General features: G+C 38.6%; 2 protein-coding genes across 16 annotated transcripts; one reads left to right on the top strand and one right to left on the bottom strand.

Moving 5' to 3' along the window:
• Positions 1–33,737: 33,737 nt before the first annotated feature.
• Positions 33,738–229,771, top strand: EPB41L2 (erythrocyte membrane protein band 4.1 like 2). 15 transcript variants are annotated; one of them, XM_032484910.1, is made up of 24 exons: positions 33,759–33,886; positions 85,296–85,406; positions 123,565–124,049; positions 125,076–125,288; positions 150,048–150,152; positions 162,958–163,000; positions 166,712–166,787; positions 170,115–170,333; positions 171,736–171,823; positions 175,785–175,937; positions 176,485–176,582; positions 182,580–182,752; positions 187,232–187,404; positions 191,990–192,052; positions 193,993–194,139; positions 195,455–195,556; positions 198,997–199,167; positions 201,184–201,237; positions 201,442–202,008; positions 203,705–203,827; positions 205,632–205,730; positions 207,545–207,625; positions 213,001–213,106; positions 228,530–229,771. In XM_032484910.1, the coding sequence occupies exons 3-23, from the start codon at positions 123,579–123,581 to the stop codon at positions 213,103–213,105; spliced, it is 3,324 nt and encodes a 1,107-aa protein (XP_032340801.1). In that variant the 5' UTR covers positions 33,759–33,886; positions 85,296–85,406; positions 123,565–123,578; the 3' UTR covers position 213,106; positions 228,530–229,771. The 15 variants fall into 15 exon arrangements, with proteins under 15 accessions (XP_032340799.1, XP_032340803.1, XP_032340804.1 ...); XM_032484909.1 differs by having other exon boundaries at positions 85,296–85,412; XM_032484908.1 differs by lacking the exon at positions 85,296–85,406 and having other exon boundaries at positions 33,738–33,886.
• A 3,563-nt stretch (positions 229,772–233,334) lies between these two features.
• Positions 233,335–239,494, bottom strand: SMLR1 (small leucine rich protein 1). Its single transcript, XM_032484907.1, is given in 2 exon segments — positions 233,335–235,585; positions 239,197–239,494. Coding segments are annotated over 2 exon segments (369 nt in total). The 5' UTR covers positions 239,480–239,494; the 3' UTR covers positions 233,335–235,499.
• Between the last annotated feature and the right edge of the window lie 22,306 nt (positions 239,495–261,800).

Genomic DNA, 261,800 nt, shown 5'->3' with positions numbered 1-261,800 from the left:
CTCTCAGTCCTCGGGGTGACAATCTCTTGCAAATGAATAGACCAATTCATTCCCATAAATTACACTGCTTCGTGGATAGTGCACAGTGAGTGATGCCACAGAAGATTATTTGGACCTCTGAGAGTTACAGAATTCATTGAGATAGCATGTTCCTTTTCCTAAAAACAAAATAAAGCCCAAAATGGAGTCGCTTATGCCAAGCCCCATGTCACCAAACAGAGACTTAGCTTTATTATAGTTTCTACTCTCCTAGAAATGGAATCTTAAACCAGTCAATTAGGAATCAGTTGATCAGCACCAGTTAGTTAATCTGCTTGATAGGCCCCTGTCATCCCCTAAAGGAAAGTAACCTTGCAATAACCAACCCGATTTTTTGTCTAGTCTTAACTTCCGTTCCCACTCTCTTCTACCTATAAAAGTCTCATTTTGTACAACTCAGAGCTCCTTTCTGTCTGCTAGATTGGATGTTGCCATAATCGAATTGAAAAACATTTGTTGCTCTTTTCATCCTGATCCCAGGAGGTCCTCCCCATCAGCTACAGCTGCAAATGGTCATCAAGGAGAATGAAGTCATGCAGTTCTATATGACACAGTCAAATACCAGTAGACAATCTACTGAGAACTTTGGTAACCCAAGGCAATGACATTTCATTTTGTTGGAGAGGAATGTGTGTTTAACAATAAAACATGTATGCTTTTCAATTAATGTTTGAATATAATATTTATTTAAGAAATCACTGTTTATACATTAAAAAATAATAAAGGGGCAAAGAGAGGCCATGTTTACTACATTAAAAAAAAGAGAAAGAGAGAAATCACTGCACCTATTTCATAGTAAATTTATTTCAGTAGCCACAGTTAAAGGGTTTGATAATACTAAGTCTCAGGATGAATATTTTAAATTGTCTTAAATATTTCTGACTTCAAATTTCAAATTTCTAATTTATGCAACTTGCTATACATGGTTTTTAAATTCAGAATAATTCACTTAAAATTATCTATAATACATCAACCAGAAGTCTATCCCTTTAGATACAGATATACCTGCACACACACCATGACAGTGTTTTTTAATAAAAATAGAAGCATGTTGCATACAACTTTGTAGTCTGCTTTTTCCCTTGTAACATATCATGACTAATTTCTCATGCCATTAAATATTATAATATTATTATAGCTGCATATTAAATCTTCATGTAAATGTATCACAATGTGTTTGGTCAATCTCCTGTTGGTTGTCACTGTTCAGTCTCTGAAATACATCTCAGTCTTTCATTATTAAAAAATAACTCTATGATAAGTACTTTTGTCTATAAATCTTTGCATTTTTCTTATTTCCTTAAATTAAAATCCCAGAAAGAGGACTGATAAGCAAAATTATGAATCATTGTAAGTCTTTTGAAATATATTGTCAAATTACCACCAATTTAGATGCTTATAAGCAGTTTTTGAAATTCTATCATTGTAAGTTCTTCCCTCATTTGAAAGGTATAAATTCTTCAGTCTAACGCTCTCCCAACTGAGCTATTTCGGCAACCCATTGGAAGATATAAATTCTTATTATTTTAACTTGAATTTCTTTCATTATTAATGAATCTAGTTGTTGCTGCATGTGTATAAAGCCATTTACATGTTTCTTTATAAAAAAAAACTCTTGCTTATTTTTATTCTAGGTTGTTTATCTTTTTCTACCACTTCACAAAACCTCTCTATTTATCAATGATTTTAAAACCGTTGTCATATATATTGCAAACATTTTTTTTTAATTTTTTGGGGGGTGAAAACATTTTCTGAAATCATGTCATGTAGGAAATTATCTTGATACAATGTGGCCTTCAGGTCCACTATCAGGCAAGCTATCACAGAGGTCACGGAACAAAAACATTCTCAGACCATAAATGTTTGTGTTAGGGAGTTTATCCAATCAATGTAAAACACACAGTGAGAAACAAGGAGAAAGAAAAGGGGTACATTAATATACTTAGGATTGGATGCAGTTGGGGTGAATGGGCCACACTACCTGAATCCTGGAGTATGCAGTACTCATGCATCTCTCTCTGCTGCTCCATCAGCTTCCTCTGCTTATGATGTGGTTATGAGAACCAGAATTGACGTTCAAGCAATCTGTAGAATGTTCCCTAAGCCACTGACACACCTACTCTATTGGAAAGATACAGAAACAAGTATTCCTGGCCACAGGTGCCTCGTTTACATCTAATGCCTCATGATTATTAGATTCCTCTCAGACCTTCCATTCCTTTTAACACTCATCTACATTTAACATAGACATGCTTCACTTACTAACCACTGATCTGTACATAATACATCTTAGTCCATTCATTTCATCTTTTCTTCTATAACAAAAGAAAAAATTATAACAGTTTTCTTTTCTTCTGTAACAGATCTGAATATTTCTCAAACAATACCACAAGTACATATTATAAATCTCTAACACAATTCTTTGACTGGTTAATCTGCTGCCGTTTTACCAAACCTTCATAACTCACCTTGGAATTCAACTTGGCATCAGAAAACCTCCGGAAAGTCTGACCTTAACTTCTGAGTTTCATTTAATTCTCCTGGTAGTGAATGGCTCTGATTCTGACTGTTTCCAAGGTAACAATAAAAGGAAAAGGTTGTTTACCTGTCTAGATTTTCCCCTCAGTTCTAAGATTTGTACTTTTCCCACCCACTTAGCTCCTTATTAAAACTCCCTCAATGTATCTTTTTATTCCCTCTTGTTTTTCTTAATTTCTTTTAAAAAAAAAAAAAGCAAAAGAAAATGTGGGGAACGGCAGAAGTGGAATCCCTTTGGCTATGTATTTATTTGAAGGTCTCAGCCCCACTTGGTCTGTCCTCAGGTCCCAGAAGTGTCCTCACTCATCTTCCTTTTCCCTCCCTGGAATTTTTGTGGCCAGCCTTGCCATGTATATCTCCACAGTAAGCATCCACAAAAAGCATTGCCTTTCTTTCCTGCTGTAGGTCCCAGAGCAATCCCAAATGAAGAGGGTGACAAGTGAGGGAATGGAAAAAGGGGTCAGTTGAGTAAGCAAGATGGCAGAAGTGTGTGCTGGGTGCTGGGACCCTGCCCTTAATCTCTCGGACATCTTCAGTAAAAAAGTCAATAATTACGTTCACTGATTTTAAGTGTGAGTGAGCTTGTTGAGGAAACCAAAGAGAAGGCTGAGGAACACAGAGCACGCAAGGATGCCTGTGCTCAGAGACTGGGAGGGTCCTATGGATATAAGGGCCTAAGAATTTGCAGAAGTCTGAGGAAGGGGGTTGGACTTTCACATGCCATCAGAATTTGAGCTAGTTTCACTGGATCTTGAGGGGCAAGAGTGATATTTGGCTGGGTTCCATTTAAATGCCCATGGAAGGAGAGAGATACCTGAGTAACACTGGGAGTATGAAGGCAGAAAAAGATGAAGGCACTGATCTTAAGTAGGTGAGATAGGTGGGAAGCAAGTTAGGATAGATGGATCTTGCTAAGTATTTGAATGGGGTTGTGGTTGAGGGAGAAACGTTCTAAAGATGTCAGTTTTCCTAGTGATAACAGGTGAAGTCATTTGTTGGAAGGAGAAGACAGCACTGAAGGAAGAATCTTGGCCATTTGGAAGTTTTACAGACATATAAGTGGTCATTGGATGAGTTTGGCTGGGGAAGGTGTATGGAGTTAGGGGACTCTGGATGGAACACTTTGGCCATCTTCGTGATAACAATCTAAATTTAAAAAAATACATTTTATCAGCTGCCTGGATTATCGCATACGTACTACATTTCCTTCTGGGTAAGAATAAGAAAGAATCACTTTGAGGACATATTCATCAAGAACATGATTCTTTTTCTTCAGCCAAATGAAAAGGGAACATTTACATATTACAGCCAGTATGCTAGTTTGTATCATTACTCAGAGATAATGATGTTCTTAAATTGTTGGTTTTGAGATCATGTCTATTTTTATATCCTAAAGTAGTTAGTGCTCCTGACCACAATTCGGGCACATGCCAAATTAGGAGATTAGACTTAACAGCTCTAATTATGCTTTCTGGATTTGATTAGTGCTGGGGATTAGTTTCTCATTTGATCATTTATCTTAAAAGATTTCATAGCTTAAAACTGTATGTTTTCTTGGCTATTTTTTATATCATGTCCATCATGTAAACTATCATTATACTTTCCAACAGAGCATTCTGCATTAATGATTTGTCGTTGTTACTTTGGTAAGAGCTCCTGAATACTAAAAGGCAAGTGTTAAGAGCTATGTCAAATTCCACTCTCTGGGGTCATCAAGGCTGTATATTCTTATTTGTTGGTTTCATTGTTCTCTTCATGTGCTGGAAAGTATTAGCGCAGCTTATGTTTAAATTTATTATTTTTCACTCTACATGTGTGCTATAATTATTTTTCAGGGAGGTATTAGCATGTATTAATAGGATATTAATATCTGGCTTAGCAGATTTATCTTTCTAAATTTAGTCAACTCATTGCTCACTTGGCATGAGTATTTCTCGTCTTTCAGTTGTGTAATTGATATTTAAAACAACGTTACAAAAGACTTCACTGGCAAAACTAATCTTATTTGCGTGCCAATCAGAGTATAATTGACAATTATATTATGAGATTTTCTTTGAATAATGTAAGAGTTAGATGACATAAGAAATGGGAAAAAATAGGAGTTTAAAAGTCTCAGAAGGAAACAGAATCAGAGTTGGAGGAAACCTGAGTCTATTCTCCCTTGTACAGTAAAGGATTTTCTTACTGATAGTCACCTATTTGAATTCATTCACTGCCTAACAGCTCTGTGCCTAAATATTATGTGGTTTCAATTCAGAGAGTATCTATTATTGTCAACTGACCTATATCTGTATAATGAAAGAAAGCCAAAATAATTATAATCAACAAAACTGCAAAAATCCTTTTACCACAAGACATCAACTACCCAAGGTCTTCTGACTCTTTCAATAAATTTAGCACTTTATAATACCATGGTACATTTTAAAGACATAATCTGTACATGTAAATAAACAATATATAATAGTTTATGACACTTCTATTTAATGTTTTTTCCAACAGGTATTTCAAATGGATATTTTTAAATACAGAATAATTTGCACTATATCATAATGTTTTCTTGTATTATACCATCACTTGTTTTACCAGTCCTAAGAGCTTGGTCATTTTGACAAGGTTGGCTTTCCAGTAGAATGCACTTACAAATATCCTGGGATATTTTTTTTCCTTTCTTTTGCATTATTTTCTAGATACATACATCAAAAGTAGACTTAACCAAGTTAAGAGAAACTTATTTGATTTTTATGACTTTTGCTTAGTAGTATATCAGATTGCTCTACAGGTTAAAAAAAATGTAAAAGGCATCTGCTCCCCCAAAGCCCTCACTATATTGGGTTTTTTATTTACCTGGTACCTCCTGATTATTTACAGTGGCATCTCTTAAACCATCAGTAATGCTAAAACTTTTCTAAAGGTCAAATATTTATCAGCTGCCTAATATTTTGCCAAAAATTCACTGAATCTTACAAATAGACATTATTGTCCATAGGCAGCACAGTGGAGTGGTTAAGAGCATGGACTCTGAAAGCCAGATTGCCATCTGTGGTAAGCTTCTTTTTTTCTAACTGTAGCATAGTTGGTTTATAATGTGTTAATTTCCGGTGTACAATATAGTGATTCAGTTGTACATATATATATTCCTTTTCATATTCTTTTTCATTATAGGCTATTACAAGGTATTGAGTATAGTTTCCTGTGCTGTACAGTAGAATCTTGTTGTTTATCTGTTTTACACATTGTGATGAGCTTTTAAAGCAGGCCTCCCCTAAATCAGGATTGCCTATCAAATTAAGTATGATTTCAAAGCCCACAACATTCAAAGCCCAAAACAATTCATCTTTATGCATTCTTTTTTTTTTTTTGGAGGGGTTGTTATTATTTTCTAACAATTATTCAATATATCAAGCAAACCTATAATTAGCTATTTCCTAAGCATCCTTGAAGACTTTCAATAACTGTAATCTACTGTATAATGTAAACTTCACCTAAAATATCTTCTTCATTACCTGTAGGAAAAATTTCAGTCCTTCCTTAAATGTCCATCTCATATTTCCCCTTCATCTGATCTTCTCAACCAAATGAGAATATTCTCTACCCTGAAAGTCCCCTGTGCTTTCTTTTCTTCTGGGGCAGTTAAAATATTCTACCTTCCATGATAGGTGATCCTCTTAGTGGATAGTTAGCACCTTTAGGAAGCCTAGCTCTTTGCTTTACTTAGAACAGACTGGTTTTTTTTTTTTTCTGAGATAAATGACAAGTTGATCGATCTACACCAAAGCCTTATCTCATCTATGCTATAAAAGGTGAACTGGAAAATCTAGGAAATTTCCAGGTAATTTAAAACAATATTTTTGAGTTGAGGATATAGCACTTTCCTAACCAAAACCTTCGAGTGGCTACACTTTTCTTCAAGTCTTTGCCTTGTTTCTACTATGAAGATTTGACTTCCATAGTTTCCAAGGTTGAATCTCAAAGTAATTGACCCTAAGGCCTTGAACTAACATTGACAGAAGCAAGAAATTTACCAGCAACTTCATTGCACTGTATGGAAGGAGTTTCAAACCCCTCAGTCCTGGTCTCGGTGTTCTCTCCACAGTGACTGGGCTCCTCCTCCAGTTGTTTGCTGAGCCCCTTCAACTTACTTGCCTTGCTTTGGATTGACTGAGACCCCCCTAAAACTTCCCATTCTATTCTTCCCCTCTTTTAATATGGAAGTGATATTCTCTATGTTGATTTTTAAAGGGGTTATCCTAAATAGTTAATGGAAATACTAATAAAAATCTGAAGGTAATATTTTTACCTACTTCCCAATACACAAGGACCTTAGAAGGTTTTCATTTTCATCACTCTCCTCAGTTACATGCTATTATTATTGCCTAATAATCTCTCTTCTCTCTGACAATAAAAAAAAAAATCATCTCTTTATCTTTGAAGCACTTTAGATTTACTTTTCTGGATCTAGGCATGAATTTATTTTCCTTACCTGCTGGGAAACCTGGAGCTTCCTGAATCTGAGAATTGGTATCTCTCAACAATTCAGGAAAACATGCAACCATTGTTTCTTGTATTACTGCCTATTTCTCCTAACGTCTTTCTTTCCTTCTTCTAGAACCCTGACTTTGTCCTCAATTTGCTTTTACCTCTCTATATTATTCTCCATCTCTTAGTGTCTCTGAGCTTCATTTTGGGTAAGTGCTTTAGATGTTTTCTCCAGTTCACTAATCCTTCCTACAGCTTTGTCTAATATGTTATTTACCCAGCCACTGAGTTTTGAATTTCAAGTATTATATTTTTCATTCATTCATAGACCTTTCTTTGGTTCTTTTTCAGATCTGCTTGTATTTTTTTCTAGTCTTTACTCATGTTTTCAAGTCTCTTCTTTTAATTCTTTAAACATATTAACCATGTTATTTTATATTCTATATCTGACAATTCTAATTTCTGAAGTCTTCGTGGATTTAATTATACTTACTGGCTTTTTTCCTGATTTGTACATATATTTCTTTCTTTTTCCTTATGTATCTTGTGATTTTTGACTTTGAGCTTGTGTTGGATCTTTGAAGAAATTATTTGAAGCCTGGTTTGAAGTTACATTCCTCCAAAAAGGATATGGGTTTGTTTCTATGTCACCAGGGGGCACTATTAACCTGGAACAATTTGAGTTTGCTGCTTGATGTTTTATACCATGTAGGTAGTGGGGTTGCCAAATAAAATACAGGACATCAGTTAAATTTAAATTTCAGATAAGCAACAAGTAATCAGTATTGCAATATTTGGAACATATAGTAAAAAATTGTTCATTGTTTATCTGAAATTCCAGTTTAACTGGGCATCCTCTATTTTTATTTGCTAAATCTGGAAACCATACACATAGGTACCTTTAATTTGGCTTTAAACCCATGTAAGGATTTGTTTAAGGTTATGAAGTCTCAGGGAATTTTTCTTCCATTCACCCAGGGCAAAGGTTGAGATGGGTAAATTTGCAATGTCTTCTTTCAGGTGGATTTATTTCTAGCTCATTCATATTATGTTAGCATTGCTCATTAGAATCTCAGATCTATGCAGTCATCTCCTATAAATCCTTGGTTTTATCTGTTATCCTCTGCACACCATGTAATTTTCAAAATGTGAACTCAAGTTCCCTTAGGTTGACCCTTAGGGTGAAAACCAACTTTACAAATCATTTACTTTTTAGGACTATTTTCTTTTCCTTTTTCTTTCTTTGTTGTTGTTCCTATAGATTCCTTATTGTCCTGCTAGCTCCATGAAACATTAAAAGATATTTCTATGTAGTTTATCCAGTACTTCTAGTTGTTTTTGGCAGCAGGGGATCAAGGAGATGGTGATGTGAGAGGGAGTCACTCAGAGTATCTCAAATGATATCCTATCAGAACCAGATGTCCTTCAGTCCTTTGTTCTTGCTAACGCTGAAATCTGGCATGTTTGGTGTCTCCTCCAAATTTCAATATTCCTTGCCAGCTGGTGGGTGTAATCAGAGTAGTCAGTATCATTTGACTTTACTTTCATACTCTGCAAAGACATGATCTGTCGGGTGACAGAACGTGGAAGCTGGCTCTGAGCTCTATCTAATGACTTGGGGTCTCCACCACATCTGTTTCCTACTAGTCAGTGCTCTTTCTCTGAAGTTAGAACCTACTTCCCGGTGCCCTAATCTCTTGAGGAATTGTATAAAACATAAGTTGATCTAATGTTGCTACCACCACCACCCCAACTCGTCTTCTGAGTTAGCCCAAAGAAATCCTATTCTTATTGGTGTGTCTTAACTGCAATTTCTGGAACCACAACTGAGACTTCTCATGGGATTATCCTTAGATCATTTTTCTCGTTGCCTTTAGGAAGACCAGTTTTCCGAGCACCTTCATGGGTGAGTGACCAGCAGCATATTTCTCCCATCAGTCTCAACATTAGAGTTTTAGCTTGTCCTTCTTCTAGGACCACCTAACACTGTACATTCTTAGTACCAATGGTGTACTGGAGCTACCTTGTACCAAATTGCAATAGCCAAATGTTGAACTTCAGGCATTTTGACAGCTAGTGATTAAGCCTAATTATTATCAAAAATTAAATTATAGATACTTATAATTAAATAAATTAAATTTAAAATGATGGTAAGTATAAAACCCTTAGGAAAAGATGTAAGGATCAATCTTTGTGCCTTGGCTTAAGCAATGATTTCTTAAATATGACACCAAAAGCAAAAAAGAAAAAGAAAAAAGTAGGTAAATAAGACTACAACAAAATTTAAAGGTTTTGTGCTTCAAAAAACACTATTAAGAAAGTAAAAACACAACCTGTACAATGGGACAGAAATTCTGCAAATCATGTATCTGGTTAGGGACTTGTATCCAGAATATATATTTTTAAAACTCTTATAACTCAATAATTTTAAAAAGACAAAAAACCCATTTAAAAGATAAATGATTTGAATAGACATTTGGCCAATAATCACATGAAAAACTCCTCAGCATCATTAATCATTTAGGAAATGCAAATCAAGATCATAATGAAATATCCACTAGGACGGCTATAATCAAAATACAAACAGTAACAAATATTGTGGAGAAATTAGGAATGTCCAGAATAAGTATATTCATAAAATCAGGAATAGATTTGTGATTGCTGATAGCTGGGTGGTGTGGGGAGGCAGAAGGGGTGATGACTGCTAATGGTTACAGGGTTTCTTTTTGGAACATTGAAAATGTTCTAAAATTGGATTGTGGTGATGGTTGCACAACTCTATAAATATACTCATAATCATTCAATTGTATCTTTAAATGGATGAATTGTGTGGTAGGTGAATTATGTCTCAATTAGCTGCTAATAAAAAAAAGCAAGGTAATAAATATTCAAAACACACCATTTGCTAATTGTTTTATATTTCCTGTGCTCTTGAGGTTATTTACTAAGAGATGGTGTCCAAGTGGCCCCAAAACATTGGACCAAATTGTACATGATGTTAAACTAGCAAGGACTGTTTCTCTCAACTAAGATCTTGTTTATTTCTTTATAGCAGACAGCCAGATGGCAGTGAGTGATAATACTGTGTACTAATCCCTTAAGAAGACTCACTTCTTGAAGATTTAGATGCAAACAATAATCATCTGCACCATTATAAGAAATATAATGATGCCAGGAAAAGCTTCATGACAAATGAAATGGCTAGAATATGGTATACATACAAAAGATCTAATGAGTCACCCTGCAGCATCTGATCAACATGTATTTGTTGAGAATTACAGAAGATAACAAAAATGAATTAGTTCCTGTTTCTGTATGCAGTCAAGGCTCATGTCAAGAAAATTGAAAGCAATTTAAATATTTAAAGCTAACGGCATTTAATATAAAGAAGTAGGTATTACAAACTTTTGAAAGGGTTAAGGGGTAAAAGTCAGAGGAGCTGCCACCAGCTTTCAGATTCACTAAAACTGAATCAAAATTTCTTGCTTTCATGTAGAAATCAGAAAGGTACAAGAGACTGAACTCAATAATCATGGTTACCCTGCAGCCTTGAGATGAAAGGCTGGACAGAAAATATGGAGGTTGCTTCAAAATAGTCATATCGTAACCTCACATGTCCACCACCACTGCCAGAGAAAGAAAAATGGCTTCTCTCTCTCTTCTGACTTCCAATTCATGCATATGTCCATCTCCCTGGCGGAATCTAAACAATGTATGGCAAGGAACTATATGAAAAATGTAGTTATTCATCCAGCCCCTGCAATGAAGGGGAGAGTATCAAAGAGAATGGAAATGGTGCTAAGTACCAACAAATAAGATATGACTCATTACGTTAAGGATAGTCAAGTAATTTTCTGAGATTAACTATACTATGAGTTAGACATTGTTTCTTAGTAGGAGAGGATGCAGAAATTCAGTCTTCCCTTGGGTAACTTGACATGGCTTGAACCACTGGACTCCTAGGCAGTTTACCAAGTTAGCAGGCCCTGGGTTGTTAAGAGTCTATCTCCCACCCGCTGGCACATATCTTAAGAAACATAAAGAGTACTTGTGAATTCTTCTCACTTGTTCCAATCATCATTACGTCACTAATGAATATAGTGGGCCAGTGTGAAGTCTTGTGGGATGGCAAGGCTATTAAGTTTCCTGTGGATGATGATAGAGAGCTGGAGGTTTGATATAGCCCCGGGACAGGACTCTTGTGTACTGCTGGGTAAAAGCGAGCTGTTTCTGATCTTTACTTATTAGTATAGAACAGAAGTCAGAGAGAACTAGAGCTTGTAGGCTGACCATTTTTCATTTTGTAAACACAGTTTAATGGAATCTCACCCAATTTCCATTCATTTATGTAGCATCTAAAGCTGTTTTCACATTACAGCAGCAAACTGAGAAGTTAGGACAGAGACCTTATGACCAGTCAAAATATTGCCTTCAAATTAAAGAGAAATAGCAATAAAACAAAGTTTTAAGTTTACTTCTAAAAGTAAATACTAAAATTATTTATGAGTTAACACAAAATACTTTCTCTGAGATTTGAAATAATCAATAACTATTTAAGTGGACTTTCCTTCTTAGTCTTCACATTTTAGTATAAAGTGGCCAGAGGTGTGCTGCTTTCAACCTCTGATAAAAAAAAAAAAAATTAAATTAAATTAAATTGAAAAGACTGTTTACAAAAATCTATGTGTGTTCTTTATACAATCGTACAAGGTTATTTGTAAGTTTTTTTTTTTGAGTGAAGGTAGATTTATTCAGAGAGATACATTGAAAGGCAAGAGAAAGGCCACGAGGTATGGGGGTTGGGTGCTCAGATTAAAAGTAGGTACACATTCCATAGACAGAATGCGGGCCGTCTCTGAAGAGCGAAGGGCGGCCTGTAATATTTGATTGACAATCCATGATTACTTCCAATGAAGGACATTTTAAAAAAATGTTTTTTGTTTCCTGTTCTTAAAAAGCTCCAGTGCAAATTTCAGCACAAGTCAAGACCCTCATCTAGAATTCACTGGGTTGGGGAGGGTATAGCTCAAGTGGTAGAGCACATGATTAGCATACACAGAGTCCTGGATTCAATCCTCAATACCGCCTCTAAAAATAAATAAACCTAATTACCTCCCCCTACCAAAAAAAAACCCCTAGAATTCACTGCAGGTCACTCTTGAAATGACCTGAATGAAGGGGCTGGCCTACAGTGTAGACCCAGAGGTCTGTGTTTATCAAGTAGAGTTAACACTCTCACTCTAAAGACAGTGGCAAATGTTGACTCTGTGACCTTTTAATGTGTACTATCAGTTGCAGAAGTTTTTCTTATATTTTTGAATTCTCTTTTCTCCATAATAATTGCAATTATATAATGCTTCATAGGGTTAATAACTATTTTCAATATCCATATCATCCCAGAAAGTTTTTTCTTCTCACATTTAATAAAGAAACTGAGGCTCAGTGAATCAGTGAATCACTCAGCTTCACAGAGGAAAGGACTAAAGGAAACAAATATTCACCGAGCATTTACAATATTGTAGGCACCCTCTTAAGCCAGAACACATCTTGATTTTTAGACTCTAAGTCCCGTATTCTTCCTATGACAGTTTATTAATTCACATTATTATGAGTACTGGCGATGGTAGGCAGTGGTGGTGGTAACTTTTAAACACATAAAAATATACCAAGCACTGCCCACAAACTGAAAATAAAATAATGAGAGAAAGAGATACAACTATAAAACTTTATGGCAAATGCTGTTTTAAAAACCACTGAGTATTCTTCAATATAAACAAACAAACAAATAAAAATTTAAAAAATAAAAATAATTGAATAAATGGCATTAAAAATGTTTATATTATCAAATTAAGAACAAAGCTGAAGGAAAGAAAGTACTTTTTATGAGTTTATCTGTGACATTCTGAAATACCTAACCACGGGAAGTTGTAAAATGTCTCTGGATTATTTGATGAAGATGATGATGATGATGCAAACTTATCTTTTGAGAATGAGTCAAATACAGTCCTGCTTAAAGTCAGCAGCTGTATGAAATGTTTCCCTCCTAGTCCTGTTACTCTACTGTCTCTAATAGCAGGATGTTTTCCCCCGACTTTAACATTTTATAAATCTGTTGAGAAAGAGTTGTAATATCAGATCTGGTAGTACTTCTCGAAGTATCTGTCATTGAGTTCTGTGCAAATATGCAGCAGGTGTAAGATGCCTTTCTTCAGCTTCTTGCTGTGGCTACTTGCTATTCGATTCACCAGCGTTATTCACTTACTAATTTATCTCATTTATTATACACACCCTACATGCTAGATTTGTGAAGAATATAAAATAATTCATTAAATCTTCTCCTATGGGATAGATTTTGAGTGGTCTAGGCAAAACCAGTGCTAGCGGTACATAACCTTCATTAGAAAGGTTACATAATATACAAAGGAAACTAAACAAGCATCCTTTTGCCATCTAGGACAGGGGTCAGCAGACTTTTTGTAAACAGCCAGACTGTAAATATTTTAGGCTTTGCAGGGCCATAAGGCCTTTGCTGCAACTACTTAACTCACCATCATAGTGCAAAAATGGTCGTAGATAATTTGTCAATGAGTGAATGTGGCTGTGTTACAATAAAGTTTTATTTATTGACACTGAAATTTGAATTTTACATCATTTTCATGTCACAAAATATTATGATTTTGATTTGTTAACAATCACTTAAAATGTAAAAACCATTCATAGCCTGCACACCATGCAAAAAGAGGCCATGGACCATGACTTGTCAGTCCCTGATCAATGAGATTACCATCTATGAAAAAAAACACAGTTGTAAATGAACATGTAAGATGCAAGCAATGTAATATTAAAATAAATACAAAACTGAATGCCAAATATTTAAAATATTTTCATATCAAGAGTTGGAAAGATGATACAGTGTTATGTGGGGTCCACAGCTAGTAAAGGAGACCTAGCTCTCCTTAGACGGGTAATTTCAGCAATTGGTGGAGAAGGAATCTGAATGACTGTGTATGACAGATGGAAAATAAAGATGTGGTACCTTCAGACTTGTCATGGTTCTTAGCCTTATGTTGTCTGGAAGGTGTATCATTTCCCATACAACTTTCTATTCCTGGCTTCTTTTTTTTTATTTTTTTAAGTAACTGACCTGTGTATTAATCAGGTTTTCTGGAGAAACAGAACCAATTAGGAAAAAAAAAATATATATATATACACACACACATATGACTTTTTAATAGGGAGTTGGCTCACCTAATTATGGAGGCTGAGAAGTCCCATGACCTGCAGTAAGCAAGCTGGAGACTTAGGAGAGCCAGTGGTATAGCTCCAGTCTGAGTCTGAAGGCCTGATAAGCAGGAGAAGCAGTGATGTAAGTTCCAGTCCAAGTCTGAAGACCTAAGATCCAGGAGAACCAATGGTGGAAGTCCCAGTTCTAGAGCAGAAGACCAGTGCTCCAGCTTAAACAGTCAGGCAAGAAAAGCACATTTTCTCCTTTCCTTCACCTTTTTCTTCTGTTCAGACCCTTAATGGGATTGTATGATAGCCATCTACATTAGTGAGGTGTGATATTGTGATTTATAATAAATATAGTTTCCAGTGGGGATGATCTCTCCCGTAATAACAAGCCTCTTGCAGAGGATCTCATTCATCCCTCTCCAGAAGTGGAGAGGACAAAACACAAGAAGCAGCACCTGGTACAGAGCCCCAATTCCTACATCAGAGATATAAAATGACCAGGATGCTATAAAATCACCATCATCTATAGCCAGGCATAAATTGTAGTTTTGTTTGTTGGCTGCTCCACTTTCCTCTGCCAGGCTACAGGAGGAAAAGCAGGGTTTATGGAAGGATGCTCCTATAGACGGAAGCAGCACTAAAAGCACCCTGAGTGGGAAACCATCCCAATGAACGCATTTTAGATTTAAATATGTGTGTGTGTGTGTGTGTGTGTGTGTGTGTGTGTGTATACGTACATGCATATATATATGGGGAGGAGAGACAGTTTGTCCCCATTTCTGGCATGGAGCTCCCCAAAACATTGAAATTTCCTGAGCGATAGGTAAGAGAAAGAGAAAGAAAAAAGGAATCTTTTGTTATAATATTTTGTCTCTAGTCCTCAGTTCTTGAAGTTGCTTCAGAATCATAAAGGTGAAATGGATGTCTTGTTATTCACAACAAGCCCCTTTCAATCACCATTGAGTTTGTTAATGATGTGACTTTTAGAAACCCACTAAAGATGGTGGGGAAGGTAGGGCTGGTTGCCAGGGTAGTTTCAGTACCAACCCCTGACCTCCTGGGGGAGGAGGGGGGCGGAAGACTGAATTCAAACACCAATGGCCAATGAGTTAATCAACTCTGCCTGTGTAATGAGGCCTCCATTAAAACCCCGAAGGAGAGGGTTCAGAGGACTTCCTGGTTGGTGAACACCCAGTTGGAGATGCCGGGAGAGGCGTGTGCCTGAAGAGGGCGTGGACGCTCAGCTCCAGGTCTCTTGCTTACTTTGCCTTATGTGTCTCTTCATCAGGCTGTTGCTTCCTAGACTTTACTGTTCTTTGTAACAAATTGGTAATCAAGTAAGTAAAATGCTTAAGAAAGTAAATAAATGGTGTACCTCCTCCCCCTTCAAAGCAGAGCCTGAGAAAAACAGAAAAGGAGAAGAAGCCAGTAGAGATGCTGTCTTCCCCGGACCTTCCAAGGAGCCTCAGAATTGTCCATTAAGGGAAGGAAAGGGGGGAGCATTGGACCTACTGGCTCTTGTCCCATACTATCCAAGGGCTGTCCCGTGAAGCGTAATCCTTTCACATTTCCGGTCTGTAGGTCCCTGCAGACATTTCACCCTATGCTATCAGGGGAGCCTGGAGATAACAATGGGAGTTAAAGCCTCCAAGGCAAAGTACTAACTGCAGGTCATAACTGCATGAAGATGTTTGCTACACCAATGGAGTTAAAAAAAACAGATGGGGGCAAAAACACATGAAGCTGAAACAAGAGATGTTTAGTGCAGGGAATTTCTGGAGACTCTATTCAGGCCTTTGTGTTTCAGTGCCCACTCCAAAGTCCAATCACAGTCTTTAATTGAAGGCCCTTACTCTGTTCCAAATCTTGGATGGCTAGGGTTTGATTTTAGTGAGAGCTGATGGGTCTTCTCACAATACACCACTTATCTACTTTCTATCATATTATCCACAAATGATGCATAGTTTTGGTAATACAGGTGTGATGGTTAGGTTTATGTGTCAACTCCCCTGAGCCATGGGGTGCCAAGACATATAGTTAATCATTATTTTGGGATGTGTCTGTGAGGGTGTTTCTGGACAAGAAAAGCATTTGAATTGGTAACATTTTTAAATTGTCATGTGCAGCCTTAGAGCTGCAGACAACTGCACTACATGGGCCAATGCAAAATTGCCCAATACCCTCTGTGAGTTTTGTCTCTTGATAGAGACTTTAAAAAATGACTTAGCAAATAATTTAAATTAAAGGTTTAATGTGGGGCTATATTTGCCAAGAAGCCAAGCAGCAATTAATTTAAAAATTTTTTGAATTACTCAAGAGAAAATAAACATCATCATATTTAAAAACAAACCACTGCACACCAATGTGCATAGCAGCACTTTTCACAATAGCAAAAATGTGGAAACAACCCAAATATCCACCAACAGATGAATGGATAAACAAATTGTGGTATATACACACAATGGAGTATTATTCAGCCTTAAAAAAGAATGATATTCTGATACATGCTATGACATGAATGAACCTTGGAAACATTATGCTAAGTGAAATAAGCCAGACACAAAAGGACAAATATTGTATGGTTCTACTTTATGAGATTCCTAGAATAGGCAAATTCATAGAGACAGAAGATAGAAGTTACCAGGAACTGGTGATTGTGGGGAATGGTTAGTTGGTATTTACTGAGTGCAGTGTTCTGTTAGGGATGACAGAAAAGTTCTGGAAATGAATTGTGGTGATGGTTACACAACATTGTGAATATTCTTAATGCCACTGAACTGTACACTTAAAAATGGTTTAAATGGTAAATTTTATATTATGGATATTGTACTGCAATAAAACAAAACAAAATAACGGTTCCTCCTTATAAATGTAAAACTCCTGAATGAAAACTGAAGCTGCTCTGTAGTTGTAAGGGCTACCACACCACTGGTAGTAAAAAGATGAATTGGCAGCATTGAAAGAGAAATCCCATATAATACAGGTTTTTAGAATGTATCAACAGCCTGAAGTCACTAGAAAATGATGTCTTTGCAGGACATTTTTCAGTTTTTTAAATATCAGTATGTATGCCTTTTAAAAGAAAAAGAATGCTTTCTCTGTTTAGAATTTACTTTTCTGAAAATTTTGAAATCGAAATTAATGTCTGAAAATGAAAGTAATGACAGTCTTATCAACTTAAGCTGGTATCAAAACTACACGTTTAGAGACAACAGTAGGAAGTGTGTAGTTTTTAGCCTTAAGGATTATCAGCTGATGATTAGCATAATGTTGCAACATGCGCGATAGGATGAAGATTATCAGGATTTTGGAATTTCTAACTCATGTTATATTGTCTGCCATAAAGAGCAGTATAAAAAAGGATTTGTTCAGACCAAAGAAAATCACATAATTAGTTCTTTTGGTGGCAGTTACAAGCGCATGTAGTAAGATAATTCTAGAGCAAGTGACCTTCCCTTAGATTAACTATCACCACCTTCCTTTTCCCTCTGTATCAACTTATGCAAAATTTTACTCTTTTCAAATATGGATAATGCTTCTTTTTCTTTGCTTGCCATTAACCTGATTAATCTCTTTCTCACACCTCCATCTCTCTTTTACATCTCTGCCTCTCTCCCACATGAAATCTTTTTCCATGGTAACATATTCCCAGAGCGTAATGAGAAAAAAAAGTAACTCATGATTTCAACGTTTTCTTTGCGACAACTCCTCCGTTACAGGTTGTTACGAAGCTGTGGGGTGTATGTAAACAGTCGGGACATTGGAAAGTGCTTTTCCAACCTGTTTACCAAACCCCTCCTGCAGTTGAGGTTTTTTGCTATGTTAAAAGTTTAGAGTTGAATGAATGAGGAAGGAGAAGAAACAGAAATAGTCTAAAATATTCAGGTTTACAAAGACTTTTACAGAACATCTTGGAGTTCCGCTGCCCTCCTGTGATGAATTCCCTTTCCACATATCTCTCCCACATCAGAGTAGCTTGCCTCAGAGTTAAGAAGCTTCTGTGAGTGACATTCTCTGTTCTGAAAGGAATTTCCTGATCCCCAAATGCTTGGTTGGTCCAAATCAGGGGCCTCCTCTTCCCCAGTTTATGACCCTTGCCTATCTTGTGGCTCCACTGTTTGTGCGTATAAAGTGGAGGATTGGCACCCTGTGTTTCCTCCCCTCTTCCTACTTGACTGAGTACTTTTAGAAGCTTCCCTTTCCTTCCCTTCTCCCTTTGGAACTTGGAGAATCTTCACCCCAACAGCTGGGGCTACATTTTGAGGAGGTATTTTCCTACTGGTCAGAGTTGAAGTCAGAATGAGTTTTCATGGCAGTGGGGAGGGTATAGCTCAAGTGGTAGAGCGCATGCTTAGTATACACAAGATCCTGGGTTCAATCCCCAGTGCTTCCTCTAAACATAAACAAATAAACCTAATTACTTCCCTCACCCCTCGCCCCAAAAAAGAATGAGTTTTCACTTGGAAGCAATGCCATCTAAGGAGCTATATCCTATAAATGTAAGTATAGGTACTTGGTAGAGCCACATTGCAGCCAAGTGGCCAATCATGTATTTACATGTTTATTCACCAAGCGGCTGCTATACGCCAGGCACTGTTTTACAGGCTAGATATAAACCAGATAAGAATCATTGCTCTTGGGGAACTCACCTTCTAGTAGGAACAAGTTAAAAATAAAGATAAACAAGTAAAACACATAGGGTGTTAGATGGTGATGAGAACCAAGAAAAAAATAATAAAGCAGAGAAGGGAGAGAGAGAGATTGCATACTGTGAGATAAAGCTGTGAGAGAAGGCCTCTCTGAGTAGGTAGCATCTGAGTTAAGATCCAAAGGAGGAGAAAGAGTAGTCTTGCATATAACTGAGGGAAGAACATTCCAGGCAGAGAGTTCAACATGTGCAAGGTATCTACCGTTAGTAGATTGTGAGGTGTGTTCTAGGAGGAACAAGAAGACCAGTGAGGCTGGGGTGGAATGAGAAAATGGGAGGGCATCAGGGGATGAGGTCAGAGAAGTTGGCCAAGCCCTGTATGTCCTTGGAGAACATGGCAAGGACTTGGGTTTTTCGCTAAGCAACATATGAACAACATGGGAGGAAGAGGGTTGGAGCAGATACTTGAAATGATCTGACTTTTATTTGAAAAGTTTGATCCTGGATACTACGTTGAGAAAAGTCTGGAGGGGGCAAGAGCAGAAACATGGAAACCAGTTAGGAGGTTAGTGCAATAATCCAACTGAAAAATAATGATAGTTTAGATCAAGACAAGAGCAGTGGAGGTGCTGAAAGGTAATCTATCTGGAAATATTGTGAAGTCAGAGTCAGTAAGCCAATGCCTGCAGATCCAGTAAGGGGTGAGCAAAAATGTCGAGTTGAGATGATTCGGGCTGAGTGAAGTGCTCTAAGAGATATTGACATCTTGATGTGTTCATCTCCAATTGAAATAGATACTATCAATAATGCCCATATTTACAAGTGAGGAAATGAAGTTTGGAGAGGTTAGGTAATTTACTTAAAGTCACACAATTTGTAAGGGACAGAGCCAAGGCTTAAACCCAGATCTATCTGATCAGATTCCATAATTTTAATTATCACAACTTAGTAACACACTTTTTAGAGAAACAAGAGACCAATATTTTAATTGTTTAACTTAGTTTAATCAAACGGTCTAGTCTAAAAAAAATTTTTTTTGAGTAGCAGGTGTCATTATAAAGGTATATTCAAGAGAAAGAAAGCTATACACATTGAGTTACAGAATCTATTCCTTCTGTGTTCCCTATCATCATTGAGAAAACAAATGTATAATAAAGTATGGCTAGCTGATAAACATAGCTTACAAGAGCAGGAACTCTCCCTACAGAAAATGAACCTGGCAGGATACTGACTATAGGTAGGAAAGTGTCTTCCTTTTAGCGTCATTTGTCCAGCCTGATTGATGGTCTTTAAGGAGCTGTCCCCAACCTAGGGAGGCTCTGCTGTATTCTGAGGGTTTAAATCATGAGTTACCAGGTTTCATCCATCCCACACCCTGTTCTTTGATATATTTTCAACCTCTTTTCAATGCAGTCTCCATTTATAGCCCAGTCTAAGCTGATCCAGTTTGCCTCATATTTTGGTATGTCCTAGCCTCAGGCCTTGCTCTGATTCTCAGCTATTATTTTCATCTCTTTTCTATAAAACAGTTTTTCAGGCAATGCTGCTCTTGATTTATTTATATGCCTTGAGTCTTCCCCTTTCAGATTTTTTTTTTAATTGAAGTATAGTGAGTTTGCAATGTTGTGTCAATTTCTGGTGTACAGCACAATGCTTCAGTCATACATGGGTATACATATTTGTCAGATTTTAATTTTCAGTAGCCCTCTTCCCAGATCTGTCCTGACTCTCTGCATCCATTTACAAGACAGTGGCTTAAAACTCATGCATTTTACTATTAACAGTGTACAAAATTGTTTGTCCCTCAGGCAGGTGTATAAAAGTAGGTGGCAGCATTTTTAATGTGCATATATATATTATTGTTGTTGTTGTTGTTGAAGTACAATTGCTGTACAATGTTATATGTTATAGGTGTACAATATGGTGAGTCACCATCTTTAAAGGTTATGCTCCATTTATAGTTATTGTAAAATATTGGCTATGTTCCCCATGCCATACAATGTATCCTTAGAGCTCATTTTATACATAATAGTTTGTACTTCTTAATCCCCTGCCCCTGTATTGCTCTTCCGTCCTTCTCTCTCCCCACTGCTAACCACTAGTTTGTTCTCTATATATGTGTGAGTCTGCTTCTTTTTTTGTTATATTCACTAGTTTGCTGTATTAGATTCCACATATAAGTGATATCATGCAGTATCTGTCTTTCTCTGTCTGACTCATTTCACTTAGTGGGCAGCTTTTCTGAGCTAAAAGAACATGAGCTTTAGAGTCAGGCAGATCTGACAAGTATGAGGATAAAAATGAGCAAATAGCATAAATGTATTGTATTATATGGCACAGAGTGAGGATCAATAGATTCGAGTTTTCTCTCCTTTTATCCATGACTCACTGCCAAATGAAATCCATGCTCACAGCTCTTCTAATACTCCTGTTCCTGAAATAAACACAGAATCCTTTTGAGGAGTTCTAAACTATTGGTAACAAAAATATCAAGTATATGGAAGTTTTTACAAACTTTTATGCACCATCCCCTGAGACCCTGAAGTGAAAGCCAATGTAGCATACCAACAACAAGGGAGAAGAGAGAAGAAGACAAGATGGAAGAGACAGGAAAAAAGGCAGAAAATATTTATTGAGCATCTACTCAATGGGAGGTGCTGTGCTAGGCTCTTCCAAGTATTATGTCACTTAATTATCTTGTGTTTTAAATATCTCTGTTCTAGGGGGAGGGTATAGCTCAGCAGTAGAGCATGGTTTTAGCATGCACAAGGTCTGGGTTCAATCCCCAATACCTCCATTAAATAAATAAATAAGTAAATAAATCAATCTAATCACCCCCCCAAAATTAAAATTTAAATTAAAAAAAAATTTTTTTTAAAGAGGGGAGGGTATAGCTCAAGCGGTAGAGCGCATGCTTAGCATGCATGAAGTCATGGGTTCAATCCCTAGTACCTCCTCTAAAAATAAATAAATAAGTAAAACTAATTATCCTCCCACAAAAAAAAGTTTAAAAAAAAGTAAAAAAAAAAAAAAAGAATAAATGAAAATAAAATTATTTCAAAATATCTCTGTTCTATACAGAAGAAAACATCATGGCTCTGAGTTGATGAATCTTGCCTAAGCTCATGCAACTAACAACATGCAATGGAGCTGGAATTTAAAGCTAGCTTTGCCTGACTTCTAAGTCCATAATATTTCATTATGTTTAATACAAATCAAAATGTATATAAATAGTATCTTAACATTATTCTTAAAATCAGCATTTATATACCTGTCATAAGGTAAGCACTAAGTCATTGCTCTCCCAAAGAGTAATTTTATATTTCAATCACAGTATTTTTATTTTTATTTTTTTAAATTTTTTAATCACAGTATTTTTAAATGTCTAGGACTAATATGAGAAATTTAAGTCAAGTGATAGTGGTAATTTAGTTTTGTTTTTCACAGACTTACTTTATAAGGAATTTACAGTAATAATACCTTCCTAAATGCAACTGTGGCATAACTTCCTCAGTTCTTTAATAGCTTCCAGATGTTTAGATCATTTTGTTCAGAAACTTTGTAAACTATCAAAGTTCTTTTCTGATTAAAAAAGACATATAATAAAGTAAGTCTTCTCTGCCCTATTAGACCTCATGATGTTGAAAACCTTTTTGAAGTCATAACTTCAAAGTAGTTTACATGGTTATATTCTCATAATAAATACAGGATTAGAGACTTTTCTGTAAGATTATAAAGGAAATGAAATAGAAACAATGACAAAATGACTTCCCATGTTCATATCTCTTTCTTTAAATGTTTACCAATTGACCAGCAAGCTTGATACACTGAAAAGTCTTAGTGACATCAAAGGATACTTTCTCTAGTACAAAGGGTCAAGTGTAGTGCCTCGTCAACTCACAGACCACTGGTAACAGCGCTGAACAATTTACTTGCGGTAATATCAAAGTGAATAACAATTTGTACAGTGGGGAGTAAAAAAGTCTAAATTTGTAGGTTGAAGACAGGAATACTAAAGAGATAGTATAAGGTGAAGAACCAATTGGGAAAAGGGTGGAGAAATATTAATGAGATGCTCAGCTCCTCTAGTTCCACCCCAAATCCCAAGGAGTCCAAAGATTGGAGAAAGGGATCTGATTTTAAAAACAAAAACAATGAACAACAAGGTCCTACTGTATAGCACAATATCAATATCTTGCAGTAACCTACAATGAAAAAGAATATGAAGATGAATATATGTACGTATATGTGTCACTGAACTATTATTCTGTACACCAGAAATTTACACAACAGTGTAAACTGACTATCCTTCAATTAAACAAATAAATATTAAATAAATAAATGAATAAATAAAAATGAAAACAAAAATGGGTTGTGGCTAAAAGTAAGAGAGAAATCTTTTTTTATTTGATTTTTTAAAATTAAGATTTTATTACAGCTCCCTTAAAAGAGCACTAGTTCAACTTTCCCATTCTCTTTCCAGCATCTCTATAATTGGATAAAATTGCCCTTCTACCCTCACAAGCATGGTATGAGCACAGCTGGAGGATAAAAGACATGGAAGGAATGATGAAAGCTACCTCCGAATTAAAAATTTTATTTCTTTGTTTTAAAGACAGACAATATCTTAGGCTGTGGAAAATAACATCAAAAAGGAAAACTTGAAATTTAAGTAAGTGAGAATACAGCAGAGACGTCGTGTGTAGACATTGTGACTTCATGTATGTGGTGAACTTGAACTATTTCCAAACTTCTGGTTGGAGCTCTGTCCCATAGCTTGCTTTTGCTTGGTTGATCATCACTGACCTTTCCATCTGAACTAATGTGAGTACAAAACACACATTTCTTTTGCAAAAGGATTTACAGGATAGCACCAAGCTTCTTATAGTAAACTGGCTTTTAGAGCATAGGTTAAAAAACTTAAAAGAAGGCATATATTGTAAATACTATTGTAGTAGAAAAGTCCACCTGCTTAGAATTAACCCTATTATGTCCAAAACAAATGATTAAGTATTTATTTAGAAGTGGTTTTCTGTTACTTATATTACATTGTTTTCTGGGTCTTCTTTCACATCCTTTCCTCTGGGAATTCTCTTTACTAACATTGTTCTGTGATCCAGCAAAGGGATCATGCTGCCAAACTGGAAAAAAACAAAACTGTTTACTTTTCGTAGCCTATTATTTTCTGTCTCGATTTGTCTTCTATCATTTTTTGTTTGGGGGTTTTGTTTTTGTTTTTGTTTTGATAGATGTATAAGAAAGAAAATACAGTAGGGCAAGCCTTCCTTTGCCTAGATAAGTTCTCCTACAAGTTATATATCCCATATTCTGTAATGAAAAAAAGTACTTCTTGTTTTAGAACTTTTTGTGATGAGGGATGTATTTCTTCAGATCTGCACATGTACACAAACATTATTATTGCTATTGTCAATGTCTCGATTACTCACAAGAACAATCATATCTGATTCATATTCTTATGTTGTTCAAAAATAATGAACACATACCTAAGGAATCATATAGATAGAAATACATTTCTACCATGGATTTACTTTAAAGTCAGTAGTTGGGGGTGGAGGGTATAGCTCAGTGGTAGAACGCATGCTTGTCATATGTGAGGTCCTGGGTTCAATCCCAGTGCCTTCGTTAATGGGGGAAAATAAAAAAATTAAAAATAAATAAATAAATAAGAAATAAAGTCAGTAGTTGGTCTTTCTGAATACAAAGGAAAACTGCTCTAGGCCGACTCTCCCTCTTCGGGGGCAGCCCGCATTCTGTCTATGGAATGTGTACTTACTTTTATTCTGAGCACCAAACCCCCAAACCTCGTGGCCTTTCTCTTGCCTTTCAATGTATCTCTCTAAATAAATCTACCTTTACTCAAAAAAAAAAAAAAAAAAGCAAAACTGCTCTTAAGCTATACTGAATATATTTATTCAAATAAGAAACCTAAAGGTATCTATAATTTTGAGGAACAAAAGCATATTTCTTTTGACAATCATGCTCCTTTAAAATATTTTTTCCAAAATAAAAATAAAAGCTGGTAATTACTTACTTGGCAGTAAGTAACACGTTGGTGTTAAGGAGACAAATCAATCGTATTAAACCAAATGTTAAGGATAGTATCTATGCTATTTTGAAACTAGTACTAATATTTTTAAGACAATTTGAAATATATTCACAGTGAGGAGTTTTTCATTCTTTCTGCTATTGAGGCCTAAGATAAACGCAGAGAAACCCCACCACTTAGAGATCATATAGATGCATATTTTTTCCTCAGCATTTTTAAAAATTAAACTTTTAAAATTGAAGAATGACATTCATACAGAAAAGTGTACAAATCATAAGTTTATCACTCAATGAATTTTTGCAAAGTTAGCACACCTGTGCAACCACTACCCTGAGAAGGAAATAGATCATTCCCGGCACCCAGAACCCCTCCGTCATTAGTCCACCAGTAAAATTAGGTCATTTTTGATTGCCCTCACCATAGACTTATTGCCTGTTTTTGTACTTTACACAAATAGAATTGCACTGTATATATTCTTTTTTGTCTGGCTTTTTTCTTTTTCTTTCTCTCTTTTTTTTTTGTCTTTTAATCGATACATTTATTTTTCTTCTTTTAATAGACTTTATTTGTTTAGAGCAGTTTATAGCAGAACTGAGCAGAAAATTCAGAGTTTCCACATAGCCCTCCCCACCCACACATATACACTCCTCTACTCTCAACATCCCTCAGATTATTCTCACATCCATTGAACTTTTGTTCTCTGAAGAACTCCCATGTGTCCGGAATTCTGTCCTTGTGTTCCTACTCCAGTCAGTGGGATACCCGGTTTAACTTGGCAAGACAATTTTGATTATCATCACTGAGCTCAAATGAATAGTCAGAACTTACTTATCTTAGAGTCTCATTTCCATCCACTTATGGAGGTTTCTGCTTAGTCACATTCGTTTAGTTCACCTCAATTTTTCTTAGGTGGCAGACATTTTAGAATATTAAATATTTGAAATGAGCAACACATTTAGGGTGAATATTATTCTTTCACAAAGGGTACTTGAGGCTGTCAGATGACGAGTGCATTGATTTTTATATGTAATAATTTCACTAAGCCACTACTTATTTAGGTGTCATTGAGCAATGGGTTAGACAGTTATAAGCCAAGTACTACTCTTTTTTGGCAGGGGGATGGGGCTGCTCGCCAGTCCACTTGGCTCAGGGTACATCACAATGAAAATATTTGCTCAATGTACTGAGTTTAAATGTAAATGAATTGAATTATTATGCTTTGAGGTTTTTGCTTAACTAAGACTTTCTGGGAAAGTTATATTTAAAATAATAAATGGATAAAACATTTAATAATCCAACAATCTTATGAAAATCTGCAGTGAATCCTAACTCAAGCTCTTCTTTAAAGCCTTTATGGCTTTGCTCATGTGGTTTCTCTGAAAAGCTACCCATCCACCCATGTCCAATTCCATGATACCCTTAATCAGAATTTATCATTCTTTTCTTTATATTACTAGTATCTTCAATTAGGACTCAAACTGTTTTGCCTGTTTTTGAGATTTACCTCAAGATTTTTCTTATTGTACTGTTCTTGTTGAGTTTGGGTATTACAAAATGATTCAGAGCATGTTACTTCTTTTCCTGTTTTCTGGAAGAATTAGTTTAGCATTGCTATAATTTAAGGATGGGCTAATTGCTATTAAAAAAAACAACTCAAAATCTTATTTGGTACAACACGATAAAGGTTTATTCCTCATTTATTTCTTGTTCATATTCCAGTATGAGTTATGGACAAGGATGCTTCATACAGTCATTCAGGGACCCAGGGTCCTTACATTCTAGAGAATCTATCATCCCTCTGGCCCCAGGGGTTCTCCTCTTCCTCCACTACATCTAGCAAATAAAGGAAGAGAGAGAAGCCGTGTGAAGGATCATGCAGGAGATTTTTTAATAGAGACCATGCTTGGAGACAGTTTATATCAACTCTACCCACATTCCATTGGCTAGAACCCACTCACATGGCCACCCTTAACTGCAAAGGAGGCTAGCAGAATGAGGATAGTTTTGTGCCCCAGAGGCAAAGAAAATATGGCTTGGTAACTACATAGCCTGTCTCTCCCATGACTTATTTGTCTGTCAGCAAATACCTGTTTTACCTTTCTTTCCACACAAAGAATGTACACCTTCCCTCCACAAGGGAAACAACTCAAAGTCTCAACCTGTCATGGAATCCAGCACAGTGTACAGAGTCTCTGGGTATTTCACAGTCTTCTCCATCAGTGTCAGATATGGCTCCTCATGATCTAGCAAGCAATTAACTAAAAAGTCAAGTTACCCTTGCACCTAGTACTGTAGCAGCAGAGCAAAGACAATTTGTAATCTCTTATTCCTTGAATATTTGGTAGCTCTTGTCTATAAACAGCTTTATCATAGTGCTTTCTTTTGAGGAGCTTTATTTTTTATTTTATTATTATTTTTTCTTTTGGGAGGTTTTAAAACTTCTGACTCCGTTTCAGTAATGGTTATGGAAATTTAAACTTTTCTCTTTCATCTTGAATTGGGTTTAGCAATTCACAATTTTTCTAGGAATTTTTCCATTTCCCCTGAACTTAAAATTTTATCTTTATGTTAATAGTATTTTTCTGTTATCTTTTAAATTTCTGCTTCATCTGCTTTCCTTTTATTATTCCTATAATTATTCACTTGTATCATCTCACTTTTTTCTAGATTGGTCTTGCCAGAGGTGATTAATTTAATAAATATTTTCATAGAACCAAATTTTAACTGCAGTGATCTTCTCTTCTGAATGTTTTTTAGATCAGTAATTCCCAATTTTATATATTTACTACTTTCTTAGGGAATATTCTTTTACAAAAATTAAATCTGTAAGCTGGATGCTTATCTTATTAATTTTCAGGCTTCCTCCTCTTCAGGACATATATTTAAGGTTATGAATTTTTTCTAAGCATCATTTTAGCTAAATCCCACAATTGTTTTAACCATGTCATAATTGTTTTAAGCATTTCATTACTTTTCTTACGTTTTCTCCTTTCCTTATGAGTTACTAGGAAGTCCCTTCCTCCCAACATATGGAGTTTTAAAAGCTAATTACAATTCTTTTGTTACCTAATTGCTATGAATTATGATAATATGGTATATGACATCAGTTGTGTTAAACTTGGGACTTGAGTTTGAATTTAAAATTTGAAAGTTGAGATTTATTTTATGTCCCATATGTAATTTTCATAACTGGTCCTTTTATGCTTGAGAAGAATACATATTCTGCAGTTATTGAAATTTCTGCAAATTTCTACTTGTGTTCATTATACCAAGATTGTTAACTGTATTTTAAAAATCATATATTCGTACTGAGTTCTGTCTTCTTGGTCTGTCTAATATTGATAGAGGTGTTATAACCTTCCTTTACAATAGTGGTTCATTAACTTTCACCAGGAATTCCATTTACATTTGTTTTATATATTTTGAAGCCATGTTATAAGATGCCTGCATACAAGTTTAACATTTTTATACCTTCCTGGTAAATTAATTTTTTTCAATAATATTGATCCATCTTATTTCTAGCATTGCTTTCGCCTTAAAATCTGTTTTATCTACTACTGATACAGCAACATTAGCTTTCTTTTAATTAGCATTTGCCTGGCTAACCTATTTCAATTCTAGTGTAGTCTTTCTTTGTCCTTAGATTTTAAGTGTATTTTATGTAAACAGCATAGAGCTGGATTTTTGAATCTGTAGTCAGTTTCAAATTGAATTTAATAGTTATAAAATGGAACTCAGTGATGTTTGATTATTAATATCAAAAATTTGTTTTATTCTCATAGTTTGTATAAACTCTGAAGTGGCAGAGACTAACTGTGGTCTGTGTCAGGTAATGAGGGCAATTTGAGGGCAGAGATAGGAACCAGAATTCCTGACTCCCTTTACTGGGAACTGATGGGTTTGAAACTGCATTGTCCAGGAGGATGTTCTCTAGAGGGTGGGGTCATAGGACGCAATAGCATACACATAACCTTAAAAATCCCTGTCCTGCTAAGTGCTTTCCAATAAGCAGAACACATTGGTGTACCATGGGGAAACCACACCTAACCAAACTGAAGGACAGTATATTGTTAATACCAATCTTCCACTGCACCTCTGTTTTGAATAAACTAAGGACCATCTTTTAAAAGGGTCCATTTTCCAAGCAGAGGAATTCAGTTGATTAGATACTGCAACATTCCAGTTACAATCGCACTGACTTTACTATTTCCAGTGGCTATTTTATAAACTAGCCAATCAGGTCGGGGTTACGTGAAGATCCCAAGCAAAGACCTTATAATCCAGGGGATTGCTCGTCTACTTTTCCTCCTGGTGCTTTTATTCAAATCTCTTCTGATGCTACTATTGTTGGGTTTTTACCACTACTTACTGAGGCCACTTACGAATTCTGCTCCACAGGCAGGGCTGCTCACAGCGTGCCCAGAGAACTTGGCTCTCACTGTCTCGCCACATCAGAAGTTCTCCATGGTCTTGCGGGGAAGTTCTCCCTGTCCAGCAAAGTCCAGTGATGCTGCTTCAAGGTCATTTTGCCTTCCTGACCCCCACATCTAATTTGGTGGGCGCTGGAAGCAGAGTGTCTTCCTTCCACCTAACCAAGCCCTCCCTCCAGTCCCTATCTGAGAAAGAGCTTAGTAACTGCAGGTCGGCTGACCACAGCCCTGTGGGGGGAGGTCACACAGCGATCCATTTTCATTAGAGTTTGGTGTTCTGTCCCAGTCATTTCCCATGGGAGGACATCTGCCTCTTCCCTACAAAATGGGGATCCATGTCCATATACGTCTTTCCACAATCTCCACTTTTCTTTAGACTCTAGGTTTTTGTCTGTGAATGAACCTGGAGCTTTCTTTTCAACCTCTCTCAGCTCTTTTGTACTGAAAATCAGGCACACATGGAAGGCCCTGTGACGCCTCTTTATTTATTACTAAGGGTCAGAGTAAAATATAAACTTTTATAAACTGGCTCTGGGTTATTGCTTGAATTTTATTAGTATAAAGTAGAACTCAGTGATGTTTATATATTGATATTGAAAAACATCGTTTTATCCTCGAAGTTCATAGATACTCTAAAGCGGCAGAGACTAAGTAGAGTCTGTGTCAGGTGGTGAGGATAATTTGAGGACAGAGATAGGAACCAGAATTCCTGACTCCCATTATCAGATTTATCGTCTACCAGACTGTGAACTCCACGGATGATGTATTACTCATTTTTGAATGTCCAGACCATGGCATGAGTCCTGGGACAGGATGACACCCAGATGGTTAAACTGAAATGCTGCATCTTTGTTTTACCCTTTCCAAATGTAAGTTTGGGGAGGGATTTTTATTGGGCCTGTTCTGTTTCTGCTTTCAGTTCTAGGGACCAATTGACCACATGAACCCATGGAGCGCAGTTGTGAGATTCTGCTCCAGCTTAAGGAAATCTGCATGTCCAGGCCTCTTTTTCTACTGTTGAGCCCGACCAAGCAGAGGTGTGTGTGGGGCACAACTCTAACTACAATTGAGGGAACAGGCTTGAGATGCTTATATGTGTTACTGGCAATAGTTGGGAGTGGCCTTTCAAAAGGAGATTATCATCATTCAGTGTGACTGAGATGGAAAAGGGGACTTGTGATGCTTTTGAGGAAAAACCTGTGGAAATTTTTACTACAGATGGAAAGGAGAAGGGTTGCTTGAGGACTGATTCTAATACTAGACTAGAAAAACATAGCTTCTGTGGTGAATTGTTTACCAAGATGGCTGCCAACAATTCTTCCTACCACTGTACACACACTCCACTCCCCCTTTCTAGAGATGAAGTCTGTGATCCCTCTCTTTGAATTGGGGCTTGCCCTCTGATTTGCTTTGACCAACAGAATGCGGCACACGTGTTGCTGTAAGGACTTCTGGGACTAGGCCTGAAGGGCCTTGCAGCTTCTACCTTCTCAGAAGCTAGAGGCCACGTAAGGAAGTGTGAATTATCCATCTAAGAGGCCACATGGAGAGACAGAGGTCTTGGAAGAAGAGAGTCCATGAAGAGGAGAAATTAGGCTCCCCAGGTGATAGACAGCACCAATTGCTAGGCATGGTCGTAAGGCCATCTTGGATATTTCATTCACTGTTGAGCCTCCCAGCTGATACCATATGGAGCAGAGATGAACCATCCTATTGTGCCTTGCTTGAATGCCTGCCCCAGAGAATCATGAGCAATAAAATAGTTGTCATTAAGTTTTGGAGTTCTACAGATAACTGAAACAGCTCCAGCGATTGGCCAGCTGACAAAGGCATCTGAGTGGTGTCTTTGTCGCTTATGGCAGTGGAACTGGGAAAGCACACATTCACAGGGAAGCTTGAGATTGCCTCCATCAGACAGCACACGAGTGCATTGTCAGGTCCTCCTGCCTGTGGACCATGTAAAGGAAGGGCAGGTTCTCAATCCAGAGCCACTCAGATACAGCCATCTGGTTGGGCTTGGCACCCAGAAGGCACAAAGATAAAAGAATGAATCACAGTATAGTGAGATGAAGGTTTCTTAGGAGCATGCCTGTGTGAGTGAGTTGGTAAGTAAGGGCATTAAATAGGTCCTGGGTGAATTTATAGTCCAAACTGCCAGATTGGCTTTGCTTGTAGATGGAAGATTGAGGTTGTGATGCTAAACTTGGATGTGGCGAATCTCAGGTCTAGTACCTAGATTCCTATCCTGTTCTCAGTGTCAATCTTGCCTGTTAATCCACTGTTTAGTGGGAAGACCCAGATTTGCTCTTATCAGTTTGTTTTCCTGGGGATTAATCACAGCCTGGCAGACCTGCTCCATGCGGCCAGTGTTCTAGCCTGCCTGCATCTCTGGGTATCACCTGTTCAGGACTTTGTCCTGCTGTCTGTCCAGCTCCCTTTTCTTGCCCTGTTAAGACTTCCCTGCTTGCCTGGACTACCACCTGTTGTTTGCTGACATCGTATGGTACCCTGTTCCATCTGTTTGCTTCACTTCCTTATAGCTCCTGGTTTGATTTTCCTACCTTCAGTTCCTGCTAGGACTTCGCTGAATAGCTCCATTATATTGAAATGTTGGGGTCATATAAGGCTGTGTCAAAAATAGAGTCTAATACTTCCACACAATAGCCTGTAGATATTTGAGAACAACTTTCATCACCTTTAATCATCTTTAGGTTAAATCTTGCTGGCTTCCACATTATCAAGGTCACCCATCTACGGATATAATTTATTTTGTCAGTATTCCTCTTAAAATGTGGTGCAGAGAAGTGATTCGCAGACCTCAACAGAGGATATAAGTAATGATATAATTTCTTATCATAAAGGCATTGTGTTTTATAAATTATGCCTATATTTATGTTATTATATTGATTTAGCATTTTAAAGGGATTTTATCAGAGGTAGATCAAGGTTCTATGGGCCCTAAGTCATATATATCTTTAGAGATTCTTTAAAAAAATAGGAAAATCAAATTACAAAATTAGTTTCAAGGCCTGTGAAAGTGAGGGATCTTCATTTCATTTTAAATCTGCCTGAAAGTTCTTAATAGTGTCATCTCATAATATTCCCAGGGCTTCTTTACCAGAACTGCTTTCTAATCAGACTTCCTCTCTGTGGTGGTGAGTGCACATTATTAAGTTTAACTTAGGTAATTAGCATATGGGGGCATTAAGTAAGTTACCTCATGTGAGGGACTGGCACATAAAGCATGCAATAAATGTTAGCTTTTATTATTTTTATTACTCACTGGCTGGACCTTAGCAAATAACGTATCTTTCCGATTCTTAACTTTTCTCTTTTATGTAATGAAAGATAATACTTGCCCTGCCTTTCTAATAAAGTTCTTACGAGGATCAAATGACAAAATATGTTAATGTGCTTTGTTAACTGAAAATATCATATGCACAGAAGGTATTGCTACTGAGGTTTCATGTGACATTGCTAATTTTAGAGAAGGTTCTTTTTAGGAAAGAAAAGAAGACTTGACTTTGGCGAGGTGGAGTCACTCAAGACCTCAGCAGGGATGGGAAGAGGCAAAGTATAAGAGGTGCCTGTGTGGCAGATGCTGGAGGTAATGACCCGGAAGACTCATTTGACATGCCAAGGATCAGAGAAGAAATAAATAGAAAAGAACGGGGACATCCGTTGTCTTTCCCCAACTGGCCATAACTTGTGTTTCCAGCCGTTTCATTAGCCACATCCTGCGCTGCAATCCAGGCTCCCAGGCCCCAGCCTGGAGATCCTACCCACACTTTGGGTTGAGCATAAAAGCCCCTCCTCATGGGGTTTCCCCAATTCCACCCATCCCTCCCACAGGAAGAATAAACCATTCTCTTTACTGCCCTCTCTGTGAAAGCACTTCTTCCACTCTGGACTGAGGACAACCTCGTTTTCCTTATTTCTGTGTCACCAGGGCTTAGCCTGGGGTCCGCCATCGAATAGGTGCGCAACAAAGTTTTAGTCAATGGATTCACTTTGAAGACAAAACTTTTGAAAGTTGACAGAAGGGCATTTATAATCTGGATGCGCGAGTAAGAAGGCCTTGCACACAGACATCGGCAGTCATCATCCAGGGCAGCCCAAAAGGCGAGACACGTCCTTCCAGCCCGGGTACTCGGGCACCACGCGTCGCGAATCCCGCGGGTAGGGTCTCTCCGGCCGACGAGGGGCGTGGCCTGGGCGCAGGGGGCGTGTCGCGGCCCGTGGGGGTTTCCGCACCCGGGGGCGCGTCCGGCGGGGGCGCGGGAGGGGCTTCCGCCGCGAGGGGGCGGGGCTGGCGCGCCGAGTCCTCTGACGGCCCCAGCCAGGGAATTTCAATTTGAAACCTTGCGGAGGGAGGAGCGGGCGCGGCGGGCCGGCGGCTGGGGCTGAAGCGGGACGGGTCCCCGCGGCGAGCGAGCTCCTGAGTGTCGCGTCCGGGTAAGGAGGCGTGCGGAGCCGCGGAATGGCGGGCCCGGGGCGGGGGAGCCCGGGCCGAGTGTCTAGTCCCTGCGGAGCTGTAGGGCCGGCTCGGATTTTTCCTCTGGCTGCAGCTGGGAAGCTGAGCCCGGGCAGGAAGCGGTGGCGGGACGGTCCCACCGGGAGGGGGAGGGCGGCCAGCTTCGGGATTTTCTGCAGCTCCCTCTATCCTCGCCTCCTCATTCCCGCCCCGGGGACCGGGTCCTGTTGCTCCAGGCCAGATCCCCGCCTCCCTGCTCCACTGTGGTCCCTCACTTCCCCCTTCTCGGGAGCCGGGGCCGCGTCTCGTCGGAGCCGGGAGAGGCGGGGGCATGGTGAGGACTGCGCCGGCCCCGCCGGGGTGCGGTGGGTTCAGGGTCAGGCGTCCTGGGCCCCGCGGAGCGGCCTCAGGAGGGATCCGGCTCCATCCCGGGCGCGGGCCGCGGCGCGCGAGCCTGTCCCGGTACTGAGCGGCCGCTCGCCTTCGACGCCTGGCGATGTGCGCCGGGGCTCCCGGTACGTGGCGGCGGCGGCGGCGGCGGCGTCGCCGCCCTTCAGGAGGATGATTTTGGAAGCGGACGCCGTGCGTCCCTGGGCCGGCCGAGCGCGTGGGCGCTGCGGGGATCAGGGCGAGGGCGGCGCTTCAACCCCACGCGCGGCGCGCGTGTCCCACACGACGCCGGCTACCTGGCCAGTGCGGAGAGCGACGCACCTTCTGCTGTCTTTTCCTTGCTGTTCCAGTACCCAGGCTATCTCACCACCGATGACTTATTATTTTCCTCTAAATTTGACGGCAGTGGGTGGGCAGCGTTTTTAATTAAACTGCAGGGGAAGGACCTGGAGGAGAACCGAACGGGGCTGAAATCAGAGTCTAAATCCCCATCCAGAGACGCTGCCCCCCAGCAGCCGGCATGTCTGCAGGGGGATGTCGGTCATTATGCTTCCCAAGATCGCTCACCTCCCCTGAAGTCAGGGGGTTTGGATGAGATTTGAAGTCGATTATTTTGGGGAAGGGTCTCTGTGGAGCCCTCCCTACTGACCTAGGACACCTTAAATTGAATGCCCCGTCACCACAACCGCTGCCCGTTTTCAAGAGCCCCTTCTGGGGTGCGAAGGAAGGTAGAACCTAGAACAGCTGTGAATATATTTTCTCTTGTCTGAGTCACGTCTTTTCCTCGGTTTTTTTGAACTTCTCGCATCGGAAATGGCATGTGTATGCTGGGAGTCTTATTCTTCTTGTTACTGTTATTTAAGCTTTTTTTTCTTTTTTAATGAATCTTAACAGTTTTCCCTTTATTCTTCCATTTTCTTCAGTTCCCCCTTTGTTTTTCCCCTTGGTTTTTCCTTCTCTTACCGGAATCCATTATTTTTATATTCTCTATTTGTAATACTGTATTGAGAATTAGAATTTTAGCTTGTGTCCTATCACGTTTCCCCTGGGGTTTTGCATTTTAGGGAAACTGAGTCAATTTCTTGGCCGTAGGAGCTGGGATTTAGAATTCTCAGACTTTGAACAGGTTTTACTGGGAAACGAATAGCACTTAATCCTATTCAGTTTCCGTTTGCAGGGCTCTTTGCTGTGGGAAATCACTGAATCGCTGTTGCAGCCACTGATGGGACTGCATTGCAATGCAATCTTGGATTCCGATAAGGGCCAACTGAGTACATCCATCAGGCTGACAGAACTTTTAAAGAGCTAGGCTGTGTCACCTGTCAAAGCTCCGGGGATCATCAGTCCTAAAATTCAGTTTGAGAACCACCATCAAACCTCAGATATCTACTTTTTGGAGGTTATTGAAGAACTGTACAAGTGGTCATGGCTTGGAACAATGGCATAGATTTAGGGCTAATTTAATCCTATCCTGTCTTCCTCACTTCTTGGGCAGAATTCCCACTGAAGTCAGTAGTGGTCTTGTGTGCAGAAGGACTGCTGAGAACAAGAGGCTGCTCATTTGGAGTAACGGGAGGGGACAGTTTATTTCCTCTTAAAATACCCCTTTTTAAGAAAGTCCTAGTCATAATAGTGCTTTAATCTTTCATCTCTAGTAGAAGTCGTTAGAGCAAAGACCTTCCAGAGAAAATTCGTGGATGAGTTGAACCTCCAACGACACATTCTTGGTATCTAAACTGAATAGGGATTGCCTGAAATGATAAAAAGTTCTAAGGAAATCATTCAACAAAGTTAGATTTTGAGTAAAATTATTACTGACTTTGGTAAGAAAATTCATCTGTAATGGAATATTCTTAACTGGGTGTGTATATGAAACTAAGTATATTGACAGCTGGATATATGTTTTAAAATCTGAAATTTAATTCCAAGTAGAAAGAAGCAGATTTGCAGGTTTAGGGGACAAATCTGAAGAGAGGCCCATCCCAAAATAACTATGGAAGTATAAAACAGAATTCAGATAGCTCTTGCTGTATTTGGAGAGGTAGCTTTATAGTTTGTGTAAATGCAGACCTTAGTAACTGGGCCCATCATGAGACTTGCGAGCACTCTGAGGTTTCTAAGTTAGTTTTGTGCTGATCTGAGTTGGTAAGCTTGTTAGGTCCTTTGCATCTTAACTAACGTTCTTGTGGCTTACCCTTTCCAAATTACCAGTTCTAAGGAATTAAGTTTAGAAAACCTATCCAGTCCTCAGATCTTAAAAATAGACTTTTAAAAATCAGAACCGTGTCCACGTGGACTTCCTAACCACTTGCTTTCAACTAAAAATACTTGCAAAGATGACAAAGCAGTCCTCAACCAGAATATTTATTGGTAAAATTACTCTATAATTAGTAATATTGTATAGTTATATTTAACGTCAGATTTTGCTCTGAATCACCACTCTCATGGAACTCCGGCTGGAGAACTACAAAGGTTCTATCTTTGCCATTTTATTTAGGAATGTGGGGTTTATATTTTATATAGCAGAATGCTAAATATTTTTGAGGATCTGATTTTGTTTCCATTTCCACAGGGAGATATGGGCCTCTTTCTTTGTCTTTTGAACTGAAGTAGTCTTTTTAAGAGCTATGTGTGGACTTTTGGGAAAAGTATGACTTGCTAGTATTTTTATAAGGCAATAAAGTCTTTTATAGGGATCAATACTGCTGATAATCAAATTCTGCATTTCTAAAAATCTGTTTTGTTTGCTTGGAGAAAACAAAGGAAATATGCCTACCTCCCCCACCCCACTTTTATTTAGAAACATTTCCAGTGGCCTTGTTTGTTTTTTCAGATTCAGATTTACTGTACCTAACCACTGGGTGCCCTTACAGATTTAAAAGCCTCAAGTAAATGTTTATGCTGGCTTCAGTAGCCAGCAAATACTAGCCAAACCCTAATTTACTGCCCTTTTATAGAATCTTGGAATCTTAGGGCTGGACCTTCAGGAGTCAGCACATCCACTCTCAGCCCTTGCCGCCTCCCCGCAATACACACACGTTTCCAGCCTCTTTGGAAGGCCTGAGTTAGTACAGGATTTTTATATGATTCCCCCACAGACTGCAGACAGAGCATCTTTTGGGCATGCCATGTTTTGGACAAACCAGCAACCCGATATTTAAGATTTCTATCATTCCTCTGAGCAGTTCCCCAGACTAAAATCTAAAATGGAGTCAATGCCTGGTATCATTAACTATTGGGGAATGGCCTCTGAGTATAAATACTGTAGTTCTTGAGATGTTACAGGTAAGCTACAATGGAAAGAAAGAAATCCTTTCTAATATAATAACTAATGCTTTTTAAAAGTTTTTTTTAAATAAAGTGTGTGTATTTTGTATGATAGAGGGAATACATTTATCGAGGTATATTATGTGAAGCGCCTATAACATTGTACTTAATGAATTTGATGAATCAATTCGTTGAATCTTCATATAATATATTAGAGATGTTTTTAGTGAAGATTTTTTGAGAGCTTGGAGTTAATTCTGTGGAGCCCAGTACTGTGTCATGGAGAAATGTCATGTAGGTGATAATTCACATCAGGGATTTGCTTTCTTACTGTTGGATGTTGTTTTCCTTTGATTCAGTGGTTGGCTTGATCTGTGTGGGTTTCTTAGATGTGTGTTTTCCTTGTCTAGAAGTAGATTATCTATAGTTTATTTCCCTAAATACCTAGTATTTGGGATAGTATTTTTTTTAATGATTTTAGTGGTCTTCTCAATTTTCTTATTTTTTTAAAGTGATGTTTCTTTCCCCTTAGTATAGAGATAAACTTCAGATGGCTTATGAGTACATTTATACTGCTTCTGTTTCTTTTTTTCCCCCAAAGATTGAAATTGGGCTAATTTCATATTCTCAGTTACTTTTAAAATAGAAGTATGTTTTCATTTCACGGTTATGTCTCTGCATTTTGGTATTTTTTTCAATTAGCATATTGGAGCTATGAAGGTCTAAGTGTATATAGATTGACTCCCAAATAATCTTTATAGTAATATGGAATCAATTTGAGAAATAGGAATTATCTTTTTATTTGCCCTGAGGAGTATCTTAAATAATGTTTTGCTTTAGGTAGCCAGGCTGACATTTTATGTCTGTAACTAAACTGAGTGTCACTGGGATGGTTTTAGCTCTTTCTGGGTTAACAACCAGAGGGCATGGGAAGGGTTCCAAAGTGATCTGTAGGACCTTGTTGTCTGGGTGAGGTAGGGAAGTTCATTGTATTTAAACTAAATCTTTCCTGCTGTTACCAAAAGCCAGTTTCCTCTTGCTTTGCTCTTTTTTATGGCCTGTTCTTCATGAAAGAATTTTCAAACACTTAAAGACTTATGTTACCCTCTAATTGCCTTTTTCCAAGAAAATTGTGATTTTAAAAACTTTTCACATAAGTCTGATTACCAGCTCTCTAATCATTTTTTCCAAGCCCTGAATTCAGGTTTCCAGACCTCCTGATGAGATTCAGAGCTGGACCTACCACCATGGTAACAATAGTGCTAAGTTTAACCATATTTTTGTGTTTCCTATATTCTGTTAATATACGTACACATCCTAGTATCCTGAAGATACTTAAGTAATATGTAATTTACAGTTTGCCGTAATTCTTTTTTTTGAAATTGTTTTATTTTGTTTTTTTTTGGTGGGGGAGGTAATTAGGTTTGTTTATTTATTTTAATGGAGGTACTGGGGCTGGAACCCAGGACCTCCTGCATGCTAAGCATGCGCTCTACCACTGAGCTGTACCCTCCCCCCTCATAATTCTTTGGTCTTTTCCTTTTTGTCTAAATAGTCCACTTATTTTTCACTGTGGATTCATCCACCTGGGGCACCAGAAGGTAGCATGGAGCTCATTTAGATTCTTGACCTGAGGTGGGAAGTGGGTTAGTAGGAAAGCTGTTGCCCAGGGTGGGCCTCAGGGGTTCATGAACTGCCTGAGACTGCTAAGTAAAGTCATGTGTGTGGTGTGTGTGTGTATTTGTGTGTGTGAGAGATTTTGGGGAGCAGATTTTTGAAAGGGTTTTGGGAAACAAAAATTTGAAAATTTGTGATGTAGTTCTGTTCTTATTTTTAAGATTAGGGATTTGAAGTCTTAAGAGAAGTTCTTTTTTCTTTTTCCCTTTTTTTCATGTTACCCTTTTGCACTTTCATGCCCCCACTGTTGTGCTTATTTCCATTCAACTGAATTCTTCTAGTTGTCCTATTTTATCCAGTTATCAAGGTTAAACTGAATTCTGATATAGTGGCCTCTTATCTTCTTACCTTGAACTTAATGAATGTGTTTTATTTCCTCACAGATTTCTTTGATGAAAATATTAGTTAGAAGGGGTCCGTAACAAGTCCACACTCTGTGGTGCTGGTTAGACTGCCAGTTACACCAGTGGGACCTTGGATAAATAATTTCTCATAGCCTCAGTTTCCTTATCTTCAGTGTGGGGGTTAACACTCATAACCTACCTCAGAGAGTTATGTGAGAATTAAATGAGCTAGTGCTTATAAAATGCTTCACATAGTGCCTGGCATCTGTGAAAATTGTTAGGTTAAGAAAAGACCTAGTGGATTGCTTGCAAATGTGTGGTAAGCAAATTTTTTTGCAGTGGTCAGGAATAATGATCTGTGTGTAAGTACAGTCTTTGATATGAAACTGTAATTTTCTTTGGTGATCACAAGTTAAAACCACTTTTTAACAGTTTCAGTATGGTATCTCTAGAGTTTTTGAATTTTAGGAAACTTTGCTTTAACAGACTATCCACTGCTTACGGCAGTGTTCAGAAAAGCATATAGATGGCAAAACTATTTGGGTCTAATTTCAGTAACACGGAGATTATAGTCTTTTTTTTTTTTTTTTTTTTTTTGTCATGTTGCCAGAGATAACCAATTCTGAGTGTAAAATTTGTATGCATATGCTATATTACAATTTCCTCTCTTGATAACTTCCGTAAGCCTGCTGCAAGAAGCCTGTTAGTGGAATTTTTATTGACAATATTTAAACCTCTGCATGTGGCATTAAAATGTGACCTTTATAAATCTAGTACATCTTTTTGTACATGAAATAGATCTGCAGACATATTTTCTCCTAACATAGTATTTTAACTTTAAATTAGTTGACAACATTAAGAAATTGGGAGGTTTCACCTAAATATTTTTATGTTAAGTTTCTCTGGCAAAATTGGAGGACCTTGGTAGCCCTGGGCCCCGGGTCCTCTCCATTGCAGCACTGGGTAGTTCCTGCCCCATCTCATACAAGTCATCCTCCTCCTACTCTGCTGAAGTCCCTCCCAATTTTTTTTGGCCTGCTCTCGGACCGTTTTATACATTTGTATTAGATGTGTGGCTCCTTTTGACTATTGAGTTTGCATCTCTTTTACTAAATATCAATTTGAAAGATGCACAAAGGAATAGATCTGTATGACCTTGAAGAATGTGTTCTCGGCAGTGGGGCTTTTCGACCTCCAGAGCCAGCAGTCATTTCCCACCTCTCCCTTCATGAAGGCTGACATTTGGGTCACTGTCAGTCATGGTTTCTGGAGCTGGACCTGGTAGGCCCTCAGTCACATGGGAACAAATCCTCTTTCTAGTTTCCTCCCAAACTTTGTGACTCATTCTCATGAGTATATTGCCTGGTCCTCTGAAATCTAGTGTTAACCATTCCCTCAGCTCATAGCACTACCTTGTGTGGCATTTGGCTTTTTTAGAAGACTTTTTGTTTGCTTTTATAATTTCATATTTTAGTATTTATCTCTAGAAGATAACTTTTTAAAACATAACAAATACCGTCATCACTCTAACAGGGCCTTAATGTCATCAGATATTCAGTTGTTCACATTCAGATCTCCAGTTATCTTTATCAATTTTTGGAAAAGTTTGAGTCAAGATCCAGTTAAGATTCACATGCTATCTATGATCGGTTGGTGTATCTTTAAAGATGTTAAGTTCTTGTTTCCTCTTCATCTCTTATTTTTCCTTCCAGGAGTTTCTATGTTGAAGAAACTTGATTGTTTTGTGTGGTTCTTTCTCAGTTTGGATTTTGCTGATTTCAACCCTCCAATGTAGTTAATCCGTTCCTCTGTCCTCTGTGTTTTCTTTAAATTGGTAGTTGAATCTAGAAACTTGATCTAATTACATGTCATAAATTAATAATTAATTAATTATTCCTTCATGATGTGGACCTCTTTTTGACACTTCTTGCTTGCTTTCCATCCAGCCTTCATCCTGGTTTCAGGTGCTTTCCCATCAGCTGCTTTGTCTATTTCTTTTTTTTCTTTTTTTAATTTATTTTTTTAAAACATTTTTTAAATTGAATTATAGTCATTTTACAATGTTATGTCAAATTCCAGTGGAGAGCACAATTTTTCAGCTACACATGAACACACATACATTGATTGTCACATTCTCTTTCTCTGTGAGCCACCACAAGATCCTGTATGTATTTCGCTGTGCTACACAGTACAATCTTGTTTATCTATTTGCTTTGTCTATTTCTTAACCTGTCCTGCACAAGTGCATTTTATGCTAGTGGGTCTGCTGTGTTCTAGGTTCCATTGTATGTAATCTGGTAAGGCCAGGAGCATTGATAATAAACATGTGAAAAAGGAAGAAAAATAAGTTTTGGAGCACAGATGATAAACCAGCTACTGTAGTTGATGCTTTATACATGTTAATATCCGCAATCCTTCTTACAGCAATGCGTGAAGTAGCTGGTATGTGTCTTATTTTACAGATGAAAAATTGAGGCTTAAAAACAGAATAATTTGCTCAAGGGCACCCAGCTTGTGTGCTGCTAAAACTTGTTTCTTCTGCCGGAGAGGGTCAGTTATTGCTTTTAATTGTTTGATGCTGCTACTCTGTAGAACTTGAAGATTTTAGGAATTTGTTGGCGACTACCGTATCCGACTGCACAAAAGATAAGCTTGCTTTCCTAACTGGTGTTCTGCCTCCTAGTTTGTTTTGTAGAAGTACAATTATAAAGTAGACTGAACTTTTAACTGTGTGATTCTTGAATCCTGCTGGAATGGGGAGTGCCCTGCATCTTGTTTTTCACGGCAGTGTGGTGTTTCCAAGCTGATGCTTCAATGTTAAGAAAAATGTACCAGGGTATGAAATACATGAAAATAAAATGTGTGCCTCCCTCCCCATCAGTCTTTGTCTTTCAAGCCGTTCTACACTTTTTGCTGCTTTATTTACAGTGCAAATGGCTTTCTCTAGGGTGCTTGAATATAATTTAGAAAGTCAGGTACTAGTGTAGGGATTGTAAGGAAAAGCAGCAGACCCCTGCCTTTCATGTCCCTTCATGATAGATTTCTGCTCCCTAGAGGCAACCACTTTCATTTCTTTTGGCTTTATTACCTGTATATTTTGTCTAAGTAACATGCTTTTTTTTTTTTTTTTTGATTTCTTCATTCTAGACAATAATTGCTATTGACTTTCTACGTTGGTTGGGATTCACTTCCTTTACTCTTTCCCTATACACAGATGCACCCTCTCCTCTTGCTTCTAAAACACATATAAGCAACAGCCGAGCCAGTAAAATGCTTTGATTGCGTGTACTTTTTTACAACTTTTTGTTTTATCCTGAAGTTGTCTGTTTTTTCCCTTCTTTGCATAGTTTTCTGCCTACTCTTAGTTTAGCTCTAAACGATGTTGAAAACTATATTGAAAACCACTTTCTTTTTTTCTTAAAGACATCCTTCCTGGACTGGTTTATTTCTAGAATTGCTGTGCTACTGTATCCTGGGAATTTCCCTTTTCCTCTCTCCTGGGGCTCCTGGGTTCCTGGGCTCTGTGTATCTTTATTATTTCTTATTTTACATGAGCACATCTTTCAGTCATTTCTCAAGAAAGCGCGAATAGAAGGTGAATTTCTCAAGACCTTGCGTATCTGGAAACAGGTTTTTTCCACTCTTAAAATGCCTTTTTGTACTCTCCATTTAATTGCATTTATAGTTTGGCTGGGTATAGAATTCTAAATTAGTGATTACTTTCCCTCCAAACTTTGAAGGCTTTGTTCCCTTGTATTTGAGCATCCCAGTGCTGCTATCGAGAAGACTGGCTCAATTCTAATTTCTGCTTCTCTATATGTGACTGGTTTGTTTTGTTTAGAAGCTTTCAGGATTTTATCTTTGAACTTGGTCTTTTGAAATTGCATGATGGTGTGCCTTGGTGTGGGAGTTTCCTCTCTCATTGTGCTGAGCACTCAGCGGGCCCTTTCAGCTTGGAAGCTCTTGCCTTTCAGAAATATTCTCTATGATAATGACTCACTCTATGTTCTCTGTTCTTTCTGGAACTCCTAGTATTTGGATGTTGAATTTCCTTCAGTGACTCTTCAGTTTTGTTACTTTTTCTCTCTGATGTCATCATTTTGTCCTTTTGTTCCCTCTTTTCGGGAAATTTCTTCAATGTTTCCTTCTAATCTCTCTACTGGATTTTTCTGCTCTCCTGTTTTCAGAGCTGCCCCTTGGCCAGTGAATTTTCTTTTTGATAGTGTAATGTTTTCTTATTTCATGTGTGTGGTTTCTCCAGTCCTGCCCTTCTTGATGTCCCCCGGTGCTTGCTTTCCCTCCGTCTGGAATGCTCTTCCCTCAGATACTGCATGGCTTACCCCCGTAACTCCTTCAGAGCTTTGCTTCCCATGATCGTTTATTTGAAAAGACAGCCATACTCCTACCCCCAACCCCAGTGTGTAAATACTTTCCTGTCTTTTCTTTCTTCTACAGTATGTATTATTATCATCTGATACACTTATATTTTGCTTTTTGGTTATTGACTGTCCCCTCCCTGGAATGTAAGCTGCATGAAGGCGAATCTTTTTGTCTATTTTGTTTGCTGTAGTATTTCCGGTACTAGAGCAGTGCCGGGAGTGGAGTAGGCACTCTAAATATTTGTTGCCTGATGGGACCTGGACGTCCCTGTTCTCTGTATAACACCTAACCTCTGTCTTCTGAGCACAGAGCCTTCCCTTTCAAGTTCTCTAGAGTGAACCTCCTGTCTTCTGGTTGCCAAGGTTTGGTGTGTGTGTGTGTGTGCGCATGCACGCAAGCGCGCGTGCATGTGTGTGTATGTGGTTTAAATGTTCCTTGTCCTTATTTCCAGCAGGTCCCCTGTTTTCAACTCTCTCATCTCAGCCCTTGGAGGTTTCTGGAACTTCTAATTCCTAAGGCTTTCAGGGCTTCTCCACTAATCACATTGTTTCTTGTAGGGCCTCACCAAAATAGGAATTCAGGTTTAGGCTTCCTCTGCTCTGCTAAGTCAGTTACTTTGTACATCTGTTTTCCATCTTCTAAAATTCTGTTGATATATCTCATCTGCTGGCCTGTCCCCTCTTTTTTTGTTTTTTTTTTTCTCTTCTTTTTTTTTTTTTTTTGTGGATTTGTACCTTTTTTCTTTCTTTAGTTTTCTGTCATTTTAGTGTGGTTTTGGGAGGGAGCAAAAATTAACTCATGTTCAGCGCACTGGATTTAGGGTTTAAATTGATAAAAATAAATTTCCAAGATGATTATTGTGGTACTCACATTTGGTATGAACTGCAGCCATAATAAAATTGTCCTTTTTTACATGCCAGATGCTGAGTTGAACTTTAGTTACAAATAGAGAGAGACAGAAAAGTCAAGACAGTTGAGTCAGCATTTAAGATAGGTGGGAGTGGCTGACCGATACATCATTGAACAAGAAGGTGCTTCCTAGGAAGAACTCAGCAAATGTACATTTTTTTCTTGTGATATTTTGAGGATTAGTTCAGTACACACACTTACAAATCTTACAATATGTATTTGAACTAGGTTTAAAAATATACGATAAAAACACATGTAGTGAATGTGTATCAGAAAAGGCAACCTTATTTCAGGGTTTAGTGAATATCTTTGTCTGTCTTTAGACTGACAAAAGGTTGGCATACATAAATTAGAATATTCTTTGTTGATTTGGTTATTAGAGGAAACTTTGATCTCATGTAGTTTCTGTTAAGTATTTTAAGGGTGAAAAACTTCATTACTAGCTCATAAATAGTGAACTTTACACCAATGGGAAGATACAGACATTAGGGATTTTTGTGTGTGGGTTTTGGAGAAAGTGAAACAAAAATGGGGATTCTTAATAAGGAAGTGGCTGTGAGGTCTCAGATGCTCCAGGAAGAGCCAAAGGCTCCTGAGTGCACGTGGTTAGTGTTGGTTAAGTTGCCCAGTGGGTTGTTGAGACTTCTAAATTCAGATATTCTATTCATTAATGTAGAAGGTGTTATCAGCAAATAGATCAGTACAGTATTTCCCCAAAGTGTGGTGGTATGTGAAAACGATTTGAGGTGGTACACAGATGAATCTTTTTCTTTTAATAGTTAAATAGGTGTGTCAATGTGCATCAGAAAAATTTACAAATGCTTCAAAACTATGATTTCATTACTGTTACTTAGCCTAAAGCTCAACTAGGTATTTTTAAGTGACTTGATTTAGGGGTAAGTATTAAATAAATAATAATACAGTGGCTGTTTGGATTTAGCAAAAAAAAAAAAATTATAAAGTAAGTCTGAATACTGAAGTTTGAGAAACATTGAGTTGGTTTAAAATATGGTTTCTCCTAATAGATAACAACATAAAACTGTATATGCTGACAGTGGCACGGACTTCTAAGTTTTCTTTTTAAAATAGCAGTATTACTTTTATTTGGAAAGTTTATGTTTTGGTATTCTTTTCAAAATAAATCCTCAGAACATTTTCTCATTTGATTCTTGAAGCAGTTTCATAGCAGAGGTCTGACAGGTAAGCAGAGTGAGTCAGGAAGGGGTTAAACTTACTCCAAGTCATTTAGCAATTTAGTGATGGTGCTTCAGGAACAGCCAAGGTCTCCCTGTGTCCAGAGTTGTTCCCTCTACTGTGTGCTCTTTTGATGTTAATAGAGTTGCCAATTGAAATTTTCTTGGAGAACTTAGGAAGCCTGCCAAGTTTTGTAGTTGGAGGGCTGTCCTGTAGCTTTTATATATTTGTATCCTTAGCCCTGCAGGTAGACAGAGCTAGGTCTTCCAAAAATAAGTTCAGTAAATGTGTCAGCATTTTGAAATACTGTTGAAAAAACAAGGAAGCAGAAGTCCTATGGGATTATTGGAAACCGGTGCCAAGTGCTTTCACGAGATTTGAAAAGCGAATGTGGCATGGTGGTCATACATGACGCAAGACAATAGTGCATCTTCAGCCTTCAATTGGGAGCCCAGTTTTATATGATAATCTTTTACTTCTCCCCAGTACTCTCTGTTCAATTGCTTTTAGACTCTGGGAGAAAAAAGCTGCTAAGTGAACAGCTTTCTTGAAAAGTTTTCTTTAATCCACTGTTAATAGGGAGAAAAGGGCAACCTTCTTTTTTCTTAATAAAATGAATACAAATTGTGTATAGGATAGATTGGAGTGCCAGCTAATGTATTGGGTCTGTCCACTGACAAAGGAATCAAGAGTTTATCCATGGAATTGTAACCAGAACTGTTTTTGGATCTTGGCCATTGAAATCAACCTCAGTAAAGCTTGTGCCTTAATGCCAAGATAGTCTGTTTTAAATTGACGTGCAGAAGGGAACGTGAATGCATTCTTCCTTCCGCCATCTCTCTCCACCTCCAGACAGAAATAAAGGTATAGCGAAGGTATCCTTCACTTGTGCAGCTCTGCAGTGAGGGCTGGAGATGTGGGCAGCATGTGTAGTGCAGATGTGGCTCCGACTTTTCTCCTAATTGAGGCCAGTTTACTTTCATCCTCGATGCTGCCAGCTTGAGTGGGAAGACTGTAGGGTGGAATCTAGAGCATTCTATAGATCTGTGCTCTGTGTGTTACTTGCTCTGTGCAGCACATATGTAGCAGTGAAGGATAATGTGGCTCCTTTTTTGTTGTTCTTAGATTTTTTAAAACCATATTTTTACTGTATCCGATTATCTATTGAAGTTTTTTTTTTTTGGAGAAAGAATGTACCATTGTCAGTTACAGAAAAGTATTTTTCTTTTTAAACTTTCTATTATGGAAAAAATTAAAAACATGCAGAAATAGAATTATAGGATAATGAACACCATGTGTCCTCACCCAGCTTTGACAGTTACCAGCACATGGCCAGTTTTGTTTCTTCTACTTGCTTCCATTCCCTGATTACCCCCCAACCCCACCATTACTTGGAAGCAAATTCTAGATATGGTATAATTTCATTCATAAGTAGGTAAGATCCTCCCTTCCTTTGTCACGTACTTTCTGGTCTCCAAAATAAAGTTCATATTCATTACTGATTTTGTAGAATTACAGAAATTCATTCACTTATTACATACTCAGTTGCCATGTTTTTGGAGTAACTATCTGAATATTATTTTGACTGGTGAAAGCAGTTTCATCTAAGTTTTAATCAAAAAGCAATTTCATCTAAATGTAGCATTTTGGGCAGACAGGAAATGCTTTAGCCAGTATTCAAAAACCTGCCTTCTAAACCAAATCTGAACTGACTTTCAAATTCTGGTACATCCTCAAGGTATTGTTGATGTTCCATGGATTGTTTTTCCATGGCTCCTGCCTATTGTTGATGCTAGATTTTAATGTTTTTAGATTTTTCTTTTTTCTTTCCCTCTCTCAATCTGCCTCTTTCTCTCTCTCCTTCATTTTTTTACTTAGCATAGTGTAGTGGCAATGTGTTGGAACTAGACCAAGTGAAACTTTTTTTTAGCTGACTGAAATTTAACAGGACTATGCAATTATTACAAAATCACAGCACCCGGCCATGTGTGTGGTTCTGTCTGGCAGTACAGAGGGGGAAGTATATGCCTTAAACACTGGTCGTACTAGTTTAGAAATCAAGAGAACATTGGCATTAGAGCTGAAGCTGACAATCACTTAATAGTTGGAGTGCTTTTTCCTAATTAACAGGCTTGCTTGTTTATGTTTTGATTTGTATTTTTAATTAAAACTTAGTTTAATGTATTTTTTGTGAAGACATTACATATTGAATTAGAAGATACTGATAACAGTAGGTAGCAGTGCTTGAATACTTAGTGTGTGTCAGACACTATTTTATAGGCACTTTTACATACATTTATTCATTTAATCCTCGCAGTAACCCCGTGTGGTAGGTGCTGTTGCTCTAAGTTTGCCTGATAAGAAAACAGAGGCATCGCATGATTAAGTGAGTTGCTCAAGGTCGCACAGCTGATTGATGGCAGAGCAGGGATTTGAACCCAGGCCTCTGGCTCCATCCAGAGCCTACATTCATAAGTACTGTCCTGTGTTATCCCTAAGAATATGTAAATTCCTTTTCCTACCCTGTCTGTACTTGCATTCCCCTCCCCAGAGGAACTGTTTTGAACTGGAGCCAGGACTGCACTATTGTATGAGGGTGTAATTTGATCACTGGGTGGGTAGTTTTCATTCAGAAACTTGAAGGAAGCTAATGAGGTTCTACTCCGTTTCCTTAATTGGTTTTAGTTATGAAGGAGGAAGTAGGGGAAAGAGGGAGAAGGTAGAAAGTGAGGTTGTAACCGCTGATGTGTCTTCCTTCACCCCCACTGGGTTTAAAAATGGAACGTTCCACCCATCTGGAATGTTGACAGGTCACAAAGGAGCTGTTGGAGCCAGTACTTCAAAGTATCACTGAATGATCAACATTTTTGTCTTCAGTTGAGTACCTTGAAGTGCCAGGTGTTTGGGACGTTGGCCATCATTGGTCTGTCCTGAGAAGTATAGACTTTTGTGGGAGTTTGTCCTGGGTCTACAGTGACTGGAGTTTCAACAAACCAGGTATCTGCTACAACTCCTCCTCCTCTTTTTTCTGAAAGAAGAGGGTAGAAGGAAAATTGTTCTAGCCCCAAGTTCCTGTCCCAGTTTACCAGTTACTGAGTGTGACATTGGGCGAGTGATGTTATGTTGCTTCTTGTGTCTCTTTTCTCTCATTTTTAAAAATAGTTTTTTTTTGTCAAATTGAAGTGTAGTCAGTTATAATGTGTCAATGTTTTCTCTTAAGTGGTTCAGTTGCCTAAGTCCTGATCTGTTTAAGATGTTGTCTGTGGCTCACTCATTGGTCTCTGTGGAGAAAGTCATTTCAGTTGCCTTTCCTTATAGGAAAAGCAGACATAGGAATTTGGCAAAACATTTGATAACGTTTTCATGGTGTCTTTATGGCAACATTAGGAAAAATCTGTTAAGTGAAGGGAAGTCTGTGATGGTGTTTGTTACTGAAATTTTAACCTTCATCATCTTCGATCCAAAATATTTTTGCCAGTAATTTTTATGATGACAGACAAGGACTGCTAATCAGATTTACAGATTTCATGGAAGTTTGTAGGGAAACCTACTAAGCCTTATACATATCGCCTTGTTAGCTACAAAGTGGGTTGAAATAAATAAGATGAAAGTTGTTAGAAATAAAAGTTAAGTCTCAGGTCCTTGAAAGAGTTCTAAAACAGTATAGCCTTGGCCTTCTTTTCAGTGTGAAGTTTTATTAAAAAGTAGATGTCTTTTTATTCCTTTTATTGACTTCTGGTCTCACCACTCTGGTTGTACTTTTCCAGGTAATAGATGGCCCTGTTGTCAAGTCTGTTGAACACATTTTCCTCTATATTGTTTCTGACATTATTGTATTTGAAATTCTCCCTTGACATGTTAGAGCTCTTTTTCTGTATTCCTTCTGTTATTTGCAGACTTCTTTCCCTCTAACTGTCCCTTCAGTTATTTTTCTCTTTTCCAGGATTCTGTCCTCAGCCTTTGATTCTTAGCCCTGACTAGTCTCATGTCATCCAAGACTTCACTTACCATCAAAATTTGTTAACTCAGGTCTCTCTCCAGGCTGAGTCTTTCTCTTCAGCTCTGGATCTATATATAACTTAGAGGAATCCACCAACATCTCAAAAATTATAAATGAACATGTGAAGTATTTTGTGCAGACTGTAGGCTCTAATTGATTATTCTGCTTTGACCTGGAATATTTCGTTCGTTTTTAGGTACCACATTTTAAGAGGTGTGTTGTACACACTAGGTACATATTTGTTCAGTAAAAATGAGTGGAATCTTAGACAAACTGAAACCGTGTCCATGGAAGGGTGCCTGGGATGTTGAGGTTAGGAGAAACCATAGCACATGAGGAACTAGCTGTTGAAATAACTGGAGGGTAAGACTTGCTGGGGTGGGCAACCTGTTGAGAGCTATCTTTTGAGCACTGGCTTTCTGACTTTCTTAGGATAAAACCCACTGTAACAAATTGATTTTTATATCTTGACCCTTTATTCAATATGAAAGTCTTTGTGAATATGTGAATAACAAACAAGTTTCATAAATTAGTTCTTAGCTTTACTGTGTGCAGGATGCCCAGATTTTCTTTTCTACTTAATAATAATAATTAAAAAATGCCAGTCAACAAATAACTAACGTGATTTCACAGCTCACCAATGGATTGTGTGATCTGCCTTGAAAAAACCCTTTTTCCATGGATAAAAATAAGAGATTCGGAGAAGGAATGTTTCCTACATGGTATGAGAAGAAATTTTTAACAGTTGGAGCAGGTGGAAAATGGAAGGGGCTGCCATGCGAGAGTGTGACTTCTGGGTTTCAAGGACCCAGGACAGAGGCTGATAGTCACCTCTTGGAAGGTGGGGGAAAGAGTCATTGGGCGGGGAAGGGACTTTGTGACCATCAACGTATCTTCCGAGACTAAGATTTTATGATTCTCATTTTGTGACTTGCTGAAATTTTAAGGCATTTAAAGTTATTTAAAGACAGAAAATATTCTGAATTTATTTGCCACTGTTCGTTATTCTACTTTATTGTCAGAAATGCCTCACTTGTTCTTTTTTTAGACATTAATTAAAAATTTTATTTTTACATTCAGATTTTTTTAATTTTATAAGCTAACTTTATTCCTTTTTTTTTTTTAACAAAATAGCTTCATTTGGAAAGTTTTAATTATATACAAAGTAAACTGACTAGTATAATGACCCTCCACCCATGCATTTCCATCACCCAGTTTTAACAGTTATCAACTTACCTATATTCTGTTCCCTTCACCCCCAAAATACTATTTTGAAGCAAATCTCAGGCATCTCATCATTCTATTTGCATAAATTTCAGTATGTATCTCTAAAAGATTTTTGGAAAAAAACTCAATACCATTGCTACATCTAGAAAATTAACAGCAAATTTTTAATATCATCAGATATTCACTCTGTTTAAATTTCCATTTGTTTTTGTTTTCTTTCATAGTTTTTTTTGCTAGAATTAGGATCCAAATTAGGACCCACATCTTGTGATTAGTGATTCTTTTTAATCTACAGGTTCTATCTTCACTTTTATATTTCCTTGTAATCCAGTTTTCTGAAGAAATTTGGTTGTTTGTCCTGTATCATTCCCACAATTTTGATTTTTCTGATTCCATCCCTGTGGTTTGGTTTAACCTGTTCCTCTGTCCTGTACATTGATAGTTACATACAGAGGCTTTTTATCAGCTTCAGGTTCAAACTGAAAAATTTGTTTTGCCATGAATATTTCATTATTTTTGTTCTTTCTTAAAACTACTCGTGGAGTATACCAAAGCTAATTGTAAAGATGATTGGATTTCTTTCTGAGTTCTTCATTTTCTGAAGTCATCCTAAGCCAAATTCCCCATAAAAACAGATGGAACCACTTAGAAGTTTGGGAAGATAATAATCCTCTGCAAACACCACATCCAAATACAAATCATAAGAGTTTCTTTTCCAGCTTCATTTCCAAAAAAGATAGGAGAAAGCAGATGCCGTAGTAATTTCTACAGACCACAAACCAGGTTTTCAGTTAAAGTGAGACATTTTACGGTAAAGTCAGTCTTAATTTTTCTAGCACAATATGGAAACATTGGTTTTACTAGTTGAATTTCCCACCCAGGAAGCAAGTATTGTTAGTGACTGCTTTCCCCCCTTCCCCTTTCTTCCTTGGCATTTGGAAGTAAAAGAATAAAAGTGGGAAGCTGGCAAGTCAGAAAGCAGTATATGCAGGGAATCCAATAACTGTGTCCTGCAGTGATCCTTTTGAAGGATATTTGTAATCTTCCTACTTTTTATTGTGGAAAATTTCAAAGGTACAAATAGAGAAGATAGTATAATGAACATCCATATCCCCACCATACAGTTTTTTTTCCCCTCTCGTGTCTAAAATTGGGTATGGGGTCACCCTGCTACTCACCAGAATCTTTCTTTCATTTGTTGTGATGCTTGTGGGATAGGCCTTACATCTTTTTCTGTTTTGTTAGTGTTGGTAAATCCTTTGCTAGGTTTTATATTTTTTTAATTTTATTTTGGTTCATGTTCATTATATTAGGTGGTAGGTGAAAAAGATTCTATTATTTGGTGAAGATGCTGTGATTAGGCTTCATTCTCTGCCTTCTTTTTTTTTTTTTTTAAACTTTTTATCCTGGAAGCATATATGAACATAGAATAGAAGAATGAATCTGCATGTGCCCATCTTCTAGGTAATGATCAGTATATAGTCAGTTTTGCCTCATTTATGTACCCGCAGATCCTAGTGTTCTCACCCTGTTTCATGCTGGATTGTTTTAAAGCAAATCCCAGACATTATATTACTTCATCCATGAATACTTTTTTATGTGTCTGGCAAGCATTTTTTTTAAAGACAAAACCACAGTTCCCATTGTCACATCTAAAAAATTTAGTATTTCCTTAATAGCAAATATTCAGTGACTGTTCGTATCTTCCCGTTTGTTTCATAAATATTTGTATAGTTGGTTTATTCAAGTTAGGACCCAGATAAGTTCCATATTACTTTTGGTTGATATGTCTCTTAAATATCTTAATATGTAGTTTCTTTCTCCTCTTTTTTAGTCTATTTGTTGAAGAAACTGTTGTTCCTTTAGAATTTCCCACCTTCTGGATTTTGTTGATTGCATTCCTGTGGTAGTGTTTAATGTTTCTGTCTTCTGAATTTCTCGTAAATTGGTAGGTAGATCTGAGGCTTAGTAAGATTCAAAGTTGATTTTTGGTGGTGGTGGTAGTGGTATGGAGAATCCTTCATAGTTGTTGGTGTTTCTTAAAATTCCATTGCTTCAAAAGACAATATATGGTTGGCCCTCTTTTGGGGATAAAGGTTTGATCAGTGGGCTCAGGTGCTGTCAGCCAGATTGATCCATCTGCTGTAAAATTTCTTATCAAGCTTTTGCCTGATGGTTTTTAGCAGTCGCTGATGATCATTGCCTAGATATGTTATTTTATTGCATTGACCTTTTTTTTTTTTGTTGATGGCTGCTTGGAGTTTATTTTATACTTTTAACCATTTTTTTTCTCTGAATAATTTACTTTTAAGTAAATTATGGAACTCATGATATTGTGCCTTAATTTCTTCACTATATATTTGTAAAAAAAAATGAACATTTTCCCATATAACCAGAACACTGCTATTATATATAACAATTCATTGCTGATAATTCTCTCATATTACCTGATATCGAGTCTATATGAAAATCTGTCTCTCCAGTCATTCCCATGACTTCTTTTATAGCTCGTTTATCAAACCAGGATCCTGTTGAGGAACACACTTACATGGTTATGTTACTTAACTCTTTTGTAACCTAAAATAGTCTTTCCTTTGTTTTCGTGGTCTTTTTATGACAATGACTGCTGGAGTGGTGCAAGATGGCTGCCTAAGGTCTTGTAGAATCTTTTTCTGAGTTTGTTTCTTTCCATATGGTCTTTTATGCTCTTTTTTTTCCGTGCAGTAGAATTTGCATCTAAAGCATGATTGGATTAGGAATAAATATTTTTGGTAAAGAGTACTTAATGGCCAAGTTGTATACTTTGTATTGCATCAAGTCAGGACTCACATAATAGAGTTGCTTCACTATTAGTGAAGCTAAGATTAATTAAGATGATGACTGAACTCTTCATTTAAAGTTATATTTTCCCCTTTGAGATGGGCAGATAATTGGTGGAGGGGGCAGTGAGACTTTAGCTTTATACAAATACAGTTCTTCATCAGTCTTTCACCTAGTGATGTTAATATCTAGGGTGATCCTCACTTGAATTAGTTGTTTCGTTGAGGGTGGCAAAATGGTGATAAAATGGGATTTTTAAAAAAAATGGTGGTAAAATACATATAGCAGAAATACACCATCTTAACTATTTTTAAGAGTGCTGTTCCGTAGTGTTAAGCACATTGACGTTGTTGCACAATTAATCTCCAGAACTTTTTTCATCTTGTGAAACTGGAACTCTGTACCTTAAAAGTTTTATCATTCCTTCAGCTTTATAAGCTTGCAATTTTATGTGTAAAATAACTATTTCTCATCAATGTGGACTATTTGATTACCATGAAATAGTTCTTAATTTGAAGTGCAAGATTAAAAAATTAAAAACTTAATTTTTCCTTTTACTCAGTTTCAGAATAAGCCATTAATGTAATAGTTATCTTCTTTTTTTGGATTGGTTTGTGGATTTTTATGTATTCAGTGCATTTCAGTCTAGTACAGTCATTGTTTTTGATATTCAAACTGTCCCAACTTTGTCCAGTGGGAGCCCCTTCGAGTTGGCTTTCGTCTTTTTAACATGACCCTATCAGGCTTTGAAAGCAAAGAATATGTTTGTTTAGAATATGTTTGTTTAAAGGCAATAAAATTTCCTTTGGACTGTAGGGTCAGATCTCTATCAGCTGTAGCACAAAAAGCATCTGTTTTATAGAAAAGTGCCATAGAGCAGAGTAAAACCTTGATACCAAGGCCCTAATTCATCAACCTAAGGAGAAACGGTGAGTTTAGATGATCTCTGAGGCCTCATTTTATATTTTGTGATCTTTTCCGATATACAGAATCATTTTACCACTTTGTTATTATTGGAATAAAATATTTCAAGAGTTTAAATGTTGTCAGATTTTGCCTTAAACAACATCTTTTATTACTTTTTCCTATTCTGACAGTTTCCTGGGCCATGGATTAAAGGACTGTAAATTTGGAAATGTGAGGGTTTCAGTGTGTTTCATGGTTATAAAGTCCATCCTCAGAGGAAACAAGAAGGGGTTTGCATCCTAACCTTTGCCTTTATTCCAATAAAATGTGGCTCAACATTCCACATAGAGAAGGTCAACCTTGTCATGCTCCGTCAATAAGCTGCTGCCTTGTTTCCTGCAGACAGCGTTATTTCCTCTGATTTGAGTAAACAGCTGAGGTTTCATCAAGAATTTAAATGTAGAACTGAATTTTTTTATTGACTTTTTATTTTTATTTATTTGTTTTTTATTTTAGGGGGAGAGGTAACTAGGTTTACTTGTTTATTTTTAGAGGAGGTACTGGGGATTGAACCCAGGACCTTGTGTATGCTAAGCATGCACTCTACCACTTGAGCTATACCCTCACCCACAGAACTGAATTTGTGAAGACCTATTTTGCAATAAAATAGCATCTTAATACTTATATCATGTTTTCAAACCTCTGGAAGTTACCATCTGACATTTTAAAAGACTTGTTGGTTTTGTAAATTGGCCTTTCTTTCCCCAGTGTAGAGTTTAATATGGATAATGGTCATCCCATAAGCAATAGTTCTTTCCCGTTCATTAGGTTTTCTTTTCCAGAATAAGTGTGGCTCAGTTTTATCCTTGTGCCCCAGTAGTCACTATGATGGCTTTTTTTGTTAAGAATTAGATATGAATTGAAAGTTTTTTTTATACTTCTTAAGTTACTAAATGTTAGTCAGAAATATAGATAATACAGTTGCATGCCATACTAATAAAAACAAAATGTTTTGCCTTGAAAAACCATTTCTTCTCCAAGAAGAGAAAGAAGTATTATGGAATTCTGTATTTATTCATCAGTGAGTTAAGTTTTTGAGTAAATAAAAGATTATACTGTATTTTAGTAAGAAGCATTTCTTTTCAGTGTCAGGCATGGTTGGTTTGTAAAATAACCTTATAAGATCATTTTTATATGTATGAGAAGATCTTTAATTTTTTTTAATGAAAGCCAACCCTTTAAAAATGTGTCAAGTTGCTTTAACTGCAGAAACTATGAATATCGTTGTATGTAGTAAATAAAGTTCGTTCTGTGAATTTTCCAGATGGGGACGGCAACTGTAAGAATTTGATTCATTTCTTTCCCATTCCTGTTATTAATGAATTGTGAATTAGTGCAGTTGAAATCTGTACTGGATGGTCCATATGAGACCATAGAGGCTTGGCATGAGAAATACCAGCCTATGTGTTTAGAGAGGTAGTTATTTTCTCCATCACTGTAACAGGATCTGAGATATCTTATAGGGGATATATATGATAAAATAGCTTGAGTAAAAACAAATTGAGGTCAGGTAAATTAGAAATTAAAAAAAAACTATTAAAATAAAGATCTGCCCTCCACACACCTCCTATTCCTGAACATATTTAAGTTGTAGCTATAGCCTAAAATATATTTTTATTGATATTCTGTTTTTGTGTATATATTTGTGTTTTGTTTTTACACAAGGGATATTTTTAATGAATAATAATGCTTGATAAAGCCGTTATTCTTCTCCGAAATGTCTGCTGGAAGTTACTGAAGATTTTTTTCCCATGAACATGATCCTTAAATGTTTTTGTTTTAAAGTATAAAGATGAGTAACATTTTTGAAAAAAAGAAATAATGATAATAGGTGAGCCTGATATTTTTTCAGTTCTTAAAAAATGATAGGCATTTATATGCTTAAGAGCCAATTCTTTTAAACTCTGGTCCCTGTGAAAATGAGTCATATCATCCAAGGTACAGCTCATATGTCAACTTTTTTGTAAAGTCTTTTCTAATTTCCATAAGTAGAGTTAATAATATCTCTGTTTTTTGTTCCCCAAGAAATTTAGTGGCATTTACCAGGTTGGATTTCACAATCCTCAAAAAAGATCAGTTTTTCTCACTATGTAAATTTTTCCAGTATTCCCAGTGACCAACATAGAGGAGAGCATTATATAGATGTTTGTGGGATGAATGAAGACCAGTAAATGAAAGAAAAGTTTTAATAGAGTTCAGGCTATTAAATATTTAATGAATGTATTGACTGATTTTGGTAACCTTTTTATTGTACAGAAATCTCTGAAGTGCTAATAGTCATGTTAATTGACTCTTAGTTGGAATTTGAAACAGATTCTTGTATGGAGAAGATAGAGATGATCTGCTGATAACTGTTTTTCTACCCAACACTGACTTACCCATCCCCTCCTCTTTCCTGCCCCTCAGTGTAAAAGATGGTCTCCTTTCATTCTGTGGATAAGTGAGATCCTACCAGTTGCGCCCTAGAATCCCCTCCCCAACACTTTTGGCTTACTCAGATGTCCTTCTCTGAATTAACTGCTAACTGTTCTGTCTTTTTTTCCTTCTAGATGATGTTTCTCAACTTTGGCTACACATTCAAATCATCTGGGGACCTTTAGGAAAAAAAAAAGCCTAGGCTCTAATCGAGATCAGTTGTATCAGAATCTTAGAATCATAGAATGGTAGAGGTGGAAGAAACAGAAGTTTTGTTTTGTTTTACTTGATTTTAATTAATTAATTCAGTACTGCTGTTTCAAGACTTGGGGAGGAACTCGGGGATTTGTCAGTCTTCTCCATATCTGCCATTTTTCATCTCTCCACCTCAGAATCATTGAATTCCATCTCTTTAGTCTCTTAATTGGTTTTCACCCCCTTAATCTCCATTTCCCAGTTTATTCTGCCCTCTTTGCTGTTATTTTATCATGTCCTTCTGTTCTTAAGATGCTGTTCTTTTCTTATGACACTTCCTTGCTCAGTAACCTCTACTAGCTCCCTTTTGCTAGAAGGGAAGTTGAAATTAGCAGTTTATCCTCCCCTCCCCTTGTTGGGTCCTCTGCTCTAGCCAGAGGATGCTTCCCTCTTTCCTATAGCCATATGTCTTTCTGAATTTCTTAAGAAAATTCCATAAACTGTGCCTAGACTTACTTCTTCCACTTTGCCTACCTGGTTCCTACACCAGATGGTAGAATGTTAGCTCCAGAGTATTTTAGCGGTCATTTAATTCAGACTTTTAATTTCTAGATGAAGAAACTGAGCCCTCAGGTGTTAACTAACCCCCCCGGCCAGGCCACAAAACAAATGAGCTAGCCTCAGACCCAGGTTCTAACTCAGGTCTCTTTGTCCATTTTTCACAAGGCCATTTTTTTTTTAAACATTTTTTTATTGAGTTATAGTCATTTTACAATGTTGTATGAAATTCCACTGTAGAGCACAATTTTTTAGTTATACATGAACATACATATATTAATTGTTACATTTTTTTTTGGTGTGAGCTACCATAGATCTTGTATATATTTCCCTGTGCTATACAGTATAATCTTGTTTATCTGTTTATTCTACATTTTGAAATCCCAGTCTGTCCCTTCCCACCCCCCCCCTTTGGCAACCACAAGTTTGTATTCTATGTCTATGAGTCTGTTTCTGTTTTGTATTTATTCATTTATTTATTTTTGGATTCCACATATGAGCGATCTCGTACAGTATTTTTCTTTCTCTTTCTGGCTTACTTCACTTAGAATGACATTCTCCAGGAGCATCCATGTTGCTGCAAATGACGTTATGTTGTCAGTTTTTATGGCTGAATAGTATTCCATTGTATAAATATACCACATCTTCTTTATCCAGTCATCTGTTGATGGACATTTAGGCTGTTTCCATGTCTTGGCTGTTGTAAATAGTGCTGCTATGAACACTGGGGTTCAGGTGTTGTTTTGAAGTAGGGTTCCTTCTGGATATATGCCCAGGAGCAGGATTCCTGGGTCTTATGGTAAGTCTGTTCCTAGTCTTTTGAGGAATCTCCGTACTGTTTTCCACAGTGGCTGCCCCAAACTGCATTCCCACAAGCAGTGTAGAAGGGTTACCTTTTCTCCACAGCCTCTCCAGCATTTGTCATTTGTGGATTTTTGAATGATGGCCATTCTGACTGGTGTGAGGTGATACCTCATTGTAGTTTTGATAAGATCATTTTCTTTTAAGATGCAGACCATTCTAGCATTTCTCTCAAACCTTCTCAGATCATCTCAGCTTGAGAGTCTGTTCTGGCCTCTAAGCTTGGGTGCTGTGTGTTGTCTCAGGCAGCATTTGTGCTTCTTTGTTCACGATGAACAATCACATTGCTGGCCTTTTGAGTCCTCACTTACCAGTGCTTACTAGTTGAAGAACTGCGAACACCAGTCAGCTAGTTAACTCAGTGCTTGTTTCATTTGTTTTTATCACACAGCCACACAACGGGGATTGTATTGTTATCACATTATAGAAATAAAGAAACTGAAATATAAAGAGGTAAAGTATGAAAAGGGCAAGGCTTTGGTTTGAACTCTTGTTGGTCTTATCCCAAAGCCAAGGTCATCTGTGCTGTTCGTAGTCTTTTACTGGTAAACATCTTTTATTGTCCACTGGATTGTAACTCTTGATAATAACAAATAGGTCACTAATGTCTTTGTATTTCCTATAACTTCTATCATCGAAGAACTCAGTTAACTTCAGTTGGAAGGATGGTGATTTGGTAATCACATTTTTTTGTGGGGGAGAAGTAATTAGGTTTATTGACTGATGTATTGATTGACGTATTGATTGATTGATTGATGGAGGTACTAGGGATTGACCCCTGGACCTTGTGCATTCTCAGCATGCACTCTACCACTGAGCTAGATCCTTACCCCCTTCCCTGACCTCATTTTGAAAGTCAAAGCATTGGTGTTCATTGGGAAGGAAGCAGGTGACTGAAGCTTTTCTCAAATTTAGGCACTCTATCTGGGAAGTGGATGTAGGTATGGAGTTGATTGAAGTTTCCATGGAATGATATGGGTAGAAGAGGTCTATAACCTTCCATGTTTAGTGGTTGTCATTAGATATGAGAGTTTGCCAAAGCATCTCAGTTGCACATTGTCTGGCTTTGTTCATTGTTGTGTTGAGTGTTGCCTTCTTTAAGTAGTCCTGAATTTGTCTCTCAGCCAGAGTCTTAGCAAATACCTTTGCATACATGATTGGTCTTTTTAACCAAGAGAGGTCTCGTGTTCCTTTCTCAAATAGGTTCTTGAACTTCGTCTTCTTGACTGAGAGCTTCTGAACCTGTGGGGTCCTTAAACTGTACGGGCATTTTGATTACGGGTGTGGGTTATGTGAATGATTGTCCTTTTGTAGTCAGGCAGTTAGATAGGAGAATCTTTTGTTCCTTACTCCTTTTAGCAGAGTGAAACTCGTAAGCTTTTAGACATATTGGTTTTCCATTTTTGGGGTTTAAGGTTAGTCTTCTTTGTTCTTTTGAAATAACTCCCCATAGAGTATTGTGACAGCTTAATTCTGCAGTGATCAGGAGTGTGAGAATGAGTCCCTTCCAGTTGAGGAAATAGATTTAAGGGTTATAGGGTGATCTTTGAAGTATAATTTTCAAGACATTTGAATAACCTTATTTAAAATGAATGCTTTGGGATGGGAGTATAGCTCAGTGGTAGAGCATGTGCTTGGTGTATACAATGTCTTGAGTTCAATCCCCAGGGCCTCTGTTAAGGGAAAAATAAATAAAATAAAATATAATAAAAATGAATACTTAATCTATATCTTGAAAGTAAGGAGAAGTAAAATGTCCAAGCTAAACTGAGTGTAGAAAGAGCACTAGTTTAGAAGACAAGAGACCTGAGTTCTAGTCCTTATTTTATCATTAACCAGTTGTATGGTCTTGGAAAAGTAACTCTGAGCTTCATTTAATTCGTTTCTCATTTTAATGAGCTGAAGTATATCACCCTCCCACCAATGTCTGTTGGTCTCGGATATCAAATTCACAGTTTGTTTCTGGTAGGTATGAAACTATAAGTAATACTCTAATTTGTTTGGGAAAACAAGCACTTTGCAATAGTATTAATCCTGACTTGTATTCAGAAGCAGGAATACTGACTTTATGGTTCACCAGATTCATTAGGGGATGTTTTAACTGTCATAAGTCCTTTTTATACTTATGTCTTCAAGTAGTGGTTGCTTCAGTTTTATTTGTATTGTGAGAAAATATATATAAAGTACATAAAAATATACATAAAATTTACCATTTTAACCACTTTTTAGTGTATAGTTCAATAACATTGAGTGTATTCACAGTGTTGTACAGCACCACCACTATCTGTTTCCAGAACTTTTTAATCATCTCAAATATAGGCTATATACCCATTAAATAGTAGCTCCTCCTTCTCCTTTTCCCAGCTCCAGGAAACTTTGATTTTACTTTGTCTCTGAATTTGCCTATTCTGGGTACTTGACATGTGTGGAGTCATACATTATTTGTCCTTTTGTGTCTGGCTTCTTTCAGCTAGCATAATGCCTTCCAAGTTCATCCATGTTGTACCATGTGACAGAATTTCCTTCCTTTTCAGGGCTGAATAATATTCCGTTATATAAATTCTGCCACATTTTGTTTCTCCATTTATCTATGCATGAACATTTGTATTGTTTCTGACGTTTGGCTGTTGTGAATAATACTGCTGTGAATGTTGGTGTACAGATGTTTGAGTCTCTGCTTTCATTTATGATGGGTATATACCTTAGAGTGGAATTGCTGAGTCATATGGTAATTCTTAACTTTTTGAGGAATTCTCACATTGTTTGCCTACAGCGGCTGTACCATTTTATACTCTCACCAACAATTCTTGAGGGGTCCAATTTCCCCACATCCTTGACTGCGCTTGTTATTTTCTATTTAAAAAAAATTTATAATAGCCATCCTAGTGGGTGTAAAGTGATACCTCATTGTATTTTTAACTTACATTTTCCTAATGACTTAATGATGTTAGGCATCTTTTCATGTGCTTATTGGCACATGAATATCTTCTTTGGAGAGATGTCTTCAATACCTTTGCCTGTTTTTGAATTGGGATTTTTGTCGTTGAGTTGTTAGCCGTTGATTTTTAAAAGTATTGTGAATACGGAAGGTATCATTATGAGATACGTATACTTAACTAACATTGATAACATAGTAGGTTGTTACCTTACTGTTACTAGTTTGGCAGGGCTGGTAAATAAGAAACCATCCTTTTTCATACAGTTTCTCACAAATACAAATTCTCTGTTACTAATTTTAAATACATTTTTAATTAATATCATTAATTCATAATTTAACATTAATTAAATACTAAATGATGTAGTAAACAGAACTTGGATTTTAAAGTTCAAGGCCTGGGTCCTGGTCTTGGGTAGGTTAACCTGGCAAGACGACCTGTAATATCTTTTTAGATTTTTTTGCTGGGGGTTGTGGTAACTAGAGTTATTTATGTATTTATTTAATGGAGGTACTGGGGATTGAACCCAGGACCTCATGTATGCGAGGCATGTGCTCTGCCACTGAGCAGTACTCTCCCCTGACCTGTAATATCCTGAGGTGAGGATCGTGCTGCCTCACTACTGGTTCTTGAGATCAAAGTATAGATCTGAATGCACTTTGTAAAGTGGATATTGCCATCAGTAATTTTTTACTTTGGCCCATTGAGATGTCGTAACCTGTGTAAGCCAGTTTTTGAATCGTGAGGGAAAAAATGAAGGTTTATAAGCATCTTCCTTCAAAGGATCCAAAATTGTTATTTCCTTCATTTCCCTTACATTCACGGGGACTGAAAGATGAATGCTAGTGTATTTTATGAGTAAAAGAAAACGAAGGAGAAATAAAGCCCTTGTACCACGCACAGTTTTCTAAACCACTTGTGCTAAACTCTGTTTAAGCAAGACTTCATGCTGTCCTCAGGCTGTTACCTTTTCTGTGGTTCTTAATAATGTACAGGAAACTATTTGACACACAAACTTGGTCCAGGGTTTATCTGGTAAGCATTTCTTTGAGTGGGTTTCTCTTCAGATGTGTTTTTAGGGGCATCTTCCTCAGAACTGAAACCATTTTGAGATTTGCTGTATTGTTTAAACAGATGCCTGTTTCCCTTTACACACTGTTCCCTTGGAGTAAATGGCTTTGTCGTATGTGGTTACACCCTTTTCTTCCTCAAGAAATCATTTTGTGGCATTTAAAAAGGGAGATGTATCTTCTACCAATGTGACTATTAAAATAGAAATTTTTTCTAATTCTCTTTGGTGTGTTTTATTAAATGCTGCCTTTAGAACTGGAGAAAAGCAATTGGAGAAAGTGTTGAGATAGAAGATGTATTATTAGAGCTTCATAGTCAGAATCCTGGAAAGCACATCCGTAATTTCCATGGTTCATTTTAATGCAATTAGTAACTCATGGGTTGGATTATTTATTTATTCTTTTGGTTATAAATGTTTATAATTCTACTGAATTTTTAGTGTGTTTATAAATTATTTTCTTTTTTCGTGGTGATTCATATAATGGAAGAGCTGAATGAAGAAATCAGAAAGTTTTGAACAGTACATTGACCAAGAGTTGGATTTAAGTCATAGCTATAAAATTTCCAGTTAATTAAATCAGATAATTCTAATGCTTAGAGTTTAGCGTATGTTCTTTCAACTTGCTTATTGGCACAAACCTACTGAATTTACTACCTGTATGTTGTATTATTTTGGAGCCATTTTGGGCACCTAGTCAGCCCTTTCTGTGACATTGTTTTGTTTTATGTTATGTTGTTTTATTTTATTTTTTGTTCATTGCTGATACTTAAGTAGCTTACTCTGTTATGCCTTTTTCATTTAATCTTTGTATGTTTTCTTATTTTTCCTTGTTTGCATACTTCTCTACCCATTAGATTAAATAGACATTTAGATAATCTGCTCTTTAAATACTTAAACCAATGATTCAGTCATTTTCCTTTTTTTTTTGGAGGTGCCTAGTAGGTGTTTGGCACGGTGCTACATTTTAATATTCTCTACCATTCTCTATAAACTTTTAAATCAGTTAAAGCCTTTGGTGCCTCTGGGCGGAGGATATCATTTAATTTATTAGCAGCTGTTGCTATATGTGTGTAATTATATTTGACTACAAGTGCATTTTTACAAGATGAGTCTAGTAGAGTCATTATATAAATGATTCCGATTAAGAAAGTTATTTAATACTGAGGTAAGTGCTTGAGAAGTTGCCTATTTGGAAATGCAGTGCATTTAAAAGATATTATTTGAAGATCTCAGATATGCAGGGGATCATCTAAATATGATCTCTCCACCATGCAAAGGAAGGCCTATGTAAAAGTGACTTGTCACTAACTTTCTGCTTTCTGAAGATATAAGAGACTGTTAGGCAAGTAAATCCTGGCTATTTACTCAACAGAAACACTTTCAGTAGAAGCCTCTTGATATATAGGTTCGGTAAATTATGGAGCACCTGCTCCAGTAATTGCTTTTAAATACTTTAAAAACAGGAGTAGGAGAAGTAGGGGTGAGAGCAGAGGATCCAGGCAGCAGGGAGGGTGGCTGAGCGCAGCCATTCTGGGAGAGGCCGCACTGCCCGGTAGTTAGGGAAGGGCTCAGGCCCTGCCATCAGTCAGCGCTTGGAATCTGCGTCTGCCTCTTGCTGCCTCTGCTTTGGAGCATGTCAGTTCTCTGATCCCCTGGTTTCTCATAGGGTTGCTGCAAGCAGACAGCACACTGGAATGCAGCAGCTAACAGTTGAGTTCTTAGCCCCTGACCTTTTGTTAACGTAGTTGAAGAACTGCAAACAGTGGTTCTGAATAGTTGTGTGTGTGTGTGTGTGTGTGTGAGAGAGTGAGAGACAGAGAGAGAGAGAGAGAGAGAGACTGACTGTGAATTTACTTGTGTTTGTGGATGATGGCAATCCACATGTTATCCTCATCGGGTTGGGGGTGCTGTGTGGGAAAAACAAAACAAAACAAATCCTCCCCTGTGGATTTCATTGTTGGATAAAGGGCCCAGAACAATCAAATCTTGGTTCAGACTTTTAGGCAGGGTGGCCACCAACAGCTGTGGCCTATTAAAGATCAAGTTTCACCAGCTTGGTAGCAGTTAAATGTCCCTGGAATGTTTATGCACTTGCTTTGTAATTTGACAGTCAATCTCAGAGTTTCCAAAGTAAGTGTATAAAATCTAAGTCATTCTTTGACATGTGAATCATATTCAGGATTCCATGGAGAGAAAGGCTCTATTAATTTCTAGTGTTAACTTTGCAATTTAAAAATAGAGCTGTGATAGCTCTAATCCTTTCTGCATGTTTGAAAATATTTGTATAGAATGAAATTATAGAATGTAAATTTAGTTTCTGAAAGGATGGTGATTAATGGACTGTTGATCCAGGTAATTCTTCAGGATTTGACTAGTAGAATTTACTGAAAATAATGCCTTTTCACAAATGCTCAAATGAGGAGTGGGGTGAGGTGGTATTTTCAGGTTTTTGCAAAGTAAACACTAGACTTTTAAGCTTTTTGAGTCCTAAACTAACAGAGAAGCCCATAGCATTCATTTGATGCTTTTCCAAGTATAGCCCGCCGAAGGAGGATATAAGTTCTAAGGAGGTAAAGTCTTGTATTTCCTGCCAGAATTTGGAAAGGAGCAATTCCAGGGAGGAAAGTACTCGTGTAAATATGAAGTGTTTAAGATTTTTTTTTCCCCTTTAGTATTCTCTCTCCAGTATTATCACTAATCAGTTTCTACTGACTGGAAGATTGAAAGGTTGAAACGTTTGCTCTTTGATAAAAGCAACTGATCACCAAAACTCCCAGGGAGAATTGCTCTACCTCAAGAGTACTCCCTTTTTACTTTGCAGCCCTCTCCAGCTGAGTCGAGCAGTCATCCGGTTGTCCCCTCAGTAATTTGGTTATTCACGAATGCAACAAGGCTTACCAGATGTGTAGAGAATTGGAGACAGGAGGAATAAGAGACAGACAAGTTAAGAGTATTGCAGAGTGAGAAACATTGCTTTAAGTAATTTTTATTTTTAACATTTGAATCATCTGATTATTCAAGCATGATTAGAGAACAATAATGAGGAGAAAAATATGTATGTAAATATATACTTATCTGTAGTAGGTAATGTACCCTGAAGAACTGTCCATGAAACTGGTATACTTTAGTATATGATCTAGACAATTTGGTATATGATTTAGAGACTGCATGGTCTTTTGTTTCTTTCTGATTATGGAGACATAGAAAGTTCAGTTGTCTGAGGGCCACTTTGATGAGGGACATGTACTTAGATAATGTAGTGCTTTAGTGTTTAAAGTACTGGATCAGCTTTAACGATTCCATTATACATTTATAGTTAATGTTCTCCTTTTTAAAATAATAACCAGTTAGAGTCAACTTCTTATATAGTCCGGTAAGTCCTGAGCGTCAGACAATGGGATATTTTTACTTCATTGCTTTTTTCCCTAGAGAGCAAAATTGTCACACTGAGGCATGACCCAATCCATTAGTGACAAATAGCACGTGACTAGCTAGTCTCAGAGGGGAGCAATGAGTTCTGTACACAGAACAGAAAACTGCTGTGTGCCCGTGTCACCAAGGACTTGTTCGGCTTATACTTTTCTAAGGAGCCTAATAATTGCTTTGTCTTCTTTTTTAAAACAGGTGTTAATTCTTAGAAGGTGTCAATCATTCTGATGTTGCTCTGGAGTGATTGGTAATATGAGTTGCTGATTTGTTACCATCTCTGTTCATAGTAGTAATGAAGGACAAATCTACTTCATGAATAAAAGCTTTTAAACTCAGATATCTAATTTATAAAAACATGTTGGAATGGTTGCTTTTCTGTTTACCCTTATCAGTTTTTTTGTATGATCTTTTGAAATTACCTTGGCAGACACCAAATAAATATACATGGTGGATGTTTGTATTTTGCTTAGGCAAAGTTATAAGTTCTGATGTAGAATGGAACTTGATTGTTGAAGCAGAAATAAGTTGTTAAGTGCTCCTAGTTGACTTGAGCGCTTTCGCTAACGGTCCTGCTTATTCGCCATCCATCACATGCCATTTTAGGACAGAAACGGGAACCTCTGGAGGAGGGGAGGCTTTGTAGTGTCTTAGCTTCTTGGACGGGATGTAAGACCCTTTTTAATGAGCACTCTTCCTACCTGCAGCTCTGCTTCCTCATTTCTGCCAAATCTCAACTATACACCCCATGTTTTACTGATCCCAGGTTACAGATTACTCATTCCCCCCATGAACATGCCACATTGTTCCATGACTTGGGCTTTTATATCTGTTGCTTACTCTGCCTGTTTCTCCTTTTCCTCACCTGTCAAACTTCTACTGACCTTCAAGCTGAGTTAGAACGGTGGTCATCCTAGTGAAGTTTTCTTGCACTGCCCTCACCCCTGCGACAGTTGGTTTCTCCTTCCTCTGTGATCCGCCTGTTGTAGACCTTTTGTATTGCTTTATAATTATGTGCCTTGAGAACAGGGCCATGTCTTACCTTCCTTGTTTTTTCTCATGTTAGCCCAATGCCTGAGTCATAGGGAGCACTCGGTAAATAGAGCCTGAATGAGTGAAATAATAATGGCTTATTATAAGCCACTTAAAAGCTGGCAGGTTTCTCTAATAAAAGGTTTATTTGTTTGATGTGTAAAGAAAGTTAAATACTCCTGTAGACACAGAGTTCTTTTTAGGAAAGGGAAGTTTGTATTTGTATCCACTGAAATCTTTGGCTCTGTAAAGATTAGATGGAACTAATTTAGGAAGGAAGATGAAGGACAATAGGAAAAGAGATACATAAGAAATTTACATTTTTCAGATGATTTTTAGGTCATTGTGATTGTGTAAACTTTTAGGGTAATGATGAAATAATCAGATCTTTCAAGTGTTTGATTTACTGCTCTGTAATTACATTTTAAAATAGCAGTATATCACTTATGAATATGAAAGGATTGCTTTTGCCATTCTTGTATTTTATGAAACTTTTTGTGGAACAGTTTTTATCTAACATAGTTTTCCAGGACATAGCATCTTCATTTCTTTCTATGTTGTTTGAGGTTAAGCACTTTTTAAGTCATTTATTCAACAAACGTATTGGTGCCAAGCAGTGTTGTAGGAATGAGAAAAGAATGATTTACAAAACAGACAAAAATTCCTCTTTTCATGGAAATCATGTTCTAGAGTTGAATCCCGTATGATGATGTCACAAGAATTTTACCCAGAGGCGTATCTGATTACTTAATGTATGTAGTATCCACAATGTCTTAGAGAATTCAATTCTTAAAAGATTTTTATTACATATGATGTTTTTTATAATTGGAAGGACATGCTCGCTAGGAACAATGGATTAAATGATTACACTAATCTTATAATAGCAGCTGACACAGATTGCTTACTATGTACCAGGTACTGGAATAGAACTAGAATGTTTTAATTCATTTAAAGCCCACACAGTTTATGGGATAGCTGTCAATAATTTTCATTTTGCAGATGAGGAAACTGAGAAACGGAGATTAAATCAGCTGATTGGTTGAGCCAGGATTTAAACTCAAGCATGTTAGTAATTTATTGTTTAAAAAGAAGCAATTAAGAGATTGTTCCCTTTGAAGAGATACTTTATGAAGATTTGACTATAAAGCTGATGGAGAATTATGTACAGGAGTTGGTATAAAGCATGTGGTATATAGTGTAGTAATTAGGATAGAATACCTGGGTTTGTCACTTAGCTGCTGTGTACTTTAGTTTCATCATCTATGAAATGGGAACAAGAGTGGTACCTACTTCATAGGGTTTGTGAGGATTAAATCAGTTAGTATACACAAAAACTCAGCAGAATGCCTGGTGCATGGGAAGTGATGGGGACGTATTAGCTGATGTTCATACTATTACCATTTTTAAAAAGGATTCCCTCTTTCCTGCTATGTATTTGGGTGTATAACTTCGTCCATGCTTTCCTGATTGGTTTTTCTGTTTTGTATCAATGTGGTTTTTTTCGCCAGGGTTTTGCTCAGGAGGGTATTGGAATGTGGTTCTTTGAGTCTGTGTAGGATTTTTAATGTTTTTCATTTATATGAAAATGATTTGCTATCTTTGTAACAGAGAGGTTGAACCACCAGTATATAACCAGCATATAACATCGGAAGTCCTCCAATCTTGAGATGATGCTTGTGCTGAAATGGTGTTTTCTTGAGCAAACTTTGCTAAACCACATGAAGTGGATGGGAAAGGAAGGGGTCAGAATGAGCTTAAGAATTGTTCTAAGAGTGTGGACAGCACAGTGAGAGCTGAAGGGTTGGGGACTCATGGGAAATCCCATCAGTAAACTGAACAATTGATTATGATCATCAGTGATGGGCTGGTTGACCCTGTCTATACAGTGAGCCTGAATGATCGACTGGCATCTCTCACCAGAAATATTAGAGACATTTAGGATGGAAAATCAATTTACTGGTCGTTTTGCTGTCATTTCATCCACACTGTGGCTAACTCCAGTGTTGGTAACATCCTGGAATGTGTATAAGCAATAGATAGGGAGAGGAAACCACTTTGGGTCAAGGAGAGTATGAAAGTTAGAATTACAGATTACTTAAAACATAGTAACAAGGAAAACACGATATAGCAAAACTTGGGAAAAGCCACAAAAGCTGTAACCTGACATTCATAGCTTTAACTTATTGTCATAGTAAATGAAAAAAAAAACTGAAATAAACTAAGCATTATATTTAAGACAATATAACGAGAATCAAGAACTGGGCCTTCCTGATAAATAAGGAAGAGGGAGTTAATGGCATGAACAAAAATTGGAAGAGGAAAAAAAATGGAATTGGTACCTAAGAGCTAATTTTGTGAGTGAGGGAGGGAGGGAGGGAGGGAAAGTTACCCAGTAAAAGATAAACATTTAGCTATTTTAGCTAGGGAAAACAAAATTAGAAAAAATTTTACAGCCTTAGATTAGTAGAAGATATTATAAAGACATACCTCTGGTAATAATTTTTAAAATAACCAACAAAATAGAAATATTCTTGGGAAAATATAAGTGTTTTCCTCCAGAAGAAACAGAAAATCTTAGAAATTTATAATCATAGAAAAGATTGAAAAATATAAATTGCTGGGCTTAATGATAGAAAGGTGTTTTCATATTACCATGGAACAGAAAACTCCCTTGCTGTTCCATAAAATAGCAATCTTTAAATTTCAAGTTCACCAGAACTCTAATAATACTGACCACAATAGTGGGAAACAAAAACAAAAACAAGAAGAAAAACTATAGGCTAACGTCACTCATAAAAATATATAAGGACCCAGTAAAACAGAAAGTCTATTATAACCACGTAGAATTCAGGAATGTAGAAATAATCTGCCATTTCATATTCCTTTAATAGATTTTATCATATTGCAAACTGAAAGGAAAACATAATTATTTTGCTAGATAAGGCTGACATTCTTGAAAAAGCTAACTAAATTTGGAATGCAGTATAATTTTTTCATATACTAAATAGTATTTTTCAAAATAATATCTAATATTATACTTAACAGTATAATAACAATATTCTTAAGTTCAAAATAAAAAATTACTACTTTTAGTCATTTATGTGGTTCTTGAAATTTGTCAGTATGTTATAAGAAGAGAAATGAGCATTAAGTATTGGAAAGAAAGAATTAACATTTTTCATGGTTTATATAATATTCTGTGTGCAAAACTCAATTGAGTCATGGGTTACCAATTTAAAAATGCTGTGTAAAGAAGATCTTATTTCTAGTTCCTAATAATGCAAAATATCTATGAACAAATCTAACAAGATATGTAAAACCTGTATGGATAAATTACGGAACATTGAAGGATGTAAAAGAATGGCTGCTGAATAAATGGAGAACTCTTCCATTGTCCATGGGTGAGAATGCCTACTATTGTAAACATACCAATTTTCCCCAAATATATCTGTAATTTCAGTGAAAATTCACTCAAAATCCAAGCAGGGTTTTTATGGAACAGTTGACCTTAAAATTCATGTGGAAATGAGCATATGTTCAAGACTACTCAAAATAATTTTGAAGAACAATTTGGGAAGAGTTGCCCCACCACACATATCAAACCTATTAAAACTGCTGTTGGCAAGGATAGATAATTAGACTAGTGAACCTAATATAAGCCAGTATGAGCCTGGAAACTTGATATAAACTAATAAAAGGAATTTTGTTATGTAATGAAGGTGGTCTAAATCAGTAGGGGAAGGTGAAATAAATAGGACTGGTATGTTCATTTATTTGCTTATATGGGGGGAGAAAAATTTTATTCTTTACTTTATACACTAAAATTCATGGTAGTTGCATTATGGATAGGCTTAAAGGTGGAAAGCCAATCTTTAAAAGTCTTAGAAGAAAATGTTAGCATTGTTGGGGGATAGGAAACAGAATACACAAATGATAAAGAAAAAGATTGAGAAGTTTGAGTCTATTAAAATAAACCGTCCATACAAGAGAATATACTACAGTGGGAAAACAAGGCTGCAAATATGTTTGTAATGCATGCTTGGAAGACATGGCTTGTTGCCTGCCTTGCCTATTGTCCTTTCTGTATTAACGTTATTAATTTTGTACCCATTTAAAAATGGCTGTCTTCTTTAATGTCCTTCAGAGGTCATTAGTTAGGAGCAATGAGATGTAAGTTAAGTATTTCTGAGAAAGCTTTGCTCCCTAAATATGGAGCCTGGTCCACCCTGCCCCGCCTGGCATGTGGATATAATGTCTGGAGCTGCAGCAGCTGCCTTGCAGTGAAGAAGTTGAAAGTACTGGTTAAAAGATGTCAGGGCAGGAGGATAAAAGGCAAGTTCCTTGGCGGTATTCTTGGCTAGATGTGTCAGCCATGAATCACCTACTTCCATACTTGTAATCATATGAGAAAAATGACTTTGGTCTATTCTAGCCATTGTAGCTGGGCTTTTGGATATGATTACTGGAAATAGCTTGTATACTACGAGGATTAAAATCTAGATTATATGAACAACTCCTATAAGTCAATAAGAAAAAGAAAGACAACCTAATAGAAAAATTGAAGATAACTGTAGACAGTTCACAGAATGGAAACCACATGGCCAGTAAGCATATGAATCTCACTAATAGTTAGGAAATGCAAGTTAGAGACTTTTCCATAATCATTATAAGTCAAAAAATATCAAGTATTGGGGAAGCTGTGTATCATTCATTGTTGGTGAGGCTATAAATTGGGGCAATCATCCTGGAGAACACTTCGGCAATGTCAGGTAAAACTGACCGTATCACGCTAGCCAGCATTCCATTAGGTAGGAACCCTAGAGATTCCCGTACCTTTGCACTGAGACATGGGAGAAGTGGTCACTAAGATGTTTATAATAGGAAAACAGTAGAAACAACCTACCCTTCAAATGGGAAAAAGAAAGTTTGTTTTATAATGGAGTACTACATAGGTATTAAAAAGAATGACTTACCTGTGTGAACAACATAAAAGTACATATTTGAGCATAGATAAATCTGAAAAACTTAGACTTGAACAAAAAATACAAAAGATTATGAGTGTGATGATAATATTTGTATAAAATATGAAAGCAGTATTGAATGCCAAATTATGTTACCATCGTAGGCACTGAGAGATACACAAACTTGGGCAAATATTTTCTACTCTTTCTGGAAGCCTAAAAATTGATTTTTTAAAATCCAGCCAATGTTAATTAATTGCCTCCTTTATTCCTTACAGGGTCTTATTTACTGAGGATATTATAACCAGAACTGCTCCTTGACCAATATATGATGTTAAGTTTTTAAAGCACTTTGCAAAATGTATTCATGTATTTTCACTTAATTATCCTAATTGCTTTCTGAGGCAATAGGCAGGATTTTAATTCTTACTCAAATTAAGTGGCATTAGTTGGACTTGATCTTTTGATTTCTAGTTTAGTTCTTTTAATCATAGTTTTATAGTTTTTTTCAACACAATCTTATGTCTAGATATACTTTATGTAGCAGAACAAGTGATATTTTAAATATAACTATAGTGGCTATCTAATTGGAGTGATCCAGTGTTGAATCTTTTTTTTTTTTTTTAAGTTAATGAGTTACTGATTTATTGCCTTGGGGCAAGGATGGGGAGGGGTGAATACAGTTTTTAAACCTTAAACCTTAGTATGCACAAGAATCATCCAGTGAATTTACAAAAAAACTCCCAATTCTCTGGCCCTCCCCTCCCCCCAGCAGCCTCAGAATTCTGTCTTTTCTCTTTCTCTTTGCATTACTAGATTGGCTTCTTAAGGGGTGTGAGCTTTTCTCATTGATTTTGGTATTCTCCACAGTGAATAAATAGCCTGATGGGGTGTGTCTGTGTTTCCTTATTATGTGCTTAATAAATGTTTGCAGGATGAATTCAGGAAGAACTTTTCAGAAGTGAATACCTAGACAAAGTTAGTATTATATTAATTGTGTATGGAGAAGACCAGAAAGAATTTTAATGCTCAAAATTTACGTATGTGTTGAAGCTGGTTTTCAGTTAACCTGTTAAGCATTATTTTCAAACATTCTTTTCCTTAGCAAGATCATTTAAAAATATTATAAAATTCCAGGGAAGGATTTTGCTGGAAAAGCTATAATAAAGTAAGACTAAATGGAGAAAAATCACATTATTTTGCACAAGTATATCAAGCCGGCTTGAAAGTTAAGTTTTCTCCTTAGAGAAGTTTTTCTCTAACACAAGCTACTGCGAATTGTTCAGCCCATTGGCAGCAACACAGAAAACTGCCCTTTTCACCCTTTCCAGCACACAAACATAGACGATTCATGGCTGGAATCTATCTTCAAGAAACTGCTGGCTTTATTGAAGCCAAATGTGTAGAGTTTTTCATTTAGACACATGAAGGGCCTTCAGTGCTCTTGCCATATAGAAAGTAAGCCACATAGAGATGCTTAAAAAAACAAAAAACACAACAACAAGCAAACAAAACACCCTCAACTTATTGTGTGTAAATACAGATGCAAACATAACCTATTTGGTAACAAATATATCTCTGTCTTCTGTACCCTTCATCCCTCTCAGTGTTAGCTGTGCTTTTTAATGTAGTAACTACACAATAAATCCTGGTGGAAACCTGGCAGAAATTAGTGACGATTCTCCCTTTTTCATCTCTTTTTGCTGTTTAAAAAAGTCCAATTAAATTTTAAGATGAGTTTTCCAGTGATGTGAGAAATTAAAAAATGTAATAGTAGTAAAGAGATTCTTTAATTGCCCGTTTAGCTCAAATGTAAAGTAAACTTTCCCAGGCTGAACTTTTCGAACTTGGGCCAGAAAAACCCATGTGTTTGAACAGTGAACTTAAGTGCTTTGACTTTTCCTGCCAGACCTCTGGATAACCTTGGGGCAGCTGTTCTTCTGTTGTTGTTTACTTACTCGAAAGTAAGTCTTATGAAGATGAGGATAGTTAACTCAAGGAAATCTTTTATTCTTTCTTTGGTGGTTGTCTTACAGGCTATTTCATGCTGGTGTCGACTACCTCAGACCCCCCAGAGTAAATAAAGCTCCAGCAAGGAGGTCATTGCTTCCTGCTCCTTCCATAGACACTTTCTCAGAAATATTAACAATTAGATGTACTTTGAAGATGCTGTTAAGCTGAGAAACAGTAATATGAAATCTCTTTGATATTCTGTTTTGTTGTGGGAGATGAAAGATGGTCAGGGTTATTAACGGTCAAGGCGAGCAATAAATGAAAGCATGTTTGCAATTAGCGCTTGCTGCACACGTGCAATTTATCTATTTAAATTGGAAAGATTATCTACAATAACATGGTGTACCTTTTATACCGCACTACAGGCAAGCCGGGTCTCTACCTACTAGACATGCAAGATTTTGCCTTTGATTTTTCAATTTGGAATCCTTGGTTTGCCTCCTAGTTTTCTTCCCAGTACAATCTACAGGATTTATTTTGCTAGAAAAATTCAGTGTACCTTTGAAAAGGAGTTCTGAACTTGAACCTGTTTTAAATTAGTGTTAATAGTGGACTCTTAAAAATATTCTTTTGATTATCTTTTATTAAATCAAAGTAAATGAATCGAGGTTCCTTTGCTTATCATTTTTGTGTGGTTTTTGGACAGTTTCTGATAACTGCACCCTTTTGGAGAAGTTGCCTTTACATCATGGTTGGAACTTGTTTGAGGTTGCGGGTCATTCTGGGGAGACAGAAAATGTCCTTGGAAAATACTGGTTTGATTTTCTTTTTCAATCTGTGAATTGTGAGCTTGGTTCACCAGATTGCCTTTTGGAATTTGACTTTCTCAAGGCAGGGTAGTGTCCAGCTTTATTTTGTGAGTAACTACAGATGCCTTTTTGCCATTTGGGTCTCTGTTTTTTAAACATAAATGATATATCTGTGAAATTTTAAGCCAAATGGGATTCAAAGGAATTTTCCTGGTTTTCAAAGATTCTTTAATTTTGCATTCAAAAAGCAATTTTGGCTGTATTTTTAGAAGTTAAATATGTTACAGCTGTTGAGTCATTTACCACCTCCTGCCCTCACCTCCACTTAAATAATTGAAGGAGAAAAATAGAGATTGATTTTGTATGCTTGAATAAAAATCTGAGACCAACTTCATCTTTGTGGCTTGCCAGGATACCTTTACGTGATCCTTAAGATTGTAGAAAAACCCCAGATTCACAGAGAAGGTACGAGATTTTTGTTTTAATCAAAAGGCAGATGTACCTACTTTAATCTCTTATTGGAAACATGATGAGTTGAGTTGCGAATAGTGGGAAGCAGAGGACAATTAAGCATCAGGAAATGGCTTCACATGTTGCCTATTGCATCCTGGACGATTTGGATAAAACAGAAACAGCTGTGATGCCAAATGCCCTGTAGATTTCAAATGCTGGTGTAAAGCGTGGTGTTGCAGACTTTACGAGCTGATTTAATAGAGAGCTTTGCCCACAGGTCTTTTGGTGACTTGCTTTCAGTTTTCTTCACAAAAATGCAAAATATGTGGGGCCCTTTCATACTGCTAAACGAAAAGTTGTGTTCATTTGGCTCTATAAAGCAAGTAGCCTTGAGAGATGGGCTTGCCTAGAAATTGACTACATTTTTGTGGGAGAACGGGTGAAAAGGGCGGTTTCTTGTGTTGCTGCCAAAAGGTCTGAACAGTTTGTAGTAGCTTGTGGCTAGAAAACAACTTCTGTGAGGCAAAAACAGCAACTGCAAACTGGCTCCGGGTCTGCGTGAGACAATGTTCTCCTTTCCTACTTGATTATTAAACTTCATAGAAAATTTATCTAGCGAGTTTTTAAACTCAGCTGCTTAAGATGGTGTCTTGGTGGATTTGGATAAAAACCTGGGGAAAGATATTTGGAGTTAGCCCAAGTGGTGCATAATATGGTACCTAACAAAAGGGCAGCGTTTATATTTTGACCGTGAGCTTAGAGAGTAGTCCATTTTTCTCCTGCCCTAAAAAATGCAGGTATATCTTGGCATCTAAGATATGTGTTTTCACAGAAATGAATTTTTTCAGTTAGCTTATTAGGAGTGTGTTGTCTTAGTTCACTGGGGATCCGTATTTCATTCTGTACTAGAAATACGTTTATAAAATATATACGTGAAACTACTGGTAATTGTTACTTGATGGTACTGACCATGTACTTTACACGTACATTACTTGATAGTAATGACCATGACGCCATGCTCATGTCCTTCCATTGGCTGTGTCGTTTCCTTCTCTGGAAAAGGGGAAAAGCTTAGAGGGCAAGTGTCAGGCAGCTAGAAAATGGTTGGAGCCAGCCAGGGTTTGGAAGCTAGTGTGTGCGTTCCTAATTATTTCAAAAAAGTTACTGTTTCAGATACGCATTTTGTGGAATTGAAATCTGTTAACGATTTGTTGTAGTGGAGTGGGCTTGGTTACGTGGAATAAAGGTGGACTTGGTTGGATTTGGTTTTAATGTTTTCACTAAGCTCATTTTCAGTTGCAGCTTTCACCACACTTGAGCATCTGTGTACTTATTGTTGCTTCAATGCTCCAGACTTTACTTTTTTGGCCTTAATTTTGACCTCTCTCTTCTGTTGGGGGTATCTATTAGCTTTTCATTAAAATACAGACAGTAGTTAATAAGACAGGACCTTTTTCTTAATATTTTGCCCTGTTCATCAACATTAGTGTCTTCTTTATTATATATTTAATAAATAGGCTGACGCTCATAATCTAGCACTGTGGTTCTCAACTGGGATGGTGGGGGGGTGGGGGGGGTGAGTTTTGTCCCCTAGGGGACATTTGGCAGTGTCTGGAGACATTTTTGATTGCCATGACTTGAGGGTGTGCTACTAGCGTCTACGTGTGGAGGCCAGGAATGCTGCTAAACATCCCACAATGCACAGGACAGCTCCTCAGACAACAAAGAATTATCTAGCCAAAATGTCAATAGTGCAGAGGTTGAAAAACCCTGACCTAGCTGATGTAGGGCACAGACCAAATCTTATTCATTAGAAACTGCTTCTGTTTTGGTGAGATTTTCTTCATAACAAAACAACTCTGGTAGCTAGGCAGAGGTAGAGGAAGAGCCTATCCATCTGTCTGCTCACCCAGCCCTAAACCAGATAACACAGGTTGCTCTTCCGCTGGATTCTATCTTTTAGCTGCTTCCTACGTTCCTCTCCTATCCTGACTTAGGTGAGATCAGACCTTAAGCTATCACCTGCTATTATCTTAGCCACAATTACTTGATTGCCTTTAAGAATGGTACGAGGAATACTTTGACTTGGGGTGGGAGAAAAGCAAAAGAATGAAAAGGATATCCACCAAGCTTTTGCCTGGGATAAACGTCCTCGTGTGCTTCTCACCATTTATATTGAGCCCAGAGATGCAGTTGTAAGTGATCTTCACAGGTTCACACATACCTACAGGGTCAAATTGATTAGCCTTATGAACTTGAAAACAAAGACAATGGATACATGGAATTTTCAGATAATCTGAAAAAGAAGAAATCTGGGTCTAATATCTATCAGAGAGCTACTATATTAGTAGAGAAATTGACTGACTTTTGCATGTTATCATGGGTCTCAACTTTGTAATTTTAATTCAGTTTACCAGGTTGAAAGGAGCAACCTGTACTGGTATCTTGATGCCTTTGCATATACTTGGGATGTGGTACCTCCTTTCTTTGCATCTTCATCCTTCAGAGATGATCCTAATTTTACCTTCATATTCTACTCTTACACATTTTTGCAGATTGCTTTATGGAGTATTTCTCAGAACGAATTGTAATGACTTCCTCCCTGTGTCCCCTAGGTTATGTGTGCTGGCACAGTGCTGGATACATAGTGGCTGTTCCCTACATGTGGAGCAGATGAATGGTGGAGGAGGTGGAAGCACCTTAGCAACCTTAAAGCTGAATACCAAAAATGGTTGGTAGGGCTTTTGAAACTCAGGGTACTGAGAAAGGAGCCTAAATAAGCGGAGGGCAGAAGTTGTTAGATTAGCACGACCTTGTTGGTGTGGTTTGTGCTGTGCACCTTTTTTTTTTTTTTTAACATTGGCGTCTGGGTGACTGAGGCTGGAAGGCTAGCCTGTGATCTTGGTCATGTCTGCATACCTGCAGGTCTCGGTGGTGGTCACGGCTACCTGAGGTTCCTCCAAGCTAAATTACCCTCTGGCTTTGAATTGCTCGTAACCTTTGCATGTTCTCAAATCTGCCTATTTGCTGGCATATGTGATTTCAATCTAGATTTCTTAACTGCTTTAGTCACTTTAGTCACATCGCGTCTGGCCCCCCTCCAGGAAGAACTGAGTTTCAAAGTGATAGAAATGACCCTTGAAACTGCAGTGATTTTGCTGTGGTGGCTCTTTACAAGACGTTGAATTCTGATCTTGACTTTGTGTTTCCTCTTTGGGCAGATATGCTTCCTTAGCTTTCACTCTTCCTGGCCCTTGGATTTCAAGAGACACAGCTTTATTTTACTCTGGGGATTATTATGTGTGTTAGTGTCACCATTTAGTGGCCTGGGTTAGAATAAATAGCAACTGAAAAATGCATGTGTTCTGTTTTTCTGTTGAATTACATGAAAGCATTTATTAGACATTTTGATTCAAAATGGAGATAATTATGGGAAAAAGCTGTTTATTTCAGCAAAAACCCCCTAGCTGGGCACCAGTGCTTACCACTGTGGACATGTCGTTGGACTTGGCCCTTGCAGATTGAACATGCCTAATTGCACAGGTGTCTGCATGATTGAACAAATTATATTTGGACAATAAACTGTTATGCCTGGCAGTGATTAGAGAGGCAGTGCAGAGTTGCACATGGACTCCTGTGGTAAGGGAATTAGAGACTATTACCAAACATTTTCATAAAATAGAAAACAAAGACTTTTTGAGAGTAAATATTTTTTCTTTTATTCTTTAATGGTTACGTTTACTTAAACTGAGTAATTTTGGAAGTTAGCCTTGTACTGGGCAGTTTTTTTTTTTTTAATGAATGGCTAGTAACTTTTGTTTATTTATAACACTGAGTTTGTTGAATAATATCAGGTTTTCCTTATTGGAGGACAGCTGTGGTTAGATTGTGGCTGAGACCATACGAAGATCCAGTATCCAGTGTCATATGTTTTTTATCTGTAATTTTTCTTGCTTTATGTACAAGTGTGAAATTTATGTCCAGAAGAATAGGGGTGTGGGTTGACTAGGGAACTGTCGGAGGATTTCTGGGGATCTCCAAGGGTCCTGTTAAAGTTTGTGGCCATGGGTTTAAGTTCAGAAAAGTTGTCATAGTCATGTATTTTTGTTCGACCGCATGGGTGCAAGTCTGAAGAAAGGCTGCAGTTTTGCCACTGTGCAGAGCCTCCCATTTGGGAGAGGAAAGAGAAGGGGGGGTGGGAGGAAAGAGGTGCCCTTTTTTATGGCCCAAGCAGCCTGCTGGCTGGCAGAAGTCTCATTGAGTAGAGTGGTTGGGGCTGGATTAAGCACAAAATGCCTAAGTTTAGACTTTAGGCCTGATCAGGGTGACCATTTGAAAACTTCGTTTCCATTAACACTGGGTGTGTTTTACTGTGCATTTGTGAACTGGGTTGGAATGTAAATATCTTATTCTGGGTCACAGTCAGAAAAATTTGAAAGCCAATGCTTGGGAACCGTGGGAATGGGTAACTGAGATGGTGAGGAGGGCAGAATCATTGGGATTTGCTTTTTGAGTAGGAACCAACACACATGCACACATACACGCACCTCTGTGTCTTACAGAGAGGAATTAGAGGTACAGATAATAAAAACGATTTCCATCTGGGATGCAGCTCCCTCTCCCCTAGTAGGGACTTTACGGGGTGGTGGAGGAAAGTATGGGCAGATACTGGTTCAGCTTCTGGCTGAACACTGGATCTGTGGAAGCTTCCCTGTCAGACTGAGGGAAATAGACTGGGAAAATGTCAGAGTGTGGGTCGTCACCAGGACCCTGTGATTCTGTAAAAAGCTGGGCAGTGAGGAGAGGGGGCTTTTGATGTGCTCTGGGAGAGCATTCTGCAACTTCGAGTTATGGGTTGACCACATAGCATGTAATCAGCAATAGGAAACGGAAAATTAATTTTTAGAGGGCTGTGAGGGTGACAAAGCTCTGTAAAAGATCAAGTAGACAGTCGTGGGAATTGTGAGACAACTTCTGGCTTCTTTCTGCTGTCTTGATTTTTTTAAAAATAAAAAATATTAGCATTCGCTTCCCAGTGTGATTTGGCTTTGCCCTTAGAACGTAAGTGAAAACAGACAAACACATCTGGCCTCTCCTTGTCCATCTGCCTATTGCTTTGAGTAGAACAATCTTGACAGTGAGTTGTAAGGCCTTGTGTGGCTTTCTAGGCTGAACTTTGGCGGGGGAAAGGTGCCTTTCCGTTTATACTGGACCACATTGGTGAGGTGTTGGCAGTGGGGAGCAGGAGGCCACAGTTCCGTGACTCTTAAAAAAGGGAGAGGAAGGTGCCTGGGGAGTTGTGGAGTGGGGAGGGGTTCAGAGATCTAGGTGGAGGCCCAGGTTCCTGGAGCTCCTCGGGTCCATTCCCCCAGGGTTCCTGCGTCAGCCCTGGTCAGGTGCCCCGTCCCTGGGTGGGCCCTTTGCTAGAGCAGTGGTGGGCAAGGGGTGCCTCACTGAGCTGCCTAGTATGAAAAAGGTGGCAGAAATGGTCATCTCCCACTTGTTCTCCCGGCAGCAAATGTGTTTCAGTTGAAATCTCTTTATATGTGTTTTCCTTAGAAGTGTTCACATTTTTCAAGTACTTTCAGGTGCATTATAGATTAATTGGCCCTTCTTAAGTAGGCCTGGGGAATTAGTACTGCCTTTGATGACTGTTTCTGTGGGGGAAGATAATAATAGCTAACATTTAGAGTTTACTTTATGCCAGAAACCATCATTCTCCAGTATTTTATCTTATCTGTATGGGTAGCTGGGCATTAGATTTTCTTAGGCTCGTCTTACAGAATAAGGATTGAGGCCCCCATCCCCCACTTCACTTCTGTCATCCTCATCTCATTCCCCCACTATGCTGGTTCCTTCCTCAGCCAAGCCCTCACTTCATCTGGGGTTGGGGTGTATGTATGGCTTTTTTTCAAGGCAGTGACTCACAATCTGACTCACAGTCTGGCCTATCATGAGTCCGGGACTGCCTGTAGACAGGCGAGCAGAATTGGCCCTTCTCAGGCCTGCCAGGTGTTAAATAACGGTTTAGAGCTGCTAAAGTTTGGCCTTCAAGGATGGTCCTGACGGTGTTTGATGCTGTGCTCTACAAAATGTTTAAAACTGAAAAGTGGTGAGTGCAGGATTCCTAAGCAGAGTGAAGTCAAATGTGACTGAGGTTTTCTGGGGCTGGGAGAGATTGCGTTTTTATGTTAACTAGCATTGGGTGGGCTAAGGGATTCTAGCCACAGCTGCATTCCAGAGGCAGTTCAGAGCCATGGTTGGTAATGACATCACCTCAACAGGTGCCAAATCATTTTTTTTTTTTTTTTTGGATATTGCCTGCCCCATACCTTTTTTAAAAAAAGGACGTTTAAGTACCACTGTGAGGTTTTGTTGCAGAAATAAGTATGAAATCCAATTCTGAGTGTGTGTGTAGAGGTAGGGAGATGGAAATACAGTGCTTTTGAAAACTATGCAGTCCCCCAAATTCCGGTTTTAGGTTACTTGCGTTCAATCACTCCGTAGGGCCTTTTATGGGGAAGGGTGGGGACGGAGGAGGGGATTCGGACTAGATGAGAAAAGTAGCTGTGGAAAAACAAAGTTGTGGGGTTTCCCCCCTCGACTGTCCCCCTGATTGAAGACTGGGCTGTGGTGTTTCTAAGAGAACTCTGATTTCCAGTGTATTTTATAGAAGCTGAAGATTCCAAGCTCAGATTGGAAATGTCAAGCCTGGATTCAAGGGATTGGATCTTTTTAATGATAAATTTATATGTTTGTCAAATAAAATACATATAAAAATAAGATACATATAAAATTCTCTGTATTGGAATACAGAGAAACATCAATAATAAAAAGCCAACCTCAATCTCACTTTCAAACATAATCACTTGATATTGTTTTGATCTGTGTACTCGACATTCATGGCTTATAGAAGAAATACTTCAGTAAATGAACATTTGCATACATTTCACAAAGCAGGGCTTATACCACATGTTTAATTTTGATGTCTGTTTTCATTCAGTCTTCTTTTGTGTACCATTTGCTATGCCAAGTAATTTTTTCATAATGTAGAATATTAGAACCACGAGGTACTTAAAAAGGTATCTTTTTTTTTTTTTTTTGGTAGATGAGGAAAGTTGGTAAAATGAAGTTAAATGATTTGCTCCAAATTACCATTACTTTCAGAGCTGAAATTAGAAGTGGTTTCACCTACTTCAGTATACTTTTGCCTATTTGCCCTCCTCCGTCCCCACCCTTCCCCATAAAAAGCCCTAGGGAGTGATTGAACGCAAGTAACCTAAAACCGGAATTTGGGGGACTGCATAGTTTTCAAAAGCACTGTATTTCCATCTCCCTACCTCTACACATTTTGCCTATTTACTTCATTTGCTGGGGAGAATTTGTGAAGTATTATTCTCTAGGATAAATTAGAAGTCATTGCCCCAGAGAATTTAATCCGTCTAGCTCTAACTTTGAGTATGAAAAAGAAATGAGACATTGAAACTACCCAAACACACCTGTGTAGTTAAGTTCACTTGCCCCAAGTGATTTGGAAAAGTTTAGAAACCATTATGATGTGGCTGGATTGCTGCTATTTTAGGGTTATTGGATGTGAGCCTGAAAGGAGTGAAGTTTAAAAATGTATGTTTTACACTTAGTATAAGCACATTTGAAGTTTTTCTTTTCTGCCATGTTCAAACCAATAAATTTCTTAAAACTTTTTAGTGGTTTTGCCAAACTGTTAATTATCATCATATGCCAGATTTCTTCTACTCTGGAATTACATTTGTTTTATTTTGCTGAATTCCTACAGGAATTCTTAGCTGTATAATTCCTTTGGCAATTGCTTACTCAGTCTTACGGCATTTCTTCTACTGTTGTCTTGAAATGTGAGCATTTTTTAAGTGTTAACTTTCCTTAGTAACATCTGTGTTACTGTTGGTTGCACGGGTCAGCGGTCCAGATGGTCAGCTCCTCAAGGACGAGGAGTTTGTCTTATCATTTCCCTTCCTTCCTTCCACCTCTCTGCCCTCTACTTCACTTTGTCTCCATAGTCTAGCAGAGCACCTTGTAGGTTCTCACTGTTATTACTACGACTTGTTAAAGAGGTTCTGAGCAAATTAAGGAACGTGGCCTCCTCTCTTCTCTCCGTGAGTTGATAGTCTTGCTGGTCCCGCTGATTTCAGTAATCTCTCTGCAGAAAAAGCAAGTCTAGCATGATTTGCACGTTGTTTTGGTCAATGGCAGTTCGATGTCCTTTTTGAGGCAGTTGTTTTGGATTCAGACAGTGTACTGGCGCACACAGCCTCAGACTCACCCTCACCTCTGTTTGACCTTAGTCAATCTAGAAGAAACTATATAAAACAGCTGAAGTGACTTTAGTGTGATGGGAGGGCTGTCTGAAAAATAGGTGATGGAGAATCCTCAGTTTTTGTTTTTCTTGGAAAAATTCTTCAACAAGAAGTCTTCAGCATATTAAATTCTGCATCTAGAAGACTTGGAAACTCAAATGTACAAAGTTGTCAGTATCTTGAAGGAAGAATTGAAGGTGAAATGAGGGGAATGAAGAAATTGTTGAGAATCTGAGGAGTAGGGAGTGGGGCAGAAAGGAAATAACTGCTGGGATATATTTGTTGGTGGGGGAAGAAGGGAAGGGAGAAAGAATGGAAAGAGATGGAGAAATAAGGATAAACAGCCAAATATTAGGGTGGGGACAAAAATCTGAATGTCCTTTGGCAAAGTTGATTATATTTTTGGTTCTTTTCCAAAAGTTTTTCAAATGATTGGGGTGGGTGGGGGAACTCCACTGGAGATCACAGATTAAGTGTTGTAGAAATATGACGGAAGTAGGAAGAGACAGAATTAAGAAAAAATTTTTTTTCTTTTTTTCTGGCAGTGCTCTCCATTTCTTATAATGCTGTACTTAATTTATTCCAAAAATTTGTTCAGTTATAATATAAAGATGTTGCTTTTGATCAACTACTTTTTTCCTGTCTCTCTCTGAGCTGCTTGCCTTAGAATAGGCATGGAGCCCTCCTCATCTGTCAACTTGTTCAGTGGGGAGAAGTGTCAAGACATAGAAGATAAGATGCCAAAGGAGACCAATCCCAGGAACTCGCTGCGCAGGACAGCAGCCACACCACGTTAGGGACCAAATACATTTGTGTGATGTATGCGCATGTGTGTGTATGTTCTTTTCCGGTAACAAAGAAGTGGATAGTTGCAACGTACTTGTGCAAAGTCTTGTGTTACTAGGGTGAGATCTTACTCCTCTTGAGAAGCCTTTTTTTATTCTTTGTATATAATTAATAATGGATCTATGTACTCTCCAGGCTGTTTGGCATTATTTTCCACCTGTTTGTTTCAGCAAAAAGTAAAAATAATTTTGGAATTAATTTTCTGATTGGAAAAGGAACATGAGCTCTTAAAGATATTTATGTTTTCCCTTGCGTTCTAGTAATCAGACGCATTATTTCCTGACCCGGAGCTGGGCCATCTCTGACATAAGCGTTAGGAACTGAATTGTGTCAGCACTGCTGCTTAAGGCGTTTATCTTAATCCAGGCGTCCTTGGAGTGTGCGGTGCCAAAAGCAAGGTGGTAGCAGTGATCATAGACATGGGCTGCAGGTGTGAGTTCTGAGGAGCCCGGTGATTACCCAGTGAATCCATTACCGGTAACTGTGAGTTGATTGTTTTCTTTGGATGCTGTTTTGACCACATGAGGGGTAGTGGTATTTAAGTTATTTACAATGTCATTCTCCTAGAACAGAATGATATCCATGAATTCTGTCTCACAGGGTGCTGTTATGCAGCAAAAGTAAGCAGAGGGTGAGGAACCAGCTGTAGAGCTGGTTGAGATATGGTCCAGATTTTGGTATTTGAGTTGGCCAGTTTTCCTGGAAGATAAGCTTATATTGTGTTTATATAGATATTTCCTAAAAGTTCTGTGTAACTGTGACACAATTGTTTGAGTGTTCCAAGAGAATAAAATAGTGAATTTCTTGTCTTATGGCCTCGGTTCTGACAGTTACAGCTGCTGCTTTCCTGCACAGGTGCCCCTTCACTTTTCTAGCCATCCTTGGCCCTGCTTTCTGCCATTTCTGTGCCACCTTGAGGGGTGCAAGGAAGAAGATCCTTCTTACTGTCGGCAGATAAATGCTTTGTGTGGAGAAGAGATTACAGCAAAGCCTGTAGTTTAAAAAGGGAAAAGGCAGCCACTAGTCTACACTTTCATAGTGTTTTTCACACCTGTAGGGAATTGGAGGCTCAGCAGCATGAGGTGCATCAGGAAAAGAAGAACCAAGAGGAAAGTGTGTTTGGAAAAATGAGCTCCACTTGAGAAAACGCTGAGGGGCAGATTCATTGAGAAACAGGAGCTCATCACCCGGTTGATGTAACAAGTTAATGCAAATGAGAAATACCTGGCCAGGAGGTTAGGTTTCTGCCTTTTCTCAGGATATTCTTTAAAAAGAGATCCCTCAGTCACTGAGCTTGGTTTAAAATGTCTTAGATTCTCTAGTGTCTGTGATATAAAGGAGTGGCTTTCTTATTTTTCTAGGCCCCTCCCAGATCTAAAATTATATGAGTCAGGAGGACTGTATATTCCAAAATATGTTACTGTAGGATTTATTTCAGAGCCATTTCTAGATTCTTCTTGCTTTTCTTAGAATTTATTACTTATTTTTTTTGAAGATAATGACTCTTTAGATGAGTCTTAACCCATGAGAACCAGTCACACAGGTGAAGATAGTAAGTCCCACCATCATCATGTGACTCTTAAAAGATGAGCTTTCTCATTACAAGTGTGCCAAAACAGTAACTGTTCCACTGGAGTGCTGTTTAATGTTAGATTTGCTTTATTGAATCATTAAGGTAATTATCTTGGATAGTAGAAAAATAAGATGACAATGCCTAGAATTCTTTAAAAAATTGGTATGCTGAGTCTCTTTTCTTAAAAGTCTTTTCTTATAACCTCATTTGTTTCTGCCTAATACATTAAGGATAACTTTGTGCAAAGTGGTGTGTGTTTTGCCCTGGAGGTTACAGAGTTGAGTAAGACAGACTTCACTCAGTATGGTGGGTGAGATGTAGACATAGGGGACAGTACTGTAGCAAAGTACTAGGAGGGAGGAGGTGGGGTGAAGGGAGTACTCTGGGCATCTGGAGGAGGGAAGGTTGGCAGGGCAGTCTTTGGCAAGGTCAAAGCGTGGTAGCTGGTTTTGCTCGATGCTGATGACGAGAATGCTTCTTAGTTTGCCCACTTTTGAGAAGAGGCTGGTGGAGTGAGCCTGGAGACTCGTGGCTTTTTCCCCCTGAGCAGTAGAAATCATAATGCTTAGCAATGAGCAGAAAGGCTAGTTAGACAAGAGGGTCTGCCAGGGGCTGGAGGACTCTGCATTTCAAGTAGAAGAATTTGGGTTTTCTGTCTACAGTTACTGAGATTCTCCAGACAGGTGAATGATGTAATCAGAACCGGGGTTTAAGAAGGTTAGGTGGCTAGAGATTCAAAATAGGGCTAACAAATTTATGACAAACTATTAATTGTGAGAAAAATTTACTTGCTGATAACTTGTTTACTAGTTTTACTTACTTTAATCATAGTCTCCTGTTTGTAATTATAACTGTGTTTTTTTTTTTTTTTTTTACCTCCACAATACAAAAGTCATCAAATTATTTTTTAGGGTACTATCCACTGAAGATAATCAAGTACATACGCTTCAGATAAAAGTGAGGAACAGTCAGTTTAAGGTCTTGATTATGATCTTTCTCCACCCAATATATTCAGATTGTTTACTTTATTTTGTAATTAATTCTGGCTTTTTAGCGTTCTCTCACTGTTGTTTTTTTTTTTTTTTCCTAAAGGCATTTCTTAAGCCCTTCTCTTAACAGTGCTTTGAAGATATTGCCTGATTGAGTGGGTATATCCTGATTGCCCCTCCACCTCCAATTGATTAAGCGTTTAGTTCCATTTTAGTATGCTATTTTAGGTAACTTCTTGTCCCATTTTTGACAATAATTTGTCTTTAATCCTTGTGAATATTATTTGATGTTGCTAGCCTTGAAATTCAAAATAAAAGTTATCTTGGAAAGAAAGTGAAAGTCTCATAGCCTGTAAGTGAGATAGTTGAAATTGAAACTCGAATCTGCCTGATACTGAGTCATTTTATATCTGTATGTCTCAGTTTCCTTATCTGTAAAGTGGAGGCACTGATATTACATTTCTAACAGAAGGGCCATGAGAAATTAAGTACTGTGATACATGTGCTGGCATAGCTTGTTGATAAGCCATCTTTTAAACAACATGAATTATAGACACAGTGTTTATGAATCTAAAACGCTTAGTTGATTCCACCGACAAGTCATTTTATCTTTTGAATTTTTAAATTATTTTTCTTTTCATGTTTAATATTTGAAATTACCCAATTTTTAAAACCTTAAGCACTCTTATGTGATCTGTAATGAGTGAAACTTGTTTTCTCAATAGTTTCTTTTAATTCTTCCCCACAGACTGTCATTCTACACGTTCAGCTCTGTTTTGTGTTAATTTTTACTGCGTTTCCCCCCTGAAATGCAATAGTCCTGTAGTGTCCTCATGGAAACATTGTTCTCTTTGTTTGGGCCAAAGAAGTGCCTTTGTCATTCCTTGGAGACATTCTGCAGATGCCATTTTGCAGTTCTGAAAAATATGTTGCTGTCCTCCTTGTGCTGTGTTAAATTGTGTGTGTGGATGGCGTGGTATTTTAATGAAGTTGTAGTGAGAACTTGACAGTGATACTGTCATATGATGATGAAACAAAGGATGGCTCTTTCTTTATTGAATGTAGATATATGTTCCCCATCTCTCCATGGGCGCTGTGTGGTCTGAAAGTAGATCCCTCCTGAACCCAGATGTTTGATGCTTTTTGACTAACTTCATAGGAAACTGTTTTTTTTTAAAAAAAAAACTTCTAACTTGTACTGCTTTTCAAAGATCTCTTAATTTGCATGTTCTTAATAGCATTTTAAGTGGCAAGCATACACTCTCATTTCCTAAGTGACTTTAATCCTTATATTAAGCAGTGGGGACAAAAATCTTTTGGGAAATTGCCCTGATAAAATCCAGGAAATTCCTTTCATTCTTTTAAATCCAGTTAAAATCTGACTTTAAAAAAAGGCCTCTGATGTAACAGTGTCTGAAGGCATGTGCTTCTCAGAGTCCAGTAATTTTTCGCAGATAGTGAAAATTTCAAAGAGGAATAGTATGAATGTACCTCTGTGTTTTAGGTAAATCTATACCACATGGTGTAGTACCAGTTTATTAGAACTTTGCTGGGACTTCATCATCTTGCTTTGTACTGCCTTTAAAACTGCTAAAGCAGGAGTATAGGAATAAAGGAGAAAACTTAATCTTTTTTGTTTTAATGGACTTTATTAAAATTTTTCTTAATTGCAGTAATATATATTCAGCAAAGAAAACTTGGTAATATAGAAAAATGTAAATAAAGCAGGGTGCTGCATTGCCCACGGAACAACCACTGTTACCATTTTGACTCAGCATTTCTAGTCTTTTCTCTTGAATTTACACATGAGGTAAAACAACAGCATTGTCCTTTTAGACCGGCTTATTGTCCCTTGGCAAAATATAGTGAATGTATGTCTGTAAATTCTTAAGATAGTAGTACTTAATTTTGGAATCCTTACTCCATAGGGAATTCATTCATTAGATGGACTCATTTGAAAGTTGTCAATTAAAAGAAAGTAAGATACATGTGTCAGAAAAGGATAGGCTAATCATTTTTGATGTTTTTTTTGGGATCATAAAAGCATAACAAGTCTATATTAGAACTGTTAAGAAGCCTTTGAAACAATAAAGATCTGATCATATAAGCAAGCCACGGCTCATCCCGGACAGCTGATTTCCAACAAGAGCTGATTCTGCGGTGGCCCGACTCCTGTCATCTGTGGCAGAGAGACACAGGATTACAGTGTTTGTATATGTCTAGCCATCAGCTGGGCTTGTTTTATACAGTGATACCAAGCTCTGTGTCATGCCATTCCATCTGTTTCTTTTAAAGATAAATATACAGTTGGTACATGACAGATCCTGTTACAATAACATGGCAGAAATAAACTTTCTTTATACAGATATTCCCTATATAATTAGGGGTTGATGTGGGAGGAAACCCTCCCCATGGGATGGGTGGATATTCAGACCAGCCCTTCTCCAGAAGAGTAAAAGCACCTCACACCCCGTTCTTATTACTCTGGGATCCAGTAGGAAGAATATGTACTCTCAATATAAAGATAATAAGACAGCAGACATGAATTTCCTTATCCTGTGACTGTGCTATTTTGTTGGTTCAGTCCACATTTGTTGAATTTAGTTGTTCTGGCATGGTTATCATGGACTTACAGAAGATAATGGGAGGAGATAAGAGATTAAGGAGGAGGATATGAGATACCCGAATGACGGCTGAACCCAAACCACTTGACTAGAACCAGGCAAAATCATTAGACTGGCTGACTATGATGGGAGGAAAAGATCAGGGAGAAGGTGCCAAAGGGGGACGTTAGGTGTGGACGCTAAGTTGATTGTTAGGAGTGCTACGTTTCACCCTTTTGGTCTGATATATATGTATGCACACACACATTTAATTATGATGTATAAATGTGTGTATACCCTTTTAGTTGAGTTGTCACAGATACAGCTGCAGGTACAGTCCTTCCCTTCCCTAGAGCAGACCATATAAAGTCCTGTTGATCTACTGCAATTTAGAGGTATTGTCTTGTCCCATAGAAGGTGGTTGGTGTACCTGTGATGTTCATTCCTCTGGTTTCGTTTCCATCCAGCTCAGATGTCAGTGATCAGCCCCACTGTTCAGGCTCCCCCAGGACAGTGCTCCTGCCCTGCCCTGCCCTGCCCTGTCGCATAGCTGTAAATCACACTCTGCAGGTCATCAGTTGTGTGGGTCATAGGCTGGCTGATTAGGTAAGTAAGAGCAGTGCTTGCTCTGAGCATAGCTTGTCCTTGAAGTGTGATTCCTGGTCAGATCTTACTGCCCCTCTTCTTTCTGTCCACTGGGAGGATTGCCTTCACCTGACATATATACACCTCGGGCTGTCTTGGACTCTTAGCTCATTTTAGTCCGACTTTGTCATTCTTGGCATCCTGCTTACTCTACCAGTGGGCATTGCTGGAATGGTAGAGACTCTTTGTTGAGTTGATTTGCCATCTACCAGCCTTACGTTTCATAGCTTTGCGATTTGTGAGACAGTGTGTGTACCATAAACTCCCAAATAACTTGATTGGGCTCCTCCTCACCCCACTGTGTCCAGTGGTTTAAAAATCAGTCACAGAGCTGTTGTGAAGTTTGGTCATAAACTGGTTTTTTTAACATTATACCTGGAAGCTTGGGTTGAATCTTTTTTTCTACCAAGTGTAGAAACAGTCTAGACAGAGGAGAGCCGGCATTAAAGAGGACAAAGAAGCATGGAGATTCATGGGGTGTTGGGGAGGCTGATACGCCTGGATTCAGGGTGTGAGAGGGCATGGGAGGAAGACGAGCTGCACATCCAGACTGGAGCCAGTCAGCACTGAACCAGGACCTTACACTAAGGAGTGTGGTCTCTGTACTCCCTGCATAGTCACTGGGAGCCTTTCAGAAATTGTTGTTATTATTATCATTTATTTTTTTAGGGAAGAGACATAATTACAAGTACCTCTGTTATAGGAACACAGACTTCCACACTAGTCTTATTTTCTAGGTTTTATGGAGAATGACCTGATTTCCCTGGGTAAATGGGCTGGTGATTTTTCCCCTCAGTTAGAGGAGTCTGCCCAAGGAAGCCGCCTTCTGTATTTCTTTTATTTATGGCTTCTAGGTGGTATTTTCAGCTCCAGTAGCACTTTTGTATTTCTCTCTGTGCAGTAAAATCTGGTGCTATGAATTTTCCTTTTTGGGTGGTATTTATTATAAAGGTGTCTAAGATCAAATATTTATTTAACTTAATTTTAATAGTAAATCTCATTAGCAATTATACAGGGTGCTTACTACAGAATAATAATCTGAAGCTTGGCAAGACTGATTTAAGGACGCATCGTTGGCTTTTGCTGCTCTTTATTATGAGACAAATTTGTGCCCAGTCTTACTGTGTGCCATCCTGGGCATTCAAAGATGAGTAAGAAGACTGAGCTGCTGATAAATTCATAGTAAACTAATACTAAGAATTCAGAAATGGTAATTTCAGCAGCAGAAATACATATGAGTATAGGACAACATAGTGAACCTGGATGAAGACAAAGAGATCAGGAGTGACACCTGACTTGATTTTTTTCTGTTACTGGGATTTGCTGAATGCGGCTTAATCCATCCATCTGTTTATTCATTCATCATATGTCCCTTTGGCTACCTTGTTATATGCCAAGTACTGTATTGGGCTGTGGGTGATATGGATGTAAGATTGCTGTCTTTGTCCCTAGGAATCTGATTCTTCACAGGGAGAGACAGCCAGTCAGTAGCAAAGAGAGACATTCTGGGGACTGGGAATTGCCTCATGAAACTGTGGCTAAGTAAAAATTTTAAAATGATTTTGCTCAATATTTAATAGAATCTTACCCCGTGTATCTGGTATGTGAGAGGGAGAATCCTTCTGTAAATTACCTTCTTAATAGTTGTTTAAGAACTATTTGTGGAATGAATGAATGTATCTTTTGTGTAAGAATAGGTTATTACAAATTGGTATTAATTCAGAAGATCATTTGCATTATTTGCTGCTGACTGTCCCTTCATGGACTGGATACTCCCCCCGCTCCCCCTACCAATTGAAATTTCCAGGAAGTATCACTGTCCTAGGCTTTCTGTCCAAGCACTTTTCTGAAGCCAATGGGTGGGTGTCTGTTTAGATCCAAGAGAAACAAATTATAACCATGGATGTGAACTTTTCACAGTCTTCTCAAAATAAAAGCTTGAAACAGGTTTTTTTTTTTTTTTTTGCTCTTCTCTTACAAATACTAAATACCCTTTTCTAAAGAGAGAAAGATAACAGGTTAAGCATATTGAATCTTCATATTGTTCCCACCTTCCCTAGGGATTGTAATTAGCACAGCCCCTCAAAATGTTTATTAAGAATTGTTGGCCATAATTTGAAATCCTAAAATTTGGTAGAAAGAAGTATATATGTGGTAAAGTTTCAAAAACATTGGACATTGGTGTTTTAAAGAATGTAGGCATTTTGTGAGTCAAGGAACAAAAATATTATAGCATTAGATTTATGAAGGCAAGCAAAATAAAATGTGGGTACCCAAGAATAAGAGCTTTCTATTATAGGAAATATGAATTAGATACATCAAAAATCTCTTAGCTTATATTTCTTAAATATGAATGTAATTGAGAAGTGAAGGCTTTGTGAACTGTCAAGCCCCTGTAAATGCATACTTGGTGCAGCACACAGATTTCTTAAGCTACCTGGCGCCTTAAGATCACTGTCATGCTTTGTGTGGGTGTGGAAGAGGACACAGCCATGGAGGTGAGCATTACTCACCAGTAGAAAGGGAAAGTGGAAAGAAGGGTAGGAAAGGAGTACCATGGCCTTAAAATGGACATATTTTAGGTTCACAGCGTCTGGTGTTTCCAAGTCATGGACTTTAAGCCAAGATTTTATAGTTTAGGAACTAAATTTACTTGTATAATTAGGTTGTAAGCACTTTCAGGACATTTACTTACATACCCCAACGTAGTATAAGGATCACAGTTTATAATGTTATGAGTTCTTTTTCTAGGCTTTTCCCCTCAGTTTTATAGTAAGCAAAGCACCTCATTTTTGCTGTCTAGGGCCAGCTCTTTTCTTTGCCGTCACAATTCATTCTATACAAATCCCAGTTTGCTTCTCCATACGATTTCTCTTGTTCCCAGTCTTTATATTTAAAGTAGATTTTTCTTGTACGCAGTTTAGAACTAGGTCTTTTACCCACTCTGACAATTTGTCTTTTAATTGATACATTTAGACGTTATATTTAATTTAATTTTTTGTGTTGGGTACCACTTTACTCTTTGTTTTCTATTTGTCCCATTTGTTCTTTCTTTTTCTTCTTTTCCTGTCTTCCTCTGGATTGAGTATTTTTCTGTGAGTCTATTTTTTTCTCCACTACTGGCTTATTCGTTTATTCCTCTTTGTTTTGTTACCTGATGTAAATTGAATTCAATAACTTGTCTCCAAACCCTATATTCCTCCTTTGTTAACTACTTCAATAAATGGCCTTGCTGCCCAGTTTATTGCTCTGTCTTTGCTTTCTTTCTGTCTCCCTTAACTCTCATGTGTGGCTAAATTCTACCAACATTCTACCAATTGAATATTTCTTGAATTTATCCATTCATTCCACTGACACCTTCTCTACTCAGGTACTGTAACCAGCACAAAGCTGAGCTCTCTCATGGTCTAATTTTAAGTATATACTTATATACCCCAACCAAAGAAACACAGATTGCAATATTGACAAAGAATTGACAAACCGTTTATGTTTTGACTTTGGTCTCAAACCATTTATGTTTTTACTCTGGTCTCTAGAAAAACAAAAAAGTGGTTCCATTATAACAGCAAAACTTAAAAATTCTCTTCATCATTTTATGAATTTTTCTGGTTCTTCCTCATTACAGGTTAAAGACAGCCCTCAGGCTCTCTCCCTTAAACCAGTCTCCTCTCAAACAGTAAACACCCCACTGTCAGTTTCAGCTTGAGTCTCACCTGTGGTCTTTATGGAGCTATTTTCTCTGGTAACTCAACCTTTTCCACAGTAAGTCAGTCAACATGCTTTCAAAATTGAAATTAAAATGGTGAGATTCTATTTGTGGGAGCAGAGACTGTGGCTACCCATTTGTTAATATTTAATTTTTTAAACATTAATACTACAGCTATCACTTCTAGATAAGTATGTCATGTTCTGTTTGGTTGGTTTTCCTGGTTGCCCCACCCCAACCCCCCAGTTTTTTTTTTTTTTTTGGTTGATTTTTTTTTTTAATCTGTTCTTCATATTGTAGTCAGAATAGTGAAGTTTTATAGTTTTGTGCTTAAAATCCTTTCATGGCACCACTTAGCCTTTTCAGAAAAGACCGAAACTTTTTAATGCAGTTTTTAACTTATAAGGTCCTTGCTGTTGTAAATTTTACCTTACTAATTGGGTTTGCCTGCTCAGCTGTCAGGTTTTCTCTCACATCTAGACTTTTGTACGTGTTGCCAGCAATATTCTACTCTCAGGTCTCAATTTAGACATAACTTCCTTCCTTGCCAGGTAGCCTTCCTTCTCTGGTTCTTCCTTTCACTACCCCCGCCCCGTGAGATATACCTACTCTTCTTCTGAATAATTTCCCCTCCCCTCCCTGCATTGACTCTTTATTTGTCTTTCTCCCTCATCAGGTTATTATCACAGCTGTGTTCACAACCGTTTGACAGTTTATGGGCTTTCAGTAATTATTTGCTGAATGAATGAGTGATTACTAAATAATCTGATATTGGGAGTCCTGTCTTTTCTTTCTTAGCACTTAATTTAGCCCTATTGAGCTGGTTTGTAGCCAGTGTTCCTTTGGTAGATCGACTGAGACTTCCTTCTGAATATTTTCTCATTAAACATGTGTAGGTGACTTGCTTGAGGAGGTAAATTACATCTATCATGTCTGGTTGTTGAATTTGATCTTTGTTATGCAGACTTTTATTTAGTTCTAACCGCTTTGAATGCCCTGGCAGTCAAATAGTACTTTTTTTTTTTTTTTTTGAGGAAATCCTGGTTTTTAAGATGCTCTATCTCTATTATTGTATTACCAAAACTTTCAGGAATAATCACACGTTTGGAACTAAGATAAAAGATTAATAATAGTAACACATGCTTAGAGTTAAGGCCATTCTCTCTTTTCTGGGGTAACTCCCAAGTCATCATCTCTTTCCTTGATTTTTTCGAATCCCCTCCAAGAACTTAGATGTCACATCGTCACTTCAAACTCAGTGTACCTCACAGTTCCAAAATCTTGAAACAACGTCTAGTGTTCAAGGCTGGAAACCTTGGTATCGTTTTTCAGTTGTGCCTCTTCTTTATCCATTATCTGTTTTAGACAGCAATGCCTATGGAGTTTTTCCTCTGAAATTTAATATCTGTCCTTTATTCATCATTACTACTACCTCTTCCACACAAATCTGTTTTCCCCTTAGCTTTAGTGAGGTATAATTGACAAAATTGTAATATATTTAAAGTGTACAGCATGATGATTTGATATATCTAGACGTTGTGAAATGATTCCTAAAAATCAAAGGAATGTATCCATCACCTCACAAAGTTACTATTTTTTTATGATAAAAAGACCTACTCTCTCAGCAAATTTCATGTATAAAACATACTATCATTAACTGTAGTCACCATAGTATACATTAGATTCTCAGAACTTACTCATAACTGAAAGTTTGTGCCATTTGACCAGCACCTTCCCATTTCCTCCAACCTCATGAACCTTTTTATATAGCCTTCCATTTGGACTGTCCCTGCTTCTACTGTCTCTCCTTTACAGTTCAGGGTCCCCAGATTTATCTTCATCAAGCAACATGTAGTGGTCATCCTGCTTGGCTGCATTCAGACATTCAGGGAATTGGAACCCATGTACACTGCTAGTGGGAATGTTAGATAGTGCAGCCATTTTGGAAAACAATCTGCTAGATCCTCAAAAATGTTAGCATAGAGCTTCAGATGCCTTAGCAGAGAGCTATCATTTAACCTTGCTATTCGACTCCTTGGTATATTCTCAAGAGAAGTGAAGACATATGTCCACCCAAAAACTTGTACATGAATGCTCACAGCAGCATTATTCATAATAGCCCAAAAGTAGAAAACAACATCAATTAATGAATGGATAAACATAATGTGATATAGCTATAAAATGTAATGTTACTTAGGCATAGAAAGGAATGAAGTACTGATAAATGCCACAACTTGATGGACCTTGACAATACTGTGCTAAAAGAAGCCAGATAAAAAAGGCTGTTTATGATATGACTCCATTTATGTGAAGTGCTTAGAATAGTGAAATCTGTAGAGACAGAAAATAGATTATAGAATGAATTTGCATATAGCTCCTACATCTTGTGACTTTGCTGAACTCTATTAGCTTTTTTTGGGGGGGAGGGAATTCTTTAGGATTTTTAATTTATATGATCCTATAGTAAATAGAGATAGTTTACTTCTCCCTTTCCTACTTGGATGCTTTTTATTTTTCTTGCCTAATTACCCTGGCTTGAACTGTAAGTACAACGTTGAATAGAGTGATTGAGAGGTGGTGAGAGGGGTCATCTCGTCTTGTTCCTGATCTTAAGGGGAAAGCTTTCAGTTTTTAACCATTAAGTTTGATGTTAGCTGTGGGATTTTGTAGATGCCTTTTGTCATGTTGAAGAAGTTCCCTTCCAAGTTTGTTGAGTGTTTTTATCATGAAAAGATGTTGGATTTTGTCAAATGCTTTTCCTCTATTGAGATAATCATATATTTTTTTCTTCCATTAATAGGATTTATTATATTGATTGAATTCCATATGTTGAATATATGTCCTTGTATTCCTAGAATAAAATCCATTTGGTCGTGGTGTAAGATCCTTCTGACATCTTGCTGAATTTGGTTTGCCAGTATTTTGTTGAGGACTTTTGCCTCTATATTCGTTAGAGATATTGGTTGTAGTTTTCTTTTTTTTCTGACATCTTTATTTGGCTTTGGTATCAGGCATCATAGAATGAGGTACAGTGTTTGGGGTTTCTTTTTGGGTTGATGAAATGTTCTAAAATTATTGTGAAGGTTACATAACCGACTATCCTAAAAAACATGATTGTATGCTTAAAGTGGGTAACCTCTGTGGTATTTCAATAAAACTATTACTCCTCCCCGCCAAAACAAACAAACAAACAAGCAATACCCAAAACAAAACTTTAGGCAAGGTAACCTATCTATTTTCAGCCCAGAGTCCTTATCCTGGCCTTCAAAGCCCTCAACAGTTTTTCCAGGATCATAATTCAGCATTACCTCTGACTCATATTTGTATGTGATTGATCTAGTGATAGTGGTCCACCCACTGCCCAACTCACTGCCTTTCTACTTCCCCAGGTCTCTAAAACATCGTGTGTGTCTTGCTGCTTCGCCCTGCCCAAGGACTGTTCCTGCCTTTCTTGATTGTCCCTGTCCCTCTTTCCCACTGGCAGTCTAGAGACTGCCGTAGAATTCTGTTCAAATTTCTTCTATTTACCATTCTAGCCTGCAGTGATCTTAGTTCCAAACCTCTGCATCAGATGATGTTATCTCACTTGAAAAAAATTTATGTGTGATCTGGAATGTGTGAGTTTCCTTAAGGGAAGAGTGGGACGGAATACTTGAAATCAGAACTATTTTGGGAAATCTGATATATGTATTTGTAGTGCCACAGGCATAGACTTCATGCATTTACAGTTAACTCACAAGTTTATCGGGATGGCTTTTCATTTGCATTTCTCTGGTCTTCCCAAATGGTTCTCAGTGCTTCGCAGAAAAGCATGATGTGATATACTTAGCCATTAACATTATGTGCCAGGTAAGTGTCTCTTGATATGTATGTATGTATTTGGAAGATAAAAGAGCCAAGATTTTCACTGTGCCTTAGTGTTTTCCATATGTATTTCTCAAAAAAAAATTTTTTTTGAGAAAATTTATTGTATCAGAGTAGAAACAGTTGAGTAAAGTCCTAAAGTATGGAAGTCCATGTGCCAGTAAGTGCGAGCCATAAGTACATGAGACTGTGTAAAACCTGCATTTTGCTGTTTGGTGAAGTATAGCTGGGAATTTGCATAAGCATCGTGTAATGTAAAGAATGTGTTTCAAATGAAATAGAATTGGATTCAGACCTCAGGCAGCTGCCTCCTACATAGTTGTTAGAAGTTGAAACCAGGATCTGAGTTCAGGTTTGTCTAACTCCAGGACTGATGATTAACCACTTAAGTATTTTGCATTATATGCTTTTTAAGGGAAGTTATTTCATTTATCTGAACCTCATTTTATTCACGTATAAACTGAACTTGCGGATACTTACTGTGCAGAGATATTTTGAGGCATAAATAAGGGTGTTCGTAAAGATTTCAGCAGAGCGCTTACTCACAAAATAGGCAGGCCTATGACTCCTAGTAAAATATTTTGTTTACATCAAAGCAACTCCAACAAAAGATTTTGAAAGAATATTTGAAACTTAGCAGAGAAATTTGCTTATCTCTTGGCTTTAGAATATTAAATTCTTTGCTTTACATTTTGGCACAGTTTTCAGTATTCTGTTTCTCTAGAACTTGGATAATTTCCCAAGTAAGTCATTTGTAAGTAATTTCTTTTACTCTTGTCTTTTTGTTGTTGTTGTTCAGAATGAGTTGTTGTCAGAGAAGTACCAAAATTATACCTTTTCTGTCATTAACTTACTTTTTGGAGAATTTTAGAATATCTGACACTTGTGTTTAAATGGAACTGTTATACATGTAAGCCTTAGGTTTTGAAGTTTTTGGAATGAAGTTTAGGAAGGCTGATTTTTTTGTTGCTGTTGGAAGCATAGTAAGAATGAACTAGAGAAGCGGTTATTGGTTTTCATCTTGGGTGCGGAAGTATTTGTAGAAGAGGACTTTGTTGACGTTGCTGTAGAAATGTAGAGAAAACTCCAGCTTGGAAGGCATCACAAATCCAGTATTGATTTGGCTACTTGAATTGTTTTTCTTATGTTGGAGTTATACCTAATTGATTTCAGAATGTCTTTGGCTTTTTTTATTCTTAGCTGTTACAAATACCCAGATACCGTAAGTTCAAATCGGTATTGAGAATACTGATGTGAATCATCTAAATTTTTTTGGTCACTGCTACTCCGTAGAGGTTTGGGGAAAATTTTTCTGTTACAGCAGATCCAAATTTCCTGTTTGTGATAGTGACGGATTATAATGTAAAAACTGCGTATAGCCACATTACAGGATAGTTTTGGTTCAGTTGGGGATTTTTCTTAATGAAAACCATATATAGATACTTTTTTCAAGTCTTATTTCTATTCTCTTTTACAAATTTATCAGGAAGTTATACTGGCCGTGCTGTCTATTTTTAGCGTTTTAGTAAAGTTACAGTTGGGATCAGGAGAAAGTGATTTCACTAAGCTGTTTGTAGGGGAAAATAGCGCTGCTTCTGGCTTTTACAGACTCTCCCGCTCAAAGGAAGGACTGCTGTTGAGTCAGTTACAACTTCAGTGGAAGATGTCTTGCAGCTGTGCCTTTTTGGTTTTGTTCCAGAGATAGTATTTGTGTGCACTGTCAGACTGTCTTAAAGGCCCACCCTGGAAAGGATTCAACCCTGTAAAAGGAGTTTTGTTTTATAACCTTTCACATATTCTTATGGGGTTCTGGTGGTGACCGTGGTCTTTATTGTCTTGTCTTTTAAACTGGCATTTTATTGAGACACAGGCTTCACAGTTTGAGAATAGGAATTACAGTTACAGTTTCTGTATCTTGTAAAGAACATTTAGCCAAATCCTTGGCACACGCTATAATTAAAACAAAACAAAATACCCCTCTCCAGACCTTGCGAATTCAGTGACATTTTTTAGCTTCTTTTCTGCCTCTGTACTGATAGGAAGATGGCACTCGTTTGATTATATTCTTGGTAATTTAATAGATAATGATTTACAAATCAGTTAACGTATTAGGAAATTATGTGGGGAATCCCAAAGTTTGAAAAGTTTAAAACACCAGGAACTTCTCATGTTGAAAATTGTTCAGTTTGACCTGTTTTGAGTCTTATGTTGATGTGAATGCTAAGAGAATTATCATTGAATATATTCTAGGATATTGATTATATTTTCTTCAAAATTTTCTCATCACCTCAGTTTTTTTCCCCCTCCTTTAAATGCTCCAAAGTTATCAAAAGCTATTTGGGATGGAGAACTGGGCTGCAGGTGCACCCCTGTCTTTCTAGCATCCTTAAACTCTGTCCTCCCCTAGCCAATGTCTTCTTCCAGTTACCTTCTCTTTGGTCTCTGGGTTAGAGGTGTCTCTCCTGCTGTACAAGAGTCAACTCATCTCTTGTGGTTTTGATCCTTTTTCTTCTCTCTCTTCTGAACTACGTGACATTCATTTTCCTATTTCTCCTCTGTGTCTTGAACCTCTCCTACTTTATCTTTCCCACCAAAAGCCTACAGCAAACAAAAGAACCCAAACATCTGTGTATAAATGTCTCTTGCAACCTGTACTTCTTGTAGTTATTAACATCCCTTTTCTCCAGCCTCTTGTTCTTTGCTGCTTCAGAGATTAGCTTACTCTTTTCTCTTACCTTCCTCTCTTCAACGTTTTTTCTTTAGCCAGTTGGCTTTTTCTGCCACTATCCACTGAACTTGCTCTTTGAGGTTATCAGCAGTCTTTTCACGACACTTGAGAAACCTTATTTGGTACCTGAAGCTATCTGCCCTTGGCCCTGTTGTCCACTCCTTCCAGCTCAGCTCTTCTCTCTTGGCAATACTTGCTTGGTTTGCTGTCTTTATCTTATGCTGGTCCTTCCCAGCCTCCTGTATAGGTTGCTTGCTCCCTGCCTGGGGATTTAATGTGAACATTGTCTTTACTCTGTCTTGCCTGGGTTTTGTCTCTTCCATGGCTCCAAATAACATTGATTGACCAAAGTAGTTCCAAATCTTAGCATGGAAACCCAAACTCTGTTGTTCAGGCACCTATCTCCAACCATCTGATTTACCACTTGGATGTCACTTTAGTCCAAATTTCCTTTTGGAAATCCTTCCCTAGGTTAGTGTCACCACTGCCTGACCTTGGACTGCCAGGACCCTGGGAAGTTTGTTCTCCCTGACTCCCACAATCCAATTTTTTATCGAGTCCTGTCCATTTTAACTACTAAATATTTGTTGACTTCCTCTCTTCATTTGCATCTTTGTTGCCTCTGTCTTAGTTTAGATGCTGTCTCTTGGATCACTGGAGCATCTTCTTAACAAGTTTCCTTTTACTGTGTCACTTGTTCTCACATGACCACCAAAGTCATCCTCCGGCAATGCAAAATTAATCTTGCTTTTCATTGCTTCCTGGATAGAGTTAAGACATCCGAGCTTAGCATGTGGATCACTCATTCTTTGGCTGTTGCCTCCTTTGTCCCATTTCCTCAACTCCCTACCCTGTTCCCGGCAGATGAGGTATGGACTTAACCATTCTCCACAGTGTGTTTATCTTTCATGATTCTGGGCCCTTCACTTACTGTTCCCACGGTGAGGAGTGTACTTTTACCCACTCACAGTCGGCCCAGTAAGCTCCCCCTTATCCTTCAAGGCCAGCTCAGATGTCACCTCGGGAAGCATTCTTCCCTCATCAAGTCAGTTACTGTTGAAATGTTTATGCCTATATTTTAGCTTTTATTCTCTTTGTAGTGTAGTTGTTTATTTAAATACTCTTGCACTCCTGGAGCTGAGTTTTACACAAGTGTGTATGAGCTGTCAGTCTGCAAAGAGCAGTTCCTTATTGGCTATTGAATAAACAGATCTTGGCAAAACCTAGAAGTACAGAATTAAAATCAAGATCTCGTGGGCACAGGTAATGGTGAGTACTCTAGCTTGGTGTTGGGTATTCTTTGTTTTGGATGGGTAGGGCTGTGGATTGAGAATATATTAGCACTTGTGCTTAGGGTTTTGTTTCATAATTCAAGTTTGGAGGGGTAGGTTTTAAAGGTGAAGCTATGGAAAGAAATGAGTGGAGCTATAGTTTCAAATTATGGACCTAATAAAAATGTGCTGGGTTGGAGGTACACTGGGTTCTCAAACAAGTGCCCAGCCATGGAGATGGCACATATCAGGCTGAAGGAAGACTCTGATGCAGGTGACATGGGGAGAGGACCCCCATATGGGGTGGTACCTCCCTCGGGTGTGATGTGTAACTCCACTGCTCGTTACATACACCTTAACATTTTCCCCTTGCCCTGTAGAAGAGTGCTCAGCTGTGTACAACATCCTTTTTGATAAGAGCCTTGGATTGACACGTTTGCTATTTGCTGTTCTGTGTGGTTCTAGAAGGGAGTTTTGGAAATAGTAGTGGCCATTTTAAAGGAAAAGAAAGAAAACGAAGTTATGAAGGGTAGATTAGGGTGGGGAAACAGTGTTCCTTTCACAAGTTGAAGAAAAAAGTGAGTAAATGGTAGAAGATTACTATATGTTAATGTTTGGTTTTTAAAAATAAATGTAATGATACATGCAGCCATTTTGAGATAGCCTAGATGAATTTTTCAATGCTTGAAATTCTGTGTTTGATAGTAATTTGCATTCATTTAGCATTTTGCACTTTAACAGGCAGCTGTCATGGTGATTCTCCTGTGATGCTCATAAGAATCCCGGTACATGGCAGTTTATCTGCTGGTACCTTCATTTTACAGACTTAACTAAGTGACAACATGGGGAGACATCTGGACTGTGTATGAATTTAATGTTATTTCAGATTGGGGAGAGTGGATCATTTCTTGGCAGTGACCTCTTAATTTTGGAAGCATAATTTTTGGGGGAGTGGGAAGGTGTCGAGTTTTTCTTGGGTCCAGAGGCAGAGCTGGGGAGCATCTGAGGTCTGCTGGATGCCTAGCATCAGGGCTCTTTGTTTCTTCTGGCCCTGGGCCAGCCATAAAAAGGGTCTCTATTCCGGTTGCCTCCTCAGCAGTGTCTCTCCCCTTCCTCTCACACCCAGGCAGGGCAGTCTGCCATGGGGAGAGGCAGTGGAGTTACTTGTCAGAATTTGACATGCAGCCTGGGGCCTGCTACTGACTCTCTGTGTCACCTGGACAAGTAACCTAACTTCTGGGTTTCAGGTTCCCCATCTGTGAAAGGCAAGGACTAGAGGTATATAAATGCTGAGATCCTTCATAGTCCTATATATCTTTGTTCTGTGAGAACATACATAGGTGTCATATGTAGATGTCGCACAGGTGCTAGCAAGATCTTGATTTCTGCTTTTCACCTGATGGGCTTTGCGATAAGGACTCTTAGTTTTTAAGGCAAGGAGAGGTTGTTACCATGTTACTAGTAGTACCATTTGTTCATCAAAAATGAGAGAGGAATGAGCCTAAACATTGTCAGCCTATAATGCCTTCCTTGTCCTCCCCAAGGGACTTGTCCACTTTGCTGTGTCCTTCCTGTACCTCTGTTACAGCCCTTATCACATGTGGTGTAATTATTTGTTTATGTATCTGTCTTCCCTGCTAGACGGTGAAGTCCCTGAGGACTGGTGTGGGGAAGAACTTTCCACTCCTAAGGGCTTAGACAGTGTCTGGGGCAAAGGAGGAACTTAGCAAATGTTGCTTAGATGTAAATGGAATGGAAATCCTACATTTTAAAGTAAATGTTGGATTACTGTACTGATTTGAATGTGTAATTCTAATAGTGATGATTTTGACTTTTGAAGTTAAAAAAAAAGGATTTGTTACTGCTTTGTCCTAAGGCTTTTTAGATGGCTTCAAAACATTAACTTTTTGTTTAGAGATTCCCAGCCATTACCCCTTTATTCTTTTTCTGCCCTCCTCTACCTGTTCCTAATCTCTCTCCAAATCCCCTGTAAAAATCTGGGGTCATACAGAGTTTTTCTTTCCCAGAGTCTCATAAATTTGTAGTACTTTCTAATGTTACGGTTTTAGAGGTGTGGTAGGAAAAAAAAACTTTGTGAATGACTCATGTGTAGTTGTGCAGATTATTCTGGGTTTAGAGCCTGAGAGAAGTTAAACTGTGATGGTGTGTGGTCATAAGATAACTTAGGCATAGAAGCCATGAAACTAGTGTAGCGGTTTTTTTGTTTTGTTTTTTGTTTGGTTTGGTTTTTTTTTTCTTCTTCTCATTTTGCTGACACGAGTTAGCAATGATCCTACAAAATGTGGGCTGTTAGAAAAATTTAATGGACCAATTGAAGTTCATCCAGATTGAGTCAGAAAACTCTTCTCCATGTTTGTTCAGGAAAGATAGTCTTGCCTGATAATTGGTATATAAGAAGGTTGAATTCTCTGTAAAATCAATGGAATCAAAAACAGGGTTTTTTTTTTTTTTTTGGAGTACTTTTTAGGTTATTTTAGAGTTATGCCAGAAAATTGTGTTTGCTTTTTTCCTAGTTTAACAGAGGATGATTGCTTCTCATTTGGAGGCTAGATGCAGAAAGGTGGGAAAACTGAAAGGAACTAGCTTCCTGATTGTCTTTCTGCAACACTGAGGACTTTATTTTCTGTGCAGAGTTTGTGTCCCGTACAATTTTGGAGCTACGAGTGACCCGTCAGATTATTCTATCCAACATCTTATTCAGTTCCATTCTTTTCCCCCAAGGCAGGAGGTAGGACAGTTTTAAAAAGTCAAGAAATTATGATAATGGGTTTAATTCTGTTGTATACATAAACTCACATACTCAAATATAGGAAAAATGTCCCCCACCCTAACCCCAACCAGCTCCCTTGAATATTTAAAAAATAGTATTCTGAGGATCAACTTTTAATTTCTAGTATTTATGGGGCAACAATGTCAAAACAGGGTTATTTAGGATCTTCCTAAGACAGGTGTAATAGATATAAATTCATATAAACAATTTTTAATAGTAAGACATTTGTGGATGTTTCAGCCTATGCATTTTGTGCACTTTAATGCACTTAAAATCTTACTGGAAATAATTTAAATGACACTGGACATAGTTTGTAACTTCTTTGCCAGTACCCACTGAGTAACTTTACATAAGTTATTTCACTTCTTTGGGTTTAGTTTGCTCATCTGGAAAACAGGTATTAAAACTGAGGTAATGCAGCGTTGGTGGAAAAGTGCACTGTCTTTGAAAGCAGCTGTGCTCACCACTATACCACTGATGGCACTGGTGTGGGCTTTGAAGACAGACCAAATTGGTATACATTCTGGCTCCACCACTGATTGAGTATATGAGTTTAGAAACTCATTTAAGTTCTCTGGCTTCTCTTTTTATCCACCATAGTAATGGTTTATTTATGATCCAAATCATAGAGCCACACAACTCACCTCTCTTAATTCTCTTACCCTCTGTTTGAACAGTGAGATTCTGATGTCTTATGAGCAGGATTAAAGCCAGCAGAGGAGCTTGAGCAGTAGCACTTGGTTCTATAAGTAAGAAAGTATGTGCCTTAGCTTGGGATTCTATGACAAAATACCATATACTGGGTTGCTTAAACAGTAAGTTTATTTTCTCTCGGTTCTGGAGGCTGGAAGTTCAAGATCAAAGTGCCAGCATGGTCAGTTTCTGGTGAAGACTCCCTTCTTGGCTTGTAGATGGCGGATTCGGAAGTCCTCACGTGGCGAAGTAAGAGAGAGAGCGAGAAAGGATGAGCAAACTGTCTGGTGTTCCTTCTTAGGGCACTGATTCCATCATGGCCCCACCCCTATGACCTCATCTAAATCTAATTATCTCCCAAAGATCCCATCTACAGATACTATCACATTTGGGGGGTTAGTGCTTCAGCATATGAATTTTGGGGGTTGCAGTTCAGTCTGTAGAAGAAAGGGGAGTTAAGAGGGCAGGAGGTGCAGGGGTAGTGAGAGATGCCTGTGATAGAGTGTAGAGATCTACTAACGTCAGCCTCACTGGATCCAGTGCCACATGTCAGTAATTCTGAGACTTCTGAATTCCATAGAGCAATATGTTTTAGAAAAAGGTATGGAGCCAGTATTTTCCCAAGTAAGTGTATTGAAGTAAATTTGCCACTGTATTTCAGTTTCTATTAAAAAATACATTTAACATTTAAAAAATATAGGAAGAACACCATCTGAATAAAAGATGATGCTTTGAATTGAATAAAATTGTCTCTACTAAAAAAACTCAACAAATCACCCTTTTGTGAACCAGTGCAAACCTTGTGGTGGGTGGATAGTGAAGTTTACTTCTATTATATAGAATTGAGTTTTTTTTTTTTTTTTTTAAGTTTTGTGTTCATTTTGACAGAGATTAATCTCTTCGGAGCTGCTACTGAAACGTATTTTCAATAAGTTCCTGTAGAGAGAACCTTACCTTTCTCTATCAGTTGGTACAGGTGATACCTTATTTATTTAAATATCTAAACTGTTTTCTTTGTAATTAAAAAAACTTATTTTTTCTTATTTTTTTTTTTTAAAGACTGCTGTAGGTGAGTGTGAGCATATAACACTGACCTAAGAGCTGCTTGATAGGAGAGCCGTGTGGTATGGAAGCAGGGTGAAGTTGTAAAAATGCATTCCTGGATCCAGAGTCTGCCTGTCTTGGTCCTGATTTGTTAATGTAAATATCTATACTGGAAGAAAAACCAACCAGAATTTAAATGTATAGGGTGGGGGTATTGTAGAATTAAGGACGCTTCGTTGTTTCTCAGATCTCTGGAAACGTATAGGGTGGGGGTATTGTAGAATTAAGGACGCTTCGTTGTTTCTCAGATCTCTCTGACCTGAATCTTAAACTCAGTGCATTTTCCTTTAGTGACTTTAAATTTACCTTGCTTCCATATGTATTTGTTTTCATATGACAGATGGATATAAAATTACCTTTTGCTATCCATCATTTCTCAATTTAGGATTGACAATATAATAATAAAACGGGGATTTATCAGCTTTATAACTATATAATGATACCTATAAATCTAGATTAAAATGAGCCTCCATTTGAAATACAATGGAATGAATAGCAGATTCTTTACACTTGAATGAAAATAGATATTTCATTTTTATATATTAAAAACTGGGTTATTTCATTGCATGGTGTTTTATATCAAAATGTATGTATCAATTTATAAAAAAAGATGATTAGGCTGTATGTTGTATACATATACTTTTGGTGTCTTGTTTGTAGGGTGGGTTAAAATGACAGAAGTAAAATCAAAATCAAAGGGGGCAAACTCAAAGCAATGCAAAATGATGCAAAAAATGACGAAAAGAATCCCTAGCAGTAGAATCATAAGAAATTATAATCATAGAATTAAAATTTGCTGTTAAAACCATTCTTTACCTAAAGTGTTCTTCATTTAGTGGGTCGCACAGGCAGCAGGCAGATGACTTTTTTCTTTGACCCATGTGGATTTTCTAGCTGAGGAATGAAGTAACTTGGAACAAGCTGGGCTTTTCGACTGAGCATGCCCTTCTCCGGCGGGGTCTGGCCTGGGTGGGGCCGGTCTTGCTCATTAAGCTGTTGGAAGCTGGATTTCCATTAGCTCTCCAGTCTTCTAATGACAGGGAACTGCAGACAACGGGCTCCATGTACTTTTTCAAAAGCTGCGTATGTATTTCAAGGGGGAGATTTTAAGGGCGTTTCTGTTGTAGCAGTTGGGTTTGGTGGTATATGCTTGCTTGTTTTTGCTTTTGAAGAAAGTTTGCCTCTGAGACTATTAGCATCTAGGGGACTGAACATTTGAAAAATGCTAGTGGACAGAGTAGAGTAGATGGAATCTGGGTTCGTACACTCTCTGGCAAGGGAATATGCTCAGCTATATTTGAACCAAGCCCTGTGAAAAGTACGTATATATTTTTAGACCATTTGTTTGCATTTTTCTAGGCTGAATTTTGTCAGCTTATTAACTTAATTGCCTTTTCAGGTTTGACCTATGAGAATAATGAAGCTAGTTGGTTGATTTTATATATTTGTCCTGCTGTTTCACTATACAGAAGTTAATTATTCCTAAAGCACATGAGGACTATGTAAAGTTAATAGTTTACAGTTTTTTTTTAACATTAAAGGATGATAGATCTCAATTTAATTAGCATGAAAATGAAGCATTTTATGAATTAACTCATTTGATTAAAAGAGGTTGTGTCTAGCAGAGATTTGAATTTATATTTTTTAGCATCTGCAGAGTAGTGACCATTAATAGCTCTCAAGAGTTGTATATTTTTTTGATGTTGTCAAACCCTAAGTAAATATTAGTTGAATAATAGGTATCAACATCTTCTACTGAATATTTAATCTGTTGTCACATTGAAGAAATGTGAAAATTTACCATGTTGCCCAGATTGGAACATTCAGACTTGAGAAAAATCATCTTTATGCTTTTTCTTGATATGATTTACCAGTCTAACAACCTTCCTTCAGAAAGAACCTTATTTTAATGCTACTTTCTTTTTTAAATTTATTTTTTCATTTTTATTTTTTGGAAGTGGAGGAGGTAATTTGGTTTATTTATTTATTTACTCATTTATTTTTAACAGAGGTACTGGGGATTGAACCCAGGATGTTGTGTATTCTGAGCATGCTCTCTACCACTGAGCTACACCCTCCCCCTTGATGCTACCTTCTAACAAAACGAAAAGCAGTACTATTGTGATGGCCAGGTGACCTAAGTTTCTTCTTTACTGTTGTCACTGCAGGGAATGTTCTTATACCAGTGAAGTATTACTGAATATTTTGGGGGAGGTGCATGTATACTTGTGAAGTTTTAAGTTTTCTATTTTTAGTTTCAACAAAGAATTGTCTCCTCAAATTATGGGCAACTCAGGCAAGAGAATAAATGACTGGAGGTGATACTGATGATCTGGACAGCCGTTCAGAGGACCCCCACCTCCCCCGTGCAACATCGCCTTTCTAGTGTTCCCGCCCACGTTGTATGATATATTGATGACACACAATTTAACATCATAGCTGGATCACAAGGTTGAAAAGGGAAAATTTAAACTTTGACGTTTTCTTGGCTTGAAATTTTTGTTGGGTTCCGAAGGTTTGAATGTCTAGCATATTCTCCAGCAGGCTCCTCTCCCAAATCATGTTTACAGATGTTGAATTTTAAGAATCTTACCTCCAAAGAAACAAATATATTTAGCTGAAGTAAAAACTTGTCCTAGGCAGCACCACCTAAAAAGTAGTCACTGGAAGCTTTTTCTAAGTAAAGTAGTTTTGAACTAAACTAATGCTCAGAGTAGAAATACTTGGGGGAAAAAAAAAGGTTCTAAGCTTTCCAAATGGCATGTCTGTAATTCCATTGTAGTTACAGCTTTTTCTGCCTGGGGAAAGTTGCTTTTATCACGCCAGGCGTGGAGGGTCCATATGCTAACAGTCTACGGCACCTTCTGCTGACCAACCAGAGGACTGGCGTCAACATTTGGATCTGCTTACCTAAGCTAGAAAAATCAGTCCGTTTATGTAGTCTCATATTTTAAGAATACACGCTATATGCATTGACATAACTCTTTGGCAGTTTTGTAAATATTTTAAAATGGCAGAAGAGCTAACGACCACAACTTAAAAAATGAATCATACTTTGAGACAAGGTCTAGATATTTATGCCTGTCTACTGCAGTGTTCCGAAGCTTATGGAGAAGAGGATTTGAAAGCCTGAGATCAGTGTAGGCTCCAGCTTGGTGGCCTTATCATAGTGTGGGGAGTTGATTGAGTTTGACAAGCTTTTGTCTTATGACCTATTAAAATGCAGCGTCTGCAGCCTGTGCATTTATCCTGTGCAGTTAACCTTGGTGGATTTGTTGTTAGCTTATTTGGGAAAAGCCTCCCGAACTGCTGTTATTTTTTAGCTAAAGAATTTTGAGTTTGATTCAAACAGAAATATTATTAGACTAGTTGTAGATTACCACTTGCTACCAAGTGAATTTTCTGATAGGGCTGGGGAAGGACCCTGTGCAGAAGGTAGCTATGGGATGAGCTCAGAAAAAATATACTCCCTGATACATGTAATGACCAGGAAAGATTTTTGGTGTTGTCTTTGCTGTTTTGAGCCAGGTTCGGAAGAAACTGCACATGAGTATATTTTTCTTCTCTGTGAAATGTTATATTTAATGATGGTGGTCCAAATAAATGTTCCTCCAATACTAGGGAACATCACAAAAGACATTTATCTAGAAGCCACTGGATGCATAACACTGCTCTGGGAACACGTAGTTACTCAGCTACGCAAAAGTTTCCCCCTCTTTATGTGAGTGTAGGAGCAGATGTAGGGCAGGGAAGAGGTGTGGACAGGAAACATGACATCCTCGTGCTGGTCAAGCCAACTTTATTCCTGCTTTTCTCTGTAAATGAGGAGGAAGCTGCTGACCAAGACTGGAGGTGTTTATGTGTGACTAACTTAGGAATTTAATAAGAATCTACCCATTCTGTTTTACTCTCCTTTTAAAATAGTGCCTCAACTTTCAGAGAAATCTCTTTCCAAGTTCCCTCTTCAAATCCTCCAGGGGAGAATAGGAATGATCTTTTTAGACTGCCTGCATGCTCACCAATATTATTGTCAGAAAAGACAATTTTTGGGGGGAGATGGAGCAGGGGAGATAATTAGGTTTATTTATTTATTTTTTTAAATGGAGGTACTGGGGATTGAAGCCAGGACCTCGTGCTTGCTAACTGAGAGCTCACTCTACCCCTGAGCTAAACCCTCCCTCCCAAACTTTTGTTTTAACTCCACACTGAGGGGGAAAAATAAAATGCTAGTAGCAAGGCTTTCTAAGGAACTACAGAGTTTTGTTTTTTTTTAATGGATACTTGATACACTTTTTAAAAGATGTGTGGTTGCTCTAAAAGCTTAGGTTTTGAGCTTTTTCCACTTAGGAGAGCAGTGTCTGTACAGAGTAATTGGTGGGTTTATAATGTGTGTTGAATTGAAGGCGAGCAGAAATTAGTTTCTCTGAGGATATAGGGACAATCTTAAATTTCATATGGCAGGAAATCAATTTTATTTTAGGCTATCTTAATGCCACTGCTGAGCTGGAATAGACTGTAAGTCTTCTGCACCCAGACTGTTCATTTGTGAAGCCAGAGCTATGTGACAAAGCAAGGTGGCACCATCACTTGTGGCGGTGTGGCATTTGGATTGTCTCCCAAGGAAGCAGACCAGCCATGCTGGGTTCACTTAATGCATAAGATATTTTAATGTGTAAATATTATCCTTCTCATAAAGTACTTAAATGCTTCAGGTTGTGCAAACTTCTGCTCACTGAAAACTGTCTCCCTGTCTGCACCTCTGTCCCTCATCTACCCCATGTCATCCACCATTCCCCATAATCACTGCTGTCACTTTTCTCTGTGCTTCCCTATTTTCCATATGAATATCCAGGTAAGTATGCATATATACATATTTATACCTCCCGCACACTTTGCTTTCAGCCCACGGGTTACAGCATATCATGCATGCTATCTGAATTTTGCTTTTAAAAAAATTTTTTTTATTGAAGTATAGTCAGTTTACAATGTTGTGTTAATTTCTGGTGTACGGCATAGTGATTCATTGTACGTATATATATTCCTTTTCATATTTGTTTTCATTATAGGCTATTACAGGGTATTGAATATAGTTCCCTGTGCTATGCAGAAGGGTTTTGCTGTTTATTTTATATATAGTAGTTAGTGAATCTTACTTTTTGTATTTAACAGTGTAACTTGGAGATACTTCTGTAACAGGGATGGTAACCCTCCTCTTTTTATTTCTTCATAGCTGCATAGTACTCTGTTGTATGATTGTAGCATAATGTCACCTGTTGATGGACATCAATCTTTTGCTGTTACAAGCAATGTTATAGTGACTCATCTCTACATCATTATTTTACATATGTTCATATGTCTCTGTAGGATACAGTCCCACAAGCAAATAACTGGTTAGGATGTGTGCACATTTGGAATTTTGATAGCTGTTGGCAAATTGACTTCCATTGGATCTGTACCCATTTACTCTTTTACTAGCAGTTGTATGAGAATGCCTCTGTTCCCATAGTCTTGCTCAGTGATTAAGCTTTTGGATTTTGCCATTCTAAAATTTTAGCTGTTATTTATTTTACTATGAGTGTGGAGAGCATCTCTTCTTGGGTTCATGTGTCCCTTGTTTTTCTTTTTCCATTAACTCTGTACTCACCCTTTAGCCGCTTTTTTCCCTGTCTGGGTGGGGGTTGGTCAGCCTAGCCAACGGAATTAATTTGTTTTGGAGTTTTGATGTCAAGAAACTTTATAATGAAGAACTATTTTGTTAGTCTTTTTCTTCAAATTAAGTTTTGCTTGAGGGCAAAATATGTAGCAAATATAGTTGAGATTTAAGTGCTCTTTATTTTTTAATTTTTTAAAATACATGTTTTTTGAAGTGTAGTCAGTTTACAATGTTGTGTCAGTTTCTGGTGTACAGCACAATACTTTAGTCACACATGAACGTACATACATTCATTTTCATATTCTTTTTAACCATAAGTTACTACAAGACACTGAATGTAGTTCCCTGTCCTATACACTATGCACTTGTTTTAAGTGCTCTTTAAAAAAGCATGATGCCTATTTGTATTTTATGAGTGCTAAACCGTCATTCCCCAGGTGTGACTTCCTGAAGAGATGATAATGGTAGCCTTGGAGAAAATGATGTCAGCTTTTCAAACTAGTAGTAATTTCAGAATCTAAATTACCAAGATTTCTGACTTAGTGACAAGTGGTTGGAATATATATGGATGCTACTATTGCTACCTCTGTCCCTCACTAGGCTGAGAGTAGGATTCTTGTCATCTAAATTGCTGATGTCTGGTACAGATGCCATGAAAGTACTCAAGAAACATTTGTTTTCAAAGAAGGGGCGAAAATACTGACACAACCCATGTCCTGAAAGTGGGTGAACTTTATCAGGGGCTCCATGAGAATGGCGCTTAGGGTTGTGAATCACCAAATGGTAGTAATAGTTTATTGATTTTTTGCTTTTCAACAAATAAGGAGCTGTCTGGGATTATGCCAGGTGCTGGTTATACAGCAGTGAAGTTGTTTGGGATTGGTGGCAGGATTGCCTGAAGTCTCTGGAGCTGGACAGCCTTGGGTTGAACCCTGGCCCTTCTGTTTATTGGTTGTGTGGCTCAGCTCATGTTATTTATCCTCTTGTACTTTGTTCATCTGCAACGTGGGAATGATTTTAGTTCCTACCTCAAAGGGTTGTGTGTATTAGAAGAATTCTACAAGCAGAGTCTCTAGAACAGTGTTCAATGAATAGCCGATATTATTATTTATTACTTCTTACTGTTAATACTATTACTATTATTACCTTTCATGAACAATTGGATTTAGTTCCTTCTTTCACATAATCCCTGCATGATGACAGTGCCCACCATTTATTATGAATTTATTATGTGCCAGACACTTTATGTATAGCATCTAATTTAATCCTTAGAGCCACTCAGTGGGTATGTATTAATATTCCTGTTTCTCTTATGAGGAAACGGAGACTTAGCAATGCTAAATAACTTGTCCATGGTTACGTGACTAGTGTGAGACAGAGCTGGAATTCTAATCTAACTAATGTTTAGTTCCCAGACTTGATCTCCAAACCATCATGTTATTTTAGCCAATGATTAGTTGGCTTCACGCATAAAGAATGTAGCTCGAGCTTTGGCCTTTACAAAAATTAGGGCCCCATCTGAGAGAAGGAATTTGAGCAAATGCAGTTCATTGATAATTCTGACCACACAACTCAGTGTGCATAATTGATTAATGAAGAACCAGCAGAGTTCTGGATGTCTCTTTGATGAGTGTGTGCTGTTGGAGCTCCCAATACAACGAGGCTTACATGCAGTTTGATTGAGAATAATGATGTGCGTTTTGGGGATCCTAAACGATTTATGTACAACTTCTGGTATATTGGACTCCAGGAAAGGATATTTCTTTCTGAGAATGACCCTAGTTGCTTGTGGAAAAGACTTTGCTTGGTGTAGCTCTCTTTCTTGACATGATCTTTCTTTTTAAATTGAAGTATAGTTGATTTACAATGTTGTGTTAATTTCTGGTGTACAGCATAGTCAGTCATGTATGTGTGTGTGTGTGTGTGTATATATATGTATATATATTTCTTTTCATATTCTTTTTCATTCTAGGCCATTACAAAGTATCAAATATAGTTCCCTGTGCTATACAGTAAGATCCTGTTGTTTATCAGTTTCATATATGGTAGTGTATATCTGTGAATCCCTAGCTTCCAATTTATCCCTCCCCAGCTGCTTTCCCTACTGATACCCGCAAGTTTGCTTTCTGTGCTTGACATGATTCTTAATGAGAGCAGCAGGAACTTGCTGTTAATGAGTAAGATTGTTAGCATTTATCTTAGATGTTACTGGACTTGGACATTGTGGAAAATGATGTCTTGGTTTTCATTTACACCCACCCCTCCAATATATGAAGAAGGGGAATCTTTCACTTTGAACTCTAAGATATTTATTTCATTTTTATTTGAAGTTGTTAGAATGAAGAATTAATGGTTTATTTCACTAATATTAACTCAGAGACTAGGTTTTAAAAAAACTGAGCATCTGGAAAAAATGGAGCTTTTTAACATCCGCGGCTCTTAGACACGAGGGCCGTACAACCCAGTGGGGAGTAGTGATTACCCGAGATAGTTCTCTGCGTGCTCCCAGTTTTTCAGAGCTTACTTTCTAATGCCTGCGTCAGAATACTCAGAGGCTGATAGTGGCTGCAAGTAACTGAACCCTCTGGCTTAATCGTTTACACCCCGAGGGGAGTGTGTTAGGTCACATGACAGGAAGCTCAAACGCAGGACCTGGCCAGGACGAGCAAGTGCAGTGGGCTGGTCCTCTTCTCTGTGAGTCTCTTGCCAGTGTCCTCTGCTGTGTCACTTTGTCCTCAGGCCTTCTCCCCTCATGGATTCTTCAAGATGGCAACAGCATTTCTAGGAGTCATGTATGTAGTGTTCAGAGGCAGAATAGGGCCCTTCTCTTCCTGTGGCTTAGAGGGAGGAATCTTTACCTAGAAGCCCCCCCTCCCCAGACTTTCTTCATGTCTTCTTGGCAAAGGCGGCGGGGAAGCTACCATGATTGCCCTTGACCGGGAGACCATCGCCTTGTGGCCTGACCTGGAGCCAGCCTCCACTGGGATTACATGGAAAAGAGAAAAGCTGAACAAAATTTGAGTTCTGTTAAAAAGTAGAAAGGGTGGAGGAAACACATGCTCTGAATGTAACCGGACCCTGCCTAGACTTGAATTAGCAAAGGGCTACAGTTCATATCTTTTGTGTATGTGGGTTTAATGTAAACCAGATGTTTGCTTATATTTTTATAGAAATAGTTCTGTCTCTTTTATAGGTCCTTTATCCCTTTAACAGAAACCAAACAAGTGAAATAATGTGTTACTAAGGTAACTAGGGTGGGCAGCATCGAATTATTTAGAAAATAACTCTTGTTTATCTTTGTCATGTAAATAAACTAATAGATAGTCCCTTTGGAATGTAGTGGTGCTTATTTGGATGTGGGATATAGTATTTTCTAGACCTTTTGACACTGAAGAAAAATAAACCTACAAGGGAGAGGAATTACTTGCAGTCGGCTCTCAGTCTGCCTGTTTTGTTATTCCTTCTCCCTCTCCAGATAGTTCTTTTTTCTCTTTCCTCCCCTCCCCCCCATTTTTAAAAAAAATTTTTAACATGTTGGCTGTATTTGAGAAGCATCACTCTTACTGCTTCCTAAATGGAGTTAGGTGGCTGCTGAATCATTCCTTTACTGGGTTTGCTGTTTTGTTTATGTTACATTTGGTGCTTTAAGGGAAGGTAGTGGGGTTATTTAAAGGGGGGGCCGGATACAAGCAGTCTGGGGAGATGAACATAAGCAAGTGATTGTGGGTATCAGAAAGTGGCTGCACACGTCCTCTGCCCAATCACAACAATGGATAAAAACAAGATTTGTCAGTTGTGAAAAATGACCAAATTGGAACTGCCCACGCGTTGCCAGTGCTTTTTTAAGTTTGTTATTTGTTGAACAGTTTTGTCTTTCTCAAAGTTCAAAGGAAAGCTCTCTCCACTATATTCAAGTTTAGAAATGCATATTTCCCCATTTTGTACATCTTGAGCCCCATAACTTGAGCTCTGCTGGTGGAAATCATTGCTTGTGATCTCAGCAGAGGATGGGAGCCACTCAGCCAGCAGGGCAGCTCACCCACCCGACTCCCTTTCCAGGGATTTTATTAACAGCAAAGGCTCTTAGAGTTGCGCTGGTTCTTTCAGGGTTTTAAGGAAACATCTGGACCCAATAATGAGCATGAACTTCTTGCTTGAAGTTCTTTGTATGAGTATATGGAGTTGTGTATCTTTCTGCTTTGCTTTGCTTACTTGCTGTTGTATTAAAAACCAGTGTTTTCAGCAGCATAATGTTACGTGGCACGTAGTTTAGCCTAGTGATAGTGACAGCACCTTGGAATTTATCTCCTTTTCTAAACATAAGAATAAAGAATGGTTTTGCATCACATCTCTCCTTGCCTAACCAATCCCGATCCTCAGTTGGTGATAGTTTCTGCTTGGCTGTGTGTTAAATGATGCATGCTTTTCCTCATGGAGCTGCTACAATAATGACCGCTTGTCAACCCAGAGGGAGCATGCCAACATAGTAACTGTGTCAAAACCACATGCCTGTCTCATGGGCTGACTGTTCACCGCAGTGTTCTTTTTGGTTGTTGATGAGTAGAAAGGTCTTTACTTAATATGTTATATAACTATATTAATGATGGATTTTAGGTAATTGTAATTAAAGCTTAGTGGAATCAGCATTGCTAGAGTTTGGGAAACTAGTCTTTCTAGTTTTGGCTTTGCCCCACCCCTCCCCCAGCTTTGTGATCTCAGGCAAGTCTAGTCTTTCTGAGCCTTACTTTCCTTGTTTTGTCTTTTTTTTTTTTAGGAGTGAAGTAATGAGGTTTATTTATTTATATATTTGTTTATTTATTTATAAAATGGAGGTACTGGGGATTGAACCCAGGACCTCATACATGCTAAGCACACACTCTACCACTGAGCTGTACCCTCCCCTCCTCAGTTTCCGTGTTGATAAGAGAAAATGAGGTATTAGATCAGATGATTTCACAGCACTCATTCAGTAAATATTTATCTGGTGTCCTATATGTGCCAGTCTAGATGCTGGAAACAGCAGTGAAAAAAAAAAAAAAAAAAGATCCCAAGATCCCAGCCCTCAGGGGGCTTTCATTTTAGTGGAAAGGCTTGCGTTCCCCTGCAGGAGTTTCCATTTTAGTGGGCAGTGGTATTTAAAGGCTTATCCACATTTGAAACTCTGTGAGTTACAGGCATGATAATTATGGTGAACGGATGCGCTATAATCATGTTTTCTTGATGGTGGTAATTTGTTTAAGACACCATTTTATCAACAAAGAAGCTAGTGTTTAGATTTGAGCTTTGTTGATCTCTTGAAACTATTTTAAGGATGTACTTATTTACGTAAATTGTATCCACCCTTATTGTTGAATATTTACAATCTAATTAGCCATTTCCATTGTATTTTGTCTTATAATTTCCCTTTGGATGGGCAACACTGCTCAACTCCGAACTTCGTAAAACTTAGTCTTGCGAATACAGTAGTGATTATGGAGGACTGCTTTATGGGGCTAAGTGATACGGTTTCTCTGTGCTGTTTGTCTTTGTAGTAGCACCTTGTGTTTAGTTTCGGTCCATCAGCTCAGTTGTGATTACATGGCCAAGTAATAACCTTCAAGTATGATCTTCTATGTGATGGGACCTAGTCTGTAAATTTCTTATTTCGGGGAGGGGCAGGACTAATTATAGTAAATCACAGAATAGATTCATATTGTTCTGTAGTCATTTTGTCAGACTGGCATAAATCTGTTTTGAGGACTAAGCCGAGGGCTGTGGTAGATTCAGTCTTTCCTATGCAATGGAGTTGTGACTGCCGTACGAAATACAGGTGCACCCAGCGGCATTGTCTTCCATTTAGTGGCCTTGGATACGTTACTTAACTTCTACTCTTCCATTTATTACCACAAAATGGGGATATTACCTACTCTGTAGAATGTTTTGAGGAGCAGAAAATATTTGCGTTATGTCTGACACAGTAAACAGTGAGTGATAATCTTATGATTAAAATACAAATATTAATGCTTTTAACCTAATGGTGGAAACTTTAGTTTTATATTTCATTGCTTTTATAATATTTTGACCAGGAATCAGCTTTAGTTGGTTGGTCTCCAGATTGTTTCTCACAGCCAAAGTAACCAGAGAGCTGCCAGTTAATCCTGCTTAGCTTGGGCAAGCATGAGGCATTTTTGTTTTAATTTTTACCAGGACATTAATTCAACTTTCAAAATGTAATTAGAGAGTATATGCTAAAAGTCACCTTTGGTAATTTCATGATTAATGTAAATATTTTCCACTTGAGTGATACATGGAAAATAGTACCTTTTAGAGACAGAAAAAAAGATTTTCTGTGCAATATGGAGCCAATGCAAGTACTCACATAATGGTCTTACTGGAAGACATTATTTTGAATTTTAAATGTGTAAGAATGAGATGTAAGATTGGACACACATATATTATAGTTACCGAACTATTGGCATTGCCCTCAAGGACATTACTGTCCCCTGATCTCCCTGTCTCACTATGTACTTCTTGCCCTTTGTGCCTTTCCCCTCTGCCTGGCTCTTAAATGGTGGTGAGAAAGGTTCTCTTCAGGACCCTCTAAGCTCAAACTACACTTTTCTCTATGTGGTGTCTGTATCACCTGTGCTTTTAGCTGTCACCCATGTAGTGACAGCTCCCAAATCGGTATCCCTAGTGCCTGTCTAGCCTCCACTCAAGACCTGCGTGTCAGGTGGCCAACTGGACACCTCCTTAAACTTCTCAGCCACAATGAATTAAAAATCTAGTTTAATTGTGTCAGCCAGACCTTCTTTCCTTCGTGTTTCCTGTTTCCCTGGATGGTTCTACCATCACCCTAGTCTCTCATGACCTGGGACTTTTCCTCTACTCTTCTCTCTTTGATTTGCTATTTTCATAGACACCACGTCATATCCAGTCTCCCCTTTTACCGTTTCTTATCCTGTACCGCACTGCTTCCACTATAGTATAGACCAGTCACCTTTTCATGCCTGGCTTGTTGCAACAGCTTCCTGATGTCCTTCTATTTCATTCTTTCTCTTGTCCAGTACTTTACAGCAAGGGTGGGTTCACTGAACTGTGAGTCTGATTACATTACTCCTCTTCTTAAAGTGCTTGTATGACTTATCATTGCCTTTGAATCAACCTCCAGACCTTTCCTACCAAGACACACAAAATCTTTTGTATTATGCCTTCTGTCTATGTCTCCTACTTAATCATCACCAGTTCACCCTCCTCCTTCCCTCCGATCCCCATTCACAAGCCCCCACTTCACTTGTACAGTGTATTTTTGTTCAGTACTTGTAGTTTCCTATGGGAGGAATGTTCTTATGTTTCTACACACTTGCCTATGCCTAGCACGTGCTTCCCATATTGACTTTCTTGCCTGAATAATGGATACTTACTGTTTTAAACGAACTCAAATGTCAACTTCTGCAGAAAGGCTTGCCTAATGACCCTCTTCTCCTAATCTGGCTTAAGTGTTTGTCCTGTGCCTTTTAAACAACAAGCTCTTGATTTCTCTATACCCCACCTCCTCTAGCTCCTTGAAGGTAGTCTGTATTCATGTGCCCAGTACTTGGCACATTGTAGGGACCTGTTAAGTGTAGGCTGGCTGACTGAATGTTTCTGTGCTTGCACATCAGAAGTATGTTACAATTTTGAAGTTTTTTTATTGTTGAGATATCACCCTTTTAAAATTTACAATTCATTGCTTTTGAATATATTCACAAGGTTGTACAACTGTCATCACTAAGTCCAGAATGTGTTTATCATCTGCAAAATAAACCCTGTCCCCGTTAACAGTTGCTCCCCATTCTCCCTTCCTTTCAACTCTTTGCAACCACTAGTCTTCTTCTTTTCTCTGTAGATTTGCCTCTTCTGGAAATTTTATACAAATGGAATCATACAGCGTATGGCCTTTTGTATCTGGCTTCTTTCACATAGCATAATGTTTTCAAGGTTCATATGTGACAGCATATATGAGTACTTCATTCCTTGTCAAGACTTAATATTCTATTTTACGGGCATGTCACACTGTGTTTATCCATCCATCAGTTGGTGGGCATTTGGGTTGTTTTCATTTTTGACTATTATAAATAATGTTGTTATAAACATTCATTTACAAGTCTTTGTGTGAACGTATGTTTTCATTTCTCTTGGGATTCACTTTCTAGGCGTGGAATTGCTGGGTCATATGGTAACTTTATGTTTAACATTTTGAGAAACCACCAAGCTGTTTTCCACAATGGCTGTACCATTTTACATTCTTGCCAGCAGTGCTGAGAATTCTAAATTTTCCATAACCTCACCAATACTTGTTCCTATCTGTCTTTTTGATTATAGCCATACTAGTAGATGTGAAGTAGTGTCTCCTAGTAGTTTTGATTTGTGTTTCCTTAATGACTAATAATATTCAGCATCATTTCAAGTGCTTATTGGCCATTTTTTCTTTGGAGCAATGTCTACTCAAATCCTTTTTTGCCCATTAAAATTTTTCTTTTTTGGTCTTTATTGTTGAGTTGTAAGAATTCTTTATATATCTAGATACTAGACTCTGATCAGAAATATGATTTGCAAAAGATAGTGAATAGTATTTTAAGAAATAAGTATAGTACTGATACCTGCTACAACATGAATGAACCTTGAAAACATGCCAAGTGAAAATGCTACATGTTGTATGATTCCATTTATTTGAAATGTCAAATAGGCAAATCTGTACAGACTGAAAGTAGTTTAGTGGTTGCCACAGGCTTGGGTAAGGGGAGACTGGAGAGTAACTATTGATGGTATAAGGTTTCTTTTTGGGATGTTGAAAGTGTTATAGGATTAGATAGTGGTGATGGTTGCACAACCTTTTGAATATGCTTCGAACCGTTAACTGTACAGTTTAAAAAGGTGAATTTTATGGTATGTAAATTGTATTTCAATAAAGCTTTAAGAAAAAGAAAAATCAAATTTACTTTGTTTTTTGAAGTCTTCAAGTTTTTTACCACTTTTGGAGATAGCTGGGAAATTTCCCATTGGCCTGGGCGCCAGGCCTTTGAGTACATTTTATAATTAGTAAGAGCAGAGTGTGCTGTGTCTGCCATCCCTGCATGTGCTTTTTTATTTATACTTTTTCATTCTTAATTGAAGTATAGTTAATGTACAATATTGCATAAGTTACAGGTGTACAACATAGTGATTCACAGCATTTAAAGGTTATATTCCATGAATAGTTATTACAAAATACTGGCTGCATTCCCTGTGTTGTACAATAAATATATCTTTGTAGCTTATTTATTTAATAAGTAATAGTTTGTTCCTCTTATCCTCTAACCCTATCTTACCCTTCTCTTCATCCCTCTCCGCACTGGTAACCACTAGTTTGTTCTCTATATCTGTGAGTCTGTTTCTTTTTTGTTATATTCATTTATTTGTTTTATTTTTTAGATTCCACATATAAGTGATATCATACAGTATTTGTCTTTTTCTGTCTGACTTATTTCATTTAGCACAGTACTTTTCAAGTTCATCCATGTTGTTGCAAGAGGCAAAATTTATTCTTTTTAATGGATGAGTAGTATTCCATTGCATACCTATTTACCACATCTTCGTTATCCATTGTTCTGTTGATGGACACTTAGGTTGCTTACATGTCTTGGCAATTGTAAATAATGTTACTGAGAATACTGGGTACATGCATCTTTTCAAATTAGTGTTTTTGTTTTTTTCTGGATATTTACCCAGCAGTGGAATTGCTGGGTCATATGGTAGTTCCACTTTCAGTTTTTTGAGGAACCTCCATCTGTTTTCTATAGTGACTGCACCAATTTCCATTCCCACCAAAAATGTATAAGGGTTCCCTTTTTTCCACATCCTCACCAATGTTTGTTTTTTGTGTTCTTTTTGAAGATAGCCATTCTGACAGGTGTGAAGTGATATCTCCTTGTGGTTTTAATTTGCATTTCTCTGATAATTAACTATGTTGAGTATCTTTTCATTGCCTGCCTGTTGTTTTTATTTAAAGTCCTTCTTTGCTTGTATAAAATTTAGACAACCTGTTACTTTCAGATTTAATTTTGATTTAGTTTTCATTAGTTGTGATAGAGTCAATCATGAGATTCATTTTTCCCCACCTATGATGGCTTCATTTGGTTCAGGTTAGGAATCCCTAGACACTTTTCTTATAATCACAAATACCAAGAAAATTGTGTATGAGGTTGGGTGGGATAGAGATTTGGTGTTTTAATTATAGTTTTAGTTCCTTTCTTTGAAGACTAATGTTTGCATTGGAACAGTGTTGGTGAATTATGGGATTTAATAGTGACACAACAAAGAAGTCATTTTTGTTCCAGATTTAATTTTCTTGCAGTTAAGCACTGAACACTTAAAATTCATTTTTATAATACCTAGCAGTTTTGTATAGGTTGGTTTTAATGTGTGGAATTACAGTGAAATGTGTCTTGGAATTTTGTAACATTATCAATAACATTTTCATATCATAGTATAAGGAATACCAAGTATAGAGAAAAGTCATTTTCCTTAAAAAATGAATTTTGGGGGGTGAATTATTATTTAGCTAGATGCAATCAAATAAAACTAATCACTTTTAGAGCTTTTGATGATTTAAATTTTTATCTGTACAGAATCAGAGCTTTTTTCTTTTTCATTATTTCTTTTGGAGGAGATAATTTGATTGATAGATTTTAATGGAGGTACTGGGGCTTGAACCCAGGACCTCCTGCAAGCTAAGCCTGTACTCTTACCACTGAGCTCTACCCTCCCCCTCTACAGAACTAGAGTTAATCCTATTGTGATGCTAGTTTTGGTTCTTTGATTCTGATAGAGAATTCTAAACATTGAGGGTAGCAGTCTCCATCTTCTCTTGTGCTTGTGAACCTTCTTCTTCTTTGTTTTCTCCTCTCATCTCTCTGCCATTCCCCTTCCCACCCTTCCTCACCCTGCCCCATGCCTCCAAACCAAAACTGGAAGAGTTTGTAAAATAACTTTTGGTGATTTTGTTTTGTTTATAGTATAAGCTGTGACCATGACTACCGAAGTGGGCGCCACATCTGAAGTGAAGAAGGAATCTGACCAGTTAGCAGATGCAACCAAGGAGAAACCTAAAGAAGTAGCAGAAAATCAGCAGAATCAGCCGTCTGATCTAGAGGAGGAGAAAGGTCCCCAGTCATCTCCTACAGCTGAAAGCCAAAGCAGCACACGCCCCCAGAAGAAGAAAGTGAAAGGTCCCTCTGCGAGCAGGGGGGTTTCTCGGTTCATCCCCCCATGGCTTAAGAAACAAAAGTCCTATGACTTAGTCGTGGCCAAAGACGGAGGAGATAGAAAAGAGCCTTCCCAGGCTGTCGTGGAAGAGCAGGTTTTAGATAAAGAGGAATCTCTTCCCGAAGAAGAACAGCTGGCTAAGGGTGATGCTGACAAGACAGCTCAGAGAAAACAACAGGAGATGAAGGCTGATGTCAAGGAAGAGAAACCTTCAGTGAGCGGTCTGGAGACACAGGTATGTTTGAGAAGTGACTGTCTGGAAATGAAAGCTCTTTGGCATAACCATGTTAACAAAAAGGATTCGTTTGTTTTGAATCATTTCTAGATTTGTTGAATTAAGATACAACCTTGGCTTGCTATATCTGGAATATGGGTCTTGGAGGGTCTACCACAGCCTTCTATTATTCCTTTTAAAACTTTTCTAAAATAATAAAGCAAGAAAAAATCCCCTAGATACGCAGATCATAGAAAATTCATGTCTATTCACTTTAGGGTTAGGCAGGACCTCTCAGAGTCCCACCACCTCTCCTTTTAAAGACGGTGCACCTTTATATCTTTGACTTGATTTATTTAAATGTTCAGTGGCTAGGAGGAAGCAGATTTGTATGTGTGTGCATTTTGGTTGCCTAATGAAGCCTAGGTTTTGCCATGGTATGAAATTATAGTTAGAAATTTTATTATTTGAGATGATATTTAAATTGTTGTTGTTGGGACATAGTTTCTTTTTACTCATTTCATGCTGAAATTACCAAATTGGCAAAAGGAGAAACCTGGCAGTGGATTGGGGAAAAGAAGATGTGGGGAAATATTCTTTCTAGCAAAGTTTTGAAGTCTTTTAAAATCTTAAGCTTAGGGGGAGGGTATAGATCAGTGGTAGAGCTTGTGCTTAGCATGCACGAGGTTCTGGGTTCAATCCCCGGTGCCTCCATTATATAAATGAATAAACCTAATTACCCACCCCTCACAGAAAAGAATTTAATTTTTAAAAAAGTGTTAAATAAAGAGAGAAACTTAAAAAAATAATTGGGAAAGTTTGAGAAGCCCTCACGACCGAGCAGAGCCCAAGAAAACGTGACAGCTACATGTAATGTGGTGTCCTGGATGGGACCCTGGAACAGGACCTTAGATTAAAAAAAAAAAATCTTAGGCTTACGGTGTTTATAACAATCACAGTTCTTATTAAAGATTTTCCTTTTAATGTCTTGTCTTCTGCAAATCGATCAGCTTTAGTATGAACTTAATTTCTTTTTTTCCTTAACAGCCTGTTGAAGCAGTAAGTAAGGAGAGAGAAGAGGAGAAGGTAAAGGAAATACAAGAGGACAAACTGGATGAAGCAGCAAAAAGAGAGACAAAGGAAGTGCAGACCAATGAGCTAAAGGCAGAGAAGGCCTCTCAGAAAGCCCCCAAGAAGACCAAAACCGTCCAGTGTAAAGTGACCCTCCTGGATGGCACCGAGTACACCTGTGGCCTGGAGGTGAGGCAGGGAGCTGACTGGAGAGCTCTCTTGATGTGTGGGATGAAGCATAAGTACCTTCTGCCTTTGTTTGTGGTCTGACACAATGAGCATATTTTGTGTTCCTATAAGCTAGTTTGTCGCAGTTTTGCATTAAAAAACAAGAAAACATAGAAACAATAGTCCCTGACCCTTAGGGGTAAGCAGGGCCCTTGATCTGCCCGTCAGCACTGGTCACATGTATTGGCTGGGGTCTGTTCTGGATTTAAGTAGACGTTAAATTGAGTATTACTCATGACTATAAGTGTTTCTTTTCACTTGAAGAAAGAAACATTGCACTGGGTTGACATTTCAGGGTAATGGAATTTCAGCAGTTTAACCCCGGGTGTTTTCTTCCTGAGACAGATAATGATTTAAAGTGTAGCTCATTTATTTAGTTTCATTTAATTGAAAAACAGTCTTGATTTGCCAAGCATATAATTGATTAGCACTGATGCTGACTGAAGCCAATGTAATTTTTTAAAAGCGTTTAATGCCTTATAATTTTATGACCAAAGTGTCTGTTGCTTTTCATAGCTAAATTACTTTATTTACATGACATACTAATAGCTAATTTTACTGAAGAACTGTATGAAGAGCTTTGAATGGATTATCTCAAATAATACTTGTAAAACTCTATATCAGGCAGGTATTATTATGAGTATTCCCACTCTTAAAATGGAGAATGTAAGGCTTAGAGAGGTTAAACTTTTCATCACTAGTTAGTGGTTGAACAAGGACTCTAGCCCTGGCAATTTGTGAAGGTCATGAACTTGACCACTGAACTACTAAGATGAGTGCTTCATGGTCCTTACCTTTATCTTTGGATTAGTTATACAGAACTTTATTTTACTTAGTTTTAACTATTCTGATATTTTAGTTGTTTTAAGAAAAGGAGTGGCAAAAGATGATTAAAAATCCTTAAACCTCTGAGAGAGAGACAGAGAATACTGTGCGTCTCAGTAGCAGGGGGAGGGGGACAATAAGAAAACAATAGAGTGGTGTTCTGAACTTGACTCAGGCCCAGTCTATGTGACCACATGTTCCTTATTTTTACTATCTATCCTCAAAGTTAGGGAGTCTAGATTTTGAGAACTAACTTAAGGATAACTTACATAACTTTATTTATTTTTTTGTTTCTTTGGGGGGGGGTAGTTAGGTTTATTTATTTACTTATTTTGATGGAAGTACTAGGAATTGAACCCAGGACCTCATGCATACTAAGCACACTCTCTACCATTGAGCTATACCCTCCCCTCAAGGATATTCCTTTCCTAGTTTCTAAGACTAAACTAGACAGTTTCATAAATAGGTGGTGGAAGACATGAATAGGTAGTGAATTTTATCTAATGTATTTTCTGTAGCAACTGAGAGGATCATGTTTTTCTAATCGGTTAATGAATTTATATTAATGTTTTCTAACGTTAAGCCATCTTTGAATTCCTAATATAAATACTACTTGTTCATGATGATTTGGCATTGATTTTTCATTTTTAATCTAGGATTTTTTCATATATTGTTTTAAATTTTCTTTTATCAAGTTGTCTTCATCACTTTGTTTTCTGGGTTATAGTCTAGCCTCATAAAGTTGCTTACCTGTTAATATTCTCTGGATAAGTTTGGATAAATTTAGAGATTTAACTATTCTTTGGAGATCCTGGTAGAAGTTGCCTTTAAAACTGTCTTGGGCTGGTGGCCTTTTTTGTGGGAAAAATAAGGTTGGGGGTATTTTTAAATTTTTAATCATCTGATTTTCTTACAGTGTGTTTCTGGTTTTTCTTGAATCAGTTTGAGTAATTCATATTTTTAGTGGAAACTGCCCTTTTCATCTTATTTGACAAATCTATTGGTATGAAGTTTTTCATAGTATTCTTATCTTGTATATTTGATTTTAACTTCATTTGTTGTGTTATTTACTTTTTCTTCATCATTCTTGCTGCAGAGTTAACCATTTTAATCTTTTCTTTCAAAGAAAAAGCTTGGTTTTATTTGATTTATATTTTGTAATATTTTGTTCTTTATTTTCTCCTTGGGATTCTATCTTTTTGCTAATTTCTTGAGTTGAATACTTGGGAAAAAGATGTATGCTTTATGCTTTCATGGCTGTAATTTCCCTTCATGTGCCTCTTGTTCAGTGCACAAGTTTTGAAATACTGTGCTTTTAATTGTCATTCACTTCTTAATATTTTCTCAAGCCCATTATGGGTCATTTTTGACCACTGAAGTTTTTATTAGTGTGTTTTTAAATTTCCAGAGTGTGTCTGTGTTTGTGGGTGAATATATGTATACATGTCTTGTGGGGAGAGGACATTTTTCTTTTGTTCAGATTTCCTGTTTTATTACATTGTGGTTAGAATGTGGTCTAAGTAAAAGATTCTGTTGTATTTGTTAAGGCTTGCTTTGTAGCCTAATGTGTAGTCAATTTTTATAGTAGTTCTTTTGAGTTTGGAAAAGTGTATTATCCTTTCATTGTTGCTACAGGTTTCCAGTTTGTCCTCTTGATCAGACTTATTAATTATATGGGTCAGGATGTCTGCATAGTAATTAACTGCCTAGGGGTGTGTGTTAAAGTCTCTATAATGGTTGATTTAGGAGTTTCTTTGTATTTCTGTAAGTGTATACTTTATAAAATTTGAGGCTAGATTGTTAGATACATACCTGTGCAGAACTGTATATTCTTAGACTTTCCCTTTTTACCATCATATGATACCTTAACATTTATTTAATATTAATATTTCCATACTAGCTTTATTTTGCGAAGGACTGTCTGGACTTCTATTTTTACCTCTTCTTCCTTTTTTTTTTCCTTAAAAAAATTTTTTTTTGTTCTTTTTTTATGTCTTTTTTAGGGGGGAGGTATTTAGGTTTATTTGTTTGTTTATTTATTGTTTATTTTTTTAATGGAGGTACTGGGGATTGAACCCAGGACCTCGTACATCCTAAGCATGTGCTCTGCCAACTGAGCTATGTCCTCCCCTTTTTTTGCTTTTAAACATTGTATTCTTATGGCTTTGAGGGGACATGTTTCTTAATCCCATTTGAGGATTCTGTCTTTTCACTGGTGAATTTAGGTCATTTATTTCAGATGATAACTGAAATATATGATTTTGGGTTGTCTTATTTTTCTTTGTTTACTTGAATTTATTTCCCGTTTTCCCCTTTACTTTTATTCAGGAGTGATCTTTGGTGTTTCACAGACACACCTGACTCAGTAAAGTCTAATACTGATCACTGTGCCTCCCTCCTCCTTTCCCCATCTTGTTTAGCACACATATATTCATCATCCAGTCTCATTTTGGAATGGTACAAAATAAAGCAATTTCTTACATGTGTGACGAGTCCCTCTTCTATGATATATGCAAAATCGAGTCATTTTTTAAATAGATCTTTTGAGCAGAGTTTAGAAAGTATTCAAAGTTGAAAGCAGCAGTGTTGTTCTTTAATTCACCAAGGCTTAAATTGGTTGGGGAAGCAGAGGAGTCTTTATTTCAATGACTGTTAATTTACAGAGTATCTTTTAGCTAGTAAGTGATTAGTTAATGTACCGTTACAGAACAAATTTTTGAGGAGAGTAGCTGAATTTGAAATAAGCTTGTAGCTTATGTGTTGAGTAAACATTTCTTTTTCCCTGTCAAATACAAAGCAAAACGAAATTTGAGTAGACGTTAGTGATGTGATCCCACAGCAGATTTTATGTACCAACAGTTCACTGGAATTCTAGGCAGTGACCATATCTGATTATAGGCCGTAATTCATCAGTGTCATAATAGCTGTTGTAACAATGCAGACCTTAGAAGTGTCATTCCCTCTTTTGATTAATTTTTCTTTTATCCAGTTCTTTGCATCTGGATTCTCTGAGTGCTTGCTTAGTGTCATTGGAATGGGTCTGATACTGAACAGACTGCTCTCACTTCCTCTTTTGAGCAGAGCCTGAATGACAGCCATCACATGGTTTGAGCATGCTCCTGTTTCCCAGTTTCAGCGCTGACCTTAGACACATCGGGTGACATGCTGATGCTGCATATCTGTCGTTCTGTAGCCCCACACCGGAAGTTGGTGTCTGAGGACTACTTGGGGTGGGGAAGTATGTTGTAGGAAACTGTCGCTGTTAACGAACTTGCAAGCACTAAAGGAAATGAATACACTGTAGGAAATACTTTTACTTTATTTGGTTGGGGAGATTAGATTTGTTTCCATCTGTTCACTGTCATCAAAGATTATAAGTATGTCTAGCATGGCTTCGTAGATGTTTATAGTTATTGTTTGCTTTTTGTCTTTTTGTATGTACATGTATCTAATTTTCAGTTAGACCTTTAGATTATAGCATGCCCACTGAAGGGGGCCTACATGTCTTCACTCAGAGCACCTACAACAGAGAGGAGCATGGCCTGTGCAGAAAATCTCGAGGAGCTGGGACAGCCTGACTTAATGGACTTTATAGAGCAGGAAGCGGTTCTAGAAGGCCACACATGCCAGGGTGGGACACTTAAAACTGATTGATAGAGCAAAAAGGAGCTGGGAAGAAATGGACCAGAGGATGTAAAGTTATTAGTATATAAGACCTAACAAGATCAAGAATGCTATTTAGATACTAAGACATGGCTGCAGGCGTTTAAGGGGTCTTCTTTATTCACTGCGTTGGTTATGATGCACACAAGTGGTCTTTATAGATATGACTTTATCAATATGATTAGGGAAAGTTGGGTGGTTTCCTGTTTATCTGTCAGTAACATTTGGTCTGACAGATAAAACAGGCTTGGTGCAACAATAGCACCCCTTTTAAACCATTTAATGTCAGTGTTACTGTATTAACTAAATGATTTTCTTAAAACATAATTCTTGCGAATATTTTTGTTTGTTTGGTGTCCTGATGTCTCTGTTTCACAGACTACTCCCTTAAAATAGCTAGATCGATCTCCGTATGTCCATCTGTGTTCCCCTCCCCACCCCGCCCTTTTCTGCCTCTCTATTTCTGCATTCTTTCTCCTGTGGGCCATTATGAGCCTATTCTTGAACCTCAGGAATTAAGTGGAGAAGACTGCCCACGGAGCCAAGGCAGCACCATTTTCAAAAACTAATTGTTATCTTTGGAGTCTGCATTCTTTCGTGGAAAGAGTGTATATTAATATTAAGTGGATAAAAATGCTTCACACACAATATTTATGAGCATAAATATTGGATAACAATGCATTTTTAGAGAATGAATGTAATTAAGTAAAAAAAATATGGAAATGCTTGACTTTAATTAATGTTATTTTTGGCTTATATAACTAACAATAGGCTTATTGCTAAGCCATGCGTTATTTCTGACGCAAGGCCAAGTCTGTCTTTGTGCATTTGTTCCAAACCTTGTGTAAAGTATTATTTCATTGAAGTTAGTGAAAATTGTGACTTCCATTTTATACTAATTTATCATCTCTTGATAAGAAACTGAAATCTCGAACATTAAAAAAAAACTTTAATTTGAAGATTACTATTATTTAGTGAAGAAAATTTATAATTTCTATTCTCTGATCTCTATCTATTTGTATCTCATTGAGATATTTAATGGTATGTGACAAGCTCCTTTGGTGCCAGATTTTAACTGTAAAGAATTTTCGGGAGTCTCCTGAATTCTGCATGCTTATTCCAGAGACTCCACTATAGGAGGACTCTTGTGATGTCGCCACTGAAGTCATTTACATACTCAGTGTGTTAAAACAGCAGGGCTCTTTCCTCTAACGGAAAATACAGTTGGAGCCATGGATTTAAAGTCAGGAGATCTATGTTTATTTTTCTTTTGACTCTCTGGATGTCTTGGGGAAGTCGCTTCCTCTTTTTCTTCTATTCTCAGATTGCAAAGTAAGAATGAAAATATTTGCTTCCTCTATTTCTGGAACTGAACTGGCTTTACTGCAGCTGATAAGTCTGTATATGTATATTTTAAAGTCTGCAAATAAATGTGAAAGTTCCTGTAAGACTTGGGAAGCACGAGTGAATGTGCATTTGAAGTTAGAGTTGCTCACATTTTCCTCTGGCATCTGAAAGTTGTTCCCACGTGTTGATTTTGTCTGAGAATTGAGGGCATTGTTCCTGCCCACACAGGAATGTCAGGACCATTTTTCTCAGTGCTGTGAATAAGGCTATCAGAATGTAGGCTCTCTTCGTCAGTGTTCTGATGATAAAAGTATTTATCAGACAGTAGAATGTGTCAAGGTCTTTCTTGCCTTTCTTGTCTATAGCACTGGCCTCAGAAATCCAACTTGCTCTTATGGCTTTTGAGTGTGTTTTATGTATTTACTTGGTTGTCTACTGTCACCCTCCAAGGCTGTTCTTTCAGACTTCCATAATTGACCCTTACTAGGTTTACTGGTTAACTGATTTTAACTATCTGCATTCTTGCAGAGGATCTGGTCGTTGTGGCTCTCTCCAGACTCCCATAAAATAGTGTTAGATTTAAATATGATTTAAAGAGAACTATAAACAATTTAATTGGCATATATTATATGCAGTTTAAAATTCCAGTGACATAGGTCCAGATGGAATGTCTCTGGCTAACTGTCCATTTATCCTTTAGCTCAAAAAAGGAATTTAAGGTAATAATTCTATACAGTAACTGAATTTTTATTTACTTACTGGGAGAAGGCTACCATGCTATGCCTAGGGTTGAATACTTTGGTCCAGCTTACAGACCATGAGGAGTTCACAGGAGCAGAGCATACTCATTAGCTGGGCATGCTATTAAGTATGACCTCAGATGCCTTTTGATGCTGTTAGGTACGACCTCAGACTGTCTTTTGATCTCTCTTTTGCTATAGGATTTTCTGTGTTTTCCTCTGCCAGCCAAATTGGTCTCCCAATCAAGCACTGAATTGTCTGTCCTTTCTTCAGGTTTCTGAGCAGACTATCTCTGCCGTTTCGACTTCCCCATCTGCACGATTTCTCCCTGTCTTTTTTTGCTCAACTTAAATTCAGCTTTCTGAATGTTTTTTCTTCCTCCAAACTTGTTTGCACCATTAATTTGACAGTTAATCATGTGCTGCCCTGTGAAAGAGTCTCTTGTGTTGTTGTGTTGAGCAACGGCTAAGCCCTTGTATTGTTGTTTGATTTTTCTCATGCTTACATTGTTTCTTCACCTGGACTGTTAGTTCCTTGTGAAAAAAGACTTTCTTCTTTCTTCCCAAAAGGGCATTAACACAGGGCTTTGCCTATAATACTTCTCATAGAAAAGTTAATTGTTGATTTAGTTCTCTCTTTCTTGTACGTGTGTAAAATTTTCATCTTTGTCTAAGCTAAATGCTTGTGTTTGCTTGTTTATGTTCCTAATTTGTCGCTCCATCCTCTCCAATTAGAAAAGAAAGATTTGTGTGTGTATGTATATAGTCCCTCACTCCCTCATATTACTTCTTCTGCCCACAGGTGCCCTGCTTTTTATTTATTTATATATTTATATTTTTTAAGAGGTAATTTGATTTCTTTATTGAAGTATATTTTATCTTCATTATGTTAGTTTCTGATGTATAGCACAGTGATTCAGGAATACATATATATTCTTTTATATATTATTTTTCACTATAGGTTAGTACAGGATATTGACTATAGTCCCCTGTGCTCTACAGTAGGACCTTGTTGTTTATCTATTTTATATGTAATAGTTTGTATCTGCTAATCCCGAATGCCCTGCTTTTTAAATGCTTAGAAAAGGGTAGTCTAACTTCTTGTATGAACACTTCATGGACCTAAATAAATGAAAAGATTTATTGAATTTCTTTAAAGGCTGTGAACCTGCCAGGTGTGAGAGCCATGCAGAAGTGGGCAAGGTATGGTCTTGGCCCTTCAGGATCTCACAGCCTAGAAGGAAGCGGACTCCCAAAGGCCTCACAATTCTTTCACACAAATCCGAGCTGCCACGGGTCAGGTTGCTGGCTGGCTGGGTATCAGCTGGGCTTGGAGAGGAGAATATAATTAATACCTTACTCCCTGCCTCTTTTTCTCTACTGTTCCTCTTCTCTTGAGCGAACTAAAGAATATAATATGGTTTTAATTTCTCAGCTGTCAGCATTCAACCACATGGTTTCTCCTTGGCCTTCCCCACTTTGGGTTCCACAGTCTGTGGATTGCCTCTTTTGCCCTTGTGTCAATGGGTTTTGAAAGCTTGAAACTTGAACTTCTCACTCTCAGTGACCACCCTGACATAATTTTGAAGGCCACACCCATCTCTGCCTCCCGTTTCCCACACATGCCGCCAGACATGCCAGCACCATGGGAATTTACCACTTAGGAAGTTTTTACTCTAACCTGAAGGTGGTAGTGGAACCAGCACCAGATGTTTGAATTAGTTTTCTCTTTTGGAATAAAAATTATTTGAAGGAAGAATAACATTTGAAATGGTGGGGAAAGTCCTTTTCAGAGTAAAATTTGTACTTTAGAATCTGTTCAGATACATTTTTGTCACTCTATAAAAGAAGTCAGTATTAAACATTTTTAACTCCTTTTCTGAGTTCATCAGATAAGATGTAATTTATTTTTCTGTCATCCAACAAAAAAAAAAGTATCTTTTGTTAAACCCATTCTGCCCAGAATCCCTCTGTTTTCATTACGGTTTTATTTCCAGTCTCTTCTCCAGGCGTCTCTTGAGCCAATTCAAGATGTTTCTGACTTAGTTTTTATTTCTCAACTGTTAGGATCAGGGAGGAGAGTATTTGGCAAAACTTCCTACCTCTCTGTTTCCCCTCCCCCGATTCCTTTGGCGATGTGTGCAGGAGCTTGAATAGGGGGCAAAGATTTGAGTCTGGCCTTTACCTGTGAGCATTGTTTAATCTATTTCACAGAAGCTCGAGCTGGGACCATTCTTTCCATCCACTGCTTCCACAGCAGGATGCAGACTCCGCGGCCTCGTGGAAACATGGACAAAATTTATCATCTCTATTTACAGCACTGTAATATGATATGCTAACATTTGGACCCTAAAGGGATTGAATGGAATATAATAAAAATGGCCCCCAAAAAGCGCTGGACTAGTCAGAAAAACAATTCTTTATGCAAGGTGGCTAAATGATTAAAGCACTGGGAAATGATCTGTCAGATTGCTATTTTTGTATTTATTTAGTTATGCTTTCCAACAGAGTTTCACATAAACTCTGTTAGAAAACTTATGACTAGGAATATTATTCTACCTTTTTTTTTTTTAAACTCTTGGGCTCTGGAGAGACAACCTCAAAACAAAAGCTCCATCCTCCCTATTAACTGAACTACATTTTATAACGTGCTGCTTTGCAGAATATGCCATTTTGATCTGTTTTGAGGTTGAGTCTGATTTTATGCATTGTCTGGTTATTGACATGGAGGAAACTTAATCTGAGTCTTATGATCTTGTTTGTCATATTTGTTGATCTCTTTCCATATTTCTGTTGGCAGCAGTTTAAAGTGATTTGAATAGGGATGCTCTAATAAGCTGTTCTGTAGCACAGACAGCCTGTATGAATCAAATGTCAAAATTCATTCTAGGCAAATAGTTTACAGAGAATGTGCTAGCCTACAGAAGTTTGCTGCTTACAGTTTTTGAAATCAGTTTTGATGGAAGTGGTACTTAACAAGTTTTGAAGAAGGTATTTAGAACAATTTGGTGTGCTCGTCTGGCTGGAAGTTTGATACCAGCCTCTTTATTTAATCTAACAGTTTTAGTCACCACTGTTTTCTAAGAGGTGATAGTTTTCACAGATTTATATCAAGTTTTGCTATTTAAAGGGAATGATAGAAAAAGCTAGACAAAAAGAATTTGGATTTTCACTTCTTAAAAGTTGTTTCATTTCATTATATACCTCCATTAGTGATGGTATATAATTTTTAAGAAAAAAAGTTAAGTCATTATTTGCCTGGTATTTTATGATTTTGGTCTCAAAATAGTATTCATTTAAATATATATTGTGAGTTTAGAAATAATTTTTATCCCCTAATATTGATTTGGTTTCTGATAAAGAAGTATGAGGTATAATTTGTCTTCTTAAATTGCTGATAGATTTTACTTTCAGAGATTAACTTTACATGTGAAACAACATGCAGATAGTTGATAAAGTACTGTTTATGGTTTAGATAAATAAAAATGCAGAAGTGTCAAGTTATTATGGGCTGGAGTTGGTAAGCAAATCTTTGCTGAGGAGAAAGGAACTCTTAGACGTTGAAAAATGATGCATTTAGGAAAACTCAGCGATGCCTAGCTTAGTACATTTTGAAAATGGTTAAATAGTAGAATCCAAGCAGAAATTTGGGGTTATAAGAAAAGACTTGGATGCCTACTTCCTTATATGTCTAGGACAGCATAGTAAAATGTAAACTTTGTTAGGAGTAAGCCACGCTTTGCCTGACCAGTGTTGCCTTTTTTGGCCCAGGCTTTCCTTGGCTTGGCTTTGACTAGAAATTCTCCCATCTTGCAAAGCCAGAATACCACTGGGGTTCAAATTGGTTAATCTCTTCACTTCTGCTAAACATTAAGAAGAGGTGAGCTCCCACCCATAGGAGAGGTTGCAAAGAAAATGTCAAATATAAATAAATGCATGGACTCTCTCACTCACCCTTTTCCAGTCTGCTTTCCAAAATTTTGTTGGCTCCGATTCCATTCTCTTTCTCCTTTCCCTTGTCGGAGGGAAAATGAATATGAGCATGTGCTCACATGTGTCCACACACCACATCATTTTAGAAGAGCTCCCATAGAGAGCAGAGCTAAATGTGTGTATTCAATCCACCATCTGTAATTAGAATTCCACTTTCTACTTAGGAAAATCTCAACAGGGAGCCTGTTTTGTCACTAGGATAGGATGAAGTGGGCCTTCCTCCTCAATTTAGCACATATCAAAGTTGCCAGGAGGTTTTCTGGATATCTTATTATAAAAAGAAGTGCCTGTGGTAGCTTTAGTAGCATCTGTTTTGACATTATTCATTGTTTTTCTTGCAAATTCTTTTGGTTAGTTTTCATTTTCTTGCTTCATTATTTCCTGCAGGTGTCTATATAGTCCATTTTATTTTGCATGTGTGTTTAACTGGGCCAAGAGGAGTGGGTCACCATAGAAGAAAGGATGGAAATGCTATTCTGCTTGAAATATGCAGTCAGACTGTTTCATCTATCTACATGTGTTGATTTTACTTAGGTTTTTCAGTAAATGTTAAACCGTCTCCAAATTCTGCTGGAAAACTTATGATGGGCTTTAGTATTCACATTTGGGCATATTACTGACCTAATAGGCTTGGGGATGGGGGTTGAAGTTTGGAAGGGGAACAAATGGTCTGAAACCCATTTGCCATGTAAAAATATTATTTCCATTGGAAAAGATTCTGAATTTCAAGTAGATGTCACATGTCACTCTGCATTTTATGATAGAAGTAATATAGGAGGGCTTTGAGTTGACCATCTGGATATGTGAAGAAAGGACATTTCCAGCTTATAAATAGGTTATATGTACACATCATACATCAGTAAATTATTTATTTGGAGAATATGTTTTCCCATAGAAAGAATGCACAAATGATTAGAATTCCAAGTGGATTTGTAAAAGTCTATACATTAAGTTTTTGAACTGAGTTCTGGGTGCTAAATCTCTGAGCAGGTGGACAAAGACAGAATTTCTACCCCATTTTTTTCTAATTCAGGTTTAAATTTTAAGTCCCTTTTTTCATATCATTTCCTGATTTTTCACTGCTTTTCCCCCTTAGACTTTCTTGTTCCTAGTTCCATGATATCCTGTTACTCTTTTGTAGTATTATAATACAAAAAATGCTGTGTATAATACAAAAAAAAACCCCACCTGCTATCCTATGCTTCCTACCTACTTTTTCTCCATCAGGAATCAAAATTCCTCAAATTTCTCAAATGTAACAGATCTCCCAGCTAAGTAATGAGAGGATCAGCAGTCTGAGTGAGTGACTTTCAGTGGGTGGGTGATTACCTGTATGGTCTTCTGTGAGATATTTGCATTTTAACAGAAACCTGTTCACGCTGAAGAATCACAAGTGGTAGAATTCCACTCATGAAGCCAAGGGCGATGAGGAAATGAAAGTGGTTTGTGAGTGGGGTAGAGGGCCGGGGTTTTGGCATCTTTGGATCAGGTGGATGCACTGCTGGTAGGGTGGTCTTTTGGGGAGCCATCCAGACGCTCCCTGCCTTTCCTGCTTCTGAACCCCCACATTTCTGATGCCTCACTGTTTTTCTCCTTATGTAGTTGAATTAATTCATTTGCATGTGTTTTAAGTCAAACTCAAAGATTCATCTGTTTCCCCCTCTGTTTCCTCTTGGTTAACAAAGACCTTGCCACTCTGTCTCTTGTTTTATTTTAGTTTGTTAGTCATGTCCCTGGAATGAAAAACTTATACTTGGGGGGAAATGTCAAGCTAAATGGAAACACGGTTGCCTCAGATCTGTGTTTAAAAACTGAGATAGCTCAAAATGAAATGGATTTTTTTCCCCTCAGATTACCCATAAGTTGCTGGTCATTGAATTCAAGAATCAGGAATTCAGGTGGTGAGGTATAAGGAAATTACTGTTGCTAAGAACCTCCTCAAGACCTTTCCCTCTGTATCAGATCCTGTTTGTCTCTGTTTTACAATAGTAAAGTAAATATTTAAGTGATTAAGAGTCTTCTGCATTACAACTTGATTTCCACTTTGATCAATTGTTAAAAAAATTCTTTAAACGTACTTTAAACATTCCTGGCCAATAGACGTAAGAATAGTTTCATGGGGCCTGGTTTGTGATAAGAACTATAGTCCAACAGGTGCCTTGTGTTTTTTTACCTGGTGATTTCTTGCCCAAAGAAATCTTCTCAGGTATAGTTGTTACTAGAGATTGTCAGGTCAATTTTGTATCTGACACTTTTTAAAAAGGATATTAAGTGAAATGTTGAGCAATTGATGTATCATTTAGTGGGTTGGGTCCTGGCTTTTGTGTCCAGGTCTTTGAAAGGAGTGAAAGGTGAGTCTACTCCATTGGGTGTTGCCTAGCCAGACTGAAAGTGCAAGGTGATGGACTTGGAGTGTGAGGGCTGATGGTCTTACTCTGGGAGAGGAGATCTGTTTGCCAACCTGGGTGTCAGCTTTGCTTCATAGTCAGAATCCTTGGTTAAGCTTTTAATTTACACACACACACACACATTTACTGAAGTATGGTCAGTTTACAGTGTGTCAATTCCTGGTGTATAGCACAATGCTTTAGCCAGAGCTTTTTAAAAATACAGAAATACAGTGAAAATATTCTGTAGGATACTGTAACGGTGTGGTGGAGACACGGCATCATACATTTGTCCAAACCCACAGAATATTTAGCACCAAGAGTGAGCCCGAATGTAAACTGGATGGTTACGATGTGTTAGTTATATAACAAACGTACTGCTCTGTGGGGGATTTGATAATGGAGGAGCCCAAGCATTTGTGTGGGTATAGGGTACATGCAAAATCTTTGTATTGTTTGTTCAATTTTTCTGTGAACCTAAAACTGCTCTAAAAAATAAAGTCTAATACAAAAACTAAAAAAAAAAAAAAAAAAAATACAGATGCCGAGTGCCACCTTTGAAGATTTTGATTCAGTGGGTGTGATGCTAGACTCAAGCAGCTGTGCAGCCAGAATCAAGAACTACTTTGAGAGACCATAACATTGTCTACCAAGGCTCTTCTGGGCAGAGCACCTGCTCCCCAGGTATGGGGGGATTCCTTAATCAGTTCTGTGTTGAAATATAAACGTGGCTGGTGGGAATTACCATTCCTTAGTAATAAGAAAGTGAGTGGAGTTGAGACCCTTGATTAAGACTGCAGATAATCTTATTAAGTGTCTGGCTGAATTTATCTGGATATATTTTTGCTTTGAGCAAAGCCCAGCATAAAGTAAGGGTTTGATAAGTATTAGCTGTAATTATCATCATCATTATAAACTCCTGAGATTGGGTATTTTTTTCCTCAGAATTTTACCATTATTCTTGAACATTTGATGAAAATGCTCAAGTCCTTTGCCTTGGCTGAATTCCCAGTATCTTGTTCTTATATTTTATCAATAACTTTGCAACTTGAAAGGCTCATAATATAAACATATACCATTTAAATAATCAGGTTGACTTTGTAGTTTAAAGAACTTGCTTTGATTCAAAAATTAAACTTTAGTTAGTAATTTTATAAGCAAGAAGAAAAACAAAATTTAAGAACAATGTACTTTATATTGAAATTATGAATAAACTAATGTCTACTGTCCAAAGACTTAATCCTCTTATTGGAGAGTCAGAAGAGAGACATAGGCCATAGCCAGTTGGATTAAGAAAATAACGCTGAAGATCAATTTATTTACTTAAACTAATAATCACTAGAAATAGACATAGAGTTAGATTTTGCATATGAGAAATCGCAGGCTTTTTGGCTATCATATACTGCAATACCATTCCATTAAACTTTTATTACCAGAGGAAGGCATTTAAGGGATTACATTTTATGAACAGCTGAGCAGCTGACATGTATTAGAACTAACAGGGGTGCTTATTATTCCTTATCATTTAGTTAAAGCCAAAACGTAAGTATAATTTCTTGTGTAAAATTTGTGTGTGGATATTTAGGTTTCATCAACAAATAATGGTTTGCGTAACAAGCTTCAAGATCCATTACTCCGGAGGTTTTGTGAGGTTTTCTGAAGCTCCATTCCGGAGGTTGGCTTTCAGATTACCCTGGAGCCAGCTTGTTTGGTTTCTGTAATCGCTGTTAGCAGATCTGTTCTGCAGTTGGAGATCGAAGTCCTCCAAGAGGGCATCTCCTGGTTACTAGCTGATTCTTGTGTCCGGAAAATGGATGAAAACCTGTGGTTTGTTTTCTATACCCACCTTAGAAATGTAGGATGTGGCTATGGACGAACGATTAAAAGTTTGATGTTGTATCTATTAAAACTAAAAATTAGCATTTATTTGCCATTTTCCATATACCATAAAATGAAACATATTTTTCTATCTTGTTTGCGATCTCAACTTACCTGGTTGCATATGAGATGAATTGTGTGCTCAGCTAAGAATTCTGAAACATTTTAAAACCCAGCAGACTGGGGTAGAAAAGTATTCCATCTCATTACTGCATTGAGACTTGAGTGGACTTGGAAGCACTGAGCTCATGAAATAGGGTCTTACTTCGAGAAGAAAGGCAAGCTCCTCTGCCCTTAAGGAGTTAGTAAGATATATATGCATGTGATTTTATTAAAGGTGAACCTGTATGCTTCCAGCTAACATCATTGGAGGATACAGTTACTGGAGGGTGTTATGTAGTATGTTCTGGTCTTATGTGTGTGTTTTGTAACAGCCTTTTGATTTTTATTTCTAGTACCTCAGACTACATTGAATAGTATTTTATGTCATTCATGTCAACAACACTGCAAAATTTCCCCCATGTTCATTCATAATTCCCTGAATCCTGTGTATGGAAAGAAATAGAGACTTTAATGAACTGTGAGAGGATTTTTCTTTTTCTCCCTCCCCTTTTGGAGGCAAGTCTTGAAGGAATATTATACAAGAAAGATTTCTTCTTACCATTCTTTGTAGTGACTTATAAGAAACCTACATGCTTATGTAATTTTGATAATGCATGTCTATCTGTTGATAGACATATATACAAATTTTTCCTGGTCATTAATGAAAATTAAGTTTGAAAAATTTTTCAACTACTCAAAATAAAAACGATAGATGTGTGTGTATGTGTATATATATCTTTATATCTAATTTATATGTTTATATATTTTATATATAATACACACAAATCATTCTTTTTTAAGCAATTGGAAAACCTTTTTCAGACTTCATAATTGATCAGGGGAACTTTACTTAAAAAAATCCTCTTTTACTATAAATGACTCATTTACTTCTGGAATTATATTTTTGACACAACAATCATTGGATGTGGTTTCCTCTTTTTTTTTTTTTTTCGCCCATATTTCAATGATCTTTTGGGACAGAGGTGTGTCATTCAGATTGGTAGGGAAAGAATGATGTGATAAATGATGGTCCGAGACTATTTAAGACACTGTCTTTCCCCTTCTGTATGGTTTTGATTTCCTCCAGCCCCCACCCCCACCCCGTGACAGTGTCTCAGTTGTCATGTTTGCCCTGTGCATACCTTTCTTCCCTTGGCCTTTTATACTTGCATAGTGTAGTTTAGTGCGGGTGCAGAATACATAGCTCCGGGGCTGTGATGTATGGATTGCATTGTGCGCTTCCCAGCACCATCTCCTCGGCGCACAATAACTGCAGTGTGGAGGGGCCTACACGGAGACAGCGATGGTGCTTTATAAACCGCCAGTGGTGTGTGGCGTCCACTGCAATCCGCCGGGTAAGCAGTTGCACAGATTCCTGCAAGTTGAGAGGCCTCCAGAAATGTCATGTTTTGGCCTCAGTAATGAATGCCGCAAATAACAGCACAGGCACGGAAAAGGACTTTGCATCTCAGATTCCAGCCTGCCTTTCTTCGGCGGGGTTTCCTTATAGATTGCTTTGCCCACCCTCCGCCCCCTCCCAAAGACAGTTCCCTAAAGCTAGTCTCCCAATCCTTGACTAATAAATATTTTAAACCCATCTATATTGTCTTGTTTTGTCTCTCTCCTTTGAATATCTCTCGTGTTATGCACTCTTTTTAAAGGAAAAAAAAATCTGATACCTGGGAAGGAGACCATAGGACTTTCTTTGTTTAAATTTTCAACCCATTGATTTTATATTGTTTTTCATGGTGTCAGTGGGGCTAGGGAGAGGCAGACGGAGAAAATTAGATTGTAAAGCTTGTTGGCATTTAATGTAGAAAGGAAGATTTCTTTTCGAAGTGTACTTGGCAAGTTTATTAGCTGCTGTTTAATTAAACTGGTGCTACATTATCAGAATAGAGATGAACACAGTTTGTACTTATAAAGATTCTAGAGTAAGAAGGGATATAAAGCAAAGGCATGCTTCAGATAGTAAGAAGAAATGACAGAGACTGATGTCTTAGTGAAGGAATGTGCAAAGACTGCAAAACCCCACCACCCTCTTTAGCGTAAAGGTGGGGCATGGCCGGCTCTTCGGAGACAGGGACAGGTGGACTTTTCTGCTGACGTCATTCCTCTGGTTCTTAAATATTTGGAAATGCTCTAATTACTAAGGAAGAGTCTGAGTACAATGTAGAATTGTGAAAATAAAATGTAAGCCTGTGGTTGTTCTTCTCCTTGAATCTAGTTGGCAGTGTGTGTGTGGTTGAGTTCCTTGAATATCTATGGGTTGGTAGTCCATGAGCTGGAGCCAGGAGATTGCATCAGTCTGAGAGCCAGGAGACCTGATTTCTAGACTCAGCTCTGCTAACTCTTTGGCTGGCATAATAGCACCAGGCCATTCCATCCAGCGTATCTTTTGGCCTACTAGTGAGCTAAGTACTCAGTGACGTGCTGCTGAAGGAGACATTGAGGTAAGACATACTTTTGCTGAAAGAATCCAGTCTTCAGAAATAATAAATATCAAAAGAAGTAGAATCTAAGAGTAAGTACCATTAGTGTGAAATAAAGTGCTTGAAGGAGAAAGATGAATATTGGGAGATTGGAATAGGTTTCATAGAGAAGGGAAATTCGGAGATTTGTCTGGAGGTAGTGTTTCAACAGCTGGAAATAAATCAAGGTAGTAAAGAAATTTAGAATATGTCTTGGCAAGTCAGTAGTCCTTTTTATCTGGGACAGGCAATACCTGCCAATAGTTCTGACAACTAGTGGACTGCACGTACTGGTATCTTTGGTGCACGCTGTGAAGCAAAATATCTGTGTATTCTGCTTCGTTAACACATGTGTGTCTGTAGTCTTTTCATGCACTAGAATTCGAGTTGTTTATAAAAAAATCACAACAATGATAATAGGAGAAAATTACCATCCTGGGTAGAAGTGGGGAGTACTAATGTTTATGGATATCACAAATAAGAATTCAGTTCTTTAAAAGAAATTCAGGAAATCAGACTGAAAAGTTAGACCCGTTAAACTCTCTTCAACCTCAGTTTTCTCATTTGTAAAATGAGATTGGATGAAATAACTGTGGAAGCTCTTAATAAGTGTATTAAAAAGCAGTGATTATTTTAGAGCAACCCAGAAGCAACCCTGTGCTTTCAGCTGCCTTTTAATGAATTCATGGAATGTGTCAAACATTTTGTTAAGTACTTTAAATATACCTCATTTAATTCTCTTATCACTGTCATGAGGTGGATATTTTTATTTTAAAGAGAGGAAGCTGAGGCACAGCGAAGTTAAGTTAACTTGCCTGGCGTTCAGGTCCATGTCACACCATTCTGTTATGGGACCTTTATTCCTGATTGTCAAGGATTGGTGATGCTCACGAAAGGTGATCCCTTCCAGACTCTGGGAGGGGAAAGAACAGTTTCAACTTGCATGCCCCCACACTTTTTTTTTTTAAGTTTATTTATTTATTTTTAGGGGAGGTACTGGGGATTGAACCCAGGACCTTATGCATGCTAAGCATGTGCTCTACCACTTGAGCTACACCTCCCCCCCCCCCCAGCATTTTTATGTGCTACGATTATGAGTTGTGTCTTGGTTCCTCGCCCCCAAATGATGAAAATCATTTATGGAGAGAGTTGTGAACAGCCTGAAGGCGAAAAAGAAGTTGTGAGCCATGGGGGTCATACTCAAGCAAGCTTGATTACAGATTCATGCTTACAAAAGGTAATAACTTGGAGCATTTAATATGTCTACTGATAATCTGATATGTTTTCTTTATGAGATAGGAAGAAATATGCCTCTTTTTTTTGCCTTTTTGAATTTTCTTCCAAGGCAGATCAGTTTTAGGTTTTTTTTAAGAGTAACTTTTCTGGGTTTTTCGTTATAACTTTCTTTTTCACTCCTTGTTTTCTAGCTCATGTTTCTTTCCCTCTTGTCTTGATGGCTTTGTAATATCTGTTATTTTTAAATAATGCATGTCAAAATTGTTTGAATGTTAGAGCCTAGTAAAGTGATTGTAGGTTAATGGATTTTATTTAATCTGGCTAGAGATTCATTGAGTTTGTTTAATTTGAGAGTTTTAGTATTTATCAGCTGTTATGTCTTTTAATATTACCTCTCCCTTATTCTCTCTGTTGTCTTCATCTAGAATTCTGGGGAGGTACATGTAGACCCCTCTTCTATCTTACATGCCTGTGAAGTTCTTTCCAAGTTTTCATCTGCCTGTGCTGCATTCTGGATAGTTTTTCAGCTTTGTCTTCCACTTCACTGGTTTTCTCTCCAACTGTATCAGACACTGTCCGTTTTGGATTATAATTTAATTAGTATAGCATTATGTCTAGATGTTCTAATTGGTTGTTTTCAGAATCCACTTTTTGATAGTTACTTTTTTCTTGATATTTAAAAATATTCATGTATTTCTTTAAATATATAAAAACATACTAATTTTATGTTCTGTACTTGATAACTCCACCATCTGGAGTCTCTGAATATCTTTACTATCTGATTCTGATACCATGTCTAGTGCTCAGTAATAGTAAGTGATTTCCTTATGCGTTTTTAATCTTGTTGATCATATTTATTGGGATTTTATCTGTGGGAATCGTTTGCTTCAGCCAAACAGCTGGGTCTGTCCAATCTGGGAGCATTTTAAACTGAATTCTCTTTTTGGTCACTTTGAAGTCAAAAAGATAATGTTAATACCAGTCTCCAAATGTGCTTGAAGGGCCATATCATGGTAATTTTTCTTTCCCTCGTTTCTTGAGGTATGGTCTGTAGATCAGTAATTCTGCTGTGAAATAAGTAAGTGTTGTGTTAAAAAAGATAGTCGTTTATTTAGCCAAATGATTTCGGGAAACATCAGATTGAATGATGGTGAACAAGTTTTTTTTTTAATCATAGAATTTCTTAGGGTATCTTACATGCAAATAGGAGTTTTGATACTCGGTAGTTATCTACATTAAGCAGAATTTTCCTTGCCCCACTCTGCTCCCTTTTGGGGCATGTGGGTGTACATGTGAGGCATCTCCTGGGACCAGTGGGGACAATGAAACATACTTTGGCAAATACAGGTCTGCCTCCTGCTACCCTTGGCATCTGCATATCTGCATACTGTCTTCTCACTGTCTCTCCTTCTGTGTTCACACAGTCTACTGTGTGTGTGTGTGCGTGTGTGTTTATGTGTGTATCTATCTTGTATTTAAGCTCCCTGAGTGAAGATGTGATTGTATCTGGTAATCTATCTGCAGAGTGAGACATTGTCTTTGGGTAGAGTTCTTGTATTTCATAGGTTACTGATCAGTGTTCTTTGGATCAGTTGGACCAGGTACTTAGCTAAGTCTGGAGAGTTAGAGTCATAGGACTTTTTTTTTTTTTTTTGAAGGAGGTAGGCTTCTTTTATTTTCTGTGTCTGCCATTCAAATGTAAAGTTCCTGAGACTGAATATGTCTTATTTCTTATTGTTTTCCCAATGTCTTAACATAGGAACTGATACATATGAGATTCAGGATCAATATATGCCCTTGTAGTCATCTGAGAGTGGGGCAGTATAACTAGCAATGTTAACCACTACATTGTCATTTCTGTTTTCATCTTTCTGTAACCTCCAGTGTCTTCTGAATAGAAACGGGCTCCGTCAGACTTTATAAACATCCAAAGTGAAAAATAAGTTTTTTGATTATGCTGTCTCTCTGCCTTAAAATCATTCCCTTGTGTAAGAGTCATTTCAGGTGCGACAGTCTTGGTGAAGCTATGCTGTTTCTCAGATGCTGTTGCTCATTCTGTTCTTGGTGTTCCCGTAGCACTTTGTATGTGCATCTTTCAGCACAGACCTCGTAGTATTGTTGCGTTTTTGTCTTTCAGCCAGTCTTTGAGTTCATTGAGGGTGGAGATGCTGAATGGAAGCTTAAGTAATGTATGTGTGTGGTTAAGATCTTATCAAGCGTTTAAAATACCTGTTTCCTGGAGAGGGAAGAAGAGAACAGTAGAGAAGCAATCTGAGCATCTAGAAGATATTTTGGTGTTTGTTAGATGTGGTCTAATGAAAGACAGTGGGGAATAGAATTCTGCTGTGATTGAGTGAGGCACTTGGTTTGGCACTTTGACATACACTCTCTTACTGGGCTAATTTGACCCTCACAGGGAGCTGTGAGAGAGCTGTGATCTCATCTTATAGTTAAGGAGACTAAGTGGCTTGTCCATTGTCACAGTCATCCAGTAATAGTAAAGTGCTCACAAAATGTGGAATGAGGGAGGGACTGGGTCTGACTCCAGCCCCCATGCGGACTCCCCACCAAATTGTGGTGGTGAGCTTTGTGGATGTTTTTCTCTTACTCTTTTAGGGGAATTCTGTCTATGAGAGCATGTTTCTATTTTTGTAATGGAAATGAGTGAGAAAGTATGATTTATTAATAAAAATTGACTGTAAGCCAGTGTTGGAATGTGTTTTTTTCTCTTTGAAGTGAAGTATGTATTTATAGACATCAATTGTCGTAACTGTTCTTTTTACCCTAATTTCAAATAGCATTTTAACCAAATAAAATAGCATGAGTCTCCTTTGACAGTCATATTTCTCCACAATTTCTATAGGTGATCAGTTTCAGCCGTTAGCTTATTTGAAAGCAGTTGTCATTTAGTCCAGGTTTTCCAAGAAGTGGTCAGTTTGTTCAGGAACCATATCTGATTAAAGGTCAACTTCTTATATAAGCTTCCATTGAGTTCTTAATGTCTTTCTGAATAAGAAGGTATTCTTGGCTTTTATGGTAAATAAAGTATCTTCTGCGACTCATTTATACCACATTATAGATGCGTGGCGGATGGTGAGCAGGTAGATCTGGCAGGAGCTATGGTAGTTCTCTCACTTTGTTGTCTCAGATAAGGGCACTCCCTGATGACAAAGTAGGTGCTGAAATTGTAGCTATATGGTCAGCTGCTATCACCTCGTTTAAAATGATTTTGTGTGGGTTAAGTATCACCTCATTTAAAATGAGTGTGTTGCATATAGTACACTGTAATTTTGCATTTTCAGTTGACTCAACAAGCACCTATTTTACCGGGCAGTCTTCTACTCACTGGAGATTCAAGAGTGCATAATGTTGTTCAAAAGAATGACAGAGAAAGCAAACTCTATCTTAGATCATTCATTACCTTTATAATATTCTTTGCCGTTTTCTGCAGCCAAATCTCCTCATATCTACTTGGGGCTCCTATAAAGAATAGACAGTAGATTTAACTGCACATTTAAGAAAGTAACTGTCATGATATGAGCCACCTTCTCATCAGGTTAATTTAAAATACCTCCAAATTCAGAGTCTTAATTACATAGGTTAATAGTTACATACAGATTAGATAATGAAATTCAGAACCTTTCATTTAAAAAGTTTAATGCAAAATTTCATGTAAGTGAAATGAGTTATTTTTCATGTTATAAAACTCTCCAGCTTATAAGAGCCAATATTGATTAAGCTGTTACTACGTGCCCCACGCTGTTCTAAGCTCTCATTATGTATTACAACTCATTTAGTACTTCCCACACCCTTTGTGGTAGGTTCTGTTATCCCCATTTCACAGATGTGCAAATTAAGGCAAATAGAAGTTAAATGTCGTATCCCTGGTCACGTAGATTATAAATAATGGAAATGTGTTTGGAACTTTGATATTTGGAATCTGGAGCCCAATACTCTCATTTACTACACTGGATTTGTATGTACTTTATTATTATTTTTTAAATTTTTATTTATTTATTATTTAATCTCTTTTGGGGGAGGATGTAATTAGGTTTATTCATCTGTTTGCTTAATGGAGGTACTGGAGATTGAACCCAGGACCTTGTGCATGTTAGGCATTCACTCTACCACTGAGTTATACCCTCCCCCTGTATGTACTTTAAATATGTAGACATACCTGTTTCACGTGTACTTAGTAATTTTTACATGTACTTAGCAATTTTTTGAATCTGTAGTGATGTGGATAGCACACTGCTTGTAATGTAGAAACCATGTAATCTCTGTGGTTTTCTCCCTTTTTCCTCTACTATTTAATGTAATTCATTTTTTTAAGAGAAATGTTACTATAAAAGGTTTGATAATAAAAGTTCCAGATTCTCCTTCACAAATCTTTCAAAGCATGGATTTCTTACCTCTGCTCCCACAGAGGAGGAAGCAAAGGTTAGAGGAGAGAATCACACACTTTAATCGAGTTTTTGTGAAGACACTCTTTTGAAATTCCTTACCAGAGTTGTGCTGATTTGAAATTGAATGTCTTTTATACATTACTCCATTTTTAAAGATGTTTGTGTGGTAAGTGTTTATTTGCACATACTGGATGAACTAAGTAGTACACATCTCAGTAGTGTGAGGACATTCATCTTGATGATAAAAAGTCTACTGGCATGTTCATTTCTCACTCGCTGTCCAGGGCTTGCTCATGTCCATGCAGGGGAAGGAGGCGTGTGTCTGACGGGACCTTGCAGTTGGGCATTCCCAGGGATGTGCATCGTAATTGGAAACGAGTCACCACTTTATGTTTTGCCATTGATTAAGCAATGAGCTTTTCTTCTACAGCTGTCGCAGGCTTTTATATCTCTGTTGATAGCAGCTCCTTAAATGGAAAAACACAACAAAGCACAGCAAAAATGTTAGTGCCGTAGAAGCAGCTAATTTACTGTCTCAGTTCTATTACCTTCTATTTTTAAGATTTGTTTTAAGAGTGGATGCCGTACTGTTCTTGAGAAAAAGTGTAGCTCGTATTGAAAAAAATTTCTATTCTACAAATATCTCAGAACAAAAATCAAACTTAAGTGCTGACTAGATCAATCCTTTGGGAAGACATTGAGGAGTAGAGCTAAATGATTTTCCTGGGGAGTGTACACCTTGTAGATGTGACCTCAAGGAACTGAGGGAGGCAGTTTGGACATATTTTTGACTATTCTAAAAACAAATAAATGAACTCTTAGCATTTTACTTTATTTATTTTTAAATATGTATTTTTATTGAAGTATAGTCAGTTTACAACATTGTGTCAATTTCTGGTGCACAGTATAATGCTTCAGTCATATAGGAACATACATATATTCATTTTCATATTCTCTTTCATAAGTTACTACAAGGTTTTGAATATAGTTCCCTGTGCTATACAGTATGAACTTGCTGTTTATCTAATAAAGTATCTGCAAATCTCAAACTCTCAACTTATCCTTTCCCACTCTCTTCCTCCCCAGTAGCCATAGGTTTGTTTTCTATGTCTGTGAGTCTGTTTCTGCTTTGTAAATAAGTTCATTTATCTTCTCCCTGCCACCTCTTTTTTTTTTTTTTTGATTCCACATATAAGTGATATCGTATGGTATTTTTCTTTCTCTTTCTGGCTTACTTCACTTAGAATGAAATACTCCAGGTCCATCCATGTTGCTGTAAATGGCATTATTTTATTTTTTATGGCTGAGTAGTATTCCATTGTGTAAATATACCATAACTTCTTTGTCCAGTCATCTGTCAATGGATGTTTAGGTTATTTCCATGTCTTGGCATTTTACTTTTTTTAGTTTTTAAAGTATTTACATGGAGTAGCAGTAAAGCATAGAGCATCTGGCTGAGCATGCTTTCATTTTAGAATTTATGCTTTGTGTCGGGGGGAGTCTAAAGTGAAAAAGTTACCACTTTTTGATATTGTTATAAAAGAGTATTGGAAAATAAATATTTCATATTAATTTATGCTAAATAATGTTTCCTAATATGATGCTCTTTATTTACAGTACTCAGGGACTCTGTAGTTCTTGAAAAGTAAATATATTATTTCTCTTTCCTCAGAAACGTGCTAAGGGACAAGTGTTATTTGACAAAGTGTGTGAACATCTCAATCTCTTGGAGAAGGACTACTTTGGACTTTCGTTTCAGGAAATCCCTGAGCAGAAAGTAAGTGATATTATTTTAAGTTTGTTTATATCATCTTAGGAAAGTACAGTGTTTTTCTTTTAACCAGTGTAAAATTTAACTTTAGAATAACTTATGTTTTTATTACATATTTTATGTTCATTGTAGAAACTTGGTAAAGATTAAAGACTTGTGGTTTCATGTATAACTTTTTGCTACTGTGTGTGTGTCTGCTTTTCCTCTTACAAGCAGACAGAATGGAATGTCTTATCCTATGTTAATGATTAGAAACTGAAAGAACTGGTTTTAAAATTTTTATGTTGAATGAAAAAGAATATATATGTATAATATATGTGTGTGCATGTATATAACTGAATTACCATGCTATACACCAGAGACTGACACAACATTGTAAATTGACTGTACTTCAGTTAAAAAAAAAAGAGCTTAAAATTTTTATGTTGAATTTTTAGCTCTTGAGTGCACCTGTATTATAGGAATTAAATTGCCTGAAAAGCAGGGAGGGAGGCATATTGGAAGGAATATTAGGAGATCCCATGTGTACTCGTCTGGAGGTTTGAGACAGAGAGATTTGCCTTCCTGAGCACATTGGTGGTTGTGTGGGGTGAAGGTGTTCCTTGCCCTGTTCTGTGGTTACTGGGGACTGGGGGGGGGAGGGAAGAATGGGGGAGTTGTTCAGTGGGTATAGAGTTTGTTTTGCAAGATGAAAAGTTCTAGAATCTCTTGCACAACAGTGTGAATATAGTTAGTGCTGCTGAACTGTACACTAAAAATTAAGATGGTAAATTTTAAGTTACGTGTTTTTTTTTTTTGTTTTGTTTTGTTTTGTTTAAAACCACAATTTAAAAATACTATTTGTGAGAAAACCAGCGTACTGCTGCGACTCCAGCAGTGAAGATTAAGACATAGACCCTGCCTTCGTGGATGTCCCTGCTTAGGTTCTTGCTGAGAAGACAGAATAAAGTGAAATACACAGTTAGCAGATTTTGATTGCTACTCTGCAGGGAAGATTCAGGTTATTAATGGGAAAGACCTCTTAGGAGAGAATGTTGCTTAAGCAGAGACCTGAAGTGTGAGTGGGCTTTGAGTGAAGGGCCCTGGGGCAAGAGTAGTTGACTGCTTGAAAATTGGAAAGAAGTCTGCTGTGGTTAGTTGGGGGAGACTGGGTATTGATAGGGTTCAGATCATGCAGGGCCATCTAGGCTATATATCAAGGCTTGGGAGCTCTTCTTTATCCTAAGAAAAATTGTAAGTCATTGATGGGCTGAAGCAGTGACATAAGACGATCAGTCTTGCCTTTAAAAAGGTCACTTTGAGAGAGGGACTGGGACGAGAGGGAACTTGAGCAGGATTGCTCACCCAGAGCACAAAAGGAGCCTTAGCTGAGGTTCTGGGAGTGAAAGTAGACCTGCAAATGATTTAGGAGACGTTTAGGAAGGAGATAGAATCAGTCTGATTATTGATGGGGTGTGAGAGATGACAAGCTCCAAGAATAAGGCCTTGAGTTTCTAGAGGGATGGAGAAGAGGGGAGGCCTATGTGGGGATGATGGCTGGGGACATCACAAGTGCAGTGTCAGGTTGTTGAGTTTTAGGTCAGATAACTACTTTTGGGAGAACAAATAAATCAGTAGATTTAATTTTGGCTATGCCTTAAAAAATGATGGCTAGCATAGAACAGGTACCCCAGGTGGAATCTATCTGAGCAATACGGAGTGCAGTGGGATGGTATTACTTCCTGATGGGAATGTCATATTTAATATTGAGGCTTGTAGTCAGGTATACTTATTTAAAAGAGTCTGAGGCGGCTTTTACCATTTAAAAAAATTCCAAATAAAACAGACATGACTTAATAGCTAATCATTCTGAAATTCCTGCAACGCAGCAAGCACTGTTTGAAGCATTTCACATGTATTGTCTCATATGGTTCTCAGAATAACCCTAAAAGGTAGGTAGTATCAACCACACTTTATAGATGGATAAAGTTGAGGCATAGAGAAGTTAATAATTCACCTAAGGCCGCCTAGGCAGTAAATATTGAAGATAAGATTCAAAACCAGGCAAAGTAGGAAGAAAAAAATAGAAAATGCAGTCATTCTAAAGTTTCCATCAGTCAAGGTAAAAAGGGTTCAGTATTTTATAGTGGTCACGACTGGAAAAGTAGAAGAATATAATCTTGCCTTAGAGGACTTTTTCGTCTTAAATTCTCGAAGTCACCCTGCAAGACTTCGTGTATGTATGAGGGGTGTTCTCATGATTGGCTTTCCAGTTGATGTTTCTGTAATGGTGTCAGTAAATTTAAGGGGTGACCTGACTGCTGATGGTGATTCTGTGAGTCCATGCTGGTGCTTTTCAAAACGGACTTTTTCCTTCCTGTCAGAACATCCGGGAGATGAATTTCCAACTCAGAATTTTTATTTCTCTCTCTCTTATCCCCGCTGTTCACACACACACACACACACACACACTCACTCACTCACTCACTCACTCACACTCATCCTGACACTTAGGCTCACTGGGCATGCCATCAGTCTTCCCTAGTTTAAAAGTACTGCCATTACTGTTTACATACAGGATTGAAGGGTGTTGGGGCTGTGTTACTGGGTCGGATGTGTCATACCCCTCAGATATCTTGGGACAGAAAATAGATTGTGAACTTTTTGGTCAGTGTCTTAGTCCTTTTGGGCTGCTATAACCAAGTATCAGAGACTGGGTGGCTTATAAACAGCAGAAATTCATTTCTCACATTTCTGGAGGCTGGGAAGTCCCAGATCAGAGCACTGGCAGATGGTCCCTGGTGAGCGCCTGCTTCCTTGTTCACAGACAGTGCCTTCTTGCTGTGTCCTCACGTGGTGGAGGTGGGAGAGGGTTCTCTGAATCCTCTCTTACAAGGGCACTAACCCCAATCGTGAAAGCTCCACCCTCATGACCTAATTGTTCCAGGGGCCCTGCCTGCTAATCTATCACATTGGGCATTAGGATTTCAACATTTGAATTTGAGGGGGACACAGACATTCAGATTATAGCAGTCAGGCTAATATTATCCGAGTATATAGGCTTCCAGTAATGTAACTCAGTTCAGGGGTAGAACTTGGCATTCCCTGTCCTAAATGCTAGCTGAACATTGATTAGTGACTAGAGAGGAGACTCTTTAAGTCTTACTACCTAATTATGGTATGAATATTTCACAATGTTATAAAAAGGCAGTTCTGTAAATGTTGGAAATGATCTTAGCAGTTTAATATTGACATTCTATAGTAGAAATGGAGAACTGTGACCAGCATTCTGGCTGTGGGCAGGGAAGGGACAGTGCACAGAAAAAAGGTATTGAGTCCAGTGTGATTGATCCTGGTGGCGTGAGGCATTTCAAGTTGTTTGACAGGGCTGGAGGAGGTGGCGGCGTCAGAGCCTTTCAACGGGAGGGGCCTCTGAGCAGGTGGCAAGTTGGAAGGAAGAATTGGGGACTTGTATTGAAGCTGTATTTTCTCAGTAAGGACAGTGTTTTAACTTATGTCATAGATTTATTTGGGGCAGCTTTGTGGGGAGGGCTGATGGAGATTATGGGAAAGTTAGGCACAGGTCATTTTTTTTTGTGTCTTGTGCAAAGGAATCTAGCTTTTTAGTCTGTTGTGAAGGATGTTAAATAGAAAGTGACATGGTAAGATTTTTATTTCAGACAAAATAAGATGTTTGTGGTGTAGAGAGAGATTGGGAACTGAGACTGGAGGCAAGAAGGTCTAGTCCAGAGGTGGTAGAACCTGGGGCAGTGACATTAGGAGTGAAAACAAGAGACAGAGACGCTGAGTAGGTGGTGTCCACCAGACTTTGTGACCGATCGTCTCCGAGTTTGAGGGCAACGGAGGGGTGGAGGATAGGTCCCAAGTTTCAGACTTGGGTAGCTGGGTGACTTGTTGGAGACTTTTACAGAGGAACTTTGGAGAGGGAGCAGCAGTTTGGGGTTAGGGGTCAGAGGTGGAATCTCATTTTCATTTTGCTAAGTTGGAAATGCTGGTAGCTGTTGGCTAGATGATGCTTGTGCATCGGGGTGAGTGAGGGCTGGGGAAGGTTAACACTGAAGAATTTGAGAGCAGGTGTAAACTGTTATATAAATAAGCTTGACTATACAGAGAAGACAGATGGGAGAGGGATACTAGCGAATACAGTACTTTTCATGAAGATGAGATGTTCTAGACCTGCTCTGTCTAGTACGGCAGCTACTGGCCACATACAGCTATTGCGCACTTGAAATATGGCTGGTGTGACTGAGGAAATGAAGTTAAATTTTATTTAATTATAAAAATCTAAATTTAAATAGCCTCTTGTGACTGGTGGCCATTATACATGACAGTGCAGGGAGTTTACTGAGGGTTTTGGGGTTGACAGATTTGCTGGGATGGAGGTAATTTTGACTTTGGCTCTGAGACAGCCCAAAGAAAGGGTGAGGTTAAAGAGCAAGGAAAGTGATGATGATGGAAGTTTCCATAGTCAAGAGGATAAGCCTTGAATAAAGAGGGTGCCCATATCCCCTGTGTCTGCAAGCAGCAGGATAAGGAGTGGTGCAGATGTAAATGAATCTGAACTAAAATGCAGCCTAAAATCTCTGTGAAATAGAGGGTAAAATCATTTGCTAAGGGTGACCAGGGCAGCAGTGGAGACTCTGAGAGGCAGACTACTGAAGACGAGGATGTGGATGGCTGACAGTCCGGCAAAGATTGCAGACCATGACATTGTGATGGCAGCCAAATACATTGGTGTGTGTTTTTCTCTAATTGCTATCTGCAGCCTGGGTATAATAGTGGGGAAACGAGATATTAAAGGGGAGTTGACTAAATTCACAGTGGTTGTGTACAGTGAGAGGACAAAAGACTGAAAACTGGAGATCCTGATAATCAAGCCTATTATTCACAGGAAGGAATATAACTGAAGTGCTGAAATGGGCTAATAGGCTGGGAGAAAATGACTGGGGCAAAGGGATGAAAGTCAGGTTGAAGTGGAAGGGCAGGTGGACTGGGAATCAGCAGGTAGAAGACTTTTGAGAGGAAGTGGTTGCGTCTGAGAATGGAACGATGAGGTCTAATGAGGTGGAGAAGTCTGTATGGTGACAAGACTGAGTGTTCAGCCATGAAAAGGGATGGCTGAGGTCAAGGAGGGGTTAAGGTCATTAAGGCCAAGAATGTTAAGGTAAAGTTGAGAGGGGGTTCACCATAGAACTCCTGTTGACAAAAAAATGCTAATGCTAGACAAGGAACTCATAATTCCTTATTTTACTTTGTAGTTTCTCTTACAAAATTTGAGATGAAAATGCCCACAAAATTAGGCACACACTTTGTTACATAAGTTTTAATTATAGAACATTGGGAGGATAAACAGTGAGGTGTCCTTTCTGAAATATTTACTTTCAGAAAGTGAATGCTCATATGTAATTGGCAATATATTTATTCATAGATAATCTGATTTGCCTTCCTAACTTCTGTGTTGTATAACTTTCTATTCCTTCTTGCTCTTGTAGTCAAAACCCAGTCTTCAAGACACCTAGGCAGAAGAACTCTTATTTTTCCAGTATAGATTTGTATCATATTCAATTTTTTCCACAGAAAATTATTACTGTTGTACCAACTCAGCACATGCAGTTTCGATAATAGGCTGCTATAGGATATAGGAATTGAAACGACTTTCTTTTTCATGCTGAATATTATCTGTATTTATAGAAGTTTTAGTCACTTATCATTTCAGCATAGTACAATATGAAAGTGAGGTAAAGCCATGGTTATTTGTATAAAAATTTTCCATGGAGACGGAGTCTAATTTTTATTTTCGTGCAACGCTATCTCTCCCACGATTGGAAGCCTTTCACTTCACTCTTGAGTGTGAAAATCTCATTATTAATGTTAGAACTTTTTAATGTCTGTAGAGAACTCATGTAAACTTTACTATGGAAAATTTCATTAAAAATATGGAATCAAGTCCCCTCAGCGCAGTGGGCAGTGCGTCAGTCTCATAAAAATATGGAATCAAGCAATGTGTTACTCTTTTATACACGGAATTCCAAGTCCGTATAGTTCTTGTGTTCTTGTCCAAATGGAACCATCATTAAGGGTTTTGGACTGTCTTTAAAAGGAAGCTGTTGCCTTGAATTTTTGATGTTAATAGAGTTTGGCACCTGGCCCAGGGATTTTATGTCATTTTGCTTCAAGCCATATTGAAAGAGGAGCTTGTTTGAAGTGTAGTTGATATCCACAGCTAACTTAATGAGGATTGATTAACGCACTTCTCTGATAGCCAGACCATTTCCTCCCCCAAAAAGTAGAACTTAAAACTCCAATAGTAAACTTTTTTTCGTATATAAACTATTTAATAAAATTCTTATATTCAATCCAGTTACATTTTATAATATCACAGACAGGAGCTGGAATCACGTTCTCCCAGATGCATAGTGAAAGTTTCACTGTAATACGGGAGGCCTGTAACATTTCTGCTACCACCAGCATTATGTTAGTGTTCTGGTAGGCTTAATTTAGGCAGAGGAATAATAAAGGGGATCTGCTTCAGTGCTATACATTCTTAAGGGAAAAGGCAGATGTTAGAATTACTCTTTTAACATTGGGTGATACAGTGTGCATTGGGTAAATTTAATTTCACCTGGCGAAGCTGACAAGCACCAAACATGAGTGAGGAAGGCATGGCTAAGCATTTTGAAAAACTTTAATGCTGGGATCTTAGCATAAAGCCTGAAGGAGAACTAGGTGAGATAGATATTTTGGGGGAGGGAGGGAACTAGAAGATTCTGTGAATGTATCTTGAGTTGTTTTCTGGATTAATATGGTCGGTCAGTGGCCCGAGGCAGGCAGCTGCAGGTTTGGACCGCTGACGGGATGCTGCTGGTTGATGGGCCTGGTTGCCCATCTTTGTCAGGTGCAAGAGGTTAGCACTTCGGTGGCCCAAAAAGACCGGGTCTTGACATTTTTTTGATACAGTTGTTTAGTGTGACGGGGAGGAATTCAGAGAAACATTTAGATGCGAAAGCAGTGACCTACTGGGGCTTTCTGCAGGAGGCTGTCAACAATTAGAATTTTTAGCCAGTGGAGTCCAGGTGTCTACCTGACAAGCTAGTTAAAGGACTTCAAAAACGTCTCTCTATATTTGGCTTTCAGGAAAAGATAGGAATTTCTAGATTAAAAAAAGTCTAGGGCTTGACTACTCAAAGGGCAGTCCAGGGCTCAGTAGCATGGGCACCACCGAGAAGCTTGTAGCAATGAGTAGTTTCAAGTCCTCACCCTAGATTTATTGACTTATAATCTGCTTTTTCATGTAAACTTTTAAGGCTTGAGAAGTGCTGATCTAGGAGATAAATATTCTTTTGAGTGGCAGAGAGAATTATAGGAATTTGAAGTGTCACAAAAGCCAAGGGAGAAGGAGGCCCTAATAACCTAAGTGGCTCATGGTGGCAGATGTGTTCAGTACTCAGAGCCACTTAGGTGGGAGCGAGGCTGTTCGCAGTCTGCATGGATGTTTGGATCATATAGTCACTGAGGCTTTTTTCTAACACCAGCATCCTTTGGATATAGTGATTTATAATAAAGCTTTTATGTTTTCCTAGCTGTTTCTGTTCCTAGAAGATAATTTTTTTAATTGAATTATAGTCAGTTTATAATGTTGTATCAATTTCCAGTGTAGAGCACAATTTTTCAGTTATACATGAACATACATATATTCATTGTCACATTATTTTTCACTGTGAGCTACCACAAGATCATGTATATATTTCCCTGTGCTATACAGTGTTCCTAGAAGATAATTGAGTATCATTTTAATTTTAACACTTTTTCTGAGAACCAGCGTTGAAAATGTTACAGGAAAATGCCAGAAGACTTGGCGTTAACAAAGACTGTTCCACCCTCAGATCTGTTGTGGGCAGAGTAGGATTAAGGAGCTTCTCTAATTAACTAACAGGAAGACTTAAGTGTGAAAGAAAGAGATGTGTACAGCTATTTGTTGCTTAGTTAAAAAAATTTCCGTAACCTTCCAAGGCAGGTTTTTGTTTTGTATTTTTTTTAAACTTTTTTTTGTGCCATGGATTCCTTCAACAGTCTGGTAAATTCTATGGGCTGCTTCTTAGAACAGTATTTTATATGTATGGTTACAGTAAAGTATGCAGGCCTACAAAGAGAGCCAATAAATAACATGTTCAACATATTAATTCAAAAAATTGGGATGAGGTCATCATCAGTGTCTAATCCCTACTGTGATTTCAAAATGTTGATTCGCATTAATGAAGTTTCAAGATCTGCAACTACTGTAATGTGCTCTGGAAATGGTTTTGATTCCCGTGAGTGGCAGAGCTCAAGGTACTGCTGATACGAGCCAGGCTTGTTTCCTCCTACATTCATAATTGATGGCAATGCTAAATTTCAGCTAGAGGTTAGTGAAGATGAAGATCTAACTTCCCCCAACCCCAAATGATTCATAGACTCTTGAGTTCATGTTCTAAGATGATTTACTAACACTGACTTTCTAGGACCACATTTTAGTTTTAATTTTGTTGGAGACCTGTGATAGGGTTCCTGGTAACTTTTATTAATTTCTTATTTACCTGGATGTTCATGCAGAAGACATATTTTACTGAGCTTGTACTTTGGGTACATAGTGGGGATAGGAAGGTGAAGAGGAAAAGGTTCCGAATTGAGTGTATGAATGTCCCTCCCCTTAAGTAGCTGGCAAAGTGCTTTACTTTTAGTGCTATTCAGCCAAGATAAATTTTATTGAAATCCAGCATTAATTTTAGCTCTTTTTAGCTTTGCTTTATTAATTATACCTTAAAGTTTGGGAAACATTGAGAAAATCCTTGAATAACCTGAAGTTGTCGCTTAAAATAGAGATTCTTAGGTCCCTTCCTTGAAAAATGTTTCAGCATGTTTCCGGTGGGCAGTGGGTAAATCTGTCTTTTTAACAAATTTGCCGGACAGAGTCTTATCATCTGGCAGAGTTTAGAAAAGCTTAGCTAGGTCTCCCCTTAACATGTGCATAGGAGCACTGGGACTAGTCATACTGGTAATTATTTTCAGGAGAAGGGATTGTTCCTTTTTTGTCTTGTCTTCATTCCCTGGAAGAGTCTTCACTACAGAAGGATTGCTTTGTAGAAAGGGCTGACGGACGTAATTGGACAGTTTTCTCTAAGGAAAAGGGGTCTGACTTTTTATCCCGCCTGGCCCATGATTACAGTGACTGTATTTCTCAAACCCAGAGTCTGATTTATTAACTTTTTGTGGGTAGAAATAATCATATAAATATTAATTTCTAATATATGTAACACATCACCTTCAGAAATAAAAAATTAGGTGAAGAAGGGATATATAGTGAAAGGTGATAGGCCGAACACCCCTCTGATGTTAAAGGCACTGGATAAAGTCCTTTGCACGTGTGCTTACTCTTCAGGAAGCATTTGAATGAATGGTTGAAAAGAACAACCCCACGAGGCAGATGATGTGATCCGCATCTTACAGTTGCGGGAATGAGCCCAAGGTTACAGCTTTGGTGGAAGACTAGAGTTTGACTCTATGTATTTCTGATTCTGAAATCTATGTATGGGGCTGCCAAATCTTTTAAAAATGAGAATGGTGCACCATAATCTGTCATGGTGTTTGTGTGTGTGTGCATTCACGTCATTCTCTGAGGTCTTTTTCCGTCTTTTTTGCATATGCTTCTTGATCCACCCAGCACTCAAGTATAGAAACCAAGAAATTTATTTTTATTATTTATCTGTTTGAAGAGTTTTATGTCAATTTTTTTAACTTCTAAAAATTTGTATACAATTTTTAAAGGTTACTTTCCATTTACAGTTATTACAAAATAATGGCTATATTCCCCCGTGTTGTACAATGCATCCTCGAGCCTACCTTGCACCCAGTAGTTTGTACCTCCGACTCCCCACGGATAACCACTAGTTCTCTGTATCTGTGAGTTTGCTTCTTTTTTGTTATATTCACTAGTTTGATGTATTTTTTAGACTCCACATATAAGTGATATCATATAGTATTTGTCTTTCTGTCTGATTCCTTTCACTTAGTATAATGCCCTCCAGGTTCATCCATGTTGCTGCAAATGGCAAAATTTCTTTTCTGTGGGTGAGTAGTATTCTGTTGTGTATGTGTGTTTGCGCCCCACATTTTCTTTATCTGTTCATATGTTGATAGACACTTAAGTTGCTTCCATATCTTGATAGTTGTAAATACTACTGCTATGAACATTGTGGTACATGTATCTTTTTGAAATAGTGTTTCTATTTTGTTGTTGTTGTTGTTTTTTGTTTTGAATGTTGTTTTGCAGGATTCTATTATTTATTTGTAATTGAAAATGCAGGTATTTGACTTGTATTTCTTTAAAAATTTTTTTCCATTTGGTTTCTACTTATGAATTTATGACCCTATGCAGTAAAATTATATCCCACTCATGATCTAAGAACTCATTGGAGCTACTTACTTAAATAAAAATAAATCTAAGAAAAATAGTATGAAGTGTGGTCTTTTAAGATGACCATGGCATGGCAAGGGGGGAGGCAAGTAATGAGCAGACACCAGCCAACAAGTATTAATTTAGTACTTAAACTGTTTGCCTAAAACCGCCAAGTCCTATGAAGGATACAATGAATACAGTCTCTTCTGCCCTTGCAAAGACTTTTTCACTCCTTGGTGGGAATGGAGTTCACAGTGTGGAAGGGAGCATGGTTAGCGAACGGTTAACAAAGGGCCAACCAGGTAGGCGGCCAGAAGGAGTCTCCTCTGCTGTTTGATTACATCGGGTAAATTCTGCGCACTTGGTCTTTGGATGTGGACTGAAATAAAGAAAAGAAGCCACTTCCGTCTTCATATTGTGCCTGGCAGTGTTGTGGAAAGTGGCCCGGGAATGGCAGTGAGTCTGAGTTTGGCTGCAGGTGCACAGAAACTGGTCACTCACACTCCCGGGTCTGTTGAGCTGGATTCACACTCTGTGCTGTGTGGCAGCTTTTACAAGGGTTTGGTGCTTCAGGTGAGAGTAGAGGGTGTCCAATAGCTGGGACGCAGGGCTCTTCCTTGGGATCTCAGAAGATGGTGTTGCTTCCACCATCTTCAAGAACAGAGAGGTCTTTCCTTGGCTGTCACACAGTGTAACTGGGGAGTGGGTAGCATCCATCTCTTCTTTGTGCTCATGTTCTGAGGGTTTTTTTCCCTTTTCTTTTCAGTTTAGCACGAGTTGTCTCTGATTCAGTTTTTCTTGCTGTGTTCGTTAGTTCCTTGGATGAAAGACCACAACACTTCTGAGCCTCCTTCCCTCTCCCCCAGCCGTACCCCCGTCTGGGCTGCAGACTGAATGATGTGTTTTTCTCATTCTTGTGCCTCATTATAGCCCGCCATTTGTGAGCCAGCTGTTGCGTGGGACAGCAGCTGCAGGGCAGGACAGCTGAATGCCAGGCTCTCTTCTCAGGGGAGAATTAGAGCCGCTCCCTAACATGCACTGGAGGTACCGTTAGAGGGTCCCACTGGCCCTTCACATCAGTGGGCCACGCAGCTGGGACACCAGTGCTAGGAAACTAGACCAGGCTCTGGTAGCTCTTTGTGGAGACTGTTGAATACAACCAGTGTTAGAACAGAGCCATGCACACCTTGGATCCTTGCTGCCCTGAGTATAAGCCATGAATGGCGTAGTAAGACCCATGGGGATCTGTGCAGCTTTGCTTTCAAAGCATCTTCTTGTTATTACTTCTTAATAGTGTGAGTTAATGTTCTGTTGTACCCGTTCAACATATCGTTAAGACAGTGGGCTGTAATTTTCTACATAATAATAAACATTTTAATTGTTTGCTTTATATATCTGGATAAAATTCTCTTCAGTCACAGATGTTATAATACATTATTTGGGATACTTTTAGAATGAATGAAACTTATTTACTGTAAATCCAGTTATTTGAATCAGTTTAATGTGTCTCAGAAATGTACTTGTTCTCCTGTTAGTGAAGATAAGGTAACATTTAATAATGACTTGAGGATGAAGTAGGAGAAGTATTAAAAAGCCCCCCCATATATATATTATATATATGTTTTTTGTGTGTGTGTATATATATATATACACACATATATATGTATGTTTTTTGGGTGCATCTTTTGCCAGTAGCTTTGAAAGACATACATAATGTCTTCAGATGGTTTGAACCTAGTAGTTCAAATTTGGTCTTTTTTGCTTTCAGAGATTATAGTGATTTCCTAGAATTTTTTTAAACTTTGTCAAAGTTTAGAAATAAAGGGAAAGTGAAAGAGAGTTCCTTATGATTGTGACTTTCAACTTGGAATGAAGTTTAAAAAGGATGTTACATGAAGACCAGGAAGGAAGACATTAGCTCCAGTCTGACAGTGCTTCTCTGTTGCATTGTACAGTTGCACGGAAAAAGAAAGTTTAAGGAGAAGCTGGCTCTAGGAACTGAGATCATTGTGCTTGGTGGGGGGATATATATTTTTTTAACCAATAGTTTCCAATTCACGTTTTATCCTTCATGAATAAGAGCCAATTATTTTCCTTGACTGAGCTCTCGTGTCAGTGTCCACAGGGGCTGTTTGCTGGCAGTTCTAGAATAAAGACTGTGTGGATATATTATAGCTCATCATTTGGGTAGGTGCTTGATTTTACATCTAAGAAAACAGATCAAAAACAGCCCAGTGGAATGCTGGTAGGTGAGAGATAACTTCACATAGAACTTTATTAAAATATGTTTACACTTAAGTATGTGAACCATGAACTGTTCCATTTTGGATTCTGGACTATTTCTTATGGGTTAATTAACCTTTTTTTCTCCCCCTGCAGAACTGGCTAGATCCTGCAAAAGAAATAAAGAAACAGCTGCGAAGTGAGTATTAAATCATCGTACTTTGACGTTATTAAGTTAATCTTTACATCTATTTCTTTTCTTTTCTTTCTTTTTTTTCCTTCATTTTTATTTTTTAATGAAGGTACTGGGGATTGAACCCAGGACCTTATGAGTGCTAAGCACGTGCTCTACCACTGAGCTATACCCTGCCCCCAGATCTATCTATTTCTATCTTTATAAAAGTTCATAGGAATGTAAATTAGAATAAGATAGTGGTAGAATGATCAGCTCTGTTTTGCATTTATATCAAATAGGAAGTTAAGGAGACTAACAATATTTTTGTAAAATCATGACTGTTTATTTTGTACATGGCTTAGGAACTCCTTTACTGATCAGGAGATTCTAGACTCATATTCTTAAATATTCCCTCACCATGTTTGCCTGTGTCAGTCACAGAGGCAACCCTGACCTTTATCTCTGGAGAAAAGAAAGAGAAACTGCTGTAACGTTCTCTTTTTATGTAAAATTTACTCAGGGGAGTCCTATTCCTGTTGCTTTGTCTACCTGACGTTGGCAGTGGATAATTAGTTTAACGCATCACCTTATCTCTGGCCCCCGAGACACATAGATAGACACACTGTTCTTAGATGTCCTGGAGTCAGGGTTCAGGAGTGAAGAACGAGCGGAACCATCTTTTCAGCCCTCAGAAGTGTTTGCAGTCTCGACTCCTTTGGCCACTTTGTGTGCTCTTTGCGTCTGGCTTTGTTCTTAGTCCTGGTCTACCCTCTCTTCCGTCTCCCGGTTCACTCTCACTGTCGACTCCCCAAGTGACCTTGTGAGTCCGACTCTAACCAGCTTCAGGTCCCTCCTGTGCCTGGTTTTTGATACCTGTGCCAGGAGTCATGACCACCGCAGAAAAATCTCTGCTAGGCGATCTGGGTACTTAATTTACTTCAGAGTCTGTGAATGACTGAAGCAGAAAAGGTAGGGAGCCATGAACAGCTGGAATTTTTAGACAAGAGAACAAAATTCTTACCAGCTTTTTGGATAGTGGGCCCCATAGCTGTCCAGGGAGGCAAAAATGCCTTATTTTTGCCGTTTCCTCTCCTTGTAGACTCGTCTTTCTTTTCATTTTCTTGTATCTTTGATTAGAGTGACATTTCGAGTTTGCGCAGGGCTGAGTGGTTTCTCAGGGTGTGGGACTTTCCGTGCTGTTACTGAAACAGTCTTGGGCAGACTAGGGTGGTTGGTCACCCCATCTTTTGACTATTTTCCCTGGCTTTCCATCCTTCCCTCCTTCCCTCCCTCCCCGCTTCCCCCTGCATTTATTATCTTGGTGTTTCATCTATTTGTGTTTGCTCATCATAGAAAAGGGGCAAAATAAAGAAAAGGAGTAATTAGACACAGGCACATTATGCTTACATGGTGGAAGAAACTACCAGAAAGCTTTGGAACTTTTCCTAGTCCCTCTTCGGTTGTTCAGTCCCACTTCGCTCTGCAAAGTGCATGAATTCAAAAAGGTATGGATGTTGGGAGGTTTCTGTAGTGTAGTGGTTATCATGTTCGCCTCACAAAAAGGTATGGATGCTTGGTTCTTCCACTTTCTCTGAAACCAGACCTGCCAGGTGACCCAAACCATGGGCAGAACAGGATAACCTCTGAAACATGATGTTCCATGGAGTTTGTTTCCTGTGGTTTTGTTTTCGCTTCTGTTTGATTATTTTTGTGTGCTGCTCATCTCAGAGTCGTGGAGCTAGCCTAAACTTTTGGGAGGCAAAGCTCTTGCTGATTGTGTATCACAGTCTTATGTTTTGATTATTTGTGAATTTTTTTTTTTTGAAGAGTTAATTTCAGGACTTTTGCCCTTGTGTTTTGGCAAGAGGCATAACAGAAAGACACAGGATTTGACTGTTTCAAACTATTGTTTAGCTAGTTCTCTGAATGGAATCCTGTACTGTCCTGATCATGAAAGTAGGCTAAGGCAGTGAAGTTGTAGCTCTTGTATTTTTACTTCTTTCTTTCTACCTGTGTTAAAGTGGACAAAAGAACTACTCTATCTTAGCCTAACCTCTGCTATGATATTGTTATTTAGCTAATAGGCAACTGGCAAAGGTAAATAATCTTTTTGACAACCCACAATCTATCAGTGCTTACGTAAAAGTTTCCTTAAAAAAATCTTCATTTTTTCAAATGTACACAAATAAGACTGTACAGATACATAAGACTATATGTAAGGTTTGCCTGTATTAATATATAAATAATCCATAGCTAGGTAATTTTATATAGTGAGGTAAAAATTATAATAATATATGATTAAATAAAAAGTTTAGCATTATTGGTATATTTTATCAACTTTAGAATTGGAAATAGATCCTGAAATACGTGTTATGTTAGAAACTTAATCCCTGTTGTCATATCTAAGCCAGCATGTTAGAAAACAAATAAATAAGGATCCATTAAGAAATGATAAGCTAATTCTGGGATGATTTTGCTTAATTGTGGATTAATTACCTTGAAGAAGTATATATGCAACACAGCCAGCCTGGTGCTACAGGCCAAGAAATGGAATGTCTCTTAATACTCAAGAAAGTCTTATTTCTTTTTATGATGCTTTAAATGTGTAGAGGGAACTGAAATCTGTTTTTGAATATGGCAGGATTAATTTTATTAGTAGAATAATGATATATTGAGCCAAAACCCAGCAAAAGTGCTATGTGTTCACAGTAGCCACTCAGTAAATATTCATTGATTTTGAATGTGAGAAAAGTTAGTGTGTCTATGGTGAGAAAAGAACAAAATGGCCCATTGAGCAAGAGAATGTGATTCAAGAAATTTTTGAAGTTTGTACATTAAAGCAATCATGAGGCCTTCGAACACGTATAAAATGAAATCACACACATACACTTTTTTGTTTTTATTTGGAAATACCATGAACTTTGAGTATAACTCTAAATTCAGGCCATTGGAATTATTTTAATCCCTTTAGGGAAATAACTGCCTTCCTCCAGAGCTGTGTTTTTTGTTGTTTGTTTTTTTTTTAGTCATTCAAAGCATGATGTAGCAAACATTAGGTAAGTAGTAATGTGTAAATAGCAGTGCTTTAACTTTTAATAAGTCATAATGACATGGTTGTTTAATATATTCATTCTTTGTGGCACAATACAGCAAAGTACATGTTATATATGAGTCTGCTTACATACTTTATGAAGCCTGGGAAATAATTTTATCGTATTGTGATGTTTTATCACCCGGTCCCTTCTTCGGGATTTCCTTCAAATAGACCATTAATCATTTCCTGAAAAGTTACAGTGATCACTTGATCATTACCCCTGTCCCCAACAACGTAGAAATCATGAATTTTTTTTTAAGTGTGGAGAATGTTTGGCATCTAGAGATCCTGTGGTTAAAATAAATCTTAGAACTATTACATGAAGGTTATATTAACATTTCTGCATAATATGGTTATCATATAAATGGTACCATATGGTTGTGGTACCAATATATGTTAATAAAAAAAGTGAACCTATTATTTAATATGGCAGGTTCTTTATGTAATTGATTTTTATTTTATTTTTCATTTTGTTTTTGTTTTGTAAATGATATTTTCTTTAAATTAAAAAAAACAAAATTCTCTTAACTGATTCATAGTGGGCGTAATCCATGCTGTTTGAACATTGACCTTTATGTTTTATCAGCATAAATGGTCATTGTGTTGATTGGAGAAATAATCATGATCTTTAATAATTATAGGTCTTCCCTGGCTGTTCGCTTTTAATGTGAAGTTTTATCCTCCCGATCCTTCTCAGTTGACTGAAGATATCACCAGGTACTTTATATTAAAAATAATCCTTTATTATGGCTCTCATTTATTTCTACTCCCTCTGGGGATAGTGGTAATTTTAGGATTAAAACAAATAAAACAAAAACAAAAACAAAAACAAAACATTTTTTCTTAAGGTGAGTTTTAGAAGTTTTCTTATAAGTGGCTCTTCCGAAATAGTTTGGAATATTGCCAGTTTTAAAAATTGTATTCACTTTTCTTTAATTTCCCATTTATATTTGAGTAATAGAATATTTTTTAAAGAAATTGCTACAGCTTTGTTTCCTGTGTTATACTTTGAAAAGTCACTAGTATTTAATATTTCAGATTTTAATATGAAGATGATTTTTATTGTGTAACTCATGTGTGCCTGTGTATTCATCTTGTATTACAAAGGTGATAAAAAAGGTAGAAAAATAAAAAATTTTTTTCAAGTTTTATTTTTAGAAGTCTGTTGAACTATAATCCCTCCTCCCCCAGCCCAGGGTGAAAAACTAATAGGGTCGGCTTCCTTTTGTGTGAGTCAGTAGCTGTTTCATTTCCATTTCCTCTGAGATGATCCGGACTATACAGACATATGCTTAAACTGCAAATTAAAGATTTAATCTAGGAGCAAGAGAGAATTTACTGATTCTGAGAGTGACTTGAGTATTTGAAATGGTAACCAAGGAAACACCTAGTATCCACAAGTGCCTAGATATCTTAGCCCTGTCAAGCTGGGTACCAGTGATAGGACTTCTTAGCTTCGGTAAGACTAGGACTGTAGGGTGATTTGTATGTAGTTTTACAAGGTTGTTTACCTGGCCAAGGAGACCTGTGTTTTGTATGTATATGCTTTTAGAAAATTAGAGGGTCTTAATGAAAAGACTGCTTGTGATTCCTGTGGCTCCTGTGTCCCTGATGCTTCCTGCCAGGCTGATTCTGTTGTCAGACATGGAATTGTGCGGGTGTTTAAAGGAGAGTATGATGCCCATGTGAACAGGGATGATGGAGCTTTCTTTCCTAGACTGGGTACACGACAGGCCTTTTTTGCTCCCTTTGCTAGTTACTGCTGAGTTAAGGACTTACTAATTAAGTTGTGATTGACTTAGCTTCAGCTAGTGATTGACTTAGCTTCAGCTAGTAAATAATAAATAGCAGCTCCTGTAACCGCACAGTGAGCTGCGTGGAGCATGAGACTTGCTAGGCTTGTGTGCGTAGGGTACAGAGCCTCCCCGTAGGAGTGCCTTTGAACAATGCACGGAACTGGGGCTTTGTGACTCAACGCCCTCCGTACATACATTCCTCCTTGTAGTCACTTTTTTGGGGGATAATAATCCTTTGGTGATTGCAACTTTATAGCATCGGTGCTTTGGTTTTTTCAGTGGGTGTAGACCAGTCTTCCTGCGTGCTTAGGGAGGAATGAGATGGTCTAGTGAGCTCACCAGGAGTCTCGCGGTGCAGCCCGAGACCAGGCTGTAGCCTTGCAGTCTAGATGTCACAACTGAACTCTTCACATGACCTGAGTGAACATTTAGAAGGTGGGATAGGCTTTTGCGGAGGGAGGGTGGGAACACAGTTCAGAACAATGTATGAAGGATGGTCTTTCCTGCTCGGCGAGGGAGATGGAGTTGGGAAACTCAGGAGGCTGTTGTGGGTTTCGTTTGAAGTTCTGGGGCCTTAGACTTAGGCTTTGAAACAGAAGAGTGGATCAACGTGAGAAGTAGAGGCAGTGACATAAAAAGGAGCAATAAGATTTAAGTAATAGAGGGCATCTTTGTGTTTAGGTCTTAATAGTGCCATAAAATGTGGAGAACTAGGTCTATTCTTGATTAGACTTAAGAGAATTTGAAGAGGAACCTGGGATTGTAGGTTAAAATTTAATTTTCTGAAATAAGGGCAGTTATGCTGATGTTATTCTAGGGGACAAGGAAATCCATAATTCTCCTTGGAAAGAGAGCCCCAGCAGCGCAGAAAAGTGCTCCGACTGCAGCCATAAGACGACTTTGGTTCTCAGAAAATTCTTGAGGACTTGCCACATGGCAAGTACTTTGCTAACTGTGGGATTATGATGATGATATGCAGAGTCCGTGCCCTGCCTGACGGAGATGTGGGTGGTAGCACAGGAATAACTGAACTGGGGTGGGTGGTACGGTGTGCTGGGATGTGCTGTCTGACAGACACAGCGAGGCCTGGGCCAGAAGCAAGCCATTGGAACGTGTGGGGCAGAGGAGGGAGGAAGACGGGGCTGTGACATCCACGCCAGGCGAAAGCGTCCGCAGGAAGAAAGTGGCCAGCAACCAATAGGAATGACGGTCTCTAAAAGATCAAGGGGACACTGCCATTCTGTTTGGAGGGGTTAATGGTAACCTTAGCAGGTGGTTAAATTCAAGAGTGAAAATCAGGTTTAAAATGTTACCAAAAAGAATTCATAGTGGGACCCTCCCTCCAAAAAAATCCCTCAGAGAATATAAGTAACATGTTTCTGCATGCTATTTAGTAAAAACCAGGATCTTTTGTAACTTTGTAATAACCCACTTGAAACATTGAATGATTGTTGTTGTTATAACTCACAATGACAACATTCTTATGATTATAGCTACTAGTTATCGATTCCCAGGTACCATGTCATGTATTTTTATTATCTGATGTTTTACCCTCACTTTCAAAGGGAACTAGAGTTCTTCCCATTTTACAGGTGGGGAATTAGGCAACTAAATTAGCTAGCTCGAGGTCACACAGTCAGCTCTGCCTGGCTTTGAGGCCTGTGTTTTTTCCACTGTAAGCTGAATTAGCTGCCTCTTTAGATGGAGTCAATGGGCAAGTAAGAGCTTCCAAGTAGATACTGACTTATAACTGCTGTTAGAGGTGTCTCAGGACAAGAAATGAGTATGAAAAGGGTAGAGAGGATAAAGGGTAGGTGACCTTAGCTTTTCTTGCAAATGCTAAGAACTGCAGCTATTTTTAAAATTTTATCAACCTTTACAGCTTTTGAGGGGCATGCACATTTTGATGACAGTTTTAATCCAAGGAGACAGTCTAAGTGATTGGAAATTCACCTGCCGTCGCAAACCTCTTTATTGTGATAGTGATAATACACTGTTGCTGGAATAGCATTTCAGAATTTCCATTCGATTACTTTGTTTTCTAGACGCAGTTTGTATAAATAAGCCACAAAAGTCAGGAGTCCAAGGAGGAAGGTGGGCTTCCTGTTACAGAAGACTTTTTTACTATAGATTTGAAGAGTGCCTATGTTGTATATTTGTTTTCAAAGGATAATTGAATTCAAGGGTTATGAGTGCTGTGATTTTAACTAATTGTTCACCCGACCCTTTTCTCCCCCATTCCTCACAGATACTTCTTGTGCCTTCAGCTCCGGCAGGACATTGCCTCTGGCCGTCTGCCCTGCTCTTTTGTGACTCATACCCTCCTGGGATCTTACATACTGCAGGCTGAGCTTGGGGACTATGACCCAGAAGAGCACAGCAGTAATGACCTCAGTGACTTCCAGTTTGCCCCCAGCCAGACGAAGGAGCTGGAGGAGAAGGTGGCAGAGCTGCATAAAACCCACAGGTCTGTGGACGTGCTTACTGGAGAGAGAGTGGCCACGGTGGATTTGAATGGCTTCCCTTAGAACACTTGCTGGACATTTGAACATAGTTTGTGAAACTTTTCAGTTTGCCCTTGTGGAGCTTCACTAGTGCTAATCAAGACAGGTGGAGGCACTGAGATATCCTTCCCGTGTCTTTGTGACTAGAATATGAGGGCCTGCTCACGAGGCTAAATGTTTTCATTTGTTAGAAAAATTTCCTTTCCCCTATGACGTCTCCTTTGCCTTGCTCCCAGCCCAGTGCCTTTACACCCACACCCCCACACCTGAAACAAACATACCCAGATACTTGTTTGACATTTACTATATATTTCTTCTGCCTTTTGTTTTTATTACCATATTTGATTTTTAAAAAGCCAGGGAGGTAGTGAGGCATCAGGATTTGAATCAGAAGTGTGAGTGGTAGGGGACGTGAGAGTAGTAACTGAAATCTGCAAGTGATTTCTCTATCCACAGAAGATGACTTTTACTTTAACTGAGGATTAATTACTTATATACTATATGACACTCTGAGAACTTTTTTATCTGTGTAAAAATAAAAAAAAAAATTAAGTACGAGTTTTAAGAACTCCAGCTTCAAAATTCTGATTTGTCCCCTATTGCAAAACTGCTTTTCAAAAAACCTTGACCGAAATGATCTGAAAGGAACTTTCAGAGATTAGAAGTCTTTAAACAGATCACCTTCACTGACGTTTACTTAAAAAAAAAATGTAAATGCAGTATTTGCCTTTAAATATTTTCTTATTAACTTTATTCCAATTCTATTCAATAGACATGTATTATGTAATTTGAAACTGAAATATCAGGTTCTGAAATGCCATGGGGAATATGAAGATTAATGGGACCCTGCTTTCTAGGAGCTTAAAATTTGTTTAGTTGGGAATACAGATAAGAATGGAAATAACTTTAGTCCGGATAGAACGCAGTATGTCAGGTACAAAATCAAATACAAGTGCTTTCCATCTTTAGTATGATCAATCCTAATGGAATAATATTAAGGAGAGAAGTTGTCTATTTCAGAAAGATAACATCACTTTTTATTCTTTTATTTTTTTAGTTAGTTTATATTGTACCCATTATTGCTGGGGCTTTTATCCCTAGTGGAAAAAAAATCGAAAGCAACTTTCTAACATAAAAAGGGTGAGGATGGAGGTGCACCCTCCTTGCAGTGAACAGTTTATCTTGGAGTATTTTAAGAGAAAAATGTTGGAGGTTGAGAGTTGAGCCTTACCTGTTTCCTCTTTGTACGTTTAGCCTGGTCACTCCCTCCACCCCAGCTCTCCAAGATCACAATGCCTTTCCCCACTTTAGCCACATTTGCTTTGTGTCCATCAGTGTGATAACCTTGTTTCTTTTGATTCTTAGGGGCTTATCTCCAGCACAAGCTGATTCTCAGTTCTTAGAAAATGCAAAGAGGCTTTCCATGTATGGTGTTGACCTGCATCATGCCAAGGTACCGTGAGCACCAGGGGAGCTGGCATCTTTCCGCTGTTGACTGAAGTTTTGACAGGGCTCCAGTTTTAGACTAACCTGTTTCACTTCTAGGAAAAGGCTACTCACCCTCACCCAAGAGTCTTTGTAATATTTCTTTGGGGTTTCTAATTGTGGGGTTAATGGTTGTGGGGAGGAGAGACCATTGATTCTTTCCTGTATTTTTTCTTCTTTTCACAGTCTTTTAAATGGATACTCTTTCCTGTGTATTTACTGTAAGACTGACCTCATCAGCCTTAAACCTCATTCTGCTTTTATTTTGTGTCCCAGCTTTTGCTGCTATGCTAAGTGGTGCCTCTGTCCCAGCCCTGTCTCCCTCCTTTGTCCTGGGAAGAGGAGGGCAGGCTTTAGCCACCACTCCCACTTCTGTCCTGGGAGAGGAGAGCAGATCTTAGCCACCACGAAAGGGCAAAGCAGAGTGGATGTGAGTGAGCACTTTCCAAAAAACTGCTGGCGAAGGAGCCCTGGAGTTGGGCTTTTCCCAACAGGTCTCTTTTGTACCTCTTGTAAGATAAACTAGGCCTGCGCAGGCTTCGAGCAGTTAGGCCTTCAGTCTGCTGTGGGCAGTGGGGAATGAGTGGAAGCATGGAGGTAGCTGTTAGGAGAGGCAGGTTTGGGTGAGGAAGATGCCAGGAACAAACATGACCTACTTCATGATCCTAGTTTGGATGGTCAGATAGTGGGGAGAATGCAAGCGATAAGGTGAAAGATGCAGTTGGTTTTGAAAAATATGTCCAGAGTCAACTCAGCAGGTGGAGGGAACCTGTGGTTGCCTGCTTTTAGGAGACCCTGCCAGTCCCTCAGTGCAGTCTAGGAAGTCCAGATGAGATGATCTGAGAAATCTCGCCCTTCACCCAGAGATCTCTTCCCTTCTTTGGCCTCAGATGTGTAATTCTTGCTTTTGTGTTAAGAATAATACTTCATATTTGCAAAACACCTTTTTCTCTTTGGCTTATTTTATTCTTTAAATATTTTTCCTTATTACAAAAGTAACACATGTTCAATATAGATAGTAGAGGTGAACAGAAGAATATAAAAATCACTGAAATCTCTTTAAGCAGAAGCAAGCACTATTCATATTTTGATATTTTCTTGTTTTATTTAAAAAATCTGAGCAGTGGAACTCACATTTTTAAAATTGGATTATCCTACAAGGATTATTTCATGAGTTTTTTTCTTTTAACTTGCTCTTATGAACACTTTTCCATGTTCATAAATAGCCTCTGGCAGCAACATTTTTAACTGCTAGATGCTGTATGCTTTTAATTTTTAAAAGTACTTTCACATACACTACCTCATTTAAGGTTTGGATGTTTTTATTTTTACAAAAAGTACATAAAACAGAATGTAGATGGTTTGTTCCACTAGCTGGCTTGTTGCTTCAAGCCACATGGTGTAAAGTCATCCCATCTATGTGATGTTTTCTGATAAATCCTATTAGGAGGCGAAACAGATCTAACACTTGAGTGTCTTTTAGCTCATTTCTCTATGTGATGGGGACAGGCTGGGTCAGGAGAAACAGAAATAAGGGAGGGAGGAGAGAGCAGAACTTGTATCAGAAAGACCCTCTAGCTGATCTCTCTTCCTCTAAACCCTGTTATTCTCGCCACACATAAATCTCACATCTCCTACTTTGTTGATCATTAGTTAGAACCAGTTCTTAGATGGCAGTATTGGAAGGTTTCAGGATTCTGGTTTTTGAAGTTGTATCTTAGAAGAGTAAAAAAGTTGCTAGCTCTATTATAATCCCAGTTCTTGCTGTGTGGTTAGGAGTAGATGACTTAAAAAAAATGCAAAATAACATTCGTTCATTCAGTTTAGCATCTGGTGGACTTGTTAGATAATGTCCAGTAAGTAAGATATTTGTAGCTCACTGGAAAAAAATCTGCAGCAGTTTAAAAGAACATTTCATGTAGTTTTCAGTATCTTGAGATCATGTTTAAAATTTTTTGAAATTAATGTATTTTTGTAATTAATATTTTATTGTCGGTAGAATTCTTAATGGCATATTGACTTTAGGACGGGGTGAGGGTGTTGGTTCAAAGGGCTCTTGACAAAGGTACAGGGAAACCACGGAGTAGAAGGACACCCGTGAGCTAGTGATAGCCGCTCTCCTAACCCCTCTGGGTGGGAAGGGGTGAGGCAGAGAGAGGCTGCCAGAACCCGGATGGAGAGATCTGTGGGGAAAGGCCTGTCTCGAGAGGAGCCACCATCAAGGACACAGCCACCCGGATGCGACCGCACAGGAAGGGAGTCTGGATATAAAAAGTCCTGACCTCCCTTCCCTCCTCCTGCTCCCTTTTTATCAGTTTATTTTTCTGACTTTGTTGATAAATGACAGAAGTCAAATATGGAGAACTGAGGTGTGCTTTTTTGCCCTTAACTCTTTATCCTTTATCTGTAATTTCTATTCACACAAGTACTGATAATTCTAAAACAATATGTGGAACAACTGAACACCGACCCATTTCCTTGGATCCAGATTGTGTTTATTTTTAAGTCAGATAAAATAGCTTCACTGTCCTGTCGAAAGACTGCTTCACACTAGAGATTGGTCTGTTCAACGTTTCAAGTGAGGGTTGCCTCCTTACTTGTGCTGAGAACGTGCTGTCTCGGGCAGTCTCCCGGCCTGCTCCCTGTGGCCCTGGCCGGCGATGTGTTTGGCAAACTCACCATCTTTGGTCTGGTGCCAAGTGGCTTAGGCACCTGTGCCTGCTTCACCCCAGCTTTTTGCTCTGTTCCTAGAGAGAACTGTGGCTGCCAGGATATGGGTGAGTAAAGCACCTTATCGATTACATGAGCAGGTTTAAACATCTGATTTTATTTGTGCATTTGAATTATTCTTGTATCACAGCAGTGAAAGCAATTGATGTCAGTTACCTAGTACTTTATTTCTGTTTTTTAAAAACTCATAGAAATTGTGTTAAGTTGTTCTCAGTAACAAGGCAGTTGAAATTTCTGTACTTGACTATTGAATTGAACCTAGCATGTGGCGTTTGTCTCAGCATATTTTGAGAATTTGTTCCATGTTGTTAATGATTTCTGAAAATGTGAATATCTCTGAATAATATTCTTCAGTTTTACGTTTCTTGAGTGAGATCTAGTTCTTCTCTTAAAGATAATTGAATATTTTTGAATATTGTATATATTAGATCTTCAAGACTACTTGAAATGAGAGAAGATAATTTTTTACTTTTGTCTGAACACGTCTTTGATTTTTAAAAAAACTTTCAGGCTTGCAATTATTTTAGATTGTCATCTTTTCCCAGTTAAAATGCTGAGTGAAGAAAACATTATTAATAAGTTCAAGAATAGTCTGCAGTCCTGTGAAATATGCTAGCCAAAGGAATGCTGTAATGAGAGCTGGCTGTCAGCACTTCAAGTTACTGAAAACCGACTTGAAAGAATTCAAAGATTTCCACACTGTCAGCTTAGAGGAGAAATTTTCTGTGAGGGGTTGGTGTTTTGCAGAATGTAGGCATAATTTAACAGCCATCAGCTAGCAAAGTCCATCTGAGACCAATTTGCCTAAAGTAAAATGGCACCTTAGGGTAGACCAGCAGGCTGTCCCCAGGGGCCTGAATAGCCTCTAGGAAAACCGCTTAATCTCCCATTTCTTCAGGGTATCTAAATCCAGTTGTTTCCTTTCCTCCCCTTTAGCTCTTACAGCTGAGCTGGAGAAAATATGAATTGTGTCCTGTAATCATTTTGCCTTACCTCCCATCTGACCCCTCAGGATGAATATCTAGATTTCAGATGTGTCCCGTGTCCTGCTGTTTCTGTTAACGTGTGTCCTGTCACTGGCACTTAAATGCAAGCCTGTTAAACTGGCATTCCTGGTGATGGTTTGAGGGGGATATTGGCTTCCTGATCTATATGACCGTCACAGCTCTAACCTCCGTCAAATGGCTTCTGCTTGGCAGGACTCAGAAGGCGTGGACATCAAGCTGGGTGTGTGTGCCAACGGGCTCCTCATTTACAAAGATAGACTGAGAATCAATCGTTTCGCTTGGCCAAAAATCTTGAAAATCTCCTATAAGCGCAGTAACTTCTACATTAAAGTTAGGCCAGCAGAGGTAAGCAAAGCCATCCAGCCCCTGGTGTATCTCTTCAGGCTTTGTCAGTGTTCTCCTTTATGGCCAGAATTGTTTCCCATTGAATTTTAAGAAGATGAAGGATTACTTACTCCTCTGAAGTTTAAAAAAAAAAAAAAAAGTCAGGGTTTTTGATGATAAACCTGCATATATATTACTGTCAATTAAAAAAAAAAAAAAGCAGCAGCCACAGTTTCACCGAAAAGAAAGAGTAGTCAGTGCCTGCCACATAGTGGGGCTCGTTTTTCTTTTCCTCTTGAGTCAGCTAAGTGGTCAGGATCAGTAGAGGCAGAGTTGTAGTGGACCTTGAAGCAGAGCTGGTTTATGTCAGTAGCTGATGCTTGCTCTTCATGGAAACTAGTATGCAGTCTGAAAAATCCATTCTGTATAATCATATTAGATGCACTAATATTTACCTTTTTTGAGAAAAACAGTTACTTCTTAGTGAAATCTCTGAATCCATGTTTTTCAGCAGCTTTTAATCAGTTCTCAAAGAAATGTGCTGATTTATTTTATGGCTTTATTCTAGCTGGAACAGTTTGAGAGCACCATTGGATTTAAACTGCCAAACCATCGGGCAGCGAAAAGGCTATGGAAAGTGTGCGTGGAACATCACACGTTCTACAGGTAATTTTGAGGAAACAGTTGAGGGTGAATGAAAACAGCTCTCAGAACCCTCGAGATGCTGGGAGGTGGCAGCTGCCGGCACACCCTGCTTTACTGTCCTTTGCTCTCCTCAGCGTCGGATGCCCTGTGTCTGTTTCCACTGCCTGGCCACGCTTGGCCACGCTCTTGTCACTCAGAATGACCTGTGTCTGCGGTGGTCCAGCGCTCCAGCTGCTCCTCCTTCCACTGCCACACCCTCCTGCCCCTGCTGCGTTCTTTCCACTGTCAACTCTCCTTAGGTTTCATGTAATTGCTCTCATCGGCTCCCTCCCGCTTTCGCTTCCTTCCCAAACCAGCCCTGAACCCTGTGGTCTGCCCCTTTGCTACTTTGTCAGGAGGCTTCCAACTCCCCCAGCCCCCATCCTTTCTGCACACCAGCCTGCTGGGCCTGGACTCGCCCTGTGTCCTGACCTCTCCGTTTCTGTACCCGTGCTACCTTAAATAGCACAACTCTTCTGATGGATACTCTTTGTAAGAGAAAACGCACTGCTCAGTGGGTTGGTGCTGTTGCAGAGATCCTTTCCCGCATCAGCTGGACCCTCAGTGCCACCATTACAAATGCATTGGGTCTTCCTGAGCCCTTGGGCGCCCCTGCCCCTCCGCTCAGATGCCCTCCATTGTGTGCTACCCTGACAGTAGAAGCTGTGGGTCCTGAATGTTCTTGGTTTCATCCATCTTCTCTTTTTCTCCTTTTGCATATAATTAAGCATTATTTTCCTCTCTGTCCAGTCTTTTTTTTTTTTTTTTTGCAGGGGTAGATAATTATATTTGTTTGTTTATTTATTTGTTTATTTTAATGGAGATACTGGGGATTGAACTCATGTCCTTGTGCATACCAAGCACGCGCTCTGCCACTGAGCTCTGCGCTCCCCTCTCATTCATTCTTTTCTTCCTGTCCTGTGTCAAGGAAGAGAGAGTCATTCCTCTGCCACGATCCTTTATTTCATGCCTCGTGTAGGACCATGCTTTGTAAATTGTATACCTCCGGTGGGTGCCTTTGATGTCTTCTTTGGCCAATAAACCTGTCCATGTCTTGCTCCCTTAAAAACTAAAAAAAACCCAGGAGATCTCATTAGACCTTTTAGCCTTCTGTAGTTTTTGTCCTGTCTCCTCTCATACTTTTACTCACCGGCAATTTTTTAACATTCCTATTCTGAGCAGATTGTCCTTTGCTGCTCTTCCTTTTCTGTGTCCTTAGTTTATCACTGCAGCCTGGATAGCTGTGTCCCTAGACCCTTCATCTGCAAGCTTTTTCCTTTGCCCTCTCATAATCTAATCCTGTCCCTCCACATACTAGATGTGTGACTGTAGATAAGTGACTCAGCCTTTGTGCATCTCCGTTTGATCATCCATGTGATGGTAATAGATAGTAACAGTGCCTACATTATAGCAGTGTTTTGAAAAATAAATGTTACGTGAAACAAACTTAGAGCCATTTCTGATACATAATGCTTCTCATCATTATTCCTAGTTTGGTAGCATATTGTGCTATTTATTTTTAAGACTGCTCTAATAGACTCATTTTATAGATAATTCTTCATTTTGTTTTTTTTTTTTTAATGGCAGTACTGGGGATTGAACCCAGGACTTCATGTAGGCTAAGCATGTGCTCTACCACCGAGCCTCACCCTCCCTCATCTAACAGTCTCATTTTAGAGGAGAAAGGAAACTCATAAGATATACTTGAATCCATCTGACTTGATTACACCGATCATTTCATCTTTGAAAAGTTTACAATTTCTCTTGGGAGCCATGACAGATTCTCCTAAGACAGGAGCCTGCTTCAAATAAAACAAGTCAATAACATCTATGAGTTAAATGACACAAGTCCAGGCAGGACAGGCAGCAGGCTTCCCTGTCAGATAATGATAAGAAAGGCAATGATCAGTACAGAAATGGTAAGTGCCAACATTCATTGAGCATACGTTGCTGTCAGACACAGGACCGATCACTTTACATCCCTCCACCTCATTTATTCCTCACCCCCGTGTGGAAGCTGTGGCTCAGGGCTGGGTGCTTGGAGAGAAACACAGTGGCCGGCCAGGCACCCAAGCAGAGGTGGGGACCCGGCCCTCTGGCTGTAAAGCCCACACTCTTCACCCCTGCGTCGCCCTCCCTCCTGTATTCTTCCAGCAGGTGTCTCTGAGATGTCTGTCAGCCCTGCAGAGCCTCAGGTGCCTCCATCATCTTTACCAACAAGCTGCGGACTCCAGTTTAAAAGCGGACCAATTTGCTCCTGCAAACTTTGGAGACAGTGGTTAACAAAAGCAGTTTATATCTTTAAATCTTAGTATGTTTATTTACAGGTGATATGAAATGTATCTAACACAGAGCAAATCATAGTTTGCAGAGTGCTTTGAATCATATCAGTGGAGTTGGTTCTGCTTTACTTTATCACAAAAGATGCAAATGACTTCTTTAGAAAATTAAAATGGATTTCTGACTGAAGCCATTAAGAAATAAACAGACCTTTGTATTGACTGGTAGCCATGCGGCTGGAAGAGTATTAGTGGAACAGGAACATAATAATAAAGCTACTGTCCTTTCTTGAGCATTTAATAGAGCCCGTCACCATTCTCTGTGTTGTACATGGATTAATTCTGTTAATCTTTACAACAAATCTTATGGGGCAGGTGCTGTTATTATCTTCACTTTGCATGAGGAACAGAGAAGTTAAGAAACATGTCCATAGTTGTATGGATAGTAATGGGTGGGTGGGGTTGGAATTCAAACCCAGGTAGCCTGGCTCCATGTGCCCCCAAGTGTACCCCCTGTGCTGTACTTCCAGACTGTATTTGCAGTGGATTTGCTTTCTTGTACTTTCTCAGTGCTTTTTGTTGTTGTTGATGGAGTGTAAACAAGATTAATGTGAGGCTCTTCAGGCTTGAGGTTAAACTGCCATTTAAACCTGGCATTGTAAATCCAGACTAATCCCAAGTGAACTAGTGTCCTCAGCTGCTTCATAGAGAGTTTTATGGAAACCTGTGGCACTTGTTAAATGCATGAGTGACTTTAGTAATTGATATGTGGGCTTTCTTAAAGTGTTCTTTTGTTTTCCATAGATAAACATGAATAATACTTGATTTACGAAGGCAGGATTTTTATAAAATTAAAATGTTAATATACATACTTCGTAAGCAGTAAAATATGTAAAAGCTGAATTCCATCATCATCTTGCTCAAGGCCTTTAATCCTCTATGATGACTGACCCTGAAGTGAACTGATAGATGTCTTGTGGTAATTTTGACGTTATTCTTCTGAAGATAGGGTTTGATGTGGAACCTAAAAATATATCAAAAGGAAATGTTGCGTGATCTTGAAGTGATAGGGCTGAAATATTTTATTGCTTGGTCTACATTTTCTTAGAAAATTTATTCACATTACCATGGACTTAAAAATTATTTTAGAGAAAGCTACTAAATGTTTGTGTTCAACCTTTTTTTGTTTTGGATGTTTATTTCTATTTAATTGCAGCTTAATTGCTTAAGGATTTCTTTGTGATCAGAAAATTCATCTGTAAGCTAAATACCCTGTGTATGTGCTCACCAGTGCCAGTCGGGCAAGAAAGTACTTTATCTCAGTGTGACATAAATAAAAGTTCTCTAGTTAGTGACTTTCCTTCTTTTGCATTATGACTTATATCTGCCTTTAAAATTTTTTTCTTGTATTTCTTGTATTTATATTTTTCATAAACTGTAAATAAGAGAAAGTTCTCATATGGAGCTGCTCGTTCTGGGAAGACGTGGCCTTTGGTTGAGGTACAATCAACTGAGGCGAGCCTACAGAAGGGTTCTGGTTAACCCAGTCTCCCTCCCTTCTTTTCCTCTAGTCCTTTTTCTTTTTTTAAAATAATTTTATTTGACTGTGGCAAGATCACATAACAAATTTTAAGTGTAGAATGTATTACTGTTGACTGTAGGTACAATGTTGTATAGCAGATCTCTAGAGCTTGCTCATCTTATTTAATTGAAACTTTGTGCCTGTGATTAACAACTCCCCATTACCCCCTCCTTCCATCCCTTGGTAACCTCCATTCCAGTCTCTGATTCTGTGAATTTGACTATGCTAGATACCTCATATAGGTAGAATTATGTAGTATTTGTCTTTGTGTGCCTGGCATGTTTTTCATTTAGCATAATGTTCTCAAGGTCTATCCTGGTTGTCACATATTACAGAATTTTCTTCTTTGTTAAAGGCTGAATAGTATTCCATTGTATGTATATCCCATATTCATCTGTCAGTGGATGTTCAAGTTGTTTCCACATCCTAGTTATCGTGAATAGCGCCATAATGAACATGAGAATGCTAGTATCTCTTTGAGCTTCTGGTTTCAGTTCTTTTGGAAAAATACCCAGAAGTAGGATTTATGAATTATGTGATAGTTTTATTTTTAATTTTTTGAGAAGCCTCCCTACTATTTTACATAGCTTCTGCACCATTTTGTATTCCCACCAACAGTGTGCAAGGGCCAGTTTCTCCACATTCTCACCAATACTTACTGTCTTTTGTTTAGTTTTTAAAATTTTGTGGAAGTGGGGGTATCTCCTTTGGGTCATCAACACATGTTTCTCCTTTGAGATATTTTTAAAGAAGTGTCTCTTCTGTTGGTTCTCCCAGTACCTACAGAGCATACTTAATAATAATAATAGATGATAATAGAAATGAATGTGATTTAGCCAACTTGTTTTTCAAGGAGAATGGGCATTTCTTAAGTGCTTCACTGATGAGCTTACCAATGACACTTTTTCTCTTGTACATCACTGCTTTACACAGTCTAGTATTCCAGATTTGTAATTTAAGAATATAGAGCTTTTTCCAAAGCACAGTTTGAGGCACTGACATCTTCAGATTATACTTTCTTAGCAGCTTCTGTGTCTCCTTTGAAAATCTATTGGCATAAGATGGAAGTTTTTCAAGAAACATTTCTGCCACCATACCTGACTAGACTGAAGCCAAGAGTATATTAGTTCTTTTTCTGTCAGTTTCGTTCTAACACCTTGTTTTTCTAGGTTAATACAATTGAGAGTCCTGAGGTGATGGAGGAGCATCTCTTGTGTTACTACTTGGAGCTTTACCTTGACTTGAGTCTCTCTTCATTGCTTATTAAGCGGATTTCTACAAATTGAGCAGAAAGTCTAGAAATACTTGAAATGGTGAAGAACTCTTTAAGAAATCACTCTTGTTTGGAGAATCATAGGAAAAACTTTAGTAGAGTTCTCCGTATCCTGGAATTGTCAACTAAAGTCTTCTTATTAATAAATTCTTTAAGTGCGCTGAGATTATCTTTTTTGTTAAGATGTTTCGCCAACTCTTGATCAGGCAATGAAAATAAGATAATTTCAGTTGTATTCCAGACAAGATTGGCTCATTTCCTGAAAACAAGCTTTTGCATAAGTCTGGAAGTATTTGACATCAAGAAAGTTTTACCTCATTCATTTTGAACCCAGAGTTTAAGCAGGAGAATTGTGCTGGCAAGATAGGATGTTAGTCATCCCGACAGATCTGCTGTGTGCTGTGTCCGTCACGGGAAACATTTGATGGAACAGATTCCCAAGTTAGATGTTCTTTCCCAGGAGGAATAGACATAAATATTAAGAATTACTAACAGTAATGGATTGCTGCTTGGCACTTACAGCTAGGAGCAAGAATTCCGACATATGTGTTTATATAAATGATTTAAGTTGATACAAATAAATAACCTTTGATGCATATTGAGAACAGCTGCTCTTTTACTTGGTTGAGGAAAATACATTATTCATGAATACATGAATGGGGGTTTATTCATCTCATTATAAGGCTCTGTATGGGAGAGTTTATAAATAATGTTCATTTTTATTAGAAAGTTTAGGCAGCATTTTTTGGACCAAATAATCATACTTAATAAGACATTAAAATATATAGTTCTGAAGTTAAAAAAAATCCATAACATCTAATTTTATTCCCTTCTTCCGCCCACAGGCTTGTGTCTCCAGAGCAGCCACCAAAGGCCAAGTTCCTGACCTTGGGGTCCAAATTCCGCTACAGCGGCCGTACCCAAGCGCAGACCCGCCAGGCCAGCACCCTCATTGACAGGCCAGCGCCACACTTCGAACGCACCTCTAGTAAACGGGCCTCCAAGAATCTAGATGGAGGTAAACACATTTATTATAATTCTGGTTTCTGTTAATCTTTCTCTAATCCAGTGGGATCTGAAAATGTTGATCTAGTTAATGAGGCCCCCAGAAATACCCTAGAAGGGTAGCCATTCTTTTTCTGAGCAAATAAAATATTATTACTTACCCTCACAAGAAAATAACGTTACGCTGTTTTGTTTTGAAGTTGTTATTCTGAACCTAAATTTTCTAGACACTGTCAATACACATAAATGCTAGTTGACTTCTCATTGATGAGATGGTGGACAGACGTTTTTACTGGCCTAACTTAATTGTGATGTATTTTATGTGACCTACTTTCTTGATCTTGTTAATTAATGGCAAAAAACTGTAATTCCAAGGGTTTTTTTTGGTGTACATGAATGTTTATTCAAAGGAACATAAAACATTCATTGCATAATCGCATTTTTATGAATTTAAAAACCCTTACTGAAGCTTAACAAACATTCCAGCATATGGGAAACCATTCACAACTTCAGAGGATTTGTTTAAATACAGTGCTCTAACAAAGAGAAAGGAAATATAATGTGTTCATCTATTCTTACACCTAAGGGGAGACATATAAATTTGTATATTTTTTGTATTGGAATTCTAATTAGCTACACATTTGTAGTTTAAAAAAAAAAGGACACAAAGAAATAAATTAATGTTGCTTCCTTTTATTTTATTTATCTTATTACTCTGTCTAATTTGGGGGGTAATGGCAGGTTTTCCATAAAAGAGACAAGGTTAATTTTAATTAGAATGCTTTATGAAGGACTTAATTTTTCCTTCTACCTAATAGCAAGTAATTGGTGCAGAAGCCTTCCTACCAGAGGTGGTTTTCCAACATTTTTTGATTGATTAATCTCAAAATATATACAAAAATAGTAATGGTAAATTTGAAAATGTCTATTTTACTACTATTTATCAGGAAAAACCTTTTTTTGGTTGTTATTACTGATATCTTTTTGAAATATAAATTTGAACAATTTATGTTTCAAATAATTAGCTAAAAACAAACTGGATAGGCTGATAGATTAAAAATGTCCTCTCATTAGTGAAGGATTGATACCCTTTGGCCTTGATTGATTTTTCCTGGAATAAACTTAGAAAACAGATTCAGACAGACACATGGAGATACTTCCCAAGATTTTTTCGTGGGCATTTTTGTGTATATAGTTACTGAATTCTACTCTTGGAGAATCTTTCATACAGTTTTATGAGACCGCAAAAAAAATGTGCAGCGGGACCATAAATTGTGGCTCAAATAAATGTCCACATTCCCAAATGTAGTGATTTAAATTTAGTGAATTATTACTGTACGATAGTTGTCAGAGTATCTTTCAGCTCATCAGCACCTGAGCACTTTTTCCAAGTGAATCTGAGAACTCTGCCCACTTATGTAAATATTTCACAAGCCTTGCGCCTTGCCACAGAGAATTTATACCAATGCTGAATAAATGCGATCAGTGTTGATTAATGCCCTGAGAGAAATCATTCCTCATTCTGGAACACTGCTTCAGCCTTTGTTTTAAACTATGAGGTTTTAAAACTCTTATATTGCAAATTCAAAAGTTTAAAGAGAGCGGTGAACCAGTGTGTTTTCTTTGAGGTATATAAACTGCTCAAGGAAACCCACCATCTTGTAAGGGCAGTTAGCGCAGAGGGTTATAGTAGGTCTGTATCTGAAAACAATGATTTTCACAAATAAAAGCAACAAACATGGCACAGTAATCCATTATTTTTCCTTTTGTGTTTTGGACACTGTAATTCATCAGATGGGCAAGTCATCAAAAGGATGATTGTGTTACTGTGGAAAAGAGGAGGCTTTTCATGCCAATACATGACCAGACAGCTAGGGAACTATTTGATTAGGACTTACGTTCTTTTTTTTTTTTTTCCCCAGAGCAAAGCTAGGCTGTAACCTGGTACTGAACTTTATTTTCTCTACCACCCCATCCATGTGCCTCCTTTTGTTGTTGTTGACATGTGTTTTCTTTTTCCTGTTAGTTTTTAAACAGTATAGGTTAATTTAAATATATAAATACTCTTCATTCTTAAGGCTTGACAAATTAAAATAAATCTTCTAGTGATTGCATAGAAAGTAAAAATCAATGTGATTTTCAAGATCAAATAGCAGAATAGAAGTCAATCTAGGGTAGCTGTTTTAGAACAGTGAGATTCCAGGATTGCAAAAGCAAACCAGAAAGGAGGCAAGTCAGTCATTCAGAGCATTAACAACACAGATGCTTTTGGGAGCAGGGGAAACAATTATTTCCTCAAAATGGAAAAGTACAGTAAGCAGTGACACTACAGATTGGGCCATCAGGGAAGGAAGGGCTTATCTGAGGAAGGACCATTTCAGTTGAGACTTGAAGGATGAGAAGGAGACAGCCTTGCATAGGGCAGGAGATGAAGCATTCCCCACAGCAGGAGTAGCAGGTCTGATGGTCATGAGTTTAGGGAGAGCTTGATACATTCTAGGAACACAGAGAGGGCAAGTGTAGTCTGAGCTTACTAGCGACGGGGAGAGGTAGGCTGAGAGCAGGTCACACAGGGCCTTCCAGGCCATGGTGGAGAGTGTGGTTTTTATCCTAGGAAACTGCTGATGGGCGTGTGGATGGTTACGTACACGTGTACACACTTGTGCACCCACATAAGTATACAGTGCCGTCTTTTAGAAAAAAATCACTTGATGCCATGTCAAGAACAATTAGAAAGGATAGAGAGGCAGCTCAGGCAGACTGGTTAGGAATATTGTCTTGATGAGAGTTGTGGGGGTTTTGCCTTGGATGGTAGTAGACCAGTGAGCCATTTGGTGCCATAGGCTCAGTGCCTGGGGCCAAGCTTCTCAGGGTTCTACAAGGGCCCAAGGCCTGAAAAAAATTATTAGCTGCAAACTGAAATCAGTAAGTGTTTGATAAAAGTGTGCAGTGTCAACATTTTGCCAACTTCATTATGTAACTTTAAATTTGACATTCATTAAAATTTTGATATTACTACATTTGGAACCACTTCTAGGTCAGATTTTCTCGTTTTGCAGTAAATGAATACTGTGCAATGGGTGCTTAGAAACTGTAATCATAGGGTAAAGAATTACTCATAGTCATATACTTTCCAAGGAAAAATTATTAAATTTTTTTTTAAAAGTTAAAGCCTAGAAAATAATTGTACTTAATGTATGATGTGAGTTCATTTCAATATTTAATATGATTTGGTGTGGGCTTTCCAAAGTATGGGTATTTAAGAGTTGTGAAAATCTTAAAAGGGACTTGAGTGGTAAATAGAGATGGAAGGAACTGTCCACATTGAGAAATAGATCTCAGGACTCTTGGACTTGCTGATTGTTGAGGGGTAAAGGAAGCGGCTTCAAGGTTTCTGACTTGAGTAACTGGGTGCAAGCATGAGAGCGTATTTGGTGAAAAGTTGAGACTGGGGAATGAGGAAGTTTTGGACAGGACACATGATGGGTGTGAATCAAGAAGTTTCTTGTGACACATGGGTTAGAGGTCTGGATGTCACCCAAGTTCAGTATGGTGGGTCACACACATCCCTGCCCTCCGCCAGCTTGCAGCCTAGAAGCCTTTGTTTACTGGGCTTCCGTAGGGGCGTGGAACCAAAGCAAGCCACACTATGTCAGGAAAGTGGTTTTTACACAGGTAAAATGACCTCAGAGGTTGTCCCAGTATTTGGGGGAGAAACTGTAGATGGACAGAGGCTTTTGCCAGTTGCTGCTCACTTTGCCTTGTTGAGATTTGAGGCCATCTTGGGTTGATCTGGCATGACAGAAATGTCAACACATGTCCCTGCCCATCTGGAGGAAAGATGAAGGGAGCCTGGTTTCCTAAGGTGAAGGGTTTCTATGTGTTAGACTTAACTGTATGTCAAATTGAGGCATTCAGGAGGGCGGTTAGAAAAATGAGAAATACTAAACATAAATATGGAAGTTAATTCTCTAAAATCTACCCTTAATGTCTTATAATTTTGAGTGGTGTTCAAATTAAAGGTTCCTTTATGGAGGAATTCCTAAAACTTATTGAAGCAAAGCATTTTAATAATTAGGTAATTATTTGTTGCAATAAATAGATTCAGAAATAAGTTCAGGCAATATTAAAGAGACCATAGAGAATTAAAATACTGTTCCTATTATCATTCTGTCATATTGTCCTGACTGATGTTTCAGCTGGTCTTAGAGCTCCTCCTACTGGCCAGTTCCATGATCCAAGTACATCCTTCAGAAATCTGTGATTTGAGAGCTTGGTGTAATTTAATGTGTTAAAATGCAGAATACTTTTAGAGTTTATTAAAAGTTTAAAAATGAGTTTATTTGGTATGTTATCTTCATAGTCAAACAGAGTTCCTCTTTCTACTAGTTGTCTATATACTGCCTTTTTATCTGTGATGGTGGGAGGGTAGTTTTATGTAGTTTTATTGTTTAAATGTCCTAAAGGAATCCAAACGCTCATTCTTTACTAGGTCCAGTTGCTGTTGTGGACCAAAGTCTTATGAAGGATATTCCTGGCCCTGCTGGGGAGGTTTCAGCACGTGGCCCTGGAGTTGTCAGCACAGCTGTGGTACAAGATGGCGATGGCAGAAGGGATGTCAGAAGCCCAGCTAAAGCCCCACATGTGCAACTCATTGAAGGAAAGGTATGGTTAATTAGTAGAACACGTGGTTTTAAACGTGTACTTAGACTAAAGGCTGTCTTTGCATTTGTTTTTTCAGAACTCAAATATTTAATAGCAGTCATTGTATATTCTCTGTTCATATAATTTTCTATTTTTCAAGAATATGTAGACTCTTGCTGATTTGGAATGGGTCTCTAACCTTTTTCTGATTGTTGGTTCAAAGCAAAATATTTCAGTATCTTAATGCAAGTAAGTGATTTACTGGCCTTTTGTCTGTCTTTATAATCATCTTATTTAATTAAATCCCCAAATTATAAAAGCTATGATGATTTGAAATTCATATTTGCTTTGTTTGAAGTAAATTTTAATGTGTAGCCTGTATGTTGATTATTTTATTGTATTGACTTGAATTTTTGAAATGAAGAAAGGTGGTCTTTGAGAAAAATGATCATTTTTCATTAACAACCTATAACTGATGAAGAAGAAATTCTTAAGCAAAACGTAATTGTTTTGTGAATAGTGAGAAGATGGTGAGTTGCTTTGGGCCTTTTTTGCTGCTTATACCACAGTATAAGGAGAAGTAACCTATGTTGTGTTTTCACATTTGTCGCTGTTACTTTACGTTACCCTGGGCAAGTACAGTTACTCAGAAGTTGATTTGGAGTAGCTTTGAGTTCTTCAGATCTGTTCTCCGAATCTGCACAAAGCAACTTCTGAATGGATAACATTGGAAGTAAATGTGAAAAAAGAAACGAAACCATCCTGTGGATCAATACTGTTTCCAAAGTGTTAACTTTGAAAATTTTCTAAATGTGCAACATGGATTTATAAAGAACCTTCTAGATGAGGTAGCTGCCAGTGCCTTACGAGTTCCTGCCCCGGCAGCCTCTAACCCCCGCAGGGGGATGCTCGGGCAGCACGGGGGCCCTGCCTCATGCTCCACGTGCAAGTCTGCAGGTAGTGAGTGCCACCAAATCCTCTTCATTCCTTTGTTAAGGAATTTGTGAATGTCACATTTTATAAAATTTTTGGTTAAAACCTAGTTAAAAAGAACAGAAATCGCATCGAACAAGGTATCCTGAACTGCTGGAAAGTTGTCAGAATGGCTGACGATCATGCTGCTGAGGCACTCAGGAGAGCGACTGCTTACATCGGGGACAGGAGGGCTGATCACCTGAGAAAGCCTCCGTTCCATTCTGTCTAGTCTGTTTGATACAAAAGAAGAGTTCTTGTCAGTTCCAGAGGGAGTACGGCCTGTCTTTGGCAACCGACTTGGGTGCACTGACCTTTTCGCTAATATTTTCAGTGTTTGTCAGCAGCCAGGTTCAAAAGTAATAATACTATTTAGGGGGGAAAAAAGTAATACTACTATTTGAGTTTCACGGCATCTATGCGCAACCAGTCAGGAAATAATGATTAAATCAGGCTGTGACCATAAGTTGTGTGTGATAAAAGTAGTCCAGTTTTCCTCTTTTAAAAATGGATCATTTAATTCATTTTCTAATGATAACTGTGTTACTGCAGTCCCTCCTTCTAAGTAAAGGTTTTCACTAACTACTCATTTCTTCTTCTCTCCTCTTTCTCTCTTGCCTGTGGTTCTCCTTTGAATGTCTCCGCTGTGTAACCTCACACTCACCCGCGGGTTTGCTTTGGAGAGCAGCCTGTTTCCGTGTGCCCACCTTCACCACTCATCCGCTGTGCGCCATCTCTTTCCCCAAACCTGTTGCTGGTCCCTGAAATGGACTTGCTCTCAGACATTTCGGAGGAAGACCCCTTTGGGGAGGCCGATCAGGTCACACTAGACAGCGTAGAGCACCTTTCCATGGGCGACACCTCAGAGCAGGGGGACTGTGATTCAGTCTTGGACCCTGTCGAAGCCCCTCCTGAGCCCGACTGCCCTCCCACACCCGAGAAGCCTCTGCAGGAGGCTGACCACATGGATTCTGAGCTTGGGTACTTCTCCTTCAGTTTCTGCAAACGCTTTCCACCTCGCTTCCCCTCGCTCCTCGATGAGGATGGCTACCTCGCCTTCCCCAGCCTCCCCAAGGTCTGGGTCTCCTTCCTCCCTGCTGACGTCCAGCACTACGTTCCCATCACCTCCCCTTCCTTCCTTCCTTCCCTCATCCTCATCTTTGGGCTCCTCCTCTCTGCTTCTCAGTCAGTGCCTTTTTCTCTCACCCTTTCCCTTCCTCTGGCTCTATCCCTCTGCTATCTGGAGGCGAAAGCCACTTCCTTGAACGTTTCTTGTGATTGTGGCTTGAACGACAAAACCGAGGAAGAGGAAGCAGTTGCTGGCACCCCTCCATAAGCTTTCACCTGTGGGCTTGACAGAACCACACTTCATCTCATACGCTTCCTAATGTAGAGTGTAAACATATGCATACATTTCATCCTGGTTTATCCCCAAAATAGTATGATCTGCACATTTTCACACACACACACACACACACACACACACACACACACACACACACACACACACCCGTTTTAGTGCATGAGAAATAAGTGTAATTAGACCCTTTTCCTCTTGACTAAGTCCACATGTTTTGAGAACAAAGTTACAGGATTATTTTATAAATATCTGAACCATACTAGGCCATTAAAAAAAAGAGAGAGGGGGACCTGTGTTGCCCTTAATAATCTGTACTGGGTCTGTCCATTTTGTAGATAAATGTTAATACTGTTCCTTTAGGATGGAGACTTTATTTTTTTGATACAGAACTTAGGATGCAGTGGCCGTAACTACAACTGATGTGTTAGTAGGACTCCTTTCTCTCTGTTAGAAAGCCAGGCTTGTTCTCATGTATGAGGATACATCTGAAACCTTCACTTCTGACATGTGTAGGTCTAATCTCAGTAACTCCTTGTCTCCCCATTATGGTAGCATTTGGGGGACGAGATGAAGTTCAGGTAGGTGTTGTTTTTTTTTTTTTAATTTTTTTTTAAACTCTAAATCATGTATTATATGAGTCACTGTCGGGTATTTTGTAAGGAAGATACTATTCTGTTACCTTTTCTTTAACAAATATGTATGAAAAGTGAAACAGTTTTTTGAAAATTTAGACTCTATGGCCCTCAGGTTGGACCTCTTAGTGTTCTTTTATTTAAAATTAGGTATCTGGTTTGAGGAGTTTTGCCCCCATACAGGGCTACCTCTGCAGTACCAAGCAGTGCTCACATGTGCAGTAGTTTTTGATTATTTTGCTCAGTGCGTTCTGGTGACTTCGTGTCCCATGTCCTGGGGATACTATTAATACAGAAAATAAACTACAAAATTTAGAGCAAACCTAAACAAAAAAGTGAAAATAATTAGGCACAGTTGGAGAATCCAACTCAAGGTTACTTGAGGAAATGCCAAAGATTGACACTTCAGAGAATTAAGTGTTGACCAAGGAATTGGAAGGTGTTTCTTAGCAGACTGTTGAGTGGCTGTGTCTAACTTTTCCCTCCTGATCAAAAGATACTCTGAGTTCCTTGTTTACCTTTCAAAATTATATGAATGGTTTAAAAAAAAAAGAGGATTTTGAACTCTTGGACTTGATATCACCATTCCAGTAGAAAAAGAATATATGATCCTGCTATAAATTAACATGTAAATGTTAAATTATTTTCCTTTCGTATCAGAATCAAAATTTTTTCTTTTTTGCTATTCCCCTCCATGAGCCAGTAGTCATCAGTATTTATGTGAGTTTTCAACTTACGAATTCATTCTTTGGATCATTAGATACTTAGAATTACCTAACTATGAAAAAATACTCTTGTTGAAAGAATTTCATGAAAGAAAAGTAGCTATGTAATATAAAAATATTTTTAAATACTCACCATTTTACATGCAAGTAGCAAACTCAACCAGCTTTCCCCCAAGGGAAGAAATCTGTGTTAAAAAATGGAACTAATAAAGTGAATATTTGTCCCTGATATAAAGCAAAAGCCAGAACTGATATCATTATACTTGCCCTCACCCCTAGTTGATTTAGACATTTCAAATTAGAACAGATTGAATTATGCCATTTTTACACTCACATATTTTCATTCCTGAGTACAAACATATTCAAGAGCAGCACATAATCTAGGGACTGAGAGAGAGTGAAGCTTGCATTCTCCATTCCACCTTTGCAAAGGACCATTTCCATCATTTGTACAACACTGTAGGTGAAGAAAGACCAAAGTGGCTTAATATTCTGCGTCAACTGAGGGCCAGACAACAAAGGTTGGTAATGCCGGTTCACCATTTAAGTTCAAATACAGCTTCTTTGCACCAATGGTAGCGTTGCCACTAATCCTCCCCTTCTTTCTGGCCGCTTGCTGTGATTTTCAGGCGAAGATGGAAGAAGAGGAAACACAGCTGGAGGAGGTGGATTTTTTTTTCCCCAAAGTTAAATACCTGGTAGTTGCTGCCTGCCATTATTATTGTGTGTGGGGTGGCACACTTTTAGGGTTTATTTGTGAGTTTTGCTTGTTGTGGCTTTAAGTTCTTAAAGTTTTTTATTCCTCTTTTATTTTAATGTCTTAGACTATCCAACTCTGGGTCATTTTTGGTGCTTGCTGATTGATACACTTATGTTTATTTGCCTTTCCCCCCCCTGTGTGTGATTTAATTTCACAGAAAAATTCCTTGAGAGTAGAAGGGGATAATATTTATGTCAGACATAGCAATTTAATGTTGGAGGTTTGTATAATTTAAGAAAATGACTCTGTCCTAATGGCTGCCACGCTGCTGAGGACGGGCGGTCACGCACAGGCTGGCTGGCTGGCAGCTTTCAAGCACAGTGCATGAAATGCATGGGGAAAATCAACTGGGGAGTGCATGTTACCAGTCCGACTTGGTTCTTTTAAAGTGGCTTAGGTAGGAATGTATCTACTAGAAGTTCTCAAAGTGACAGCTGGGAAAAAATAAATCTGTTTAATCAAATGGATAAAGTTTTTATTCATTAATCTTGAAGTTCTGCAGGTAAACCTGTTTTCTCCTAGTGGGTTATCTCCAGGGTATAGACTCTGAAGTAACATGATCTCGTCCTTAATATACACTCACCAGAACAGATACTTGTTGATCTGGCATGAAATCACTTGGCTCTAGATCTGTGTCCACGATTTTTTTTTGGCGGGGTGAGAGGGGTGCCAAAATCCATGCAATTAGGAATGCGGTCCACTTAAAATCTTCCATTTGAGAATAAGCTAATTAATGGTATTGTTTTTATTAAAAACAAAGAATAAAAAATGAAGGAAAGTGAGAAAGAAAAAAAAAAAAAAGAATACCTAGCTACCCAATTAGGGATGTAAAATGTATTATATTCCCCGTGTCACACGAGAACGGTTTTTTGTTTTTTTCCTCCCCTTCTCATTTTAGGGTAGTTCATGGCGATGTATTTAGTGGAGATCTGCAATCCTCAGTAATTTGACTAATCCGTTTGGTTGCTTTTGGCAGCTTTGATAACTGTTGGAAATGTATTTTTGCATAACTTACTAAAATGCTCTAAAGTGTAATACATAACATTGCTTTGAAGAAATGCAAGAAATGTGCCTGATCTCAAGCCACAGTTATTTTTCCATGCCATGCAAAGATTTGTAGATGTTCATGAGTTTTTGCAGATGGCGATAGAAGCTCATAGATGAGCTACTATGCTTGTGCATGAATATGGAATATCTAATTTTATCAGATGCATGACCTGTTTCTCTGGGAGTAGTGGGATTGAAAGCTATAATTCACTGGTGGCCCCTTGATTTTTGAAATGTAAGAAAACATTTAAAATTCAGTTACTGAATACTACCTTTTATTCCTACAAGTACTATTTATCAGGGCCAATCTAAAAAAATCCCACAAATAACATTTGTCAGGGCCTATTTCAGTGCAAATTGACCTGGTAGTTTTTCTTGCATCTTTATCTGTATAAGGACCATTTGGAATGTGGGTAGCTGGGCCTCACATTTGGGCTTGGCAAGTACATGAAACCAACATGACGTTCACTTATTAGAGAGAGGGCAAAGAGAAACAGCCTCTGGAAGCTGTTAAGTTTATCCTTAAGGATTAAAAGCCATTGCTGGAATTTCCTTAAAAAAGTCAACCCTCAGTGCACACCCTCCACCCCTTTTTTTTCTTTTGGATAATCTTGGACTGGCTTTCCCATTGGGCCAGCTGTGCTTGAGTCCCCCTTTCTCTATTTTAACTTGATTTACCATTTCACAAGAGACAACTTCAGTAGCAGCCCTAATCAGAAAGGTAAATTTGCAAGCACAAAGTCATAGGCTGCATTTCAAATCCAACTATTGGAAAGAAGGGTTATTAGCCATTTTGAGTATTAGTTCCATGGCCTCCCTCTAATAAATAATTATTTCTTAAAAAATTCAAGACAGAAGAAATCAGAACCCTTTAAAATGTGAATCATAAAAAAGTTACACATTGGCTTTATTTTCAAATTTTGACAAACTCCTATTCATAGGTGATAAGATGGCTTTTGAGACTTGGCATTTTTCTTGCTTTACTATGTTTTTTTTTTAATCATAAGTTTGCTTTGTCTTATTTTTTTGGTTTTATTTTTTATTTTTATCCTATTGGGTTTTTTTTTTTTTCCTTTTGGATTTTTCCCCCTTTATTACGTTACATATTGCTAGGACCTGGATAAGGCCCAGGAGGAAATACTGAAACATCAGGCTAGCATTAGTGAACTCAAGCGCAATTTTATGGAGTCCACACCTGAGCCGCGCCCTAATGAATGGGAAAAACGACGTATCACACCTCTGTCCCTACAGACACAAGGGGTATGTCACTAGCTGTTTGTTGGCTATATGTCTCGTTCCAGCTCTTCAGTAAAACTTAGGTTGCTAACCTATCATGTTGATTCTCAGGAAGTTACAAAATGTTCCCATTTAGTTTTTTTTTTTAATTAGTTGCTAACAATTTTTTAAATACTAAATATTTATTAACAATGTAATACTTATTGACGCAGTTCTTGGGTAAATTGTATGAATTTTAAAATACTTTTGAAATGCTGTGAGAATTTCACTATTTTACTCAAGTAAATTAATAGTAATAAATTGTTACATAGGGTGACTTAGAAACTGACATATTGTATTTCTTAAGTTTTTCAGTTGTTGCCTTCTGAAATAAGAGTTTGTTTAATAATTAAAGAATTAGTAATTAAAGGGTTGTAGGAATATAGACCATATTTAGAATGGTTTAAGGTAAATACTGTGAGGATAAAGAGTTAAATTTAACTTTTTAAGACTGATGAGCCCTGTTGAAAACTTGCAGAATGTTATACAACTTAATACTGAAACTTAGGCTAGTGTTTTTAAAAAGATTTTCAACCATAACATCTCTCCAAACTCAGTCTTTTTCTTTCCATGGTTTCTTTCTTTCCACTACCAATATAAGCATTGCCTTTAGAATATGTTCTCAAAATATTTCCGCATTCATTCCCATCTACACCTATTCTTTTCTGATGCTCCAAAATCTCTCCTGTTGTCAACCAAGGACTTCCGTGGGCTCATTTATCATACTTGAGGAGGTGGTGATCATGCTATATTTAATACGCAATTTTTTAAAGTGTATAAGGTGTTACCCTACCCCTCTCTTCTCCTTATATTCATCATCTAGTCTGACTTGAATGTTACCAAATTATAGGCATTGGATTTAGATAGTCTCATGCTATTTTTATTCACCACTTCTTAAAAAGCAAAGCTGTTACTTGCTTTAAATTTCTCAGTTTGTGACAGTGAAAGGAAAATAGCTCTTAAGAATAGATGAGCAAAAGAAATTGCTGAACACAAAAAACAACTTTTGACAATATTAAGATTTAAAACACCATGGCAGGGTCTTATGAAGTTGTGTACAACTTAAATTCTTATTTTCAGCTTTTCTGTAGAGATTTATGTCCGTATTTCAGCAATCGACTCTAGAGCATTGTGCTTTCTGGAGAAAGTGTCTGATGACTTGCTAAAACTGTGTCTTCCTTTTATGTGCCGCGTCCTCTGGCTTGTTCTGCAGACCCACACAGTTGTTTTATGTTTGTGCTGCTATAGATGTAATGTACTTGTCTTATTTGTTGATTATGTCTATTGTTTAAAACAATAGAACAAAGGAGACCATCTTTTCAAGGATATTTTATCCGTGAAGGAGAAGCACCAGATGGCGGCAGCACACACAGTTGAAGAAAAACCCGAGGAGGCAGACAAGGTGTTCACCTTGCATCCTTGGATCTGCTCTTGCTTTTCCGCCTTCTCCTTTATTTCTGTCCACAGCCATAAGATACTCCTTTTTTCTTATGTCGCAACCTAAAGTTTTTTTTTTTAAATAATTTTTGAGCACTTAAAAAGTTAAACTCCACATATAGACACATAGTCATTAGGTGAGAAACACCGTATCGTAGAAATACTTTGAAAATCCACAGCTTGAAATAAAAACATATCAACCAGTTTAGGTGATATGTGACCCTTAATCTTGATGCCCGTGGCTGACAGTTGGGAAACCATGATTTCGTGGGAAAATGCACTGTTTGTACAAGGCTTGTGCACACTGCGGTGGTGTTAAAATAACAAATTATGTGTGATTTAGGTTACTGTTTTACAAATTACATTTGGAAACCTTGTGAATTTTTATTTTTAAGACGTTTAATGGGGTAAAAGATTTCGGTGTAAGAGAGCAGCCCCTCAGATTGCTCTGTGCTCCTGCGTATCTGAAATATCTGGCGTTGCTAAGGAAGTTAGCTTTCTGTTGCTTTTACATTCTTATTCCTCTTTCTGCTGATTTTGCTCAGCCAGCTGGACAGCCTGTTACTTGTTGGGACTAGAATGCTTGGAGTCTAGTGGAGGAGATAGCAGATATGTAAGTTAGTAATTGGAAAATCTGGGGTACTAAGAAGTATTAAGATGAAATGCCTGTTGTGTTACAAGGTGACTGGGGAAGGATCAGGATGAGGGAGCATTTGAGTTGAGACCTTAATGATGAGAATGGGGTGGGCCTGTGAAGATTTCTCCATGTATAAGAAAGAGCAAATACAATAGCCCCAAGATAGGAATTAATGTGAAGAACTGAAAGGCCAAATTGACAAAGTCTTAGAAAAGTCAGAGGTCAGACCCCAGATTCCATCAGGATCTTAAAGACCATGTTAACAGTTTGGAGTTATAGGAGTGATGGGAAGCCACTGGAGAGCTTTAAGCTGAAAGGTGACCTAGTCCCATGTGTCTGACAGGTGCTGGATGAGGAATGGCCTATAGGGGTTGTGAGTGAGGGCACAGATCAACATTAGGAGAAAGTGTTAATTGTGTTAATCAGTAGAAAGTGTTACTCATCAGGACATACAGTGGGGTGGTGGAGGAGGCAAAATAAATGGAAGAGGAAGTCTTGCACTAGAATAATTTGAGAATGTTTCTGAAATACTGCAGATAAGAAAGATAACATCATGAAGCTAAGCCGAATGGCGTATTTATAAAAGGTTAGCTTGAATTCCAAAGCCATTGAGTCTCTGTATAAAATGATGACTTTACTATCTTATGCTTAGAAATATTACGTACTTTTGAAATTTTATCCTTCTTAGAAGCAAGTTAAATGGCATCATTTGATCAATTTAAAGTAATATTCTTGCAGTAGGAAACTTTGGAATTTGGAAGAAGATGTTTAAAAATGATCATTTTTCTGGGTGTCGTTGTTTAGGAATGTACAATGTAAACCATGTACAGTAGAAACCATTCATTCATTATTGCAGAATTTTCATTAAAATGATGTTATGTGCAATTTAAAACTGGAATTTACCCACTTGTGGAGCCCCTAAATGGCTTATCTGTACTTGAAGTTATGCTTTTTTCTTGTTTTCCTCTCCAGCACATTCAGGAAAATACCTACCTATTTGACACACATATAGATTGTTGTAACTGCAGTCACCCATTCACCCAACAAACATTTTTTCTGACCACTTACATTGTATCTTTCCCCCCAACCTCCTTTTAACATATCACTACTATTAGTTGAAAGTTAAGTCTACTGGAGAATTTTGATTTCTAAAAGAAAAGCTTTTAGATTTCTGTCTTTGTTGCAGCTTCATTTTGCTACTTAATTTTCAGGATTTCTCGATTATCTTTAAATTGTAATCGTTAATGATATGTAAAATAAAAAATTATCCGTAAGAATAGAATTTAACCAAATTTTCCAGATTTCTATAATATGGGTTTATGGATTAAAAAAGGAACAGTAATAGTTTCTTGTTTAAAAAATCAGTATGTCAGACTTTTAAAATGGCTTCAGTACATTATGAATGATTCTGAGAGTAGAGCAGAAAATTGGAAACCAAATCATTTAGTCTTGAATAGGCAAGTAACTCTGTTGTGTAATCCTCTTATGAACTGTGAGAATTATGGCATACTTGAACTTGTGTGAAATATTCTCTCATGAGTCTAGTAGAGATTACGTAGGCTGTAGTTTTAAAGTACTTTTGGAGGTATTTTATTGAATAGTTAGATGCATGGCACTTACTGAAACTCTCCAGTGATCTTTTGCTGGAAGGACTCCATCTCCACCCTAGGGATGGTGTAATTATGGAGATTGTAATTAAGCTGAGTTAGTCCAGAAGCTTTTTTCTCTCCTGAATGTTGGAAGTGCTCACACACCCAGCCCTCCTGATCTCCTGTACCTCCTCCTCAGGCCCTTAGTGTGCTGTCCCGAGAGGCATCCCAGAATGCTTTTCACGTACTCATTTATCTGTTTATCTTCAGCACCTCTGAGCAGTGGGGCTTATTGGGAAGTATTCTTGCACACATTGACACGAGGAGGCACTTCATGGTGACGCTTTACTGTCGGTGTTCTGGGTACCAGGAAGAGTCCCCACCTTCCCTGTTGTTCCCTGAGGCAGGTCAGGAACCATCGTTGAAGGACCAGAAATGTGAAGATTAAATTCGCCGTAATTGCTTTTCAGGGACAGACAATTTTCACATTGCTCTCAGCGTGTTCCTCTCTGAGTTTGTCTTCCTATTTAGGATTTTTTTTTCTTTACCTGTTTCTTACTGGGGAAAACAGTACAATGTCCTCATCCGATGGCCACATTTAGCATGTCCGAGGAATTTCTGTGGGTGGCTGTCCGAGCGCTTGTTGTGGATACAGTGGTGTGGAGAAGGGAAGAGATCGTAGGAGCTGGCGTAGTTAGGGAAGGCCATACCCAAGACAGAATATTAAGTGGACCCCAGAGAGATGACAAAACTGGCAAGGCCCAGAGCGCCTAGGGAGGGGCACTGGAGGCAGGGGCTAGGGTCCCCCACGCTCTAACACAGGCGGAAGTGTAGTGGGCGTGGGGGAAGGGCCCGTGCCAAGGAGCCTTGGGAGTGTGCGAGATGGTGTCTGGCGGGTGGGCGGGTCGGTCACGCTCAGCTTGCTGTGAAGCTTCAGTGATAAACCAGAGTTCTGGCTGGTTTCTGTAGGCTGGAGCATCAGAGTCAGGCAGGGGGGAAAGCTGGCATGCAGGCAAACGGCCACAGACAGCTGCTGCAGAACTTTTTCAAATCCTCGCCTTTCCTTCAATTTATGCTATTCTGTGATTCTTGCGTAACCTTTCCTTTCTTTCAGCAGGTCACTGCTGTCGGTCCTGACTTACTGTTAATTCTTTGCTCTTCCTTTTCTGACCTCTCCAGAGCCTAGAAGAGGAGATAACATCCATTTTGTTTAGTGAAAAGGGCTTTTCTGATAGCATGAAAGCCTCCTTCACCTCAGCCACCACTTGGACAGCAGAGGGCACTGTTGTGAACCATAATGCACCTTATGAAAAGCTTTCTTCCTCGCCCTCCTCCTCACAGTTGCCTGAGGTGCATTTTACTTTGTTTCCCCTGTTTTTAAAAGCCACATATAAGAGTGATTTTTATTTTTTGAATGTTAAGGAACCCTTTTCTCCAGTGCTTTCATTAGTGTAATTAACTCGTCCTGGGAGAAACATTCAAGAAATAATGACCGAATTTGAACTTGAGGAAAAGATACTGATTGGGTGTTTCTCCTGCTTCCTCTCCCTCCACCCCACCCCGATCTGCCTAAATTCAGAGAATCATTTAAACCAGTAAGACTCAGAATCTGAGTTGTTTTGTGGAGGGAAACCTTCAACCAAGTAGAAGCCAAGTATTTTTGCAAAACAATTTTCAAAGCCTAAATGTCTTCTGATGGCTTATTATTTTAAAAATTCTGCCTATGCGAAAAAATTTGAAGTGCCTGCCATACTTAATGAAAGAATTATTTTCAGTTTTGCAATGACCCCAAGGGGATTCCCTGAACTTGGGCAGAACCCATCCAGCCATTTGAGGTTAAGTAATAAAAATTATTCAGTGACCTGTAATAATAATGACATACCTGCTTTAGAAGTGTTCTGATCGCTGGATATCTTTCTTTATAAAGAAGTTTTTTAAGGAGTTACAGTTAAATGTTGCCTACTTACCAAAATAGATTTAGAATTTTCCAGTTTAACATCTGAAACCTCTGGGTTTTCAGTAAAACTGGAAAGATGGCTCTCTTGTCCTGTCAGTAACATGATTTACACGTTATTAACTTTGAGCAGTGAAAACATGCCCATAGCATGCATTTAGGAATAACAGCACAGAGCAAAGAGAGTGTGTGATGGGTGCTACCGAGACACATGCCCTTTGACCTTTGGCTTATGGTCTCCAGGTTGTTGGAGCAGATAGACATGAGATCATGTTATTTATTACTGGAAACAGCTCCAATCCAGTTAGTGTCTGGGCAGCTTCACAAGGTCTGTTTCTGCCCAGAGGGTTCAGAGTGCAGTTTTCTTCCTTCAGCATCAAGGTACCTTCTTGAATAAGTAGAGCTGCTGTCTCCAGCTGAATTTTTTTGTTAGAGCACAAGGCATTAGTGCTACCTGAATGTCAGAAAGTTGGCTAGGCTTTCTTTGTATCAATGTAAATTGGCCTTTCAAAAAAAAAAAATACGTTTAAGGAAAAATTTAATCTTAAAGACAGACTCCTTTGTAAGAAGGTTCCTACCTTGATTATCAGCACCGTAGTATAGTAAGTTCTATTACTAATGTCTTTGGTCTACAGGTATTTATTGAACATGTAGATACTGTACTTACGTAGCTAGAGTACATTTACTCTCTGAAAGTAGATGTCTGCAGAGGGCAGCAGTGAGCATCTCAAATAATAAATTTGGTTCATTTCAATTTTCAAATGGAGGAGCTAAATTCCTGGAGAGAAACTGTGAGAGAACACTTGGAGCCTCACTGACGTCCACTTGAATGTTATGATACCCCTTTGCTAATCTGTATAACACTGTTTGGGGTGTTAATAATTATTTCTGAAATGACATTTTAATGTTAATGATCTGAGACCAACTATAATTTTGCCAATTAAAGCTGATTTTAAATGAACCAGCAAAAAAATAAAGGTGTCACCTTATTAATGCCATATCCATTTAGGAATTAGGGTTTCAGACCAGGCTTTTTTTTAAAGAGTTTGATAAAAACCAAAACTGTTTGTTGAATAGATTCTCAAAGTCTTAAAATTTAAACTTTAAAATAATGAGTAAGCTTTGGTATAATTCCATTTTTTCCCTCACCTTTTCAACAAGAAGGAGCTTATAGGTATAAGTATCATAAAAGCATTTTATTTCTCTGGGAGGATGCTGGCTATTTTTGTGTTTTTGTTCCTTTCCTAAGCTTCTTGTGTTTGTCTGGATTGTCTCCCATGTGACCTTGAGCAAAGGTTTTTGTAGCTGTTGATCCTTGCTGTTCTGTCTTTGCAGTGTCAGATGTTTGTTTTGGTGGGTGTTGAGATAAAACTTTATTGATTTTGTGTCCTCGGTTGCTTTTTGTTTCGCAGAAACGCGCTCCCGAGTCCGAAGGGCCTTGCGCCGGAGCCAGTGATGCTGTTAAGGTTCTCCCCTCTTCCACGTTAACACCATTGCCCGCCGTCTCCCACCTGCCCTCACGTTCCCCCGCTTCCCTTTCAGTCAGCCATCACAATCATCTTTGCTTTTGTCCATGACATGAACCCACCATCAGTTAATTTTGGTTTCCGTCGCTTTTGTTTATTCATCTATTTCTGTTTCCCCCTCATCCATGTTTTTTCTCTGTGCAGAGTTCACATGAGACTCTGAATGTAGTGGAGGAGAAGAAGCAGGCAGAGGTTGGGAAAGACGAAAGAGTAATCACGGAAGAACTGAACGGTAAAGAGCGATCACCTGGGCGTGGTCCTGGGGAGATGCGGCAGGTGGAGCCTCTGACGCAGAAAGACTCCACCTCCCTGTCTTCTGAGAGCAGCAGCAGCAGTGAGAGCGAGGAGGAAGACGTGGGGGAGTACCGGCCCCACCACCGTGTGACTGAGGGCACCATCAGGGAAGAGCAGGAGGAGGAGGAAGAAGAGGTGGAGGAGGAGGAGCCCGGCCCAGCAGCCAAGGTAGTAGAGAGGGAGGACCCGGGGCCAGAAGCCAGCCCGGTCACCCAAGCAGGGGCCAGTGTCAGCGCAGTAGAAACAGTGATCCAGGAAAATGTAGTTGCCCCCCAAATGCCCGCCGAGAAGAGCGTAAACGAAGGCGTTGTTAAGCAAGACGTGCGCGAAGAACCCGAGGACGAGCCACAGAAAGTTAACGGAGAGGTGTCTCATGTTGACATTGATGTTTTGCCACAAATTATTTGTTGTTCAGAGGTAAATTGGAGACCCAGGCGGGAGCCTAACTCTCGAGCTGTTTCTCAGGTGGAAAACACCTGCCTCTCTCCTTCTCCTGTCCTCCCGGTTCTCCTTCAGCTGTTCGGACAAGATTCTGATTTTTCTCTCTCACGGGAGGAAGCGGGAAAGCCTGGCTTTTTGCAGATTTTCTGCCCACTTGGGTCACGGTTTCTGGCGGCTTTACTGCAACTGGATCACCTGATACAGTAAACTTTGCTACTGCGGCCACATCATTTTTTCCCCTTCTCATTTCCCATTGAAATTTTTCTTTGCATGTTTTTGGATGTTTTCAATGCTTTGTCTTTAGTTGCACTGCTTCTCCACACTAAACACCTTTTTGTTAATTAGAAAATTGTATGTGTGCTGTTGAAAAATGGTCAGTGTGAGTGTGTGTGTGTTGCTGGTGTCACGACTGGGTTTGAGTTTCTGGCTCATTCTCTTCAGTTTAAGATGTTCAGAAATGGCAGCAGGCGCCGATTACCGTGGTGCTCCGAATTCAGTATCTAGCAGTGATGAAAACATGATGTCTTGAATATCACTGTGGTTTTGGGTTTTAGATTCAGGCTCTCTTTCCTTCCAGGCAGCGAGAGGCTAATAGGAGGGTATCCTTCTCTCATTCTGTCCTCTCGTCAGTTCTGGGTTATTTGCAAGTTGACGGTACGTTTTGTGGATTGTCTCCACTGGATATCAGTCTTTTCCCTTTTCTCTTCAAGAAAGAAATTTCCACATTCCTTTTAGATTAAGTTGTGGTCTCACTAGGTTCAGTGTCTCTAAAAATATGCTGAGGGAGGGTTCACTTCCATGTGAATATTCCTTGATTCTAAAATGCTGACGGTGGAGGGATTATCCACATTTGCTCTCTTTGATGGGGTGGGAAAATCTTAAAATGACTTTGTCTTGAAATAATTAATTGGGAATTTTCTCTCAAAGCACTGTAGTATTTTGATAATAATACCGTCTGGTGGTGTGTTAAACATATATGCTCAGCAGACTGCAATATTAACGGGCTGTGAACTTCTCTAATGTTTTAAGTTGTTCAAAGCATCAGTGCAACAGTGTTGGAGTAATTCCGGATATAACCTTTATAACTTACGGAATACAGAAGAAATACTACAAGTTTTAGACAAGATAATTGGAAACAATCATACTCGAAGATACTCTTTCTGAAAATGGGATCTCCTTGTCAGTAGGGCAGAAAAGCTTTTTGGGGAAAAGAGCAAATCTTAGCCTACCTCTCTGGTGTGCCAGTTCAAGGCAACGAGCCTTCACACAAACCATGTGCTGCTTTAAACTGTAGTGAAAGTCAACATAGTTCACTGTTTTGATTTCTTTTCAATTTTATCATGACTTGCTTAAAGCTTAAGTTTCTATATCACTGTATGCCAGGCTCGACACGTAAGTAATTTGAGACCATCGTAATTTGAAGCGAACCATGATGTAGGGAGCCGTTAGGCTGGCTTATTCTTCATATACATATATATACACACGTATATGTGATATTTGAAGGAGTGTTTTCCTTTTGTGTCTTTTATTTTAAATCATTTACTTTTACTCTTTTCTTTTGTGCATGAGTGTGTGTTTGGGTATATTTCTTAACAGTTATTTTTGAAGGCTCCGTTAAGCACTTTTATGTTATTACCTCTAGAATTTATGTTTCCCTTCCTTTTCACCTCAGCCACCAGTGGTAAAAACAGAGATGGTAACAATTTCTGATGCCTCACAAAGGACAGAAATCTCCACCAAGGAAGTCCCTATTGTCCAAACAGAGACCAAAACCATCACATATGAGTCTCCACAGGTACAAAAGCTCTAGACTTGGACTGTTTGAGTTCATTTTTACTTAATCTGTTTCTGTGTTCATTCCCTCTTCTAGCTTGCGTTTCTGACTTCGATGTAGCTTTTTGTATCTCCATTTTATAACTGTACTTCAGCAACATAACTTGCTATGTTACTTCTTAGATCGAGACAGAGAGCTGCAGTCAAATCGGTGACCCTGTCATTACAGGGGGAAGCGTACACGTGATGTTTTTAGGATAGGCAGTACCAGTCTTGTTGTTCTTATTGTAAGATGGCTTGATGTATCCAGGAATGTTTACGTACACTTGGAAAACAGATCGTCTTACAAAGTCTATTGGATCTGATCTAATTTGTGGATTTGTAGAGTTTAGGCTTTTGTTCCCCCCTCTAACTCCATGAAGACAGTGTAATCAGCTCGCTTTCAAGCATGCACACCCACAAGCACACACACCCATGCTTCTCCTTCACGTGGGCTTATTTTCTGAAAATATGTGTCGTCATCCTTAGGTAAATATGATTCTATGCGTCTGAATAATAATCAGATTTGTGTGTTCGATTTAGGTATTCAGACATTGATTCTGTAAAGATTTGAAATAAGCATTAAGATGTTTAACCTTAAGGGTAACAAAAAAGGGGAAAGTAGCCATCATTTCAAAATGGAACCATTTAGAAATTTGGACAACTATTTTTCTTGACTGAGAAATTTAATGTTCTAGTCAGATTGTACCATGGTTGGGGAGCAGACTATTGCCCTCTCAGAATATTTTTTGGAGGTTTAATGTGGCTTGGGCAAAATGTTCCTCAAAATTATTTTAGATATAATATCTGTAAATGTGCATAGATGTCATGTAAGCACAAATGGGTTTCTTAGGAATGAGAGTGGTGGGGGAGTGTGACCTCATGGGTTTTTATTGTGGTAAGTGCCCTTGTAAAGAAATACAGGTGTGTGACCCAAGTTCAAGAGATTTCCTCTTAGGGCCAGAGGAGCTCTGGACCTTCCAGTTATTTGCTTGTGTCAGTGTCAGGAAGCAGGAGACAAACATGTTTGGTGATCTTAAACTATTAGGCTGTTAATGTGCTTCATTGTTTCCCCTGGTACACTCTAGAACTTTCTGCCTTTTCTAGTATCAAACAAACAAGTTAAAACCCATTTAGACATATGCATGGAATTTATATATGCTGTATACATATATGTGTGTATAGAGAGCACGCATGTGGGCTCATATATGTGCATGTATTGAAATAGACGTAGCCGTATACAAGCGCAAATGGTTACAGGGACAGTGTCATTTAAAATAAGATCTAGACATAAGCAAATAACCTAATCACTCAAGCTTAGTCTATCCTAGTCAGGTTCTGTTGCTTAGTAATCTGAGAAAAACGTTTATTTTTACCCACCTGTGCTTAAAAAACAATAACAAACTCAGCACTCTGGTTACTGTGGAAACTTCTCTGCCTGATTCTCTAGTTTCTTCTTCCAGCTTCTGCAGACGGCCCCCAGTCGAATTCTGTCCTGACTCCCCTGTAGATGTCAGCCCCACCTTCTACTTCCATTCTCCCTTTTTTCTCTCTCCACCCAGGGCTTGCTTCTCCATGTGCATTTAACCCTTGTCTTTACTCTGTTTAAATGCCAGCCAATCTCCTGGTCAGTAAATCACCACTACAAACGTGCAGAGGATAGGCAGCTATCATCTTCTGCCAACTGCGTAGATCTTAAAAAATGCCTTTTCGATGGGGAGGGGTCTTCTCTGTCAACATAACGGAAGTTAAGCATTACTTTGTATTTTCCCTCCAACTCTCCGAAGATTGATGGTGGGGCTGGTGGTGACTCGGGCACGTTGCTGACCGCACAAACCATCACATCTGAGTCTGTGTCGACAACGACAACCACACACATCACCAAGGTAAAGCCATCCAGGGGAATGTACATCGCCAACAGGATCTTTTATGAATTGTTTCTTTGTTCCTGTACACACTTCAAAGTAAAACGCACAGTGCCAGTGGAATAAAAATGCCTCCATTTAAAGTATCCAAGAAATTGTGCTCCACTGACATTTGTATTCGAACCAAATTGCAAATCTGTAAAGTACAAGGGGGTAAAAAAATGTTCTGAATAGCTCTACCTGAGACAGCTACAGGAGCAGAAAGAACATAATAGGAGTAGAAGTGTAGGTTTGGTAAGTACACGTCAGCCCTCTTGACAAGCAAGCGAGTAAAGACCACTATTCAAAAAGTTCACCAGGGGCAGGGGCTATAGCTCAGTGGTAGAGTGCGTGCTTAGCATGCACAATGTCCTGGGTTCAGCCCCCAGTGGCTCCACTTAAAAAATAAATAGATGAATAAACCTAATTACACCCCCGTCTCCCCAAATGAACAAAAAGTTCAAGTTGTCCAAATCATGTAAATTTCCCCCATTGATTTAAGATACTAGAGCATGGATTGGGGGCATTTTTCCAGTTCATTCTCCAGATGTTTAACACCAGATGACCACTGATTCCCCGTGTGGTCTCTGCACTGGCAGCAGCAGACTCACCTGGGGTCTTGTTAGAAGTGTGAATGCTGTGGTCCCCACTCCAGATCTTCTGACCCCCTGGGAGTGGTTGAGAAGCCCTCCAGGTGATTCTGATGTGTGCTGCGGTCATCGCATTTCTGACCCAGCATTATTTTCCAGTAGTTCCTTTTGCTTCTACTTCTCGTAGTCGATTAGTGCTTGAAGGTCTCAAGTGTATCCCTGGTGCCCTGCTCACCCCGTATTTTAATGGAAAGCTTTGGAAATTAAAAAATGTCCCATAAGTGCAAGATGGTATTGATGTTCATTTTAAAGCATATCCAGTTATTAAGACCTACTGATCAACCTTGTTTCTTACAATAAAGTGCAGTCACTTGTGACTGTGTGTAAACTTCTCAGAGCTGTAGAGGTTGGAAGTGTGTTTTCTCAGGGCTGTGTGGTATTTGCTCATCGTTCAGAATATCCCAGCTGTATGACCTCTTCAGCCCCTATCATGCCCCAGGCTCTGTCACCTTGCTGCAAGCCAGCAACTCTGTGCAGCAGTTCACCCAGGAGCTCCTTCCCTCAGGGCCTTTGTTTAGCCACGTTCCATGTCACCCACACGGCTACGTGCAGAATCAAATCAGACACTGAATGAGGATCTTGGTATCGCCCTCACCCATCTCTCAGATCTTAAACCAAATCCAGATCTTCTTTTTTTATTATTGCACTACACCAGATGAACAATCACCAAATGGATTTGTATGATGCCAGTCGAGCTGTCAGAACTATATAACATCAAGCAGTTTCCCAAACCTGAACCACATGCCTAAATTATTAGAATTCCTTGTAAACTCTACATAAAACCAACAATTATTTTTTCTTTTTAAAAATTGGCCAATTGGGAGTGGAGAAACTCGGGAAATTGTGATGGAATGTCCCAGGGGAATTCTTTGGATTAAATGGCATCTGTCCCAGCTTAATCTCACCTGAATCTTGATAAATTAGTTTTTAAGGTTGCTTTTGGTTGAGGAGAACTGATGGATGATGCTACAACTTAAACCACGGGATTCTATACTGAGCTTAAAAATCGTTTCTTGAACATCAGTCTTCCCCTGCATTGCCTAACGATGATCAGAGGGCCTAGTTGTGCTCCATCTGTTTTCTCTGATTATGTGTAAAAGTGTTTTAGTAATTGCTGTCCCCCCTCTTTTTCTTTATGACCTTTAGACTGTAAAAGGTGGAATATCTGAAACAAGAATTGAGAAACGCATCGTGATCACGGGAGATGCAGATATTGATCATGACCAGGTAAAGACCTGAGGATCTGGTTCTGAAATTGACTATGTTCAGTTTCTAAATTTTGCGCCTATCATCGTATCACATCCTGTGTCAAAGCCCTTACCCTAGTACCTCCTGGACGAGCCCACCTCCTAAGCTTGGCACAAAGGCACTTCACAGCCTAGACACAGCTTGTCCTTTCATCCTTCCTAGCAATGAATTAGTGTAAAACATGGGTTGCTTTTCTTTTCCCACTGGCTTTATGTGCATCTTTGGGTCAGAATAAGGGGATTTTGGGCAACCATCAGGCATTCATGTGGGCTTGGTTTAAAGGCAAGTCATCAGTTATTAACAGAAGAATGGCATTAAGGTTCCCTCTGGATATATGCCCAGGAATGGGATTGCTAAATTGTATGGTAAGTCTGTTTTCAGTCTTTTGAGGAATCTCTATACTGTTTTCCATTATGGCTGCTCCAAACTACATTCCCTCCAGCAGTGTAGAAGGGTTTCCTTTTCTCCACACCCTCTCCAGCATTTATCATTTGTGGGCTTTTTAATGATGGCCATTCTGACTGGCATGAGTTGATACCTCATTGTAGATTTGATTTGCATTTCTCTGATAATTAGCGATATTGAACATTTTTTCATGTGCCTATTGGCCATTTGTATGTCTTCATTGGAGAATTGCTTGTTTAGGTCTTCTGCTTATTTTTGGATTGGGTTGTCTGTTTTTTTTCTTATTAAGTTGTATGAGCTGTTTATATATTCTGGAAATTAAGCTTTTGTCAGACTCATCTTTTGCAAATATTTTCTCCTGTTCCATAGGTTGTCTTTCTGTTTTGCTTATGATTTCCTTTGCTGTGCAAAAGCTTGTAAGTTTAGTCAGATCCCATTTATTTTTGCTTTTATTCCTATTGCTTGCCCTAGGAGAACATTGCTAAGATTTATATCAAAATATTTTGCTGATGTTTTCTTCTAGGAGGTTTATAGTGTCTTGTCTTATGTTTAAATCTTTAAGCCATTTTGAGTTTATTTTTGTGTATGGGGTGAGGGAGTGTTCTAACTTCATTGATAACACATATGTGGAATCTAAAAAAAGAGACAGGAACTTATTTACAAAACAGAAACAGACTCACATAGAAAACAAACTTATGGTTACCAGAGGGAGAAGGGGATGGGAAGGAATAATTTGGGAATTCAAGATTTGCAGATACTAACTAATATGTATAAAATAGGTAAACAACAAGTTCATACTATATAGCACAGGGAACTATATTCAATATCTTATAGTAACATATGGTGAAAAAGAATATGAAAACGAATATATGCGTGTTCATGTATGACTAAAGCATTATGCTGCACACCAGAAATTGAGACAACATTGTAAACTGACTATACTTCAGTAAAAATATATGTATACCAAAAAAAAAAAAAAAGGATGGCAGTTTAATGACACTGGCTTCCAAAAAAAATAAGAACAGCCACTAAGTTTTGACTTATGCCTGCTTTTAGGAACTTATCAAGTATTTTTTATAGCATTATAAAAGTAGGCTATTTAACTCTAGGTGTTTTCCCCTAATTATTACTATTACTGAGAAGTAGGAGAAGGTAATCTAAGGTCTCTTAAAAAGTGAAATTTTACATGTATTCAGAAAAGATTTTTTTACAGAATTGTGCTTCCATTCTAATGTTAAGCAGAGTAGGATACAAGCCTTTAAAAAGCAGGTGATGAATGGAACCACTGGAGGCTTTGAGAGTAGCTTTAATTTTAGACTGCAGTCTCAAGTGATGAGAATTTTTTTGTTATTTTCTGAGTGATTTTCACTCATTTTAAAGGAGACCAAGCTGTTTTCCTTTTACAATAATTTGAAGAAAAGGAAAGTAAGTGTTCACTTGGCCATCTCAGCTGGGGAGTAGGAACCAATGATAGTTATCCAGCTTTGAACACAATATTGAACTCAGGAAAGAGAATTTTAAAGAACAAACTTTCTCATTTAAGAAAGGCTCATTATTATGTAACCAAAGAGGAACAGAGTTTTTTCCTATGCCTAAAAAGAAAATTACTCTTGTTTTTTAAAACTCCTGTAAACCTAATTTTACTTACGTATTTCATAGTGTCGTTTTTAAAATTCCTTGAGAGTCATTAGAGATTAAAGAGTTGCCCTGACTTAGTAGGGGAGATCCCTAGTAGATGACTAGTACCCGTGCCTGTTCACCACTAGAAAACGAATTACCTGTGTGGAAACCAAGCCTCTAATTTTCCGTAAGGTGGGTTTATTCTGCGCTTCACTGGGACAGTTTTGAGCTCCTCTGACCTCAAGTTGGAACAAACCTTATTGTTACCCTTTTTCCCTCAGGGACCCTCACTCAGCTGCATTTACTGAACTCCTGCAGTGTGCTGGGCAGAAGCCCACGTGCTGTGGCATCATGATGGAAAGTGACAGCCAGGATCTTCTCCCAGGCTCTGTTTCTTCTGCCCTCTCTTTCCACTGAACTAAGCCTTTTCAGACATTCAAATACTGCTTGTTCCCCTTAAGGGATTACTCTCAGATTTCACTTTATGTGTATTCTTTTGTCCCTTTTTACCTGAAAACTCAAATTTAGATAATACTGCTTCTAAGCAGTAAATACTAGAAACACAGTCTGAAATGTAAGTTCCAGAATAACACATATTCCTAACTCTTCCTACATTAGAAAAAAATCATGATGATGCCTCAGCTTTAGCTGTTGCTGTGAGGACACACATCTTGTTTGTGTGATGTCATATTTCAGCCCATTTTAAAACAGAGGTCAGGCTGGGAGGGGTAAATTAGGAGCTTGGGATTAACAGATACACACTACTGTATATAAAATAGATGAACAACAAGGATCTACTGTACAGCACAGGAAACTATATTCAGTATCTTGTAACAGCCTAAAATTAAAAAGAATCTGAAAGAGAATACATATGTACATATAACTGAATCACATTGTTGTACACCTGAATCTAACACAACATTGGAAGTCAAATATACTTCATTAAAAAAAAAAATAACTGAGGTCAGCTATCCAAGTGAAGAGAAGAGATATTTACCTTTTTCATAACTTTTTCATGTTTAAGATGGCATCAACTTTTTTGAGTAAATGGAATTGTAGCTTCTGGTATGCTTGTCACCAGAAGCTCGTGATGAGCTTGCCTTCCCCTTAAAGCCTGTAAATGAGATGATGGAACTGGTTAAAAGTAAAGAAATCACTTCCCTGCCCAAAACTGATGTTAGTCCTGCAGTGACTTTGATGTCATTGACACCTTTGTCAATTCCTTGCCTACATCAAAAGAATTCTAATAGTGGAAGGAAACCCTTCATCTAAGCACAGTAGGAAAAAGGACTGTCTGTCGTGTTGGCAAATGAAAGAGGCATGCTTCTGCACAGGCTGCTTTGCAGGCCCTTCAGCCGGTGCTGGTCGTGGCTCTCAGCTCCATGCCAGGGAAGGGTAAACAACATGGCAGAGTGCATTTCTTTCTAATAAAACGAGTTCTTAATTTGGGAACGTGATGTGGTAGTTTTCTCACAATCTATTGTTGCCAAAATAAATGAACATTTAAAAAAATTATGTGTTCTGATGTTATGGAAGGAAAGGAACTAAGGGCAAACTGATTTCAGATGTGTTTGAAGATAACAGCAGTTTTGGGTTTTCCTTATTTGTCTGCTAATTAAAAGCACGTTTCCCACGTGCTCCCTTCCCTTGGGCATCATGTATGTTTCCTCTTTAACAAACACACTGATTTAATGTAGACAGATCTTTGTAATGACTGTACATTCAAAGTATCTGAGACGTTGTCTGTAGCCACACTGGCTCCCATCAGAGCTGTCCTTTCTCAAATTGGATTCCACAAACCAGCATACAGTAGACAGTTTTGATTGTTCCAGTCTCCCTCTTCTCTCTGAACACACCCTTGGACTTAGACTCCCTCTGCTGTACGTGGCCTCCCTTCCCATAAGCATTGTGCCAACACACGGGAGCACTTTCCGCCCTGCTCTGCGACAAGGTCCCCGCCCTTCTCCCCACTCCACTCCTGCCCTCCAGGCTGCCTGCTCCCCCAGGACAAGCAGTCATGCCGCTGCTTGAATTGAGGCTGGTCCCCAGTCTTGAGTTCTCACTTGTCCTGACACAGGTGAGTGGTCAGGGTTTGTTCCCTAGTGGAAATCTAAGCACCTTCAAGTGTCTTCCAAGCTTCTGTGCAAAAAATTTTTGGTGTAAAAATAATTTTTTGGTAGCTTTCTCTTTCTCTGTGGAATGAGGCTTTGGTTTTGCTCAGTAACCTTCCAGATGACAGAAACTACACTGCAAACAAGAAACGCAGTTGTCACCTAAAACAAGTGACAGAGCAACAGGAAGAGCACGCTGCTTTTTTGAAATGCATATTTTCCTTGTGAAATGTAGTGCTCCCTGTCCTAGTAGAATTTCTTTTTTGTTTCAGAGTTCTGTCTTAGATTTTGAGTGTTGGTCTGTGCTCTTTTCTTTTACTCTCCCCATCGAGACCTCTTTAAACATCTTTCCCTCTGAAAAATGGGATCTTTCCACTTTGCCATAATTCTCGTATACAGTTTACTTTCTGATAAAACGCAGAGAAACCTTGTCTGCTTTCTTCCAGCCTGATCCAGAGATGAGATGGTGAACCAGCGGCAGGGCAGCCCAGTCCTTCTCCAGGCCTGCAGCCCCCTGGCAGGATGGCCCTGAGAAAGACCCACAAACCTTTGTGCCTCTAGTGTTTTCACCTATAAAATAAGAATCTGTAGTTTGGCATTTAAAGATTAGTCTCTCTCTTTATTTTAGCTTTATGTATGATTTTGTCCAGTTTTAATTATTCTACATCCTAGCAGGCTTAATAGATATTTTTCCTGCAACATTCCTTAAGAAATTACTGAGAACCTGAAAGAGCAAAGATGAGCAGGACCTGGCCCTGCACTGTGGGGTTTGAGGCAGCTGGGGAATTGCAAGTATCACTCAAGTGTGGAGGGAGACACCATGCTTTACATCTTTCCTTCAGTCCATACAGCAGACCTTAACATGATCTTTACAATCTTAGCATTAATCTCAGGTTACAGGTGAGAATACTAAGGTCAGAGAAGATTTCTTTTTCTCTGTTTCACCGGAAGTGCCAGGCTGGGCGGGATTAAGAGCCAGCGTGTTTCTCCTCCATGCATCATTATTTGGAAATAGACAGAAGTGGGAAATCAGGGGAAATGAAAAGTATTCTCTAAAATGAACAAGGAGCCCATTTCAAATCTTCCTGCTTCCTCAAATAAAGCAATGAAACTATCTTGGCTGGAGGTGAGCTCCCAGGTGATGGGTAGGCTTGTGTGTTTCCATCCCAAGAAAGGAGCCTCTCCTTCCACTCACAGTACTCTTTCCTGACCCTGCAGGCTCTGGCCCAGGCCATCAGAGAAGCCAGGGAGCAGCACCCAGACATGTCGGTTACGAGGGTGGTGGTGCACAAAGAAACCGAGTTGGAGGAGGGAGAAGAATAAGGTAAGAGACTCATCATTGGAGCCTTTCTCCTGACTCTTCTGTGTTCTGGAATCTGCCAAGGGGTGTGAAATGCGCATCTCCATCACGATGCGTTTCTGCGTTTCCTATAGTCCACTTGATCTTTCAGCCTTTATCATCCCCAAGTACCTCTGCTCAAGTGACCTGCCTATAATTAATTATAAACTCTGGACCGTAGGACATCATGTGTTAATAACTGCCACGTATTGAGCTGTTAATAATCAACATTTACATGTTGCTTTACTATTTGCAGAGCACATTCGTGTAAGTTCTCTTAAAGTTCACAATGACCCTTTGAGGAAGGTGCTGCTGCCTTCATTTAGATGAGGGATTTGTGTTGCAGGGGCGTGAAGGAGAGATGAGTTAAATCTTGTAAATGCAGACATTAGGAATTACATATCAGAAAGAACCATAAAGGAAAAGATTACTCTGACTATATGAAAATTTAAAATTTGAACCAAATTAACAAAAGCAAAAGTAAAGGGTAAGTGAAAAAGTTAATATGCCTGGCAGAGAAATAATTAATATCCTGAATATATTAAGAATTCTTACATGTTATCAAAAAATGTAAACACTTAAGTAGAAAAATGAGCAGAGGATGAAGCAAGTAAACCCGTGTAGAAACTAAGTGAATAATAAACAAAAAAATGTTCAGCTTCACTATTGCTTAAATCAATACAAATGAAAAATTCACTTCTAAATCTGGCTAAGTTTATGTTTTCAGCCAGGACTGGGGAGTCTGTTGGCGGAGTGGGAGGGAACACACTTGTGCTGCTGTATAAATCAGTAGTGGTTCCTGGAGGGCAGTTTGGCAAAAACCGACATTAAACATGCTTACCATTTAAACCACTGTGAGGAATTTATCTTAAATAATCAGAAATGTATACAAAGATTTACTTAAAAGAGTATCACACTTTTATATATGTTCATGAAAAATGTGAAATAATCTAAATGGCCAACAGGAGGAATTGGTTACATATCATGCTGCTTCTGTGTGATGACAAAATGCATCTCACCGTTAAAAGCTGGGTTAAAGAATTCTTAAAAAATGAGTCAATGTTTGTAATTATGTATTAGGGTTTTAAAAGGCAGGTTTTAATCACACAGCATATGTACTAAGATTGCTTTTTTGTTTTAAAAATGAGCGTACGTTGATCAGCTGATAGATGGATACCCCCCTGGAATGGCTGGTCACAGAACATGCGTCTTCCACCTGGTGGCAAAGCCAAGTGCTTTCCCATCGCAGAGAGCCAGGGTCCCACCATGGCACAGCCTCTCCTCTGGCTTATTAATTTTTACCAATCTTGATAAATATGAAACGATGTATAATTTTTGGTTCCTGATAGATTCTGGGTTCTAATCCTCTGTCAATTTTATGTGTTGCAAATATCCCCAGGTTTGTGGTTTGTCTTTTATTATTAATATAGTTCAATGTGTGAGTATGTTGAACATAGTTTTTAATACGTTAATATAGTTGAGTTAGCAAGCTTCCTTTTATGGCTTATGTGCTTTCCATGCCCATTAAAGATATTTTCAATGCAGAGATTTTAACGTTACCTTTCATGGTTCAATCTTAAACCTATCAGAAAATGTTTTATGTGTGATTAGACACAGTGATATGTTTGTTTCCTGTGTAAGAAGCTCGCCTTCCAGCCCTGATTACTGAAGAGCCCATCCTTCCCCGCTCTAGTCTGCAGGTCAGATACCAAGTTTCTTAGCTGCCTGCGTGTGTTTCTGAGCACACTCATTTCCATCAGTCCCTGTGTCCATCCCTGCTCCAGTGCCGCACTGCCTGAATTACTAAAGCTTTAAAATGAGAATCGCCAGTTGTGTTCTTTTTCTTCAGGAGTGTCTTGGCTGTTCTGGGCTCCTTCTGTTCCATATAAATTTCAGAATCAGATTGTTAGGTTCTTAGGTAAACCCTGTGGTATTTTAATTGGAATTACATCTGCTCTGCAGCTCAGTATGGTGAGAGTTACATCTTTATGATGTTGTCTTTTCTTCCACAAGGGTAAAATGTCTCTCCATTTATATAAATCTTCTTTAATGTCTTTCAACAAAATTGTATTTTTTTTTACCCAAAGAGGTTTTATAAATCTTTTCTAGCTGTTACTGGTATAGGGAGATAAAGTTGACTTTTCAATATTGGTCTTATATCTAGCAGTCTTTTAATATTTTCAGCACGGGGTGTACAAAGGACTTACAAGCAAAAATAATTTGAAATTTTAGCACAAGCACAGTGTCTGCTTTCCTGCATAAATTTTCTGTGTTATATGCAAGACTGAGAACACTCTTAGGTAGGAGTCAGAAGATCAGGTGCTAGGTTTTAATCTTGCCAGATCTCAAACTCTGTGACGTTGGGCAAGTCGGTGGGGCTGGTACAGTCTACCTTTTCTACTTATTATAAGGATATAATGTGATAATGCATGGGAAAATTGAGTGTAATGCAAATGTAAAAATAATGGATATTTCTCCTCTAAATTCTATGTGTCAGTTATTTAATCAGAAATATAAAACAAAAATTAGTGACCACTGTGAGTATAACCAACACTTCACTGCATTTGTGGCATTTTAATAAGTTTTAAAGTAAATGAGTTATATCAGTTATTCTTGGCACCTTATATTCATTTTTGCAGTGGAAACACACACATGTAAACACACACAGACTTTGAAGTTTGCCTCAGAGGCCATCTTTTATAAGCAGCCTTGTTAAACAGATTTAGGAAGTTAATGTGTAAACTCACAGATAAGGTGAGCAAACTAAATTTGGAAAGATTCATTCATCCATTCAAAAAACATTTAGTAAGTGCCCAAATGTGCTAGGGTAGGGCTAAGGCAGTGAGGAGTCAAGTTGGTAGAGGGTGCAATCCACCTGGGAAGGATCCGCTTCCAAGGGGAGGTGTAAATATTAGCAAATAAGCAAAATGTAATTGCAAGTCTGACAAATGCTCTGAAGGGAATAACGTGAGATGAGAGAACAAAGTGGGGGCTTGAGTTGCTATCAGTTTCACCTGTTACTTGAGAAACAAGTTTGATTTGAAATTTGAAGGACAAGGGGGTGCTACCGTCTCCAGGCGTCTCCAAGCCATTTTAGCATCTCCACTCCTAACCGGCCGCCTCTTGTTCTTGGAAAAATTTTCTCTGCTGATGACTGTCAGGGCTGGGAAGAATGTGTTTTTACTGCTCCAGCTACGCGCTGGTCACCCTGCCAGAATCCCACAGAGGCAGCATGTGGGTCAAAGCAGGACCCGGCACAAAGAGCAGGACCAGCACGGAATCCCAACATCAGAAAAGAAGGAGAAATAACTCTGTGTGGTGTATCTGCCTCGTCTCCATTTCCAGAAGTGAAAAGCTCTCCTCCTGATCTGATCTGACCTCTTCCTTTGCAGTAGCTCTGCGCTTTTGATCAAGCATTGAAAGTAGGGGGAGTGGGGAGCAAACAGAAAAGATGGTCAGAGAACCACATGCCAAGGACCGAACTCCTGAAGCTGCCTCTCCCAGCCCCTCTACTTGCTGGGCGTTGGCCAGCCGTGAAGCAGAGGGGCTAAATGTAGCTCCGTGATAAAGAATACACACACTTCAGAGGAGCATTTTACTAAACCTTTGTCATGTTTTTACGTCGTCTTAAGGACTGCTCCCTCCTGCCAGTTTATCCCAAGTGTGTATTTCTGAGCCCTCAAAGGGCCACAAAGTGTTACCAACCTTGTGACCACTAGAATGGTGTCCCTGCCCGTCCTGATGAGGAGGGGGACGGGCCCAGGCTCGGCAGGGTGGTCTGTGTGGCCTCAGAAAGAATGAGCCCCAGGAGGGGGAGCTTGTGACTCTACCTCAGCTGGTGCCATAAGCTCCTGGAACCCAGACTTCAGCTGAGCCTCTCGGACTCCTGATGGAGGATAAAAAAGTGAACAGCGCCTCCTTTTTCCTCTGAAAGCAGTGAGCGGCCAAAGGATGAGACGGTGTGGGAGCAGCTTCTCATCCATTCACTCATTTATTCTTTTTGTTATTGTTGTTCATTATACAAATATTATGGAATGCTCTTTAGGGATCATCTCCTGTTTTACCATGATTTCAAATCAAACAGGGTCTGCACTCACACAGACAATAAAGCAACAGTAGCAGAATAGAGTCTGAAGTTTTATGGTAAGTTCTGAACCGTGCTGGGTGGAAACTGAAAGGCGAGGTCCCTGAATCAGAGAGGGACAGTAGAGATGGCTGTGTGCTGGAGCTTCTGGAGCTTTGTGGTGAGTAGGAGTTAGCTCAATGAGGAGGCAGGAGCTGGTATTGTGGTATTTAGGAAGGAGCAGCTGGCTTGCAGAGCACTTGATGAAGGTTGCAGAGAGGCAGAGGTCTGATCACAAAGAGTCTTAGGAGCCAAGCTGAAGAGGCTAAAGTCTATTTTGAAAAGCTGTGAAGTACTCCTCGTGTATATGAGATGGTAAAGGTTTGTGAGGTGGTGACTTCATGAGGCTGTAGAAGTTCGTGAGTTGGGAAGATGAAGGAGGAGGGGAGAAACCCAGATAACTCCCAGTCTTGGGGCTTGGGCAGATGGGTTGATGGTGGTACCTGTGATTTCAGTCATGGAATATGTGTTTGATTTTTCATGTCATGTGCAGTATGGCCAGTCCTCTTGATTTAGCTGTCTTAAAGCAAAGATGTATATTTTGTTCTATGGTGCTATAGGAGACCATCTGTCATGGGAATTATAGTGAAAGTTTAGAAGTAAATATGTAAGTCTCTTACACACACATGCGTGCGCACACACACACAACATGGTTAATTAGAAATTTACCAGATAGTCTGAGTGTTAAAAGGAGGTATAGCATACCAGATTCCCTGGGGTCAGATCTACTTCATGGTGACGTGATGTGGGAGGGTTATTTCACTCCTCTGTGCCTCAGTTCTGCCATCTGTAAACTGGAGGTGGTAACAGAACTTACACAGGGGTTTGTTAATAAGGCACATTGTAACATAGTCAGCCAAGAACCCTTTTAGCTCTTAAGAATTGGATAAAAATTAGGATTTTCTACCCCAGAGATGTTGAGTTTGAGATACTTATGAAATGTCCCCATGGAGAGGTCCAGGAGGTAGCCAGGAACGTTGTGAGAGAGCAGGACAGGCTTCAGCGCAGGGGGTGGAGATGTGACGGTCATCTGAATGTGTTCTCTGCCAATGGAGCCCTTCAGTTTGAGCTATGCTGCCCAGGGCCAGGTCAGAGAGTTGAGGCTGGGGGGAGGAGCCACAGGAGGAAGAGTCAGAAGGCAGGAAGGTGGGAAGAAACAAAGAGGAGAAAGGGTGCAGCAAAAGCTGCAAGAGGAGAGGGTCATCAAGCGTTAAGTACTGCAAAGAAACTGCACGTGTCCTTTGGAGCTGTTGGTACAGAATGGACCTGCGAGCGGTCTTTGTCAGAGCTACACAGTCCAGTGGTGGGGAGGGAGCCTGTGGTCAGTTGAAGAAACAGTATTTACATGGAGAGTGCTCCGAAGAAGTGGAAATCACAGCAGTTGGGCCTTTTGCTCTTCTGTCCACTCTGCCTGACTTCGCGTAGGCTGGTACTGTTGATTCTATCATATATCCGGCTTTTCTATATACTTCACAGTACATTGTAGGTCACTTTGCTGGTCACTGACATCATGTTCAACAACCGTTGAATGGAAGCATGATAGTTAACTTGACCCCCATTCACGGGCATTTAGGTTATTCCTCAGTTTTCACAAGTAAGCAGAGCTGCAAAGATCATACCTGTGTGTACATTTTGAGTGGCATTAATTTCATTGTTTCTCTGATTTTAAAAATTAAATTTTAAAAGGTTTCTTTTTGACATACTACCCACATGCCCTCCCTCAAAGCTCTACAAAGTTAGACTCCCACTAGCAGTTTAAGAGCATCGCGGTTTCCATGGCCCCATGCCAGAACTGAAGATTATTGATATTTAAAAAATCTTTGCCAGTCTGGTGAGGAAAGAGCATTTGTTCCCCTCACTTTTTTTAAAATCGTGAAGGAAGAGCATTTTTGATTGTTACCGCATTTCATTGCTAGTGGGGTCAAAATACACATACTCACACGTACATGCACACGGGTATGCACACATACAGTTTGCGCTTCTTTGAATTGTCAGTGTGTGTCCTTTGTAGGTTTATCTATACAGGTGTTTATCATTTTTTATCTCTTACAGGATTGTTAAGGTTATTAATCCCTTAGTCACAAACGCTGCGTGTTTTCCCCAGTTTTTTTTCATTACTGTTGAGAATTAAAAATGACACCAAAAAGACGGGAGGAGAGGGCAAGAAAAAATTGACAGATTGGAGACATGCAGGCCATATCCAGAGTTGTGTTTTGGTTTTTTGGCCCAAATAGTATGTTACAGAAATTGAATAAATTATTACTGCTTACAGTGGGAATTTACCCAGTAATTCGAGAAGCTCTGAGGATGCTGACCTGCTTTCTCTCAAGGCTGCAGCGGCTCAGTGTAGGGGCTGCCGCTGTAGACAAGGGAAGAGTTTTCTCTCCAAGTCACCAGTGGCCCTCGTTCCCATCTCTTCCTCTTGGGGTCCGTATACCTGGTGTCCCTGCTCATGTGTTACCTGCCTGGCCTCTGGAGAGCGTGGACATGCTGAATGTGGTGGTTATGACTTTATTAAACCCTAGTGCAGGGTATTTAAGAGCGTGGAAATTAAAAGAACACTTACTACAAAACTGTTTACAGAGCATCTTCTTCTCCACCTACATCCTTTTTATGAGGAAATAGAAGGCTAGAGAGTAAAGTAACTTGCCATCGTCACTTCTGTGCCAGAATCATAAAATACCACACACATGTGGAGCTGCGTAGAGTTTTCATTTGCTTCAGGAACTTGTCTAATGTTAGACATCCCAGATACCATTGTTTAAATAGTAATTGTAAATTTTGATGTAAATTTGTGAGTGGGTTATGAGGGAGTATGCTCTGGGAACTGACTAGTACGTCTGTGTGTGTGTGTGTGTGTGTGTGTGTGTGTGTGTGTGTGTGTGTTTTTAAGATACTTTTGTGCTCATGAGAATTATATTCCAAGGACATGTTGGCCCTATGGTTATTTAACTCTCATGCATCAAAATAGTTTCGTTAGCATTAGAGCAAGTGGGAATCTAGTCCTGCTCTCCAGCATGGTAGCCAGTGCTCACATGTGGCTACTGAGCGTTTGAAATGTGGTTATTCCAAATTGAGATGTCCTGTAAGTATAAAATAACGTAGTGGATTTTGAAGAGGTAAGAAAAAATGTGGTAACTAATCAGTGAGGGAGTTGTGTCTGGAGATGAATTTTTGATTCCCACAGCCCTTCCTATTTGAGGAAAATACAAAATGATCACTAAGTGAGTTCTGTTCATGTATAGTTTCAAAGATGTTTTTCTAAAAGAGAAGGGTTTTGTTACTCTTTTTTAAAGCACAAGTTTTATTTTATGCTACAGAGAAATTTTTCTTAGCTCTACTTATGAACCTGAGATTGACAAAGGCTTAGCTAGGATAAAGTATCCTGAGTGTAACCTTACTGTATGTAGTCCATTTGTTATTTAAAAGAAGCTTTAAGATTTTGTAGAATGCTTTCATATCACGTTCTCAACAGGGTTTGAACTCAGCAGAGTGAACCAGAAGACCTTACTCTAGCTTTAGGGCCAAATACTAACTACTCTTAGAAATCTTTGTCAAAGCTTCAGAGATTTGGGAAAACCAGTTTTTTGTTGTTGTTGTTGTTTTTAAAAGCAAAAGTCCTCCTGAGATATCACAGAAGTAGTTATTCAACAAAAAAGGAGATCAGAAAAAAGAACCCGAAAGTTTTCCACTTAAATCAGCAGATGAATATAATGGCGAAGACAAGGCAGCCGTGGCTTTGTTCCTGGAGATACAGTGCAGTCCTGTTGGGGTTTCCCTCCCCCACAGCCCCTTCTGTTTAGCCCTGCCTTGCAGATTTGTCCCTGTGACTTCATTTGTGGATTCATTAATGTAATTGTGAACATACCATGTTCAAGGGACGAGGGTACTTCCTGTGAGAGAAGTAAACACAGAGAAGTATAGGAGAAGGTATACAGATAACATACAGGGTGAAAAATCTTGTTCTAAGGGAAGCCTGGATAAAGGGCTGTGACAGTTGACTGGAGAAACTGTTTCTGACTGGCCGATAGGGAAGACCTCCCTCAACAGGCGACAGGAAGACTCTTTGTGTGGAGTGCGGGGAGGATTTGCAGGTACGACGATGAGCAGAGAGGGAAGACCATGTAGAAAACCCTGGGCTGGACATCAGGAAGGGCAGATCCTACGCTGTGGCTGTGTGTGGAGTTCCCAGCAGAGCTAGAAAGATTTGTCAAAGGCAAATTGCAGAAATACACTCCATGTTAGTACCGTGGGTTAGGCTTTGCTCTGCAGGCATCTGCATAGGGTATCTGAGTGTGGGAAGAATATTTTGAGCACCATCCATCAGTAAGGTTAATTCATTAGTAGTGTGTAGGGTGTAGGCCTGATTGAAAAGATGCTGGAGTGGTTGAAGTACCCTGTAAGGAAACCTTATACTGGTTAGGGCAGTTATTAATGGAGAAACTGAACTGGACATCTCTGTTTTTCAGGTAGAATTGAGTTGAATTTGGAAGCAAAACCAGGAATGAAATATCATGTATGAAAATCTATAAAAATAATATCAGCTAACATTTATTGAGTGCCTACTCTGTGCTAAGTTTATTTGAGAACTTTGTCATTTATTACTTCAATTAGTTCTTGCAGTCACCTGTGATGTAGAGGAGGATACGGAGGCCTGGAGCAGTTAAGTCCCTCAGTCACACAGTCAGTGGGGGCCGGAGCCAGGACCAACTCTCAGTTAGACTGAATCCACGCTGCATGTTGCTTTTGCTGAAGGATTCATGATCCGTGTCTTTGAAATAACAAACTCCCACCAGAGTAGTTGACAAGCATTCTTTTTGGAAACACTGATTTTGTACAAAATGCCTTTGAGGTTGCCACTACGGTATCAAGCTAAGTGAACAAGTAAAACCTTATTTTATAAAATAAGCATCTTTAAAAATGAGATAAAATTGATATTCATTTGACAGAATATTCCGAAATTGCCTCATGCAGTAATTCTCTAGGTAGCGTGTCTTGAACGTGCAGAAAGGCTCTAACAGGAAGTTTACTGTTAGCTTTAAAGAAAGCCCGTTTAATTGGCCTGCTCAGATCCCTGACAGCACTCGCTGCCCTCAGAGGCAGGGGAGTGTAACTGGCCACAAAGCTGAGAGAGCCTGGACCATTCTGGGGTGGGACGGAGGAGCTGCACCTCCTAAAACCTCCTCTGGAGGGAAAGCAACTGCAGGCGTGGGAGACAAAGACACACTTTTTTCCCCCTTCCTTCCTTTCTTTTTTTAAGCAAATGGAAATTTGCGGAAAACATCTCAAAATTGACTCTCCTGAAATTGGAAATACTTAATTGACTTGTGAGTCTAGCAAACCTTGAGCTGAATTTTTGTCTTTGAAGTGAAATTGTGTTGGCATGTGTGTTAATGAGCTCAGTATGGTTGGCTCTCAGAGGAGACAGACGTGGGGGTCGGGGGCCGAGTTTGCCCTGAAAGACCTGAATCTGAGACTGGAGCCTCCAGGGGCCGACGTGAGAGCCTCGTGAGGAAAGAGCAGCCCCCAAACAGCAGACCAAGAGGTGCCAGACTACCGTGCTGGACTGCTTGTGGAAGAGGTGCTATGATCTGACTGCAAAGGAGAAAACACTAGATTTAATTCTTCCTTCTGTGTTTAGCAGTCACACAAACAGCTGTGAGAGCAGGAAGAGCAGTGGGTTAGAGAGCAGTTTCCCTATAAGCGGTTCTCAAGCTGAACGGTCTCAGGAACACTTTACACACTGAAAAAGTATTGACACACCCAAAGAGCTTTTTGTTTATGTGAGTTTTATCAGTTGAAATTTACCATATTATAAATCAAATAGTTTTAAAGCTATTTATTGAGTTAAAAATAATCACTCAGTGAAGGAAGCCTCTGTGAAAAAGGCATCATATAATGTATGATATTAACTCTGACATCCCGGGAAAGGCAAAATGATGCAGACAGTGAAAAGATCAGTGGTTGCCACTAATCTCACTAGAAGAGCCTCTAAATATTGGGAAGCTGTCAGGTGCATGGTGCCCAAAAGACATTTTCCAAAATTGTAATTTTCACATGAAAGCTTGCATTTTAGCATTGGCAAGAAGTTTTGTCAATTGTTTTTCTTGAAGTGATGGGCTCATCTCATTTTCAAGAAAATGCCTGCCAAACATCCAAATCAAACAACGTAGTTTGTCAGTAATTCTCCCAAGTCAAGAAGGTGTTTAATGAAAACAGCATCTTCAACTCACAATCCAGACATTTGTACAGATCCACTTTCCTTCTGGACACCCACTGTAATTAAATACACAGCAGAAATGTTTTATGTGTGCTTACCATTACATCACACAGAATATTAAAAAGATACTCCAGGATGGAGATGTAAGAAAATTAATATTTTTTTCTGTTTTATCAAAGACATCCTTAAGTGAAACTGGCTTGCTTGCTTGCTTTTTATTTTACTGTGAGTGCATGCAGTGACTTCAGGTACAAGTTAGTGTCACTGCCTTGATCTGTGCTGAGATGTCAGCAGGTTTACTCATTGTGGTTTCTGCACCGTTAGTGAAAGTGGCCACACCCTGACAAGGACACATAGTGTCTTAGTATGACTATGAAATAGTTTTGACTTCAGAAACCCATGAAAGAGTTGTGCTGACCCCCGAGGTCTGTGGACCACACTTTGAAAACTGGTGGGTCTGAATTATAGTGGTAATACAACATTGTAAGAATTGGCTATTTCCTGGTCTCACCAAATAGAAATTGATCATTCTTGAGTTTTTTGGTTCTAGGATTTTATATTCTTACAGTGGAAATTCTGTTTAAAAATTAAAATCAAATGTGCAAATTGAGAACCACAGGAGAATAAAATGAAAGTTGAGCATTAGAAATAACTGAAATGCATAAACTATCATATTTAAAGCTGGATTTCACACTTGAGTACATGAACCTTGTTTTTATTTAAGAAATAGTTGCATTGTGCCTTACATAAATAATTTACTCAGGTTTTTCAAAATCTGGGGCTATATTATTGCTCTCTGGTAATTGAATCTTCATTAATCTGAAAGATTATGCTTTCTTGCATTATTTTAATTATTTTGGATAAAAGCCACAGTTTTGCATTTTTATCGAGACTCCCCTCTGGATGGATGCTTTGCCACTCATCATTATAATGACTTTTGAAAAATGCACATTTACTAATTTAGTGAGTCAGTTGCTGGAGTGGAGCGTGCTCGAGATAAGACCCACCACATAAGCCCCTGTCTCTCGAGACTCTGAGGTTGTGCTTTTCAGAAGACGACGTAGAACTTCTGTGCTTGAACTTGACTGATTTCCCAGTGTGCATCAGGCACACCAAAACAGGCAGATTTAAGGATGCCCTGGACCCTCTGTGAAGATTTAAGGCAAAGGAGGCAACCAGAATGTATCCTTGAAAAATTTAGACATAGAATCAGACCTGTGTGAGTAGATGAAACAGCTACATTGACCTATTCTCAGGTTGGCCAAAAGAGGGGGACACAGGCTAAGGAATGTGAGGTTAAGTAGTTAGAAATGTTCACTGACATTGTATAGTCAGGGGTGGGAAACTGAAGCAGGGAAATAGTGGTTTGGGTTTTTGTTTTTGTTTACATGACCAAAATTCTAGTACATAAAGTATAACTCATATATGTAACAGCTGTAACCATATCCAAACTCAAGGTGAACGTTATGACATTGTCAAAAATGAAAGCAGGTTGAATTCATGCCAGTGATTAACGTCTGTCAGTTTGCATTGACAAAGAATCCAGACTTCTATGTGTATGAGGTAGAATTGAAACTTTAAAAAGAGCTCTTAAAACGTGTACAGGTCTTAGATGAAGAACCAGTGCCTAGTTTCAGTTTGAGTGGGTTAGGTGACAAATCATTTAGACCCAAAATGTAGTTTGTTTATTTAAGTTTTATTTTTTTTCTCACAGACAAATGCAAAAAGAACAGGAAAAGTGTAGACGTCTGATGCTTGCATACTACTGACATTGGCGGTTCCATCCCTTTCTCCTTCCCAGCTCCAAAGCTAGGTGCTTAGTTCTTGGGGTGCATTTCTACATGCGTTTAAGTGCAAGATGCAGTCAAAAAACAAAGATAGATGGATGTGTAAATAAAAACTTCCATATAATAAATTACTCCCTAGTCATCCAGAACAGTAAGGAGCTGGGATGTTCTGACACATTGAATATCTAATTAACTCAGTTACTTGATTTACAGTTTTTTAAAGAACAAGAAAAAATGCATTGATCATTAAAATTACAAAAAATGTAATTTTCTTTGATTCTAAAAGTTGTTTGGCCTCCTAAGAGCACATTAAGGCTGTCATTTGTCACACTTAGAAGAAAAAAATTTATTTATTTTACTTTCTAGTGGTTTTATTATGAATAAATGAAAGTAAATGATACTTGGGTTTACATGAGTAGCTATGTCTGTTTCTCTACATATATTTCAAGAAATGGTGAAGCTCTTTTTGAAACCAGGATCTTTTTGCTTCAGTTCCTGCATATCCGTAGATTCTTATTTGTCTATTGAGGATTGAACAAGTTTAATTTCAGCTTTCTTTTCCAAATTAAAATTTTAATTTTTGGTGAAAACAGATTCAATGAAACAAAATGTCCTGGGGTGTAAAGGAAATGGAGACTAGGATCCTAGACCTTGTTCTTTCTCTAGATTTCCAGGTGGTGGTAGTGTCAGGGGTTCATTTTCTGTAAAAAGCGAGACCAAGTGGCAGCTGTTTTCAGCAAACCACATACAGTCACTAAGCAAAGAAAGCAGAGCTACCAGCTCTCAAGAGAACAAGAATAGACAGCATGGCTGAAGGACGCGTAACCCCCTAGTACAATCTGATCGGTAGTTTTAGCCGACTGCCCCCACATTTCTTTTCATGATTACTCACCTAAAAAAAAGAAGACTTCTCCATTGATTTTTTTTCCCCCTGCCTACAATCAAGCAGAAGTACTATTGAGTAATGGAATAGCCTAGAGCAGACAGCAAAGTGGGAAACAATGAATTTGATTTGTCGATCTGTCCGGAATAATCAAGATGCCGTACTAGTATCTGTGATGAATCTAATTGGTGGAGAGTTTTTTCATTAGAACAAGACGTAATTTTATCGAACCAAAAGAGTGTACATTCTAATTGCTTTGGGACCAGTGCTTCTTGGAAAGGACATTAATTACTGCTCTCCAGTGTCCTCTCTAATAACCTACCATTTGCCAGAAATACCAAGTGAACTGAAATAAAGTGAAACGGTTTCTTTCTTAAAACTCTTTTCTCTTGCAAGGACAATGCACAATTTTTATTTTTTATCTGCCTCCCTGTCCACTTTTATTTTAATCCTCTCTCCTTCCTACCCACCTTCCTACCTACCTACCTACCTTTGATGGTGGGCTTCCTCAAGACTTTCCTTGGTCCTTACACTCACGTGAGACTAGTTCCATCTGTTGGTTTCACTTACCCTTTGATGCCAACTTGCAAATCTGCATCCCTAGTCCCAAGACCTCACCCGACCTCTGGGCCTACCATTCTCCTTCTGTTTTTGAGGTCCTGGCCTCCAAACCTGATAGTTCTCCCTGGTACTTCCTTCTCGGTCACCACCCTCTGATTCTTCTCCTTCAGTGGTGCCTCTCACGGCCGTCTCTTCCTCTGATTTCTGCTGCAGCCTATCAGATCTGGGTCCCTGCCACCCAGCAGTTGTACCTGCTGTTTGTCGTCTTCCTTACGCAGCCTGGACTACAGCAGTGGCCTCCTGACTGGTGCTCCTGTCCCCACTCCTTTTTGTCTGAATGCTCTTTCTGAATTCATTATTTTGTATCTATTAGATCAAGCTCATACTTCTCAGTCTGTTATTAAAGAGTAGACCTAACATTTTTTCTTACCTTCCATCACTCACCATACAGATATTTAGCCTCTGTAACTCCATTTCTCTGCTGTCCTAGCCTCTATCACCGTCCTGTTCATTCCTGTCCCAACCCTCACACTCGTGTGCTCATCTTAATTATCATTCACTGTCTCACTTCCTGTGTCTTCTCATTCTGTTCTCCTCACCTGAAGCACTCTCTATTCATTTGAATAAAGTCAAAATTGACTTTGTTTTTTCTCCTCCTTTGAACTAGCTTTAGAACCAACTACAATGAGGTACCACCTCACACCAGTCAAAATGACCATCATTAAAAAGTCTACAAATTATGAATGCTGGAGAGGGTGTGGAGAAAACGGAACCCTCTGACACTGTTGGTGGGAATGCATATTGGTGCAGCCACTATGGAGAACAGTATGGAGATTCCTTAAAATACTAAAAATAGACTTACCATATGATCCAGCAATCCCACTCCTGGGCACATATCCAGAGAAAGCTGTAATTCGAAAAGACATGTGCACTCCAGTGTTCATAGCAGCACTGTTTACAATAGCCAGGACATGGAAACAACCTAAATGTCCATTGACAGATGACTGGATAAAGAAGATGTGGTGTGTACACACACACACACTCACACTCTGAAATACTACTCAACCATAAAAAAGAGTGAATTAATGCCATTTGCAGCAACATGTATGGACCGAGAGATTATCATATTAAGTGAGATAAGTCAGAGAAAGACAGATACTATATCACTTATATATGGAATCTAAAACAAATGACACAAACGAACTTATTTACAAAACAGAAAGGGACTCACAGACATAGCAAACAACTAGGGTTACCAAAGGGGAAAGGATAGGGGAGGGATAAATTAGGAATTTGGGATTAACAGATGCATATTACTAAATAAAAATAGATAAACAACAAAGAACTACTGTATAGCACAGGAAACTGTATTCAATTTCTTGTAATAACATAATGGAAAAGAGTCTGGAAAAAATATATATATAAAACTGAATTGCTTTGCTGTACATTTAAAACTAACATTGTAAATCAACTTCACTTCAATAAAAAACAAAATTAAAAGAAACCCTACATCAGTTTCTCTTTTTTAGGTTTTTACTATGTGAATTACTTCTGTTTTATAATTAACTCCTGTTTGTTACATCCTTATTTGCCAGTTGTTTCTAGTGTACTAGTGAATCCTCCAGATATCTTAAGGCCCTCAAGGTTAGAACAGGCACTGGTGCTTGTCTTCTGGTAAATGTATTGTTTACTGTAGAACTAGACAGATAGTAACTGTTAATTACTTGATTTGGAATTTGATGGATGTAACTTACATTTTTTTCCCCAGGCCTCTGTCTTTGAAATATTTAAAACTTGTCTCTCTCCTCTCTCTCTCTCTTTTTTTCCCTCCTAGAAATTCATTTTCTAGACAACATTCAACTTGTGAACCTGAAGAATTTTGACCATTCCAAGTCTTAATGCCACACCACTGCTCCAGCCAATTTATACTATGACCGGTAACAATGGCCAGAAGCCCGAAGAATTAAAATGCCAACACCAAACCTTACCTTAACAGCTCTGGTCTCTACTGTTCCCTCGCATTTTAATAATATTATTTTGTTTTATAACCACTTCTAAATATTCTTGGTTATTTTTCTTTCTTTCTTTTTTTTTAATTAGAGAGTTTTGTTTCTGTTTTCTGTTTACTTTGTGTACAACTACCTGCTTTTTCTGACTCATTTTGATCAAATGATAGTGAACAAAGCCAGCCCGAGCTGGTACGGTGCTGTTCACTTGAACAGGTGCTGTTGTGCAGAAAGGAAACTCTGTGACTAATTTAGGTAGTGGCTTTCCTTCTTCCAGATTTCTTCCCGTTGAGTTCTTACAAGTAAATATTTACAGAGTTTTCAGATTGCAGTAAATATACTGTATGAGAAAATATTAATGCAGATTAAAAGCATTTCTGACATCATGGAAATTTTCTAATGTTTGAGAATTTGGGGATATTTTGTATATTGAACCCTTTTGACTTTCCAGTCCTGTGACTTTTCACTTTTAGTAGAAAGTCCGGGAGTCTGCAGCCTGGAGAATCAGGAGGAGGTTCACTGACCACTCACTGTGTTTAGAGACCCTCTCGCACCATATGCCAATGTTTCTCAGACACAGGCTCTTCGGCAGCATTCCAGAAACAGGGAGGAAGAGAAAACGATGTCTTCCCCTCGACTAAAGTATGCAGGCAGCTTAAAACCTTAGTGCTTTCTTTAACATGTCCAAATTTCAATGCTTTCCATTATTTGAACACTTGTGTAGACCACTTGCTTTGTATTAAACTTCCCTGTCTACATGTAACACTGACCTTTTGCTAGTGAGCAGGTAGATCTCTTTCAGACAGCGTGATGACTCACACAGGTGTGAGGACACCGGGGAGAGGAGTAGGGCTGTGGTGGTTTTTGATGGTTGTAAGAAAGCTGTACCATCTAAAGCTGATGCCAGAGACCATTTAGGGACTTATTAACTGTATTGAACAGTCTTACCTTTGCTTTGCCCCCTGTATAGTTCTGATGCCAGATTAGATTTCTAGCAGCTTCAAGTTGTATTAAATGATATTTTGCTTTCTGTAATACTGTTATAAAATAAAGTTTGTTTATTCTCTAAACTTGTCACTTCTCTTTTTTACAAAGGTTGAAAAATCTTGAGTCATATCTTCAGTCAGAAGTTGTAATATTTTGTAGAATGTAGCATTTTAAAACTCTGTTACTTGGGTCTCATAATTTGATGTTGCTGCCAGCATCACCTATTTCAAATGACCAAAGCAATGTTGAACGTTTGCTATAACGTTTGTAAATCTGATTAGAATGCCAGATTCCTTCTCCCAGGTGATAATCCATCCCAGCTTTTACAAATTCTCCAAGAGATATTTTCGCTTGTTTTCTCTGTGTATTTTTTGATTGAGGAAATGTTTTAGCTGGACCATCTGAAACCTCTGTTTCACGTTTTGCTAAACAGTCCACTGGGCCTTAATGTATTGGGCAGAACGGGCTCTGCTGAGCGCGGCGTCTGGGTCTCCCCGGGGTGGTTCCATGTGCAGCTTTCGCCAAGACACATCAGATGAAAGGCTGAATTGCCTTTCAAATATTATATAGCAAATACCAATAGGGTACAGTCCATTTCAAATATTATGTAGAAAGTCTTTCCCTAGTTATTTAAAGTGAGTATGCAATATAATTTGCATAACTGTCTTTTTGGGGATCTGTTCCCACTGAATTATCTCTCACCTTGTGAAAGGTCTTTCTCACTTTTCTAGAATTATTATAAAAACAACTCCTCCTCTCCAGGGGAGCCTTTCTCAGCAAGCTGAGCCTTAGGCATATTATGGAACCAAATGTGACTAAATATATTTTTCATCAGAAAGTGTATATGTTGGACATTCATATTTAAGGCAGAGGTTGATCTTGCCAGGGTTTTTGGACAACCATCTCCTTGCATATTTCTAATGATAATTGCAGTGATGGGAAGTGAGCATGTCTATGGCAGCTCCAGTGGAGGAAGAAATGCAGTGTTCCGTCAGGGCTCAGTTTTATCAGCTGAGATGGCAAAGACAGAGTTTGGGATTCCAGAGATGTCCAGAGTATCTCTGATACCTAGGGAACATCTGGGAACAATGTTGATCATGCCAGCTGTGACTGTGGCAGCAAGACTGTCTATTTTAGTATTTCGTATTCCTTGCAAAATAATTCTCAAGATGTTATCATTTCACTCTGAACTGAGCTTTCAAAGCCCCAGATGGCAGGAAGTTGGTCAACAAGTTTCACTGAGGTGAGACGTCCAGGTGCTAATTGTTTATCTCAAGTCAAAAGCAGTGTAATTTGGGAGTGATAAGCAGTAATTCCCTTTAGTTACATAGGGGTTTTGTAACTATTTCGTATAAGCCTTCCAGCAATCCCATCTGGAACACAGGAAACAGGGATGCATTTTCCACAGGCCGGAGCAGGAAGAAAAATGAGATTGTTTAAAAAAAAATGCATAGATTAGGTGAATTTCTGGCATTTCGTTATTGTGAGTGGCTTCTGTTTTCCTTCATGATGCACCGTAGTGTTACTCATTGCATAGCCAGCAGTTCACTGAGTGATTCTCACCAGGACTCCGGCAGTGAGGCAAACTGTAACTGTAACTACTGCCCAGCATGGGCTTCATTAAGTTTCTCCCTTAGTTATCGATAAAATTATGTGATGTCTGAGAACATCGTGTAATTGTTTGAGAATTAAAAGTAATCTGAGGGTAGGGAGAAGGAGTCGTGGTTTAGGTGAAGCAAGATTGGCCGTGAGTTGATAATTGCTGAAGCCAGGTGGTGGTAAATGGGGGTCCATTATATCCTTCTGTTAAAATATTCCATAATAAAAGGCTAAAAAATGTCATAAAGTCCCCTAATTAAAAAAAAAGTCCTGTCTTATGTATTGTCAGAAAGTCCATCGCTTCTCAGAGTGTGGGGCTCTGGTCCGTTTCCAGCACAGCCTTTCGCACTTCCTTTAGAAAATAGGACATTGCAGGTGTCACTGCTGAGATAGTGACAATGGGGAACACACGCTTGACTCCTTTTACAGAAATCTACATGGACGTGCACGCATCCTTGTGTGCACCTGTTCGCATATTTGCTGGGATTAGGCCACAGTGGAGAGCTGGCCCCAGAAGGGAACTTGGTTGGCTGGCAAATCTGAGGTGTCAGGCTCCTGCCGCTGGATCAAAACCACTGACCCTATATATAGTCATAGTGCCAGACTAAGTTGATAGTATAGAATATTTTACTTCAAAAAAAATAAAAACTGGCTTCAGAATCCTACAGCTGGGTGTTTAAATCCCCTACTCTGAGTAACTGAACCATGACTTTAACGAAGGTGCTTAAACATCTATAAAGTGAGGGTGATAATAGCGTCCCAATAAAGGGATATTCTCATAGATGAACTAGAAATGTCTAAAGTGCCTCGTGGCGCTCCTGGCACAATAATGCCCTCCAGAAAAGTGATCACTGTGAGTACTAACAGCCCTGTGCAGGCGCTAGTCCACCAAAGGCAGATTATGGGAGATAATGCCAGTCTGAGCTGTGTTCTCGTGAGGGCTCTGCATAATAGAACCCCGTACCAGTATGAGGTCACTCCGGAGGCCTGTAGGGGAGGCTTTGGCTTTGAAGTTGTGTGGACCTGACTTTCCTGTAAACCCTGCGTGTGTCAGGAACCCCTCAGGGTCTCCTCATCCTCTGCTGTATGGCAACTAAGGGGCTGGTGGAGAGGCGGCACAGTCCTTTCCTAAGACTTCCGAACCACAGATTCCTTAATAGACTTCAGGGGCAGGCTTTCCCCCAGTATATGCAAAATCATGGGTATAAGCATTTTTCCAGAGATAAATAGTTTCCTGGCTTTCATTAAATTCGCAAAAAGCTTCTTTATTACCTGAGTAAAGTTAGGAACCTCTGCTCTTAGTAATCTGGGTCTTGGAATATGGATTAGAATTTTTTTTAAATGGAAAGAATATTTTAAAATTTTCAATCTGGTAGTAATTATAAATACATTTTCTTGAACACATATTTCCTGTTTGTGTTCTTTTGGTCACTCATTTGCCAGGGAGAATGCCTTTGAATAAATTCTGATAAACTCAGAGGCTTCTTCTGATGAGCACACTAACTATAAAGTCAGAAAGCAAGACTCTCAAGAACATGTGTTTGGAAAGTTCTTTTTATAAAAACAAGTCAGAAAATGGATTTCCACAATGTGTTTAACAGTTATGAACTCTGATTTCTAAGAGTTCTTTGGTTCTTTTTTTGTGAAGGAACTTAAGAGTTCAAGGAATAGTTGGTGTGCCAAAGTGTTTACCTGTTCTTGATTTTCCAGTTGCTACTAAATTATATCTAGAAAATACTGGCGGCCATTACCTGGTCAGATTACTTATAAGTAGGTTGTTTTTTGTTTTGTTTTGTTTTGTTTTAAGAATTGCAAACAGTACTTCAGAGAACATGGTGTGAGCCCTCCCTTGCCCCATTTTCTATTTTAGCAACGTGTATAGGCTTAGATGTGAAGGAGCGGTCATGGATTTGCAGTGTCCCAAAGCCAAATTTCAGAATTACCAACACAGCTAACAAGAGGGATAGAAGGATAATAATTAACAGCTTTAGGTTAGTTCTGTAAAAAATAAATTTTTTTTCTATTGAAAAAATAGCAACATAACAGATCTTGGCACTCATTATTTTATTGAAGGTCTCAAGTCGGGGTAACAGAATTGCGAGTTCTTTCAGATACTAGGACATTAGAAATAAGGTTAGGAAATGTTGAGGTGAGGCCACTTGGGGTAGTGGGAACGTTTCTGGCCCCTGATGAAAGGCTTTGGAGCATAGGAGGGAACAGTTTGGGGTAATGTAAGGAGACCGCCCGCCTGGTCTAGGTGGCAGCAGCGATGAAGAGGAGCCAGGCCATCCAAACAAATGAGGTCTTACACGGGAGTCAGCGTGTGGCGAGCGAAGATGTGACCGGACAGCTGATTGGCTGTGCTCAGTGAGGGACTCGTCCAATCCAGTAGCAGTGCCTTCTAGCCAAAGGTAGTAAAACCTTCGGACTTCGTCTCTCTGTGGGAAAACTCACGTTTTTGTTCCTCTCTACATATAAAAAACACTCATGACTCTACTCATGATTTCATTGGAAATTCCTTACTCTTCTTATTCAGCAGCAACAAAGGAATCGAGTCTTGCTTTAAACTACTTGGTTTTGCTCATTGCTGAAAACGTGTGCCTAGAGATCTTTTGTTACCATAGTAGCTGAGATGCATTTTTCCTGGTAAGACAGAGGTGGTGGGATGGCATCCACCAGAGCCAACAGTCAGGCTTCCGGAGTGCCTGGTTCCAGAAGAAGGTGGAGCAAACCCTGGTGGCCGAGCCACAGATCTGGCTGGCAGCTGGGAAAACGATGCATCCTTTCACGCCTTCTGTCAAATAAAGCATTTTTACATAAGCTGATTTCCACCAGAGGCTAAAAAGAGATCCCTCCCAGAAATTGAAAGAATCTTGTTATTCCTTCCATATGGCATGCACACTCTTATTCTAAATTACCTCAGTCTGGAAGCCCCAGCAGACATTTTCTTTGTAATCAAATGCAATACAACACAGAAATGGTGTCTTCAGTCGAACAGTGAGTTTTATATTATGCAAGAAGTACAGGTGGAGACCAATAACTCACTGGATGCATATGAAGACCTTTAGAGTGGGGGAGGAGGAGAGAAGCAGAAAAAATCTGGCACCAGTGATGCAGTCTTGTCCACCTGACATTTTCTATGATTGTATGTCACTACAAAATTGTGCATTTCATATAGGCGAACAAATTTATTATGTTTTATAAAATCAGTCTAATAACCTGTTAGATTCATATGCAAACACTAGAATATAACCAGATACAGTTAGGACTTCTTAAGTATCTTTTGTTGACGTTGACTAGAAAACTGTGACTAGCACAGCAGTAACCACAATCTATTTTAACTACTACTTTAAATTAAATGTTCCGTTTCGGTTATCTATGTTGGATCTTTGGGGCTCCTACTGAAAGAATAATTCTGCTAGTGAAATGTTGACTTCTTTCCAAATTTAGAAATAGCTCCCTGATGTTTTGGTTTTAGAGGCCAAGCCTTGAGCCATTCTCCATATGAGTTCCGTGAACATTCTGTTCTTGCCTTTTCCCACCAAATTGCTAGTATTTCCAAGTCATGTCATGCTGAAAGCTACGTTCATGGTGATCCATACCTAGTATCGAGAGATTCCACTTGTTTGGTGGGTTGTCACAATGATGATGCGATTTGTGAAGGCAACTGGGGAAAGAAGAGAAGCCAACTCAGGGCTGGAAATGATGCCTAAAAAGGTGTCATTTAAGAGATGCTGAATTGCAAGAGTTGGAAGTGGGAACTCAAAGCAGGAATCCACCAGGCACTCTTCTTCTGCTATCCATTTGATCTCTACCAGAGTGTCTTCACCTCCAAAGTCAGAATAATGCGGGCTTCCACAGAATTATGTAATGATGCTTAAGAATTTTATTTTGAAAATAAATGCCTTTCAGGATAGACATAGTCCTAGAAAACTTAAAGAGTTAGAATGGGTCCAGTCCATGGAGCACCTCCAGCAAAATCTTATACTCTTGGTACTCTCTGAAGAACTGTTATTTAAGCCAAGTCTCATAGCTGCCCTCTTGGGTAACAGCTACCACTTTTCAGTATGGTTCAGAAGAAGCATCCTAGTATTCCTCCTACTTTGCTGTGGTTCTAGTTTATTCGCCTACTTTATTTGCTAAGCCATTGACCATTGCTCTCTGACCAGTAGAAATTCACTGTGCTTTAGCCATTGATCAGTCCTCTAGCAGTCACATTCGTTTCTTTCTCTGGTACAGGGAAGAGCCAGCCTTGTGATTATGTCGGCCATCGGGGGTCTGTGACAGTTCTTCATTAACTGAAAGAAAAGTATCAGTTAATGCTTTGGAGGCATCTGAATGCCCCTGGTCATTTACAACTCCTTTGAAGGGTTACTGGCCAGCATCTCTACCCTGGTGGCCCCAGGAAGTTACAGAAATCGTGGTCATCAGCAGGTCCTATTGCAAGATCTCTCCTTACCTCCTAAACCACTCCGAAAAGAAATATAAATACTTATTTCTAAAGAATGGTCCTGGTTAGAGTGGACAAATTACCACTGTAGTAAAAATTGTTACATGCTAAGTATATTTTATATTCATAGATTAAATGTTGACTAAAACTATTGAGACCCCCCCTACACGCACATTCAATAAGCATTTATTAAACATGTCTATAATGCAAGGCCTGGGGATATGGAAATGAGTAAGATATTCATTTCCAGCTTCTCCCTGTCAAAAATGTATTGGGCATTTGTAGTCTTCAGACAAGTCAAATTAGTCTTCCCTTTACCTTTTGGCATCTTTTACTGAAAACTCACAGCTTTAACTTTTCACCACCTACACACTCCTTAACCCCTTAAAACATAAATATAGTTAAAGCTGCTTTACTGAAATACTAAAACTAAATTTGGTGGCGTTTTCCAACCCCCGGATTCTTTGCTCTGTAGCATTTGACACAAGCCCCCTTTCGATGACCCCCACCCTCGATCGTTCTTCTCCCTCTAGCTTTTATCACGTATCATCTTCCTATGTATTCTTATTTGCTCCTGTAGCTTCACCTGTTAAGTCTCTGGCAGTGACAAATTTGATCTTTGGCTCCAAGATCCTGACAAGTATCCTATGAGATCTTCCTAGTACATTAAAAAAAATATATATATCTCCTCCTGACTGCCACCAGCATACATAACAAACCATTTTTACTCTTAGAAGTTTATTTTCAGAATTATAATTAATCAAATTATCCAAGACAACTAGGAGCTTATAGTCTCATTGGAGATAATGCATGTTCATAGAATTGAACCTGAAAAAAATTTTTTTTTGGCTTCCACGTCAAATCCAAGCAATTTATTCCTTGCTGGGCACTTTATATGCCACGAACCCGTGCACTATCCCTGACCTGGAGCCAGACAGCAGGGTTCAAATCCCATCTCTACCATTTTCTAGGTAAGTGACCTTGGGCAACTTACTTAATTATTAATTTTAAGTAAATTTCATATAATTTTATTTTTAAATAAAGATAAATGTTATCTTTAATTTTAACAATAGCTATTGGATATATTTTAATAATAGTTAATATCATAGTGACACAAATACTGCCTTCTTAGACTTTATAAGTCAGCAGGGATCATGATGACTAATAGTTGTTCAGAGCAGACAGTGTTAAGAACCTTATAGGTATCACTTCGCTTAATCCCCACACCGACCCTGTAGCTATGTCCTGCTGTTACTTCTACTTTACGGATGAAGAAGTTGAAGCTTCAAGAAGTGACGTAGAGTGGCCATTGTTACAGAGCTGGAATTCAGTGCTCTGTTCGGTCTGACTGTGGTCTGAGAGCTTAACAATTTCACTCTGCTAACCCTTAACTGACTCTGATTTTTCTGGACACGTCATCTGTTTCCTTTTTGATTGCTGACTACCAAAATATATATATATATAAAGTTCAGTGAGAGAGGCCTAGCCTCACTGTCCACTTTCAATACTTTAGTTACCTGTTTTAGAATGTCAATTGCTGAAGGTCAGAACCTAGTCATTTGCCTGACCTTATTTTACATCTAATTCCACGCAAAAACTTTCAAGCATTCCACAGACACAATTTCTTTCTCATAGGGACTATTTTTGGCAATGCTGGTTACTTGAGCAAGCAATTGGTTTTTGATGAGAGTGATGGAATTTTGGGGGCAGGAGTGGCACTGAAAGTATCCAGTTGAGGAATCTCAGGACTTGGAGAGGTAAGATAATCAAAACACCCCGAGGACAGGTGAAATGTCCAGGACTGCGGTCGATGAGGGGTTTGGCAAAGGGAAGGTCAAGACTCAAACCTCCACCTCAAGAGCTACTCCTCAAGGCGACTGACACAGATTGAAGAGCTCAGGATGTTTGAGAATTTTCTTTCTTCGTTGGCAAGAAAATTGATGTTCTCTACATACTAATTAAATTTACATGCACCATTAACTCCTAAGGCCGGAAGTGTGGGGATTAATGTTGAATGATTACAGTACCTCCACATGCTTTCCATCACATTCTAAAACGCCTCTCTCATCTGATGGACTGGGATGTATGAGGCAGGCGAGCTGATTTTCTGTTTCAGAATGTGGGACGCTGGGGTTCTGGGAACACATTAGTTAATCTGTCAATGTCCCTTTTTTCACAGGGACAAAATAGGAATTATTACACTTGCCATAACCCTGGTTGGAAGATTAATGACATGACATTTGAGCATCTGTTTACAGTTTTTAAGTGGGAGCTGCTAAATAGAGATTCAAACTGGTGATATTTTTATTTGGGGCCAAGTGACCTCATTGGCCCTTCAAACTGGAGAGAAGATATTACTACTTGCCCTTAGGAAAGCAGTGACAGAAAGAACTATAATTTAAAAAGCTACATGTTCTTAGAGGTTTTTCTTAAAGAAGAAATGAACATTTGGAATTAAAGGGAGCAGACCCATGTAAAAATTAAAACATGCCTAGCTTACGGTTGTCTGCTAACCCTGGAAAGTATAATCAGGAATGACTCCAAAAAAAGGATGCACACATCCCATTTGGGACAGGAGGGAAATACAAGCGAAGGATGGTGTGAGGAGAGGTTTTCAATTTTGGTTTTTTTTCAGTAGTTTAATACAACACCATTCAACTTAAGAAACACTACTGGGTTTTGTCAATATTGCTAAAATAGCTACTAACCTCTTGTATTAATCTAACATCTTCTGGGTACGTGGTTAACACATAGTCTTTCAAGTCACAGTGCAGTTTCATTAATTTCAATTACAGCAAAATAAACAGTATCAATCCAGGGCCCAGCTGCCCGTGTCCCAATCCCTTTAAGCTTCCTGAGGTTTTCTGTTTTTCTGTGGGGTTCTTTGTTTGTTTGTTTGTTTGTTTTGGGTTTTTTGTTTGTTTTGGTTTGGGTTTTTTGTGGCTTAAGACTACAGTTTCATGGAAAGTTCACATCAAATATCTTTTAGGGCTTGACATTTGCCAAACACTGTGATAGTTCAGTGTTTGGCACATTTCCTTAATCGAAGTTCAGTGGAGGAGAAGGAAGTGTGTGCACACACACTCACCAGCACATACACACACCCACATCTGTCAGGTAGAGACGGCAGACCGGGAAGCACGTTGTAACGTTTGTGAGTCTATTGCCCTGAGAGACAGAGATAAGCAATCATGCGTCCAAACTGCTGATTCAGTTTATCTGTGAGGGGCTGCAGTTAAGGGGTCCCCACAGCAGGGCTTCGGAGCCTAGCGCACGATCAAACTTTGCCTCGTTCACTAAGAAAGATGTCTTGAGAGGGTGCTTATTGAGAAGCACCTACTCATTGAGAAGATGAGTGGCTTCAGGCCTCCCAGCAAAACTGACGGTCCACGGACTTGCTCCAAGTGTGTGCCGTGGGAACGGACTTCCAACCCCTGCCCGGCGTGGCTTCTCACTCACCCTCCATCAGTTTGATCCTGAAATAGGCGATGAGAAGGAGCAGCAGCAAAGCCACAGGCAGGAAGACCCCGGAGAACAGGAACCAGCCTGGGAGCTCTCTCACGAACTCCGACAGCACAGGCCTCATTGCCAGTCCCACAGCCCCCCGGGCCGGAGGGGTCCACGCCCCGGGCTAGGGCAGCTTTGCTGGAGTCTGCACTTGTTTCCTTCTGTGGTTCTGGCCTTTGCTCAGCACATCTCGGTGGAACTTTTGGTGGACTTTGCACTGTTTAAACAGCCCCATGAATTCTGAGAGGACTGCTGGCAGGTTACTCTGTAACTCAGCTGCAAGGCAGAGAGGAATTGAGTGGTGATTCTCCCAGACCATTCCAGAGACGGGTGTTTATCTGGCAAGGTTGGGGATGACACCAAGAGGCCTAGATTTCTTTGTCTTTGGTTTCTCTGATAGGAAAAGTACCTGACTTCAAGCCAACCTCATTGTTATATATATTCCACCAATATAGTCTCAGATGACTATATATATTTTTTATATATATATATATATATATATATATATATATATATATATATATATATATATAATTTTCCTACGTTTTCTAAATGTCAGAGGAAAAATTAGTAGCCATATTAATGTACCTGTGTCTAGAAAAAGTGAATTTTCCTTCCTACATAGTTGATACAAATAACATCAATGAAGGAGAAACAATATGCTTTCTATATGTAAAAATTCTTCCTAGTGTGCCCTGCACTGAATGCTTTTCTGAGAGGAGCTCTGCTTTAAGCAGTTATCTGACACTTAACTCTACCACAGCCCAGCCTCCTGACTAGATGCTGGGTGCACCAGAAAGAGCAAGTCGTGGCACCGGCCCTCTGAGAGTGGAGGCAGATGCAGAAAGCGAGAACGGCCTCAACATAAGGATGGAGTGGGTGGTAGTCTGGTCCCCGTTCCTTGTCCCCTCAGGGCATCAGTTTTTCTTGCTGCTTTAGGAACTGCTACTCTCAGCTGTCTCCTGCTCACACGTCCCTGTGGCCCACCGTTAACAGTAGAAGGTGGCCCGTGAATGATGGGGGTTGTGTGGTAACTACAGAGTTTCTGGGAAAAGACTGAAAGGGCAATTAAACTGTGTTGATGTTGGCTTGTAGACCAAGCTGACTTGTCATCACCTGCTTTAGTGAAAAAATTTTAAAGATACTGGTCTACTAAACTAAAACCAACTGAAAAAATCATTTCTATTTTGAAAGGGTCTCCTGGAGAATTTGGAAAATTTAGGGAGGGGGATTGGCAGCCACCTTCTTGGGGTCATTTCTCATCTTCTAGCCCTGTCCCCCATCGCCCCCTGGCGCCTGCCTTGGGGAGTGGCTGGCAGGCTCTGCCAGGGACCTGCAGCTGTCGGTGCACCGGATTCTCCCATCAAGGGTTTGTGTGGCATGCAGTCTGTGTCCTGGCTGTAGAATCGGCAACCTGATTTATAAAACTGTAAGAATGGGGAGTGTCTCCAGGGTGCTTAGTCAACAATAAAGAGCTTCCTCTCGGAAGAGAGACATCGTAATTTCAGAGTTATTTAGGGTACCTAAGACTGGGTTCACATCCGCTGCTCCTTTATGCGCCTCTTCTCACGCACCCTGCAAAGCTCTGAGCAGTGGTGCTGCTACGACCCTCACGTGCCCTCTGACAAGATGGCTCTCGGTGCTCTTTCAGCTTGAACACGATGCTACTTCGCAACATGTCAATCCACAAAGACCCTCCCTGAGCAGGTGCCCCTTCCTGCTATGATCTGAATACTTGTCTCCTCCCAAGTTCGTATGTTGAAATCCTAACCCCCAAGGGTGATTGGGAGGTGGTTACATCATGAAGGTAGGACCGTCATGAATGGGATTAGTGCCTGATAAGAGGCACCAGAGAGCTCAGAGCCTTTTCCACCATGTGAGGACATAAGGAGAGCTCCGTGACCCAGAAGAGGGCCCCTCACTCAACCAGGCTGGTATCTAATCTTGGCTTCCAGACTCCAGAACTGAGAAATACATTTCTGTTGCTTATAAGCCATCCAGTCTGTAGTATTTTGGACTGAGAGACCTTCCTACCCCTGTTTTCCAGCCCCTCCTACCTCTCCAGTCCTCTGATCTGTTTCCTGTCACTATACATTAGTTTTCACCTTCTAGGGTTTTGTAGAAATGGGATCATACAATATGCCTCTTTTTTGTCTAGCTTCTTTCACTTAGCATAATTATTTTGAAATTCATCCGTATTGCTGTCTGTATCAATAATTCATTGCTGAATAAGCTTTCATTGTGTGGATATCCATCTGTTTATCCAATTCTTGCTGATGGACATTTGGATTGTTTCCCACATTAACCTGCTGCAAATAAAGCTGTTACGAACATTCTTGTACAAACCTTTGTATGGAACTGTGCTTTCATTTCTCTTGGGTAAATACCTAGTAGAATGGCTAGATTGTGTGTTGGATGTATATTGAGCCTTTTAAAAAGTTGTCAGACTGTTTTCCAAGGTGGTTATACCATTTTAAATCCCCACCAGCAGTGTTTGAAAATTCTAGTTCTTTTACATACTCACCAACACTCAGTCTTTTTAATTTTATCCATTCCAAGAGACTTTTGTCAGATTTATCCCAAAATATTTCATATTTTAGTGCTACTATAAGGGTATTGCTCTTTAAATTTCAGTCTCTGGTTGTTTGTTGCTAGTATTAAAGGTTTTCTTAATTTATGAAAAATTCCTCATCACTGGAATCTTGTAGAAGATTAGATATTGGAATATATTAAACACCCTTTAGAGCTTGGGAACTTTTATCAGTAAAGGCTCTTTTCCAAATTCACGTTGGTTTCTTGGGTTATACTTAGTGGGCCTGGCAGGTGGAAAGATGGAGATAGTTGAAACACTGGTAATCTGTCTATTTGATTTACCAGATTTTGGGGTGGGGTTCCAGAGAGAGTGTGCAATTGATACCATAATAACAGCAAACTCTTTGCCTAGCTCTTTACCATGTGGTGGGAATATTCATTAATATTAATATCATTAATATCATTGGAAAGTGTACGTCTGTGGAAATAGACATACTACTCGTGGAGTTGAATTCTGTTGATCTCCTTACAGCGAATGCGCCCCTTGTTAACTTACATGACGATTCAAGGTACAAGGGACTGCAGATGTTGATATTTGGGAACAAAATTCCTAGGGAACTACTCTTACACCCCCTATTTTACTCTTAGTGACAGCTGGACAAAAGCCATTTTAAGATAATTGTGACCTATAGAAGGTGATACCAAACCCACCAGGCCTCTGGTTTGGACCCTGCATTTGTCTGAATAAGCCAGAAAGAATGACTCAGTCCAGTGACAAGCCTTAGAGCAGTGAAGCTTCTGAAGTCCAGCAGTGGAAGGTGCCAAAGTGCCGCTGACTGATGTCTGGGGTGTCAAATTATGCACAGCTGCAAAACCAATACAAAACATTCAACACAAACGAACCTAACAAGTTTTGAATAAAGTGCTCTGATTTAATTACATGGGTGATGTTTTGCTGATGAAGCATCGCTCGCTGTAAATGTGATCATGACTGCTGCTGTGTGAGCCTTTTGGGAAGCAAAGCCTACATCCTCTGCCCACTGTTAACTGCCCCCTGAACTCGGCTCATCAGCCCGTGTCAGTTAAAGTGGTATCACCTGGCACCGCAACTACCGTCAACACAAAAATAAGGATTCTGAAGTCACATGGCAGTGGTGGGTTGTCAGACTCATTCAATAAAAAAGATGATCGTGAAAGTGACAACAAAGAACTTAAAATCTTTGTGAACTTTGAGCAACAGTCTAAAGGCCTTCATTTATTCATATTTCAAGTAACAAATATTTATTGAGGGTTTAGCTCTGGAGGCACTGAACCTAACTGTGGATAAGACAAAGTCCCTGTCCTTGTGGAACTTACATTCCAGCCGGGTAGACAGACCACAGCAACAGTAGGTGACAGTTACTGAATGCATGCATTGTTCCAGGTGGCAGTGTAAACACTCCCCACATTCCATGTCATTACAGTCTTGTAACAGCACCTTTGAAGTAAGCACCAATTCTATCATCACTGTTTTACAGATGGAAAAACTCATGGGGTTTTCATAACTCATCAAGGATCACAACCACTGGAAAGTGGCAGAGTTGGAATTTGAATCCAGAGCCCAAACACTTACCCACTATACTGCCTCTCAACCTCCTAGAGATATATATATAGATATGTATATATATACACACACCTATAGTATCAAGTCATTAATTGACTTGCAGAAGAGAAAAACGCAAGACAAGGAGAGAGGAGACTAGTGGGAAGGGCTAATTTTAGGTGAGGGGTCAGGGAAGGAGCGTTAGCTAGAGCTGCTGTAACAAAACACCACACACTGGGTGGCTTAAACAACAGACATTAATTTTGTCACATCTCTGAAGACGTCCAAGACTGCGGAGGTGCTGGCACAGCTGGTCTCTGTTGGGATCTCTCTCCATGGCTTGCAGATGGCTGTCCTCATGCCACCTCTTCTCTGTGCAGGGTGCCCCTCATGTCTCAGCCTCTTACAGGGACACCACTTGTACTGGATTAGGGTCCCACCCTTATGACCTCATTTAACCTTAATGACCTTAAAAGACCCTATTTTCAAATGTATTCACATTGGGGGTTAGGGCTTCAATGTATGAATTTGGGTGAGGGGACACAATTCAGTCCATTACAGAAGATTTTTCTGAAAAGCTGACTTTTGAACAGAAGCTTGAATGAAGTGAAGACGGAGTCATACATATTTGGAGGAACAGAGTTCTAGGCAGAGGGAACAGCAAGCACTGAATTCCTGAGATAGGGATGTTTTGGGCATGATAGGAGAGGCAGAAGTAGACCTATTGTGGCTGGAGCTCGCTGAGAAAGGGGAAGAGTGGCAGAAAATACACTTTTGAGAAACACTGATCTAGAAACGTAACAACATGGACAGTAGGTGAAGAAAATGTGCCCACAGAATGGTCTGTGAAACTCTACCACATTTTATTAGACATTGTTTGGAAAATGGTTAAATAAATGCAGAGAATACCGAGGTAAATAGGGTTCTTTATACGAAGTCTTCTCAGAGCCTTTAACTTGGTAGGGTGCATTGTGAATCCCTAAGAGGTATACAGCATGAGGCTTTACCAAACTTACTGGACCACTGAGACCTTTTTACATGAGAATCAGGTCTGCAGGACATGCTTTTTGGATATGGGCCAGTAGGTAAGGAGATTGGTCCAGGTGCTCTGAACATAAAGCCTGCCCCTAAGTAGCAACATGCAGGATGGGTATTCTTAGGTAGGAAATAGCAAATAGGAAACAAATTATTTTGAGAAATTATAACCCCAAAAGATTGGCCCCAACAATTTAAGAAGCAGCAACATTGTCTGATTCATGAAACTCTCCAGCTGCCAGCTCATCTCACTTTCCAAGGCTATTTTGTTCCTAGGAAAATGATCATCGGAACGTGCTCACCTGATACAGACTCCTTGTCATCCCATCTTATCTGGGGCGCTGATACAAATTAAACATTTCCAGTCATTAGCAATGGGCTGTGACGGGGTGGGGAGCTCTCTGGGAACAGTACCAGGGTGAATGTTTACACTCTCGGTTCTGCAGGGGGAGGAGGGCACTCTGACACCCAGAAGCTCCTTGTTGCTTGAACAGATTTGGAGTATCAGAGATGGAAGTTCTGTTCAATTCTCCTCATCTCTCACTTCACCCAAGATGCTTTGATCAATCAACACGTTTATAAAATAAGAGATAAGAACAGGGTCTGATTTATGCTAATTTGAGCTAATGAAGTTTAAGTTTCAGCACCCCTCATTTGCATGGACCCTTCTAGGACCCAGAGAGCGATACTGAAAATATATACACGTGGTCATAGTTTGTGTAAAGTTTGCAGAAAAAGACATTAACTGCAATTGATTAAGACAGTCTTTCCACTCCAAATTCCCGTCTGTCATTAGTCTTTGTGTCAGGAAGTGCTGGAGCAGCCATGGAAATTTTGGGGACAGGTCTAGGGGGAAGATGAGTTGGGGGCACATTTAATTGGGTTAGTGGACTGTTTGTGTGGTTTGCAGTCATTTCGGAATATAGTTAAGTTGGAGTTTGTGGACGTGGTGTAGGGATGACTTCCAGGAGTACTCATACCACCCTCTGTGCTATCATTCTTGGCATTCTGACCCTAATTTTCAGGGGCAAAAAGTCATAGCACAATTTGAATGTGTGCTGTGCCCTCAACTTCAGAAGCACATGGGAAGGGGGAGAGAAGTAAGGTTTAAAATGTATGGAGCCAGAAGCTGCTCTGGAAAATTCTTCCAAACCGCATGCATGTAGAATTATAAGTGGAAGATTTGATTTTCATTTGTGCTCAGTCAAAATGAAAGTTCCCTCCTGCGGTGTGTACAGTTATAAACACAGTATACATTTAGGCGTTAATTGAGTAGAACAGAGTTTGTCAGAACTCCTGGGTCTCAGAATGAAAATCATCAGCAGTAATATCGCAAACAGTAAGTGTATCTTTGTGCAATTTTGCACGTTTTACAGATCCCAAAGTATTGGGTTACATTTTAGCGTGTATGATAGATCCTGTCTCGACAAAATGCGGCAGTTCAGGACAAAAGAGAATTGAATTGGAACCCGAGGAAACCTGTGTTTCAATAATAAAATTCTATGTATTTGTGAATATTCAATGTATGCAATATAAGGGAAGTTTGAATATGAGGTTATATAGCACAGTAACATATAACGGCAATTTAAAAACACATTTCATTCCTCTTGAAATGCTTTAATTTCAGATCATTTTTTGTGTTTTTCAAAATGATTTATTAAACCAAAATTCAAATATGAGGGCAAAATAAAAAAGCTGAAGGATTGACGGAAGCTCCAGAATGTAAAAAACACATATTGGTTAGTTTTTTAAATTTGTAGTATATTTATTTTCTCAGGCTATGTAAATATTCACTTTCACACAGAATTTTGTGTTTGCAATTTTGTATTCTTTCCTCTGAAGTAGGGACCTTCAAAATGTATAAGCTTCAGACCTGGGGCTGCCGCCGGGTAAGACGAGGAATGTTCCAGAAGAATAAAGCCTGAGAGGAGGACCGGAGAACCCTGCTCTAAATTCTCTAATTTCTGCTTCTGGCCACAATTTCAGGAGGATACCCACTCCTTCTCATCGGTCTCTCTGGCTATTTGGAGGCTATGAGAGGGATGCTGTGGACTCTAAGTCAGAGACGAGATTTACCAAAGCAGGAATTAAATTTAACCCAGTTACCATCAATGGTTTTATGTCTTTTTAAAATTAGGAGTCAGTATTAAGCATAATACTTAAATATATGCTTATTTATATTATGCTTAAATATACATCACAGAGAAGATAATCCAATGTAATGCCATTACAGATTTATAACTGATCTTTGAAATACAAATCTGAATTTTCTTTTTAAAAAAATCCCACAATTTTATTTCTATTTCCTTTTAGAAAAAAATCCTTGTGACTTGCACAATATCCAAACAGTAAATCCAGTGTTTGTGTAAGTCTAAATGTTGCAGATGACTGACAGATCTTATCATTTTGCATGAGCCCTGCTTTCCACGAGAGCTGCAGTTTAGAGATTCATTGCTACCACATGGGCGAAGTTTTTCATTAGCAGAGTGGGTATAATGCACACGTCTGTATTAATCCTAGGGGTAACCTACCAGGCCATCACAAGAACTTTTTGCCAAGATACTAACAGGAAAATAACAGCTGTTTGTATAAAGAAACCAGGAGCTCATTTGCACAGCGACTGGAGGCGATAGGGAGATTAATGCATGTTGTCAGTCCTACCGGTTTAATTTGACTTGCGCTAAAATAGCATCAATACACATCGCCCCTTTGCCATTCATTCCTCCTGAATGCTGATTAATTGACTCTCATTTCACCCTGAATGCTGCCAGGCAGTAATGAGTTGTAGCCATCTGGCAGTCCTATTTTATCTTGCCCACCGCCCCTAAAAAAAGCAGAGACGGAGACATTCTTTTCATGGGTGCCCATCCAGCTGCTCAGAGTTCCTAGCCCTCTTCTTGGGGGAATGCAGGCAGATATCCATCCAGATAGTGGATTCCTGAACTGACACACAGTTTTTGTGTTGGTGCTGATGCGCCAAGGCCTCCTAATTTCAGAATTGGGAGGGATGTATAACAGAGCCTGGGTGTCAGGGTTAACAGGTAAGCCACGTAAAAAGAGATTTGTACAGTACTACTGTCATAAAGTGGTATTTTATAGATGCATAATAATACAGTGTACACAGAGATAAGGCTCTGTACAGACACAGAAAGCAATACTGTTAATGATGTCTTAACTCCTGAAAGAACAGGAGACCATCTGGTCTCAGTAATTGCTTCCAAATATAATTTTTTAATCTTTTCATGGTATTTTCAGAATAATCAGACATATTACCTCATTATTGATTGAAAGAATAATAAATAAGCTTGACATAAATTTGATTCTACTTCAAGGATATTATTTTTTAAAAATCACCTTTATTGAGGTATGGTAAATAAATTCTGCCCATTTAAATCTATATTTCAGTGTATTTTGACACATTCACATACTCATGTGATCACCACCATAATCAACATAGAGAATATTTCTATCAGCCCCAAAACTGTCCTTGTGCCCCTTCCTGGTCAATCTTCCCCACCCCAAGCTCTTTCTGTCACTGCAGATTAAGTTGACATTTTTAGAGTTTCTTAGAGATGGAATCTTACAAGATGTGTGTTTTGTGTCTGACATTTGCTTAGCATAATTCATCCATGCTGTTGTGTTTTTCACTGACTGATTCCCTTTATTGCTGAATAGTATTTGACTCCATAGCCATTCTGTCTCACGATAGACATGCCATGATTTGTTTCTCCATTCACCTGTTGATGGACATTTGGTTTCTAGCTTTTTAGCTATTATGAATAAATTTGTGTACAAGTCTTTGTGTGGACATATCTTTTCATTTCTCTTGAGTAAGTGCTTAAGGACAGAATTGCTGGGTCTTATAGTAAATTCAGGTTTAAATTTGTAAGAAAATAAATGGCATTGATTATTCTTTAAAAGCTCTTAGGTGATTATAGTGTGTCATAGAAAGTTGACAACTACCAATTTACTCTCAAAACTCTGCAGAACTTGCCAATATGTGTTCCTTGGCATCTTGGTGTGACCAAAATGGCTTACAGGTGTCCTGAGTTACCAATCTCTTCATCCCTGGGGACAGCCAGCCTTAGAGCCATTGCCCCAGGAGGAATCAGCATCCTCGGCTTACCCCAGCGTTCCACACAGATGCCGTCACTCCCTGAGTGTGCTGCGACGGCAGAACATTGGGGCTTTAGTGAAAGGCAAAAGATTTGTACTATCTGAAGAGAAACCAGAGTATAGAACATTGAGGCTTTAGAAGTCAAGCCTCCTCTAGTCTCTCTCATCTTCAGGTCCCCTCTTAAATGTCACAAAGCCTCTCTCTGACCCCTTAGGGACCATCCTTTTTCCTTCCCACTCATTCCCTTTGCAAGATACGTGTACCTCGACGAGAGCAACAGAGTTTTAAAACCTGTTTCTATTTAAGACTCTAGTTCCTGGACGGTAGGGGCTGGTTTCTTCAGTATCTTCTTATCCTTCCTATTATGTAGTGGAGTGTTTTGGATTTAATATTTATTATATTTGGCTAGGCCATTTTGGAGCTTAAGATTTGAAAATGTCCTGTGGGCAAAATTATTTCCTGTCCTATTAAAAATATATTCTGTCACAGTATGTTTTCAGATTCTCCATAAGTCATTGGGTGGGAGAGGAATACAAACCCTGTATGTGGCGTTACGTTATTTATAGTGGCAATTGAATTCATTTCACATTTCTAATCTTTTTTCACAATTAATTTTGTCCTTTAGTGAGAAGAACTTGGTACTGCCTTTCTCTTTCTTTGTTTCTTTCTTTCTTTCCTTCTTTCTTTTTGCAGTACATTCAATTACAACGTGTCAATTTCTGATGTGCAACACAATGTCCCAGTCATGCACATGCATACATATATTCAGTTTCATGTGGTAGTGCCTTTCTACCTTTAGACATTTATACTTTCAGAAATAAAATAGATTTTGATGAGTTTTGCTCTTTATACCATTTCAGTTTTTAAGTCCAAAAATTTTTATTAGGTCAGATTTTTTCAAATTAATGTAAGTTGGATAGAAAATGAATTTCCATAGGGATAATTTGGAAGAAAATGCTAACATTAGTTGATACTATTGTTAGCATTATCTATTTGGCTACATAGCACCTAACTTCATATGTTTACTCAATTCTTTTCTTTTTTTGCATTAATATTGAGATGACCAGGATCACAATCACTCTGTTCAATATGGTGCCTTTGCCTAAATTAGGAAACGTCTCCCTCTCTGGGCATTGCTTGGCAAACAGAGCAAAGGCTGGATTGTAACCCACTCACCTGAGTCAGGAATCCTTGTACAGGGCACAGTTTGTACAACCTGACATGGTGGCTCTATAGTAACCTCTTTACTTTTGGGACAGTTTGTTCCCTATAATTTGGCATATTTCCAGGAGGTAAACACAGATTTAATATCCTCCACTGAGTATAAGATGCTTGAGTACTAATTGTGAAATTATATTGGAGGGAGAAATTAAGGAGGACTTCACTATAGCCACTTAAATCTCAGTTGCATATTTGGTCCTATGGGAAAAAGGCTCAGAGGAGATTGGAGATAGAAAATGAAGTAAATATTTCCTTAATATGTGGTATTATCATGTCTTAGGGCAAGGGTGAGGAGATCTATGGGATAGGAGCCAGGACACTGGAAATCTTTGGCTGACGTCTCCTGTTAATGGCATACTTGGGTTGGCTAAGACACAAAGGAAACACCACATTTGCCAAGTCAATGAACATGCATTCACTTAGCTTCTGGCTACAGGAATAAAGGTAGAGGTTGTCAGCTGTCAGTGAGGAAGAGCCAAGCACAATACCAGAAAGAGTCAGAGTAATAGTAGGAAAGGACCCACAGTGAGTTTCTTTGTGAACTAATTACTCTGAAATCTTGAATTTCTCGTCAATCATGAAATTTAATTTTGGTGAGATAAGTGATTGATATACTGATCCACCAATCACGAACTTGACGCCTTGAAACAACTTCTCAAATTGCACACAGGGAAGGGAATGGAACAATGACATTTATTAAACAGCCCTTTTGCTCTTCAGTGTGTCAGATGCTTTCACATACGTTGTCTCATTGAAAGCAATTCTTAAATGGTTCCATTTGACCTAAAGAGGAAGATGTCATCGTTGGCAGAAAGGACAAGTTGGATGTTCCTGTTACAGGTTTTGCTCGATGGAAGTAGTGAATTTCACTAAGGCTTGACAGTGAGCGTTCCTCTAGTTGCCAAATCACAGGGAGTGAATGTTGGTCTTAAATAAATGACCTCACTCATTAGTGTGTGTGTTCCTTTCTTTTTCCACCTACTGGTCCTGAGTCTGCTTTCTTTCCCCCTGCTGATTTTCTTGATCTGCTCTACCCCTTCTCGACTTCTGGCTGACATCACGTTTGGGTAGCCTGCTGTTTCCCCAAGCCCTCAGCCCTCACTCGTTGTACAGTGCTCTCCCCCAATCAGGGCCTCATCAGAGGCTCTCTGGGGTGTTTGTTTAATGGGCTTCAATCAAGGATTTGAAGAAAGATCTATTCTGCAATTATTTGTGCATATTTTTCCTTTTGTTAAAGTAGAAATATCTTCACAGAAAAACAGGAATCTCTGTCTCATCCTCTCTCCTGGTTTATTATTCTTGTTAAAACTGAGTCTGTGCTAGTAGATACTTATCTGGGGGAACTGAGTGAACAATGTGAGAGAAGAATATTATGTTTGCTATTGTGATTGATTTCATCTGTACTGAAGAAATAAACTATAAAGTACCACTCAGTTCACACAAGTGATGGGGGCCTGGCCCATAGACCTACAGAATTCATAGCTCAAGGGGTGCTTCCTGGGCCTTGGGACTTGGCAGGTGTTGCACAGACCTGCACTGGCCTTCCAACTGCTGAGTGTGTAGATGTTATTTTATATATAGCATATAAGATGTTATTATATATATACAGACATTCCCAGTGCAAAGTCATTGCTTTAAATGTGATTTTGATAACCTTGGGCAGTTCAGTATTAGAAGACTATTAAAATATTCATCTCTGGTTCTTTGTCAAGGACAACTTGCCTTCATTTTTTTTTTTTGTTCTTTACATTTAGATCTTTGTGTATCCAGGTTTCAAAAGTGAAGCCTCTGTTCTTGAGCAGCAGAGAAACAATTTAAATACAAAATGTTATAAAAATTCTGCTCACACTCCAGTAGGGAGGGGTGTATTAATCATGACTTTTTATTTTCTGTAATTTTAATGCTTTGACATCTTGGACCCTGCTGCCCCTGGAAAGACTGCTCTTCCCAGAGCCAGCCAATTACTAGAGATAGTAAACAACTTCACTGCCAGGGTGAAGTATGCAAAGTCAGCAACCCAGAGACTACACAACCTGCCACCTCCGCTATTGCACATTCACACTCAGGACCAGTATTCCTCTGCCCTAATCACTCCAGGCACTAGACAGCTGGAGACATCCCCCGTGCCTCTAGTTATTCAAGCTAAGTGATCCTAAGCCTGCTTACTTTGCCTTGTCTTGCCTTTCCTGCAGAAACCACAATAATAGCTCTTGCCCACATCTTCCCCTCCTTCCTCTGCTTCCTGGCTGACCCTGGAGCTTTCTGGCTGACCCTGGAGCTTCCTGGTGTGGCCCTGTGTGGCTTGGCCTGCCTCCTCCTCTTGGGAACTGTGAATAACAAACTATCTTTTCAATAATAACCATCTCCTGATCTGTTGACCTTACCTGAATAATACTAAAACCTACATTTTATCTTATTTTTAAAAAGTTTTTTTTTAAACTGAAGTACAGTTAGTTAATAATGTGTTAATTTCTGGTGTACAGCATAGTGATTCAATTTTACACACACACACACACACACACACACACACACACACACACACACATACTTTCCTTTTCATATTCTTTTTCATTATAGGCTATTACAAGATATTGAATATAGTTCCCTGTGCTATACAGTGGGACCTTCCTTGATGTTTATCTATTTTATATGTAGTAGTTAGTATCTGCAAATCTCAAACTCAAAACTTATCCCCCACCCCTTCTTTCCCCTTCTGGTAACCACAAGTTTGTTTTCTATGTCTGTGAGTCTGTTTCTGTTTTGTAAATAAGTTTATTGTTTCATTTTTAAAAAATTCCACATATAAGTGATATCACATGGAATTCTTTCTTTCTCTTAGTATGACAATCTCCAGGGACATCCATATTGCTGCAAATGGCATTACTTTATTCTTTTTTATGGCTGAGTAATATTCTATTGTATAAATATACCACATCTTTATCCAATCATCTGATGGACACTTAGGTTGTTTCTATGTAAAACCTGCATTTTAAAATAAGAGACTACCTTGGCCTGAAAACTTAGAGAAGATGTCCCCAAGGAAATCAAGGGTTTGAAAGGACCCTGAGTGTCAGGTGACTGTGATGTTACAATGGAGATGTGAGAGGGGGGTTGGAGGGGATGCAGGCAGTGGGAACAGCCCTTATGAAAACAAGTGTCGTGTGTTCAGGGAGCACTCAATACACGGGGTGGCATAAGGGTGAGACAAGGGAGAGGTAGGAGATGAAGATGGAAAGATGGCCAAGGGCCTTGTCAGGCCTGCTAAGAAGCCGGATTTTATCCTACCTGTTTGAGGAGATAGCAGATGCGTTATGGTGGCAGCATGAGTAGGTACATGTAATGGAAGCATAACTCTGGCAGCACTTGCAGGACAACTGTAAGCAAAGGAAAGATTGGAGCCAGGGAGGCTAGTTCAAGGCTGTCACGGAAGTTTAATTATGTGAAAACCAGGGTCAATGAAAGGTAAAGGTCAGACAGGCCATTAGGAACAGACTCAGGAATGGCATCTAAATCTTTGTACTCCTCCATAGGTTGTCTGTGGCCACATTAAACTTCCTGGCTTCAGAAAAGGCCTCCCTGAAAAGAGTGGGTGGGTAAAAGTACTTGTAAGGCTAGCACATATTACTTGAGTGGCTTCTGATTTTCCTTCTCTTGTCTCCAGTTGAATTTGGAAATTTGTGGCAATCGTTTACATGAGTAAAATGAATTAGAGAGGTTGATATATTAGAATCCAGGAGAATAAAGTGTTTTACATCTTCATTATCTTAATTCTTACGTAAGACATTCAAGTCTCCCTCTTTTTCCTTCTATTTCTCATTCTCCCTTTTACTCCTCTTCCCTCCCCCTGGAAGTATTTATTATATTCCCATATTCATTTGATTTAGAAAGTTATGTTTCTTTTGAGCTGTGTATATTTGGTAGGTTCAATAACGCCTTCTCGAAAGCCAAAAGCATTTCACAGCCAACAGGAAAGGGTTTTGAGTGTCTGGATGTTGGATATTTAGAACTGTCTGCTTTTATACGTATAGCATCAGGTGCTGGAAAAAGAAAGTCTGATGAATAATGCCCATGGTTTGCCAATAGGAGGGGAGAGTAAACAACAGAATAATTTAATTCTTCTGTCAGCTTGTCTTATTCAAAGGTTTCCCAGCTGAAGAAGGACTTACTAGGTCCTTTGTTACAGTGCAGATAAAATGACATCCCGGATTATTCACACCAGTGCTGAAAACTGATTTCATTTCTCCTACTTGCTGAACTCCAGACTAATGAGATTTGACTGTAATACAACTGTACCCGCTGTCACGTAGATTTACAATGATCAGAGCTGGATTCTTTCATGAAAAACTGGCTGGTGGACTGTTCTTTAATATTTGACACTTTTTTTCTCTCTCTCTGTTCACTTTGCTTTAACCTTCCTCCAATTACATTTTCTCTCTTCATGAAGAGTATACTAATTGCATAGCAAGGATTTTTCCCCATGAGAGGATTTTTTTTAAAGTGAGGCATTAAATATATTGATATTATAAATGTGATAGTACAAATGTTTTCTTTCTGAAAGATTAATAAGGATTAGTCACTTTCTGTTTCAGATTCAATTAAGTGACTATACCACAAGCCCCTCATAGTATTTTATGAGGTCTATGGATATCCTGTTTAAATGCAAACATTTACAGCCCCTGGAATGGTGATTGACAGTGGTGTAGACATTTGGGATGCCCTAAGCAAGAGCTTCTTTGAGGCATTTTGATCTTTTGTTAATTGCAGAATCATCAGCTCTCCAGCTCGCTTGCCAATTTCTCTCTTGTCTCATTCCAACTTGTTCTTGATAGCAGCTGTGTCTTTGCAGACAACAGTTATGTGGACACTTGGCCTTTGTCATTTTGTGTAGCTTGCTGACCTTCAGCAGAACCAAGGCTTGACTAAACAGAGAATTCTTCACAATGTCGTCAAATCCTTGAAAGTCAGGACTGTGCTTCGAGGTTCTTTCAGATACACACACCCTTTCTAGTACATAGTCCATGTAATGTGTAGGGAAGGTGGGCATCACAGTTGGTAATCCTGGCATATTAGGGGATGTTTCGGGGAGCCTCTGGTTCTCTGTGACTTGGGTTGTTAGTCTTGGGGTTGTTGAATTCTTAAATCTTATGAGGCTGTTCCAAAGTAATTAATTACCTATTTGACAAAAAGCATTTTAAAGCTTAGTTTCTCAGACTATCTGGATATTTATTTACATGCAGGAAATGAATTTATATTTATAATTTGCATATATAATGTGAACCAAATACAGGCTGTGGACCAAGGATACAGTGCCTTACACAATGCCTTACACACAGTTCTAAAAAAATATTTTTTGAATGGAAATAGATTTGAAACATAATGTATATGTCATGGAAGTCAATGCCATCCCCATTAGTTGAGGTTTTCATAAGCCTGTATCTGTTGGACAAGGTTAATTCCTTGGAAGAAACCCACCTATGGTGACACATAAATTCAATTTACTGGTAAGAGAACTGTAACCGTCTAGATGCTATAAGGAAACAAGCCTATCTTTTGTGTGTGTGTGTGTGTGTGTGTGTGTGTGTGTGTGTGTGTGTGTGTGTGTCTTTCTTTTAATTGAGGTATAATTTCCTAAGGTAAATCGCACACATTTTACCAAAGTGGACAGCTCCACGAATAGGTACACATCTGTGCAGCCACCATGGAAATCAACAACTAGAACATTTTCATTATTCTGGAAATAATCTGTACTGTTTATTCCAGGTCATTAGATATGTGTTTTTTTTTTAATTGAAGTATAGTCACTTGCAATGTGTCAATTTGTGGTGTGCAGCATAATGTTTCAGTCATACATATATATACATATATTCATTCTCATATTCTTTTTCACTATAGGTTACTACAAGATATTGAATATAGTTCCCTGTGCTATACAGTATAAACTTACTGTTTATCTATTTTATATAGAGTAGTTAATATTTGCAAATTTATTAATGATATGCTAGACCAGATATATCTTAACATGACCTGAAGAAAATAATCTTTAAAAGGCACTGGAAAAGTTACTTAACAAGTTAATGAGTTAGACATCATAATTTTTTTTGCCAAATATTATTTCCCAGAAAATACTGGAAGAGATTAAATCGTCTTCCTCACTCTCTCATCTAAAGTAGCTCTCAGTGACATCTTTCACTCTGTCCTGTTTTTTTTTCTTAATACACTTACCTTTCCTTCTGTTAACTTTCCTGGTAGTTTATTTTGTCTCTTTGCTATAATGATAAGTTCCATGAGAGGATGTGTTCGTTTTCTAGGGCTGCTGAAACAAATTATTACAGACTTCGTGGCTGAAATCCACAGAAGTGTATTGCCTCACAGTTCTGGGGGCCAGAAGTCTGACGTCAAGGCTGTGGCATTCCTGAGTCCCTCCGAAAGCTCTTGGGGAGAACCCTTCCTTGCCTCTTGCAGCTTCTGGTGACTGTTGACAATTCGCGCATTGCGTGGCTCCCAGGAGCACCACTCCAATCTCTGCCTCCCTCTTCATATGTGTTTATTCTCTGTGTCTGTGTTTCTGTTTCCCCTTCTCTTCTAAAGATTTATCATTGTATTTAGGACCCATTGTAATCCAAGGTGATCTTATCTCAAAGTCCTCCACATAATTACCTTTGCAAACACCCTTTTTTCCAAATAAGATTGAATTTATAGGTTCCAGCTAGATACATCTTTTGGAGGGCCACTATTCACTGCACTACGGGGCTTGACTTTGTTCATCAGTGCTATATTCCTAGTATGTAGGAGGAGTCCTTGAAGACATAATAGGTGCTCAATAAACATTTGAGAAATGATATAAAGAAAAAAAGAGCATAAAATGCAAAGGATTCCAACAAACTATGGTTACCAAAGGGGAAAGGGAGGAAAGGGATAAATTAGGGGTTGGGGACAAACAAACACACATTACTATACATAAAATAGATATACAGCAAGGACCTACTGTATAGCACAAGGCACTATATTCAATTTCTTGTAATAACATATAATGGAAAAGAATCTGAAAAGAATATATATATATGTATGTATGTATATGTATAACTGAATCACTTTGCTGTACACCTGAAACTCACATTGTAAATCAACTACACTTCAATAGAAAATTTTTAAAAAGGAGAAAAAATGCAATGGATCCCCATACTTCCTGGCAAATACCCAATACAATGGCAGTGTGGCAGTTAGAATCCTGTAGGATGAGGCAGACACCTTTCTGAGGGTGTCTAAGGGCAAAGTCCTTCAGGGCAAAGCCAAGCCAGCCTTTGAAATGTAAACCCATCAACTCACCTCTCTCTTTCCCTGATGCTTTGGTTCTCAAGGAGGAGAACCAACAAGAAAATCAAACAATGTTCAGGTACCAATGGTAGACGGTTACCGGGACAGAGTTAATAATTCCACGCAAACAGAAAAGGAGAAAATGCACAGGAAGCACTGGGTTCTGGGTTGCCCTCTCTGTAGCTGCCACTATCTGTGCTCAGCTTTGCACCAGGCATGTTAGATCATCACGACATGCAATGTGGTTTCTGTCCCAGGTTACCTCCCTTCTAATAAAAGGTCAACATACATAAAAGAAACTCAAATGCTATTAGTCCGTATGTAGTTGCATTGTGTGGCAGCTGAGCGTAGGAGAATATAAAGAAAAGATGATAATTAGGGCAGAAAATATCAGAAAACGTAGGTTTGTAGCTGGTCCTGAAAGGGTGGTTAAAATATAGCTATGTGGGACTTCTCTGAGGAGGGAAAATGATGAGGTGAGACACAAAGGCAGGATGTGCATAGCACATTGAAGATGTGCCCAGCTCGTCTGTGGGTCTGGGAGGAAACGGGTCAGTTTGGAGAGAATGATGATTTGGAGTGCATCATGAGAAATCCGGCAAGATATATATGTGAGGTGAAGAGAGAGGACAATGGATTCATTTTTAAAAATCGGCTCTCTTTCTTGTTGATCAGAACTCATTTTTTGTCTCAGCTATTCCTTTACCTCTTAATATGCTCCCTCTGACAGAAGGCAGCTGAGAAAAAAGAAAGAAAGAAAGAAATATCTTCACTTGTCCTAACAAGATAAATCTAACTCTTTTGCTTTTTGTTTTTTTTTTAACTGCATGACCATTGAGTAATCTTCAACTGTTAAATTTTCAGCATTTTGCCCTCTAAATAATATCATAGGTCACATCCTACTTTTTATCTTTAAAATTCTTCCATTTCTCTTGGGATTTTTTTTCCTCTCTCAAATATCCATTTTATTAAATGCTGTCATGTAGCAATTCTTGTTTCTTGTCATGTTAGATTTAGTTCTTGAAAAGTATTTGGCCATAACCAGAATTCTAGCCCTGCAAAATTTTATAAGGTTTTAATGTTCCTTAAAATGGACTTCACTGGAGTTTGTTACCTACTCATAGCTTCATTTTGAAATGAATGGAAACAATTATATTCCCAGATCTTAAGATATCATTGGCATTAGTTTAATGGTAATTCTCCTCATATAGTGCCTTGAAAGCTAAGTTTTTCAATTACCTGTTAATTATTTAGGCTAAGGGACACTTTGGAATACTTGAAGTGATGAATCTTTGGATTTGTTACTTCAGCCTCCTTAAACTTGCAAAAGAATCTGAAGTGCAAATTCTTTAAGTATTTTAAAAGGAGGGTAAAATTACAAGAACCAATTAAGAAAATAATTGGAGATAACTGTATCTGGCATTTAAACCAAAGCTTATGTTAATATGAAGTGTAAAATGGTAAACCAAAGCAAAATATGACAAAATAAAAAATCTTACCTGATACAAGGGAAAACAAACCAGGAAGTATCTTTAATCAGGAGAGATGGATTTTTGGTCTGGCACTAATTTATTGCCTAAGGCAAGGAACAATGAACATTTTGGATGATATGTTAATAATTTCTTAAAAGGTGCAGAAATATGCTTCATTTGGCCATTTATTACATCACTGCTCAATAAAAATAAGGATATGATGTTAAATTCCATGTTGAATGTTTTTATATTGAAAGAGAGGGGACTAACATTTAATAAAAGTTGTAACAGATAGGACCTTTCAGATGTCAATTCTTCCTTTTTTGTAAAAAAACCCAGGGTAGTGTGCCCAGCTGAAAAAGTAGTTTTTCAGTCTACTTCGCAGTTAGGTAAGGCTGTGTAACTAAGTTATGGTCAAAGAGATGTCGGTGAAAGTTATTTCTGGGGAGGCTACCTAGAAAGGAGGAATGAATTCTTCCTCCATCGTGCCCAGGAGTCATCTTGACCATGAGGTGGCTTTAAAAATTGAAAATCGGTGATGTCTGGGCTCCTAAAAACTTATAGAGCTGTTATGCCAGCCTTGGACTGCCTACCTCTGGACTTCTTTTCTTTAGGAGAATAAACCCTTCTGTGCATAATCCACTGGAGTTGGATCTCTTCTGTCAGCAGCCAAATTAAGCTACTAACTTATACACATGCCCACGTACTGTCAGTTGCTTTTCAAATGCTATGTCTAAGTTGTCTCAATTGCCCTTTGAATCATATGTTACTGATTCAGAGTATTTGAGGACCTGACTAAGGTCATAAGAATATTTAGGAGAGTTAGGATTTGAACTTAACTCAGGTCCATCTGCATTCATGTGCTAAAGTTTCCAATACACTTGTCATCTGGCTGGGAGAGCTGCTACAGGGGCTGAGCTTGGAAGATCCCGTGTCTTTCTCAAGATTTACGTTTGGAATCTCCATTGTCAGAGCATTTCTGGCAATGCTCACCAGAAGCATGAAAAGAGCTTTGTCTGGTATGATCAGAGCTTAAATGTAGACTCCACATCCTTCGGGACCCATGTATTGGGAACGTGAGAATCAAAAGAGAAATTCTCAACGGGAAGAGAGAACTGAGGACATCAGTTTATGCATCAGCATTCTTTCTTAAGCTCTACAACAGTCCTGGAGAGTACATTTTATTTTGCTAAGTGAGGTGTTACTGCTTGTATATGCCCTTCATTCTCACCTCTGAGACATTGTATTGCCTGGCAGACTGATTTATAAAAAGGAATGAAGGAATAAGAGGGATGGTGATTAAAAAGTTGACTTGTTAGAGAATGGCTTTCTAAAGTTCATGATTCTACTGAAAGGATAAAGGTCAGTACCCTTCTTCCCACACTACCCTCGTCTCCCAGTGGTTTCCTCAGCACAAGCCCTCAGCAGTGCTTGTCCACCTTATTGCAAGAGCTCTAGCTGGCCTCCCTCTGCTGTCTCTGGCCCCCTCCTGGCAATTGTGTGCATCTGCACTGAAGTCCCCTTTTCCAGCATAAATAGGAATCTGCTGTTCTACTTCCTTATAAATTTCCAATAAATTCCCTTATCTTCAGGGTGGAGCCCAGACTCCTTGGCCTGTCATCTTGTCCCTTGATTCTTCAGTTTCATACTCTGTAACTTCATCTCCACACTCTAGTGTTCATCTCCCCATAGGTCACACTGACATCTCATTCTGCAACATTCTCTTTTACACCCAGCCGGTTTCACGCTAACCAGTCCTGACAGTACACCATTAGAAGCAGGCTATTTTTGAATTTGGCTTACATTGCTCATTTATAATGTCTGAGTCCCACTTCCCAAAGGTCTCACCTTGGCTATCAGTGTGCCAGTGTTACCTTATTTTCCCCTTTCCTCCCATACTCTCAAGTGATTTTAACAGAGGCCTGTGGCATCTTATAGCATGAGCTTATTTCTCTCGACATTGGGTAATATTTGCAATTTAAAGGTGTCACTGAACAACCTTGAGGCTCTGCCTCCTATTCATTTTTCCCCAGCTGAGTTGGCAGTATTGTTTTTTTGTTATTCTCTAAAGAATTTGTTTTCTCAGTTATAGAGAGCAGAATTTTTCTCCTTTTTTCAGCATCTCAGTTTCATTTTTCCCTCCTTCCAAAAAAAATTATTCAAAAACTCTTTAATTCTAGTAATGAAGCAACTAAAGGCTGTTCTAAATTTAGCCTATTTGTTGGACTGAGAGGAGGCATCATTTTGAGGGCATTCAAGTGCCCTATTGTCACCCAATGCCTTCTAGTTTAGGAGAGCTTAATCTTCTTTTTGGGTGTCACAGCGCTCTGGGGTAATTTTAAATACTTGTTGAAGGTGAATGAACCCGGAGCACTCATCTCTTCTATTGTTTCTCTAATGTTCTTCTATGCAGATAATTTCCAAATTTGTGTCTCTTTCACTGATAATATCAAGCTCCAGTTGTTAATTTCAGAATTGACTGGGAATTTTCACCAACATGGCCTCCTGCGACTTAAAATTTAGTGTGTAAAAATAAACTCTCAACATCCCACACAACAAATGATCTATCCTCCAGAGGGCTATAGATCTATTAATGGTGCCATCTTGGTCAAAATTATCCAGGTAATTTTATCAGCTTCTTTACTGTTCAATAATTACTTAAAGAGTAAAAATTTAAATCATGAACTTAGTGTTGAAAGCATTCTACAGATTGACCCTGATGTCTCTCCAACTTCATGCTTCATTCTTCCCCCCACCCATCAGTCCTTCACTGTGGTCAGGCGTGCATTCACTGCTACAGAGAATATTTCTTCACTATATTTGTTCAAGCAATACTTCTATGAAATGTCCTCCTTTTCTCTAGTCAGAAAGTTGCAGTGAAGTCACTGAAGGCTTGGCCTCTTGGGTCAGTAGAATTGTCCTGACTCCCTGAACTGCTCCTTTATACTTTGAGTATGTACTTATTCTTTGGTACAAATTAAATATATTATAGAGGATTTAATGTGACTTGTAAAAGTTAACACAGTGTACAATTAATGATGGAAACTAAAACTATTTATAAAGAGCAGGAAGAGATGTTAACAGATAATCTGAGATGAAATGTTCACTGTAATGGGTCATAAAAGTGGCTGACTTTCCAAGCAGCTGAGCCAAACCACCAGGTGCATGGGGTCATGTCATCCTCATTTTGTAACTTAATTTTTAGAAAAAGAAAGGATATGAAAAAGCTCTGCAGAAAGTAACATTTTTCTGGAATGAAACCTCACACTGCATTTACAGTGTG

This window comes from Camelus ferus, chromosome 8 (assembly GCF_009834535.1).
Source record: "Camelus ferus isolate YT-003-E chromosome 8, BCGSAC_Cfer_1.0, whole genome shotgun sequence".
Lineage (NCBI taxonomy): Eukaryota > Metazoa > Chordata > Mammalia > Artiodactyla > Camelidae > Camelus > Camelus ferus.
Note: the sequence above shows the minus strand (reverse complement) of the source record. Positions and strands in the feature narration are given on the sequence as shown.

Excerpts from the sequence above, each read along its gene's own strand:
- EPB41L2 (XM_032484908.1), top strand. The coding sequence starts at position 123,579 with ATGACTACCGAAGTGGGCGCCACATCTGAAGTGAAGAAGGAATCTGAC. Across the intron at positions 176,583-182,579 it reads GAACATCACACGTTCTACAG|GCTTGTGTCTCCAGAGCAGC; the intron begins GTAATTTTGAGG and ends TTCCGCCCACAG. Across the intron at positions 187,405-191,989 it reads TGCAACTCATTGAAGGAAAG|AAAAATTCCTTGAGAGTAGA; the intron begins GTATGGTTAATT and ends TTAATTTCACAG.